Genomic DNA, 284954 nt, shown 5'->3' with positions numbered 1-284954 from the left:
TTCTTGAAAGGCTGTTTTAAGGGTGGACTCTTCTTTTAATGACTTGACTAGCAAGCCAAAAGTCGCCGATTCGAATCTCTGCTGGTATGTTTCCCTGACTATGGGGAACACCTATATCAGGGAGCAGCAATCTAGGAAGATGCTGAAAGGCATAATCTCATACTGCGCGGGAGATGGCAATGGTAAACCCCTCCTGTATTCTACCAAAGACAACCACAGGGCTCTGTGGTCGCCAGGAGTCGATGGCACACTTTACTTAAGTTCTTTTTATAAAACCGTTTCCCTGACTAGTGGTGTTATCATTCATCTTTTGACATGTTCAAAGTGTTCTTCCTATAGAATTCTCATCACCCAGCTCTTGACTCTGCAAAAATTCACTGGCCAGCATCCCACCAATCTCCCCTTTCTGCAGCTGCCCGTGCCACCCAAAAATATGTCCCTGGGGGCTTCGCAGTCTTCAGGGGCATATTTATGGGTGGCACCAGCACCTGGGAAAGGAAGAGGAGATGTCAGAAATCATCCTTTCCCCCACTTACATGGGCTCAGGATTGAAGCACTGGCACTAGTCCGGGTATCATCCACTATTTTGTGACATTGGCCTCTTTGCACCTGCTTGCTTAAGGAGAACCCAGCTGGATCAGGTCCAAGGTCTGTCTAGTCCAGCATCCTGTTTCACATAGTGGCCAACCAGATGCCTTTGGGAAGCCCACAGGCTAGAGATGAAGGCATGGCCTCTCTCCTGCTGTTGCTCCCCTGCAGTTGGTATTTAGAGGCATCTTGCTTCTGAGGCTGGAGGTGGCCTATAGCCCTCTGACTAGTAGCTGTTATGCTTGTTGCAGAAGCAAATAGGAGCTGAGAAGCAGAAGATGGTGGCTGAATTCAGACAGTTACACCAGCTTCTGGAAGAACATGAAAACCATCTGCTGGCTAAGATAGAAGAGGTGGAGGAAGGGATTGCAAGAAAAATGGATGAGAAAATGGCTAAACTGTTGAAGGAGCTCTCCTCTCTTGAAAATGTTATCCAGGAGATGGAGAAAAAATGTCAGCAGTCAACAAGTGAACTTCTGCAGGTAAGACTCTGGCAGAAACAGGGCACAGGGGAGGAGCTTCAATTGGGTGGGTGGGTCCAAAGGTGCCCGCAGCATCCTGCCTCCAAGAGACACCTCTCCCTGATAGGGGCTGCCTTGCTTGCCTCCCCCCACCTCCCCTCCTTTGCTGGTCAGCTTCAGCGCCGCATAGCAGTGGTGCTGCCCATCCCCAGCACAGTGTGACCGCTGCTGCTTCCCAGGTGCAGACTAACGCAGCACGACAAGGAATTGGTGGAACTGACAAGTTCCGTCTGGGATCAACATTGGGGTGTGTGGGGGAGGAATGTGGGGAAGGCAGGGTGGAGATGAGAAAATGTGTTGCTTCCAACTTCCTCTCATCCCAGCCTGGATCATTCTGCCCGGTGACATGAATAACGGTGGCATTGCATGGCATCCCGCCGGTGGGGAGCAGCTCTCAGCGCACCCTTCCTCTTTCATCGAAATCTTGCGGTTCCTGCCTGTGGCTTTTTGTCATGGAGCAGCTGCTAAACAATTTTCAAAGGGGAGGGGAGTCAAAGGTTGCCTTGACTGCTCCCACTCCCTGGGACCCATAAAAAGATGAGAGAGTCAGAGAGAAGCAGCTGAGCTGTTCAGCCTGACTTTCTCTTGCCTTGATCTCAGACAGAGATGGGGGCTATTTCCAGCCAGGGATCGATCTCCAAAGAGGAGCCAGAACGAGGCAGGCAGGGTGCATGGAGTGGGGTCCGGGGAGTGAGGATAGTGTGGTGTGGACGGAGCAGGGCCAGTGGCCACGAAAGGCATCTGACCTGTGATCTTTCAAGTCTGGACAACTTCCTCCTTCCACAACCCAGGACTGGACTTCAGGTACATCCCACTCCACCACTGCCACTTCCAGCCTGTCTCCTGCTCAGGCTGACAGAGAGAAAGAGAGAGGAGAGGCAGGAAAGAAGTAAGCCGTTTACTTGGATCTGGACCTTCCCACCTCTTCCTCAACTCCCCTTTGAGGGTGGGGCCATGAGGGACTCAACCTCTTCCAGAGTGGGGGTGGGGGAATGATGTCCCCCACCCGTCCACTCCACTGTTCACAGCAACTCACCATCTTCTCAAGAGTGCAACAGTGTTCTCCTCTCTGGGGCAACAGTGCAGGCACGCCTCCAGTGCTGTGGGGTAGGGGTAGCAATGGAGCTGCCGCTGCAGCTTTGTCACCCTGTCACGTAGGGGTGATGGTGCTCCGGAGTTTGCACCCAGGCCACCTTCAAGCTCACTACGCCACTGACAGGGCAGCCTCCTCCTCTGTAGGGGAAGGCTGTTGCCAAAAATTTTGGTGTTTCTTCATCACTACAAGAACTGAAGAGGCCTAGTGTTTGTTGCTGATAGTCAGGTGTGTCTTGCACAGGAGCATCCAAGTGAAATAAGAGGATGTTTCACCTTTGTGCGGACTATTCCAGACTATGGAGTTGCTTCCACTCTGGTCTGCAGTTGCCATCCTTCATTCACTTTGCCTTGGAGTCCTTCTCTTCCCATGAAACATATATTTGTTTTTATTGTTCAATGATTCTGACTTGGTGATGCTAATGAAACAACTTGCACAATCAGGAAAGCCGTATATACGAATACGACAAATATTTATATACCACTTTTCAACAAAAAGATTCCCAAAGCGGTTTACAGATAGATAGATAGACTCCCTGTCCCCAAAGGGCCCACAATCTAAAAAAGAAATATGAGATAGACACCAACAACAGCCACTGGAGGGATGCTGTGCTGGGGATGGATAGGGCCAGTTGCTCTCCCTCTGCTCAATAAAGAGAAACACCACTGTTAAAAGGTGCCTCTTTGCTCAGCAGGGGACAATAGATGGACCATAACACAGCTTGTTTTGGTCTGCGGAGGAGTGGCTTTCTGTGTAAGTGGTAATGTCACAGATCAGGGATCTCAGACTGCAGATATTGGCCTACAACTCCCATCATCCTTGGATACTGGCTATTGTGACTGAGGATGCTGGGAGTTGCAGTCCAACATTAGCAGGAAGGCTGTGGTTTGAAATTATTGTATCAGAGGATTTCAGGAGCGCAACCCCCTTCTTCCAGACCTGGACATACCTTCCCCACTTTACTTCCAGTCATTGCCCTTTGCAGTCCGTTCCCCCCCCCCTTGTATTAAACAGACCAGCATAATCACTAATAAGATCTTCCCTTGTGCTCTGTACAACTGAAAAGCAGGATCCAGCGGTCTGCATGAGCCAAAATCCTCCTTAACCCCTGCCTCTCCAGTAACTGGGGCCCTATCAGCATTTTCCCCTTTTTGCCTGTCAGCTACTGATCATAGCTGACATATCAACTTGAACATTCCCATATCATCTGGGAGCAGGGGCGGAGCTACCATTGGTTGAACGGGTTCAAAGAACCCGGGCCGCGCCCAATCAGAGGCCACGCTTCGCAGCCCAGACACGCCCCCCTCGTCTGACGTCAGATGCGGGGGTGGTAGTTTAGCTCCTGAGCAGGGGCCGGGCAAAGGCAGGGAAGAGTTGCTCCTGGCCGCTCTGCCCCTTCAGGAGCTAAAAGACTGGCGCTGCTTTTGCAGCGCCAGCCCAGGAGCAGCTCTTCCCTGCAGGAAAGAGCTGCTCCTGGGGTGTGCTGCGAAAGCCGCGCCAGCCTTAGTTTAACTGCCGAAGGGGCCATGCGGCCCCTTCAGCAGTTAAACTGCAACTCCCAAACGGAGCCTCAAGGCTCCGTTCAGGAGCCAGAACATGCCCACTACGTCTGACGTCAGACGCGAGGGTATGGCTAGCCCCACATCTGACGTCAGATGCTGGGGGAGGGGTTAGTGGAGGCACCTGCCGCGGCCGCACATGGGCCGCCAGCAGTCCCGCTACGCCCCTGTCTGGGAGCCTTACATGAGTGACTCCAGCCGGAGAGGCCAAGTGCCTTATTCCCTCTGTGGCCATGCCAAGTTTGTTTGGATCTCTGAAGTGTTTGTGGGCGGGGGTGGTGGACAGGTATAAAAGGGCGTTTGTTCCGTCAAAGTAAAAGCATGTCAGGACAATAGGAAACTAGGGCTAAATAGTAGAAGTCACACTGCACATTTTAAAGGAAGAGTGTTTTTTTGTTCTGGTCAGTATCTCCACTTACCTGTTTCAGCTGTTAGGATTTTTTAAGTCAACTGCCCTGCACTAAAATGAGATGGTTCCACTTTACCTGCTGATTTTATATCCTTATTGACACCCTGGCAGGCACTGAGTTCCCTCTTCTTTCTCTCCCTCCCTTCTAGGATGTTAGAAGCACCTTGGAGAGGTAAGCAGTTGGATACTACAGAATTTCTGGGGAGAATGTGGTATAATATTTTGGTTCTAGAGTAGGTGTTGACTAATCTTTTGAAGGAAATCATCTCCCCCACCTAAAATTTTTTTTTTTAATTTTTATTTTTACCATGACACAAAACAATCATTTTTGAAAAAACAAGAATCACTCACTAACAATGATATCCCTTTTAACAAACATATAAACTCCATTTTCTACTTAATTACATAACAACTTCGGTCAACAGTCTTTCCAGATATTAATATAGCTGGAAGGTAGAGAGTGAGCAAAATTTTCCTGATTTGTATATAAGATAAAATCAGACCATGTGGTAAGAAAAGTGTTGGAATTAGCTTGACCCAATCGAAGATGAATAATGTGGGTCACTTTTTCTGATATAGCAATATGCCACATTTGCTGATACCAAGTGACGAGTCATGTTTTTGTTTTTCCAGTGCCGTGCAATGGACAGTCTGGCAGCTGTTAACATAAATATTATCATATAAATATTTAATAATATTTTGATAAATATTATCAAATATTATAAATAAAAATATTCCTTAGATGATAGCCCCAAATTGACCCCTGAAAATATATGTAATAATACTAACTGGTCTCAGATCTAACCTCTGCCATATAATTTTGCTCATCTTTAAAATACGTTACCCTAGACTAGGGTTGCCATATTCTGGCTTTCCAAATCTGGATTCCTAATTTGCATATTATGTAAATTGGCTTGAAAATAATTTTTGAGCAGAATAGCGACTGCACATTTTGCTCCATAACTCCGCTTCTATAAGGGTTAGATCTTAGCTCCCCACCACCACTTTTCTTTTTTTAAAAGAAAGCTGAAATCCAGGTGAATCTGGGTGGGATGCTTACAATCCAGGAGAAACCCGGAATTCTGGGGGGCATGGCAACTCTACCCTAGATCCACAACCATTCCAACAGAGAGGGGAAATGCTCTTATTCATATAGGCTAATCTGGAAGGGGTCATATATCACCTATGAAATAGTTTAATAAAATTCTCTTTAACATGGGCTGAGGTTGAAGCCACTGGCTTTCATTTCCATATCTTGTTCCATTCCAGATAGCTAATAGTCTGCTGTAAAGCACTTTCCCAGCTCAACTTAAGGCCAATTAAAGGATTATTTATTTGATTTATTATAATATACAATTTAGAAATTAGGCCTTTAGAGTACTCTGGAGTTTCTAATAATATATCAAACTTAGTTTTCTATTAGTTTGTTTTATTGTATCTAGGTGGGAGAGAAAAGACTTAAACTGAAGGAAATTCAGCCAGGAGTAACGCATACTTATAAACCTCTCCCATATTGGAGCTAAATCAATTGGTTTATCCAAATAGTAGAAGTCTTTTAATTTAGTCACGTGGTGTCAAATAGCATGAAGTACTTGAGAAGGTGTATCAATCAGGAGATTTAGAATGGCTGCAAATCGATATAAAAATCTTATACCATTTCCCCCAGGTCTTAAATGTAACAATTAAAAAAGGGTTGGTTTTCAACAATTTTGGGAAAGTCTGGCGCTTAAAAGTAGATTACTGATGTCACTAAAGAATTGTTCTGCAACCTCCATCTTAGCCCAGAGTTAGCCTCTGGGTCTGCTATTAGCCAAAGAATGTTACAAAGGTGCAAAGCTTCATAATAGGAAACTAAATGTGGAACTCCAATGCCACCTTGTCGTGTTTTTGTATATAACACGTTGGTGCGGAAACTCAATTTCCCCCCAGCGTTAATAAAAACATTTAAAAACATTTTGCTTTTTAATGATAAAAAATGATAAAGTTTGAGCTTGGCCAGTATGGCCAAGTCCCAGGAGCTATTTTGGTCCCATAGAAGAAGAAGCAGTCCGTGGTATGGGCTCAGTGAATGACTTGGTTGCATCTCCTGTAGCCTGGCCATTGCATTGGACTGTGCTGGGCATTATCATGACAGCCCTACACAGTCCCAGGGCCCCCTCTCTGTTCCATGGAGTATCTGTGAAGCTGCTCACAAAAAAGCAGCAGCTGGAGATGTGTAATTTTCTTGACCGTGCTCCAGCTGACTTCCTGCTGGTTTCTTCCTCCCCATCCCTTCCTTTTACTTCACTTCAGAATTATGTCTTGGGTGGTTGATGGGTTATCAGCTGTGATGGTGCAGTGGGGAAGCAGCCTGCCTAGGGAGCAAGAGGCTGTGAGTTTGAATCCCCCCTGGTGTGCTTCCCAGACTGTGCCTAGTAAATATATTTTTGTAGTCACCTATCAGGCAGCAGCGATATAGGAAAGTGCTGGAGGCGGATGCTCACTTCAGTGACAATGGCACAGGCATCATCTCATACTACATGGGAGGAAGGCAATGGTAAACCCTACCTGTATTCTACCAGGAAAGCCGCATGGCTGTGTGGTTGCCAGGAGTCGACACTGACTTGACGGCACAATCTTTCCTTTTCTTTCTTTCCTGGTTGATTGGTTAACATTTTGCTTCTCTACAGGTGTGAGAAGAAAAAGGTGTTTGAAAATCCTGTGACTTTCCCTCCTGCTCTGAAGCAGAGAATCTGGGATGTATATGATAAAAATCTCTTCCTGAATGGTGTCATGAGGCAATTCAGAGGTAAAGAAGAATGGCTGTGAGGATGTTATATTTATTTAATAATTATGTCTTTAATCCCCTTCACCTTAGTCTTCAAACCCCAGGGCAGAAACAATGTTTTTAAAAAATTCAATAAAACCAACCTCAAAATAAAACAAGCACAATTACATCCTGAAAAGAGAGGCATGGGCCACTCATGGCCAAAAGCCTGGATAAAAAGAGCAGACATCAGTTTCCTCTGAATACCTGGGAAAGAGGGAGCCATGTGGATCTCAGCTGCAAGTAAGACAGATAGCCTGGGGGCAGTCAGCACAAGGCCCTGTCCTGCGCTCAGCAGTTAGCACATGGAGCAGAGCCCGCCCAGCTGACCTAGTCAGGTGGGTAGGTTGAGCTGAGAGTCGGCAGTCATTAAGTAACCTGGGGCCCAAGCAGTTTAGCGCTTTAAAGGTAATAACCAGCACCTTGAATCTGGGGCCGATCTGGTATGTATTATGGAGATTTGATTGTGGGAGGATGGTGGCCCAGTCTGGTCCTGGCTTCTCTATCCAGGGTGCTCTATTGAGGAGCAGAGGGGATGTGGGCGTGGAGGTGGAGTGACTATGGTCTATAACAGTGATTCTCAAACTTGGGTCCTCAAGTGTTATTGGACTTCAACTCCCATAATCCCCAACCAAAGGCCACTGAGGCTGGGGATTATGGGAGTTGAAGTCCAATAACACCTGAGGACCCAAGTTTGAGAATCCCTGGTCTATAAGAACAGTATCTCCCTGACCAGGATCCCTGTCGAAGTGTCTGAACTGACTGATTGATTGATTTAATTTGATTTGATTTCTATACTGCCCTTTTCTCAGTGTGGTTTACACAGAGAAATAATGAATAAGATGGATCCCTGTCCCCAAAGGGCCTACAGTCTAAAAGAAACACAAGAAAGACACCAGCAACAGTCACTGGAGGTGACTGAACGTATGTGTATTGAGTGTACAAACATATTTATTTATTTATCACATTTATATACCGCCCAAACTTTCGTCTCTGGGTGGCTAATATTAGGTACACACATATTGAAATTTGAGGACCAGGGATAGATTGGGACTTCTGTTGGGAGTACCGATCAGGGGCGTAACGAGGCTGGAGTGGGCCCAGAGACAAAATTTTAAAATGGGCCCCTCGCTGATACACACACACTCACTTCACATGTGACTTGCCTCGGGGGGGGGGCTTGAGGCGTGGGGGCCCCCAGGCAGCCACCTCCCCTTGCCTAATGGTAGTTATGCCCCTGGTACCGATCGCCCCGCTGCCCGACGGAGTCCCTGACTGAGCTGACGGACTTGGTCTTGGGCTTGGTGTTGTAGTCTCCCAGGCTTGTGGTGCTAGAGGACTTCAATTTCACTTTGGGACCAATTTGTCAGGGGCAGCTCAGGAGTTCATAGTGGCCATGGCAACTATGGGTTTATCCCAGGTGGTCTCGGGACCGACACATATTGCTGGTCACACACTTGATCTGGTCTTTCACTCTGAACAGGGTGATGCTCCGAGTGTGGGGACTCCATTGATTTCCCCATTGTCATGAATGGACCACCATCTGGTTAAGTTTGGACTCATGACCACGTCCCACCTCCACAGGGGTAGAAGGCCCATTAGGATGGTCCACCTGAGAAGGTTACTGGATCCAACAGGATTCCAAGAAGCCTTGGAGGAATTTAGTGTTGGCTCTGCTGGTGACCCTGTTGGCACTCTGGTGGAGAATTGGAATAATCAATTCACCAGGGCAGTGGACATGATTTCTCCTAAGTGTCCTCTCCGACCTGCTTCGAAACTGGCCCCTTGGTATACGGAAGAACTATGAGGGCTGAAGAGGAGAGGTAGATGACTAGAGTGCAAGTCGAGAAAGACTCGACTTTACATAGAGAGCATTTGAAGATCTATGTTCAGGCGATACATATGGCAAAGAAGTGATTCTTTTCCTCCCGTATTGCGTCTGCAAGTTCATATCCGGCAAAGTTGTTCAGGGTCGTGAAGGGGCTAATGTGCGCGCTTTCCCCCATGAATCGGTACTTGGAACCAACAATTACGCGGTGTGGCGTTTTTAATGAGTTTTTTGTGGACAAAATACCTCGTATTCGGGCCGACTTAAATTCAAACTCTACAATTGTTACAGAGTCTGATGCCAAGGTGTCCAGCAGCTCCTCTTATGTGATGATCCTGGATCAGTTTCAGTTCGTGACTCCTGAGGATGTGAAAAGGTTGCTTGGAATGGTGCGGCCTACCACCTGCCCTCTTGATCCTTGCCTGACATGGCTTATACTATCTATCAGGGAGACTGTTGTAGAGGGCCTGGTAGAGATAATAAATGCTTCTCTGAGGGAGGGTAGGATGCCTCCTTGTCTTAAGGAGGCAATCATTAGACTGCTTCTGAAGAAGCCTGCCTTGGATCCCTCAGAGTTAAGCAATTACAGGTCTGTCTCCAACCTTCCATGGCTGGGCAAGGTGATTGAGAAAATGTTGGCCTCCCAGCTCCAGGTGGTGTTGGAGGAAACTGATCATCTAGACCCATTTTAAACCGGCTTTTGGGCAGGCTATGGGGTGGAGACTGTCTTGGTCATCCTGATGGATGATGTCCAATTGGGAATTGACAGAGGGAGTGTTGGTCCTTTTGGATCCTCGGCAGCTTTCGATACTATTGACCATAGTATCCTTCTGGAATGTCTGAAGGGGTTGGGGGTGGAAGGCACTGCTTTGCATTGGTTCCGCTCCTACCTCATGGGTGTCTCTTGGAAACTGTTCTTCTTCAAAATCTAAATTTTCGTATGGTGTCCCTCAGGGCTCCATATTGTCTCTGATTTTGTTTAACATCTACATGAAACTGCTGGGAGAGATCAGGGGATTTGGTGCAGGGTGTTATCAGTATGCTGATGACATCCAAATCTATTTCTCCATGTCAGCATCATTGGAAGAAGGCATAACCTCCATTAATGCCTGCCTGGAGGAGGTAATGTGCTGGATGAGGGATAACAAACTGAGGCTGAATCCAGATAAGATGGAGGTACTTATTGTGCGGGGTCGGAACTCAGGAGATGATTTTGATTGGCCAGTTCTGGATGGGGTCACGCTCCCTCGGAAGGAACAGGTACGCTGTCTGGGGGTGCTTCTGGATCCGAACCTCTCCCTGGTGTCCCAGGTTGAGGCGGTGGCCAGAGGTTCTTTTTATCAGCTTTGCTTGATACACCAGCTGCATCCATTTCTTGAGATGAATGACCTCAAAACAGTGGTACATATGCAGCTAACCTCTAGGCTGGATTACTGCAATGCACTCTATGTGTGGCTGCCTTTGTACGTATTTATTTATTTATTTGATTTCTACACCACCCTTCCAAAAATGGCTCAGGGCGGTTTACACAGAGAAATAATAAATAAATAAGATGGATCCCTGTCCCCAAAGGGCTCACAATCTAAAAAGAAACATCAGATAGACACCAGCAACAGTCACTGGAGATACTGTGCTGGGGTGGATAGGGCCAGTTACTATCCCCCTGCTCAATAAAGAGAATCACCATGTTAAAAGGTGCCTCTTTGCCCAGTTAGCAGGGGTTATGCCAAGTTACGTAGTGTGGAAACTGCAGTTGGTTCAGAATGCGGTGGCCAGGTTGGTCTCTGAGTAATCTAGGAGAGACCATGTCACTCCTGTGTTGAAGGAACTACACTGACTGCCGATACATTTCCAGGCAAAACATAAGATGCTGGTTATTACCTATAAAGCCCTAAACAGCTTAGGCCCTGGGTATTTAAGAGGACGTCTTCTTCGCTATGAGCCCCACCGTCTGTTAAGATCATCTAGAGAGATTTGTTTGCGGTTGCTGCCAACCTGTTTGGCGGCTACTCGGAAACGGACCTTCTCGGTTGCTGCCCCTGGATATTGGAATGCGCTTCCTCTTGAAATAAGAGCCTCCCCATCTCTGGCAACTTTTTAAAAGGCACTGAAGACACATTTATTAACCCAGGCTTTTAATTAGGTTTATAGTGTGATATAATAGATTTATAATATTTTTAATATTGGGCTTTCAATGTTTTTAATGATTTTAATTGTAAACCACCCAGAGACACAAGTTTTGGGTGGTACAGAAATATTTTAAATCATAACAATAATTGTACCCAGAAACAAATTGGCAGCCATTTTAGTGCCTTCAAGTCCGGTGTAATATGAGCACTGCAGGAAATCATTCTGTTAACCACATTCTGCACCATCTGTAGTTTTGGAATACATATGAATAGCATCAATTAATTCTTCCTGATTTAAAGTATTTAGGGGCAAGATTCATGTCAGCTGGATGTTCCATATCTCCCATCCGCTGTTTAATGGCAGCCTTGACACAGTAATATCCTAATGACAATAAAAAGTCCGGGGCAAAAGCATAATGCAAAAGCTTCATTTGTGCCAGGATGATTTATTATCAATTGATGTCAGGTGAGCCAAGTCATTTGGAGAAAAATTTACTTTAAGCCACAGACCAATTATAGCGAGCCAAGTTCTGCGTTCAACCCTCAAGATTGCACTCTTTGTCCTCTGATCACCTCCAATAATGAAAGACTGGAGTATAATCCAAGCTGGGCTCCATACAGAAGTTGGGCTAATATTTTGGCCTCAAAAGAGTCTGATGGCGGCTGAGATATGCTGCCCACCTGTAGTATGGAAGAAATTCAGGATTGCTGCAACAATTCTTTGAGTATCCTTTGAGTATCCTGAGCCACATATTTGGCATGAGCATTCTGCCTTCCAGAAAAATGAAAGTGGATTCCTAGATATTTAAAACACTTAACCTGTTCAATTTCAACCCACTGATGGACCATTTATATATTTTAGGTTGCGTAGCAAAAAACAATACCTTGGTTTCTTGATAGTTTATTTGGAGTTCATTTTCATTGCTCCATCGGGGAAAAGCACATATGCCCCCCCTTAATCCAATATGGGTCCTTGAACAGATTGCCACATCATTTGTGTACAAAAGAGTCTCCATGGTTTTGTTGGCTATTTTGGGCGAGTGAAAATCTGGGTCATCCAACTGAGCTTTTACGGAATTGAAGTAAAAGTTAAACAACTTGGGAGCTAAATAACAATCCTGCTTTTTCCAAAATGATGCCCCTGCACACACAGCTCAGGCAGACACGGGTGGGGTGTGGGGTAACAATACTTAAAAGAACTACAGAAATACGAGAACATTAGTATTCCTGATTATCGCCGAATCCATCTGTGATGGACCGGGGGTTACTCTATGCTTTCCTGGCATCTACTCTTAGTAGAAAGATTGCTCTGATCCCAATTTAGGAGCACACGATTCCTTCCAGGTAGGCTGCTCCCTGTTAAAGACTGATCCAAAGCCACTGACCAGGCTTAGAAATGGCTTTAACAACTAGAACTGTCTGGCTTGGGACTTAAAGGCACTCTACTGCTGGAGTCTACACAACCCAGTCTAGACAAACCGTGTATTAATGTAAAGACAAGTAATCAGTAGCACATAACCTTACGAGGCACATGGGGAAGAGTTTTGCAAGTAACCCTCCAGAACCAGACTGAAGCCACTTCTAATTATATGAAAAGTATTAAGAGTTGCATGTAGAATGAGGGATTGGGGGAAATAGGGAAGATTGGGAGTAAAGAAAGGCACACAGAAATTCAAAAGCAAATACAAAAACATTAACTAACTAGCATAGAGTTTTACCTTAGTAAGTCTAGCAGTAGGCAGGTCCTTGGCTGAGAGAGCATTCCTTTCTACAGCTTCTCCCTTTCTGGACACCAGAAGCAGCTGGTCACTTAGTAACTTGGATTACTCATGATTGGACTGGTGACAAAATAGAGTGGGATTGGGCCCTTCTTTTATAGTGATTAAAGAGGGGAAAGGCTTCCCACTCTTTGAGAGACAGATGTCTGTGGGATCCAGTGAGCCACCTTATCTCTGATGTAACGCTGAAACTAGGCCAATACAGGTTTTCCTGCCAAACTGGAGTTTTCTGCTACAAAATAATAATATTTGTACAAAGTACATTGTGTGATACTTACTCTGTGTTCTCTTTCCTCCCCCAGACACGCTGCTATCTGGATCTCAGCCAAATAAAGGTAAATTGTGAGGCCAGATGATGGACAAAATCCACAGGAGGGATGGAGACTTGTCAGAAAGTTGTCTGCTTTTTTCCCTAGGAGTTCACCAGGTCTGCCTTGAGGGCTCTGGAACATATCGATGTGTGAATTAGGAGAAGAGGGATGAGGGCAGGCCTCCATGCCTATGTATATTTCCTTTCTCTAGTTTTAAATATGTATCTACCTTTAAATTCTATGCCCTTCCATTCTGTTTCTTTACTCCCAGTTCTGCTCACAAACCATAAAAGCAGGGAACTTAAAATCTTGGCATCTGGATCAGATACAAGGTCTGTCTGGTCCAACTGTGGCCAGCCAGATACTTCTGGGAGGCTGAGAAGCAGGGCCTGAAGACAACACAATCCTCATTTGTTTCTTCCCAGGGAATAACCCCTGTTCTCTGTCCTTAACTTGCCTGCTTCCAGCTTTTGCTAAGGTTTTGGCTAGGGCCTCCATTGAAAGGTAGGAAAAGTCTGGAATAAGGAAAAGAACATCCCAGATGTGGATGCCACAGGTTGAGAATTTGAGGGATCTGCATTATTGGGCACCTGTTGAGGCCCACATCCCAGTAGGGGGCCCATTGCCAATCTCTGGAGCCTCTTTGCCCTGCTGCTCTGTTATAATCTATAAAGCCCTAAACAGCTTGGGCCCTGGGTATTTAAGATAATGTCTTCTTGAACCTCACCACCCACTGAGATCATCAGGAGAGGTCCGTCTGCAGTTGCCACTGGCTGGTCTGGTAGCTACTCAGGGACAGGCCTTCTCCATTGCTGCCCCAAGGCTTTGGAACACACTTCCTGATGAAATAAGCGCCTCCACATCTCTTACAGCTTTTTAAAAGGCGGTCAAGAAACATTTCTTCACCCAGGCTTTTAATTAGATGCTGTTTTAATTGTTTGATTTTTAATAGTTTTAACCTTTTAAATTTTAAATTGCTGTAATGTGTTTACCTTTTTATTTGTTGTTTTTATTGTTTTGTTGTAAACCGCCCAGAGACTTGCATTTTGAGCAGTATATAAGTATATGTTAAATAAATAAAAATAATAATAATAAGTAACTCCAGATATGTGGTTAGAGGCTCACAACATATTTATTATGGAGATTTTAAAAATTATTATCCCACTTCATCAAAACACATAAGAGTAGCTAAATATATTTCAGCATGAAGTCAGTCTTCCAGTTGACTCTGTTTCTTTTCTTTTTCCTCCTCTTCACTCAACCCCCAACAGCCAAAGTCACTCTGGATCCATTGACAGCTCATCCCCGACTCATCCTGGCTGAAGATCGTAAAAGTGTGAGATGGGGAGAGAAACAGCAACATCTGCCCTACAATTCTGAGAGATTCAGGAATGATTATATTGTGCTGGGATGTGAGGGATTCACAATAGGGAGACATTGCTGGGAAGTCAGTGTGGGAAGTGAGGGAAACTGGGCAGTGGACGTTTCCAGAAAGTCTGTGAAGGGTAAGAACACATCATGTTGGGGTCCCAAGGAAGGGATCTGGGCTGTGATGAAGTTGTATGAGGCATACTTGGCACTCACTTCCCCTGCTCACATTCTTCTGCAGCTGAGTAGGGAGCCTAAGAGGATCCAAGTGACTCTAAACTGTTCTGGGGGGCAGGTGGCCTTTTTGGATGCTGACTCAGCAGCCCCCATCTACACCTTCTCGGAAGCCTCCTTCTCAGGAGAGACCCTTCTCCCTCTCTTTTATGTGTATGGAAAAGGCTCCCTGATGCTCTCCCCCTGAGGCAGCCGAAGAGTGGGGACAGATATATATTGCGCTATAATTTGCAACACTCCTACAGCTTTTGCCAAAGATATGAGGTGGGGCAACCTTTTTTATCCCATTTGAGGAGAAGCTGGCTTTCGACAGCTTTGATTTATTCATCCCTGCATCAGTCAGGAAACCATTTTATTCTGCATTCCACCCCATCAGAGCTCTTTTCAAAGTGAAGGCTGGGTAAGAATAAAGCTCTGAGCATCCTTTTTATTAGGTAACCGTTCCAGCTGCTTGGAGGTGGGAGAAGCAGATAATCTGCCACCCCTCCCCCTCCATGTTTTATTCAGCTTTCACTGCAGAGCCAGCAGCAGCTATAGAGGTAGAGCTGAAGGGAACAGAGATTGCCCTGCAGGGAAATCCTCCACACCAGCTCCTTTTTCTTTGTATATCTGTTTCCAGTCTTGCCTAAGGCAGCCAGACCCTACAGGTCCTACTGGGGTTACTCTCCAGACCAGGTTGAATAACGAAAAACACACACCAAATAGTTGTTTGTCACATAGCTATTTGTCAAGAACTCCTTTTTCATCTCTGCAGTGACCTCCATACAGACTTCCCATCACAGTCACCAAAATTAACTCAGAGTCTGACTTTTACCTTCCTTTCTCAGAGTACTGTCCTATCTCTTAAAGAGGCAGTATCACAATTACGGTCATAAATACCATCATATCTATTCTTAAATAGCTGTCCTGCTGGCCAACAGGAGCCCAGCCTTGAAGTTTCCCTTTTATCTCCTACCCCCAAGACCTCCACCAGCTGTGGAGATGGAGACATTAAAATTCATTCTTGCTACTCTGGGAAGCTGGTATGACATTTTAGGCACAATCTCTCTGTTCATAAAAGCCAACTTGCTTATTTTTAGAAAAGCCCATCAGCGGTTTAGGTGCCACACAGAAGCACAGTTTACCTGGTTCTGCACAACTTGCTTGAGCCTCAGGAGTGTGTGAGACTCCCCAGAATTCTAGCATCCTAAAATTTTAGAGTTCAAAGGAACCTTGATGAGCTTCTAGTCCAGACAGGGCAGGAAACTCTTACTGTATACCTGTAAGATGCCTGCCCAACCTCTTGTTTGAAAACCTCCAGCAAACTAGAGCCCAACCACTACACAATCAGTAATGGGCTGGATGAGGGATAACAAACTGAGACTGAATCCAAATAAGATGGAGGTACTCATTGTGCGGGGTCAAAACTCGGGAGAAGATTTTGATCCGACTGTTCTGGATGGGGTCACACTTCCCCAGAAGGTACGCAGTCTGGGGGTGTTTTTGGATCCAAGTCTCTCCCTGGTGTCCCAGGTTGAGGCGGTGGCCAGAGGTGCCTTCTATCAGCTTCGGCTGATACGCCAGCTGCGTACGCCAGCTGCGTCCATTTCTTGAGATAGGTGACCTCAAAACAGTGGTACATTTGCTGGTAACCTCCAGACTGTATTACTGTAATGCACTCTATGTGGGGCTGCCCTTGTATGTACTCCGGAAACTACAGTTGGTTCAGAATGCGGCAGCCAGGCTGGTCTCTGGGTCATCTCGGAGAGACCATATTACTCCTGTATTGAAGGAGCTACACTGGTTGCTGATATGTTTCCAAGCAAAATACAAGGTGTTAGTTATAACTATACAGCCCTAAACAGCTTAAGCCCTGGGTATTTAAGAGAACGTCTTCTTCGTTATGAACCCCAGTGCTCATTGAGATCATTGGGAGAGGTCTGTCTGCCACCAGTTCGTCTGGTGGCTACTTAGGGACGGGCCTTCTCCGTTGCTGCCCCGAGGCTTTGGAATGCACTCCCTGGTGAAACAAGAGCCTCCCCATCTCTGACAATTTTTAAAAAGTCTTTAAAGACGCATCTGTTCACCCAGGCTTTTAACTGATACGGTTTTATTGTTTTTAATGTTGTTTTAGAATATTGTTTTAAAATTTTTGTGTTTTAAATTTCTTGTTTTTGTTTTTAACTAATGTTTTAATGTTGTTTTTATCTTGTTGTAAACCGCCCAGAGATGTAAGTTTTGGGCAGTATAAAAATATGTAAAATAAATAAATAAAATATACACAAGGCAGAGTGTTCTGCTGTCGAACAGCTCTTAAAATCAGGAAATTGCTCCAGGCTAAACCTGATTCCTTGTAACTTCAGATCTTTGCTTCTAGCACTGCCCTCAGGAGCAGTCTGCTCCTTCTTCTGTGGGTCTGCCCTTCAGATATCTGAAGATGGCTGTCATATCTCCCTTCATATGGTGTCTTCTCCAGGCACCTCTGATTTCGGTTAGAAATAAACACAGATTGGTCATTAGGGGTGTGCACGGAACCGCGGAGCTGCGGTCCAGCACTGGGGTGGGGGGTTCCACTCAAAACAGGGGGGGCTTTACTCACCCCTTCCATTAAAGTCCCGTATTTTTTGTAGTAATCGGGCGGCAAGGTGCCGCCCGCTTCAATCTCCGCTCGGCGCGGGCTCCTCGTATCCATAATCGGGGTGGCAGGATCGCTCCCAGTCCCTGCCGCCCCCTTCAAGCTAAGTCCCCCTCGGTTGGCGGCCACCCCCTGAAGCTCCCCAGAGGTCCCCCGCCACCCCCTTCTTTCCAGATCTACCCCCATTACAAGAGGACGGCGGGAGAACTCCCTGCCGTCCACTTGCCTTGCCGGCTGGGCTGCAAATGGCTTCTAGGAAGCCTTTCGTGCGCGTGCGTGCGCGAAAGGCTTCCTAGAAGCCATTTGCAGCCCAGCCGGCAAGGCGAGTGGACGGCAGGGAGTTCTCCCGCCACCTGCTCGCTAAAGTAAGGCTTACTAAAGTAAGGCACGCGCGCGAAAGGCTTCCTAGAAGCCATTTGCAGCCCAGCCGGCAAGGCGAGCGGACGGCAGGGAGTTCTCCTGCCGTCCTCTTGTAATGGGGGTAGATTTGGAAAAAAGGGGGCGGCAGGGGACCTCTGGGGAGCTTCAGGGGGCGGCCGCCAGCCGAGGGGGACTTAGCTTGAAGGGGGCGGCAGGGACTGGGAGCGATCCTGCTGCCCCGATTATGGATACGAGGAGCCTGCGCCAAGAGGAGATTGAAGCGGGCAGCACCTTGCTGCCCGATTACTACAAAAAATATGGGACTTTAATGGAAGGGGTGAATAAAGCCCCCCCTGTTTTGAGTGGAACCCCCCACCCGAACCAAAACCACCCCGTGCCCGGACCGGTCTGGAGGCCTTTAGAATGGCCTCCGAACCGGTCCGTGCACATGACTATTGGTCATGATGCCAGACCTGATTGTTGGGTTTATTCTGAGCAGCGTGCTTGAAATAGACAGAAATATGTAACTACAGCCGGTGGAAACTCCATTCAAATGTTTTCCACCTCCGCAACCCGCTCACATTTCAAGTGCCAAAAGCGCCACCTCGGGGCTGTCACCCTGTCTCCAGCAGCCTGTCTGGAGACGGAGACAGCACCGAGGTGGCGCTTTTGGCACTTGAAATGTGAGCGGGTTGCGGAGGTGGAAAACATTTGAATGGAGTTTCCACCTGCTGCAGTGTCAATCATGGAAGCACGTTGCAGCAGCTCCCTCTGTGGACAACTGCTGCTGTAACAAGCCCGCAGGGAACGCGTTGTAGCTGCCTCGGCATTGTTCATCCCCTCTGCGGTGCCTGGAGCGTCTCCCTCCTAGGGATCGGAGCACGCGTTGGGACTCAGAAGAACGCTCCTCCGAATACAGGCCTGGTCGGGACTGGGACCATCGTGAGCCTGTTTATGCAGATCGGTACTGTATACCTGCACGACGCTCTCCCTTTGTTGACGATGAGCCCTCTTATGGTTGGCGCTGAGACTTGGGTGCTTATAGACATTCCCACATGGACTATCGTTTGGACTGTTTGGACTATGGGAAACAATATGGGTCTTGGTACCGAGAGGAAATGGCTTATGGGAGAGCCGGGACTGTTCGTGATTGGTGCGAGCCCCCTTCGCATTCTGAAGGAAGGCCTCTCCTCAAGGGTGCCTTCGAGATTGTCCTGAGTGACACGGTTCACCCTCTGAAGCCTCCATTCGACAACAGGCTTCGAACCCTACCCAGGTACCGTCAACAGAGCCAGACGGCTCGCTACCGGACAATATGGAAAACTAAGCGTTGCAGGCCAGCCGCGTCTCCTGACGTAGAAAGTGGCCTTCTTGGTGGCCATCATCTCCGCCAGGAGGGTGAGTGAATTACAGGCTCTGAGGGTTGATCTGCTGTACCTACAATTTTACAAGTACAAGGTGGTACTCCAACCTAATGTCCAATTCCTTCCGAAGGTGGTTTCCATGTTTTATCGTTCCTTGCCACGCACTTTGCCTGTATTTTTCCAGGACCCTTCTTCTGATGCAGAGTGCAGGTGGCATCGTTTAGACGTCAAGAGAGCATTATCCTTCTATGTCCAGAGGTCCGCAGAATGGAGGAAAACTCCATTCAATGTTTTGGAACATCGCTCAAAAAATTAAAAACAAGATTGAGGAGGCCCCCCTAGTTTCCCATTATATGCAGATAGGACACTCTTTTGATGACATTAAATACTGGATCATCTATAGACACATTCCAAGTAAGTACAATAGAAAAGATGTGCAACAGACCCTTTTGCGACAGGAGGCATTTTTCACGCACAAATTTAGGACTTTGACACCTTCAGGACTTAATGTGATCCATGACTCTTTTTAAAATAGATTTTAGGGTGTTTGCACTTTTTTGCAGTTTTGATGCATATTAAGAGCCTTTGTACTTACTTGTATCAGGAGCGATCTGGAGGTGATTATGGGGTGGTTCTCTATACACACAGATAAATGAGCATTAACAGTAGATAAGGATGAGTTAGCTTTGACAGATAGACAACAGGATCAGCTGTAGGGTATTTATGTTTGATTTGTGGGTTTTTCATTGCATGTAGTAGAACTATATAGCATATGTTGACGTGTTCTACTTCCACATACTTTTGCTCAGTTTGGTTTAGTGGACTGTGGTAACTGACACACCATTAGTCGGTGCATTATGTTTGTGTAACACGATCTCTTTAAGTGGTTCAAAAGACTGGCTATGTCGAGACGCAGCTTTGAGTAATTACATGAGCATGTGATTAGGTAGATTAATGGGACTATGAGTTACACCAGCTACAGCCCATTATAAATCATTGTCCATGGGTGAATATAATAAAATTAAACAGAATTGGGGAGAACTCACAAAGAATTGATGAGCAGGCAGGCATGAGAGAGACAGCGGCCACCTGAATAAGGATTTTTTTCTGTGGAACAGGCATTGTCCTTGATATAAAGAGACATATCCAGTATCTGCATCAATGGGGCAAGTTGTGGCACTTCTCTGGGATTGAGTATCACATATATGTGATTTTTGTAATTTGTGTTTGTAATTTTGTAGTGAATATTTGCCCATGAGGAAGAGGAGTTACCTCGAAACTGGCTCAGAACCTGGGTGCCTGTCGGCACTTCTACAGAATGTTATCAGCTTTACAGAGCGTTATCAGTTATTTCAACTTGACACTTTTATAGAGTGGAATCTGTGATTCTTTGTGAACTTTATTTGAGAATATCCACGTTGTTCCAGTTTGAGTTGAATCTTCAGAGACCCTCAGCAGTGATTTACACCAGACAGATTTCTTGGAGTCTCTTATTAGAGGGACCTTTTGCTTCTTTACGACCCATTTCAATATATTACAACAGGATTTCCACAGGCATTTATTGAGATATATAAGCATGGACAAAGGTGGTCATTATTTAATGTATTTATTTTATTTTACTTGCTATCCCCTGATGCATGCACATATGTGAACATACAGTTGATTTATACTATTTAAACTATGTATATATAATTTATGTTTGTATATTTAGTATCTCGGAACTTTACACATTCAATTGTTTATTTTTAATGTTTGTAGTGTCGTGTATTCACAATGAAGGCCTTGATTTATGTATTATAAGGTTTTCCATATATACAGGTGAAACTTGGAAAATTAGAATATTGTGCAAAAGTCCATCAATTTCAGTAATGCAAATTAAAAGGTGAAACGTATACAGTGAAAAGTATACAGAGTACTGTGCTTGATTGGCCAGCAAACTCGCCTGACCTGACCCCATAGAGAATCTATGGGGCATTGCCAAGAGAAGGATGAGAGACATGAGACCAAACAATGCAGAACTGCTGAAGGCCGCTAATGAAGCATCCTGGTCTTCCATAATACCTCATCAGTGCCACAGGCTGATAGCATCCATGCCACGCCGCATTGAGGCAGTAATTGCTGCAAAAGGGGCCCAAACCAAGTACTGAATACATATGCATGCTTATACTTTTCAGAGGTCCGATATTGTTCTATTCTTCAATCCTTGTCTTCTTGGTTCCATGTAATATTCTAATTTTCTGAGATTGTGGATTTGGGGTTTTCATGAGCTGTACGCCATGATCATCACAATTATAACAAATTTAAGGTTTGACTTATCTCGCTTTGCATGTAATGCGTCTGTCTCATATATCAGTTTCACCTTTTAATTTGCATTACTGAAATTAATGGACTTTTGCACGATGTTCTAATTTTCCAAGTTTCACCTGTATATTAAGTTTTTTGGCATCTTCAATGGAAGCAATTTTCTTTATGATAGTTTAAACATGCATTCTATCTGGAGAGTCCTATAAAAGGTTCAATATGATAAACATGGTTAATTGTGTTCTTCAGACTTTATCATATTAGTCTGACACGGGGGATTTCTTTGGTTTTGGTCTCTTGCCCTGTGTGGTACCTAGTTTTGGCATTGTTTGGACGTCAGGAGGGCATTATCCTTCTATGTCCAGAGGTCCGCAGTATGGAGGAAAACTCCTTCTCTGTTTGTTCTATATGATGGACCGCATAAAGGTCTACAGGTTTCTGCTCAGTTCCTGTCTAGGTGGATAGTTTCAACAATTGAACTTTGCTACAAATTTGCACATAAACCGTTGCCTGCGACTGTTAAGGCACATTCGGTTACGTCCATAGCGGCCTCTGTTACCTTTGATTGTACGGTCCCGTTGGATACTGTCTGTCAGGCAGCTACTTGGGCTTCACCCCAATTCTTTATCCGTCATTACGCTATTGATGCCAGGGCACGGAATGATGCTGTATTTGGCAGGAGTGTCCTGCAGTCCATTTTCAGTTGATGTACTTGTTTCTGAAATAAATACTTCTGGCAGATTACATTTTGTTTCAGTTTATTTCCTCCTCCTTGGGTGCTAGCTTGTTATGTGCCCATTGGTATAAAAGACAGAGAGCACGTTGAAGAACTACAGGTTGCTTACCTGTAACTTTGGTTCTTCTAGTGGTCATCTGTCCTTTTACACGCCCTCCCGTCCTCCCTGCTGGTTCTACTGAATGCGGACCATGACAGAGGGGATGTGGAGTGGCACAGCCATATATAGTGGTTGGGGGTGGGGTTCCCGCCCAAAGCAGGAGAATTGAGCTTTATGGTTCCGACGAGGTCTCTGTGCAGGTGCATAGCCCATTGGTGTAAAAGGACAGATGACCACAAGAAGAACCAAAGTTATAGGTAAGCAACCTGTAGTTATTTATTACATTTATATACTTCCCCATCCAAATGGTTCTGGGCGGTGCACAATATCAAAAGAGAGCCAGCATGGTGTAGTGGTTAGAGTGCTGGACTAGGACCGGGGAGACCCGAGTTCAAATCCCCATTCAGCCATGATATTAGCTGGGTGACTCTGGGCCAGTCACTTCTCTCTCAGCCTAACCTACTTCAAAGGGTTGTTGTGAGGAGAAACTTAAGTATGTAGTACACTGCTCTGGGCTCCTCGGAGGAAGAGCGGGATATAAAATGTGTAAAAACAAACAAACCTGCAAATTGTTTAAAAAACAATCAATACAAACTGATATTAAAAACAGTTTAAAACTATCTATCTATCTATCTATCTATCTATCTATCTATCTATCTATCTATCTATCTATCTAATTGTGCCCATGGCTAATCCCATGTGTGGCAGCTCTGCTTGCCTGCAGAAGGCTCCAAGTTCCCTCCCTGGCATCTCCAGGATAGGGCCAGAAGAGACTCCAGCCTCCAACTTGGAGGAGCCACTGCCAGTCTGGGTAGACAATACTGAGCTGGATGGATCAATGGTCTGACTCAGTATAAGGCAGCTTCCTTTGTTCCTGGTGGTGGGGGCAGTTCAGCATCAGAAATCCCACTTTACTGAAACACACAGCCCTCTTGGATAATAGAGGCCTGTGCCCTGCACCATACATGTTGCAGTTGGAAGAAGATACAAGAGTAAGAGTAGGAGGAAGACAAGAAGCCTACACAAAGAGCTGGGAGTTGACCTGTCATGTCTTTTGAGGTCTCTGCGGAAAGACTTGAAGGCAGCTAAGAAGGAAGAGGTTAGTGCACGGGCTGCTGCTGAGGACTGCCAGAGTCATAAGAACATTATTATTACATTTATATCCTGCTCTTCCTCCAAGGAGCCCAGAGTGGTGTACTACATACTTAAGTTTCTCTTTCACAACAACCCTGTGAAGGCTAGGCTGAGAGAGAAGTGACTGGCCCAGAGTCACCCAGCTAGTATTATGGCTGAATGGGGAGTTGAACTCGGGTCTCCCTGGTCCTAGTCCAGCACTCTAACCACTACACCGAGCTGGCTCTTTAAGATAACATAAGAACAGCCCTGCTGGATCAGGCCCAAGGCCCATCTAGTCCAGCATCTTGTTTCACACACTGGCCCACCAGATGCCGCTGGAAGCCGCAGCCAGGAGTTTAGGGCATGCCCTCCCTCCTGTTTTACTCCCCTGCAACTGGTACTTAGAGGCATCCTGCCTCTGAGGCTGGAGGTGGCCTATAGTCCTCCGACTAGTAGCCGATGATAGACCTCTTCTCCATGAAGTTATCCAAACCCCTCTTAAAGCCATCCAGGTTGTTGGCTGTCACCACATCTTGTGGCAGAGAATGTTACAATTTGATTATGCATTGTGTGTGAAAAAGTACTTCCGTTTGTTGGTCCTAGATTTCCCGGCAATTAATTTCATGGGATGACCCATGGTTCTAGTGTTATGCGAGAGGGAGAAGAATTTCTCTCTATCCATTTTCTCCACACCATGCATGATTTTATAGACCTCTATCATGTCTCCCTGCAGTTGTCTTTTTTCTAAACTAAATAGCTCCAGGTGTTGTAGCCTTGCCTCATAAGAGAACCCATCTCTTTTCATTACTAAGGTAAAGTGTGCCGTCAAGTCGATTTCAACTCCTGGCCCCTGCAGAGCCCCGTGGTTGTCTTTGGTAGAATACAGGAGGGGTTTACCATTACGTCCTTCCATGCAGTATGAGATGATGCCTTTCAGCATCTTCCTATATAACTGCTGCCCGGTATAGTACCAGCGGGAATTCGAACTGGCAACCTTCTGCTTGTTAGTCAAGCATCTCCCCGCTGTGCTACTTAAAGTGACTGCAGGGGTTGGTGATAGGTTGCTAATGAAGCCCTGCTTGCACTAAGCCATTTTGTCTTTGAATAGCGTTTCTTGCTGGCTAGAGCAAGGCAAGGAAAAGGCCCAGGCTGTGTGATATACATATTCTGCTGTCTTATGGCCAGTCAGTTATATGCCTTAAATTTCATTCTTTCCTTAAAAATCCTCTTGATAAAGCAATGGTTGTACTAGTTTGTATCAGAAATGGGGGGGGGGGGGACCATCAATCCAAGATGTACAAAACCAGGCCTTCTGCAATGCTGGATTGTACCTTCCAAGAATGCAGCACCACCTACAGCAGATTTGCCCATATGAACCTGCCAGGGCCCTCTGTCCAGCATCTCAGGCCCTGCTCATGGCTCCAACACCAACGGAGTTCTGGCTGACAGGGACTAGAAACGGCCTTTTTGGTTGTGTCCCCTCAACTTTGGAAAGCACTCCTGGAAGATATTCACCATGCTCCCTCCCTCAGTGTTTTAAGAAACAACTGAAAACTCATCTTTTTAGAGAGGCTTTTCATTATCTTATCTTCTGCTTCTATCTGGTAGGTTTTTTATTGTTTAGCTTTTTACTGATAACTTTTTAAAAAATTTAATAATTTTTTAAAATTTCAATTATGGCTTTAGCCTAGTCTTTTTAACCTTTACAATATCGATAATAATAACAGCAACAACACTGATAATAAAATTCAGCCATCCCAGGTCCTTTGGAAGGACTTGATATCTGGATAAAACAAACCAGTCAATAACACCGGTCTGACTGTGTAAACAAAAATAATAGTCATGTGCACGGACCAGTTCGGAGGCCATTCTAAAGGCCTCCAGACCGGTCCGGGCACGGGGTGGTTTTGGTTCGGGTGGGGGGGTTCCAATAAAAACAGGGGGGGCTCTACTCACCCCTTCCAGTAAAAAAACGTATTTCTTGTACTAATTGGGCGGCAGGGTGCCGCCCGCTTCAATCTCCTGGCGCGGGCTCCTCGTATCCATCGGGGCGGCAGGATCGCTCCCAGTCCCTGCCTCCCCCTTCAAGTTAAGTCCCCCTTGGCTGGCGGCCGCCCCCTGAAGTTCCCCAGAGGTCCCCCGCCACCCCCTTCTTTCCAAAACTACCCCCATTACCAGAGGACGGCAGGAGAACTCCCTGCCGTCCCCTTCCCCCTTGCCGGCTGGGCTGCAAATGGCTTCTAGGAAGCCTTTCGCGCGCGTGCGTGAAAGGCTTCCTAGAAGCCATTTGCAGCCCAGCCGGCAAGGCGAGCGGACGGCAGGGAGTTCTCCCGCCGCCCGCTCGCTAAAGTAAGCGCTTACTTTAGCGAGCGGGCGGCGGGAGAATTCCCTGCCGTCCGCTCGCCCTGCCGGCTGGGCTGCAAATGGCTTCTAGGAAGCCTTTCGCAGCCCAGCCGGCAAGGGGGAAGGGGACGGCAGGGAGTTCTCCTGCCGTCCTCTGGTAATGGGGGTAGTTTTGGAAAGAAGGGGGTGGCGGGGGACCTCTGGTGAACTTCAGGGGGCGGCTGCCAGCCGAGGGGGACTTAACTTGAAGGGGGCGGCAGGGACTGGGAGCGATCCTGCCGCCCCGATGGATACGAGGAGCCCGCGCCAGGAGATTGAAGCGGGCGGCACCCTGCTGCCCAATTAGTACAAGAAATACGTTTTTTTACTGGAAGGGGTGAGTAGAGCCCCCCTGTTTTTATTGGAACCCCCCACCCCAGTGCTGGACCGGTTCCGTGCACACCCCTAAAAAATAATAATAAATAATTATTGCAATAACTTATGCACTACCTACTGACACACCACCCACAACAAAGCTATTTATATATGACATTCAATGAGTTAATAACTGTTTTTGATTAGTTAGGTGTTTGGTAGAGGTGTGCACGGAACCACGGAGCTGCGGTCCAGCACTGGGGTGGGAGGTTCTAAGAAAGTACGGGGGGGGGCTTTACTTACCCCCCAAAGAACGGCACCGTATTCTTTTGAGTAAGCGGGCGGCATACCTCTCCCGCTGCCTGCTCGCTAAAGTTAACTTTAACTTTAAAGTTAAGTTTAACTTTAAAGTTAACTTTAACTTTAGCGAGCGGGCGGTGGGAGAACTCCCTGCCGTCTGCTCGCTTCCCCGGCTGCGCTGCAAATGGCTTCTAGGAAGCCTTTTGCGCAGGCGCACAAAAGGCTTCCTAGAAGCCATTTGCAGCGCAGCCGGGGAAGGGGACAGGGTCGGCAGGGGAGTTCTCCTGCCGACCCCTTGAAATGGGAAGGGAAGGGGCAGCAGGGGTCTTGGGGCTGCACAGGGGGCGGCCGCCAGCTGATCGGGGACATTGAAGAGCTGGGTGGCAGGGACTGGGTGATACCCTGCCGCCCGATTGAGAATTGAAAGGAGACAGACAGAGCCGCGCCAGAGGGGGAATGAAGCTGGCGGCAGGGAGGTATGCCGCCTGCTTACTCAAAAGAATACGGTGCCGTTCTTTGGGGGGTAAGTAAAGACCCCCCCCCGTACTTTCTTAGAACCTCCCACTCGAACCAAAACCACCCGTGTCCGGACCGGTCTGGAGGCCTTTAGAATGGCCTCCGAACCAGTCCGTGCACATGCCTAGTGTTTGGTCCCAATAATATACTACTGGTATAAAGTGATGAAGATGGAAACAATCAACTTAATTTTCTTTTTTTCTCATCTATTTCTACAACTGTTTCTTATAAAAACCCAGTATTACCAAGTGCACAAAAATCTAGTTCCAACTGCACAATTTTTCCCCACTGCACAAAATGTGTCCAGCAGCTGCACATTAGGCATTTTCTCCCCACTTCCTCCACAAATCCAAGTTGAAGTTGTGTGTTGGTGTTTGATGCCAACACAGTTGTGAGGACTGCCTCTCTGTTCCTGAGGAAAGCGACTGTCAGCCTCAATCCCCGCCTTTTCTGTTCGGAATCCAGCAAGGAAGTCCGCCTCCTTTGGGGAAGACGCACGCCCAGCTTTTGGGGCTCCAGCAGCTGGGATGGGAGGGGCGAGAGGAAAACGAGACTCACTCAGCCTGCTGGCCTTGAAGCTGAGCCATGGCGGCTCTCAGCGCCAGGAAGAGGCTCGAGGAGGAGGCGACTTGCTCCGTCTGCCTGGACTTCTTCACCGATCCCGTGACTCTGGACTGTGGGCACAATTTCTGCAAAGCCTGCATCGTCAAGTGCTTTGGGGAGAAGCCTATAAAGACCACCTGCCCTCAGTGCAGAGAGAGAGTTCAGCCGAACTGGAAGATGAACCGGCAGCTGGCCAATTTTGTTGAGATAACCAAAGAGCTGAGTAATCAGGCAAAGCAGGCAGCAAGAGTGGAGAGAGTCTGCGAGAGGCACCAGGAGCCCCTGAAGCTCTTCTGCAAGGACGACGAAGCCCCCCTCTGCGTGGTGTGCCACTTATCCAAGGAGCACCGAGCTCACAACGTGGTTCCTGTGGAGGAGGTTGCCCAGGAGTACAAGGTAAGGACTTCCCATTCAATGGATAATGAATAATGGTCTATTTGGGGCCCTTAAGTGGGAAAATGCTTGACTAACAAGCAGAAGGTTGCTGGCTCGAATCCCCGCTGGTGTGTTTCACAGACTACAGGAAACACCTATATTCCTATAGCACCTATATAGGAAGATGCTGAAAGGCATCATCTCAGACTGCGCAGGAGGAGGCAATGGTAAACTCCTCCTGTATTCTACCAAAGAAAACCACAGGGCTCTGTGGGGGCCAGGAATCAAAGTTGACTTGACGGCACACTTTACTTTTTACTTTTATTTTGGGAAGGGACTGCAGGGGTGGCGGAGAGGAGTGAACTGACCCCAGGCTCAGCTCCATTCCTGAAGAAGCAGGAGGGCAGAGATGGGGGCTGGAAGGAAATTGCTTACTTAAGGCTTCCAACCTTGAACCATTAAGGCAGGAAAATGGTTTGTGTGATCTAATATTATGGCTCTCCAGAACAGTTCACCAGAAGTAACTTTTGGAATCAAAGGTGGTGACCCCCACATCAGTACAACTACAACAGTATTTGTATGTCACTTTTCAACCAAAATGTTCTCTTGGAACTAAAGGCGATGAAAGATAGGTATGGAATTAAGAATAACTTCTAACTTGCCTGTGTTTATCCAAACTATAATTGAGAGTCTGTTTATTTAGCACATTTCTATACTATCGCATATCCAAATCTCTGCATAGTTTGCAATCTAAAACTAAAACAATTAAAACATTATCACAATTAAAACAATTTAAAATATAAAGACTCTAAAACAGAAACATTAAAACCATAAATTTAGTGCTTGAAAGTTTTACACTTTTCAGTTTTTTTGAGGTAAATTTGTACCCCATCTTTCCACTTTAAATAGTCAGCTTACAGGGACCAAGGCAGAGTACAAGAAATATAAAATCAGTACAAATAACGTATAAGTAGAATCATAACACTGTAATAAAAGGTGTCCAAAAGTACAGCACAGCAGGGAAAACCTAGGGGGATTGGTGTGTGGGGCATATCTTTTAAAAGGAACTAAAAAAACTGTAGTTTTCTCTTCAGGATCAGATCTGTACCTGTCTGGAGAGGTTGAGGAAGGAGAGAGAAGACATTCTCACCTATAAAGCAGACACAGAGAAGGAAAGCCAAGGCCTCCTTGTAAGTATCATGAACTAAACAAATCCTTGAATCTAGAAGTGGAAAAACTGAATATAAAATACAGAAAGTGTCAAAAGTTATAAGGCAGCTCTTCAGAATGTGTATTACTGGGGCACCCTGATAAAAAGTTCATGAAAGACTGTTTTAAGGGTGGGCTCTTTTTATAAAACCCTTCCCCTGATTTATGTTTGATATCATTAATACTTTTACATGTCCAAAATGTTCTTCCCATAGAATTCTCATCACCCAGCTCTTGATTTTGCAAACATTCACTGGCCAGCATCCCATCTAAAGAAGTGCCAGTGGTTCAATGCTGTGATGGAGGAAGGAGGGGAGGAGCACGTCAATCTCCCCTTTCAACAGCTGCCTGTGCCGCCAAAAATATGTCCCTGGGGGCTGCACAGTCATCGGGCACATATTTTTTGGGTGGCACTAGCAGCTGGGGAAGTAAGAGGAGATGTCAGAAATCATCCCTCAGGCTCAGGATTGAAGTACTGGCACTAGTCTGGCTATCAGCCACTATTTGTGATATTAGCACCTTTCAACCTGCTTGCTTAAGAACAGTCCTGCTGGATCAGACCCAAGACCTATCTAGTTTATTATCCTGTTTCATACAGTGGCCCACCAGATGCCTTTGGGAAGCCCACAGGCTAGAGATGAAGTCATGCCCTCCCTCTTTCTGTTGCTCTGCTGCAATAGGTATTTATAGGCATCTTGTCTATGAGGCTGGAGGTGGCCTTTAGGCATCAGAATTGTAGCCATTGTGCTTGTTGCAGAAGCAAACAGAAGCTGAGAAGCAGAAGATGGTGGCTGAATTCAGACAGCTACACCAGCTTCTGGAAGAAGAAGAGAAACACCTGCTGGTTAAGATAGAAGAGGTGGAGAAGGAGATTGCAAGTAAAATGGACGAACAGATGGCTGAACTGTCGAAGGAGCTCTCCTCCCTTGAAAATGTTATCCAGGAGATGGAGGAAAAATGTCAGCAGTCAGCGAGTGAACTTCTGCAGGTAAGACTCTGGCAGAAACAGGGCACAGGGGAGGAGCTTCAATTGGACTGATGAGTGAAGGGATGTAGGGCTGAACAGTTGTTATTATTATTTATTTATTTATCGTCGCAGAGTATAGGCTGTTCCCAGTAAAGCTGCTTTTTGTAACTGGCTGATGGTGATTTCTGTGGCCCCTATGGTGTTGAGGTGCTCTTCAAGGTCTTTTGGGACTGCACCCAGGGCGCCAATTACCACTGGAATTATTTTGGTCTTTTTCTGCCACAGCCTTTCAATTTCAATTTGTAGATCTTTGTATTTGGTGATTTTTTTCTATTTCTTTTTCTTCTATTCTGCTATCCCCTGGTATTGCTATGTCAATTATTTTAACTTCTTTTTCTTTCTTCTCGACTACAGTGATATCTGGTGTATTGTGTGGCAGATGTTTGTCTGTTTGTAGTCAGAAGTCCCATAATATTTTTACATCTTCATTTTCTTCAACTTTTCAATTTTATGGTCCCACCAATTTTTGGCTACAGGTAGCTTGTATTTTTTGCAGATGTTCCAGTGTATCATCCCTGCTACCTTGTCATGCCTTTGTTTGTAGTCAGTCTGTGCGATCTTTTTACAACAGCTGATTAGGTGGTCCACTGTTTCATCTGCTTCTTTACAAAGGCGGCACTTGCTGTTTGTTGTGGATTTTTCAACTTTTGCTCTTATTGCATTTGTTCTTAGTGCCTGCTCTTGTGCAGCCAGAGTGGGGGTGTTGCATCGGAAATGAGTCAGATAGAAGTGACAAGAGATGATGTTCTAAACTGTCTGGAAAAACTGAAAGCTAACAAATCGCCAGGGCCAGATGGCATCCATCCAAGAGACCTCAAAAAACTCAAATGTGAAATAGCCTACCTCCTTTCTAAAATATATAACTTATCCCTGAAATCAGGCTCTGTACCAGAGGACTGGAAAGTAGCAAATGTAACACCAATTTTCAAAAAGGGATCCAGGGGCGATCCGGGAAATTACAGGCTGGTTAGCTTAACATCAGTTCAAGACAAATTGATGAAAAGCATCCTCAAGGATAAAATTGTAAAGTGCATAGAAGAACAGGCCATGCTGGGAGAGAACCGGCATGGCTTCTGCAAAGGTAAATCTTGCCTGACCAACCTTTTGGAGTTCTTTGAGAATGTCAGCAAGTGTGTGGATCAAGGTTATCCAGTTGACATAGTCTACCTGGACTTCCAAAAAGCTTTTGACAAAGTTCCTCATCAAAGACTCCTGAGGAAACTTAGCAGTTATGGGATAAGGGGACATGTACATGTGTGGATTGCTAACTGGTTAAAAGACAGGAAACAGAGGGTAGGTAACTGGAGAGTTTTCACAATGGAGGGAAGTAAGAAGTGGGGTCCTCAAGGATCTGTACTGGGACTGGTGCTTTTTAATTTATTCATAAATGATCTAGAAGCAGGGGTAAGCAGCGAGGTGGCCAAATTTGCAGATGATACCAAACTCTTTTGGGTAGTGAAATCCAAAACTGATTGTGAGGAGCTTCAAGAGGATCTCTCCAAACTGGGTGAGTGGGCGACAACATGGCAAATGCAGTTCAATGTTGGCAAGTGTAAGGCGATGCACATTGGGACAAAAAAAAACCAACTTCAAGTATACGCTGATGGGATCTGAGCTGTCAGCTGACCAGGAGAGGGATCTTGGGGTCGTGGTGTACAGTTCGTTGAAAATGTCAACTCAATGTGAAAAAGGCCAATTCCATGCTAGGGATCATTAGGAAAGGGACTGAAAATAAAACTGCCACTATTGTAATGCCCTTATACAAAACGATGGTGCGGCCACACCTGGAGTACTGCGTACAATTCTGGTCACCACATCTCCAAAAGGACATTGTAGAACTGGAAAAGGTGCAGAAGAGGGCAACCAAGATGATCAGGGGCCTAGAGCACCTTTCTTATGAGGCAAGACTACAACATCTTGGGCTTTTTAGTTTAGAAAAAAGACGACGGAGGGGAGACATGATAGAGGTCTATAAAATCCTGCATGGTGTGGAGAAAGTGGAGAGAAATTCTTCTCCCTCTCACATAACACTAGAACCAGGGGTCATCCCATGAAATTGATTGCCAGGAAATCTAGGACCAGCAAACGGAAGTACTTTTTCACACAACGCATAATCAACTTGTGGAATTCTCTGCCACAAGATGTGATGACAGCCAACAACCTGAATGGCTTTAAGAGGGGCTTGGATAACTTCATGGAGAAGAGTTCTATCAACAGCTACTAGCCGGAGGGCTGTGGGCCACCTCCAGCCTCAAGGGCAGGATGCCTCTGAGTAACAGTTGCAGGGGAGTAACAGCAGGAGAGAGGGCATGCCCTCAACTCCTGCCTGTGGCTTCCAGCGGCATCTGGTGGGCCACTGTGTGAAACAGGATGCTGGACTAGATGGGCCTCATCCAGCAGGGCTGTTCTTATCCTGCCGGTGGGGAGCAGCTCTCAGTGCACCCTTCCTCTTTGATCGAATCTTGCAGTTGCTGGGACAGCCTGGGACAGATCTCCAAGGAGGATCCCGAATGAGGCAGGCAGGGCACACAGAGTGGGTGTTGCGGGAATGAGGATAGTATGGTGGGGAGGGAGCAGGGCCAGCAGCCACAAAAGCCATACGACTTGTGATCTTTCAAGAACATAAGAACAGCCTTGCTGGATCAGGCCCAAGACCAGCTGTCATCCTTGGCTACTGGCTATTGTGACTGAGGATGTTGGGGGGTCATCACTAGTTTTGCTTAAAAAAAAAAAAAGGACTGCAAAGGGCGGTTGTCATCACTGAGCCACCTAATGAGGCAGCGGGGAAATGACTTGACTAACAAGCCAGAGGTTGCCGGTTCGAATCCCCACTGGTGTTTCCCAGACTATGGGAAACACCTATATCAGGCTGCAGTGATACAGGAAGGTTCTGAAAGGTATCATCTCATACTGCACAGGAGGAGGCAATGGGAAACCCCTCCTGTATTCTACCAAAGACAACCACAGGGCTCTGTGGGGGCCAGGAGTCAACACCGACTCCACGGCACACTTTACCTTAACTTTAGTGTCGCTGTCATCAATAATAAGATCTTCCTTTTTATTTGTATTTTTTTTAAAAATAAGCCCACTCCCATTCATATTTACTTAGATGTAAGCCAACAGTGGAATTTCCTGACAAAAGTTGAGGAAAACGAGAATCATGAGTTTTGAGGAAGAGCTATCTATCATTTTAGATGCTAATTTTAAGAATGGCAGACATCTTGACTAACGGCACACATGTGAAGCCCAAAAATGCACAGGAGCAGCACTTCTGACCCCATTTATGAAGCACAGATGCCTGTGCAGGAGATGCAGTTTTTGCCAATTCCCCTGAAAGTTCTCTGAGCAACTGAAAAGCAGGATCCTACCTGACCCAAAGTCCTCCTTAACCCCTTCCTCTCCAGTAACAGGGACTCTATCAGCGCTTTCCCCTCTTTGTATGTCCGTTACTGATCATAGCTAACCTATCAGCATGAAGGTTCCCATGTCAGCTGGGAGATTTAAATGTGAGACTCCAGCCAGAGAGGCCAAGTGCCTTATTCCCAGAGAGGCCAGGCCCAGTTTGCTTAAATCTCTGAAGTGTTTGTGGATGGGGGGCAGAAGGAGCCGGCATAAAAGAACATTTATTCCATGGAAGTAAAAACATGTCAGGAAAACATGTTTTCTGTTGTCAACATGTTTTCATAGGGCCAAATAGCAGACATTACTCTGCACATTTTAAAGGGGGAGTGCTTGTTTGTGTTGGTCAATATGTCCACTTACCTGTTTCAGCTGTTGGGATTCTTAAGTCAACTGCTGTGTACGAAAATGAAATAGTTCCACTTTGCCTGCTGATTTTATGTCATTATTGACACCCTGGCAGGCACTGAGTTCCCTCTTCTTTTTCTCTCTCCCTTCTAGGATGTTAGAAGCACCTTGCAGAGGTAAGCAGATGGATATTGTAGAATTTCTGTGGAGAATGTGGTATAATATTAGGCATACAGAACCATAGTTTTAATTAAGGAGATGGAAGATTAATACCTCAAGTGGCTTACTTCTGCCAGATGTGTTTGTTATTTTGTATTTTTAATCATTACATTTTTGTACAGAATATTGGAGATACATTCAGTGTTCTGTATAGGAATCACGTACCAAAAATGCACTTGAGAGTTCAGGCTTAGCACCTGCTTATCTGTATCTGTAGAAGACCTAATTCCAGCTGTGAAGACTCTCGTTCTAGAACAGGTATTGACTCCCTTGTCGAAGGAAACCATCTCCCCCACCTAAAAAATGATAAGGTTTGAGCTTCCTCAGGTGCCACTGTGGTCATGTCAAGTAAGTTCTAGGAGCCATTTTGGTCCCATAGAAAAAGCAGAAGTCAATGTAATTGGCTCAGTTAATGACTTGGTTGTATCTCCTGTAGCCTGGCTATTGCATTGGACTGTGCTGAGCATTATGACTGCCCTACACAGTCCCAGGGGCCCCACGCCATTCCATGGAGTATCTGGGAAACTCCTCACAAAAGAGCAGCCGCTGGAGGTGTGTCATTTTCTTGACCGTGCTCTGACTAACTTGCTGCTGGTTTATTCCTCTCTGTTCCTTCCTTTTATTCCACTTCAGAATTCTGGCTCAGATGGTTGATGGGTTAAAATTTTGTTTCTCTACAGGTGTAAGAAGGAAATGGTGTTTGAGAATCCCGTGACTTTTCCTCCTGCTCTGATGTGGAGAATCTGGGACCTGTGTGATATAAATCCCTTCCTGAGGGATGTCATGAGGCAATTCAGAGGTAAAGAAGAATGGCTGTGAGGATTTTATACTTAAGAATTATATTTTAATTCCATCCTTCATCCCCAGGACAGCTAACAAAGTAAAAATAATAAAAATTCAATTAAAACAATCTCAAAAAACCCCAAACAAAAATAACTATATCCTGAAAAGAGAGACAGAGGCCACTCATTGGCCAAAAGCCTGGATAAAAATGACAGTCTTCTGTTTCTTCTGAATACCAGGGAGGGAAGGAGCAATGCAGATCTCAACTGTGAGTCAGACAGAAAGCCTGGGAGCAGTCACCAAAAATGCCCTGTCCTGTGTGCCTGATGAATGACTCAGCAGTGACAAATGACTCAGCAGTTGTTGGCACATGGAGCAGACAGCCCCATGTAGAATCATCCAAACATGCTATGACTAAGGCATGGGTGACAGAGGCCAAATCGGCTTTCTCAAGGAGATTACATTGGTCATGAGGTGAATATGAAAGGCTCTAGGCCACTTCTAATGGTTTACTGTCAGCTGTTCTGGGTGCACATTTCTTGGGTTCTCACAATACCAACATCTTCTGTCCATCCCAGCCAAACATAGATGATAGCAGTGCTTCCCTTTGTAAATGTGGTAGCATCTCTGGGGTTATTTCTGGCTTGTGTCTCATAATGCCTACACAGGCCAGCCCCTTGCTTAGGAGAGCCTCTGCCAACTATACAATGTGTGTATGTGTGTTGGGGGGGGCAGTTATCTCCTCCCCACAATTCTCTGAGGGCAGGTTCAGATACACACACAATAACATTAGAGCTGCGGCAAGATTACACCTATTCTGATGTCACGTGAGAGGGCTGTTCATCTGTGTCTCTCCTTGGCACATGCTGCAACAGAGTTTTGGAGTGCATGTAGTGAGATATTTCACCCTAAGTGGCCCCAAGGGCTGTTCCATGGCTGTCCACATTGCTGTCCAACTCGCAAGCCTACTTGCCTTTGTTGCAGTCTTCCTCCAGCTTGCTTCCCAAGCTCAACATCTCCTGTCAGTGGGTAGGATGTTCTAGCATCCCAGCCCCACCATATTTTCAGACTGTTCTTCTCTGTCTTGCTTGCCGTGCCTTGCCAGAAGGGATAACAAAACAGCCTTGGAAACCTAACAGCTGCTCATCAATTGCTGGTCAGACCCAGGGATGTAGCAGTGCTGAAACTGCTGCACAGACAAGGTCCAGATACTTCTGATGGCAGCCAGCTTCGCAGTCCCTCTTCTCTCCTGTCATCAAACCTTAAATGACTTATGATGTCTTCCAAGCATCTCAGCTGCATTTTTAAAAACATTTTATATCCCGCTCTTCCTCCAAGGAGCCCAGAGCAGTGTACTACATACTTGAGTTTCTCCTCACAACAACCCTGTGAAGTAGGTTAGGCTGAGAGAGAAGTGACCAGCCCAGAGTCACCCAGCAAGTCTCATGGCTGAATGGGGGTTTGAACTCGGGTCTCCCCAGTCCTAGTCCAGCACTCTAACCACTACACCACGCTGGCTCTCATTGTGGCATAGCAGTAGGAAGGCCCCAAATGCACTGCCCACGGTCCCTGCAGCACTTCCTGATAGGCATCACGTATCACACTAGCCAGGAGCAGCAGGCTAAGAGATATTTTCAATTCTGTTAAGTCATGTAACTTGGGTTGGTCCATCTAGATCAGCACTGACTGGCAATGGCTCTCCAGGACTTCAGACAGCATTTGGATTCCTCCCTCAGGGTTCATGAAGGTCCTCTCCCTCTCTCTCTCTCGGTCTTAGATGGCAGGGGCGGGAGTTACTTCACTCACTGTCTTCTCCTGCTGGATTACTAAACTTCTCTTGGTCTGACCTCTCACCGGAGTGCCCAGACCCCACGTCACCACTGTGCACTGGGCAAGTGATAGACTGGTTGTAGACCATGTCATTTCTGCTTATCATGCCCCTCATTATCCTGATACCTTCACCGGCAGGTGAGTCAGGTTCAGCAGACTGTTCAGTGCCACATCTCCCACCTCTACATCTTCTTGCTCTCTCCACTTGGAACTAAGCTCCAACTGCCTCCGTCAACCTTCTGGGCTGCATCCCACTTGGAGAAATGGGAGAAGACAAGAGATGTATTCACTGTTCCCTCTATTCCCCCCCGCCCCCCATCTGTGTATGGAATAAGCTTTGTTCTGGCCAGCAGTTTCAAAGCAGTATGCGCTCACATGAATTCAGAGTGGAGCCTTCCTGATTCAACCTGAGCATGGGATCTAAAATTAATAGGGAGGACATCAACAAACTTGTGAGTGTGCACATGTGTGCATGCCTTAGAGAGTTGTCTCCTGCCTTCCTCTCCCACACATACACATGGTCATTTTGCCTCTCCTAAAAGCCACCTAATGGCACAGCGAGGAAATGACTTGACTAGCAAGCCAGAGGCTGCCAGTTCGAATCTCTGCTGGTATGTTTCTCAGACTATGGGTATGTTTCTGCTATGTTTCCCAGACTATGGGAAACACCTATATCGGGCAGCAGTGATATAGGAAGATACTGAAAAGCATCCTCTTATACTGCATGGAGATGGCAATGGTGAACCCCTCCTGTATTTTACCAAAGACAACCACAGGGCTCTGGTCACCAGGAGTCGACACCAACTTGACGGCATACTACCTTTAACTCAACAAAAACTCTTATTTTAATCAGTTTTGGGTTTAGGATTTAGCAGATAACCATTTCCTGGTCAACCCCAGGAAATGGTGGGGGAGGGATAAACCACACATAGGAAAAAAATCAGAGAGAAAATCTTAGAGAGAGCAATTCAAGGGGATGAGAGAGAGAGAATCACACACACACACACAAGACTGAAAGATTCTTACTTCTACAGAGCAGCTCAGATTGTTCCCTCCCTCCATTCAATTTGGAGAGATCACATGGTCAGGACTGCAGAAGTGGAGCCAATAGACTCTTAGTTCTGCAGGGACAGGGAGGAGGGACCGCCAGCTCCCTTTCCACAAGGATTGGGGAGGTGAAGCTTGACTTGAGATTTTAAAGTGTATGTATAAGGTCATATGCAGCATTCAATAGAACCGGAATTGTATTCATTACTGTAGCCATGATACTCCTTTAGGTTCCCGCTCGCAACTTCAAAAGTGGTTTGCCATGTAGTATGCAGGGGTACTGCTCTTTGAAAAACAATCCCAAAGCCTGGGCTGGGTGAACATAACAAATAAAAGCAACACTTTGAACACCTTGGAGTATTCAAAGCATTGTTTTGAGGCAGCTGCTTGCGCAGCAGGCTTTGGGGCTGTCCAATAGGAGACAGGCAGGGCTGCTGAGGCTGTGGGTTTCTGCTGTGGTGAAGCTGGCCTTGGCTCTTTGTTGGAGCAGTCTCTGCACTCCCTTGTGTGTGTGCTTGGTGACAATGTCACCGCAGGCCTTTCCAGTACACTTACACCTTTTTTTTAACAACACCCCCCACCCCGGGCAGGCATTCTGTCGCTTACATTAGCTGGATCTTGCCACAGTGCTGAGGTGGCAGCTCTAGGCTACTGGGATCCGCCTCCCCCCCCCACCAAATCCACCAGCTCTCTGCAGATCTTGTTGGAAGTATAGCTAAAGGGAACATTGGACTCTCCCTATATCGCTGCTGCCCGATATAGGTGTTTCCCAAAGTCTGGGAAACATACCAGCAGGGATTCGAACCGGCAACCTCTTGCTCCCTAGGCAAGTTACTCCTTCACTGCACCATTCAGTGGTTAGGCAGAGGGGTACCAGTACTTACAGAAATGGAACTACAGAAATGCTAGAGCATTAGCACTCCTGATTATCATGGAATGATGATCATGGAATCCATCTGTGAGGGACTAGAGGCTACTCTATGCTTTCCTGGGATCTGCTCTCAATAGAAAGATTGCTCTGATCCCAATTTAGGAGCACACCACTCCTTTGAGGTAGGCTGCCACTAGCTGAAGACCGATCTAAAGCCACTGACCAGGCTCAGGCACAGCTTCAACAACCCAGAGCTGTCTGGCTTGGGACTTAAAGGCACTGTACAGCCAGAGTCCACACAACCCAGCTCTAGACAAACAGTATATTAATCTAAGGACAACTCATCAGTAGCGCATGACCTTACAAGGCCCATGGAGAAGAGTTTTGCAAGTAACCCTCCAGAACCTTTTAAACCAGAGCGAAGCCACTTCTAAGTATATGACATTTAGTAAGAAATGTGTGTTGCACATAGAATGAGGGATTGGGGGGAAATAGGCAAGATTGGGAGTAAAGACAGGCACACAGAAATTCAGAAGCAAATGCAAAAACATTAACTAACTAGCATTGACTAGCAGTAGGCAGCTGGGTCCTTCACTGAGAGAGGATTAATCTCAAATTAATCCTTAAAGCTTCTCCCTTTCTAGACACCTGAAGCAGCTGATAACATAGTAACTTGGATTAGTCATGACTGGACTAGTGACAAAATGGTGGGGGATTGGGCCCTTATTTTGGAGTGATTAAAGAGAGGGAAGGCTTTCCCTCTTCCAGAGATAGATATCTATGAGATACAAGAGTCAGCTTATCTCCTATGTAATGCTGGTCCTAGGCCAATCCAGATTTCCCCTCCAAATTGGAGGTTTCTCCTCCTTAAGGGATCTGAACTAACATGTCTAAAGGTAGTTTTGGTGTGAGCTGGACACCTATTGTGAAAAAGGATTAAGATAGCTTGATGGCTCTGTCCCTTCAATGACAAAAAGTGCGGATTATCCTCCTTTGGTAACAAAATGGAGGAATGTCTCCCATTCAGAGCACTCAGGGTAGAGTGGAAGATGTTCTTCAGATAAGGTGGAGATCTGTGTTTCGTCACACCATCTCAAAGATACCTGGGGTGGGAAGGGGGAGACTTAACATGTCACTGCACATGGTATGGCATATAATCAAAAATGATCTTCAGAAAAGACAAAACACCAGAAGGTAAATGTAATAGCTGCATTAGCTCGTAATTAGCGTGGTATAGTGGTTAGAGTGCTGGACTAGGACCGGGGAGACCTGGGTTCAAATCCCCATTCAGCCATGAGACTAACTGGGTGACTCTGGGCCAGTCACTTCTCTCTCAGCCTAACCTACTTCACAGGGTTGTTGTGAGGAGAAACTCAAGTATGTAGTACACCACTCTGGGCTCCTTGGAGGAAGAGCGGGATATAAATGTAAAAATAAATAAATAAATAAAAATAAAATTTTCACTTAAAATAAGGAAAATGTAGATATTATAATATCATCAAATGATTGTTAATGCTGCAATATTTGTTTGGAGTACAATGGTGTGATACTTACTCTGCATTCTCATTCCTTCCGTAGTCACTCTGGGATCTGGATTTCAGCCACAGAAAGGTAAATTGTGGGGTCAGACAAGGTGGGGGGAGGTCACAGGAGGGATGAGGGCTTGTCAGAAAGTTGTATTTATTTTTATTTATTTAATTAATTTATTTATTTATTGGCGTGCATAGGAGTTCACCTTGGGAGCTCTGGAGCCATCAATGTGTAAATTAGGAGTAGAGGGAAAGTAGAATGAGAGAAGCTCTCCATGCCTATGTATATTTCCTTTCTCCAGTTTTAAATATTTATCAATTTGTTTTTTAAATTTTAGGCCCTTCCCTTCTGTATCTTATTATTTATTTATTTAAAATATTTATACTCCGCCCCTCCAGTGCACTACTGCTTGGGGCGGCTCACAACAATAAGATAGACACAGATACAATAAAAGTAGCAAAATTAACTAAAAAAAAAATTAAAAAGTCAGGTTAAACACCACAATTATTAGGTTCAAATTAAAACTGAAAATTATAAAAAGCTAAAGAACCTACTAGATATAACAAAATAATAATGGAGCATTAAAAAGCCTCCTTAAAAAGGTTTGTTTTAAGATGTCATCTTTACTCCCACTTCAGCTCACTAACCATAAAAGCAGGAAACTTAAGATCTTGGTCTTTAGATCAGATACAGTCTGGTCCAAACTGTGGCCAGTCAGATACTTCTGGGAGGCTAAAAAGCAGAGTCTGAAGGCAACACCATCCTCATTTGTTTCTCCCTGGGGAATAACCAGCTCATGTGCCAAGGATTCATCCCACAGCAGTTAAGACAAGGCAGAATGCATTTAAGTTGCACTTAAATGGCCTTACTGCAGGTGCAGAACCTTGTTTGTTATCAGTAGTGGCTGGTGGCTTCTGGGAGGCGGCGGGGTGGGTGGCTCTAGGCAGGGCAGGTGATATGTGGAGCTGGAGGCAGAGCCAAAATACTGGTAGGTGCATTAGCAATAACTGAAAAGCCAGCTGATTCTTTTTCTCCTTCCTGGAAAAAAACCCAAATTCTCCATTTTGAACCACATCAGCTGCTACTATACAGTGCTATACAGTACTATACAGAGAAGTGACATTTAATCCAAGATGGGGCTTCCTTTCAGAACAGGCAGTGGCCTACACAGATATCTGCAATTCTTTGACATGGTCTCTCTGCTCTACATGATTGGGCTTTGTGTCTGCACAGAGACCTTGTTAGAGTTTCTCCAAGCGAATCTTCTCTCTGGACTTTAGGTGGTAGCCCCACCCCCCGCCAGTGGGATGCACACATGTGTAGGCTCCCTCCTTCAGTCTTTCTTCATCTGCTGATAAATCGACATAATCAGTGAGTTGTTCCAAGCTTTAAGAAGAAGAAACTTCTCATTCTCTCTACATTTCTTCTCTTCTTTCTATTATTAGTTTGTGATTTCTACCTTTTTGTTTTGCATTTTCTTTCACACAGTCCCCACCTCCACTTCTGGGGGTTAGCGTTTTTTTCTACCTGGCATCCTGCCTATGGCCAGCAAGGTCACCTTCGAGTTTTGTGTCTGGTGTAGGACTAAACTCCCCTCCACTGACGGACACATCCATTCTGCCTTGGCAAGACCCACAAGATTATGCACACACTGTGCCAGCTTCATTAAACAGGCCAGAAAAAACTAGATCTCCAGTTTGAGATTGTGGCTCTAGGGACGGGCATTGCGATCCTCCCAAGAAGCATCCAGCGCACCGGACATGCAGGCTGCTGTGGACTAGGGATGTGCAAATTGATTCGGGTACAAATCAACTTGTACCCAAATCTAGCTGATTTGGGTGATTTGGAGACAAAACAAATCACCCCTGTGGTCCATTAGCTGGATTCGGGTACAAATCGAATCGCGCCTGATTCGATTCAAATTGATTCGAGATTTGGATCCCTCCTATTAATTCCCCCAGATTCCCAGCTTTCATTAAACAAAAAACAAAAAAACAAAGCTCTAGCCCTTGTAGAAGTGGAGTTATGGAGCAATATGTGTGGTCACTATTTTTCAAGTGTTTGGATTCTTTGGTGTATAATAACTTTCCCTCACTGAATCCCTATGAGGATTCATTACACACCTTCATTTCTTCTATTCATTTGACTGTCTTTTCAACAGTGTCAACTGCCATGTGACAACTATACCCCCCTCCCACCCACAAGGCAGTAGGGTACTACTCAGTTTATGTTCTAGGATTTTTTTCAAGTGTTTAGGCTCTTTGGTGTTTAATAAACTTTCTTCATAATGAATCCCTACAAGGCTTCATTACACACCAAACAGTCTAAACACCTCAAACATTCCTAAAATATAAACTGAGTACCCAGTAGCTTGTGGGTTGCAGGGTAGTTGGAACATGGAATGCCACTAATTCCCCACCCCCACCTGCAAAGCAGTGGGGTCAAACTGAACAGAAGAAATGAAGGTGTATAATGAAGACACCAAAGAGTCTAAACACTTCAAAATACATAAACAATAAACTGAGTACCCCAGTGTGTGTGTGTGTGTGTGTGTGTGTGTGTGTGTGTGTGTAGTGTAGTTGATACATGGCAGTTAACAGTTGGCACTGTCCAATGGTAGTCAAAATGAACAGAAGAAACGAAGGCGTATAATGAATCATCATAGGGATTAATTAAGAGGAAAAGTGATTAGACACCAAAGAATCAAAATATTTCAATTTTCCTAAAAATTAAAATGAGTACCCCACTGCCTTGTCAAAATGAATAGAAGAGATGAAGGTGTCAAAATGAATAGAAGAGATGAAGGTGTCAAAATGAATAGAAGAGATGAAGGTGTGCAATTAATCCTCATAGGGATTCATTATGAGGAAAAGTTATTATATACCAAAGAATCCAAACACTTGAAAAATAATGACTGCAGGGAGGGTAAGTGAAACCTGCTCTCCCCACAGACCTCCATGGAGCCCTTCTCATTGATCATGAGAAGAGCTCCATTGTATGTTAACTTTCAACAAACTTGCACTCTGGAAAATTGCCACATGATATCTAGGTGCAATGTGTTGGATACCCCCCACCCACCCACGCCCATGCCTAATCAATTCCCTCCTCTGCACTGATCCCCACAAAGAGTAACCCCCTCTTGCCCAGTCCTACAAAAGGAACACAGCACTTGGTAGCTGTGCCTGTCAACTCCCCACCACCCCCTGATGTGCCAGGTCGGCCTAAAGCTGGGAAAAAAGGAAGAGGCTACAGTGACAGATCCGGGTGAGTGAGTAAGAGATAGAGGGATGGGAGAGCACAGGATGGTGGAGAGCAACCAAGGGCCACACATGAAAAGCCACTGCCGGGAAGAAGACTCTCACTCACTACCACCTCCTGTTCCTGCTTTGTCCTTTGCTTTAAGCTGCGGACATCTATGTGCTCCATTCTCAGAGTTTTGGAGGAGGCAGTGGGGTTTCTCAGCAGCAGCCTCCACCACTGAAGCAGGCCTCCTGGCTGCAGGCTGTGAGCAGTTGCTACAAGGAGCTATCACTGCTCAACCAAAATGGCGATTTCCTCTTCTCCGTTTGTCACATCTCGGAAAAAGAAAAGAACTTCCCTTTCCGGTCACCCCGATTGGATGCCAGAGCAGTCAATCAACGGGATTCCTTATGATTGGGTTATCAGGGAGTTTCAAGCTCTGCCCACCTTGTGAAAATAAAACCAAGCCTTTCAATTGGCTGCTGCCTCATTAATATTTAAATTAATGGGGGGGGACACTGTTCAGACTTCTAATGGCACCCACTCTATGTAAACATTGCTAGGCAGGCATGCTGCAGGCAGGGAAGGGCAGAGGGCAGTTACAGGGCACGAGAGAGTGATTAAAAATGGCAGCGGCTGATATTTTCAGTGGCCATCATTGAATGGCTAGTTTTCACAGGAAGTAGAAAACCTATCCTCTTGTGCATTGCTCTCTCCCGCTGCTAACTTCATTAAGAATAATAGAATTGTAGACTTGGAAAGAACCCTGGAGGACTTCTATTCCAACCCCCTGGTCAGAGCAGGAAGCTGCCACAGTAAGAAGCCAGACACAATAATACTTGTATGGGCATCTTTGCCTTTTTGAGCTGTCCTGAATGGCAAGTGAAGCAGGATATAAATATTTCCAATACAAAACTGAACCCCTGGTCATGACTCCATGAGGACAGACAGTTCTCTGTCTTTAGCTTGCCTGCTTCCAGCTCTTCCTAGGGTTTCAGCTAAGGTCTGTGTTGAAATATAGGAATAGTCTGGAATAAGGAAAAGAACATCCCAAATGGGGACGCTATAGGGCCAACATCCCTGGGGCTAGCATCAGGTGGCACCCTCTGAGGCCCACGTCCCAGTAGGGGGCCCATTGCCCATCTCTGGAGTCTCCTTGCCCTGCTGCTCTGTTGCAGGATACCAATATTTCCAATAGAAAATTGAACCCTAGGTCATGATTCTGAGGAGGGAATGTTCTCTGTCTTTAACTTGCCTGCTTCCAGCTTTTGCTAAGGTTTCAGCTAAGGTCTCTGTGGAAAGGTAGGGAAAATCTGGAATAAGGAAAAGAACATCCCAAATGTGGATGCTGCAGGTTGAGAATTTATTTGTTTGTTTGTTTGTTTATTTATTAAATTTGTACACCGCCCCAAACTTTTGTCTGTGGGTGGTTAACAATAGCATAAAACAAGTTAAAAACATATACAAAAAACTTAAAACAATTTAACAATTTAAAAATAAACCAGAGATTAAAACCTTAAAAAAAAATTAGGAAGCTGAGAATGCTTGGGCAAGAAGATGGGTTTTCAGGTGTTTTTTGAAAATTGCCAGAGATGGGGAGGATCGTATCTCAGCAGGGAGCGCATTCCACAATCTCGGGGCAGCGACCAAGAAGGCCCGTCTCTGTATAGCCATCAAATGAGTTGGTGGTAACTGGAGATGGACCTCCTCAGATTTGAGGGATGTGCATTATCAGGCACCTGCTGAGGCCCACATCCCAGTAGGGGACCCATTGCCAGTCTCTAGAGCCTCCTTGTCCTGCTGCTCTGTTGCTGCCTCTTCACCTTTCCTCTTCGATTGAGTGAGGAGTGAATGGAGAAGGTGCAGAAAGCTCCACTTGCCTCTTCCATTTCCTCTGAGAGATGATGCAGACGAGGCCCAGAGGAAGAGGCCAGTGAGGGGGCGGCGGCAGCAGCAGCAACAATAGCCAGGAGGAAGAGGTGGAGGAGAGCCACTGAGTGCATCTTGCCCTTGTACCCTTCCCCGCCTGAATCTGGCCCTGGAAATGCAGCACAAGGAAGCTCCATTGATTTTGCTAGGCAGGTAATTCCTGTGATGTGGTTGGAGGCTCACAATATATTTATTATGGGGATTTCAAAATGATGATTATTCTGTTTCATCAAAACATACAAAAGCAGCTCAATGTATTTGAGGGTGAAGTCGGTCTCCCAGCTGACTCTGTTTCTTTTCTCTTTCCTCCTCTGCACTCAACGCCCAACAGCCAACGTCACTCTGGATCCAGACACTGTTCATCCCCGACTCATCCTGACTGAGGATCATAAAAGTGTGAGATGGGAAGAGAAATGGCAAGATCTGCCCAATAATCCTGAGAGATTCAGTGACTCAATTGTGTTGGGACGTGAGGGATTCACAGCAGGGAGACATTGCTGGGAAGTCAGTCTGGGAAGTGAGGGAGAATGGGCTGTAGGCGTTGCCAGAAAGTCTGTGAAGAGAAAGGACACGTTCAAATTGGGTCCTAAGGGGGGGATCTGGGTTGTGTCGAAGTGGTATGGTGGGTATTGGGCACTTGATTACCCTGCTCACGTTCCTCTGCACCTGAGTGGAGAGCCTAAGAGGATCCGAGTGACTCTAAACTTTGCTGAAGGGCAGGTGTCCTTTTTTGATGCCGACTCAGCAGCCCCAATCTACACCTTCTCGAAAGCCTCCTTCTCAGGACAGACCCTTCTCCCTTTCTTTTTTGTGACTGGAAAAGGCTCCCTGACCCTCTCCCCATGAAGCAGCCGAAGAGTGGAGACCGATGTGTTTTAAACTACAACACCTGCAACACTTGTACAGCTTTTGCTGAAGATAAGAGTTGGTTGGGGGGGGTAACCATTTGAGGAGAAGCTGGCTTTAAACATCTGTGATTGGTTCATCCTTGCATCAGTCAAAGCTATTTTCAAAGTGAAGATGTAAAAAAAAGGAGTGGGGGTAAAGCCCTCTTTTATTAGGCAACTGTTCCAGCTGCTGGGAGTTGTAGAAGCAGATAATCTGTCCCCCCTCCATGTTTCATCTTTCACTCCAGAGCCAGGTGCAGGCAGAGAGGTGGAGCTGAAGGGCTCAGAGGTTACCCTGCAGGGAAATCCCCCTACATCCACTCCTGTTTCTGTGTACCTCTTTCTCCAATCTTCCCTAAGGCAGCCAGATCTACGCTACGGGTCCTAGTATTATTCTCCAGAGTGATAGCGGGTGGTGGTTGGACACAAATATTTATTTGTCTAGAACTCTTTTTGCATCTCTGCAGTGACCACCACAGTCACCAAAATTAACTCAGAGACAGTATCACAGTTACAGTCATAAATATCATATCTATTCTCAACAAAGGCAGAAAAAAGGTGTCCTGCTGGTCTCCAGGAGCCCAGCCTCGAAGGCCCTGAACCCTGAACTTAGTTTCCATTTTGTCTCCTACCCCAAGACCTCCACCAGCTGTGGGTATGGAGGCATTAAAATCCATTTTTTCTACTTTGGGAAACTGTTATGACATTCTAGGCACAACCTATCTGTTCATAAAAGCCAATTTACATAGGAACATAGGAAGTTGCCACATAGTCAGACCACTGGTCCATCTAGCTCAGTATTGTCTTCACAGGCTGGCAGCGGCTTCTCCAAGGTTGCAGGCAGGAATCTCTCTCAGCCATATCTTGGAGAAGCCAGGGAAGGAACTTGAAACCTAGATGCTCTTCCCAGAGCGGCTTCATCCCCTAAGGGGAATATCTTACAATGCTCACATTTCTAGTCTCCCTTTCATATGCAACCAGGGCAGACCCTGCTTAGCTAAGGGGACAAGTCATGCTTGCTACCACAAAACCAGCTCTCCTCTCCTTTCCCATGTTCCTATGTTGCTAGGCACAATCTATCTTTTCTTAAAAGCCACTTAAAAGCCCATCAGCAGTTCAGATGCCACACAGAATCACAATTAACCTGCTTCCTTGAGCCTCAAAAGTGTGAGAGACTCCCCAGAATTCCAGCATCATTAAATTTTAAAGGAACTTTGATGATCTTCTAGTGCAGACCCCTGCTCAGTGCAGGAAATTCTTATTGTATCCCTGAAAGACGGCAGTCATAAGAACAGCCCTGCTGGATCAGGCCCAAGGAGGCCCATCTAGTCCAGCATCCGGTTTCATACAGTGGCCCACCAGATGCCGCTGGAAGCCCACAGGCAGGAATTGAAAGGGGCATGCCCTCTCTCCTGCTGTTACTCCCCGTCTGGTATTCAGAGGCATCCTGTCTTTGAGGCTGGAGGTGGCCCACAACCCTCCGACTAGTAGCCATTTATAGACCTCTCCTCCATGAAGTTATTTGCTGCTGAACTACAGCTCCCAGAAACTGCAGCTGAGGATGATGGGAGTTACAGTTCAGCAACATCTGGAGTACCACCAATTGGGCACCCCTGTTTTGGTCCAACCACCTGCTCCGTGCTCCGTACACTGAATGGCCATTTTCAAGACGTTAGAGAGGGGTATAGGTGCATCCATCTCTCCACACACAGACCCCAGCATGTCATCCCAATACTCAGGGATGATGGGAGTTGTAGTCCAACAACAGCTGGGTGGTTTCCAGACTGTGAGCTCTACAGCAGCTGGATGTGGTGTAAAATGTTTCAGCTTGGCAGGATTGTATTCAAAATGTAAATAAAGGGTGGGAGCCATTTGCTGAGAGAACCCACACACAGCTGGACAAAGAGAAACATAATCACAGAAATAAAAAAAGAAATATAATCCCAATGTTAACGGAGGAAATAAAAAGGAAATTGCACTGATGCACAGGAGCACCCCGGGGGGGGGGGGCGGAGAGGATCATTTCAAAAGCTGAGAGGAGATTAAGTTATTGAAATGTCAAATTGCTGAATGAACCTTCCACATTACACCGTGGAAAGAGTGGCACAGCCCTCCTAAAACGGGAAAATACAGCTTATTTTTTGGAACGCACATGCAACGTTGTAGTGCTAAAACATAAAGATAAAACCCTGAAGAATGCTTCCAATGTGCGAATGGCACCTTGCTGTCATTGCACGCATGACGGTGTCAAAACACAGTACGGATGCATAGCGAAACAATTAAAATGTGTAATCTGGAAAGTGCCCTGGAGGGCCAAAGTTGTGCAGTCCTGATCTAATTCCACAGGGGGGCAGTTTGGAGGAACATGTAGTTTAAATACTCCCTCAAAGCAGTGTTGGAAGCAAGTGTTGAGAGGCTCTGTACAAAGCAAAGCGATAGTACGCCAGCTGTGATGATACAATAACGGCTGATCTTCCTATATCGCTGCTGCCCAGTATAGGTGTTTCCCAAAGTCTGGGAAACATTCCAGTGGGGATTCGAACCAGCAACCTCTGGCTTGCTAGTCAAGTCATTTCCCTGATGCACCATTAGATGATACAATAGCATGTCAGATTTAGGGGCAGAGATATGCAGCAAACCAGCCCACAAACAGTCCTCTTCAACTCCTTGCTTAAAGAGCCAGTGATAGGTTAACTTTTATAATATATTTTGGGGTCCCAAGTATAGCCCTATGTGAAGGGCTGACTAATCACATCATGCCCTTATAACCAGAAATTGTGAGGCAGTAAATACTGCCTCTCAATTTAGGTGGGCTTATAGCAGTGGTAGCTGCTGCCTCTTGGGCTGTGGGGGGCAAAGAGGAGTGAAGGGAGCCATTGCAACCATTGATTGATCGATAGATTGATTAAGTGCCGTTGTCAAGTCAGTTTCAGCTCTTAGCGACCACATAGATAGATTTTTTCCAGGATTATCTGTCTTCAACTTGGCCTTTTAGGTCTCTCAGTGGTGCATTCATTGCTGTCGTAATCGAGTCCATCCACCTTGCTGCTGGTCGTCCTCTTCTTCTCTTTCCTCCAACTTTCCCCAGCATTATGGACTTTTCAAGGGAGCTGGGTCTTTGCATAATGTGTCCAAAGTATGATAGTTTGAGCCTGGTCATTTGTGCCTTGAGTGGCAATTCTGGATTGATTTGTTCTATGATCCATTTATTTGTTTTCCTGGCTGTCCATGGTATTCTCAAAAGTCTTCTCCAGCACCAGAATTCAAAAGCGTCAATGCCTTTTCTATCTTGCTTCTTCAAGGTCCAGCTTTCGCATCCATAGAGTTTCAGGGTAAAAACCATTGTCCGAATGATTCTAATCTTTGTAGGGACAGACACGTCATGGCATCTAAATATCCTTTCCAAGGCCTTCATTGCAACCCTACCAAGTGATAGTCTGTGGTGTATTTCTTGACTGCTGGATCCTTTACTGTTGATGGTCGATCCTAAAAGGCAGAAGCTATCCACCACTTCAGTGTCTTCATTATCAATTCTGAGGCTGGTTGCTGTACCCATTGTCGTTAGCCATTGTCATAACCCCTGCTAACTTAGCAAAGAGGCACCTTTTAAGAGTAACTGGCCCTATCCATCCCCAGCACAGTACCTCCAGTGACTGTTGCTGGTGTCTGTCTTATGTTTCTTTTTAGACTGTGAGCCCTTTGGGGACAGGGATCCATCTTATTTATTTGTTAGTTCTCTGTGTAAACTGCCCTGAGCCATTTTTGGAAGGGCGATATAGAAATTGAATAAATAAATAGAATAAATAAATTAGGTTAGCTGTAGTCCCATTTTTTCACTGTGCTTTTTGACTTTCATTACTAGAGCTTGTAACCATAGGTGGAATTAATAGTAGGCAGGTCCAACCCTAAATTAGAAAGAACCAGCCCATGGTTTTCTCCACCTGTACTTTTCTTGTCTCAGCCAAAGTCTCCCTCATTCACATCAGAACTTGGAGGCTGGCTATTTGGGTCTGATTTAGTGCTAAATCATCCCTTGGTTGGCTGTGAGTCAAGGAATCCTGCCCTTAGAGTGGTTCATGGTGGGTGCAGAGGCATATCTAGGGAAAATAGTGCCTAGGGCAAGCACTGAAATTGCGCCCCCTGTCCAAACATCTGACACTTATCTGATTCTCTGTACATAGTGCCAAACTGAATATGTGTACAGTGACTTATATTATATTAATTTAAAAAAAACAACCTGTAGCCCCTTCGGGGGGCTTCCTAAAGGCTGTGGGGGGGGGGTCTGCAAAGGTTTCCCCTCTCCTCTCTGGCCTCTAGGGCCTCGCAGGGAACATTTCAGCATGTGTAGTGGCCATTTTTATTTATTTATATATATATATATATATATATATATATATATATATATATATATATATATATATAATGGCCACTGAAAACAAAATGTCGACTGCGCATGCTCAAATGGCCTCTGCGAGGCCTGGCATGGCCTAGGGCCTCACAGAGGCCATTTGAGCATGCGTGGTGGCCATTTTGTTTTCAGCAGCCATTTTAATTTTTTTTAAATTTTAGAAAAATGGCGCCCCCCTTCAAGTGGCGCCCGGGGCACGTGCCCTGCCTGCCCTACCCCTAGATACGCCCCTGGGTGGGTGTCACTGTGTGGAAAGCAGAAATGCCCCCTGAAGGTGGGCATGAGCCGTAATTGACACCCCACAAAATTCTCCGTGACACGCCAAAACCTCAGCCCTGGCCGATCTATTTTCAGTGCTTCTCCTTGGCTGAAAAGAAATGCCTTCTGGATCATGTTACATGCTTCCAGTCAGTGAGGCAGCAGAATAATGCATTAGAATTTGTATGCTAATTGATCGTTAGTTAGAGACACATAGGGGGCCAGAGTGCTCAGGAATGACTCAATCTTTCAGCAGCTAATTAGCAAGGATGTCTTTTTATGGGAAAATTGCCTGATCCAGTTTCCAGAAATTCCCAGTTCAGACAGCTATGTATGGAAGTACACTACGAGGTATTTACCATTCAGTGGATGCCTGAGAAACCAGCTCATGAATCAGTTCTTGAATCTGATTCAGTCCTGCGTAAGTGCAAACAGTCTTGTGCTGGGCTCACATGTATTTGTCTGAAAAATTGTTTGCACGGCCATATACAATGTGGAGGAATGTGACAACCAAGCTGACAAAGATGAGGATGATTCTGAAATAGGCAGATGATGACAATGACTTTCATGGTTTGCTAAAAGAACTTTACAGTTCGTTATGAATTTCTACAGAAATACTGTGATTTTTGAGAGCTTAATCCTATCCAAATACTAATAAAATAATAAATATTGCCACTGGAAAACCTTTTTTTTTTTTCATTTTCAGTTGCCTGTCTGTTACCACAGATAGAAAATGTGGATTGATAAAAGAGTTTGGCCACCGTATGGTCAATGTTGCTTATGTGTTTTAGATGTCTTTTGGTGGGGGTGGGTGAAAGCTACTCATTATCGAAGGCCATAATGGCTAATAATTCCACTAGAGTAACAAGCAATCCAAAAAACACTGCCTGTTTATTCACTCAAAATGTACCAATCACCCCTTCTGGCCCATAGATTAATTCAGGAGGGTTGGGATGTGGGGAGCACAGGAGGAATTGGTGGTGCAATATTGGGGACGGGTCCCTTCAGCCCTGAAGAGCTTCCCCTCCCTAGTCAGCGGTTCATGGAACCGCTGACTGGAAGCCCCTTTCCCTGCATACTCCAAAAGTTGGGGAAAGGGGCCTTCAGTCAGCAATTCCACAAAGTGCTGACTGGGGCTGTTGCACCCCATCCCTGGTATTGGCCACACCCCCTTCTGACATCAGGCACAGGGGGCATGGCTTGGGTCAGAGGGCTGGTGGGCCTCCCTGCACATGATCTCCTTCCCCGTCCAGGCGCTGCCATTCGCCATGGCACACGGTGATTGGCAGAGCAGGGAACCAGAGGAGGAAGTCCTCCAGCATCCCTCAATGCACTGTGCCAGGAGGGTGGTGCATTGAGAAGATTGTCTCTCAGCCAGGCACTCTTGCCACCTGGCTCTGTGTTTCTGCTGGCTGCCTGTGTCCCACACAGACACACAACCCCATACCTGGGGTTAAGGGCACACTCACATCCTTAAACCCAGGTTAAAGACTAGGGTAAATTCCTGGGCTTGGGGCCGAGGCAGGATTGGGCTTGATCCTGGCAGTGCACACAGGCAGCAAAGCCCAGCCTGGGCTTGGCTGCCTGTGTGAATAGAGTGTGTTTTTTCAGCCACATGTTCTCCCATCACTTTGCCCACTGGGGCAAATTAAGGACCTGATTTTCACACCTCTGACATGGAGTTGTGTGATCATGTGAAGAGGCTCCATCTATATTCCTCAACAAAGGCAGAGAAATGGGGGTCCTGTTTGCCACTGGGGCCCCAGCCTCCAAGACCCTAAACCTTGATTTCAGTTTCCCTTTTGTCTCTCATTGAGACCTCTTACCAGTGGTAGAGATGCAGACACTAAAATCCATTCTTGCTAGTCTGGGAAGTTGGTATGACATTCTAGGCGCAATCTCTGTTCATAAAGGCCAGTTCGTTTGTTCTTCAAAAGTCCATCAGCAGTTCAGAAACCTGGTTCTGGGCAACTTCTTCAAGGCTCGGGAGTTTGTGAGCCTCCCAGGAATCTGAGCATCATAAAATGGTAGAGTTGGAAAGGACCTTGGTGGTTTCCTAGTCCAGCCCCTACTCAGTGCAGGAAACTGCTGCTGCCTCCCTGAAAGATGGCTGTCCCATCTCTATTTGAAAACTTCTAGCAAATGAGAGCTCAACCACTAAACAAGGCAGACTGTTATGATGTTGAACAAGCCCTTAAAATTAGGAAATTCTTCCAGCCTAAATCTGCTTCCTTCTAATTTCATCTCATTGGATCTAGCCCTGCCCTCATGAGCAACAGAGAACAGGTTTCTTCCCCCTTCTGCGTGACTGCCATTCAGATAGTAGAAGATCACTATCATATCTCCTTTCATATCATGTCTTTTTCAGGTACTTCTGGTTTAGGTTAGAAAGAAACTAGGATTGGTCATGACCCCAGACCCAACTGTTTTGGTTTTCTAAGCAACTTGCTTGAAATAGACAGAAACAGGTGGAACACCTGTGGAAGGCAAATGTAATTTTAAAGGGAATTTGAGTCAAATGCTTGAGAGGAACAATGGGTTTGCTTTATTTTCTGAGATTTTGCATTTGCCTATCCCCCCGCCCCCGACTTTCCCCCCACTTTGAAAGCAGCTAGACTACCCACTTTGTCCATCAATCTCCTCTTGAGTGTGCACACACAGAACACGCAGGGACATTTCCTGCAACTGCTAGTCTCTTAATAAACCTGTGTGGCAGACCTCCCACTGCTGCCTGATTCTCACAGCCATTCTGTCCTTCCTTGGGTTGATGGTTTGACCATGGAACAGAAGATCTCCTACTGAGGACCCACTAAGATCCTACCTCCTCACACCTGAAATCACACTTTCCCCACACTTCTCCTCTTCTCTGTCTCCCCCCACCCCTCCAACTTTCTTCAGCTGCCCTCCTGCCAATATTCTATATCCTTTGGTACCCATTGCCTGGACTCTCCCTCTGACATCAGCCACATAGCCCAGTTCAAATCTAGCTTCATATTTACATTTATTTCAAGCAAGTGGGTTAGGATAAACCATGATAACGTAAGAATATAAGAACAGCCCAGCTGGATCAGGCCCAAGGCCCATCTAGTCCAGCATCCTGTTTTGCACAGTGGCCCATCAGATGCCTCCGGGAAGCCGCAGACAGGAGTTGAGGGTGTGCCCTCTCTCCTGCCATTACTCGCCTGCAACTGGTACTCAGAGACATCCTGCCTTTGAGGCTGGAAGTGGCCCACAGCCCTCCGACTAGTAGCCATTGATAGACCTCTCCTCCATGAAGTCATCCAAACCCCTCTTAAAAACATCCAGGTTGTTGGCTGTCACCACATCCTGTGGCAGAGAGTTCCACAAGTGGATCACGCGTTGTGTGAAAAAGTACTTCCGTTTGTTGGTCCTAGACCTCCTGGCAATCAATTTCATGGACTGACCCCTGGTTCTAGTGTTGTGTGAGAGGGAAAAGAATTTCTCTCTCTCCACTTTCTCCACACCATGCATGATTTTATAGACCTCTATCAGGTCTCCCCACAGTCGTCTTTTTTCTAAACTAAGAAGCCCCAGGTGTTGTAGTCTTGCCTCGTAAGAAAGGTGCTCTAGGCCCCTGATCATCTTGGTTGCCCTCTTCTGTACCTTCTCCAGTTCAACAATGTCCTTTTAAAGATGTGGTGACCAGAATTGTACGCAGTACTATGGTCGCACCATAGTTTTGTATAAGGGCATTATAATGTTAGCCGTTTTATTTTTAATCCCCTTCCTAATGATCCCTAGCATGGAATTGGCCTTTTTCACAGCTGCTGCACATTGAGTCAACACTTTCAACGAGCTGTCCACCACAACCCCAAGATCCCTCTCCTGGTCCGTCACCGACAGCTCAGATCTCATCAGCATATACTTGAAGTTGGGGGTTTTCGTCCCAATGTGCATCACTGTACACTTGCTAACATTGAACTACATTTGCCATTTTGTTACCCACTCCCCCAGTTTGGAGAGATCCTTTTGGAGCTGCTCACAATCCGTTTTGGATTTTACTACCCGGAAGAGTTTGGTATCATCTGCAAATTTGTCCAAGTACAGATTGGTCCCAGTACAGATCCCTGGGGGACCCCACTTCTTACTTCCCTCCATTGTGAAAACTCTCCATTTATACCTACCCTCTGTTTCCTGTCTTTTAACCAGTTAGCAATCCACACATGTACCTGTCCCATTATCCCATGACTGCTAAGTTTCCTCAGGAGTCTTTGATGAGGAACTTTGTCAAAAGCTTTTTTGAAGTCCAGGTAGACTATGTCAACTGGATCACCTTGTTCTACACACTCGTTGACACTCTCAAAGAAGTCCAAAAGGTTGGTGAGGCAAGATTTACCTTTGCGGAAGCCATGCTGGCTCACTCCCAGCAAGGCCTGTTTTTCTAGGTGCTTTACAATTTTATCCTTGAGGATGCTTTCCACCAATTTGCCTGGAATGGACATTAGGCTAACCGGCCTGTAATTTCCCGGATCGCCCCTGGATCCCTTTTTGAAAATCGGTGTTACATTTGCTACTCTCCAGTCCTCTGGTACAGAGCCCGATTTCAGGGATAAGTTAAATATTTTAGCAAGGAGGTCGGCCATTTCACATTTGAGTTCTTTGAGGACTCTTGGATGGATGCCATCTGGCCCTGGTGATTTGTTAGCTTTCAGTTTTTCCAGACAGTTTAGAACATCATCCTTGGTCACTTCTATCTGACTCAGCTCTCTAGCCTCCATCCCTAAAAAGCCTGGTTCAGGAACAGGTATATGCTCAGTATCCTCTGCCATGAAGACAGATGCAAAGAACTCATTCAGCTTCTCTGCAACCTCCATAGCCTCCTTAATAATCCCTTTCACTTCCTCATTGTCTAATGGTCCAACTGCCTCCCTGGCAGGTTTCCTGCTTCTGATGTACTTAAAGAAGTTTTTGTTATTCCCCTTGATACTTTTGGCTAAATGTTCCTCATACTCTCTTTTTGCCTCCCTTATTGTCACCTTGCATTTCTTTTCCCAGAGTTTGTGTTCCTTTCTGTTCTCTTCGTTTGGATAGGCCTTCCAATTTCGGAAGGAAGTCTTCTTCACTTTTATGGCTTCCTTGATGGTACCCGTGAGCCATGCTGGCATCCTCCTGGACTTAGTGGTACCTTTCCTCCTTTTGGGTATACAATCTAACTGGGCTTCTAGTATTGTGGTTTTGAGTAAACTCCATGCACTCTGGAGTGAAGTGACTCTCCTGATTTCCCCCCTCAGCTTTCTTTTCACCATACTCCTCATTTTGGAGAAGTTTCCTCTTTTGAAATTCAAAATGTCCGTGTTAGACGTCCTTGGTGATTCTCTCCCCGCATGTATGCTGAATTTGATGGCACTGTGGTCACTGTTCCCTAAAGGGTCGATGACACTGACATCATGCACCAGGTCTTGGGTGTCACTCAGAATTGGATCCAAGGTCGCCTCCAAATCAATAGTAGAGCGAATCATTCAGGCTCACTTTACTACAACTTTAACAATTCAAACTCATCAGATAAAAATTCTGAAAGAGATTCCAGCCAGAATCTTAAGAAAGCGTAAGGATTACAAATTTTTGGTTGATGCATTAAATGCTAAAGAAATACGTTTTAGATGGGAACTACCAGAGGGAATCTCCTTCTTCTACAAGAGCAAGAGGAATAGATTCACTGAGCTTCTTAAAGCACAAGAATTCTGGCGGAAATACAAGAAAGACTTATCTTCTGAACATCCTGCTCCATAAATATATTACTTAAATCACTCTACATGGATTACAAACAATCTTACAGATTTTTATCTTGGAATGTAAATGGCTTGAATTCAAAAGAAGATTGGCTGATAAAGATTTTGGAATATGCAGAAATGGCAAAACTTACAACACTGATTAGAGATTAAAGTTTAGAACGTTTCAAGGAAGATTGGGAACCTTTTTTGGTTTATTTAAAGAATTATTTTCCTACTATGGATCTTACAGCAGGATTTGATATTTGAAATGCAGGTTGGGCAGATTAATGGTGGTGGAAGGTTTAAATTTGTGGGTTTTTTAAAATTAATTTTATAATAAGGGTAAAATTTATAGTTGTTATCACGAAAAGAGGTGCGCGGGAAGTCAATTTTGTAATCGTGTTTATTATGATTGTTATGGTTATTATTATTGTTGTTAAAAGTTAATAAAAATTTGAAATCTAATCCAAGGTCGCCTTCTCTCTGGTTGGTTCCATGACCAACTGTTCTAGGGCACAGTCATTTAGCGTATCTAGAAATTTGACCTCTTTGTCCTGACCTGAATGTGAATTTACCCAGTCTATGTGTGGGTAATTGAAGTCACCCATAATTAAAGCCCTGCCTCTCCTTGACGCCTCCCTGATTTCCTCCTGTAACTCCCAGTCACTGTCGGCATTTTGATCTGGAGGGCGATAGCACGTCCCCAGTAGAACGTTCCCTTTCCGGCCTTGTATAGTCACCCACAGGGTTTCTGTGGAGGACTCCAGTCCACCTAGGTTTTCTAGCTTGTTAGATTCTATCCCTTCTTTAACATACAGTGCTACCTCTCCTCCAAGGCGCCCCTCCCTGTCCTTTCTATAGAGTTTATACCCAGGGATAGCAATAGCAATAGCACTTACATTTATATACTGCTCTATAGCCGGAGCTCTCTAAGCGGTTTACAATGATTTTAGCATATTGCCCCCAACATTCTGGGTACTCATAACAGTGTCCCACTGGTTCTCACTGTTCCACCATGTTTCTTTTATGCCCACTATATCTATTTCTGCGTTAGCAACCAAGCACTCCAGCTCACCCATCTTGGCTCGGAGGCTTCTGGCATTGGCATATAAGCACCTATATGCTGAATCTCTCCCCTGATGTATGCTATTCTTTTGACTCTTTGGCCTGCTGGCACAGGCTCCCGTCTGCTCTTTATGCGGTTCTGCTCTGTCCCCTTCTGTTTTATTTGAATTCTTTGCAGCCTCACACTTTAAAGGATGGCTTTTGCCAAATGGGATACTGCCCAGCTCCCATCGGCTGTTCCCCAGGTGTCATTTTAAAGCTGCTCTGCAACCTTTTTGATTTTAAGCGCCAGCAGTCTGGTTCCATCTTGGTTCAAGTGCAGTCCGTCCCTTTTGTACAGGCCTTGCTTGCCCCAAAATGTGTCCCAGTGCCTAACAAATCTAAACCCCTCCTCCTGGCACCAACGTCTCATCCACGCATTGAAACCCCTCAGCTCTGCCTGTCTCACTGTACTTGCGCGTGGAACAGGTAACATTTCTGAGAATGCTACCTTGGGGGTCCTGGACTTCAAAATGCTACCTATCAGCCTAAATTTGGCTTCCAGGACCTCCCGGCTGCATTTCCCCACATCGTTGGTGCCAACGTGCACCATGACAGCTGTCTCCTCCCCAGCACTGCCTAGGAGCCTGTTTAGACGCTGCGTGATGTCCGCAACCTTCGCACCAGGCAGGCAAGTCACCGTGCGGTCGACACACGGGTCACAAACCCATCTCTCTATCCCTCTAATGATTGAATCACCAACTACAAGGAGACCCCCACCCCCCAGAGGAGTATCCCCTGTGCGAGAGGATATGGGCTCATCATCCACACAAGGGGTCCCTTCCAGAGGCGTAACTAGGGAAAACGGCGCCCGGGACAAGCATTGAAATGGCGCCCCCCCGCGCCCCCAACATACTATATTATACTTAGGTTTTTCCTCACAAGCGCCCGCCGCCGCCGCCAAGCCAGGCCACTGACTGGCCGCCAGGCGCCAGCAAAGCAATGGGGGGGGCGCGGGCAGCGCGGAAGGGACTGCTCGTGGGGGAGGGGGCACCGACGCGCTCCCTTGACTGCTGCAGCGCTGCTGCACTGAGCAGGAAACTTTTGTATTAACAAAAATTTTTTAAAAAAAATTAAAAAAATTTTTTGTCATAGCGGCGCCCCCCATGTGACCAAAAAAGATGGCGCCCGGGGCACGTGCCCCCCCTGCCCCCCTATAGTTACGCCTCTGGTCCCTTCTAAAGGAGCATTTCCCTCTTCCTCAGACCGATGTCCTCCTTGCCCAAGACCTTCATTCTCCCTGACAGCAGAGGAGCTACCAGCCTTGGAGAGGGATGCCTCTTATCACATCCGTGAAGGTCTCGTCCACATTCCTCTCTGTCTCTCTGAGCTTCTCCAGATCCGCCACCTTGGTCTCAAGGGGACGGATTTGTTCCCTGAGAGCCAGGAGCTCCTTGCACCGAGCACACACCCATGACTTCTGCCCATGGGGCAAATAGTCATACATGTGGCACTCTGTGCAATACACTGGGAAGTGCCCCTTCCCCTGCTGACTTTCTATCTTCATACTGTCTTGTTGGCTGTTTACAGTATTTAGAGAGTTTATTGTCCGTTTATTAGATAGTTTATTAGAAGGATAGGTCTCAGCTATTTAACTGTCCAAACAGCCTTTCCCAAGAATATGAGGGATATGAGGGAGGGATATGTCCTTACGTTCTCTTTTCCACCAGGTTCCTTGTGATCCTTGTGATCGCAGGGGCTTGTTCCAGGCTCCCCTGCACACTTTCCGCTAAACTCCTGCAAAACTCCTACGTCCTGTTTGCTATCCCTGTTCACTGGATCCATTTGGATGTCATAACCAATTTTAGTTTCTTTCTAGCCTAAATCAGAAGTAGAATTCATGAGAGTCTTGCATGGACAGGAGAGATGGGGCAGCGTGTGCTCTTGAGGCTCAGAGGACATCATGTGGAACCAGGTATAACACTTTCTTCACACCAAGTATGGGTTATTTTACTATTGGCAGTGTAATCCTGCCTTGTGAGGTTCTTTTAACTTTCCATATAAATGAAACACAACACAAACAATTAAATGATAACTTTGCACTTTAAAGTTCCTTTCGTAACACAAATAACAGAATTTGCAAAATGAAATAAAAAGGTTACAGAGACTTGCTCACACTCATGTGTCCAAATTGATGTTTTCCTTTTTGGTGTTGTTGTTGGCTTGTTTAGAGTTCTTTCTTTGCTGAGGTATTAAGATACAGTCTGTTCCTGTCTCCCCTTCTTGAATGCCTGAAAATAAATATAGGATTAACAAATAATCAGCCCACAGGAGCTCTCTATGCAGGGACCTTCTTCAGCAGACCTCTGGATCCTCTGAGGAGGATTGAGAATTGTACCCTTTTCACCATATATGGTAGTCCCTATTCAACTTGCAGTCCCCTACTGGACAAGCCTATATCATCTGATGTTTTAACCCTTAAAGAGCAAGGGTTACATATGGTCAAACTGGCCTCATTAACAAGGAGTCTCCTATACAGATTCCTATGAAGGAAGCAGATCCTGCTTCCCATGGTGCATTGAGGAATGGACCCAACTAATCTAAGGGAATGTTAACCCACAGGGAAGGGACTCCCATCATGTATACATTGACAGCAGGAGTTCTCCAGATGTTGTTGAACTAGAACTCCATAGACCATTGTGACTGAGGATGACGGGAGTTCTAGTCCCATACCGTCTGGGGGCCCAAGTTTGAGAATCCCTGATTTATACTGTGATTTAATCTGTAGTTAACATTCAGAATAAAAAACAAGAACAACACTGATGATAATAGCTTGACTGAATAGTGCAAATTTAACCTAGTACCTAAATGACAACAATAAAGGCATCAGGAACATTTCCAGACAACAGGTTTTACTGCAAGTTTGAATTTGCCCAGAAAAACCCAACTCCAAAAATGGATTTTTAAAAATCCCAGACATAAATTGGGCTACATGCTAAAGCACAATGAAAAACCTGAATTGTGTCTGGAGTGCTCCCTGATAGCTTGCAGGGATACAGGGTAAATCTGGCCTATGTGTGAATGCACACCCTCCATTCCAGAGAAGAAGTGAGCTAAAAGCTCCATATGGAAATACTCCAGGGGAGCCTCTCAAGAGGACAAATTCCTGAGACGGAGCTCCACAGAAAAGGCCCTTTCTCCAAAGGACACTTGTCTTCCGAAGGTAGAGAGGAAGCTGGAGGTTTGGTTTATTTGTGTGATTCATAGACCGAATTTACCCAAATTGAAAGCTACTCTGAATGTAAGATGATGGCTTAAAAGACAGAAGTTAAATACAGGTGTAACGCATTATAGCCTTTGTCTCAGAGCAACTCACATGAGGGGTACAAATGCTGAATCATCCCTGGTGAGCTGCCTGGCTGGGCTTCTCATAAATCTAATCTATATTTCTGATAGATTTAAAATACTACTGCCGCCACCCCTCTTATCAACAGAGCTGGATTACATTGCAGATAAACAATAATAGAACAAGTATCAAGAATATGCAAAGCACACACAATGGAATATAAGTTTCTAATGCAAAATCTGACTAACAAACTGTTCCTTATGTTGAATTCCCTTTTCCTTGAAAACTCACCCAACACCTGGGCTTCGATCATGAGGGAGCAAATGGAAAAACTGAAGAGCAGGAGGGAAAATATTTAATGTTGGCTGCCTGCATTAACAGCTTTGGGCACCAGCTTTGAAAGGTACAGCAGCAACCTCCCTGCTCTCTCCTTACTAGCAGAAGCCCTACCCACAAGGAAGAACACCTGAGCTACTTGGCTCTTCTTGCCTCAGACTAGCTCAACTGAGCCCTATGCTACTAGACATGCATCTTCTCCCCTGACACCCACCCCGCCCCGCCCCATGCCTTACTCAGCAGTAGTGCTGCTGACAACAGAGATAAACTCATAATGCTCTGTCCATGCACTCTCAATGCTGGGGCCCAGCAGCAGCACAAGAAGCCCAGGACCAGCTTCCTGTTGTGAGAATACAACCCTGGCAGAAAGCAACCACCCCGTTGCCCCAGTTTTCCTATTGGTCTCTAGCACTGCAGCCTGCTCATTTCTGCACTTGGAGGAAGAGCAACGCCCCCTTCTGCCTGCAGTTAGGCCCCGCCTGGGAAGGAGGGAACAAGAAGAAAGCGAAACTCAGCCTGATGTGGAGTTTGAGCTATGGCTGCTCTCAGCATGGGGAAGGAACTTCAGGATGAACCAACCTACCCCATTTGTCTGGACTGTCGGTTTTGTGCACAGCCCTACTAAAGAACCCACATGTTAATAATATTGCATGTGCCACCATGTGTGTGTATATAGGGGGATGATGCTTAACTTGCAGTGGGGGCAGGGTGTGTGTGGGGCCTCCAAAGGCCTTTAGGTCCAAGCTCTAAAATTATTTAGCTGCACCTCTGGGCATAGCAGGATTAATGGGGATGCTGATTGTTGGTATGGAGGACAACTAAACTAGCCTCCAGCCTCAGCCAGAAGACCTGGGAAAAGTCTTCCGGTACCAAATACCATGGTAGGAAAAGGCTCTGCCTGCTCTAATGTAGAACAAGTCCTCAGAAGGAATTCACTTGAGGCAAGGTCTGGACAGATGAAGTGGTGGGGAAATATCTCTTGGGTTTCCCTTCTCAGGGAGTGTTCAACTTACTTTGAATTTAACAGTAAAAACATATTAAAACCAGATCAAAATATCCATTAGAACACCAACTAACTAAAAAGCTTGGCAGGAGAGATGTGTCTTTAGTTGTTTCCTAAAAGCCAACAGGGATGGAGCTGCTCTAATCTCAGCAGAAAGTGCATCCTACAGTCCTGGAGCAACTACAGAGAAGGCATGCCTTTGAGTTGCCACCAAACAAGTTGGCGGCACCCTCAAACGAATCTCACCTGAAGATATGAATAGGTGGCAGGGTTCATAATGAAGAAGGCATTCTCTTAAATACCGTGGGCCCAAGCAGTTAAAGGCTTTATAGGTAATAACCAGCACTTTGTATTTTACTCAGAAACCTATTGGTAGCCAGTGTAGATCTTTTAGAATCGGAGTAATAAGGTCTCTATGGGATGTCCTGGAGACCAAACTGGCAGCAGCATTCTGCACCAATTGCAGCTTCTGGACTATGCACAAAGGCAGCCCCACATAGAGTGCATTGGAGTAGTCAAGTTGGGAGGTTACCAGCATGTGCACCAGTGTCTTAAGGTCACTCACTTCCAGGAAAGGACACCATTGGTGAACCAGCTGAAACTGATAAAAAGCACTCCTGGCCACCCCCTCCACCTGAGGTATCAGAGAGAGGGTTGGGTCCAGAAGTACTCCCAAACTGCAAACCTGTTCCTTCTGGGGGAGTGTAACCCCATCTAAAACAGGCAGATCTATCCCATTTCCTGAACTGTGGCTTCCTACAGTGAACACTTCCATCTTGTTTGGATTCAGTCTCAGTTTGTTATCCCTCAACCATCCCATTACTACCTCAAGTCAGGCATTTAGAGAAGTTATGCCATTGCCTGATGAAGCTGACAGAGAAGTAGATTTGGGTGTTACCAGTGTACTGATAACACCCTGCACCAAATCCCCTGATGATCTCTCCCAGTGGATTCATATAGATGTTAAAAAGCATTGGAAACAAAAGGGAGCCCTGAGGGGCACCTTAGAAAAACTCTTGCTTGAAGAGCAGAAGTCTTCAAGTAACACATTCTGAAATCTACCTGAGAGGTATTGTCATGGGCATTCTGGAAGACCCCAAGGAGGAGTTGGAGGCGGAGATAGAGCTGACAGCAGAGGAGGGTGGGCAAGGACCAGAAATTGCGAAGGAGAGTGGAACCGACACACAGGGAGTCAAAGATGAGTTAGAGCCAGGTGAGGCAGCTCTTGTGGAGGAGGCGCGACCAGTCTCAGCTGTGGAGAGGCGCCAGTCCAAGAGACAGCAAGAGTTAAGGAGCCGGATGCGTAGAACAACAGGCAAAGCTGCTGACTCAGCAACTCTTAATTAACAGCACCAGGGGCCAGCCTTTTAAGATGCCTGTAACATAGCTACCCTGCTGATAGCAACATCAATTTCCTGTGAGCGAATTGACTGTGTTCGTGTATTACCTTGACCCTGTTTGGACCCTGTGTTGACCTTGCCCATGGATTTCGCTTTGGACTCTGTTTGGATTTATTGGATTGATTCGGACTGGACCTGGTTTGGAGAATTTATTCCTGTGAGACCATGCTGTTCTGCTTCTGCCTCTGTTAAGCTTTGTCTGGCTAGCCTGACAGATTTACGACAGGTATGAGTGGAACCACTGCAAAGCAGTGCCCCCTACTTCCAGTCCCTGCAGGCAATCCAGAAGGATACCATGGTTGATGGTGTCGAAAGCTGCTGAGAGATCTAAAAGGACCAACACAGTCACACTGTGTAGCAGGTTAGAATATTTGCTTCAGAGCAAGCTCACGTGAGGGAAAGAAATGCTGAATCATCCCTGTTGAGATGCCTGGCTAGGCTTCTCTTAAAACTATTCTGTATTATTGGTAGGTTCAAAATGCTGCTGACACCACCCCTTTTGTCTACAGAAACTCCTTCGCACACACACACCCCGCTTGTCCTGAGTTTAAAACTGACTCAGAGAGGCTTGTAAAAAGAAAATAACTAAAAAAAAAACCCAAACAGTTTATTCAATTATTACAGATGACTTATGTCTGAGGTTTTCTCAGCTTTTAGATACAGTAAGAATACTTAGCAGGAGTACTAACATAGGTTGCCTTAATGCATGCTTAAATGTTTACAGAGGCTTTTGCAATGCCATAGGTGTACTGAGTGTAGGCTAGTGTTTCTTATTTCAATTACGTTGCAGATAAACTATAATAGAACAGTATCCAGAATATGAAGAGCACACACACACAAAAGCAATATAACTTCCCTAACGCAAAGTCTGACTAAAACTTTTTCCTACATTAATCTTCCCAAAGCCAAAACTTAGGTTTACTTGCCTTGAACTCACCAAGCTTCTGATGAGAATTCAAGCTTCCTGCCCTCCTATCTTTCAAGGATCTGCAGAGTTATTCTCCTGCAGCCAACCTCCATAGCCACATGTCCTCCTTTAAAACTCCAGCCTAGCTTCTTCTCACAAAGAACTCCCTTCTTCCTGGCAACAGCTCTCTAGGTCCCACCTCTCTCGGTGGACTGATTGGGTGATCTCTGTAGGTTACCAGCATGTCAGTCAAGACAATGGTTAACTTCCAGTTAACTCTTTAGAGGGAGGGGAGCCTTGTCACTACACACTCCCTTTGTCAATTCCCCTTTGGAGATCATCTAGGTATCTGTATTGCTTTGCTTATAGCAGGGTGTTGCTGCTGCCATAACTTGTTCCAGATGTTGAGTTTCTGCCAGAAGGGTTGGTTGGCAAAACTCAGCCTGTTGCATTGTGGAGTATGAGCTTATATTATCAAGCAGGGAGATGCTTGGAGAGGGCCTGGTTGAGATAATACATGCTTCTCTGAGGGAAGGTGGGATGCCTCCTTGTTTAAAGGAGGCAATTATTAGACCTCTTTTAAAGAAGCCTACACTGGATCCCTCAGAATTGGGCAATTACAGCCTGTCTCCAATCTCCTGTGGTTGGTCTCTCAACTCCAGGTTGTCCTGGATGAAACAGATTATCTAGATCAATTTCACTGGCTTTTGGACAGGTTATGGGGTGGATACTGTTTTGGTCAGCCTGTCCTGGAACAAGAGAAAAGGAATACCAATAAGTCCTTGCAGGGAGATCACAGCAGCAAGATGGAACACAGCCAACTCAAGAGCCTACCCTCTGCCGCTCACTGCTCCCCTACTGGCAAGCCGTGATCTCTTATTATTCCCTATTGGCAAGTATGGTCTTCCCATTGCTCCCTATGAGCAAGCCTGAGATTTTATTATTAGCCAGCAGTGGCTTCCTTTTGTTCCCTATCGGCAAGCGTTTTAGTATCACTCTTTTCCACATATTGCTCCCCAGCACTGCAGCCTGCTCCTTCCTTTCAAGCACTTGGAGGAAGAGCAACGCCCGCTTCTGCTGGCAGCTAAACCCCGCCTGGGCGGGAGGGGCAGACAGGAAAGTGAAACTCAGCCTGAGTTTGAGCTATGGCTGCTCTTCACCTCGGAAAGAAACTTCAGGAGGAAGCCACTTGCTCCGTCTGCCTGGACTTCTTCACTGATCCCGTGACTCTGGACTGCGGGCACAATTTCTGCCGAGCCTGCATTGCTCAGTGCTGGGGGGAGCCGCCCACAGTCACGGCCTGTCCTCAGTGCCGAGAGAGCTTTCAGCCGAGGGACGTGAAGCCGAACAGGCAGCTGGCCAACATGGTTGCACTACTCAAAGAGTTCAGTGTGCAGGCGAAGCAGGAAGCAGGAGGGGAGAGAGTCTGCGAGAGGCACCAGGAGCCCCTGAAGCTCTTCTGCAAGGACGACGAAGCCCCCATCTGCGTGGTCTGCGACCGATCCAAGGAGCACCGAGCTCACACTGTGGTTCCTGTCCAGGAGGCTGCCCAGGAGTACAAGGTAAATAAAAAGTTGCTGTAAATCTCTGGTTCTTTTATTGCGGCAGGAGGTTTTTTATATGTTTGAAACCGCAGAGCCCAATGACCAGCGGTGGATCCAGCAGGAAATTAGAGGGGGTGCAACAGGAATTTCCCCCCATCAAAGACCACCCCCCACATGAAAATATGTGCTTGGATTGTTTCTTGCAAATGCACTATGCCAGGGGGTGTCAAACTCAAATCTGGTGGTGGGCCAGATTAGATTCTGATGCACCTCTGGGGAGCCACACATAGCGTTGTGCCCGCCTCATACCACGTTCTGTTTTCCTCCTCCTCTCTGCTCTTTCTCTCATTCCTTTTCTTCCACTCCACCTTGCCCTGCCACTAAAATTAGCTGAACTCACTACTTTTTACACTAAAATATCAAATAAACACACACATACACACAGGGGGAAAGACTGCTCTTTTTTAAAAAGGAGAAGAAATAGCAACATAGGAAGCTGCCACAAAGGATCTTTCAATGGCAATATCACACAAGTATTAAAAAGAGAACACCCGGACTACTTGAGAGATTTGTTATTCACACTTAAAAAATGGAAGGTTGAACCAGATCTATTTAAAGGATCCTCCTCAGTTAAGCAGCTAAGGAAAACAATTTATGGAGAGATTCTAGAAGTGGGTTTCTTAAAACCTGATTTAGAACGTAAACGCCACAAACACCGCACTTCACAGTACTTGTTGCAACCCGATCACCCTATCGCTCTCTTTAAGGAGAAAAAAGTCCCTTTCTATTTATGGGAAACAAGGTGGCGCTTATACCATCAAGTACTACCAGTTAATGCGGCTAAGCCATGGCTCCCAGAGGACCAGCAAGAGTGCCCTAAAATCACCTGCAAACAGAAAGCTAGTGAGGAAGGCAAAACATTCAGGGAAACCCACTCACATTTCTTAAAAGAGTGTGTGGTAGCCAAAAGAGTGTGGCAGGGAATAAGCAAGCTGTTAGAGTGGCCTGATTTGGAAAAACAGACTTGGGAAGAACTAACCTCGGTCGGGTTTGAGCGATAGAACCTCCTTTCAAGGTCCCAGAAAGAAACCTTCAAGGAAATGGGACGGAACGGGTGCCCTCATACTAGGGAAATGGAACGTTCCCCTTCTTATAATCCGGTTAGTAAACCTGTATGTCGTTTATGCAATGCTCCTGCATAGGAATAGGGAGGGAAGACGCAACCAAGAGGTTCACGCAGATGAGACAGTAAATCTCTTCTGGAAAAGTTTGTATGGTTTTGTGCAAAAAGACAAAGACTATCTCTTCTAAACAGCAATGGGACAAATTGTGGAAATGGACGTCGGACATAAACACCCCCCCCCCCCGATTACCTGATGTTCCTTGTAATCCCCCACCCCCGAGTTACAGTACTACCTGCATATACTTCATAACCTTGTGGGTTTCCAAATCCTTGTGTGTAAATCTTTGTAGATATATCATGTACAAACAACCACTTTGTATATAATTGTGCTTTGGCAAATGTACTGTATGCTTTGGTAGTTTGTTGGTTCAATAAAAAATCTTGTCCTATCAAAAAAATAAAATAAAAAATCTTGTCCTATCTTGGAAATGCCAGGGAGGGAACTTGGAACCTTCTGCTCTTCCCAGAGCAGCTCCATCCCCTGAGGGGAATATCTTACAGTGCTCAAACATCAAGTCTCCCATTCATATGCAACCAGGGCAGACCCTGCTTAGCTAAGGGGACAAGTCATGCTTGCTACCACAAGAGCAGCTCATCCTCTTCTGAACATACCTGCCGATAGCAGATTTTGTACAGACAATCCTGCCACTCTTCCCTCTCCCTCTTACCCTTGCAGAGGTGTTGCTAGCTGCTTAAACGATCCAGGGCTTGGTCCCACAGCCTCTCCACATTTTGATAATTAAACTCTTTCATGCTATTTTAAAGATATACAGAACTCTCCTGCCTGCTAGTTTGCTTCACCCTAAAAATGCATCTCCTTTTTCTCCTATGTCAGATTTCTCCTGCAGTCAATACGCAACAGTTGAGAACCATTGTGGTGAAGTGATTAAGTATTAAGAGGATTGGGGGACTTGCATCCCCCATTCAGTCATGAAACTCACTGTGGAACTTTAGCTAAGACTCTCTCCTCCAAACCTGCCTCACAGGATTGTTGTGAGGATTAAAGTGGGGAGGAAGATCATGTACACTACCCTGACCTCTTTGAAGGAAGAACAGGATGTGTGTCAATTATATAATATTACTAGTGTTCTGAAGCCCGTTATAATAACGGGCGCTAGCCTTTTCCTCTCCCCTTTACTGTTTGTTTTTTTTTTAAATGCAGCCTCCGCCGCTGCCTCTGAAGTCCCACCCTCCCTCCCTCCCAGCTTCCAAAACCACCTTACCCTGTCCCATTACAGTTGAGCAAAGAAAGTCCAAAATTGAGGAGGGAGAAAGGAGCTCTCAAGCAGTGCTCCTCCCTCTGCAAAGGCTCTGCCCGAACTGGCGCTTGGGACTGAAAGGACGCCTCTTGCGTCCTTTCGGCCCCAAGCGCCAGTTCGGGCAGAGTCTTTGAAGAGGGAGGAGCACTGCTTGAGAGCTCCCCTCTCCCTCCTAAATTTAGGACTTTCTTTGTTCAACTGTAATGGGACAGGGTAAGGTGGTTTTGGAAGCTGGGAGGGAGGGAGGGTGGGATTTCGGAGGCAGCGGCGGAGGCTGTTATTTTTTTGCTTTTCTGTTTACTTCGGCCTTCGCTCGGCCCCCGGTCCCGGCCTCCGTCTCCCTGCGGCGGTCTGGGCCTCCGCCGCCATTCCCCCTCCCGCCACCCACCGCGGCCCGTGTCTCCGGCCGGGGCGGCCACCCAGGGCTCCGGCGGGACCGCCACCCACCGCCGCGGCGGCCCGCGGCTCCAGCGGGCCCGCCACCCGCCGCCGCCCGCAGCTCTGGCCAGGTCCTCCGCTCCCTGGGGCCTCTCCCTTGTCGCCGCGGGTGTCCTCTGGGCAAGGCGGCGGCGGCCAGTGTTCGCCGGCGCCGCTCACCCTGCTTTTTCGGGGCGGCCGCTTCTGGCCGCCCAAGATGGCCACCGGGTGCCGGCCGTCGTGTCTCCCTTGCCCTGTTCTGCGCCTGCGCTTTGCGCAGGCGCAGAACAGGCCAGGGAGGCACGAACACATGCCTTGGTGTCCGTCCACGGACGGACACCAAGGCTTTTATTAGAGAGGATACGTTGATTTTTAGCCATATGTACTCCAATCCTAAGCATGTAAACTCAGAAGCAAATTCAAATACCCTTTTTTACACCTATCACAGCAGCAAGCAATCCAGTTTGATCTCTATTGACTACATTTCATTTTAGCAAAAATCGTATGCATCTATACACTACAGTATATATACACAATGCATAGTGTGTCTATGCACTACAGAAAGAAAAGCCACCAACTTGATTCCAAATAGGACAGCAGGATGTCATATGGAGTTACCCCAATTTTGTAGAATTTAAAGATAGCCAATTGTTTCATGGGCGAGTTTTTAAAATGAGTTTTTTGTGATCTGATTTGCAAAGCCTTATTTTGATGAAAGTGTACAAATTGTTCTAGTAAGAACTAGTCAGCCTATTTTCCTTTCACTGTCTCTACAACTGGACTAAATTTGGTTCAAATTGAGATCCACAAGTTAGATCTCTTGCATCTCAAAGGTTTTTGTGTCCACCATCTTAGATCAGGGTGGATGACATCATCAAACACTATGCTGTTGAGGTGTCCCTATGTGTCAATCACTACAACTGTACCTAATTTGGTTTAAATTAGCTCGCTTGTGCCTCAGAAGTTCACGCAGCCACCATCTTGAATCAGGGTGGATGACATCACACACAATGCCATTTGGGCATCCCTTTGTGTCCCTAGAGCTGTAGCAAATTTGGTTCAAATCGGTTAAGTGGTTCACAAGTTAGCCCACTTGTTCCTCAAAAGTTTATGTGCCATCTTGGATTGGGGTGGGTGACATAATCACAAACTACGCTGTTGAGGTGTCCCTACAACTGTATCCGATTTGGTTCATATTGGTCCAGGTGTCGTGAAGTTGATGCGGGGTGGGGGACACACGGACGGACACACACAGAAAGCCAAGTGATCTCATAAGCCTACTGGAAAGTATGCTAAAAATAGACCTTTTGGGGGGGAGGGGAAATAACATTCACAAATGCTACCTCACAAATTTAGAAGTAGCTTCACAAATGCTACTTTCAAGAAGTTGGGGTATTTTAGTCCATTTATTTATCAGGCAGTATGGAAATATGATTTGTACATCTCTAGGCTGTATACAAAATCTCTATATATAGTTCTCTAAGGCATACCTGTGGCTAATCCTGTGTGTGGCAGCTTTTGCGAGAGTTCGCAAGCAGAAGCACCTGATTGGGCAGTGGGGATTCCATATGCAGAAAGGGAGGAGGAGATGTGAAGGTCAGTTGGAATGCAGCTGTTAGTGGGCAGGGGTCTGTGATGAGAGGAGTAATGAAGGAGGAAAGAGCCCCTTCAGGAGAAGGAGGCTGCCACTGTGTGAATTAGATGAGGAAATAAGATGAACAAGATCTATTAACTCAGGGAGGGAGGGAGATGTGGGGGGAAGAAAGACAGAGGAGAAGAGCGAGTGGAGAAGAGAGGGGGGAAATGGAGAGGAAGAGAGAAAGGAGGAAGGGTGAGGGACAGGGACGGATCTGTCAGCGGCCTGAGGGGAACGAGTGGCCATGGCAGTGGCAGTGAGGAAGGACTCAGTCAGCCAATGCTGCTGCTCCTGCAGGGAGGAGCAGGAGCAGGTTGAGGGTGGGGAGGTCTCTGGTGTTAGGGGCTGCAGCTTGGCCAGTCGGTACTGGCAGCACCGCAGCCACGACCAAGAGGGGTGGGGGGGGGGTGGAGCAATGGGATGGAGGAGAAACCAAGAGGGGTGAGGAAGATGGAAGCAGCAGGCTTGAGGAGGAGGAGCAGGAGCACAGCTCAGGTGAGGGTGGAGAAATCTGTACTGAGGGGGCTGAGGTGGGGAGCAATCAAGTACTAGCACACAGATGTTCTGCACGAGTTAAACTAGTTTAAAATATTTGAGTCAAAACAGATTAAAATACATGAAACAATAAAAATAGCAGAAAACAGTTATTAAAACAAATTGTTAAAATTATTAAAAATTAGAAAGCCATTACAAGGTTATTAAAGACAATATGTAAAATTTATATATGAACTACTGTTACAAGCAGAAAGCAAAATAAGACTAAATAGTAATGATTAAAAAGGGGAAACATGTTGAAAGAAAACCATTTTCTCATATTTTGCTATTTAAGCCATTTTGAGAACTGTTGCTAAAAAAAAGTAGCATATAAATATTTTTAATAAGGGCCCGCGGGAGTGGAATGGGTGGAGAGAAAGAAACCCACACAGAGACCAGATTAGAGCTATAAGCAGTGTATCTTCAGGAAAGAAAACAAAAGCATCCCCATCCCCCAATTATTCTTAAAGCTTTTGCTCTGACTAATTTCCTCACAAGGTGGCTCACTGTTGGGATGGGGAGGGTTTTTCTTACAAGTTTGTACTAGAACAGTTTTAGCATACTTTGAAAATGATTTTTTTTCTAAAAAAAAAGCTTAAAACTCTCTCAAACACACACACACACGAACATAGGAAGCTGCCATATTCTGAGTCAGACCCTTGGTCTATCTAACTCAGTCTTATCTTCACAGACTGGCAGCGGCTTCTCCAAGGTTGCAGGCAGGAGTCTCTCGTAGCCCTATCTTGGAGAAGCCAGGGAGGGACCACAAGACCACCTCTCCTCTCCTGGTTCATGGGGGTTGGGGTGGGGGCGAGAGAAAGAAACATGGTAGCTTGACCAAGAGGAACAAATCACAAACAAAACAACGAACAAGGGTTGGTTTTTAAACAATGCTTTGCTTTCTTTCTTGGAGGGAGACCCCCAGCCCAACAGCCAGCTTCGTCGGCTCTGCAATTAGGGATGTGCACGGACTGGTCCGGAGGTCATTCTAAAGGCCTCCAGACCAGTCCGGACATGGGGCAGGTTTGGCACCGAGTGGGAGGGGGAGGGTGTACTTGCCCCTCCAACCGCTTTTCTCCCGCCTGTGTGCCTGTTTTGAAAGCATTTGGGGCGACAGGGTACCTTCCTGCTGCCCCTTCCCCCAAAAGGCTTCATAAAGCCTGACTGCGCATGCGCACGCAATGTGCGGACGCAATGTGTGCGTGCGACGTGTGCACGGGCAGTCAGGCTTTATGAAGACTTTTGCTGAGGCACGGGCGAAGGGGCGGCAGGGAGGTACTCTGCCCCCCCCCCAATGCTTTAAAAAACAGGCGCGCCAGCGGGGGGAAAGCGGTCGGAGGGGTAAGTACAACCTCCCCCACCCTTAAAGAGCCCCCTACCCAGTGCCGGACCGCGGAGGTGCGGTTCCGTGCACACCTCTATTGGCAATTACATACTGATTCCAAATGGGGGGAGGAACACAAGATTCCAGTAGAACCAATAAGTCTGGGAGAGGGCAGGAGAAGAGTTAACCCTTTTTTGACTCACTGCTACTGCCCATCTCCATGAAACCCAACACAAATACACAGGAGGTACAACTGCACCCTTGTACACACACACCCTGGTTCCGCCCCACCAATGACCACACCTTTTAAAATTTAAAAGTTTTATTCAAAGACTTGAGGCATATAGGATGGTAAAATGTAGCAAAAGACACATGAAATGTAAATACATGATAAAAGATACATCAAAATACAAGCATAGGCCAAATATGCTAGATGTGTGGCATTTAAAGCTAATATCAAGAGTGATGATGTGAGTTAATAATTAAGGTTACCCACTGAATAGATCTAAAACTCTTAACCAATAGCCTTAAGAGCGATCATGTTTACCCTTCTAATTAGCTACTTAGTGGATGGGTGAGTATATCAATATACGTTGTGTAGATGAAGCATATAGACTTAGAAAAGGATAGAATGCTGAACACTTAATAAGAATGATAGTTATGGAAAGTGAGACTTGGAGAGAAAGAAAATAGTTTCTGAGATACGCATCTTGGACAGAGAGGGAGAAACAAAGGAAGAGATGTGTAGAAGGGGAAACTAAAATATAAGTGAACAAAGAGAAAAATCCTCCTGTTTTCAGGCTGACTTTTCATTTTATATTTCAAAAGTCACACTTTTCTTCTTTGTTTGTCTTCTCAGACTCTTGATTGGTTCCCACCTGTTGCTCCTGAAATTCTCATTGGTTCTTTAGGCTCCTCATCTCCATAGTCAATAGAAATCTAGTATTCTGTGTTGATCATGGCAACCTGGAATCCATCAAGATTCCAATTCCCACTTTTTGACAGGTCTTGTCTACTCCCAGTTTACTGCCACCATTAGACCTGATAATTCCTCTTCTTCTCTTGATACCATTTTTGACAAGGAGCCGATGAAAGGGATCTTCCAGTTGCCACATACCCCCAACAATTTATCTGCTACCTTATCTCCACAGACTCTCTTTGGCGATATGGTGCCACAGGCTATGCCTGCCTCTCTTGCTGGAGGCTCCTTTCTTCAAGCAAAGTTAGCCTGAGTTTGGCCTCTCTGCTAGAGTCTTTTCATAGTAAAGGTAAAATGTGCCATCAAGTCGATTCTGACTACTGGCAACCACAGAGCCATGCGTTTTTCTTTTGGTAGAATACAGGATGGGTCTACTATTGCCTCCTCCCACGCAGTATGAGATTATGCCTTTCAGCATCTTCCTATATAGCTGCTGCCCGATATAGGTGTTTCCCATAGTCTGGAAAACACACCAGCAGGGATTTGAACCGGCAATCTTCTGCTTGTTAGTCAAGCATTTCCCCACTGCACCACTTAAGGTGACTATCTTTTCATAGTACACAGCAAAAATGATAGATTTTTTCATTTGATTCAGTCTCCAGTCTATTGTTCCCTTTCCAGTATGATCTTCCATAGTCCACAAATATAGGCCCCGCCAGAGTAACAGTAAGGACTTTTCATTTCATGGACTACAGAATAATAACCAGTGTCTAATTGGGAGGTGGCAGGGCAGGATAAATCTGAAAGCTGACTGCAGGGGCAGACAAGGGGGCTGGGGCAGCTCCAGCCTCCGCCAGGAGACCTGGGAGAAGTCTTCCAGTACAAAATCTCTTGGCAGGAAAAGGCTTTGCCGGCTCTAAAGTAGAACAAGTCCTCAGAAGGAGCTTTCCCAGACAGCAGGCTTTACCACGGAGTATACTGTGAGGCTTTACTGAGAACTCGACTTTTCCCCAAAAACCTGATGCAAAAAGTGGATTGTTTTTTACCCTGGATATAAATCAGGCTACACTCTAAGGCTCAATGAAAAACCTGAATTGTGTATGTGAAGTGCTCCCCAATAGCTGGCAGCGACTTTGGGGTAAGTTTGGCTGATATGTGAATGCACTTCCTCCATTCTGGAAAAGATGCAAACTAAATGTGTGAGAAACTTCAAAGAATTCATTTCAAGCAGTATCTGGACAAATGAGATGGCCGGGGTGTATCTTTTGGGTTTCCCATCTCAGGGAGTGTGCACACACCTATTCAACCAAACTAAAGCCCTGTTCTGATGTTCACAAAAGCCCCTGCTGGACATTCAGGGCGGTTCTAGGAGCCCCAGTACCTCAGTCATCCTCATGTCCATACTCTTCATGCTTAAGATATTCATCCGAAGAGGCAAATGCTGTAAGTATGATTGCACCCATTTCCATGATCAGCAGGCTGGGGTGCCCAGGAACCAGAAATACATTTTAAGTTGCTTGTCTCCATTTCTCAGTTACACCTTTGATGTTTACTTGTTTACTATCTTTCTGTTCTGCTTTTCCACTTTATTTAGTATGGTTAAGGTGGCTTACAATAAATATAAAATCAGTAATAGTTATAGGTCACCACAGGGGCCTGATGTTAAGGGTAAGAAAGACTTACCCTTATTATAAATGAAGAGAAATGAGAAGCACCAAATACATATGCAAATGTCCCACGGAGCTGTAAACTTGTTTATTTAAGCCCAATACGTATCAGTCGAAGCCTTCTTCAGGGGCAAACTAGGACACATAAACAACAACAGAGGGTGTTAAAATATACAATCATTTAACTCTTAAACTATTATTGGAACAAGCTGTTATGAAAACTAATCATTGTGATTGATTGATTAAGTGCCATCAAGTCGGTGTCAACTCTTAGCGACCACAAAGATAGATTCTCTCCAGGATGATCTGTCTTCAACTTGGCCTTTAAGCTCTCTCAGTGGTGCATTCATTCCTGTCGTAATTGAGTACATCCAGCTTGCTGCTGGTTGTCCTCTTCTTCTCTTGCCTTCAACTTAGGTATTATAGACTTCTCAAGGGAGCTCTTAAAGCAGGTCAGAAGGGACGCTTAGGAGCGATCATGTCTACTGCCCTGGTGAGTTCCCTCTTCCAGGTTCCCACCAGGGCATCAACAGAATCACTGGCAGGACCAACATTAAAATCCTTCAAGGCTGTCTTCAACTTGGCCTTTAAGCTCTCTCAGTGGTGCATTCATTGCTGTTGTGATTGAGTCCATCCACCTTGCTGCTGGTCGTCCTCTTCTTCTCTTGCCTTTGACTCTTCCCAACATTATGGACTTCTCAAGAAAGCTGGATCTTCGCATAATGTGTCTGAAGTATGATAGTTTGAGCCTGGTTATTTGTGCCTCGAGTGAAAATTCTGGATTGATTTGTTCTGTGATCCATTTGTTTGTTTCCCTGGCTGTCCATGGTTCTTCAAAAGTCTTCTCCAGCACCAAAGTTCAAAAGCGTCAGTTCTTTTTCTACCTTGCTTCTTCAGAGTCCAGCTTTTGCATCCATAGAGTGTCACGGGAAAATCATTGTCCGAATGAGTCTAATCTTTGTAGGTATAGACACATCACGGCATCTAAATATCCTTTCCAAGGTCTTCATTGCAACCCTACCACGTGCTAGTCTGTGGCGTATTTCTTGACTGCTGGATCCTTTACTGTAGACGGCCGATCCTAAAAGGCAGAAGCTATCCACTACTTCAATGTCTTCATTGTCAATTCTGGTTGCTGTACCCATTGTCATTAGTTAGTCTTCTTTACATTTAGTTGTAGTCCCATTTTTTCACTGTGCTGAGCCTGCAGATCATCCGCATTCTCAGCTATCAGAGTTGTGTCATCAGCATAGTGTAGGTTATTGATGTTTCTTTAAAACCACGCTCATCATCTTCCAATCCAGCTTTTTTCAGTATATGTTCAGCATATAAATTGAAGAAGGAGAAAGTATACAGCCTTGTCTTACTCCTTTGTCGATCTGGAACCAGTCTGTTTCACCATGTTCCGTCTGGACTATGGCTTCCTGTCCTTTGTGTATAGGTTTCTCATGAACAATGAGATGTTCTAGGATGCCCATTTTCCTATGGATATTCCACAACTTGACATGGTAAACACAATTGAAGGCTTTTCTGTTGTCAATAAAGCACATATTGATGACTTTTTGGTATTCTTTGGCTTTCTCAGTTTTCCAGCGTGCATCAGCAATGATGTCTCTTGTTCCTCGGCCTTTTCTGAAACTAGCTTGAACATCCAGCATTTCCCTTTCCACGTAGAGCTCTAATCTGTGTTGGATGATCCTGAGCATTATTTTGCTAGCATGTGAAATTAAAGATATTGTGCGATGGTTTGCATAATCTGTTAAGTCTCCTTTCTTTAGTATGGGTATGTAGACTAACCTCTTCCAATCTGTTGGCCACTGTGTTGTTTGTCTTACAGTATTTGCTGGCATAGTTTGGTTAGAGCCTTGACTGATTCTTCTTCTGTTGCCTGCCATGTTTCTGTAGCTATTCCATCAGTTCCTGTAGCCTTCTGACTTGGTAATGACTGAAGCGCTGATCGAACTTCATCTTCCCGTACTAGAGTTTCTTGCAAGTAGGGAATATCTTCTAGAGTATCTTGGATGTTGATGTCCCAGCTGTACAGATTTTCAATATACTCCTTCCATCCCTGTTTGATCTCTGAATCAGTTACTATCTGTCCTTTGGCATCTCTTAACATACTAATTCGAGGTTGGAACCTCCCTCTGAGTTTGGAGAGTTTTTGGAAAACTTGCCCTCTTTTTCCATGTCTATTTCTATCCTCCAGGTCTTTACAGATGACATTGTAGTACTACTCCTTGTCTCTTCTAACAGCTTTCTGAAATTCCCTATTAAGTTCTTTCGTGAAGTTATTATCTTTCTTGACTTTGGCTTCTCTCCTGTTCCACCGTCTGTACTGACATCCATTTTGCTTTCTTCTGTTTCTTGGTCTTTGGCAGTCTCTTTTCACATTCGTTCTTAACAACTTCTTTGATTTCATTCCACAGTTCATCTGGTTCCCTACCAATGCGGTTCAGAATTTCAAAGTGGTTCCTGATGTTCTCTTTGAAAATGGTGGGTACATTCTCAAGATCATACTTGGAAGCTGGATAGCTTTGTTTTTCCACTTTAGCATCACTTGGAACTTGCACATGAGCAGTTCGTGATCTGTTCCACAATCGGCCCCCAGCCATGTCTTTGCTGTTATAATTGAGCTCTTCCATCTCATTGCACCAATAATATAATCAATTTTATTTCTGTGTACTCTATCTGGTGATGTCCATGTGTATAGGTGTCGCTTTGGTTGTTTGAATCATTGTAATCATTGTACACTTACACATTCTGTAATATGTAATGTAATCCTAGTAATTACTAATAATGTAATCCTAGCAATTAGTTCTAGTAATGAAAGTCAAGGAGCACAGTGAAAAAATGGAAGGCGACTGGAGCACAAGTGGAGGAAAACTCGGCTTGAAATTGACAGGATACAGCATAGAGCCCATTTGAAGATTTATGCGGAAGTGGCATGTGTGGCAAAAAACCAATTCTGGTCTGTGCGCATTGCTTCTGCAGGTTTGCGTCCAGCAGAGCTGTCCCGAGTTGTGAGGAGGTTGGTTCAGGCTCCTTCCATTTCAAATCAGTCCTCGGAGACTGTTCTGCTGTGATGCTTTAATGTGTTCTTTGTGGTCAAAATCTCTTTTATTCGTGCTGACTTGGACTCCACTGTTTCTGCAGAGTCTATTTAGGTGGTGTCCAGCAATCCCTCTTGCAGTATTAGGTTGGTTCAAAATGCGGCAGCCAGACCTTCAGTTAGTTCAAAATGCGGCAGCCAGACTGGTCTCTGGGATAACCCAGAGAGACCATATTATGCCTATTTTAAAACAGTTGCACTGGCTTCCGATATGTTTCCAGGCAAAATACAAAGTGCTGGTTATTACCTTTAAAACCCTGAATGGCTTGGGTCTGGGCTACCTTAGAGAGTGCCTTCTTCTGCATGTTCCTCATCGCATGTTCAAGTCATCTGGAGAGGTCCATCTCCAGTTACCACCTGTACATCTGGTGGCAACTCAGAACCGGGCCTTCTCTGTAGCTGCTCCTGGCCTATGGAATGCACTCCCGGCAGATATCCACAGTTTAAGCTCGCTGTTGGCCTTTAAGAGAGCCCTGAAAACTTACTTGTTTGGCCTGGCCTTCCAAGGTTTTAAAATTGTTTTTTAAAGTGTTTTAAATGGTTTTGAATTATTTTTATATTGTTTTGAGCACTGTGTTTTAAATGGTGTGTGTTTTTGTTCACCACCCAGAGTCTTCGGATAGGGTGGTTCATAAATGAAACACACAGATAATATTTATAGCAGTTCAAAGTGGACCCAAATCCTGGGTTTTTCTGTCCAGTGGGATAAACACGTGGAGTCCATGCAACTGAAGCCAGCATTCTAGCTTACAAGTATTCAACTGGCATCCAATACTATCCACAGAGAATGAAAGAAGTGGAAGGGACTTTAAAGGTCATGTAGTCCAGGGGTTCCCAACCCGTGGTACTCCAGATGTTGATGAACTACAACTCTCATCATCCCCAGCTACAGGCTGGGGGTGATGGGAGTTGTAGTTCAGCAACATCTGGAGTACCGCAGGTTGGGAACCTCTGGACTAGTCCAAGCTTCTGCTAAGTGTAGGATAACTATAGTGAACAGGCACATGTGGGATGTAGGTCAACCACTCTGCCTCTGACAGCCATCCAGCTCCTCGGTAGTGATGAAGCTGGAACAAACCACAGAATAGGATACCAGACTATATCCATATTATATCCATAACATGTCTATTAAGGGAGTGGCTTGTAGACTTCAATTTCTTGGAGCTTGAGTGAATATGGAAAGCCCTTAACACAATGTGTTAAACCAAAAGGTTTTTTGTTAATGGAATTGAATATAAGTAGAATCATCATCTATATATTTAATTCTCCTGGGTGTGCCTTGGAATGTGCGTCCCAGCACCCAACTGATTGTCTGGAGGTGCCTGATTGGCTGAGGCGTACCCAGGAGGATTGGTCACTGTGGCGGTGGGACTGGCTGCAGAGACCAGAGGCGGTGGCGGGCCCAGTCCGGCTTGGCCGCGGAGGCAAGTGGCTGAGGCGTACCCAGGAGGATTGGTCACTGCGGCGGCGGGACTGGCTGCAGAGACCAGAGGCGGTGGCGGGCCCAGCCCGGCTTGGCCGTGGAGGCAAGTGGCAGCGGCAGGCCCAGCCTGGCCACAGAGGCAAGGCCCAGGAGAAAGAAAGAAAGAAAGAAAGTGGGGGCAGAAGTGGCGGTGGGGAGGAGAGTCGGCTGGGCCCAGCATAGGCCAGCCGTGGTCAGGAAGCGGAGACTGGGGCAGAAGGTGGGGGAGAAGAGGTAACTGCCGGCCCCAAAGAGCACACAGATGCTCTGTGCAGGGTCGGCTAGTATCACAATAAAGCAGTCCAAAACTAGAGTGCAGCAGAAACCCACATCAAAAGATTCAGCAGTGGAGGAAATCAAAACCCAAATTTTCACAAAGGAACCAAACTGGACCTTTTATTTTCTCTTCAGGATCAGTTCTGGAGCTTTCTAGTGCACTTGAGGAAGGGGAGAGAGAAAATTCTGGCATGTAAAGCAGATGCAGAAAAGGAAAGCCAAAACTTGCTTGTAAGTATTATCAACTAAAGAAATATTAGTTCTGAAAGAGGTGTCATATTTAAATATTAGTTCTTAAATATTAAAATATTAGTTAAATATTAGTTCTTAGAGGTGTCGTTCTTAAAGAGGTTCAGTACTCAGAAGTATTGAAGAGAAAACAGTGAAAACATAATCAAAAGCCACGAGGCTTTGACCATTATTTCCATAACTGTCTATTATGGGGATCCCCTGTTCTCCTTTTCCTGAAAGATCATTTTAAGGGCAGGCCCTTTGAAGTCTTTTTGAAACTCTTTACTTGTTTCCTGTTTATGTCATTAATATCCTGGACTGTCAAAAGTGCAATGATCATTCTGTAGGAATAGTCATCGCCTACTTCTTGACTCTGCAAACACTCAATATTTCTAACACATTGGTCTGCTTTTCTCTGCTTCTCATCTATAGAATCAAACATTAGCAGAGAGGCAAAAGACAGTGGCTGAATTCAGACAACTCCACCAGTTTCTGGAAGAGCAAGAGACACTCCTGTTGATCCAGATAGGAGAAGTGGAGAAGGAGATTGCAAGAAGAAGGGATGAATATATGGAAAAACTCTCAGAGGAGCTCTCTTCTCTTGATAAAGTTATCCAGGAGATGGAAGAGAAGTGTGAGCAGTCACCAAGTGAGCTTCTGCAGGTAAGACAGTGGCAGAAACAGGCCAGACTCCTGCTAGTCCAGGGGATGGCTGATTCCAAATTCTTGTGTGCCCCCATATACCCACCCACCCATACAAGAAATGTAAGTGCCCTGTTTATGGTGGTGTTACTAACATCGTATTAGCAGACCTCATTATTGCCTTATGTACAGGTGAAACCAAGTGAAATAGGATGGTATGTTAAGCTTTGTGTGAACTGTTCTGAACTAGAGGGTTGCTTGCTCACTAGCTGTTTACATTGGCATTTCCATCCTTCATGCATGCTGTCTTTATGGAGAATCATCTAGGCAATGTCCTTACCAACCTGCTTTCCATCTTATCCTCCTGTCATTTTTAGCCTACTTTCCTTAAGGAAAGTAAGCTTATGAGATCACCTGGCATTGTGTGTGTGTGTGTGTATGGTCCCCTATCAACATCACAATGCCTGGACCAATTGGAACCAAATTGGGTACAGTTGCAGGGACACATAGTGATGCCTCAGTGGTGTTGTTTGAAACTACAGTTTCTTAATTCCTTATCCATAATTCCATAATCTTAATTCCTTATTGACTTTCAAGAGAGCCCTTAAAACCCATCTGTTTGGCCTGGCCTTTCAGGGTTTTTAATTAGTTTTAATTGTTTTAATGTTAACCTGGTTTTCAGGGTTTTAATTGTTTGGATAGTTTAATTGTTTTTAAAGATGTTTTTTAAATTGGTGTTTATGTTTATATTTCTGTTTTAATTGTTATTGGTTTTAATGGTTTCTGTTTTTTAATCGTAACCCGCCCTGAGCCATTTCGGAAGGGCGGTATAAAAATCAAATAAATAAATAAATACAGTTTCCACAATCTCTGATGCCTCTTGGGCAAGGAATGGGAAGCTAAAGAAAAGAACCACATAATGGGAAGGAGGAGAGCACAGTGCAGGGTGGGGTTCAGCAGGCAATTCAGAAGTCCAACAGAGTTCAACACGACCAGGGGCATATCTAGAGAAAATAGCACCTAGGGCAAGCACTGAAATTGCACCTCTTTCCAAACAGGGATAAGGAACTTGTAGTCAACAATATCTGGAAATCCCTGTTAAAAGGAACACTATACCATCTAGACATGGTTGTTGATCAAATATGAGCCATCTCTGTTAAGGACTTAGAACAACAGTCAGGAGTTATGTGAGGATTCCAAGTGTCACTTTCTGTCTCATCTCATGCTTTTTAAAAAACATTACTTTGTCCTAGAGGATCACCTGCCCAAATAGCCACTAGCAAAATAGGGGAAGAAGAAGGTGGTGAGGGGAGCCTATAAACCAGTGAATGATTCCCGCTAGCCTTTTTCTTGTGATGCCTGTTAGCTAGGGGTGTGCATGGAACCGTCTGGCCCGGTTTGGTTTGAGGCCAGATTGGCCTCGAACGGAACCAGGCCAGTTCGGTCCAGCCCCCATTGAACCCCGCCCCCAGCCCCGCCCGGTCTGGTCTGGTCTGGTCCCGGACCAGTCCGCGAACTTCTTTTTTTTTTTTAATTAAACATGAATCAAGTACCTGTAGCCCCTTTGGGGGGCTTGCTGTAGCCGCGCCGGGGTGTGTGTGTGTGTTCCGTTCGGGTTCCCTTTCCCCCGCCGGCCTTCCTCATCACTGCCGCAGCCGGGTAAGTGAAGCCTTTTTGGCCCTTTCGGGCCTCTGTAAGAGCGAGCGCGCATGTGCAAATGCCCTCTGCAAGGCAGGGATGTAAAGCAAACCAAACTAATTTGTGCTCCCAACATATTTTGCTCCCTATAGGAGACCAGTAAGTCCCACTGAAGCAAGGAAGATAGGTGTGGAGAAATAGAGAAAAGAGCAAGAATTAGCACCAGTCCTCAGGAGAAAAAGTGGGGGTGGAGAGAATGAGGAATCTGCCTCTTCTTGGTAAAATTTTAAGATAGATGAGACATGCTTCAGGAGCTCCTGAAGCTATGCCCTAGTCTGTCCTAAAAGTCATTCTCCCTGCTCCCCAATGTGGAAGTAGGGCTGGTTGTGGTCTCTCACTGTACTGAGATACAAAACACTCTCTGCAGGTGCTCAGAAGCAGGGTCATCCCTAGTGGGGTGAGGGGCGGGGTGGCAAATCAGCATGTGCAGGGCCTCCTTAACATTTCATATCATTACAGAATCATACTGACTGATGACATACAGTGTAAATAGTGTGGGTGAGGTTTTTGGACATGTCCAACCAGCTTGGCATTTCTAAAGAAAAATAAAACAAAAGCACAACACATGCTTCACAGTTCTCACTCAGACCTTCTGTGTTGCAAAACAACTTGAACATAAGTGCATTTATGAATGAATGAATGAATGAATGAATAAATAAATAAATAAAATATTGTTTGTTCCGAAAGTTTTTGTAATTTTCTGCCATGAAACAAGCCACTTATAGGGCTTTTTAGACAGTTAAAAAAAACCGCATCAAATTTTCCAATCTGTTTCAAGTTAAATATTCAGACTTCTCAGTATCCCCCACACCCAATCAAAGCCCTATAGCAAGCAGATCCCTATATGGGGCGGGGGGTAACCACAAAAAGGAATTCACATCATACCTCCATTTAGCAGGCAAAGGCTGGTCTGTGCTGAGCAGAGAGAACTGTGGTGGGTAAGAGCAGCCGGTACTCGAGTTCAGGCAGGCCTCTCTGGAAGCCCCGCTGATCAGCTGAGAGGCGGGGAGAGAAGGAGCTGTGTCGCGGTTTGCAGGCTGTTCAGACTGTAGGCCGGAGGGCAAGGCAAGCAGGAGAGAAGGCGAACAGGGAAAGTGGCTGAGGGGCCCTGGGGCTGGGCAGGTGGGCAATGGGGTGGGGGGTGGCAGGCACTGGCATGGTCCCCCCCAGTGGTGCCTAGGGCAGGTGCCCTAGCTGCCCTCCCTGGATACGCCCATGAACATGACAGCAGGGATCTTAGAATGTTGAAACTCCATCCGTTAATGCCCACTACAGGGCATTTCTTTTCCTACATATTCAGGTTCAGGGTTTATGTAAGAACTATTTGCAGTTCCATGTAAGCAGACACATACTCCTGTGCTCTTCAGGACAACAGGGAACTGGGCCTAAATAGACGGGGTTGCCTTGCACATTTTAGAGGAGGAGCCTTTTGTTGGTTTTGGTCAGCATATCCACTTATCGGCTTCAACTGATGAGATTTGTGTAATTGTTCAACTTTGCCTGCTGACCAGTACCATAAAGATTTCTTCCCACACTGGCAGACACTGAGTTTCCTCGTCTTTCTCTTCCTTCCAGGATGTTAGAAGCACCTTGCTGAGGTAAGTAGATCCTGTGCATTTCATCACCTGATTCTTGGAAGGGTCTGTATAATATGTACAGAACTTGAAGAAAGAAAAGCAGGAAAAGGAAAAGACGAGGAGTAATGAGGGGGAATCAATAATGCTATGTCCCCTCTGAACAGAAAGTAATTGCAGGGCAGAAGCCACAAGGGGGAAGTTCCTATTTAAAGGCACAGTAGTCCTGAAAAGCTTCAGTAGCCCTATACCAGTCCTACTGGACAGAGTGGTATTTCAGTTGCACTTTAAGGTAACTTGTGTTTTAAGTTAACTCAAGTCACCGGGCAGGAGGAGTGGTCTGTGGAGCAGATCATGGCACAGCTGTTGATGCCCCCAGTTTTTATGTTTCACTTCAATTTCACATCGAGAGAGAGAGAGAGAGAGAGAGAGTTCTGCCTTTAATATCTTTTTTTAGTAATATCACTTTTTCTTTGCACAAGATGAGCTTTAAAAATAAACACATTTTGTTCCCCCGCCCCCCGAAAAGACATTAGGGATGTGCACAAAACCGGAAAACCTGGTTTGTCTCAAATCAAACCGGACTTAGGTTGAAGCAGGTCCAGTATGGTTTTGTGTACATTTGAGGCGGGCCCGGTTCGGATCGAGTCGGTTCAGGCTCAGCTGGAGGGGGTGTGTGTTTAAAAAATGTTACTCATTGCCACCACTGGGTTCTGCGGCCCCGGGGGGTGCCCTAACCCTAAGTCCTCCCCCTGCTAGCCTCCACCTGGTCTCCTAAGGGCCATTTCTGAACTCGTGGTGGCCATTTTGGAGGCTGCCATGCATGCACCCTGGCCATTTGCATGGCCAGGTTGTAAATGGCCAGGGCGCATGCACCGCAGCCTCCAAAATGGCCTCTGTGAGCTCAGAGAGGGCTGAAAGAGTCCCCAAACGGGCCAAAGCGGCTCTTAGGAGACCAGGTGGGGAGGATGGGGGGGGCTGCTGGAGACATCCCTCCCATGGCCGAAGCAGGATCCCCTGGGGCCGCCAAGGTGGTACGTTTTTTAAAAACCCGAGGTCAAGCCAGTTCACACATCCCTAAAAGACATTATTCTATGAATAAAACAAAATTCTGTTTGGCCTGGCCTTCCAGGGTTTTTAAACTGTTTTAAAAAGTTTTAACTGTTAATGGTTTTAAACTGTGTTTAAATTTTTTTTTGTAATTATTGTTTTTAAATGACTGATTCACAGGTTTTATTTTTGCTGCTGTGTACCACCCAGAGCCGTTTGGATCAGACAGTATATAAACGTAATAAATGAATGAATGAATGAATGAATAAATATAGATGAGTAAATGGTAATATTACTCTTGACAACATAGGTGATTTCGAAAAAACCCAAAATCAATAATTCCAGGTCTGCTTTCTCCTGCTTTAATGCAGGAGATACAAATCAAAAGGCGAATTTTAAAAGCTTTTTTTTTTTTTTGCTGCTTTACAAGCATATAGAGCAAGCATTTCCTGTTCTGAATAAACAGATATATTGTAAGATCTTCCTGTAGAGATGAACAGGGCAGCATTTTTCTGCAGCATATAGCACTATATTTTATTGCTCTATGGAATTATAGCTTTAATTTACAGCTGATTGCTGAAAAGCAGTGCCTTACCTGGTGTCTCTCCTTTGGATGTACCTTCCTCTGTATCTGAAACTTTTCTATTAATTTTACCTTGATTTGGTTTTACACTTCGTTTTTATTATTGAATATTGGAGAGAGACTCAAAAGACACCAAATCTGCATGTAGGAGTTTAGGTTTAGCACCTGCTTATGTATCTGTAGAAGGCCAAACTCCTCCTTTGAAAACTCTGGTTCCAGAGCAGTTGTTGGCTACCTTGTCGAAGGAACCTCCTTCTACCTCGAACCTGATAAGGGTTGAGCATCCTCAAGTGTGCATGTGTCAAAGTGAAGTCCCACTCCCAGCAGCTGTTCTAAACCTACAGAAAAAGCAGCAGTAACTTTTAACAGGTTTAAATAATGGCTTGGTGGCCTCACAACTGGCTGTTGTACTGTGCTGAACACTACGATTACTGCTCTTCATAGTCCCCTACACCCTACCCCCATTCCATGGAATATCCTTGAAGCAACACACAAAAGAGTAGTAGTAGTAGTTAGAGATGTGCTGTTTTCTTCACCATGTTCCTTCCAACTTCCTGATGTTTTTATTTCTCTCCAGGTGTAAGGAGAAAGAGAGATCTGAGAATCCCCTGGCTTTTCCTCCCTCAGTGAAATGGAGGATCTGGGACTTTTGGGATAGGAACACCTTTCTGGAGAATGTCATGAAGGAGTTCAAAGGTAAAGAGGAATGAGTGCAAAGATTTTCAGTGGGTGTTACATTGGTCCAGATGTGACTTAGAACCTTACCCATCCACTTCTAATATTAGAATGGCCAGGAAAATGGGGAACCTCAATGCCAGTGGATAAAACAAATTTGGTTCACTGTGGAAAGTGCCATGGGCTCAGATGTCCATTCTCTGGAATTTTTTGAAGTTATTCTTCATGTTTAATCTCTAATCATGTGTAACTCATTGGTGCTTCAAGGTCTGCATAGCTTATGATGAAGGCATGCATAAAGCAAACTTTCCCCTTGCCCATTAAAAGAAAATGTAGGCGGAAGGAACCTGATTTTTCAGGGCATTCTCATTTGGTGGAAGCCAAATGGAGGAACCATCTTTCCTCTACGGCATCTCTCTTGCCTTTGCTATCTTTTCTATAAGACTGTGACCAAAATAACTAAGTGTCATTGAAATTAAAGGAAGATGGTTGTTGTGACTAACCTAAAGTTAAATTAATGGTTTCCATGGAGCTGTATCCCAATTACCTTTAGATTGATTGGGGCCTTTGGACCCTTTTATGCATCTTATAAAATCAGTCCCACTTGGAAATCACCATGTTTAGATTGAGCTGCAAATTCCTAAGGCAATACATTTAAGTATCAGTTTGCCAGGTTTGATACTTCCCCCCTTAGTTTTATCAGTCCAATAGTAAATCTAATTGGGACTGTTGAAAAAAATTCCATTGGGAGAAAACAAGTTTGAATGTTTGTAAACAAAGTAGACTCCGGAGAAGACCGCTCCCTGCCCCCAGCCTCTCCCAGACTTGTTTCAGCATTTTCTGAGAGCTAGTGAGATTTTACGCATTATGGTTATGAGTACACATGGTAATTGAGGTGGTTTGTTTCCACATTCTTAATTATACGAAGAAGATCTGGTGGAGGAAGAGATTCTAGGTGGATTTACCAACACTCCTTTCCCCTTAAGATATCCCATGATGCATAGCTTGTTCAGGGGGAAGCTTTTTAGCCTCTTATGTAGTCTCTGCCCTTTTCCAAAATGGTTGTCACTGCACACACCACTCAGGCAGACAGAGTGGGTACTAGTATTTAAAAGAACTACAGAAATGAGAGAACATGAGCACCCTGGATCATCGCAGAATCCATCACAAAGATAGCTGAGGTGGGAATCAGGAGACTTAACATGTCACCTTCACATGGTATGGTATATAATTAACCACAAGCTTCAGAAAAGACAAAGTGCCACAAGGTAAATGTAATGTCTGCATTTGCTCTTAATTTTTAACTAAAAATTAGAAGGATGTAGATGCTGCAATATCAACTGATTGTTATTGATGCAATATTTGCTGAATAAAATAATAAATAAATAATAAAGATGTACAATGCTTAATCTCTGTTTCCTTCCCTTCCCCAGACAATCTGCTATCAGGATTTCAGCTGCAGGAAGGTAAATTGTGGGGTGAGATGTTGGGCAGAATTCACAGGAGGGAAGGGGACTTGTCAGAAAGTTGTCTGTATTTCATAGGGATTCACTAGTTCTGCCCTGGGGCTCTGGATCCATCAATGTGAATTAGGAGCAGGAGAAATGAAGAATTAGGGAAGATGTCCATGCCAATGTATATGTTTCAATATGTATTGATTTATTTTAATGCCCTTCCCTTCTTGGCATCTGGATCAGATACAAGGTCTGTCTGGTGCAACTGTGGCCAGCCGGATACTTTTGGGAGACTAAGAAGCAGGACTTGAAGGCGACACCTTCCTCATTTGTTTCCCCTTGGTGAATGATCAGCCTGCACTGCCGGCATAATTGGGCACCCAGTAGGGGACCCATTGCCACTCTGTGGAGCCTGCTTGCCCTGCTGCTCTGTTGCTGCTTGTTCACCTTCGCTTCCCTATCTGAGGGAGCAGTGAGAGGAGAAGGAGCAGAAAGCTCCACTTGCCTTTTCCGTTCCCTCTGAGAGATGATGAAGACGAGGCCCAGAGGAAGAGGTGAGGAGAGGGTGGCAGCAGTTGCCCCTGTACCCTTGCCCACCTGAATCTGGCCCTGGAAATGTAGCATGTGGAAGTCCCACTGATTTTGCTAGACGAGTCATTCCTATGATGTGGTTAGAGGCTCACAATATATTTATTATGGGTATCAAAAAAAATTATTATTCCACTTCATCAAAGCATATAAGAACAGCTAAATATATATGAATGTGAAGTCAGTCTCCCAGCTGACTCTGTTTCTTTTCTCTTTCCTCCTCTGCACTCAATCCCCAACAGCCAATGTCACTCTAGATCTGGACACAGCTCATCCCCGCCTCATCCTGGCCGAGGATCGTAAAAGTGTGAGATGGGAAGAGAAATGGCAAGATCTGCCAGACAATCCTGAGAGATTCAGCTATTTCTGTTGTGTGTTGGGATGTGAGGGATTCACAGCAGGGAGACATTACTGGGAAGTCACTGTGGGAAGTGAGGGATACTGGGCTGTGGGGGTTGCCAGGAAGTCTGTGAAGAGAAAGGGCAAATTCTGTTGGGGTTCCGAGGAAGGGATCTGGGCTGTGAAGAAGTGTTATTTTGAGTACCTGGTACCAAACTCCCCTGCTGACATTCTTCTGCGCCTGAGTGGGGAGTTTAAGAGGATCCGAGTGACTCTAAACTGTGCTGGGGGGCAGGTGGCCCTTTTGGATGCTGACTCGGCAGCCCCCATCTACACCTTCTCAGAAGCCTCCTTCTCAGGAGAGACCCTCCTCCCTTTCTTTTGGGTGGGCCTGAAAGCAGACCTGACGCTCTCCCCTTGAGGCACCTGAAGAGTGGAGACTGATGTATAACAAGCTACAGCAATACAGCAGACGTACAGCTTTTGCAGAAGTGGGGGGCAACCTTATTTCCAGTTTGAGGAGAAGCTGGCTCTGAACAGCTGTGATTAGTTCATTCCTGTGTCATTCAGGAAGCTACTTTATTCTGCATCCCACCCCTCAGACCTATTTTCAAAGTGAAGGGAAAACCTGGAGGGAAACACAAAGCATGGAGGCCCCCTTTTTATTAGATAACTAGCTGACCCCGCACAGTGCATCTGTGGAGTTGTGTACTGAGCCTGTGACATCCCCCGCAGCTTGCTCTCCCCCTGCCGCGCTCTCTCGCCCGTTCTCCCCCGCTGCTCTCTCGCCCGTTCACCCCCGCCGCTCTCTCGCCCGCTCACCCCTGTCGCTCTCTCACCCGCCCGCCCGCTCACCCCCGCCGCTCTCTCGCCCGCCCGCCCGCTCACCCCCGCCGCTCTCTCGCCCGCCTTCCCACTCACCCCCGCCGCTCTCTCGCCCGCCCGCCCGCTCACCCCACCGCTCTCTCGCACGCTCACCCCCGCCGCTCTCGCCTGCCCGCCCGCTCACCCCCGCCGCTCGCCTGCCCGCTCACCCCCGCCGCTCTCTCACCCGCCCGCCCGCTCACCCCTGCCGCTCGCCTGCCCGCTCACCCCCACCGCTCTCTCGCCCGCTCACCCCCACCGCTCGCCCGCCCGCCCGCCTGCTCACCCCCGCCGCTCACCCCCCGCTGCTCTCTCGCCCGCCCGCCCACCTACCCCCGCCGCCCGCCCACCCCCGCCGCTCGCTCGCCCGCCCGCTCACCCCCGCCGCCCGCCCGCCCGCTCACCCCCGCCGCTCGCTTGCCCGCCCGCTCACCCCTGCCGCTCTCTCACCCGCCCGCCTGCTCACCCCCGCCGCAGTTGCATGGACAGGCAAGGAGGGGCAGTGTGTGCTCTTGAGGCTCAGGGGACATCACGTGGAACCAGACATTAACCATGGTTAAACGGGCCTAGTTAATGAGGAGTCTCCTATACAGATACCCATGAAGGACGCAGATCCTGCTTGCCATGGTGGGATGAGGAGTGGATCCAGCCAATCCAAGAGAATGTTACCCACAGGGAGAGGACTCCCATGTATACATTTAAAGTAGGAGTTCTCTAGATGTTCGGCAACAACTCCACTGACCCTTGCAGCTGAAGATGATGGGAATTCTAGTCCAACACCACTTGGCGACCCAAGCTTGAGAATCCTTGATTTAGACTGTCATTTAATCTGCAGTTAACATCAATTTGAATCCAGTTGTTATCTTTTAAGAGAGTTTCTGTTTATTCTTGTATAATGTACATGAACATGGTTTGGGGAATTTTTAAAATGTGTTGAGATCAGCATTCCCTCTAATTTTTTTCATCTGTGTGCAGAATGAGTTTTGTTCGGGGTGGCAGTATCAAGGCAGTGTGTACGCACATGCATTCAGAGTGGGGCCTTTTGGGTTCAACCTGAGAAGGATCTAACATTAACTGAGCAGACATCAAAGAACTTGTGAGCACACGCACATGTGCATGCCTTGCAGGGAACACTGGTTGAGATGTGTCTTTTTAATAAAGATTTCAGACTGAAAAGCAAATCAGACTCATTTATTGAGTGATTGGTTTTATTTAGTTTAAAGAAATTTTTGTCTTCATCCCACTGTAGAAAACCTCAGGGTGGTTCATCAAAGTCAAAAATAAAGTGTCAATAAAGCCAGTCATACAGAACAAAAGCAACAGAAAAACACACACCCCCAAAAAACCACAGGTGTAACTAGCTTGATGGAATAGGGCAAACTTAGCCTGGCACCTAAATAACAGCAATAAGGCACCAGGGGAGCCTCTCAAGAGAGGAGATTCCAAAGAGGAAGCACCACAGAAAAGGCCATTTCTCCAATGGACACCTGTCTTCCTAAGGTAGAGGAGAAGCTAGAGATTTGGTTTGTTTGTGTAATTTATAGACTGTATTTACGCAAATGGAAGGTAACTCTGAATGTAATACGATGGCTTAAAAGATAGATATTAAACACAGCTTATAAATTATACCAAAGAAAACTACAGGGCTCTGTGGGCGCCCGGAGTCAAAATCGACTTGACGGCACAAGGAAGGAAAGCGCCAGCCAGCAGGGAAACCACTGCTGGTGAGCAAGGAGGGAATGAAAAGCAAAGTGCAAAACGGACTGGGGCTGAAGGGAGGGGGAAATGACAGGGAGAACTAGGGGTGCAGATGGTCTGCACCGGATCAGCTAGTTAGTTTTAAATTGTGTACACTGCCTAGGGACACACAGCGGGGTCACTAAACACAGGCTGGCAATACAATTGTGGGGCACATCTGCACAAGTAGATGTATGAAGCCTGCATGTGATTGCTCTGGGATAGCTTCATCATTTGGCTTCAGGAGGAAGTCCACAAGCAAGATGGGATGCTGTTGAAGAGTTAATAGTAATTATCCATACATTAAAAGATCGTATTTCTGAAAAGGAGTATGAAAGTCTAATGTTAGCTGTCCACATTAGAACATGTGGACAGCTTGCTTGAACAGTACATGAAGCATAGGCAGGAAAGCCATAGTAATATTTCTAGATTTTGGGTGTCATACACGGATACCCAAGTCCTACTATGCTGCCTCGCCGTGGCAGGGGTGTTCCTGGGAGGGATGAGCAAAGTATGCCACAAGGTATACTCCCAGTAGGGTCACCCAGTGCGTCAAGGACATCCCAGCTGCTAAAGCAAGCAGCTTTAACATCCCAGCTAAAGCAAGCAGACACCTATATTGGGCAGCAGTGATATAGGAAGGTGCTGGAGGAGGATGGTCACTTGAGTGACAACAACAAAGGCATCATTTTATACTGTGTGAGAGAAGGCAATGGTAAACCATTCCTGTATTTTACCAGGAAAACCACATGGATAGACAAGATAGAATGATAGTCAATATAGTGTTGGATGATGGGCCCCTCAGATCAGATGGTACTCAACATGCTACTGAGGATGAGCTGAGGATTTTTCAGAGTACCGATGGTGTTTATGACGCGATTAGGTTAAAGCCTTTTGGACGTCTAGCTGCTGATGTTGCCATGTGGGAAAAGAAAATCCAAAGCTGCAAAGACAGAATTACAATGGGTACGTGGAATGTAAGAAGAATGAATATGGGAAAGCTCAACACAGTGAAAGATGAAATGAATCGACTACAGATTGACATCTTGGGCATCAGCGAACTAAAATGGACTGGAATGGGACACTTTCAGTCAGAAAATCATACCGTTTACTACTCAGGACACAAAAAACAAAGAAGGAACTGTGTTGCTTTCATAGTCAGGAAGGATATAGCAATGACAGTACTTGGGTACAATGTGGTCAGTGATTGACTAATATCAATTAGATTTCATGGACAACCCTTTAACATGACAATTTTTCAAGTCTATGCCCCAACAACTGATGCAGGAAGCTGATGAGTTTTATGCTCTAAGTTCAGTCTGAAATTGACAGAACATGCAAGCAAGATGTGCTGCTGGTGGTTGGAGACTGGAATGCCAAAGTTCAAAGTGGTAAGGAGGAAAACATGGTTGGACTGTATGCAGTGGTGGATTACCACAAAGGCAATGGAGGCGATTGCCTATGGTGGCAAATCCTGGAGGAGCAGCAGATCTTGGGAAGGGGGAAAAGCTTTTTTTCTTTTGTTTTACACTTTTATTTTATTTTTTACTTTTAAAACCGCTGCTGCTGGCGGTGGCGGGGAGAGATTAAGAATCTTGCCACCACAGCGAGGAGGATAGGGGTGTTGCAGATGAAGCCCCCCCTTTTTACTTCTAAATGCCACTGCCAGTGAAGGCTGCACAGCAGCAACTTCGGGGAGCACCGGGGGATGAGATGCAAGTCCCCCTCCTTCACATTAAAATGCCCCTGTGTGGAATGGGGCAACTGGGAGGGTTGTGCTGGTGGCGGAGGAAGTTCCCCGTTATACCTTAAGGAAGGCAGCTTCCACTGCATGTAGGCATTGGAGTGAGGGAGAGCTCCTTCCAGCTCCCCTCCTCCCTCTCAAATGAGTGGCACACCCCAAAGCAGTCTGTCCAAAAACATGCTCCTCCCAGCTCCCCGCTTCCCTCTCAAATAAGCCCATTTTTGGAAGGGCTGGAACAGTATTTTATGGTGCTTACTACACAGTGGATAGCTGGGAAACCAGCTCCTGATTCAGTTCTTGGACTGCTGTTCTGTGGGTGCAAACAGTCTTGTTCTGGGCTCATGCGTATTTGTAGAAAGAATGGTTTGCAAGGCCATATGCCATGGCCTTTATGGGTGACTCTGCCATGCCATGCTGGGTGACTCTGGGCCAGTCACTTCTCTCTCAGCCTAACCTACTTCACACGGTTGTTGTGAGGAGAAACTTAAGTGTGTAGTACACTGCTCTGGGCTCCTTGGAGGAAGAGTGGGATATAAATGTAAATTTTTTTTTTTTTTTTTAAAGTACAGTAATGGGACAACCAAGCTGACAAAGATGAGGATGGCTTTGAAGCAGGCAGATGATGACAATGACTTTCATGGTTAGCTAAAAGAACTGTACTTGACAACTTTACATATGCTTACGAATTTCTATATTGTGATCTTTGTTTTCTGTAGGTTCATCCTATCAAAATACTAATAAACTAATAAATAGTGCCATGGGAAAACTTTTTTTTATTTTTAGTTGCCAGTCTGTTGCTACAGATATAAAATGTTGGATTGGTAAAGGAGTTTGGCCACTGTATGGACACTGTTGCTTATTATGCATTTTAGCTATTTTTAACACAATAAGCTGGAGGGTTTGTGGGTGTGGTATGTACTCATTATCTAAGGCCATCATGGCTAATAATTCCATTAGGGTCATAAACAACCCAAAAAGCACTATCCCACTTATTCACTCAAAAGTTACTGATCACCCCTTCTGGCCCATAGACTAATTTGGGAGGGTTGGGGATGTGGGGAGTGAGCACAGGAAGGAATTGGTGCATGAAGTTCTTGGCACCCTACAGGGGTGAGGGAGAGGGTGCTGTGGCTTAGCTGCTGAGTGAAGGGGTTGGGGTGGGGAACAGGGACTACGGTCTAAGAGCAGCTTTGAGGGATCACAGAGATTGAGGAAATTGCTGGGCAGAAAAAGGTTAAATACCTGCTCCTTCAGGGCCAGTTCCCCATCCAAATGATAGAAGATCTCCTTACGCATACATGGCTGGCCTTGCATGGAGCAGCTTAGCAATTTCTCTACTAAATAATTGGAAGCAGGGGACAGTACCAACATCCATATTTCATACAGGGTTCAGCCCTGCAAATCAAAATAAAAAGTGCTTCTGGGCAGGTACAGAGGGCATGTTTTTCATTGCCAAAATGCACCCTATTTATACCATTGGAACATGGCAGCGATAAAGAGTACCGATTTGTGCTGGCAGAGGTGCTCTTACCCCTATATTTCTGAGCCAAGGTGGAGGGACTCCACACACCCTGGGGGCCCCCAAATCCTCTTGAGTCTGTCCCGGGTGGTGTGGTCACAGCACCGCCAGCCTGCGTTGCACCAGGCACCCAAGCATGACTTTGACCTCTGCTTTAGAGACAGAGGGAGGAGTGAGGAAAGAAACATGTGGGATGGGAATATGTTAAGATGTGTGTTGAAACTGTAAACAGAGGCGTAACTAGGGAAAACGGCGCCTAGGGCAAGCACTGAAATTGCGCCCCCCCCCCCCCCCGCACTGGGAAAGCAGATGCCAGTCAGAGCAGATAATAGTGGGTTAGACAGAGCAATGGCTTGACTCAGGAGAAGACAGCAGCTTCCAACTTTACAGCCATAGGAATCTGTTCCAACACAGATGGTTCTCCTAGATTTCAGCAGCATCACAGTAGCTGAAGTTTAACGTTGTGTATAGCTTTCATTTAGCGAGAGTAATCGTCTCTGGAGAATAGTCCAGAGACTATAAGCTGTGTCAAGCTTAAAGGCTCCATAGCAATGAGACTATGCAATTCTTGCTAAATGAAAGCTATGCACAACATTAAATCACAGCTACTTGGCTGGGCAAATCACCTAGCAATAGTGTTTTATTTATTTGCATGTTGTGAACAAGGATAAATCTATCTGAAGCTCTTAAAACCAGTAAAGAGCCATCATTCCAAGGCAAATTTAAAATATTTAAGATCTTTTTTTATTGAATCCTTGGAGGGCACAAATTATGATCAAATACAGTTCTCCATAAAGATGTTTAATGTTGCTCATCTAAGCTCCAACAGTGAATCTTTGATTTCTGAACACTTTAGCCCATTCAAATTTGAGATATAGGATTCAGAATTCCCCTCCATAAAATTCAATTTCCCTTTTAAAACGATTGATCAGTCAGAAACTGTTTATTGTCTCACTCACAAAATGCCAAGGAATAAACAGTTAATTAAAAAATATGCCAAGAAAATGTGCCATGGTGAGCATGGGGAGGTCCAATTCTCTTCAAACAGAAAGCAAGATAAAATGTAGGCCACTTTGAAATATGTGACTTCTCAAATAAGTGATATAGGGAAGCCATATCATTTTCAAAACTGAGTAATTTAGCTAATCTTTTATAAATTTAGAAGCACTTGTTCATGTGTTAATGGTGTGTTTTCCTTCAATAATAATAACAAAACTAGATAAGAAGGGGTAGAGTTGATAAAGAAAATGTGCACTTCTTACATTCTGGAGTTTAGGAACTTGTGTGCCAACCTTTGCATGTATTCATTGCACTTAACATTGTACACATTGTCTTGATGGAGCAGACCAAAGAGCCATCCTCAACAACTATTCCCCGAGAGGGAGGGAGGGAGAAGGAAAGTAAGTAAGGAAGGAAGGAAGGGAGAGAGAGAGAGAGAGAGAGAGAGAGAGAAATTGAGAGAGGAAGGAAGAGAGAAAGAAAGCAAGTCAGACAAGAAAAGAGAGAGGGGGCAGAGAGAGAGAGAGAGAGGGAGGGAGGGAGAGATAGAGAAAGAAAAACAGGAAAAAGAGAGAGAAAGGAAGGAATAGAGAGAGAGAGAGAGAAATTGAGAGAGGAAGGAAGAGAGAAAGAAAGAAAAAGGAAGGAAGGAAGGAAGTCAGACAAGAAAAAAGAGAGGGGGCAGAAAGGGAGGGAGGGAGGGAGGAAGAGATAGAGAAAGAAAGAAGGAAAGAAAGAGAGAGGAATGAAGGAAGAGAGAGAGAGAGAAATTGAGAGAGGAAGGAAGAAAGTCAGACAAGAAAAAAGAGGGAGGGAGAAAGAAAGAAAGAAAGAAAGAAAGAAAGAAAGAGGCAGGCAGGAAGTGGGGAGAGAGAGAAAGAAACGGAGAGAGGAAGGAAGAAAGAAAGACAGAAAGTCAGACAAGAGAAAGACGGGCAGGCAGAAAAATAGAGCAGGAAGAAAAAGAAAAAGGACAGACAGACAAGACAGACGGGGAGAAGAAGAAGAAGACGCTTGCTTGGAGAGATGACCCTGCTGGTGGGCATTCCTCCTGCTGCTGCTGCTGCCGCCAGCTGTGTGGCCCCTGCCCTCCTCGTCCTCCTGCTCACCTGGGTCCAGGGCACGTCCGAGGCGCTGTCCAGGAGCACGAGGGGCCCCTCGGAGGAGGCGGCGGCAGGTGTGACGAGGGCCATGCTGGCTGGCTGGCAGGCGGAGCGGGCAGTGCGACCAGGCGCGGGCCAGGGCAAGGCAGCCTGGCTGCTGCTGCTCCGCGCACGCACGCCGCGCTGGTCCCGCCCCTGCTGCCAGCCGTGGATGGCAGGAGGCGCAGCAGACGCTGGCCGTGCCGACTAGCCACCCGCTGGCCTGGGAGGAGGCAGGGGGCAGAGGAGGAAGGTGTGTGGGGCGGGGGGAGCAACAGGCAGGCCGAGGAAGGCAGCAGACGGGGAATCCTGCAGGGAAGAAGGCCCGTGGGAAAGGAGGGAGGGAGCCGTTGCCGGCGGAGATCTCCAGTCCCCGGTCCGCTCCTGTCCAGCCCGACGCACCGCACGGCAAGTGCACGTGCAGGCGGCGAGCTCTTCCAGGCCACACATGCATGCGCAGCGTGTCCTCCCAACAGGCATGCGCGACTGGCATCAGCGGACTCTCGGAGTGTCGAGTGAAGAGAGACAGACGACGAGAGTTGCCTTGCCGATACCGAAGCTGCAATTTGCAAAGCAGGCAATACAAACGGCAAACGCAGCGCCCAGTGCCGGAGCTGGCGCCGGGACCGGGGGTGGGGCAGGGGGAGGGGGAGGAGGGACTGCTGCAGTGCACTAAAAAAAAAATTTTTTTTCTCAAAAAAAATTTTTTCCCCCGAAAAAGGCAGGGGATCTTCGGGGGTACTTTTTGGCGCCCCCTAGCGGGTGGCACCCAGGGCACGTGCCCTGCCTGTCCCCTCATCGTTACGCCTGTGACTGTAAATGCATTTCCTGTTAATGCATAATTGCATAAATATACCTGTTTTATATTCTTACTTTCTTGTGAGTTAAGCGACTATTTGTGCCCTCAAAAATACTGCATGTGTCACAGTGTGTGTGTGTCGCAGGGGCGGAGCCACCACTGGGTCAATGGGTTCAAAAAACCTGGGCCACCGACCAATCAGGGGCCGCGAGAGTGGCCCCAACACACACCCCGCATCTGACGTCAGACGCGGGGAGGCTAGTTTAGCTCCCGAGTGGGGGCCGCGTGGCCCCTTCAGGAGCTAAACAAAGGCTGGTGCTGTGCTTGCAGCGCCAGCCAGGAGCGGCTCTTCCCTGCAAAGGCAGGGAAGAGCTGCTCCTGGTTGCGCAGCCCCTTCAGGAGTTAAAGGACAACTCTCTGGGCCGAACGGAGCCTGAAGGCTCCATTCAGCCAGACCACGCTCCCGCGTCTGACGTCAGATGCGGGGGCATGGCTAGCCCCAGCATCTGAAGTCAGACGCGGGGGCAGGGGCGGGGTCAGCGGGGGTGCAGCGCGGCCGCACACAGGACGCCAGTGGTCCCGCTTCACCACTCTGTGTGTGTGTGTGTGTGCGTAGGGAGATGATGCTTACCTTGAAGTGGGAAGAGGGCTCTTAGATCCAGGCTCCAAAATTGCCAAGGTGCACCTCTGTGTGCTGGCCCAAAGAATCTACAAAAGAGGCTGAGCCTCCAAAGGTCTAGAATGCCATCTTCAGAGTCCAAGTTCCCCAAAGGTCCTTCTCCATGTACAGGTGAAACTCGAAAAATTAGAATATCGTGCAAAAGTTCATTAATTTCAGTAATGCAAATTAAAAGGTGAAACTGATATATGAGACAGACGCATTACATGCAAAGCGAGATAAGTCAAGCCTCAATTTGTTATAATTATGATGATCATGGCGTACAGCTCATGAGAACCCCAAATCCACAATCCCAGAAAATTAGAATATTACATGGAACCAAGAAGACAAGGATTGTAGAATAGAACAATATCGGACCTCTGAAAAGTATAAGCATGCATATGTATTCAGTACTTGGTTTGGGCCCCTTTTGCAGCAATTACTGCCTCAATGCGGCGTGGCATGGATGCTATCAGCCTGTGGCACTGATGAGGTGTTATGGAAGACCAGGATGCTTCAATAGCGGCCTTCAGCTCTTCTGCATTGTTTGGTCTCATGTCTCTCATCCTTCTCTTGGCAATGCCCCATAGATTCTCTATGGGGTTCAGGTCAGGCGAGTTTGCTGGCCAATCAAGCACAGTAATCCCATGGTCATTGAACCAGGTTTTGGTACTTTGGGCAGTGTGGGCAGGTGCCAAGTCCTGCTGGAAAATGAAGTCAGCATCCCCATAAAGCTCGTCTGCAGAAGGAAGCATGAAGTGCTCCAAAATCTCCTGATAGACAGCTGCATTGACCCTGGACTTAATGAAGCACAGTGGACCAACACCAGCAGATGACATGGCTCCCCAAATCAACACAGACTGTGGAAACTTCACACTGGACTTCAAGCATCTTGCATTGTGTGCCTCTCCATTCTTCCTCCAGACTCTGGGTCCTTGGTTTCCAAATGAGATGCAAAAGTTGCTCTCATCAGAAAAGAGGACTTTGGACCACTGAGCAACAGACCAGTTCTTGTTTTCTTGAGCCCAGGTAAGACGCTTCTGACGTTGTTTGTTGTTCAGGAGCGGCTTGACAAGAGGAATACGACATTTGAAGCCCATGTCCAGGATCCGTCTGTGTGTGGTGGCACTTGATGCACTAACTCCAGCCTCAGTCCACTCCTTGTGAAAGTCCCCAACACTTTTGAATGACCTTTTCCTGACAATCCTCTCCAGGCAATCCTCTCCAATCCTCTTATGTGAGCACTGCAAAATATTCCTCTTAAGCCACTCTGAGAAGAGCAGAAGGTTCCAAGTTGCCTCCCTGGTGGCATCTCCAATATAGGGCTGAGAGAGATTCCTGCCTGCAACTTTGGAGAAGCCGCTTCCAGTCTGGGTAGATAATACTGAGCTAGATGGACCAATGGTCTGACTCAGTATATGGCAGCTTCCTATGTCCCTATGTTCCAAATTACCTTCTGATTCTATACTCTGAAGTCCCTGCGAGCTATCAAGGAGCACTTCACACACAATTTGGGGTTTTCACTGCACATTAGAGTGTGGCCCCAGGAGTGTAGCTATAATTGAGCGAAAGGGTTCAAAGAACACGGCCCCCAACTCCTTAGGGCCCTCCAGCTCCACCCCTCCCTATTTTCTTCATTATCTCCCTCACTCTGGGGGGCTGCCAGAGAGACAGATGAACACAGCCCTCTCTCCCCTAGCTACACCCCTGAGCCCAATTTACATCCTGGGTTCAAAAATCCACTTTTTGTGGTGATTTTGGGGGGGTAACTTGGAATTTGCAGTAAAGCCTCTCTGTCAAGCCTGCTGTCTGGGAAAGGCCCTGAAAATAACCAGACTCTGTTAGTTCACCTAGGTGAATGAGCAGCTTCCTTGCCATGGATTAATTCTGCAGCAGGTGAGACTAGGCAGAACGCGGCAGCCAGGGCAGGGAGAGGAGAACAGGAATGAGCTGCCCCTGAGACATGTTGAGCCTGCCCTCCACCTGTGGCTGGTCTGATGCTGCCTCCTGGATCTGTGGTGCACCTCCTGGGACTTTAACACACAGCAGGCTTTACCACGAGTTTGCTGGGAGGCTTTACTGGAAACTCAAAGTTGTCCTAAAAACCTGATGCAAATAGCGGATCACTTCCTGCAAGGCAGTGGGGGAGATAACTAAGCTCTCTGCTCACCAGAACTGAGACACTTGCCTTGAATTCATGAATGGCCAATTTTCACAGGAAGTAGAAAACTTATCCTCTTGGGCATTCCTCTCTCTCTCTCTCTCTCTCTCTCTCTCTACCTACTAACTTCATTAAGAACAATAGAATTGTCTACTTACATGGCCTTGTTGCAGTTGCACAACTTGGTTTGTTGCATAAGCAAAGCATTAGCCTGGGGGTTGGCCAATGAAATCCAGAACAGTAGTTGTATTACAAAGGGTGTTAGCATGGAGACCTTTCTTGTATGAGAGGAAGGAGGAGGGCAGAGCCCTTGCAACGTAAAGGAGACTTCAGTAGGCCTGTAAAGAGCTTGCTTCTGAGGTGCAGCCCCCAGTTGCTTGCAGAACTGGATAATGGGTCTGCCTCAGTGCTATTGCCAGGGCCTTGCAGGAGAGACCTTCCCTCTCCCCTCGAGTGATCAGTGAGTAGAAGGCGCAGAAAGCTCCACTTGTCTTTTCCATTCCCTCTGAGAGATGGTGCTGAGGAGGCCCAGAGGAAGAGGTCAGTGAGGGGGTGGCAGCAGCAGCAGCAGCAGCAATAGTGAGGAGGAAGAAGGGAGCCACTGAGCACATCTTGCCCATGGACCCTTCCCCTGAATCTGGCACTGGAAATGCAGCACATGATAGGCCCCTGATTCTGCTAGGCAAGTAATTCCTGTGATCTAGTTAGGCTCACGATATATTTATTATGGGGATTTAAGAAATGATTATTATCGAAACATACCAAAGCAGTATATTTGGGTGTGAAGTCAGTCTCCCAGCTGACTCTGTTTCTTTTCTCTTTCCTCCTCTGCACTCAGTCTCCGACAGCTAATGTCACTCTGGATCCAGACACAGCTCATCCTGGCTAAGAATCGTAAAAGCATAAGAAGGGGAGAGAAATGGCAAGATCTGCCCAACAATCCTGAGAGATTCAGCAACTGCTGTTTTGTGCTGGAATGTGAGGGATTCACAGCAGGCAGACATTGCTGGGAAGTCAGTGGGGGAAGTGGGGGAAACTGGGCTGTGGGGGTTGCCAGGAAGTCTGTGGATAGAAAGGTCAGACTCAAATGGGGTCCTGAGAAAGGGATCTGGGCTGTGAGGAAGTGGGATGGTCAGTACCAGGCACTCGATTACCCTATTTACATTCCTCTGCACCTGAGTGGGGAGCCTAAGAGGATCTGGGTGACTCTAAGCTGTTATGGGGAAGGCGGCAGGTGTCCTTTTTTAATGCTGACTCAGAAGACCCAATCTGAAGACTCGTTCTCAGGAGAGACCCTTCTCCCTTTCTTTTGGGTGGATGGGAAATCAGTTCTGACACTCTCTCCCTGAGGCAGCTGAAGACTGGAGACAGATGTATATTAAGCTATAGCAATTGCAACACTCTTTTGCAGCTTTTGCCAAAGATGGGGCAGGGGCGGGGGGGGGGGGGAGAGACTTTTCTCCCATTGAGGAAAGGCTGGATTTTAACAAACAGCTCTGATTGGCTCATCCCTGCGCCAGTCAGGAAACCACTTTATTCTGCCGACCACCGCATCAGAGTTATCTTTAAAGGGAAGGGAAAAATGGGGTGAAATAAAGCTCTGAGCATCCTTTTTATTAGGTAACCATTCCAGCTGCTTGGAGGTGGGAGAAGCAGATAATCTGCCACCCCTCCCCCTCCGTGTTTCATTCTGCTTTCACTGCAGAGCCAGGTGCAGGCATAGAGGAGGAGCTGAAAGTTACCGAGGTTGCTTTATATGGAAATGCCCCAACTCCACTCCTGTTTCAACGTGCATCTGTCAGTCTCCAGTCTTGCTTAAGGCAGCCAGATCTATCCTACAGGCCCTCCTGGGGTCACTGTCCTGGCCAGGTTGAATAACGAAAAACACACACCAGTTATTTGTCAAGAACTCCTTTTGCATCTTTGCAGTGACCACCACAGTCACTAATATTAACTCATCCACTCAGTCTGCCTTTTACCTTCCTTTCTCAGAGTTCTGTCCTATCTCTGCTCCTGCTGGCCACTAGGAAGGCATTGCTTTCCAAGGCCAAAGAGCTGGCAGGACAGCCAGAATGGGAAACAGCCATTACGCTTCTGGTTTCCCTTCCCCTGCAGTGGTCTGCTGACCTGTCAACATTACTTCTTCTATAGCATTAAATATTAAATATAGCATTAAATATTTCTTTCTTTGGCTGAAGTTAGACTCCACTCTTGGACTTTTTGTTCTTGTTCCTTTGTGTTTCTAAGTTTTTGGCAATAAGGAAGCATGTTCATTTGATTGCAATAAAAATAGGAAGTAACAACAACAAATTTTTCTCTGGGCAGCTCACAACACAAATAATGATATCTGCGTGCCATGAGTGAGAAAGCATAGGAACATAGGAAGCTGCCATATACCGAGACAGACCATTGGTCTATCTAGCTCAGTATCGTCTTCACAGACTAGCAGCAGCTTCTCCAAAGTTGCAGGCAGGAGTCTCTCTCAGCCCTGTCTTGGCGATAACAAACGCATTGTGTCTGCTGAGAGAACTTTTTTACTCTATACAGAGTGAAAGTTGGAAAGGTCACCTCTTCTTATTAGATCAAGTTAAAGCCTTTAACAAAGTGAACCACAATTACCTGTGGACATTGTTGAAAGCTAAAGGTATACCACCCTTCTTTGTTACCTAGATACCGCTGCTCTATACGAATGCAAAGGTGACACTGCTGATTAATGGATGGCGGGGCGGCCCAATCGCTTTGCATTCGGGTGTCCACCAAGGATGCCCACTGAGCCCATTGCTTTATATTTTTGCCCTGGATCCGATCCTGATCAGGATCAGAGAGAACCCCGTCTGCGAGGACTCTCCGTCTCTATCCCTCAGCCCTGTGAGATCTTCCCGGGAGGGAGGAGGAGGGAGAGTGATGGGATAGCCGAACCACCTGTCCACTCAGAACCACATTCTGAGTGTAGGGTAAAATTTGTAGCTCATGCCAATGATGTTATATTACTGTTATCGGATGAAAATAAAATCTGTTATACTGGACCTCTTCTAGGAATATGGCAAGATCTCGGGCTCAGAATTAAATGCTGACAAAAGTGTATTTGTTAAAATGGGCCACGGACACCAGCAACTCTCGTGCCTACCCATCTCTTAATGTAAAAGCAAAGGGGCCCCAGAGTCCAAATTGAAGTGGGTAGATACAGTAAATATTTTGGGGATTGAATACGGGATTAAGGAAAAAATCGGGGGTGGGGTGGGAATTGGACAGATTGGGAAGAAAAAGTAATGCTTAAAATCACCATGTGGAAAAAATGGAGCCTCGCCATGTACCAGAAAGCGGTTTACATCCGGACTTACCTGATACCCCCGGTGCACAATCTGGCGGTAGTCTACCCTCCTCCACTCGATCTCCTTCGGAGAGTTGAAAGCCAGGTCTTCTGTCTAGTATGGCACACGGCGTCCTTCACGTTGGCCTATGCGGTAGCATTTAAGGAGGTTGAGCGGGGAGGCCTAGCCCTACCTGCCCTGCAAGCCTATTTTGTAACTGAATTCATGTCCTACAGTTTTGGAAACTGGATTTTCGTGAATGTCCATAACATGTCCAACCTCCTGCAAAAAAGCTGGGTTTTGCTTTTCGCTCTACGTTGGCGAAAGTCAGCATGGGGCATAGCGTGGTGGGGGAAAGGTTCTTTCAACAGTAATATCACACAAGTTTTGAAAAGAGAACACCCGGACTACTTGAGAGATTTGTTATTCACACTTTAAAAATGGAAGGTTGAACCAGATCTATTTAAAGGATCCTCCTCAGTTAAGCAGCTAAGGAAAACAATTTATGGAGAGATTCTAGAAGTTAGTTTTTAAAAACCTGATTTAGAACGTAAACGCCACAAACACCGCACTTCACAGTACTTGTTGCAACCCAATCACCCTATCGCTCTCTTTAAGGAGAAAAAGGTCCCTTTTCATTTATGGAAATGAGGTGCCGCTTAATGCGGCTAAGCCATGGCTCCCAGAGGACCAGCAAGAGTGCCCTAAAATCACCTGCAAACAGAAAGCTAGTGAGCTAGGCAAAACATTCAGGGAAACCCACTCACATTTCTTAAAAGAGTGTGTGGCAGCCAAAAGAGTGTGGCAGGGAGTAAGCAAGTTGTTAGAGTGGCCTGATTTGGAAAAACAGACTTGGGAAGAACTAACCTCGGTCGGGTTTGAGCGATAGAACCTCTTTTCGAGGTCCCAGAAAGAAACCTTCAAGGAAACGGGACGGAACGGGTGCCCTTATACTAGGGAATTGGAACGTTCCCCTCCTCGTAATCAGGTTAGTAAACCTGTATGTTATTTATGCAATGCTCCTGCATAGGAATAGGTAGGAAAGACGCGACCAAGAGGTTCATGTAGATGAGACAGTAAATCTCTTCTGGAAAAGTTTGTATGGTTATGTGCAAAAAGACAAGAGTATCTCTTCTAAACAGCAATGGGACAAATTGTGGAAATGGGCATTGGACGTAACCCCCTCAATTACCTGATGTGCCTTGAAATCCCACCCCCTGTGTTACAGTACTGCGTGCATATACTTTATAACCCTGTGGGTTACCAAATCCTTGTTTGTAAATCTTTGTAGATATATGATGTACAAACAACTACTTTGTATATAATTGTGCTTTGGTAACGTACTGTATGCTTGGGTAGTTTTTGTTGGTTCAATAAAAAAAAATCTTGTCCTATAAAAAAAAGAATCTTGTCCTATCTTGGAGAAGCCAGGGAGGGAACTTGAAACCTTCTGCTCTTCCCAGAGTGGCTCCATCCCCTGAGGGGAGTAGCTTGCAGTGCTCACACTTCTAGTCTCCCATTCATATAAAACTAGGGCAGGCCTTGCTTAGCTAAGGGGACAAATCATGCTTGCTACCACAAGACCAGCTCTCCTCTCCAGGAAATGGTGTTATAAACTTGCCTGCTTTCAATGATTCTTCATGATTATTATGATTATTATAATACCATTGCTAACTGAGCAAAGAGACACCTTTTGAAGTGGTGACTCTTATATTAAGCAAGGGGAGAGCAACTGGCCCTATCCAACTCTGCACAGCATCCCTCCAGTGGCTGTTGCTGGTATCTGCCTTATATTTCTTTTTAGATTGTGAACCCCCTTTGGGAACAGGGGACCATCTTATTTATGTATGTATTTCCCTATGTAAACTGCTTTGAGAACTTTGGTTGAAGAGCGGTATTGAAATATTCATAATATTGATTGATTGATTGATTGATTAAGTGCTGTCAAGTTGGGGTCAACTCTTAGCGACCACATAGATAGATTCTTTCCAGGATTATCTGTCTTCAACTTGGCATTTTAGGTCTCTCAGTGGTGCATTCATTGCTGTTGTAATCGAGTCCATCCACCTTGCTGCTGGTCGTCCTCTTCTTCTCTTTCCTTCCACTTTCCCCAGTGTCCGAAGTAGGATAATTTGAGCCTGGTCATTTGTGCCTTGAGTGAAAATTCTGGATTGATTTGTTCTATGACCCATTTGTTTGTTTTCTTGGCTGTCCACGGTATCCTCAAAAGTCTTCTCCAGCACCAAAGTTCAAAAGCGTCAATGCTTTTCATAATATAGCAGTACTTTTGAAAACAAGGGGCAGTTCCCTTCCAGTACTCTCACACAAACCAACCCTGATTTTTGGTGCTACTGGGTTAGAAGGGCTTTGGGGTGGGGCAGGCCCAGAACAAGGGGCAGGCGAGCAAGCAGCTGTCTAGGGTGCCGCATGCATAGGAATGCAATGAGTGACAATTTTAACTCTCATATGTTATGCTTTATAAACATATTTTTAATACTGGAAAATTCCTTCTTCCATGGTGTATACTTTGTCATGGCTGTGTTAAAGTAAAGGCCCTTTCAGTAGGCATTATTGGATGGATGTTTGGTGATTTGTGACGTGCCAGAGGGGGGTTTATTGGGGTTCCAGATAATGTAGAAAGTGAGTAGTATTTGACACCTATTAAGAGTAGATTTGCACAATTACCCCAAAGTAAGGAAGATTGGAACCAGAGGCTCCTGGGGGGCGGGGCGGGTTGCATGATCTCAGTGGTCATGTCCAAACCTACCAGATCTAGTTTCTGAGCCTTCTGCCCATCATTCTCCACCCTCTTGCACTTTCCATTTGAATTTGGGTGGACAATGTCAGGCAAAGCATTACTATATCCTGTAGAATCAGCAACCCCTCTTGTGCTTTGCCAGCTGATACCGGACTATACCCTTTTGGGATATTATCCAAACATAGAAATGATAGTATGCATTTTTCTGACTTTGCCTGTTACAACTGTGCCATGGGAAAGGAGCTTCAGTAAAATGAAAATAATTTGGCTTTCAAATGTAAGCATTCTTTCAACTGAGCATGCTATTGCAAAAAGCATTAATTTTGATGATGTAACTGATGAATATTTTTGCATCTATTAAAGCAAGAAAAGCTACACTTTAATAATTAGATATGCAATTGTACATATACAATTTTAAGTACTTGTGTCTTTTGCCTATATTGGCTGACATAAGGCACAACATGTACATTGCAAAGTAATGTTTGGGCAGCTGCACAAGAGTGTGAAATGCATGCCTTGAACAACTGGCAGCCATTGAAAAGAATGGCTCTCAGTTGAGAAACTGTGTTGCAAAGTAATGTTTGGGCAGTTGTTAAATTCATGCTTGTATTCAGCATGAGTGCTCTCACACAACTGCACAAACGTTACATTGCAATGTGCATGTAATGTAACACAGTATGTCAGCCTTTGTAAGTACCGTTTTGAGAGGTGAAATTGTATACTTCATAGTTCAGTGTGGTGTGGGTGTGATTTTCAAACATTGCCGAAGGCACATCAGTGCCTTCTCCCAGCTCTGGGTGGGGAACAGGGACTACAGTCTAAGAGCAGCTTTGAGGGATCACATCGATGGAGGAAATTGCTGGGCGGGATTGGAAAGGGTTAGCCCCTTCTTCAGAGCCAGTTCCCCAACCAAATGATAGAAGATCTCCTTTGGCATGTGTGGCAGGGCACACATGGAACACAGAAGCTGCGTTCTACCGAGTCAGACCTTTGGTCCATCTAGCTCAGTATTGTCTGCACAGACTGACCACAACACCTGGGACTATTTAGTTTAGAAAAAAGGAGACTGCAGGGAGACATGATAGAGGTCTATAAAATCATGCATGGTGTGGAGAAAGTGGACAGAGAGAAATTCTTCTCCCTCTCACATAACACTAGAACCAGGGGTCATCCCATGAAATTGATTGCCAGGAAATTTAAGACCAGCAAACGGAAGTATTTCTTCACACAACAAAATAACCAACTTGTGGAATTCTCTGCCACAAGATGTGATGACAGCCAACAACCAGGATGGCTTTAAGAGGGGCTTGGATAACTTAATGGAGGAGAGGTCTATCAATGGCTACTAGTTGGAAGGCTATAGGCCACTTCCAGCCTCAAAGGCAGGATGCCTCTGAGTACTGGTTACAGGGGAGTAACAGCAGGAGAGAGCAATAGCAATAGCACTTACATTTATATACCGCTCTATAGCTGGAAGCTCTCTAAGCGGTTTACAATGATTTCGCATATGCCCTCAACTCCTGCCTGTAGGCTTCCAGCGGCATCTGGTGGGTCACTGTGTGAAACAGGATGCTGGACTAGATGGGCCTTGGGCCCAATCCAGCAGGGCTGTTCTTATGTTCTTATGGCAGCGGCTTCTCCAAGGGAGCAGGCAGGAGTCAGCCCTCCCTTGGAGATGCCAGGGAGGGACTTGGAATCTCCTGCCTGCAAGATGCAGATGCTCTTCCTAAAGTGGCCCCATCCCCTGAGGAGAATATCTTACAGTGCTCACTTGTATCTCCCTCTCCCATTCAAAATGCAAACCAGGGACCATCAATTCATACATGCAACCATAAGAGCAGATGGTGCAGCTTAGCAGTTTCTCGTCTGACTAATTTGAAGTAGGGCAGAGTCCCGACATCCATTTTTCATACCAGGGTTCTGCCCTGGAAATACTGTAAAATGAAGAAGTGCTTCTGGGCATGTACAGAGGGCATATTTTTCATTACCAAAATGTGCCCTAAATATAGCAGTTGAACAGGGCAGGCTGACAAAAGCGGCTAAGCCTCCTTTTGGTCTACAAGTTCCCCAGAGAGCTCCTTCTCCATGCATGTAGTTTGAATCCATGGCAGTTCTGAAGGCTGCCTCTTTCTGATCCTGGTGAGAGCAACAGCCCCTCCTTTTCTTTCCCAGCACTGAACCTTTCCTTTCTCCTAGCACGGTCCTAGGTGATGAGGCAGGGGCGTGGCTAGGGGAGAGGGGGCTGTGAACGCCCAATTCTGGGGGCTGCAAATTAGAGAGCTGATGGGGAGGAGTCGGCACTGGGAGCGGGACGGGAGGAAAAGGAAACTCTTCGTTTGCCTCGTGGTCTCGGAGCCATGGCCGCTCTCAATCCCTGCAAGAGGTTTTGGGACGAGAAAGCAACTTGCCCTCTTTGCCAGCGCTTCTTCACAGAGCCTGTAATGCAGGATTGCGGGCACAACTTCTGCTCCTTCTGCATTAACAAATTCTGGCGGGAGTCAAACCGATGCATCTGTCCTCTGTGCGAACAGATCATTCAGCCGTGGACCATGAGGGAGAACACGGAGCTGGTCAGTCTCGTTGTATTAGCCCAAGAGTTGAGTGCTCGGGCGAAGGAGGAAGCAGAAGCACGGGGAGTCTGCGAGATGCACCAGGAGCCCCTGGCGCTCTTCTGCAAGGACCACGAGGCCCTCGTCTGTGTGCTGTGTCACCGATCCATGGAGCACCAACCTCACCGTGTGGTTCCTGTGGAGGAGGCGGCCCCGGGGTACAAGGCAAGGACTCCCGCTTTAATGGGGGTGTTTTTGGGGAAGGGGCTGCTGCGGGTGGGGGGAGAGGACTGAACTGACCCCAGGCTCGGCTCCATTTCTGAAGAGGCAGGAGGGCCGAGAGCAGGGCTGGAAGAAAGTTGCTCTATTAAGGTTTTCCAGCCTTGAGCCACGTGGCCAGAAAAGGGTTTGTGGGATCTAATATGCTAGCTCTCCAGAACAGTACACCGGGCTTTTAGCGTGCATCTCTTCTGGAATGGAGGGTGCGAGTCCATATCAACTGGCTTTACCCCGAAGTTGCAGCAGGATATCAAATAGGGTTGGAGGGGGCGGGGCTTGTCCTTAAAAAAAAAAAAAAAGTTTGCAGGGCGGCCGCGAGAGCTCTCCCGCCAAATTACGGGAAAGGAATGCATGCCCTCGGGCGGGCGGCGCGCTGGCACCACTGCCGGAGCACTCACTGACGGAGGGAGGGAGAGTCCGCGAGAAGGCCGGCGAAAGACTCCCCTCCTCGACCCTGCCGTACTCCAAATTCGGCTTTTCCCCCAAAACGTCTGTGTTCGTTTTCTTTTCTTTTAATCTATGTCTTGGGTAAACTAGCGGAACACGATGTCAGCCAAGGGCGCTGCTTGGCAAGCTGTCTCACTGCTCTTCCACAATGCTAAATGAGTTTGACAGTTGCCTTCTTTATTGTCTGCTCTAGGAGCAGCCGGACGGGCAGAACGAGAGCTCCTCGTGGGGTTTTGGAGTCTGTCCCTGTCCCTCGCATAGAAGGAGTTGCAGCATTCTCTGGGAACCCTGACTGGTCGCTGGATGCAGCCACACAAGATTGCTGCCTTCATTACACCAGTATCATCTACCCCTGCCCCTTGCACCGCCTTCATTCATTCTGCTCCTGTTAACTGTAAAATTGATTTTTCTTGCCACAAGATGCTTCTTTTTCATTGCCGAGTTTAGGCGGAGTGGAACCCAGAACAGATGCGCGGGAGCTAGAGCAATTAGCTGATCTTTAGCTTGGGCCCTTTGACACCGAATTAGCCTCATTTCCGCTGAGGGAGTGGCTGGATCGGGCTGGGAGGGAAGCACCGGTGCAGTGCTGCTGTTCTGGAAATGCAAAGCAGCCCATAGGAAAAACAGGAACTTGCTATCTACTGAGTCAGACCTTTGGTCCACCTAACTCAGCGTTATCTGCTCTGATTGGCAGCGACTCTCCAGAGTTTCAGGAAGGGTTTCAGCTTTTGGCCTCGCCCCCCACTTATGACAGCATAATATAGGCAAAGTACTCTTGGTTTAGCTAAGTGCTACAAAAGTGTTGATGGATTCCTTTCTGGGAGGCATCTCTAGCCTCCTCCTTTGGGATGTGATTGGTTGGTTGGAGAAAATACCTAGAGCATGCTTTGGAAACACACACAGGAAAAAGATCTGCATTCTATCTTAGCCTGATCCAGAGTTAAAAAATCCACACTTTAGCCTCCCAGTAAATTCACTGTAAAGCCTGCTGTGTGTAAAAGTTCCTGAAGCAAGTTCCTGAAGTTTGAAGGGAGCAACCCCCAGACCAGTATTACTGCAACAATATTTGTATATCACTTTTCAACTGAAATGTTCTCTTGGAACTAAAGGCTCTGAAAGATAGGTATGGAATTAAGAATAACTTTTAATTTGCCTGTATTTATCCAAACTTTAAGCGAGAGTTTGTTTATTTAGCACATTTCTATAGTGCCCCATATCCAAGTTTCTGGATGGTTTACAATCTAAGACACCACCACAACCTAAGACACCACCACAATCTAAAACAATTAAAAAATCTAGATAAAAACACTAGAACTAAAGCTTTAAAACTACAAATCAAAAGCCTGAGACTTGTACATTTTTTTCTCTTTCTTTTTTCAATTTTTTGCTCTAAATTTCTACCCCACCTTTATATACTAAATAGTGAACTAACAGGGACTAAGGCAGAAAGAATACAAGTAATATGAAATCAGTACAGATGATTTATTTATTTATTTAACACATTTGTATACCACCCAAAATGCAAGTCTCTAGGCAGTTTACAACAAAACAATAAAAACAGATAAAAAGATTAAAACATTACAACAATTTAAAACATTAAAACTATTAAAAACACAATTAAAACGATTTCTAATTAAAAGTCTGGGTGAACAAATGCATAAGAGCCAGCGTGGTGTAGTGGTTAGAGTGCTGGACTAGGACCGGGGAGTCCCGAGTTCAAATCCCCATTCAGCCACGATACTAGCTGGGTGACTCTGGACCATTCACTTCTCTCTCAGCCTAACCTACTTCACAGGGTTGTTGTGAGGAGAAACTCAAGTATGTAGTACACCACTCTGGGCTCCTTGGAGGAAGAGCGGGATATAAATGTAATAATAATAATAATAAGATGCAAAAATGTGTTTTTATGCTTAAAAGTTGTAAGAGATGGGGAGGCTCTTATTTTGACAGGAAATGTGGAACACAGCCTTGGGGCAGCAATGGAGAAGGCCCGTCCCTGAGTGGCAACTGCAGAGGAACCTCTACAGATGATCTCAATGGGCAGTGTGGTTCATAGCGAAGAAGGCGTTCTCTTAAACGATGTTCTCTTAAAATATAAGAATCATAACAGCATAATAAAGGAGTCCAAAAGCACAACACAGCAGGGAAAACCTAGAGAGATTGGTATTTGAGGGGATTTATTTTAAAGGAACTAAACAAAAACTGTGGTTTTCTCTTCAGGATCAGATCTGCACTTCTCTGGAGAGGATGAGGAAGAGGAGAGAAGAAATTACCACATTTAAAGCAAACACGGAGAAGGAACACAAAGGTCTCCTTGTGAGTATCATGAACTGAAGAAATACTTGAATCTTTGAGTGGAAAAACTGAATATAAAACACAGAAAGTGTCAAAACTGATGAGGTAGCTCTTCTCTTCAGAATGTGTATTATTATGATCACCTGTAAAATGTTCATAAAAGGCTGTTTTAAGGGTGGCTTCTTCTTTTTATAAAACCCTTTCCCTGATTAATGTTTATATCATTAATCTTTTGGGAAGCCCACAGGCAAGAGATGAAGGCATGCCCAATCTCCTGCTGTTGCTCCCCTGCAATTGGTATTTAGAGGCATCTTGCCTCTGAGGCTGGAGGTGTCCTAGAGCCATCAGACTAATAGCCATTCTGCTCTTTACAGAAGCAAACAGCAGCCCAGAAGCAGAAGATGGAGGCTGAATTCCGACAGCTACACCAGCTTCTGGTAGAAGAAGAGAAAAATCAGATGGTTAAGATAGAAGAGGTGGAGAAGGAGATTGCAAGAAAAATGGACGAAGTGATGACTAGCGTGACGAGGATGCTCTCCCTTCTTGAAAAACCCATCCAGGAGATGGAGAAAAAATGTCAGCAGTCAGCAAGTGAACTTATGCAGGTAAGACCATGTCAGAGAGGGGTCAAAGGGTGCTGCTTCAATTGGGTGGATGGGTCCAAAGAACCCAGCTCCATCCTGCCTCCCAGGGCCAACTCACCTTGCTCACCTCCCGCCACCTCTCCGCCCCTGCTGATCATGCCGTAGCTGTGCTGCCCCTCCCCAGCACAGTGTGTGGAGCTCCTGCCACCCACTGCTGCTTCCCAGGACCAGCTGCTGACCCGGCTGGAGCAGGGCTGGACTAATGCAGCACAATTAGGAACTGGTGGAACTGACCAGTTCTGTCTGGGATCACTGTTGGGGCGAGGCGGGGTGGAGATGAGACAGTGTGTTGCTTCCAACTTCCTCCTATTCCAGCCTGAGTCATCCTGCCCTATGATATGAAGAGTGGGGGTGTTGCATGGGGTCCCGCCTGTGGGGAGCAGCCGTCAGTGCTCCTGACATGACTCCCACCAGAGCCAGAGGAGGATGGGGGCGTTCACTGGACTGAATCCTTGACTGCAAGAGATTCACAGTCGGCTGCCACCATCCACTTCATTTTAATGTGGGGCAAACCATTCTTTCCACCTAAGATTCCTGCGAGAGGCCAAAGTGGCCAACCCCTCCCTAGAAGGGCTGAGCAATCCTAGGCCTCCAAAGGCATGTGATTAAGGCAGACCCAGAATGAAGAGTAGCACACTTCAGCAACAAGGATTTATTACTAGATTTAAAAGAAAAAGGTATGCAATAGGAACAATTTGTCTTTTCATAAAATAGATTGTGTGTGTGTGAGAGAGAGAGTTTTCATTAAACCTGGCAACTCTGATTCCAAGCAATACAGCAAAGAGAAATCATAAGTTCCTCCATGTGTCTAACTGAACTGGTTCTAACTTGTTACTCACTGGCTGTGAGCTTTCCATTTGCCCAGCAGCGCTCAGCCTGCTGCTTCCTCGGGACCTTCCTGGGACAGACTTAAGAAAGAGAAGCAAGCTTTCTCTTCTTCAGTGGGTGGCTGTGTGGGTAGTTTACACCCAGCCCTTGTGATTGGTCTGGGTGTGAACTATTTTGAATTTCCCTGGCTTTTTTCCTTATTAGGAAAGGCCTAGCCTGCCAGTAGTTATTGTAAGTGAGGCCTAGTCCTCCCCCGAAGCCCTACAGTCACAACAGCACCCTTCCTCTTTCATGCAAGTTCTGTGGTTGCTGCCAATGGCTTTTCTTGATGGAGCGACTGCTAAACAATTTTCATAGGGGAGGGGAGTCCAAAGCTGCCCCGGCTGCCCCCACTCCCTGGGACCCATAAGAAGATGGGAGAGAAGCTGCTGGCCTGCTCAGCACAGCTTTCTCTCGCCTTGCTCCCTGATGGAGATGGAGGCTATTTCCAGCTAGGGATTCATCTTAGCTGCCCAGAGACGTAAGTTTGGGCAGGGTATACATCTGATAAATAAATAAAAAAACAAATCTCCAAGGAGGAGCCAGACTGAAGCAGGCAGAGCACACGGAGCAGGGTGGGGGCGAGGACAGTGGGGGTGGGGGATTGATGCCCCCACCCCACCCTGTCCACTCCACTGCTCTTCACAGCGTCTCGCCTCCTTCGCAATTGTGCAACCATTTTCTCTTCTCTGGGGCAACAGCGCAGGCATGCCTGCAGCATTGCTAGGGTGGGCAGGCACCGTGGGAGCAAAGAGGGGGCCAAGAGGGGCGCGTAGGGATGACAGGGTGCTCCGGAGTTTGTGCCCAGGCCGACTTCAAACTCGTTACGCCCCTGACAGGGAAGGCTCCTCCTCTGTTGGGGAAGGCTGGGTCCAAACATTTCGGTGTTTCCTCATCACTACAAGAAGTGAAGGGGCCTAGTCTTGGTTGCCAAGAGCCAGGTGTGTCTTGCACAGGAGCATCCAAGTGAAGTGAGAGGATTGATTCACCTTTCTGTGAACTGTTCCAGGCTGGAGTTGCTTCCACTCCTGGTCTCCCGAGGAGGGAGGAGAAGGAGAGTGAGCGAGCCTGGTCCTGCTGCTGCCATCCCCACTTGCTGGGATGGAGCGAGCCTGAGCTGCTGAGGGAGTGAAGATGAAGCGCTCCAGCAGCATTAGCAGTAATTCTGAGGAGTGCGATTGTAGGTGCAGAAGGAACGGTAGCGATTACGACATATTTTTGCTTGCTGCGGAGAGTTGGGGAATGGCTGGGATTGGCTCGGGGCGGCAAATTCCTTGCTTGCCTATGGGAAGCAAAAGGGTTAATCCACCCCTGAGCTGGAGGCTCCCAGTTTGGGAACCTCTGCTTTAGGAGATAGTAGCTGACATAACAGCGTGAAGGTTCCTATGTCAGCTGGGAGCCTTCAATGAAAGACTCCAGCCGGAGAGGCCGAGTGCCTTATTCCCTCTATGGCCATGCCCAGTTTGCTTGAATCTCTGAAGTGTTTGTGGACGGGGGCGGGGCAGCAGGTTTAAGAGCACATTTTTTACGTGGAAGTCAAAACATGTCAGGCAGTTATTTCATTATTTACACTTGGCAAGCACTGAGTTCCCTCTTCTTTCTTTCTCTCCTAGAGTGTTAGCAACACCTTGCAGAGGTAAGCAGATGAATTTTGCAGAATTTCTGTGGCGAACGTGGTATCATATTTCTCACACAGAACCATAGTTCTAACTAAGAAGATTGCAAAGCAATACCTCAAGTGGTGTGCTTCCGCCGGCTGTTTGGTATTTTTAAACATTAGATTTTAAAAATTGGATGTTGGAGATACATTCCATATTCTGGATAGAAAATCGTGCACCAAAAGTGCACTTGCAGGTTCAGGCTTAGCACCTGACCTAAAGTAGATGACTTAATTCCAGCGGTTGATGGATTAACCTTTTGTTTCTTTTCAGGGGTCAGAAGGTCATATCTATTGTTCATAGGTTTTTTTGTGTCACACCTTTTCCTTGTGCTCTGAAGGGGAGAATCCGGGACTTGTGTGATATAAATCCCTTCCTGAAGCAAATCAGAGGTAAAGTAGAATGGCTGTGAGGATTTTTAAAATATTTAATATATATTTAATAATTATATTTTTATTCCACCCTTTGTCATCAAACCCTAGGGCAGCTAACAAAGTAATAAATACTACTAATAATAATTCAATAAAACAGCTTCATTGTAAAACAAACAACTACATCCTGAAAAGAGATTTGGTCCAGGAGCCCAGGGACTATGGAGTGGGGCGGGACCATCCTGGCTACCAGGGTCAGGGGGTGCTGCCAAGGCACCCCCTCAACCTTTGCCCCGGATGCCCCTTTGCCCCCTCCTGCACACAACCGGCAAATTTAGCAAGGCACGAGTTTCTCCTCCCCAGCTAGTGTTTCACTGAAACGATGGCTGTACAGGGAGAAGAAACCCAGTCAGCCAGCATTTCAATGAAATCTTGACTGGGGAGGGAAGACTGAACAGACAATGCTGAGAGTAGGCCCCATCAGCTCTGGCAGAGCTTCCCTTTCCCAGTTAGTGGTTCATTAAACCATTGATTCAGAACTCCTTTCTCTGCCTCCTCAAGAAGGCATGAAGGGCAATTGTAAAGCCTAGGGTGTGGGGGAGCCACTAAACGATTCTGTCCCCATGCTGGGGCCAAGCTCTCTACCCCCTGATAGGGGCCACTCATTGGCCAAAAGCCTGGATGAACATAGGAAACTGCCATCTACTGAGTCAGACCATTGGTCTATCTAGCTCAGTATTGTCTTCACAGACTGGCAGCGGCTTCTCCAAGGTTGCAGGCAGGAATCTCTCTCAGCCCTATCTTGGAGAAGCCAGGGAGGGAACTTGAAACCTTCTGCTCTTCCCAGAGCGGCTTCATCCCCTTAGGGGAATATCTTGCAGTGCTCACACATCAAGTCTCCCATTCAGATGCAACCAGGGCAGACCCTGCTTAGCTATGGGGACAAGTCATGCTTGCTACCACAAGACCAGCTCTCCTCTTCTAAATGATCAAAATGGCAGTCTTCAGTTTCCCCTGAATCCCTGGAAGAGAGGGAGCCATGCAGATCTCAGCTGCGAATAAGACCAACAGCCTGGGGACAGTCACCAAAAGGCCCTGTCCTGCGTGTTGGGTAAATGACTCTCAGCCGTTTTCAGCACATGGAGCAGAACTAGGTCTGCTGACCTAGTCAGGTGGTGAGGTTGAGCTGGGAGCAGGCAGTCCCTGAGTTATCCACAGCCCAAGCTGTTTAGCGCTTTAAAGGTAATCGCCAGCACTTTGAATTGTATTTTTGCCCTTTTGCCTGTTTTTTTCCTTTTGCCCCACTGCTTCAAGATTCTAACCCCCAAATTCCTATTGCCTTAATGCCCTGATATCCAATTTCACTACCACCACCACCCTGAATGGAACCCCAGCGAATAACAGGGTTCTCCTGTAATCAAAGAGAATCTTTAGAAAAGACAAAACAGCACAAGGTAAATGCTCCTAATTTTTCACTATAAGAAAAATATAGATACTCTGATAACAACTGATTGTTGTTGCTGAAATTCTTGATTATAACAACTGTTATTGCTGCAATTTAAGTACAGTGGTGTGATACTCTGTGTTCTCTTTCCTTCCCCAGACAATCTGGTATCTGAATTTCAGCCACAGAAAGGTAAATTGTGGGGCCAGATGACAGGCAAAATATTCAGGAAGGATGGGGAATTGTCAGAATGTTTTCTGCTTTTTCTCATAGGAATTCACCAGGTTTGCCTTGGGGTCCTTGGTGCCATCAATGTGTGAATTAGGAGTAGAGGGAAATAAGAATAAGGGAAGGTCTCCATGCCTATGTATATATATTTTTTCCCCCTTTCATTTTAAATATATATTGATTTATTCTTACATTTTATGCCCTTCCCTTCTGTATCTTTACTCCCAGTTCAGCTCATAAACCATATAAGCAGGGAACTTAAGATCTTGGCCTCTGGATGAGATACAAGGTCTGCCTGGTCCAACTATGGCTAGTCAGAGACTTCTGGGAGGCTAAGAAGCAGAGGCTGAAAGCAACACCATCCTCATTTGTTACTCTCCAGCAAATAGCCAGGCTGCCCTGGTTCGCTCCAGTGAATGCGCAGCCTGCATTCCAGTGAATGCGCAGCCTGGGGTGGGAGAGACTAGGCAGAATGCGGCAGCCAGGGCAGGGAGAGGAGAGTGAGTATGCACTGCCCCTGCCACTTGTTGAGCGTGCCCTCCACCTTTGGCTCATCTGGTGCCACCTCCAGCATCCTTGGTGCACCTCCTGCTGGCCAGGCTCTTCCTGCTTTGGTTTAGGTAACAGGAAAAACTTGGACAAGAGCGCAACTTTGGAATTCCATGCACTAGCCTTATAGCAGGTGCACGACTTGATTTGTTGTATAAGCAAAGTGTTAGTCTGGATGTTGGCCATTGAAATCCAGAACAGTAGTTGTATTACAAAGCGATTAGCAGGGACACGTCTCTTGTATGAAAGGCAGAGTCTTTGCAATGTGAAGGAGACTTCAGTAGGCCTGTAAATACCTTGCTTCCGAGGTGCAGCCTCCAGTTGCTTGCAAAACTTGATAATGGGTCTGCACCAGTGCTATTCCCAGTCCGGACCTTGTGGGGGGATAACTAAGCTCTCTGCTCACCCAAATTGGGGCACCTGGATTCTCCCTTGAATTCAAGAATGGCCAGTTTGCATGGGAAGTATAAAACCTATAATCTTGTGCATTCCTCTCTCCCTCTGCTAAATTCATTAAGAATAATAGAATTGTAGAGTTGGAAGGAACCCTGGAGGTCTTCTCGTCCAACCCCCTGGTCTGAGCAGGAAGGAAGATGGCTCACCAAGAAGCCACACACAAAAATACTTTCATGGGCATCTTTGCCTTCTTGATCTGTCTTGAATGGCAGGAGAAGCAGGATATCATTATTTCCAGTTTAAAAAATGAACCCCTGGGTCATGATTCTACGAGGAGGGAATATTCTGTCTTCTTAACTTGCCTGCTTCCAGCGTTTCCTGGGTTTTAGCTATAGTCTCTGTTGAAATGTAGGAGTAGTCTGGAATAAGGAAAAGAACATTCCACATGTGGATGCCATAGGCCCAACTTCCCTGGGCTCTGCATTGCTGGACACCTGCCGAGCTCATTTCCCAGTAAGGGGCCCATTGCCATTCTCTGGGGACTCCTTGCCCTGCTGCTCTGTTGCTGCATGTTCCTCTTCCCTTCTCTATCCGAATGAGCAGTGCGTGGAGAAGGCGCAGAAAGCTCCACTTGCCTTTTCCATTCCCTCGGAGAGATGATGCAGAAGAGGCCAGTGAGGGGGTGGCAGCAACAGCAGTGGCAAGGAGGGGGACATCTTGCCCCTGACCCTTCCCAAGCTGAATCTGGCCCTGGAAATGCAGCACATGGAAGTCCCACTTGGTTTTGCTAGGCAAGTAATTCCTGTAATGTGGTTAGAGGCTCACTGTATATTGATTATGGGGATTTTGAAAATGATTATTATCCCACTTCATCAAAGCATATAAGAGCAGGTAAATATATGTATGAATGTGAAGTCAGTCTCCCAGCTGACTCTGTTTCTTTTCTCTTTCCTCCTCTGCTCTAAATATCCAACAGCCAATGTCACTCGGGATCCGGATACAGCTCATCCCCGACTCATCCTGGCTGAGGATCGTAAAAGTGTGAGATGGGGAGAGAAATGGCAAGATCTGCCAGACAATCCTGAGAGATTCAGGAACCAACTTTGTGTGTTGGGATGTGAGGGATTCACAACAGGGAGCCATTACTGGGAAGTCAGTGTGGGAAGGAAGGTTCTTTTGGCTGTGGGTGTTGTCAGGAAGTCAGTGGAGAGAGTGAAATGCTTTAATTACGGTCCTGGTGGTGGAATCTGGGGTGTGAAGAAGACGGAGGATGAGTACTGGGCACTAACTGCCCCTTTGGTTCCTCTGCGCCTGAGTTGGGAGCCTAAGAGGATCCGAGTGACACTACACTGTGATGGGAGGAAGGTGGCCTTTTCTGATGCTGACTCAGGAGCCCCAATCTACACCTTCTCAGAAGCCTCGTTCTCAGGAGAGACCCTTTTCCCTTTCTTTTGGGTGGATGGGAAATCAGTCGTGAAACTCTCCCCCTGAGGCAGCTGAAGAGTGGAGACAGATGTATATTAAGCTACAGCAATTGTAACACTCATCCAGCTTTTGCCGAAGATAAGAGTGGTGGGGCAAACCTTTCTCCCATTTGAGGAGAAGTGGGATTTGTACAGCTGTGATTGGTTCATCCCTGTGTCAGTCAAGAAGCCACTATATTCTGCATCCCACCCCTTCAGAGCTATTTTCAAAGTAAAGGGGGGAATGGCGGGGGGAGGGGAATAAAGCACAGAGCAGCCTTCTTATTTGGTAACCGTTTCCAGCTGCTTGGAGGGGGGAAAGCAGATAATCTGCCTCCCCTTCCATGTTTCATTCAGCATTCACTGCAGAGCCAGGTGCAGGTAGCTGAGGTTGCTCTACAGGGAAATCTCGCACACCCATTCCTCCTCTGTGTACATCTGTCTCCAGTCTTGTGTAAGGCAATGAAATCTACTACAGGCCCTACTGGGGTTAAGCTCCAGACCAAGTTGAATGAAAAACACACATGAAGTAGTTATTTTTCAAGAACCCCTTTTGCATCCCTGCAGTGACACCACTGACTTCCAACAACAGTCACCAAAATTAACCCAGAGTCTGCCTTTTACCTTCCTTTCTCATGGCCTATCTCTTAAAGAGCCGGTATCACAATTACAGTCAGAAATACTTTCATATCTGTTCTTAACAAAGAAAATAATTGTGTCCTGGCCACCAGGAGCCCAGCCTTGAAGGCCCTGAAGCCTGACTTCAGTTTTCCTTTTTGTTTCTTACCCCAAGACCTCCACTAGCTGTGGAGTTGGAGACAATAAAATTCATACTTGCTATTCTGGGACGCTGGTATGGCATTCTAGGCGCAATCTCTCTGTACATAAAAGCCAATTTGTTTGTTCTTGAAAACCCCATCAGCATTTCATGTGCCACGCAGAGTTCTGCACAACTTTCTTGAGCCTTGGGAGTGTGTGAGACTCCCCAGAATTCAAGCATCATAAAATTTTAGTGTTCAAAGGAAACTTGATGAACTTCTACTCCAGACTGCTGCTCAGGGCAGGAACGCTTACTGTATCACTGAAAGATGGCTGTCCAACCCCTTGTTTGAAAACCTCCAGCAAATGAGAGCCCAGCCTCTTCACAATGCAGAGTGTTCTGCTGTTGAATATTGTTTTGTCGAGTCGGTATTGACTCCTAGTGACCACAGAGCCATGTGGTTTTCATGGTAGAATACATGAGTGGTTTACCATTGCCTTTCTCCCATGCAGTATGAGATGTTGCCTTTGCTGTTGTCACTGAAGTAAGCATCTGCCTCCAGCACCTTCCTATATCACTAGCGCCCGATATAGGTGATTACATATTTAGGTTTACTAAGCACAGTATAGGAAGCACATCGGCGGAGATTCGAACTAACAGCTTGTGCTCATAAAATCAGGAAATTCTTCCTAATGTCCAGCCTAAACCTGCTTCCTTGTAAGTTCAGATCATTGCTTCTAGCCCTGCCCTCAGGAGCAGCAGAGAACGTCTGCTGCTTCTTCTAAGCATGTGCTCTTCAGATATCTGAAGATGGCTATCATATCTCCCTTTAAATTCACTCTTCTTCAGGCACTTCTGATTTAGGTTAGAAAGAAATTAGGATTGGTCATGATGCCCGACCCAACTGATTTGGGTTTATTCTAAGCAACGTGCTTGAAATTAAACTGAAATACAGTCATGCCTTGCCAAATGCGGGTTTCCCAATCATGGATTTTAGTATCTGCAACTGGGAAATTGTAGCAGGTCTCCCCAACTGCGACCTGAGTATCTATAGTTTGGCAATATTTTTTGGAATTTGGGGAGTCAGGAGGTCATTTCCAGGGGTTGGGCTGATTTCTGGGGGCCAGGGGGTGAATATTTCTGTTTTTTATCTGGTGTTTTGTTTTTGTTTGGTCTTTTTGCAACCACGATTCCCCTAACTCTGTTTCCCAATTGGTTATAATGCCTTGTCAATCACGAATTGGTCAACTGCTAGGTTTTCCAGGAACAGAACCCTCACAGTTGATGAGGGATGACTGTATGTACCTGTGGCAGGTAGAAGCTCCATGCTACTGCCCGCCGCCCCCCTGCAACCCACTCACATTTAAAGCACCAAATGCAGGGAGTCCCACTCTGGCATTCTCACACCCTGTGTCCATCAGCCTGGATCTCCCCAGCCTGCCAATCATGGATACACTTTCCCTCGCGGTTACAGCACCTTCCTCTGCAGATGACTGCTGCTGTAACCAGGAGTGGCTGAAGACAGGGCAAGTGGCAGCACTGAGGCTGCACCTCCTAACCACTTTCAGCACTCATGAGCTTTGGCCAAGGCAAGACCCTGCTGAAAATGACAACAGGTGTACGTATGCCTTGATCATTGTGACAAGTGTGTGTGCCATTTCCAATAGCCTCTTGCTTCAGCCAGAGCGGGAAAATCTATTCTCTCGCCTGCAGGAGAGACACTGTTTTCCCACTCTGGCTTCCCACATGGTTTTCCCAAGGAGCCAATGTGGTGGTGGGGAGGCAGTACTAGGGTGGGAAAGGAAAGGGGAAAGCAAGGCGGGACTGCACAGGCAGCAGGAGAATCTATTGTTTTCTCACTTCTTGCAGTTCTCTTGCTGATTTTTCTCTTGCTTGTGGTGAACAAACTGCCCCCACCCCAGGCAGCAAAAGATAAAGGTGTGACAACAAGTCTTTGTCATCATTCGTTCCACCTGAGAGTTTGCAGGAATATAACTGCCAGGTAACTTCTATGTGTTTTGTGGATGCTGATTTTTATTAGGGTTTTTAAAAGGTATTGATTTGTATGAGTCACTTTAAGATTTGAATCGGCTCCAAAGGATGAAACAAAAATGTACAAGTTAATTAGTCTACAGATAAGGCATGGCCACCTCATGGTGCAGCAGAGAAATGCTTGACTAACAAGTAGAAGGTTGCCGGTTTGAATCCCCACTGCTACTATATCGGGCAGCAGCAATATAGGAAGATGCTGAAAGGCATCATCTCACACTGCGTGGGAGGAGGCAATGGTAAATCCCTCCTGTATTCTACCCAAGAAAACCACAGGATCTGTGGGTGCCCAGAGTCAAAATCAACTTGACAGCACACTTCACCTCACAGATAAGGCCCTTATTTAACACTGACTTTGGCAAGCAGCTAATTTGGTTAATTTAAAGCATGTGTTAGCTTCAGTCTCCAGGATATTTGGAAGGAAATAGGAAGACTACTGTGACTAACTAACTACCCAATTATAGGGGCAACCAACACTTGCAATCAATATTTTACAGGATAAGAGCAAGAAAGCAAGGATGAATTCAAACTTAAATAAATAAACAGAACTTAGACAACAGTTCTTATTCTTATTTTAACTACCAATGGCAAATACAATTGTTATTAAAACAAGACATAAATAGAATTGTAAAATACACTTCTGTGGTGGCTCCCCCTCTCTAGAATTCCCTCTAGGGAGGTTCCCCCCTACACAATAAATTGTGGTTGGGGATGATGGGAGTTGTAGTTCAACAACAGCTGGAGAGACTAACTTGCCTAGCCCTGCCTTAGCATCTTCATGATTGTCATTTAGGCATCAGGCAACCTTTATCCTATTCAGCTGAGGTTTTAATGAGCATCAGTGTGTTTTATTGGTTTCATTCTGGTGCTTTTATCTTGTATGGTTGATTTTATTGGCACTGATGTCTTATTTTAAATATGCTGTGTTTTGGTGATCTTGACTTTGATTTCAACTTCCCTGTGGAATGTCACAATGAAAAGACTTAACAGCCATTTCTTTAAATAAAGTAACTCAATTAGTAAATGAGTCTGGTTTGCTTTTCAGCCTGAAGAGAAAACTTTATTAAAAAGATACCTGTCGACACATTTAGAACATCACCAAATACATTATACAGGAATAAAGAGAAATCCTCTTTTAAAAACTCTATTTAACTGCTTGCTGATTAACTTCCAGTATAAATCAGGGGTTCCCCAGCTGTGTTTTCTCTAATTTTTTTCATCAGTGAGTGGAAGTTTTGTTCTGGGCAGCAGTATCGAGGCAGTGTGTGCACATGTGCATTATTATGTGCCAACACACACACCACAAATATGGAAGGAAAGAAGCACTCTTGCTCCAGTAGGCACCTATGGAGGAATCTGGAGGAAAGCCACAGCAGATTTGTTTGTTATATCTTGCCTTTCTGGGAAGCGACACAAAATGTTTTTAAATATTGAAACACCAGTCATGCTTGAAGGGGGAACTACCATCACGGTGATGGCTGGCGCTTCCATGAGCAGCAATCTGGATCACCCAAGGTTGCTGTTCAAAGAAGCTCCAGCCATCACAGTTACGGCACTTCCCCCTTCACAACAAAAGGAGCCATGATTGGAACCAGGAGTGGCTGGCTTGAGGGGGTGAGTGGCCAGGATTTCCTCGCCATTCTTGCCACCATAAGTGTGAGCACTGCTGCCAGGATAAGGTGTGAATAGCGCTATTGGGTCTGGAAGTCCTGAGTTCTTTGGACAAACCCAGCCTGCAAAGCCTGGCACTCCTAAGCCTTGCCTCAGTCTCGGGCTCCTTAGAAATGTTGCCTCCTGAAAAGCCTGTGATGGACTGAAACTTCTGCAGGCCCAGGGATGTGATACGTGGATTTCAATAATTCTCCATTTCTTAGGGAGGGTGAAGGTGGTGTAAAACTAATGCAGGCCAACAGGGAAAACGGCCCCTGGGAACTGTCCTTTAGCCCAGGGTTTCTCACACTAGGAGTCAGGAGGACCCACCAGGAAGTCCCAAGCAACTCAAGAGGGAGCTGTCAGGAGTGCAGGGGCCTTACCCAATGCTTGGAGATGGATGTAGGGAGGCAGATGGAGACAGAAGCCAGTAACAACTGGGCTCTGTTCACAAAGCCAAAGGCAGGCACAGCCTACTTGTGTGAATCAGTTTTTTTCAGCAATTGTTGCTCTAAAGAGCAATGACTGGTACAGTCATTCTTATTGTCTCATACACACATATCGGGGCTGATGAAATCGACATGCACACACTCAGGAAAGGAGAAATGTCTTGAAAATAAAGGGCAGCCATTAAACTTTGATGGTTTAACTATTGTTTCTCAGATAGATTGGACCTGTTCCCCTATATCGTGCTTCTACCCGACAGTGGTTGTCTCCTTCATTTTATCTCAAACCTGCTAGGCCTCATTGATCTGGTTTGGCTTTTACCATCTTCCAGCCTTGTATGTCATAAAGGGGAGAGGTTGCTGAGTTCCTTGCAAGGACCAGAGGGCCCAGGACTTTTAGCAGCTGTATAACAGGCAGGCATTCAGCAGGTGTAACTTTATAGAAGATATTTGGCTGGAAGCAGCACCTGATGATATTCTGCCTGTATTTCAGCTCCATGACAGCTAGAACTTCAGCTGAGGCAGCTCTAAGCTCCAGCTGCTTAAGAGAAATTCCCCAGCTGAGCTTTGAGGTGGTCTTGCAGTTGGCGTTGGGAGTCACCCAGACTTTTAGTGCTGGGGGACTTCAATATCCACTTTGGGGCTGGTTTGTTTGGTGTGGCTCAGGAGTTCATGGCTTGTCAGGAGTTGCGGCCATGACAACTATGGGCCTATCCCAAATAGTTTCAGGACCAACTCATGTTGCCGGCCACATACTCAATTTGGTCTTTTGTTCAGATCAGAGGGGTGTTCTGTGGGTGGGGGATCCAGTGGTCTCCCCATTGTCATGGAAGGACCACCACCTGGTTAAGGTTGGTTTTTCGGCCATAACCCAGCCCTACAGGGGTGGTAGTCCTACTAAAATGGTCTGCCTGAGAAGGCTGCTGGACCCAGTAGGATTCCAAAAAGCCTTGGAGAATTTCAGTGTTGGTGCTGAGTGCCAGTGTTGCTTTCAGTGCTGGTGGTTCTGTTGATGCCCTGGTGGGAACCTGGAATAGAGAATTCACCAGGGCAGTAGACACGATGGCTCCTAAGCGTCCCTTCCAACCTGCTTTAAAAGTGGCCCCTTGGTATATAGAGGAGTTACAGGGTCTGACGCAGCAAGGTAGGTGACTGGAACACAAGTGGAGGAGAACTCAGCTCAGAATTGACAGGACACAGCATAGAGCCCATTTGAAGGTTTATGTGGAAGTGGTGTGTGCAGCAAAAAAAAACAATTTTGGTCTGCGCACATTGCTTCTGCAGGTTCATGTTCAGCAGAGTTGTCATGGGTTGTGAGGAGTTTGATTCAGGCTCCTTCCATTTCGAACCAGTCCCCTGAGAGAGACTATGTTCTGCTGTAATGCCTTTAATGGGTTATTTGTGGACAAAAGCTCTTGTATTTGGGCCGACTTGGACTCAACTGTTTTTGCAGAGTCTATTAAGGCAGTGTCCAGCAACCCCTCTTGCAGTATTAGATTGGATTAGTTCAATCTGTGATGCCTGAGGATGTGGACAAGCTGTTTGGGGAGGGGTGTCTTACCACTTGCTCTCTGGATCAGGTATTCTCAACCTTGAGTCCCCAGGTGTTATTGGACTTCAACTCCCATAATCCTCAAAAAAAGGCCACTGTGGCTGGGGATTATGGGAATTGAAGTCCAATAACATCTGGGGACCCAACGCTGAGAATCCTTGCTCTAGATCCTTGCCCAACTTGGCTGCTTCTATCTAGCAGGGAAATTGTTGGATTTCCCTGCTAGATAGAAGCAATAACCTTCACAGAAGCCAACCCCAAGCAAAAGCAGCCCACAATCATTGTTCCCTGTAACAGGAAATCCCAAAAGTTGTTGACTACAACTCCCAGCATCCTGAGCTGCAATGGTCTTTGGCTAGGGATGCTGGGAGTTGTAGTCAGCATCATCTGGGATTTCCTGTTACAGGGAACACTGCCTACAATTGACTGTTTCTCCTCCTTGCTCACCTCCTGCCGCACCTTCCTACCCACTGGGGCCAGCCATGGTCAATCAGCAAGGGGGAGCAAAAGGAATACATCATGAAAGAGCCTATGGAGGAGCCAAGGCTTGACTTGAGGGAGGGAATAGATGAAGAGCACAGGCAGGACAGAGCATGGCACGTTGTCACAGGAACTGCTCGCTGGGAGCAGTGCAGAGGCAGTGTTCAGCCTCCAAATTATGCAAGGGCTAGGGGTTGTGTGCAGGCACGTGGTGCAGAAACCCTCTTCTTCCCAGCAGACCCTCCCAGCACTTAATCTGTTCTGCAACAGAGGAGACTGGCACATTCCCTATCCTCTGGGGCTGGGACTCCCCACACTATGCCTGCACTCTCCTCCACGCCTTTGCCAGCCAGCCCTCCACGCCACTCCTCCCCATCAAAAACCAGCAGGAAAGATCTATCTCCCTGATTGGCTGCTGAGCCAATCAGCATGGCAGATTTCTTCCCTTTATTATTATTATTATTATTATTATTATTATTATTATTATTATTATTAATTTATTTAAAAACCAACTGGGGAAGGAGGTGGAGACATAGAGAATTCCGTGGGACTCACAGGCAGCTCAATCTCAGAAGTTCTCAGTAAGACAGTAAGGAGCCAGCGTGGTGTAGTGGTTAGAGTGCTGGACTAGGACCGGGAAGACCCAAGTTCAACTCCCCATTCAGCCATGAGACTTGCTGGGTGACTCTGGGACAGTCACTTCTCTCTCAGCCTAACCTACTTCACAGGGTTGTTGTGAGGAGAAACTTAATTATGTAGTACTCTGGGCTCCTTGGAGAAAGACCGGGATATAAAATTTAAAATATAAATAAACAAACAAACAAACAGGCTGTTGCTGCTTCTTCCTGTGCCCTCCTCCTCTTGCTTCCCCCAACCACCGCAGTAAAGCTCCCTGCTGCTGTCCTTCCCCTGGGAAATCTGCCTCCTGCATTGTCACTGGTCCCACTTGGCTCTCAGCCCCTGCGTGGCAAGAACATACCAGGCGGGTGGGCAGCTAAAGAGAGAAAGGTACCCATAAACCTACTGCCCCCCAGCTGGTGCCATTTTGGCCAATCACTAAAGTCGGCTCTGGATAAAGCGCACCAATTTGTTCAGGCCCAAAAAGCCGACAATGGAGGCTGAGCCTCCAAAAGTCTAGAATGCCACCTTCAGAGTCCAAGTGTTTACTTTAATTGGTTTGGGTGAGTGATCAGCTGGAAAGCTTTTCATTCTGCCCTCCCCCCGCCCCAGCTGTGTGCCCCACCCCCCCATGCTGTGCCAGCCTACCACTGGGCTGGAATCCATTCTTTCTTTTTCTTTTTTCTCCTACCCAGTGTGTGGGGCAGAAGATCTCCAGGACAATGAGGGGGTTAAGTGCCTACTTTTTGTTGCCCCCTTTAGTTTTCCTTTAATAGGGTCTCCTTTCTTGTTTGGGTGTAGGGAGGTATATTTTCTCTGTTTCTTCTTTACAGGTTGTTTCTTGTTTTCACAGGTTCCCCCTACATTGGCTGTTGTGTATTTTCTTGCATTGTTCATTGTATTGTTGTGGGTGGATAGGCTTGTTTTAAATAGGGTATCGTCGTCCCCCCAATAGAGTTTCAAAAACACCCCTCAATTTTTTACTCCCCCCTCCCAAAAATATATATTTTTATAAGCCACCGGGGTCTTTGGGAATGTCTGAGCACCGTGTGATAAGCAAAGCTCGCAGCAAGGTGGCATGCAGAGGTGGGAGGGGTCTGATCTGCTGGTGTGGGAGGCCGGGGGGTGGGGTGGGGGCAGAGAAACACCAGCATGGGGTCCCACAGGTCCCCACTGACGAATTCTTTGGCCTATGTGAGGCGGTGGCACAAAGGCTCTCCTATCTGGAGGAGCCTGCTGCTGCCGAGTCAGGTCCTGGACCACTGGTGGGTCCATCGGGTGGTGCACTGTCAGGGCTTATGGGCTGTGTGGAGCCTGGTGGTGTGTGTGTGTGGGGGGGCTCTCCTGCCAGGGACACTTCTGTAAAGGGCGGGGGCTTAACGTCTGGCAGTGCAGGCAGATTCTCCCTCAGACTAGGATTGTATCCGAGGAACATGGGTTGTCACCACCTACTGCTCCGAGACAGGGCCAATCAGAAAGAACTTGATAGCAGGAGGGAGGAACAACCCCCTCGCCTCTCCAGTCTTAGCCCTGTCTCGCTCCAAGCAGGTGCTCTCCTTTTGCTTCGCTCCAGTTTTCACCTCTTCGTATTTTCTACTGCCTTCTGTTAGCTAGCAGTTTGGGGCATAAAGAGGGGAAAGACCTGTCCTAGCGCTCCGCTCGCGATCTCTCCTGCATTCGCGGCGGTGAGTTTTTAACCATGGAGGTTTCTGGCTCGCGCTGTGAGAGGGAGGCCTCTCCCTCCCTCTCTGAGGACTCCATCGCCCCGGCGGTGTGCCATGCTGAGTGGGCTGCGGCTACCTCACCCGCGCCCGTGACTCAGGCCCCCCAGCCGAAGAAGCCCAAAAAGCTCTCTAAAGAGAAGAAGGCGGCAGCGCGCGCGGCCAAGCGCGTCACACCTCAATCGCCTGCGGGTGTTGGTCGAGGGCATGGGGTGTCTGGCGGGGGGACCCAGTCCCTCCCGCCGCTATTGGAGAGCGGCTCGGGGACTCAGGCGGAGGATCAGCCGGAACAGCAAGGCTCCCAGGTAGGGACTTCACGCTCAGGAGAGCCTGCCGCCAAGCGCGCCTGTCCCTCTCCTCCCTCTCTAGAACGGAGGTCTCCTGGTGTGCCTGAGGAGGAGATTCCTCCAAGTTTCGCTGCCCTCCTCCGGCAGGTAGTCGCGGAGGAGTTTGGCAAACTTGTCCCTGATCTCACCCGGCAAATTCCCGTCTCCGCCACTCCGGCATCCATTTTGAATCCCCAGGCGGCAGGAACAGTCGATTCGGCCGCCATTTCAGGGGAACAGGCGGGAAATTCTCTCGTTTTGCCGCCTCAGCCGTGCGCTCCTGGGTCTTTGCGGGCACCTTTGGGACCGCCTACCCTGTTGCCCTGTGCTCCTTCTCGCCCTTCTGGGCAAGGGGCTACTTCAGCAGCACCCGTCTTATTTCGAGAGGAAGAAGGGGAACAGCCTTCTGAGGACTCTGATTCAGGCAAGGAGGAGGGGGAGCTGTCTGGAGATGAAGGAGAGTTTTTGCCGCCTTCCCAGGCCCCCTATCGTTTGTTTAGTCAAACTGATTTCCCAGTTCTCCTTCATAAGGCCCGGAAGTCCCTCCGCTTGGAGGGGTTTGTTTCTCCACCACAGGAGGTGCCAGAAGGGGATCCGGCTGTGTTACCTTTGCTGAAGGCCCCGGAAGTGGCTGTCCCTTGTCCCCAGATATTTCTAGACATTATTCGAAGTGAATGGGACCGGCCCTTAGAAAGCAAGGGTCCTCCACCCGGGGTTAGGCGACTTTACACTATTCCCAAACCAGTTATGGATATGTTACAGGTCCCTCCGGTGGACAAGGAGGTCGCTGCTCTCGTAACTGGGGCAGTCCTTCCAAAGGACGGGGATGAGGTTCTTCGTAATGTGGAGGACAAGAAGTGTGATACTGCATTACACAGATCACATGAAGCCTCGGCCCTCACTGTCAGGGCTTCGGTGGCCAATTCCATTTTTGCTCGAGCGTCTATTTTATGGGTTAGGGACCTTCTTCCCATGGTTCCGCCAGAGCTCGTGGCCCTTCGCCAGGGTCTCAATAAGTTAGGCAAGGCTTCTGCCTTTATGGCCGACAGCTCCCTGGATGCCGTCCAGCTGTCTGCCCGGGCTATGGCTTCTGACATCACAGTCAGGAGACACTTATGGCTTAAAAACTGGAAAGTTGATCAGAAGTCGAGGAGCAATTTGGCCAATTCTTCCTTTAAAGGGGGTAAGCTTTTGGGGGAAGTATTGGAGCCCGTGCTAGTCGAGACCAAAGACAAGAAAAAGGCTATGCCCTCCTCCGTTCAGCGGCAGGAGCGCAGATCCTTCTCTAATGCTTCTTCTTCCTTTTCCTCCCACTCCTCAAGCAGCTTTGGGCAGAGGGAGTACCGGTCTAATTTTCGTGCCCGACAGAACAAGCAGGACAAGCCTTCTTGGTCCAGACCCCAGGGCTTCTCCAGAGACCGGCCTCAAGGGAAGTTCCAGCATTCAGGCCAGTATGCGAAGTCTGGGTTCAAACGCCCCTCTCCACAATGACTCCGTGCTGGAGCCACAGGTGGGCGACCGGCTGGCATTCTTCGCCCACCAGTGGACCCGGACGTCCACAGATGCCTGGGTTCAGTGCATAGTTTCCCAGGGTTACAGCCTGGAGTTCCTATCCCGGCCCCCGGACCGGTTCCTCTCCTCTCCGCTATCCTGCAACATACGCAAGCAGGCCCTGATGCTCAAGGCAATTCGCCACCTGCTCGACATCAGGGCAATCGAGCTGGTCCCCCCAGAGGAGGCGGGACATGGAGTTTATTCTATACTATTTTTGGTTCCAAAAAAGACCACAGAATGGAGGACCATTTTGGACTTAAAGTTCGTCAATCGCTTCCTCAAGGGGAGGCATTTTCGGATGGAAACCCTGAGGTCCATCCTCATGGCCCTCCAGGAAGGGGACTACTTGGCCTCCATAGACCTCAAGGAGGCCTACCTCCATGTTCCCATTCACCCTCTGGACAGGAGGTTTCTGCGGTTTGCATATGCAGGGGTCCATTACCAGTACTGGGCACTCCCCTTCGGTCTCTTGACTGCGCCGCGAGTGTTCACCAAGATTATGGTGGCACTCGTGGCGCACTTGAGGACCAGGGGGATACATCTTTACCCTTTTCTGGACGACCTTTTAATAAGGTCGCCATCTTGGGACAAAGGGCTTCTGGACATCAGGGAGACCCTAGCGGACTTAGCCAGTCACGGGTTTCTAGTGAACCACAAAAAGAGTTCCCTGGTCCCCAGCAATGTGATTCAACATTTGGGGGCGATAATAGACACGTCTCGGGGGACGGTCCATCTCACCGACGAAAGGAGACAAAAGTTGCTTGCCACTTGCTGCAAGCTGCGGGGTCAAACTCAGGCACAAATTCTGTATCTCTCCCACTTACAGGGCCTGATGGCTTCCACGATCGGGATTGTGCCCTGGGCGCGTTTTCATTCTCGTCCTCTACAGTGGCTCCTTCTACCCCTTCAGGAACTCATCACGAGCAGGTCGAGACTCAAGGTGTCCCTGACTTCTCGCGTTCATCTGTCCCTCAGGTGGTGGATGTCCCAGGCTCTCCACAGGGGGGTGAGTTTCCTGCCGGTCGACCGGGTTGTGGTGACGACCGACGCAAGTCTCTCAGGATGGGGAGGTCACTGTGGCCCTCAGGTGGCTCAGGGTCCGTGGTCAGACGTAGAGCGTCGCCAATCCATCAATTGGTTGGAGCTCCAGGTGGTTCGGCTAGTCCTGGCTCGATTCCTTCCCGAGATTCGAGGTTGGCACGTGCTCGTGCACACCGACAATGCCACCGCCAAGGCACATCTCAATCGTCAGGGGGGAACGAGGTCTTGGCCCTTAATGTGTGAAGCCGAGACTCTGTTGCGCTGGGCAGAAAAGAACCTGGCCTCATTGGAGGCTGATCATATCAGCGGGGTGGACAACAGCGGGGTCTAGACTGGCTAAGCCGTTCTCTGCTGGATCAGGGGGAATGGATCCTGGACGATCGAGCATTCAGGGAGATTGTCCTCCGGTTCGGGCTTCCCCTAGTCGACCTCTTTGCACTTCCAGTCAACTCCAAGGTGCCCAGATTTTTCTCCAGGTTTCCATCTGCGGGGGCAGAGGCGGTGGATGCTCTGATGTCCCCCTGGCCGCAGGGTCTGCTCTATGCTTTCCCACCCTTTGCGGTGTTATCCCGGACGGTGCGGAGGATCAGATACCAGAAAGCAGAGGTCATCCTTGTGGCTCCGCATTGGCCACGGCGGCCGTGGTTTTCGGACCTGGTCGCCCTCTCGATAGAGCCCCCTCTACCTCTGGGAACTCGAGTGCATCTTCTCCACCAGGGTCCCGTCCTTCATCCAGACCCAGCGTGGCTCAATCTTCACGCTTGGAGATTGAGCGGGACTCTCTAGCGCGTTGTGGATACCCCGTTGCGGTCCAGGATACTATCTTGGCCTCGAGGCGGCCGTCCACGGCTCGTATATACCAGTCCACCTGGCAAGCCTATACTCAGTGGTGTCTCGCCTCCGGGGGGTACCCTCTGGCGGCTTCGGCGACGCAGGTCTTAGGCTTCTTGCAGATGGGTCTAGATAAGGGCCTCCGTCCCAACACTCTGCGTCGCCAGGTGTTCGCTATTTCGTCTGTGCTAGGGGTTCCAGGAGTCCCTTCCGTGGCTGCACATCCCCATGTACAGCGTTTCCTGAAGGGAGCAGCTGCCTTAAAGCCCCCTCCCATCCATCGTTTTCCCACGTGGGATCTCAATTTAGTTCTCGGGCCCTCTCAAAGGCACCATTCGAACCTTTGCATGCTGTTCCTCTACGGATTCTAACCTTGAAAGTTTTGTTCTTGATAGCCATCACGTCAGCCTGTCGGGTCTCCGATTTGGGTGCCTTGTCCGTCAGGAAGGAGCTGTGCCTGGTTTTTCCTGACTATGTGATTCTTCGCACTGACCCCACTTACCTTCCCAAGGTGAACTCCATCTTTCACAGGGCGCAGGAGCTGATGCTCCCCTCCTTTTGTCCTAATCCTTCCTCCCCAAAGGAGAGGGAATGGCACAAATTGGACGTCCGTCGTGCAATCTGTATTTACTTGAGGCGGACTAAATCTTTCAGGGTCTCCGAATCCTTTTTTGTGTCCTTTCGTGCCAGTTCTATGGGTAGGAAGGTCTCTGTCTCCTCCCTGGCACGCTGGATCTGCCAAACTATCCAGCTGGCCTACGCCGCGGCAGGAGAGACTGCTCCTGAGGGTATTACCGCTCACTCCACCCGGAGCGCAGCAGCCTCTGCGGCCTTGTCTACCTTGGCCCCCTTAGCTGATATTTGTAGAGCTGCCACTTGGGCGTCCCTTTCTACCTTCGTTAAACACTATAAGATACACGATTGGGCCTCTGCAGATGCATCCTTTGGCCGACGTGTATTGCAGAGGGTGGTCCCTACTTAGGATCAGACCTTCTGGTGTGTGCCCTCCTGATTTGGGTTATAGCTTGGGTATGTCCCATGTTCCTCGGATACAATCCTCGTCTGAGGGAGAATGAATTGTTGGCACTTACCTGAATGGTCATTCTCCTCAGACGTATGGATTGTATCCGACCCACCCAATTGTGTGTCTGATCCTGTTCCTCTCTGATTGTCCTTCTTCTACTGTACCCTATATTACTGTGGGGTGGCGTTTTCCTCCTCTGTTCTGCGGTTTAATTGAGGGGGTGTTTCAGTGTTAGGCTTGGGCCAGGCATCCTTGTCAGTTGCTTCTTTGGGCACCTTGCCTTACTTTAGTTTTCTACAGTGTTTATTCTAGTTTGCCTTTTTTGGAGCTTCGAAGCGCTTTGTTAATGGAGAGGCGAGGGGGTTGTCCCTCTCTCCTGCTATCAAGATCTTTCTGATTGGCCCTGTCTTGGAGCAGTAGGTGGTGACAACCCATGTTCCTCAGATACAATCCATATGTCTGAGGAGAATGACCATTCAGGTAAGTGCCAACAATTCATTTTCTCTCCCTCTTGCAGCCCCTCCAACACTCCTCTTGCCACTCAGTTAGGGCCCTCCTGATGATACCCAGGTCGCAACGGAGTCCAGTTCTGGGTCCTCCTAATCTGGCTCTGAGGGGGAAGGGTCTGCTGCTGAGGTGGAGGGACGGCTCCCTCCTCCAGTGAAGCTGGGCCCTTCTTCCATGCAGGGTGGAAGCGGGGTGGGTGGCGGCAGTGGACAAGCACCAGCAACCTCACTAGGTCTGCTGTGACCCAAAAGGCCCAAGACAGCATCCAGGACGTTGGAGGCCACCCAGATCAGCAATGTTTGGTGGCATTTTGAAAACCCTCAAGATGCCCCAACCACTGCTTGCTGCATCCACTGCAGGGCACAAGTCAGTCGGGGCAAAGATCCTAAGCATCTGAGGATGACCTCCATGTGGCAGCACATGCGACAGCGTCACCCAGATCTCATTGACTCCTCTGACAGTGCTAGTGCGCCTAGTGTGCCTGCGACTAGCACTGACACTGGCTGGGCGAAGGCTTCCATGAAGTCCATGCAGCCAGTCAAGTGGTGGTGGATGCAGTCATCAAGCAAGAAGCACCCCGGTCACGTGGACCCACGTCTCTTCACCCACCTCATAAGGGAGATGATGGCCATTGACAACCAGCCATTTTAAGTAGTCAAGAACACCAGCTTTCTCTGGATACTCCAGGCGCTAGTGCCTGACTACACCACCCCCTCAAGGACAATGTTCAGCTGGAACGTGGTGCCCTCCCTCTATATGAGATACAGGGAGCTCATGTCAACCATACTGCGTGCAGCACCAGCATGCATTTCACCACTGATCTGTGGAACAGAGTGGAATCCACATTGCTTTCCTGGCCCTGACTGCCCACTGGTGGGGGCAGAAAGGGAACCTCTGGTGCTGCCTCTGGCTCCAGCGTGTCCCACACTGCATTTTTCACAGGTGGTCTGTCTTGCACGTAGAGACCTTGGATGTCAAGTACACCAAGGAGGAGGTGGCAGCCATACTTGGCCACCAAACGGAGGAGTGGATAGGCAGGTTGCTACACTTCAGAAGGGGTTTCAGTGTGACAGACAATGACTCCAATGTCATGGCAGCAGTAGAGTCAGTGTTGGAGTGTGTGAACATCTGCTGCATGGCACACACACTCCATCTGGCTGTCAGGTATGCCCTTGGCCTCAAGGAGGCGAAGGTGTTCAGGGAACAGGGCCACCCCATGGTAGGTTCTGTTGCTGCCACAGCTGCACTTGTGGAGAAGTCCTGCAAAATTGTAGCCCACTTCCACTCGAGTGAGAAGTCCAGGCGCCTGTTTCACAAGTGGCAGCGTGTCCATGGGCTTCCACAACATCTCATCCCTATGGATGTAGATACCTGGTGGAACTCCACCTTCCTCTTGTTTCAGCACCTGCTCGAAGATCTGGCGAGGAACGAGTCCTTGGGCGTGTGTGACCTATCCAACACAGAGGGAAAGCTCATGTGCGAGATGGTGTTGGCACTTGAGCCCTTCCTGTTTGCCACAAAGAGCTTATGTGGCGACACCGCTCCGCTGAGCCAGGCCCTGCCCTCGGATCTCCTCCTGGAGAAGCTGATGGGTGAACTGTGGACCTCACTGACCACACCAGAGGGGTGTGCTTTGACTGGAAGGCCAAGGACCAGGGTTGTCGACAGGCTAGTCAATGAGCTGGGTCACAGGGAGGAGTCTCTGTGACACAACCATCAAGGGCAATGTTGTTTGTGCGGATGACTTGGCCAGGTGGAGGGGCCTCCTGATCAACAGTTTTAGGGAAGAGGTCATTAGGACCGGCAGAGACCAAGTGATGGTGTGCCTCCCGAGTGTGCGTGACCCACACCCAGCAGCAGAGCAAGCAGCCCTGCAGAGAAAGAACTACAATTCCCAGACTATCTTAGACTCCCTGGCTGCATGTTTCATTGTTCTCTGCAGAGCAGGGTTGTTTTTTCCCCTTTTAAAACCCCCATTTTTAAAAATGGTATATCCCATTTTTCTTTATCTTGATTTCTTGATTACTTAATCACAACTTAAAATGTTTGGGAAATAACTGCAAGATAGACTGAGATGGGAGAGGTGGAAGATGAGTGATCGGCTACTGCAATTTGGGGGAGTGGAAGCATTTAGACCAGAGCTGCGCAACTTGGTCCTCCCATCAACCCTGACTTTTGGCCACTGTGGCTGGAGACATGGGCATTGTAGTCCAAGAACAGCTAGCTGAAGTTGTGCAGCCCTGATTTAGGCTAAAGACCTGGCTCAGAGATATACAGCAGAAGGACACAGCAGTGAAAATGTAGGAATTTAGTCTCTTGATCCAAGGTGCACCTATTATTATTATTTTATTAAATTTCTATAACACCCTTCCAAAAATGGCTCAGGGCGGTTTACACAGAGGGATAATAAATAAGATGGATTATTTGATTTATTTATTGTTAAATTTATATACCACCTTTAATTAGAACAATCCCAAGGCGGTTTACAGCAAAATTTAAAAACAAAGGTGTAAAAAAAAAAGACACAATTAAAATATTAGCTAAAAATATAAAACAAATCTGATTAAAAAATTTAAACAAAAGCATAATGCAATACAGAGTACAAAGAGCAGCAGCAGAGACAATCAAATAAAAGCCCGTGTAAAAAGCCACGATTTAACATGCTTTCTAAAAGCTGTGATAGAGACTGAGGAGCGAATAGCCACTGGGAGAGCATTCCAGAGTCTGGGGGCAGCAACAGAGAAGGCCCTGTCCTGCGTGCACGACAACCGAGCCTCCCTCATTGTCGGCACCCGGAGCAGAGCCCCCTCAGATGACCTTGTCAAGTAGGCAGCAACCCTTGGGAGCAGGCAGTCCCTCAGGTATCCTGGGCCAAATCCATTAAGAGTTTTAAAGGTCAAAACCAGCACCTTGAATTGGACCCGGAAACAGACTGGTAGCCAGTGCAGCTCTTTCAAAATGGGTATGATGTGCTCCCACTGGGCAGCTCCAGATAAAACCCTAGTTGCCGCATTTTGCACTAGATGCAGTTTCCGGATATACTTCAAGGGCAGCCCCACTTAGAGCACGTTACAGTAATCCAGCCGTGACATGACTAAGGCATGGGTAACTGTGGCCAGATTTGCCTTCTTGAGAAAGGGAAGTTATTAGTGCTGCAACAGCCTGAAATGTTTGAAGGGAAGTTCCTATCAAAGATCTTTGTCATGATGGACTTCTGGTATGTGTCTGTCTCCTACAGGAGAAAAGATGACATAACACTAGTTGCTCCGTGTGATATAGCTTTGGTAACTATAATCTTTAGAGGCCTTTACAGAGCTGGAACAGTGCTCTTGAAACACACACAAAGTCATTTGTTGTCTTTATTTGCAGGGGGAGTTCAAGACGTTTTGTTGCCTGAGGCAAAGGACAGTATGTCATCTGTGGGATACATGTGCCAGTTGCCTCCTCCCTGTTCCATCCGACTCATCCAGATGGCCAGACTTGCCTTCTCCAAAGGCAGACAATGGGCATGTTGGAGCAATTCAAGACACTTCCTGTTTACATGCATCACATTCCTTTTGTGTCCATCAGTCTCCAGTATTTAGCTGCTTCAGGGAGAGAGTGTCAGATGGGCTTTATCATATACCCAGAAGAAAGGGAGAAGGGCCTCTCTGGAGAATGAGAGCCCTGATAATGTGCAGATCAGAGCTGCTGTGTCAGCATCAAATAAGGCCACCCGCCTCCCAGCACAGTCCAAAATCACTCTAACCTTCTTTAGCTCGTCCCCACTCAGGGACGGAGGAAGAAAATTGGGGGAATTGGAGGCCATGTACTCACCTCCCCACTTCTCCAAAGCCCAGATCCCTTCCTCAGGACTAAATTCAATATCTTCATTCTTCACAGATTTTCTGGCCACCCCCACAGCCCATTGGTCCTCACTTCCCACAGTCACATCCCAGCAATGTCTCCCTGCTGTGAACCCCTCACAGCCCAGGACAAAAAAATCATTGCCAAATCTCTCAGGATTGTTGAGCAGATCTTGGTCTTCAACTCCATATCTCACGCTTTTATGATCCTCTGACAGGATGAGGCGAGGATGAGCTGTGTTGGGATCCAGAGTCACATTTGCTGTTTGGGGAGAGGGGAAAAGAGAAACAGGATCAGCTCAGGGAATGATTTGCATCCGGAAGCTGGACACATATCACAAGAACCGCCTCCTACAGTAAATCAGTAAGACTTCCCTGAATGACATCTAGGATTGGTGTCTTCCTGTGACTTTTCCCACATTTGAATAAGAAGATTGCCTGGAGCCTCAGGAGAAGCTGGTGACAAACTCTAACCAAAGTTTCAGATATTTATTTGAAACACTTATTCCCTGCCTCTAATGACATTCAAAGTACTACAAGCAAAAAAGAAAGAAAGAAAAGAACCTCCACCAGGGCAGCCCAAAATATTGAGGCACCTGATAGGAGGTGGCAAATGCTGCCTTGCCTCGTGCCCTTGGTAGGGGGCGGCCCCCTTTCAAAACCAACCTTGGCAAGCTTTGAAAGTGGCATGCGAGGCAGGGAGGATGAAGATTGCCAGCAATCTCCTCTTCTCTCAAGTATGTGTGGAGAGAGGCACTCGCAAAGCTTGTAAGGGTCAGATCAGTCCCATAGATGGCAGCTGTGTTCTCCAGTCAAAGGATTATGTTAAGAAAAAGGAACTACAGATAGACATGGAACTCTTTCCTCATTCTTTCCTACTGTTCGTAGCTAAACCATTTGTCATTCCAGAACTCCCAGGACAGAAATGGAGATCCACAATAAAGGACAAGCAGACCACTTTCTGACAAGTTCCCCTCGCTCCTACGAGTTTAATCCTCCCCCAATTTCCAAAATGTACCTTTGTGTAGCTGAAGTCCAGATACCAGAGTGTCTGGGAAAGGAAAGGGTACAGAGAGCATCACATCATCCTGTTTGTAAGAGAACTTGTCACACACTACCACCAGTTGACATAACTGGACCATCTTTTGTTTCCTTAATTAACAGAAGCAGAATGAAATGCTGAAATGAAGTAAGTTTAGGAGGGGCTTTCTTCAAACTCTAATTTATTTACAGATTTTAGGGCTTGTCTTCATCTCATGGGTACTTTTTCAACACTTCCAGCTAGGTCTGCTACTGGATTTAGAAAACAAAGAGGAAATGCATGAGATGTGACAAACTGCCAACCAAGTGAGTGAAAGAGGAGAGCCAATCTTATTGTGTTTATGTTGGAATAAAGAAAAGGAGGAGGGAACTAGCCATTTCTTTTCATATCATCCATAGGTTTTTTTAACTGCATTTGTCAGATAAATCTGCTAATATTTTTTCAGGCAAGAGGAGTTGTTTGCAATGGCCAGTCTTACCGTCTGTAAGCAGTAATGGGCTGGATGAGGGAGAATAAACTGAGACTGAATCCAGATAAGACAGAGGTACTTATTGTGCAGGGTCAGAACTCCAGAGACAATTTTGATCTACCTGTTCTAGATGAGGTCACACTTCCCCAAAAAGAACAGGTTCACAGTCTGGGAGTACTTCTGGATCCACAACTCTCCCTTGTATCTCAGGTTGAGGCAGTGGCCAGAAGGGCTTATCATCAGCTTCGGTTGATACGCCAGCTGCGTCCGTTTCTTGAGATTGATGACTTCAGAACAGTAGTACATTTGCTGGTAACCTCCAGACTTGACTTCTGCAATGCGCTCTATGTGGGGCTGCCTTTGTACATAGTCCGGGAAATCCATTTGGTACAGAATGCAGTGGCCAGGTTGGTCTCTGGGTCATCTCGGAGAGACCACATCTGCTGATAGATCTATTCTACACTGGCTGCCAATAGGTTTCTGGGCAAATTACAAAGTGCTGGTTATAACCTATAAAGCCCTAAACGGCTTAGGCCCTGGGTATTTAAGAGAACGTCTTCTCCATTATGAGCACCACCACCTATTGAGGTCATCTGGAGAGGTCTGTCTCCAGTTGCCGCCAGCTTGGCTGGTGGCCACACAGGGACCGGCCTTCTTAGTTGCTGCCCTGAGACTGTGGCATGCACTCCCTACTGAAATATGATCCTCCCCATCTCTTATAATTTTGAAAAAGCATTTGAAAACCCACCTCTTCACCCAAGCTTTTTCAGCTTTTTAAATTTTTAGGTTTTAATCTGTGGTTGATTTTTAAATTGGTAAGTTTTTGTATATGTTTTTAACTTGTTTTATGTTGTTAACTGCCCAGAGACTAAAGTTTGGGGCAGTGTACAAATTTGATAAATACATAAGAGTCATAAAGCAAAGATACCAGAGAGAACAGCATTGTGTGAAATTGGCCCTGATGTTGCTTCCCATACAGGGAAGATGCCTTGAAGAATCAGATTTCTCTCTCTCTCTCTCACACACACACACACACACACACACACCCACACACCCCTTTCACTTTGGATATTTGTTCAATTGCGACCTTCCTGTTAATTCATGCAGGCTCTTGAAGTTCCAATCGTTACAAATGAGTGACTGGAGATAAACAATGAATGCAATTCTGAGCTAGGTTTGGAGAAGCAACTTTGAACAGAATTATTTCTATTGAGAACTAAAATGGTCTTCTCAGCTTGCACTCAAATTCTCTTTTTTCCTAGACCAGTTATTACAAATGAGCCTTTCAGAAGCACATCCTCCAGACGAATGCAGGTTTCCATATAAGATCTTTATTACCTTTGAATTGCTCCATGATGCCCTCCAGAAAGGGATTTGTATCAAGGCATTCCCAGATCCTCCACTTCAGCACAGGAGGAAAAGTCACTGGATTCTCAAATGGTTCCTTCTCACAACTGATAGAGAGAAATAACTGATTAACCTACCATCCATCCAATTAAAAATTCTTAAGTGGAGTAAAGGAAACAAATGGGGAGAAAGGAAACAGCAGATAGCCTAGAGACACAAGCAGGTGCAGAAAGGCAACGCTGGATGAAAGAACAGCACAAAATAAATGATTTTTAGATGTTGAAAATATAAACATGCAGCTGATAATGAATAATATGAGTGAATGGATTTTAACTTGTAAAATCATGTACCTATCTGTAGTTCCTTGAAGGAGATCCTTTGTGGGGCTCAAAATGTCAAACAGACATTTACAATCAGCTTTGGGATATTTCATTTTGAGTGTATGTGTGTGTGTGTAACTATTTTGTGATACACCATGTACAGAGAAAGAGGGCACTACCTTCAGCAGTGTTCCACAGAAGGAAACAGAGGCTGACATCCAGACTAAATTATTCCTAAGTAGCACTGTTGAAATTAAGTAGTCCTTTTAGTCCACTGAGTAGTACTATTCAGTAAGTTAGTCTAGCCATCAGCCAGGGATCCTTGGAGTGAGGACTGAGGTGCTACAAGCTCCAAAGAGTTGTTGATATCCAGACTATGTTACTCAATGGTAGTAAGCAAGAGTACCTCTAAAGGACTAATAAATTTCAACAGGACTTCCAATAGTAAATTAAGTCAGGATTTCTGCCAGTGTCCCTACATTTAACGGTGAAACCTGGATGTTTGGATCCATTCCTCCTATTTCCCCCCAAAACTTGAAGGCCACATTCTTCACATTCTGGAGATTAGACTAGATAAAACGAAGCATGGAGAGAAACCACTGGAATCCTCTTACCTCTGAAGGCTGCTTCTAATATCCTAAAGGGGAGAGAGAGAAAGAAGAGGGAATTCACTGCCTGCCACAGTGTGAAGAAGAACTTGATGATATAATTAAATCATCAGGCAAAGTGGAGACATTTTAATGCAGTGCAGAAAGGTCTACTTGAAACAAAAACCTAGCAGTTGAATGTGATAGTTAATATTTATGTATGTATTTAGTTTTACATTTTGATTCTGCCCTTCATCAGATATCCCCAGGGTGCTGTAAAAATATTTAAAACATCACAAATAACTCAATTAAAACATAATGAGAGTTTCCATTATCAATAGCAACAACACCCTTTGGCTTAACATGTGTTAAGGGCATTGACTGATTGATAGTTAAATTTTTAGCCCCTGGTGGTGCAGTGGTAAAACTGCTGCCCTGTAACCAGAAGGTTACAAGTTTGATCCTGACCAGGGGCTCAAGGTTGACTCAGCCTTCCATCCTTCCGAGGTCGGTAAAATGAGTACCCAGAATGTTGGGGGGCAATATGCTAAATCATTGTAAACCGCTTAGAGAGCTTCCAGCTATAGAGCGGTATATAAATGTCTTTCATTAAAATAATCACGAGGCAGTTCACATAAAAAATGTTAAAACAAGACTATAAAATCACACAATTAAAATATGCTAAAATATAAAAACAGATCTAATTACAATTTTTTTTAAAAAAAACATACATAAAAATACCAGGCAATATACAAAGAAGCAGCAATGGAGACAATCACATAAAAGCCTGAGTAAAAAGTGACTGTTGCTGGTTTCTATTTCTTTTAGATTGTGAGCCCTTTGGGGACAGGGATCCATCTTATTTATTTATTATTTCTCTGTGTAAACCACCCTGAGCCATTTTTGGAAGGTCGGTATAGAAATTGAATAAATAAAATAATAAATATAATAAGATGTAAAAATATTATGGGACTTCCGACTACAAACAGACAAACATCTGCCACACAATACACCAGATATAACTGTAGTCAAGAAGAAAGGAAAACAAGTTAAAATAATCGACATAGCAATACCAGGGGATAGCAGAATAGAAGAAAAAGAAATAGAAAAAAAATCACCAAATACAAAGATCTACAAATTGAAATTGAAAGGCTGTGGCAGAAAAAGACCAAAATAATCTCAGTGGTAATTGGCACCCTGGGTGCAGTTCCAAAAGACCTTGAAGAGCACCTCAACACCATAGGGGCCACAGAAATCACCATCAGCCAATTACAAAAAGCAGCTTTACTGGGAACAGCCTATATTCTGCAACGATATCTATAACAGCAACAAAATTGACAATAAAATTCAGCCATCCCAGGTCCTTGGGAAGGACTCGATGTCTGGATAAAACAAACCAGTCAATAACACCTGTCTGACTGTGTAAACAAGAAATAATAATAATTTAAAAAGCCAAGTCTTCAGATTTTTTCTAAAAGCCATGATGGAGACCGAGGAGCGAATAGCCACTGGGAGAGCATTCCAAAGTCTGGGGGCAGCAACAGAGAAGGCCCTGTCAGGTTGTCACGTACGACAACCGAGCTTCCTTCATTGTTGGCACCCGGAGCAGAGCCCCCTCAGATGACCTCATCAAGCGGGCAGCAACCCTTGGGAGCAGGGGATCCCTCAGGTACCCTGGGCCGAAACCGTTTAGGGCTTTAAAGGTCAAAACTAGCACCTTGAATTGGACCCAGAAACAAACTGGTAGCCAGTGCAGCTCTTTCAGAAGCGGGGTGATATGCTCCCAGCAGGCAGCTCCAGACAAAACCCTAGCTGCCGCATTTTGCACTAGCTGCAGTTTCTGAATATTCTTCAAGGGCAGCCCCACGTAGAGCGTGTTACAGTAATCCAGCCGTGACGTGACTAAGGCCTGGGTAACTGTGGCCAGATCTGCCTTCTCGAGAAAGAGACGCAGCTGACGCACCACCCAAAGCCGTGCAATGGCACCCCTAGCCACCGCCTCGACCTGAGCTTCCAAAAGCAGAGCTGGGACCAGTAATACCCCCAAGCTGCATACTTGCTCCTTCAAGGGGAGTGCAACCCCATCCAGAACTGTTAAAATCTCCTCATCCCAATTGGCTCTCCTACTGATCAACATTACCTATGTCTTGTCCGGATTCAATCTCAGCTTTCCATGTTCACTCAAAATGCCAGAAAATGGCAACTGTTAAGGGCCACTCCCTTGACCCATGTGTTATTATTAGACAACATGGATATGAAATAGTGTACTGTGCTGTTACTAGTTCCAGCTTCACTACTACATTGGAGCTGGATGGCTCTCTGTAGCAGAGAGGTAGACCTAATTCTCAGATTGGTCTGTCAGGCTCATCGGCCTATCACTAAGAAAAAAGAAAGGAAAGATTGTGCCATAGAGTCAGTGTCGACTCCTGGCGACCACATGTGGTTTTCATTGGTAGAACCAAGGAGAGGTTTACCATTGCCAGCTCCCACACAGTATGAGATGATGCCTTTCAGCATCTTCCTATATCGCTGCTGCCCGATATAGGTGTTTCCCATAGTCTGGGAAACATACCAGTGGAGATTCAAACTGGCAGCCTCTTGATCCCTAGGCATGTTGCTTCCCCGCTGCACCATTAGGTGGCTTGGCCTATTACCACGAACCAGTGAAATGGAGGAAATGTCCAATCCCTGACCAATCCTTTGAGAACCTTTCTCTCACATTTTTGGCTCTCTATGCCCCACATAAGGGAACTGGTTAAGCCTCAAAGAACTATTATGTAACCCTTGCAGAACTCTAGCCACTTCCTTGACTACTATAACAATAGAGAATTAATGCTGCTTTGCTCTTGTCAGCCTGTCAATAGAGTGCCACAAAACCCCTTTGCTGATGCCCAAATACGAAAACTTTTACTACAGGAATATAACTATTTCTATCCCTTGCCATTATTCCATACACATAGCACATTTGTTTACATATTTACCGCCCCATCCAACGGCTCTGGGTAGTTTACAAAACCAAAATAAAATATAATCATTTTAAAAATCAAACTTCAAACCATGAAAACCAAACAATTCAAATGGTTTTAAAAAACATTTAAAACAATTAAAACAATTTTAAAACCATGGAAGGCCAGACCAAAAAAAAAAAGTTTTAAGGGCTCTCCTGAAGTCCAATAAAGATTCTAAACCACAAATTTATGTGGGGAGTGCATTCTATAACCCAGGAGGAGGAGAACAGCTTTAAAAGGATTTTTTTTTTTTTAAGGAGAGGAACAAACAAGGAGACAACTTGGAAGGAAGAATGGGAGAATTGTAGCAGGGGAAAGCAAAGGAAAGCCAAAAAACGCTAAGGTGCAAGAGAGCTGAGAAAAAACCTGCCTGGAGCTGCCGAGGACAGAAAGAACTGGGGAGGAGTTATCCTCCTCAAGCTCAAGAAGGTGGGACTTGTTTTTTATCCAATCAAATACTGTCCTGCCTTGGAGCTCCTGAGAGGGATAATCCAATGAGATGCCCCTGGCTTCCAGCAACTGAGAAAGTCCGGTTCCGAGTTGCCACCAGACTCACTTGTGGCAGCTGGAGATGGACCTCTCCTCAACATGTGGTGGGGATCATACAGAAGGAGGCATTCTCTAAGGTAACCTAACCATTCAGGGCTTTAAAGGTTATAACCAACACTTTGTATTTTGCCCAGAAACCTATCAGCAGCCAGTGCAACTGTTTGAGAACAGGTATAATATGGTATCTCTGGGTTACCCTGGAGAACAATCTGGCTGCCGCATTTTGAACTAACTGAGGTTTCCAAACCACGTACAAAGGCAGCCCTATGTAGAGCAGATTGCAATAGTCAAGCCTGGAGGTTACCAGCTGACGCACCACTGTTTTGAGATTGTTCTCTTCAAGGAATGGACACAGCTGTCAAATTAGCCGAAGTTGGTGGAAAGCACTCCTGGCCATAGCCTCCACCTGCGATACCAGGATGAGGCCTGGATCCAAAAAGCACTCCCAAGCTGCGTACCTGCTCCTTCTGGGGGAGTGTAACCCCATCCAGCACAGGAAGTTCTAACTCATCCCTCAAATTCCGATCCCCCACAATGAGCACCTCTGACTTGTTTGGATTCAGCTTCAATTTGTTATCCCTCATCCAGTCCATTACTGCCAGTAGGCAGGCATTTAGGGAGTGAATGCCATTTCCTGAAGAGGAGGAGGAGAAAGATTTGGGTGTCATCGGCATACTGGTAACACCCTGCACCAAATCCCCTGATGATTGTTGCTGGCACTGCTCTTCGGCAGGCTGCCAGAAGCCTCTCTGCTTAAGTCTGAGACTGCAGGTGTATGGGTCTCTCTTAACATGCTCAGGAGTCTTATTGGATCATGAGCTTTCCATTTGTTGGCATATTGGGGACCAGTCACTTAGCAGGCAGTGGAACTGTTACCCCCAGATTTAGCCAAACTGAAAGGGAATTAGTCTTGTGCCTTCTTGTGCTAGGATGCCTAAGTAAACTTAAGAGTTAATTAGCAAAGTTAGCTCTCCGTTCAAGGTCTCCCTGCATCCAGAGTCACCCCATCTTGGTCTAACTCCCCTCCACAGATGCCTCAAACCAGCTAAAAACCAATTACCTCAGCAGGGAGTCCAGATAAGGCTCTCCCTCCCTATCAGAAGAAAGCTAAGTGAGCGACAAACTCAGGTGTACCCATTAAAATCCGGATTAGTTTACTAGGCTCTTCTGACCTAGAGATACCATGTTTACGCGTTCATCCACTCCATCTGCATTAAGGGTGCACTTGGCCCATTCAGCTCGTTGTGTTGCAGTGCAGCACAGTAAACAAAGACAATGGAATGTTTTGACATTCCCCGGGACCACTCTATTCAAGAAAGGAGAACAGCAGGAATGTTGCCTTGGGACACAATCTGGACTATAACAGTCCCTGGTTCCTTGAGCCAGGGTGCTCCACTTGGTCTCCAATATCCTGCGTTTTGTTTCCATACCTCGGAGTCACCTGTTACTTGGAGGCTGCAGCTGGCTCCTGTCATCCCACCTGGCCACATTTTACTCTGCAGGTCACCCTTGCTTCCAGTCTTGCCTGACCCAATCTGCACAGCCCTCCTCGCTACTACCTGAAGCTGGCTTCACGAGAGCAGACACCCTTTGGATGCTGCTGTCTAACCCCTCCGGTTTCCCTATGCCTGTCATTGCCAGAGCCATCCCTGGGGAACGAGCCCCCTCAGTCGTGCCAGAGCCACAAGGATCCACCTGCCAATAAGAAACAAGGTTGTATGATAACCGCTGCGCCCCAATCTGGGCTCCCTCTATCCCTGCTTCTTCTCTCTTAAATCCAGAAGAAATTGCTTCTCTAAGCCTCCTTTTTCTAGCTAGCCTGGAGTTCATTCAATTCGGACCCAAGCCAAAACACCTCTTTGCAAGTTGTTCAATAACATTTTTAGTAGTAATATTGCTCTAACCAACCCTCTTATTCCACTGTACCCCTGAACCTCAAATAAAACCTCTCTCTCTCTCTCCCAGTCATTTTCCTATCACTAAACTTTGCACAAAAGTTATTCTGATGTGGAACTGCTCCACTCTCAGCTAATTTCCCTGCACAAAGCCCGAATGCAGTTTTGGGGTGTTTGCCAACCATCGCGGTTTCATGTAGCTCCTGTTTGGAAGAGTAACTGTCACCAAGTGCCACCATCTGGAATCTACCCAAGAGATAGGAGCGGAACCACTGCATAGCAATGCCCCCTATCCCTAACTCCCCCAGGTGATCCAGAAGGATACCATGGTTGATGGTACTGAAAGCTGCCAAGAGATCTAAAAGAATCAGAAGAGTTACATTCCCTCTGTCGATTCCATGGGAGAAGTCATAGGCAGAATAAACTGATGTCTGGTAATGCCCAAAATAGCAACACTGCACATCAACATTAAACAGAAACCTCTACTCTAGGACAATCCACTCCAAAGGTGAAAGTATATGTGCAGTTCGAGATCCATCATCCTATTTTCTTTTCCTAAAACCAATCTCACGGAGGGGACAATTTGCACCAGGGCCATGAGATATGGAAAGGGAGGTTAGCCTATTTCCCCGATGAATGTTCACCTCTCTCGGCTGCTAATTGCTGCGGAAGAAGAAGAATACATATAGGTGCTCATACTGTAGCTGCAGGTTTCCCCCCTATGCAGTTAATAGCAGCTCAAGGAGGGGAAAAGTTAAGTCACCCTCCTCTGTTCAGTCTCTGAGAGATCTAATCACAGATTCTCTTCATCATGGGTGATCTGGCCCTAATGTGGTCCTATTGTTTATGAACCATAAATGGGGCCACTTCATTTCTTAGGCAGACAAAGGTTTGAAGCCAATTTTCCCCTGGAGAGGAGCCTAGTCTGTTTCTACTACAGTCTTACCCACAGCAATTCATCTGCTGGCTGCTGACACTTCTTCTCCACCTCCTGGACAGTATGTTCAAGAGAGGAGAGCTCCTCCGAGAGTCTGGCCATCTGCTCATCCCTTTTCTTCACTATTTCCTTCTCCACCTCTTCCATCCTGGCCAGCAGAAGTTTCTCTTGTTCTTTCAGAAACTGGTGTAGTTGTCTGAACTCAGCCACTGACTTCTCCTTCTCTGCCTTTGTTTGCGCCTGCAACAAGCACAGGGAAAGGGGAGAGCAGCAAGTTACACTTTAAGACCAAGAAGAATCCATGTCCTGCTGATCTTCTAAGAGAAAATGCAGCTCATTGCTAAATAAGCCTGCACACCAGAAAACTGGGAAAGAGGCAACGTGATACTGCTTTTGAAATCAACATTGGACTAATTGGTAAGCCTCCCTGTGATGGAGGCTGGGGAGCAGATGCCAGCCGGGAGAGGATTCCAAAGCCTGGGGGCAATGACTGAGAAGGCCCTGCTGGACAACTGAGCCTCTCTCACCGTTGGCATGCGGAGCAGAGCTCCCTCCAATGATCTTTTCAAGCGGACAGAAACTGTTGGGAGAAGGTGGTCCTTCAGCTATCCAGACCCCAAACTGTTAAGGGCTTTAAAGGTCAAAACCAGCACCTTGAACTGGACCCAGAAACAAACTGGTAGCTAGTGCAGCTCTTTCAAAATGGGTGTAATATGATTCCAGCAGGCAACTCTGGATAAATTCCTAGCTGCCACATTTTGCACGAGCTGCAGTTCCCAAATAGTCTTCAAGCGCAGCCCCATGTCTGCCAGAACTAGGGATGTTCATGGAACTGGTTAGCAAACTGGTTCGATGGTGGTGGTGGTGGGTCCTCTTTATGGATGGGGGGAGGGTGCTCTTACTTCTCCTGCCACATTTCCCCCGCTGGCACTGCCTTTTAAAATGGTCTGGCAGGACAGCAGCGTACCTCCTTGCCGCTCTGGTGCCTCTATGGACCAGAAGTGACTGGAAGTTGCCACTGCGCATGTGCACATCGTGACATGCGCACAAGCGAGCGTGATATGCACTCTCACAGCGGCAACTTCTAGTCACTTCCGGTCCAAAGAGGCACCAGGGTGGCAAGGAGGTATGCTGCCGCCCCGCCAGACCATTTTAAAAGTCAGCAAGGTAAATGAAGTGGGAGGGGTAAGAGCACTCCCCCCCCGGCTTAAAGAGATCCCACACACACACCTTCAAACCGGGAGGCGCCAGTTCTGTGCACACCACTAGCCAGAACTGCCAAAATCCTGGAGTCCAAACTGGCATGGATGTGAGCAAAGTGGTGTGCAAACTGGTCACAGCGGGCTATAGATAGTTCCTCCCTCATTACACAGAGAGATGTGTGAAGCAATAACTTTGCTACATGAAAAAGCTCCACTGGCCTACACTGAGCAGATGCCAGGCAAGCAGACCAAGAACCACCAGCAGCGGCTGTTTTACATGTTTTTTAAAAAAAGAAACAACTTTTCCCCACCCCAAGATCTGCCGCTCCCCCAGAATTTGCCTCTGTAGGCAATTGCCTCTATTGCCTCTGTAGTAATCCACCTATGGGCGTTTGGGAGCAACCATGTCAATAGCCTGGGCTGTCTCCACGTTCCAGAGATTCACCGGGGCCAGCTATGGACACTGGAAACTCCCCTGGGGCTGCCCACCAACCTACCAGGATTTTCCCTGGCACAAGATGGGAGGGGAGATGTTTCGCAACCTCCCCTTCCCTTAGCAGCCAACCTTGCCTTTCTGAGAGTTGGGGAACCCATAGGGACCTAGTGCTGGGAGGTACCAGAGGCTGTAGAAGGGAAATCACCAAAAATTGCTCCGCCACCATCATGCAATGGAAAGCCTTGGATCATTGGCAAAGGTTTAGTCTGGATGTCTTTAGCCTATAGCTGACATCCTGACTAAAGAAGTGCTCGCGTCATGAACAAAATTGTGCTAGCACAAGAAGATCACATCACTGCACTAAAACACTGGGCTTTGTGGAATTGCACTATGTCGCTCCTGTACAAATGTTCCCTTTAATAGAGTTAAGGCAAGCCTGCGCAACATACCGTCTGCAGGCAAGATCCGGCCCGTGGGCATGTTTTTTCCAGGCCCACATGCTTGCAGTAGTGCAACATGCAAGTAACTAGCTAGCACAATAGCTTTGCACTACTGCAGAGCTGCACAACTTTGGCTCTCTGACTGATGTTGGACTACAGTTCCCATCATCCCCAGCTACAGTGACCAATAGTGAGGGATGATGGGAGTTGTGGTCTTAAAATAGCTGGAGGGCTGAAATTGGACAGCGTTGCACTAGTCAACATCCCAAGTGTTTCGTTAGAATGTGAGGCAGTGTGTTTTGCAGACTCAGCCTCTGCGTGCTTAATCAGAAGTAAAACCACTGAGTTCAGTGGAGCTTATAAGAACATAAGACAAGCCCTGCTGGATCAGACCCAAGGCCTATCTAGTCCAGCATCCTGTTTCATAAAGTGGCCCACCAGATGCCCTAGCCATGCCATTTCCATAGATATTTATTCTCATACTTATGTGCTTCCTGGTAATGCTTACAAGCAAGTCTTGGCTTTCCTTTTGTGTTTTTGTTTTATACACCAGAATGTTCTCTTTCTCCTTCAGCAGAATCTTCAGGTCGTTTTTAATCCAATCCTGGGAAGAAAACAGAAGTTCCAGCTCGGTTTCATTTTAAAGGTTTCATATTTACAGATATCGGGACTTCAGTTAAGTACAGTTCATTGGCAAGACAAGCAACAAGAAAATGAAAAATATATTTGTATAGAGATAATCACACTATATCTGTGTAACCTAACAGAATTTATGAATATATGACAAGCCCTAGAGGCCAAAAAACAAAATTTAGCTACTTTATAAGTCACATAAGAATCTTAGTCAGCTAAAAGAAAACTTACATAACATAACTCCATATGACATTCTGCTGTCTTATTTGAAATCAAATTGGTGACTTTTTTTCTGTAATGTATAGACATACACTATACACTGTATATATATACTGTAGTATATAGACGTACACTATAGTTGCATATGATTTTTGCTTAAACGAAATGTAGTGTGTGTGTGTGTGTGTGTATATATATATATGACAGACAGACATATATCCTGTTCTTCCTCCAAAGAGGCCATGGTAGTGTACATGATCTTTCTCCCCACTTTTATCCTCACAACAATCTTGTGAGCAGGTTTCGAGGGGAGAGAGACAGGGTCTCAGCTAAAGTCTCACAGTGAATTTCATGACTGAATGAGGAACATTCACAAGTCCCCCAATCCTAGTCTTAACACTCTAATCACGACACCACACTGGTTCTCAGCAGTGTGCATATTGACTGCAGGAGAAATCTTTGCAGGAGAAAAAGGAGATTCATTTTTAGGATGAAGCAAACTAGTGGGGAGGAGAGCGTTGGATATCTTTAAGAGAGCTTGAAAGGGTTTAATTATCAAAATGTGGGGGTGCTGTGGGCCCAAACCTTGGATCTTTTAAGTACCTAGCAACACCTCCGTAAGAGAGAGAGGAAGAGAGAAAAGTGGCAGGATTGTCCACACAAATCTGGTATCAGCAGGTATGTTCAGAATTTCTTCTCAAAGTACAAAAAAACCCCCAATCTTCCCCTGAGTGTATTGTAGTGTAAAAAGTAGTGAATTCAGCTAATTTATGTGGCAGGGCAAGGGCGGGGTGGTGGAAGAAAAGGGATGAGAAGAGCAGAGAGGAGGAGGAAGACAGAAGGTGGAGTGAGGTGGGCGCAAGGCTATGTGTGGCTCCCCTGGGGTGTATCAGAATCTAATTTTATCTGGTCCACCACGGGATTTGAGTTTGACACCCCCTGGCATAGTGCATTTGCAAGAGAGAGAAAATCCAAGCTCTGAGCCTGCTCTGAGAGGGGAGCTTCTAGGTCAGGCGCCTTCTGTCCCTCCTCCAGCCAAGCAGTCAGCTAGCTTCCCAATTCCAATCAATCCTGCCAGAGGTAGGCAACCTTGGCTCGCCAGCTGGGGCTGAACTACAACTCCCATCATCCCCAGCTACCTATCCTGCCTATTCCTCTGTCTAAATGGTGAGCCCCTACCCTGTACTCCTGGGCAACCTCCTCCACAGGAACCACATCATGGGCTCGGTGCTCCTTGGATCTGTCGCACACCACGCAGATGGTGGCTTCCTCCTCCTTGCAAAAGAGCTTCAGGGGCTCCTGGTGCCTCTCGCAGACTCTCCCCGCTCCGGCTTCCTGCTTCACCTGCACACTCAGCTCTTTGGCTACTTCGATCACACTGGCCAGCTGCCTGTTTGGCTTCAGGTTGTAGGTTGAACTCTCTCTCTGCACTGAGGACAGGCGGCTTTTCTCGGGGACTCCCCCCAGCACTTGAGAATGCAGCCTCGGCAGAAATTGTGCCCACAGTCTAGGATTACTGGATCTTCGAAATAGTCCAGGCAAACGGATCAAGTCGCTTCCTCCTCAAACCTCTTCCTGGCGTTGGGAGCGGCCACAGCTCAGGCAGCAGGAAGGAACAAGGAAGTTAGAAAACTGACTTGAGTTTCGTTTTCTTCTCTGTCCCTCCCACGACGCAATTAGCTCTTGGCTGGCGTCCCTCCCAGCAGCGAGCGCTGCTCTTCTTCTGTGAGGGCTGGGCGGAAAGGGTATTGCTAATGAGAATAAAGAAGGAGGGGGAGTGTGGCCAGCCGGCCTCAACTCATTAACAAAGCTGCCCTTAAAACTATTTTGGGGTCAAAAAATCACATGCACAGAAGAATTTAGATTGGTGGCTGATGTGTACACACGGGAACTTTCTTATCCCTTTTTTTGAAGTACAAGCGTGAATTTTAGGTAACGGTTACTCAAGTGAAAACTATGCACTCTGCACATGGTCAGATGTTCTTTCTATCTTCTATATATTTATTTCTCCTAGGCGGACCCATCGCTAATCCCATGTGTGGCAGCTCTCGCGAGAGTTTGTGAGCAGCTGTTGATTAGCGACCGGGACGGGAGAGAAAATAGGGATGCTGGCCAGCGGTGGGCCAGCCCAGCCAGCGGTGGGCCAGCCCCGGGCCGGCTGGCAGAAGCAGCAGCCCAACCCAGCTGCCGGGAATTGGTGGGCAGGTGGAGGTGGCGGGATGGCTTTCCAGCCCGCCAGCCAGAAAGCACCGGGAGGGTGGTGGGGGCGAGAAGAAGCTGGCCAGCTTTAATCTGTGATTTTGTTGTGTTCTTTTTGTGAATTTGTGCCCCCAGAAAATGCCTTTGTTTGGAGAACTGCAAAACTCTCAAGCCCCTATTAACTGTGTAAAGAGGCACCTTTTTAAGGTGGCTGCTCTGCACTATTTAGGAGGAAGCATTTCCCTTTTGTGTGGTGGGCAAGGGGAACAGCTGGAGGTTTTTCTTTTTAATCAGCTCACTGTATTTTTCTGGAAGATATTTTTTTGCAAACCTTACCAAATAAGAACAGCCCTGCTGGATCAGGCCCAAGGCCCATCTAGTCCAGGATCCTGTTTCGCACAGTGGCCCACCAGATGCCGCTGGAAGCCACAGGCAGCAGTTGAGGGCATGACCTCTCTCCTGCTGTTACTCCCCTGCAACTGGTACTCAGAGGCATCCTGCCTTTGAGGCTGGAGATGGCCTATGGCCCTCCAACTTGTAGCCATTGATAGACCTCCATGAAGTTATCCAAACCCTTCTTAAAGCATTCCAGGTTGTTGGCTGTCACCACATCTTGTGGCAGAGAACTCCACAAGTTGATTATATGTTTTGTGAAAAAGTACCTCCATTTGTTGGTCTGAAATTTCCTGGTCATCAATTTCATGGGATGACCCCCTGGTTCTAGTGTTATGTGAGAGGAAGAAGAATTTCTCTCTATCCACTTCCTCCAAACCATGCATGGTTTTATAGAACTCTAGCATGTCTCCCCACTGTAGTCTTTTTCTTTTTTCTAAACTAAATAGCCCCAGGTGTTGTAGTCTTGCCTCATAAGAAAGGTGCTCTGGGCCCCTGATCATCTTGGTTGCCCTCTTCTGCACCTTTTCCAATTCTACAATGTCCTTTTTTAGATGTGACCAGAATTGTACGCAGTACTCCAGGTGTGGCCGCACCATAGTTTTGTATGACGGCATTATAATATTAGCAGTTTCATTTTCAATCCCCTTCCTAATAATCCCTAGCATGGAACTGGCCTTTTTCACGGCTGCTGCACATTGAGTTAACACTTCCAACGAGCTGTCCACCACGGTGCCAAGATCCCTCTCCTGGTCAGTCACTGACAGCTCAGATCCCATCAGCGTATACTTGAGGTTGCTTGTGCTTTTTTTCCATGGATGAACACAAGTAGGGCATTTCCCTAGCTCAGTACAGATGCTTCAGTATAAAAGACTGCCATTTAAATTCTAAACATGGGGATCCGGTATGGCATTTAGCACATATAGTTTGTTGGGCTTGACTGGTGAGGCCAGAACCTGGTTCTGCCATGATTCCCATTGGACAGTCTTGAGCAAGGCATTGTCTCTTGGTCTACACAGGGTTGTTGTGAGCAGAATAGGAGACAGCACCTCTTTACTTGCCCAAGCAGGCAACGACAGTCCCTTCAGACACTTACTACTACTATTTATAAACCACTTTTCAACAAAGTTTCCAAAGCAGTTTATAAAAAATAATAAATAAATAAGATGGTTCCCTATCCCCAAAGGGCTCACAACCTGTGCATCATGTTAGGTCTCACAGAGCTGCCCTGTTGGGAATTTCACAGACTCAGTTCTGCCATGACAACAGGGTGGGAGCCTGCTCAGAAGACACCTACCACTCCCGGAAGCACCCATGCCACTCTCCTGGGTCCTAGAAAAAGAGTGAAATTAATCCTCCCCCCCAACACACACACACCTTGAGCAAGGTGCAGAAGGCAAGATAGCTGCTTGCATGCCAACACCAGAGTGAAGTTTATGGACTGCTCCCTTTCCCCTGCTTCCACCCAGTGAGAGGCTGCATTCTCCTTCCTGGGATGGAGAGGGGGGTGCTGCAGGGCAAGGCAAGGCAGAAGCTAAGCAGCAGGAAGGAAGAGATGGAGGCACCAGCAAGGGAGGAGGATCTAGCAGGGCTGTCAGCTCGAGCCAGCAGTTGGGAGGATCAGCCATGGCCCCTCCCAACAGTGCCACTGGTGAGTCAGCTCAGAAATTCTAGACTTTTGGGCCATGCACACAGGCTCATATTGAAAACCTTCTCTTTAAAAGAAAACAAAGATTCTCTCTTTTTTAAAAGAACACCACCTGTATCTGCTCAAGATCACCTTATAGGACAACTCTGAGAGGGGCCCCACTTGGAATAACACTCCCTGGATTGGCTGGGTCCAGCCACACCACCACTCCAATCAGGACACACACACCCTTCAGTCATTTGAACCAGCATGAGCAGTATATTATATTATTATTATTATTAGATTTCTATACCACCCTTGCTGTATATGACAAGCAAATCTGCCTCTTTGAACACAGCAATTTCCCCTAGAAAGTCACATCAAGCTCCCTGAATACCAACAATGAAGTTTTGTTTCTATTTTCATAGCTGGTGGCAGTCAGGGTGGAGAAATTGAAATCTGTCTCACAACTCACCTCTGTGCAGGTGGGTCTTTTGTTGTGTGTGAATATGCCTTTTTGTGATTCACTTCTGTAAACATTTTGGCAAAGAACGTGCTCTTCAGCTTGAATGCCACTGTTTACTTTTTTCTAATAGTTTTTTTAATTAAAACAGTATTAACATAAAACAACAAAGAACAGTATCTCATAGTAACACAATACATTTAACAATCATTTTCCATATATCACAAGAAAATCCAGAATCAGATCTAGTACTATAATATGATAAATATAATCTGCCCAAATAAGGTAGAACTGTGAATCTATTCTCTCAGCCTTCATTAATTTAATTTTGTCAATGATCTTTTCTAGTAATGCAATTGACCACACCTTATTATACCACTTCTCAGTTGTTAACTGATCTAGATATTTCCATTGTTGAACATTATTATTTTCACTGCCAAACTAAAGGAAATTATAAGTTCCTTATTTTTTAACTTGGCATTATTTCCTACAAATAGATGTAATAGCCCTAATTCCAGAGAACACTCAATATTTTGTCACATTATAATTCTTATTTCTCCAAATACTTTTTGCCAAAAAAACCCCACCTTATCACAAGGCCACCACCAGGGGTGTAACTACTATTAGGCAAGGGGAGGCAGCTGCCTGGGGGCCCCCACGCCTTGAGGGGCCCCCTAGAGGCAAGTCACATGACTCCCCAAAACCCGCAGAGCTTCCTTCATTATGATCCTTCCGTCGTATTTCTTCCTTCGACCTGGCTAGTATCTCTCTCTGTGTCTCTTGACCCTCCCTCCCTGCCTCCCTCCTTGCCTCCCTTCGTGTGTGTGTGTGTATCAGCGAGGGGCCCATTTTAAAATTTTGTCTCTGGGCCCACTCCAGCCTTGTTACGTCCCTGACCACCACATATGATAAAACGTCCCCTTTTCCTTACAACCCCTCCAACACTGCGTGGAATAATTATGAGAAATATATGCTAATTTTGCAGGAGTTAAGTGCCACCAATGCCTTATACCGAGTCAGACTAACTTAGTATTGTCTACACTGACTGGCAGTAGCTTTCCAAAGTCTCAGGCAGGAGTCACTCCCAGCCCTACCTGGAGATGCCAGGGAATGAACCTGAGCCCTTCTGCATGCAAGTATGCAGGTGCTCTTCCACTGAGCTACAGCATACCCTAAAGGGAATAGCTTGCAGTGATCCCATCCAAATGCAAACCAAGGCAGACCCTGCTTAGGAAAGGGAACAATTCATGCTCATACTCCCACAAGACCCAAAAAGATCCCCCATCAAACTGTCCAATGAGAAAAAGGAATAATCACAATCAGAATTACTATGTAAGAAAGTGTATTCAGTATGGATCAGTTAATGAGTATAGATAGAATGTTAGTATTTATAACAAGAAACAATGGAATCCACAGTGGAAATGAACACATCAACACTAGAGTCTATAAACTATACATCAAAACAGAACAAAGGAGTCCACAAGGTGAAAATATTGGTGAAGTCCACATACACTTTGTCAAAGACTATATTACAACAACCACAAAAAGTCAGCAACTTGTATGGTACTAGTAAGATACCTTTTCTATCCTTCTAGAAAATGCTCTTATAAAAGTCAGTGCAAGGCTTGCTCATACACCAGTCTCTTACTACCTGGCTTATATACAATTTCAATCAATTGTAATTCAAGACTAAAGGTGTGCTGACTGTGGTTGGTACTAATCCCAAAACAACTTACAACAATTGTTGAAAACGATTTGGCATAAAATTTAAGTTCGCAATGCTGGGAGCAACTGGGCTGCCCATAGCCACTACCTGGATTTGTAGATAATATTTGGTTTCAAAACAAAAATAATTTTGTTACAAAAATAATTCTTTAAAATAATATCCAACAAATCCATTAAGAAATATGTATGTTTGTGTGTGGGGTGTGTGTGTGTGTCTAAAGTCAAGTACACATTGCTTTCATACAACATTTAATATTGGGTAATATTTTTCAAGTGTGTCGCCCACAGCCATGTTAGTGTGTTCTAGCTCGCTATTGAGAACATACGTATCATATTCTATATCTTTTAAATTTATACATTTCAGTCCTAAATTGCCCTTTTGCAAAATTGTTCATTCTCTTTATTTAGCAGGGGGAGAGTAACTGGCCCTATCCACCCCCAGCACAGTACCTCCAGTGACTGTTGCTGGTGTCTATCCTATGTTTCTTTTTAGATTGTGAGCCCTTTGGGGACAGGGATCCATCTTATTTATTTATTATTTCTCTGTGTAAACCACCCTGAGCCATTTTTTAGAAGGGTGATATAGAAATCGAATAAATAATAATAAATAATAAATAAATAAATAATATGCTGCTAATTACCTGGGTTCTGGCATATGTCCAGCAAGGCAAAACTAATGTTTTCAACAATTGTTGTAGGTTTTGGGGGAATTAGTACCTACCACAGTCAGCATGTCACAGAATAGCATTTGGTAGGGTTGCAATGAAGGCCTTGGAAAGGATATTTAGATGTCTTGACGTGTCTATACCTACAAAGATTAGAATCGTTCGGACAATGGTTTTTACCCTGAAACTCTATGGATACGAAAGTTGGACTCTGAAGAAGCAAGATAGAAAAGGTATTGACGCTTTTGAACTTGGGTGCTGGAGAAGACTTTTGAAGATACCATGGACAGCCAGGAAAACAAACAAATGGATCATAGAATCAATCAATCCAGAATTTTCATTCAAGACAGGCACAAATGACCAGGCTCGGACTGTCATACTTCGGACATACAGGTGAAACTCGGAAAATTAGAATATCGTGCAAAAGTCCATTAATTTCAGTAATGCAAATTAAAAGGTGAAACTGATATATGAGACAGACGCATTACATGCAAAGCGAGATAAGTCAAGCCTTAATTTGTTATAATTGTGATGATCATGGCATACAGCTCATGAAAACCCCAAATCCACAATCCCAGAAAATTAGAATATTACATGGAACCAAGAAGACAAGGATTGTAGAATAGAACAATATCGGACCTCTGAAAAGTATACAGTGTACTGTGCTTGATTGGCCAGCAAACTCGCCTGACCTGACCCCATAGAGAATCTATGGGGCATTGCCAAGAGAAGGATGAGAGACATGAGACCAAACAATGCAGAAGAGCTGAAGGCTCTTAATGAAGCATCCTGGTCTTCCATAACACCTCATCAGTGCCACAGGCTGATAGCATCCATGCCACGCCGCATTGAGGCAGTAATTGCTGCAAAAGAGGCCCAAACCAAGTACTGAATACGTATGCATGCTTATACTTTTCAGAGGGCCGATATTGCATCATAAAGCTTAGCTTTCTCGTATTCTGTTAACCCCGGTCTTTGAAGAATGCTCATCATCTCGGCATCTAGAGAACTTACAGCAGTTGCTCGTATGTCTGCCTCTTTTGGAGGCGTCCCTTTTAATTGTTCCATCTGATGTTTAGGGATCAAATACATCTTTTCAGTATACTCCATTATCGACTGGTCAGAAGACCCGTTATCAAAGGAATGGCAATGCTTAATAGTGGGGCAAGAAAACCCCTGGATCGTTTCATCAGCATTCTTTTTCTCCCAAGAGAGATGGTCCTACTGCTGAGATTTCTGATTACGTTCCTCCTTTTTCTTAATATGCGTAGTTAAAGTATTGAGGGCAATCTCCGCTATAGCGGCAATCAGATCATTTGATGCTGCACATAGAATAGCCCTCCGCTGGTGCGGCGTTGCCTTAATAAGGAGTTTCAAAAGGGGTAGGTTTCTCCTTACACGTCCAGACATGTTCACCACCACCCCCGAAGTAAATCTTGCCAAAGTTGGTGGAAAATAAAATACAAGCGTGTGGTGCAGTGGTTAAGAGTGTTGGACTAGGATCAGGGAGATCAAATCCCCATTCAGCCATAAAACTCACTAGGTAACTCTGGGCCAGTCACGTATCTCTCAGCCTAATCTACCTCATAGGGTTGTTGTGAGGACAAACATAACCATGTACACTGCTCTGGGCTCCTTGGAGGAAGAGTGATTTGAAAGGAAGGAAGGAAGGAAGGAGGGGAGGGGAGGGGAGGGGGAAAGAAAGAAAGAAAGAAAAAGAAAAAAGAATCTGCCTTGGAATCAGGAAGGAAAAAGTCCCCAAACCCCTAAATCTACATTGAGGATTTCTTTCTCCTCGTCTCCTGGAACCTTACAGCCAGAGACTCAGAGCATACCCCAGACCTGACTTTGCTCTCCCTCCTCCTCTCCATCTGACTAATGGTGCTCCGGCTCAGCCCACCCCTCCCTCCGTCTGACTGACAGGCTCAGCAACAAGAGCAATGCAGACGTCCGCCAACAACATTTTCCTCCCTACCAAGTCAGTCAGGTTCAGGGAGGGGTGGGCTGAACCTAAGCACCAAGCCAGCCAGTGACATGGAGAGGAGGAGGGAGTGATGCTGCCTGACACTTCCCCCTTCCCTTCCTGAAGCCAACAATGTAGCATACAAAGGAGTCAGGAGGATTCTGTGTACCCCATGTACCCACCAAGAGGCTTCAAAGTACTCCTAGGGGTTCAAGTACCATAGTACTGCCATAGACCACAGTATCCTTCCAGGCTTCTTGGAGGATCAATTTTTGGTTCTAGTCTTCCCTCAATGGGAGGGTCCCGAAAATGCCGCTGGAGGACTATTGCTCTGCCCCTTGGCATTTGGGGTCCACAGGGTTTGATCTTGTCCCCCATGATCAAGAAGACAGTACAGCAGAGTACTTCAATATCTTTGCCTCTGTGCTGCCACAGGATTTGTCGGCAAGGGGAAGGGAAGCAGGACATTAGAGGTCAAGGATGTTGTAGAACGCCTGTGGTAGAATGTCATCTGTGCCTCCAGTGTTGTTGACAGATAGAAGCCATGCTATATTCAGCACTTGTACTGTGAGTGTACAGTATACATAGGTGCAGATCTGAACATAGGTAGAGTTATTCACACATTACATTGAACATGGCAGAACACGCCCTGTCTGTATTCTGCATTATGGGGCATCTGTATGCAGATTTTTAAATACCAGCGGGGATTTGGACTGGCAACCTCTGGCTTGGTAGTCAAGCCATTTTCCCGCTGTGCCGTTAGGTGGCTTTTTTAGAGCGACAATACCTTATGCTTTATTTTTGTATGCTTTGTATAGGTTGTATTTCTTTTCATATCAAAATCAGCTGCCTGAGGACTTTAGTAGAAGAAAGGGAGGACCATTTTATTTTGTGCATAAAAAAATTAATTAATATGGAGCCAGTTTGCTTTTGAACCAGAAGAGTGACACAGGAGGAACAAGAAGAGGAGTCTTTAATACAAGTAAACATCTCTATACATTAAAAGTCATACCCAAAACATGTTCAATCATTTAAAAAACAACCAGCAGCTGGATATGCTCAACTGATAACTGGAGAGCAACTTAAAGGTAAAGTGTGCTGTTGAGTCAGTGTTGACTCCTGGCAACCACAGAGCCAGGAGAATTCTTTGGTAGAATAGAGGAGGGGTTTACCATTGCCATCTCCTGCGCAGTATGAGATGATGCCTTTCAGCATCTTCCTACACCGCTGCTGCCCGATATAGGCATTTCCCATAGTCCGGGAAACATACCAGCGGGGATTCAAACTGGCAACCTCTTGCTTGCTAGTCAAGTCATTTCCCCGCTGTGCCATTAGGTGGGTGCTGGAGATCATGTTACAGAAGTATAAATTAAACTGGCCCCACTTGGACTAATATCCCCTTGATTGGCAGTGTCCAGCCACTCCCATCTCCAATAGGATCCCTCCCGTCACTGAACTGGCATAGGAGGCTTTTCATTTGGGAAGGACTGCTGATTAAGAAGGAAGCTGGCCTTGTTGAATGGAGCAATTTTGTCTAGAAAGTCATATCAGCCTCCTTGAGAAACAATAGCAACAGTGAAGGAAAGCTTTAAAATATATATATTTTTTAAAGATGACAGCAATCTGGGTGGGGAGACAATAGGGAAGGAAAACTGGAATCAGGATCATGGAGAATGAGATGTGATGACTATTTAGAGTTGTGAAGGTGAACATAAGAACAGCCCTGCTGGATCAGGCCCAAGACCCATCTAGTCCAGCATACTATTTCACACCGTGGCCCACCAGATGCCGCTGGAAGCCACAGGCAAGAGTTGAGGGCATGCCCTCTCTCCTGCTGTTACTCTCCTGCTTTTGAGTTACTGAGTTTTGGTAACTCTGACTTTTACAGGCCTTTGCAGCACTGTAAAAGATGCTCTTGGCCAACAAATTGCTTTTCTTCATTGATTTTGTTGATCCAGAGAATAAACCAGCAAAGCCTATGGGGAGGATTTGGCTGTGACTAGAGACAGGAAGAAATACAGTAGTGGGTATGCAGGTGTTTGCTGTAAGATGGACTCTGGTTCCCATCTCACTACCTGGCGTGATCATCCGATTAAAAGTTTGTTCTGATCTATATGAATTCTTCAGCCCCACTCCCGCAATAAGGGAGAACCTTATTGACACAAAGGCCGTTCAATCTGCATAGCCCTGCTCTGAGAAGGGTAAGTTTACACAAGGCCAGGCCAATCAGTGTTGTGCACATCCCAGCTTCAAGAAGAAGAGGAAGTTGCTGCATGAATGATTTGCGAGCCTTCTAATCCAGGGATTCTCAACGTTGGGCCCCCAGATGTTATTGGACTTCAATTCCCATAATCCCTAACCAAAGGCCACTGGGGCTGGGGATTATGGGAGCTGAAGTCCAAGAACATCTGGGGGCCCAACGTTGAGAATCCCTTCTCTAATCAATACTGTGTAAATTCAGCTTTTCCAGAACAAAGCATTTCCCCCTAACCCAGCACTTGTACTGTGAGTGTACAGTATACATGGGTGCAGATCTGAACATAGATACAATTATTCACACATTACATTGAACAGAGCAGAACACTTCCTGTCAGTATTTTGCATTTCAGGGCATCTGTACGCAAGTTTTAAAACGAACACAGGTACAATCACATGAGTGTGCAGACATCTGTATGCAGATACAACATGATGCCTGATTAGGGCTATAAAAGAGGAGGAACGTGGACTGAGAGTGTCTCTACTCTTTGGCTGCTTCACAGAGAGAGGGTCAAGGGCCCTTTTTCAGACACCCAAAGGAAAGGGAGAAAAGTCTCTTTGGAGAATGAGTCGCTCAAGATGTCAAAGAGCAGGGTTGCAGAATCAGCATCAAAAAAGGCCACCCGCTCCCCAGCACAGTTCAGAAACACACGGATCCTCTTGAGCTCCCCATTGAGGAGCAGTGGAAAGTAATCAGGGTCGCTAGAGGCCCAGTAACCAGCATCCCACTTCCCCAGAGCCCAGAATCCTTCCTCTGGACTAAAGTCAACATACATATTTCTCTTCACAGACTTTCTGGCAACCCCCACAGCCCAGTTTCTCTCATTTCCCACAGTGACTTCCCAGAAATGTCTGCCTGCTGTGAATCCCTTACATCCCAGCACACAAGACCATGCGCTGAATCTCTTGGGGTTGTTGGGCAGAGCTCGCTCTTTGTCTCCCAGCCTCACACTTTTATGATCCTTAGACAGGATGAGCTTGGGGTGAGCAGTGTCTGGATCCAGAGTGATGCTTGCTATTTGGGGCAAGAGAAGAAGATAAGCAGAATCAGTTGAAGAATCTTGAACCCTGAACTCAGAAGCACATCACAGGAATTATCTCCCTGCTCAAATCAATAAGACTTCCATAAACTGCATTCAGGATTGCTGTTCTCCTCTCCTCCTTCAAGACATCCCCCATATTTGAAGAAGGAGTTTTCCTAAAACCTCAGGAGAAGCTGGTGGCAGGCTAGTTAAGGACAGAAATAATTATCTAGTGTGAAGGATGCATATCCTGCTTCTCCTGCCGCTCAAGGAAGCTTAGAACACAAACAAGAACATCCATCACGCGCCAATGTGGTCTTTGTTTTCTGAAAGTTGGGTGGGAAAGGGGGCAGAAGAAACGAGGATTTTGCTTCCTTGATAGTTTCAGTGCCTGACATCAAGTTACTCATGAGTACTCCTGATGAAATGGGACAAATTAGTCATTACTAACTGGTCACATTAATTCCAATGGGACTGCTCATGAGTAATTTAGTCTGGAGGTTAACCAGCATTATTTAAAAGTGCAGGTATGCAGACATTAGGGGAATGTCGTTTATAATCTGAGACTTTGCTGCCCTCAGGAGAAACACTGACAAGCCAGCTCAGAATAAAAGATTTTGAAATAGACTGGGGCAAAATCAGTTAAAAAAAGGGTTTGTATGGCGGTACCCAACATGTAACATGGCACAATGAGGACATCTGAATCATCTTGTGACTGGAAAAATGCAGAAGTAAGTTTGGGAGCTTTTTAGCTTAGGAAAAGAAGTAACGCATGAACAGAAAGAACAATATTGTTCTAACCCCACCCCCCCGCCACCACCTTATACATTGTATTAATATTCATAGAATTTAAAAATTAGAGGATAACTAGGCCTTTTAGTCCAAACCCCTGCTCTGCACAGAATCCGCTGCAGCATCCTGCATGGGTATAAATAGGGTACAAGTTGTACAAATGGGGTTGGGGATGTTTTAGTGATGAAAAAAGCAACTAGTGGTCAGAAGTATATTTCCCTTCTCTCTCCACCTTACATTAATAAAACCCAGGGCTACTTTGCATAATTGAAGGGCAGTAGGTTTGGGTGGGGGGAAATCGTGCATTTTTCATATACATAATTTATGTATATACTATAAATCCATAATTTATAATCTATGGATTAGTAACACATAATTTATGGATTCACTTCCATAAGACATATTTATGTCCTCAATTTTAGATGGTTTTAAGGATTAGAAAAATGCAGGAGCATAGGACTTTAAAATGCTATTAGCCATACTAACAGCTCTTTTTATACTGCCCAGAGCTTTTGAATGGGCAGTATAAAGATGTAATAAATAAATGAATAAATAAAACCTCCATGTTCAAAGGCAGCATACCTCAAAATTGTCTTAACCACAAAATGTATTACTCCAGAAAAATGTCTTTTTAGTCAACATGCGCCAACAAATTCATATTAATTATTGGTTGAAACAAATACAGGTAGGTAGGGAAATCCTCCACCAGTGTTTGTAGTTAAACCATTTAAGGTTCCAGAACTAGGACAGAAATGTGGAATTCCAATAAAACACAAGCACACAGCTTAGGATAAGCCCCAATTTCTCTTGTGGATTTTGCCCTCCACCAACCCCCCAAATGTACCTTTCTGCAGCTGAAGTCCAGATAACAGAGTGTCTGGGAAAGCAAAGGGAACAGAGATTAAAGCATCACACCATCGAACTTACAAGTACTGTAAGAAAAATAAAAATCATTTTACAGCATTATAGCATCTATTCTTTTTACTGTAACTCAAGCATCAAATAAAAGCAGAAACAAATCTAGGAGAGGCTTCTTGCATTCTCAAATTTGTTTTCAGATATTCATTTTTACCTTCTCCTAATAACTATTTCAACATTTCCAACTAGGTCTGCTATTAGATATAGAAAACAAGGAGGAAATGCATTTGTCAGCTCCATCTGCTAATTAATTCTCTTCTCTCCTTTCTTAAATAAACTAAGAGGCAGGGTATAAACCTAATAGACAAACATCCCTGTCATTTTCACAGGTGTACCAGAGGTAAATTATTGACTATATTTGTCTCCTGTCCTGTCTCCTTAGACGCTAAGGAAAACAAACATGGGGGTCCCAAGTGGCTTCAAATCCCAGATACTGTCCAGGCCTAGACATGTTTCATTTCAGAGACAGAAATGCATCAGTCATCTTCAGATCATTTCCTGGGCCTATCTTAAGCCACTCTGGCCAATACTGGCAGATCCATTTTAGTCAGAGTCACATAGTCAGGACAGCAAAGAGAAGAAGGAACCTTGAAAGGGACCTTTAGGTGCTTTGAGGAAAGGGAGGATGTCTGGAAGAGCAAGGGCAGGGAGAGGGGTAAGTAGTTTGCCCTGGGCCCCTGCCCATTTCAAAAATCTAATATATAGGACACAGCTCGCCCACCCATAAATGCAATTTGTCCCTTAGTGCCACCACTATTGAAGAGTCGGGCTCCTCACACACATGAATGCTTCTGGATGTTTGTTCAGTTAGGAACATTGGAACATAGGAAGCTGCCATATACTGAGTCAGACCACTGATCCGTCTAGCTCAGTACTGTCCACACAGACTGGCAGCGGCTTCTCCAGGGGTGCAGGCAGGAGTCTCTCTCAGCCCTATCTTGGTGACGCCAGGAAGGGAACTTGAAACCTTCTGCATGCAAGCAGGCAGATGCAGCAGCTGCCTGTTAAATAATGCAGGGCACTGAAGTTTCAATGGGTATAAACAAGCAACTAAATACATAAGATAAATAAATGGGATGTGAATGAGAATACAATTCAGAGCTTGGAGGAACAATTTTGGCCAGAACTATATCCACTGAAAATAATCTTCCCAACTAGCACTCAAGTTCCTGGTCTTATTAAGATTTATTTAATTTATTTATTTAATGAATTTGTATACCGCACAAAACATAAGTCTCTGGGCAGTTTACAATACAATAAAAACAACAAATAAAAAGGTTAAAACATTACAACAATTTAAAACAACGTTAAAACTAATAAAAGCCATCAAACTATTAAAACAGTATCTAATTAAAAACTTAGGTGAACAAATGTGTCTTTGCAACTGACCCAGAGTCTTGAACAACTACATGTGGACCAATGTAATTTTCAGTATAAAATGTTTGCAGTCATTCATAGTTACCTTTGAATTGTTTCATGACTCGCTCCAGCAAGGGATTTATATCACTAAATTCCCAGATCCTCCACTTCAGCTCCAGAGGAAAAACTACTGGATTCTCAAATGGCTCCTTCTTAAAACTGGTTGAGAGAAACAATGTCAACCTACTATCCAATCCAGTCCATAAGATCCAGAGTCCTGGTTATTGAGTTCTCTGCCCATAATATGGAATTTACTCAGGACCATCCCTATTAGCTCTTAATTATCTGCGGAAATGTTATTTTTTATTTCAAAGAGCTTATATTTGTTTTTAGCTGGGAGTGCGTTCTTTTTATGCTGTCAATGGCGTCATATTGATTTAATCGCTTATTATTATTATTAATTCAATTTCTATACCGCCCTTCCAAAAATGGCTCAGGGCGGTTTACAAAGAGAGATAACAAACAAATAAGATGGCTCCCTGTCCCCAAAGGGCTCACATTCTAAAAAGAAACATAAGACACACACCAGCAACAGTCACTGGAGGTACTGTGCTGGGGGTGGATAGGACCAGTTACTCTCCCCCTGCTAAATAAAGAGAATCACCACGGTAAAAGGTGCCTCTTTACCCAGTTAGCTTGTGTTGTTTCAGTTTTGTGGTTTTTTTTTTTTTCACTTTAAAAAATAGTGGTGACTACCTGCAGACTGGCAAAGCAAAATTGTGAGGCTTTTCAGGACTACTGTGCTTCCAATTAGAACTTTCTTCCTTGTGGCTTCTGTCCCTGGAATTATTTCCTCCCATTCATTCAGTAGATAGCATTATGGAATCTTTGCAATAACATCCGATGCATGGGCATTGGGGACATTTGGGGTAACAAGCCATTTAACTTTTCAGAGTTAGACAGATATTTAATGAACGGTTAAAGGATAAGAACAGTACAACTATGACAAATGGTTTTGAAAAAATACAAAATGCCACTGATGAAATGTTTCTTTAAAAAAACCATATTTCAATAGGATGATTTAAACAAAGAAGCAACTGTAAGACCTGGGGTTCTATATGACCATTCTTAATAAGTGATATGACTGATGGGACTTTACACAGTTGCAAAGTGGAACATAGGAACATACATAGGAAGCTGCCATATACTGAGTCAGACCATTGGTCCATCTAGCTCAGTATTATCTACCCAGACTGGCAGCAGCTTCTCCAAGGTTACAGGCAGGAGTCTCTCTCAGCCCTATCTTGGAGATGCCAGGGAGCGAACCTGGAACCTCCTGCATGCAAGCATGCAGATGCTCTTCCTAGAGTGTCCCCATCCCTTGAGGGGAATATCTTACAGTTGCTCACACATGGTCTTCCATTCAATTGCAAGCCAGGGTGGATCCTGCTTAAACAAAAGGGGACAATTCATGCTTGCTACCACAAGATCAGCTCTTCTCCCATAAGTGGTGCTGTAGTTCCTTGAAGAAGAGCCTATAAGGGCTCAAAATGCTATGTATTAAAAGTTAAGTTGTATTAAAAATATTTGCAAGCACCTTTGGGACATTCCATTCTGAGTTTCTGTAAGCATTGCAAGAGTTAATGAATACATCAGTGATAGGCAACCTTGGCACTCCAGCTGTTGTTGAACTACAACTCCCATCATCCTCAGCCACAATAAATGGTGAGGATGATGGGAACCATAGCTCAACAGCATCTGGAGTGCCAAGGGGAAAAAACAGTGATCCTTTAGGTGAGAGCAGAGGTGCTATGAGTTCAGAGGAGCTCCCTTATATTTATCTGTGAAACACTGGAGGGTGGAGAGTCTTCAGTCCTCCCCCCAGAAGCCTGGAGAGCTATGTTCTTCACATACTAGACTAGACCCCTCTCAGCATCATGAAGCATGAAGAGAAATGAGTGGGATTCACTTACCTCTGCAAGGTGCTTCTAACATCCTAGAGAGAAAAGAGAGGAGGAGTTCAGTGCCCTGCCACAATGTAGAGAAAAACTAGCTTTGTAATCTAGGAACATAGGAAGCTTGCTTATACCAAATCAAATAATTGGTCCATCTCACTTGGTCTTGTCTACAGATTGGCAGAAGCTTTCCAAGATTTCAGGTAGGGCTCTCCCAGCCCTACCCGAATATGCCAGGGATTGAACCTGGGACCTTCTGCATGAAAAGCAGATCTTCTTCCTCTGAGCTATGGCCCCATCCCCGAAGGGGAATATCTTACAGCACTCACATGTAGTCACTCATCCAAAAGGAAACCACAGCAGACCCTGCTTAGCAAAGGGGACAATTCATGCTCACTACTGCAAGACCAGCTCTCCTCCCCAAGGATGAAGTCATTAGACAAAGTGGAGCCATTTTAGAGCAGTGCAGGGTGGTCTACTTCAAAAGCCCAGCTGGTGAAACAAATAAGTGCGCTTTTTAAAAAAAGTTGGAACCTGCAAAGATGCTACGAGTTCAGAGGAGTTCCCTTATATTTTGGTCTTTAGTTTGGTGTCTGCGAAGATGACTGTTTGTTTGTTTGTTTATCATATTTCTATACTGCCTGACATGTGCATTCCTTGGCAGGGTAATAAAGTTAAAATACAATATAAAAACAGGATGCAATGATTAAAGCAATGATGATATAAAATCAATTAAAATTAATTAAAAGCCTGAGAAAACAAATGCGTCTTAAAGGTTGTTTTAAAAACAGCCTGAGATAGAGGAACACTGGTTTTAACAGGGACTGTATTCCAGAACCGGGCCGGGGCAGCCACAGAGAAGGCCTGGTCCAGAGTAGCCACCAAACGAGCCAGTGGTAGCCATAACCGGACCTCCCCAGATGATCTTAATAGGTGGGAGGGTTCATGACAAACAAGGCACTATTAAATTATGCTGCTTCTACTGCAGTTTACTTATTCTGTTATTTCAGTTGTTCTATTATTAGGTGTGTTTATACATTTGCAAGCCACCTTGACCATGGTTTTATCATAGAAAGGCAGAATATGAATAAATACCTAAAGAAACAGCATTGATTTGCAGAAACAAAACAAGAAAACCAGTTTTCCTTTTCCTTTTGCAGCAGGGATCAGGTGGTCGGTCCCCTTGGCCCACAAGCTCATTCCCAGCAGCATAGGGAATAAGATGCCTGGGCCCTGTTGCCAGCCTCCAGTTCAAGAAGCCCTGCTGCCTTCCAGGGGCATCAGGAGAGAACCCTTCTGGAGCCTCTGTTGTTCTTCACATTGGGGAGGAGGACAGGAAGAGGAGGCTTGGACAGTGCACACTTGTGAGATTGGGGACTGTGCTGGACTCAGATGGGAAGCTCCAGGGCCTCCAGCTCCCTATTTCTACTCTGGACCAAAGGCTTTAGCAGTCTTTTCCCCTCACAATTCTACTCACTTCCTTTTGCACAGACAGTCAATGAGTTAATGGTAGAGAGATATTATCAAGAGGCGGCATAAACCTCTTAAAATCAGCGGGATGCTAACCATTTTTATTTTTATTTATTTGATTTATATACAATGACAAAAAACAGTATATAAGAGTCCTGCTGGATAAGGCCAGGCACCCATCTAGTCTAGCAGTATACGATCAAAACTAGCAGATGCAGAAACCACAAGGGAGAAAAGTTCTCCTTAAAGACACATTAGCCATGAAAAAATTACATACTGGTTTATTTACTATATTTATATCCCGCTCTTCCTCCAAGGAGCACAGAGCAACGTACAAGGTTATGTTTATCCTCACAGCAACCCTGGGAGGTAGGTTAGGTGGAGAACTATGTGACTGGCCCAGAGTTACCCAGTGAGTTTCATGGCTGAACAGGGATTTGAACTTGGGTCTCCCCGGTCCTAGTTTAACATTTTAATCACTACACCACACTCAATAGCATTTTGCAAGGCAAGATGACAAGATGGAACATGATGCTGGAATGCAATGGGTTGGCAACAACATTTTTTGGATTTCCCCACAACAGTGTGACCAAAAGATAGCAATTCCAAGCTAAAATGGAAGCAACTTTCTAGTTCAAAACAGTTCACGCTAAGGTGAATTCTATTTCTCTTGGAATCTCCTGCACCTAACACTCTTACCAACATATATTAGACCCCCCTTATTTATTTTGTCGGTGAAGGAGGCACACAAAAGTTTGGAGCCTGATACCCACTGGAAATACCCACTGGGCTGCCTCTTCCACTGCCTTACCTGCAGGAATTCACCTGCTGGCTGCTGACGCTTCTCCACCATCTCCTGGATGATGCCTTCAAGGGAGAAGAGTTCGGCTGAGAGTTTTGCCAAGTGCTTTTCCGTTTTTGTTTCAATCTCCTGCTCCACCTCCTTCATCTGGGCCAACAAACGTTCCTCTTGTTCCTCCAGAAACTGGTGCAGTTGTCTGAACTCCGCCACGGTCTTCTGCTTCTCTGCTTTTGTTTCATCCTGTAGTAAGCAGGTAGAAAGCGGAGGAAAGTATACCAATGTATATATAAACTGGGCCTTTATATATAAAAGGGGCCTTTTCGGTGGTTGCATCCTGTTTCTGGAATAGCCTCCCCCAGCGAGGTTTGCCTGGCTTCATCACTCTGTTCTTTTAGACGCCAGATAAAGACATTTTTGTTCACACAGGCCTTTTAAATTTGGGTTTTCAGATTTGTTCTAATTTTAACTAATTTTAAAATGAGTTTTAAAGCCATTTTGTATTTTCTTTTAACCTTTTTTTTGGTCTGTTATGATTTAATGTGTTATGTGTTTTTATTGTATGTTTTAATCCTCTGTTGTGAGCCACCCAGAGAACAATTTGTTATGGGGTGGCTAACAAAGTTTATTATTATTATTATCATCTATCTATCTATCTATCTATATACATAATTCTCTAAGGCATACCCGTGGATAATCCCATGTGTGGCAGCTCTCATGAGAGTTTGCGAGCAGAAGCACCATGATGACTGGGCAGTGGAGATTCCATATGCAGATAGGGAGGAAGAGCCTGTAATGGTTAAGGTCAGTTGGAATGCAACTGTTATTGGTCGGAAGATGTTCTTGAGTGTAGAGGAGAGGAAGATAGATAGATAGATAGATAGATAGATAGATAGATAGATAGATAATAGGGGCCTGCGAAGAGAGGGGTCATGAGGGAGGAAAGAGCCCCTTCAGGAGAAGGAGGCTGCTGTTGTGTGAATTAGATGAGGAAACAAGATGAACAAAATTTGTTAACTCAGGAAAAGAGAGAGAGAAAGAAAGGGAGGGGAAGGAAGACAGAGGGGAAGAGTGAGTGGAGGAGAGAGGAAGAGAGAGAAAGAAGGGAGGGGGAAAGAGAGAAAGAAGGAAGGATGGGCCCAAGCCTGTCAGTGGCCTGAGGGGAAAGAGTGGCCATGGCAGTGGTGGCAGCGAGGAAGGGCACAGTCAACCACTGCTGCTGCTCCTGTGGGGAGGAGCAGGAGTGGGGCCTGGGTGAGGGTGGGGAGGTCTCTGGGGATAGGGGGCTGCAGCTTGGCCAATAGGCGCCAGCAACGCTGCAGCTGAGACCAAGAGGGGTGAAGGGGATGAAGTAAAGGGATGGAGGAGTGAACAAGAGGGGTGAGGGGGATGGAAGCAACGAGATGGAAGAGGAGGAGTGTGGCTCAGGTAAGGGTGGAGAGATCTCTGAGGTGGGGGGGGCTGTGTCAGGGTGTGAGAGGAGCAATCAAGTATTAGCACGCAGATGCTCTGCGCGGGTTAAGCTAGTTATTATTATTAAACTGGGAACACATTCAGACACTGCACTGTCAAGGCAGCTTATGAGAATCCCACAGAAAGGGCACTTCTGCATTTCAGATTCTCTCAATATCAGCCTAGGGGGAAAGTTTCACACACACTTTCAAGGGCCCACCTTTGGAACAGCCTTTCATAAACATGATTTTGGGCGTTCAGATCAGGCCACTCCAAGCAACAGAGGTTCTGAGGAGCACAGCTGCCTTGTGCTTCCAATTCTGTGTTGGGTACAGGGGTGGCCCAAAGTACTGCAGTGCCTGAGGCAAGGTGCCAAATGCTGCCTTGCCCCACAATCCTGGTAGGGGCCAGCCCCCTTTCAAAACCTATCCTTGCAAGCTTAAAAAGTGGTGTAGGAGACAGTGAGGAGGGACGACTGCCAGCAGACTCATCTTCTCTCCTTGTGTTTCTTGCAAGCAGTGTGAGGAGAGGGGCTCCTTGCAAAGCTTGCAAAGGGTCAGAACTGCCTTGAGACCTGGTTATAGGTGGCATAAAAATGTGTTTGTGTGTAAAATGTGTAAACAATTATGTGTTGTGTGCAAACAATACATAATTAACCTATGCCATTATTTGCCATAAGATGTAGTGACAGCCAACACCCTGGATGGCTTTAGGAGGGGTTTAGATAAATTCATGGCGGACAGGTCTATCAATGGCTACTAGTCTGCAGTGTTCCCTCTAAGGCATGTACGTGCTCACACATACATGCTTTTGATATCCGCTCGGTTAATTTTGGATCCCGCTCAGCAAAGTCCCAATCTGAATGCACGTGTGCGCACACTGCCTTGATACTGCCTTGAACTCATTCTACACACAGATGAAAAGAATGAGAGAGAACCCTGGCCATCTCCAGTCTCAGAGGCGAGATGCCTCTAAATACCAATTGCAAGGGAGTAAAAGCAGGAGGCAGGGCATGCCCTCAGCTCTTGCCTGTGGGCTTTGCAGAGGCATCTGGTGGGCCACTGTGTGAAACAGGATGCTGGACCAGATAGGCTTCCTTGGGTTCTTATGTTAATTTTTTTGAAAATGTGTTTCAAAGAGTTGCTCTGATGGCAGTGGTGGAGAGCACCTTGCTGCTCTGCTGGGGTCCCAATAATCTGCTGCCTGAGGCGACCACTTCACCAACCCTGGTTCAGTACAACCCTGGTTCAGTACACCCCTGGTTCAGTACTAATTTTTTAGCCACCCCGGTTTGGTATTTATTTTTCCAGGTATTGGCCGACATCCTGACTACCAAAGCATCAGTGCAGCAGCGTTTGACTAGGGACCAAGAGACTAGAAGAATGATCTCACCTTCCTTGCACAGCTTTCTGTGCCACCCAAGAATATATCCCTGAAGCTTAAGGGCATATTTCTGGATGGTGCAGGCAGATGTGGAAGGAAGGGGAGATCATTCTTCCTAGTCTCTGCATTCTTAGTCAAGAACACAGCACTGCTGCACCAGGGCTTTGTTAAGTCAGGATGCCATCCACGGGTTCTTCTCGTGCTGCTGCTCACTTCACAATAACAGAGACACTTACAAGCAGGCCTTGGCTTTTCTTTTCTGTGTCTGCTTTACATGCCAGAATTTTCTCTCTCTCTTTCCTCAGGATTTCCAGGCGGCTACTGATCTGATCCTGAAGAGGGGGGGAAAGTGGTTCCTTTTTGATGTTGGTATTTATACATATCAAACTGCTACTGAAGGAGACAAACAGCTACACATACAAACAGCTACAGCTACAGTGCACATGGAAAGACATGAATGAACTAGTATTTGTAGTACAGGTAGAGGAGTAGTCTGGATGAACATCCCTTCCCAGTTAAAGAAAGGTTACTTGGTCATTGGGGAGGACATGTGTTCTCACTGAATCATCAGCATAGCATAGAGCCAGCATAGTGTAGTGTTTAGAGTGCACAGAACCGCGGCAGTTCCGCTGGTTCGAAGGCGGCGGGAGTCTCCCTTTAAGAGCGGGCAGAGGGTGCACTTACCCTCCCCGCCGCTTTCCCCTCCCCGCCGGCATTGGTTTTTTAAACAGTCCATCGGGGTGGCAGCGTACCTCCCTGCCGCCCCATTGCCCTTGTCTTCCAGATATGACCGGAAGTTGCTGACACGCCTGCATGTTAAATTAAATCTTTTTAAAGACTGAGAAACGTGCATAGAGTTCCTGATAGTCTAGACCAGGGGTCCTCAAATTTTGTTCCCCAGATGTTGTTGGACTACAACTCCCATTATCCCCAGACACAATGGCAAAAGACAGCAGATGATGGGAGTTGTAGTGCAATAGCAAATTCAGGGGTGGGAAACCGCTTCTGCAGAGCTTCAGAAGCAGTGGAAAACTCCCTCCACTCTTTAGTTCATTTGTACTGGCAAGGCTTTCAACTTGATTTTCTCTTGATTTTTCACCTATGCAAGTGTACAGGTGAAACTCGGAAAATTAGAATATCGTGCAAAAGTCCATTAATTTCAGTAATGCAAATTAAAAGGTGAAACTGATATATGAGACAGACGCATTACATGCAAAGCGAGATAAGTCAAGCCTTAATTTGTTATAATTGTGATGATCATGGTGTACAGCTCAAGAAAACCCCAAATCCACAATCTCAGAAAATTAGAATATTACATGGAACCAAGAAGACAAGGATTGAAGAATAGAACAATATCGGACCTCTGAAAAGTATACAGTGTACTGTGCTTGATTGGCCAGCAAACTCGCCTGACCTGACCCCATAGAGAATCTATGGGGCATTGCCAAGAGAAAGATGAGAGACATGAGACCAAACAATGCAGAATTGCTGAAGGCCGCTAATGAAGCATCCTGGTCTTCCATAATACCTCATCAGTGCCACAGGCTGATAGCATCCATGCCACGCCGCATTGAGGCAGTAATTGCTGCAAAAGGGGCCCAAACCAAGTACTAAATACATATGCATGCTTATACTTTTCAGAGGTCCGATATTGTTCTGTTCTACAATCCTTGTCTTCTTGTTTCCATGTAATATTCTAATTTTCTGAGATTGTGGATTTGGGGTTTTCATGAGCTGTACGCCATGATTATCACAATTATAACAAATTAAGGCTTGACTTATCTCGCTTTGCATGTAATGCGTCTGTCTCATATATCAGTTTCACCTTTTAATTTGCATTACTGAAATTAATGGACTTTTGCACGATATTCTAATTTTCCGAGTTTCACCTGTATATTTGAGATTTCTGTGGGGAAATGCATTGTTGTTCAGAAATGAAAGCTAGTTTTAAATGTTTTGGCAATATGAGCTAATATTATGGTAAAAGACAAGTTTTCTGAAAGATCCGTATCAGAAGTTGGGGGTGGTGCAATTTAAGTGCTTGCCCTAGGCACCATTTTCCTAGTTACGCCCCTGCTGATAGTGGAAATTAGAGGGAACACTGGTCCTTACTCCTTACCTGGTACTCCTGGGCAGCCTCATCCAGGGGAACCACAGTGTGAGCTCGGTGGTCCTTGGATCGGTCGCACACCACGCAGATGGGGGCTTCGTCCTCCTGGCAGAAGAGCTTCAGGGGCTCCTGGTGCCTCTCGCAGACTCTCGCCCAGGCGCCTGCTTCTTGCTTCGCGGGCTTTTCAGGCACACTCAACTCTTTGGCGATCCCAACCATATTGGCAAGTTGCCTGTTTGGCCTCAAGTCTTTTGGCTCAGCGCTCTCTCTGCACTGAGGACAGGCAGCGACCGTGGGTGACTCCCTCCAACACTGGACAATGCAGGCTTGGCAGAAATTGTGCCCACAAGCTAGAATGACTGGCTCTGTGAAGAACTCCAGGCAAACGGGGCAAGTCACCTCATCCTGAAGCCTCTTCCGGGGACTGAAAGCAGCCATGGCTGGAACACCACAACGCCTGCTTTGAGTTTCGTTTCCGCCTCTGATGTCTCCCTCCCACAGAGGCAGATTTTAGCTGCAGGCAAAACTTACTGTTGCTGCTTCCACTAAGTGCGGAAAGGAAGGCTCTCAGATTCCAGGGCTGACACAGAACAGAAGGAGGCAGCCTTCTGGACTGTGTTGGGTTCAAAATCGCGGGCATGGAGAGCGAATTGTACTCTGAAGGGGCGGGGGCTAGTTAGGGGGGTTTGGGAGGATCCGCCTCTTTTCAAGGAAGCGTTTAGCACCAATTGACACTTCTTAGCCGGCCTGTTCTACGCGTCACCTGCTTCCAAGCAAAACACTGATCGGCTTCCAGATGACCCCACTTTGGTGTTTACTGAAAAAACTCCCTCACTAAAACAACAAGCCAATGAATAATTAGTCCAATACAATCAGGACCTGGAGAGAAAAATTTAATATTACTCTGGACGTCGTTAAGCAACTCACTCTGGAGATCAGAAAACCTAATCCAAATTGCGAATGTAGTTACCCGCTAACTGCACCAAATAAGACACCGATCGCTGCAAATAGCCTGTGTTACAGGAGAGGATCTCTGTGAGAAAGCTCTGGATTCTTCCCTGGTGACAGCCCCAACATCAGGCCAGCAGGTGTGACATGTGGCCCATAAGGTTAGTGAAACTGGACTCTCTGCACTGATCCCCTGTCTTCCCCCAAGGCTGGAGGAAAAACCGCCTTGAACCATTTTTGGAAGGGCCAAATATAAATAAATAAATAAATAAATAAATAAATAAATAAATAAATAAATAAATAAATAAATAAATAAATAAATAAATAAATAAATAAATAAATAAATAAATAAATAAATAAATAAATGAGGAGCAGAGACATAAATCCGGGAGACAGCTGGAACATACTACTGACTCTGGCCTTTTAACAAAGTCTTTACCTACCTGGCCCCTTAGACAACTCCTATATGCAACTCAACTTAAGGAAAGCCTAAGCCTCAAGAAACAGTTTAGTAGCCCCACTGCTACTGGCCTTGAATAATACCAAATAGGGCAGACTCACATTGCCACGAACAGATCCCAAAGACAGTAATGGGGGGAAGACACACTGGGATCCAGGGGACCAGCCTCAAGTCACTGTAGTGGAATTGACTGCTGGCAGGAGAGAGGGCACGCCCTCAACTGCTGTCTGTGGCTTCCAGCGGCATCTGGTGGGCCACTGTGTGAAACAGGATGCTGGACTAGATGGGCCTTGAGCCTGATCCAGCAGGGCTGTTGTTATGTTCTAGATTCGTTCTCATTAATTCCAGAGCCTTCTTCAGTCTATTAGATCTGGTGGTGCCCAAAGGGGAAGTCTGGAATCATCCCCACTTTTCATTTCAAAGGAAGGAAGGAGTCAATAGCAACTATCCAGTTTAAACGTTTTTGAACTGTCTTTTTGGGGAAGCTCAACAGTCTGTGCTATATCTACCGTAGCCAGAAATGATATCTATGTCCATTCCAGAGCAGGACGAAACTGAGAGTGCAGTCTTACCTGACCTCAGAGGGTAGCCAAATGCCTTCACGGCAAAGTAAAGTGGTAAGCCCCAACAGGGCACAGTGATGAATAATGCTGTGAACTGTCAGAGATTACACCTTTAAATATGAAGAAGAGGCTCTGTTGTTTCTTGAGTGCCTAAGAAAGGGTGGCCCTCTGTTGGTTTTCTTCCACCAGTCAAGCCCAGATGGAATTCAGATTTAAAGAACCTCCAGGAACAAGCAGTGGTTACCTGAAATCAGACTGTATTTTGGAATGTGACATTGTTTTATGCCTGGAACTGCAAATGTAGTTGTTTTAAGCCATAGGGAGGTAGGAGGAGATTTTCCAGCAGAAAACCTTGACCTGAATGGCATAAGAGTTATCTCATTGCCTTGTTTTGTGTGTGAAGATTTATAGCACTAATGCTGAGTTGTCTTTAGTATGTCAGTGGTCCAGCACAATGTTTTGAACCCAACTGCTCTAGTAACCCAGTTGTGCCAGTATTATACACACTGTTTTCACTGTATTTGTTTCAGCTTATAGAACCCAGACACCCAGCTTGCAAATAGAAGATTTATTAATAAATTAAATGTAAACTTTTTTTTTTTAATCCAAGCTTCCATTGCAGTTAGCAAAGGAAGTTAGTGATAGGAGGGAATGTTTTATTTTCTGTAACAGATTTAAGAACATAAGAACAGCAAGTGCACTAACTCCATCCTCTACAGAATGGAAATCAATGATGTTCCTCCAGCAGAAATGCTTAATGGCACTATTGCAGAACCCAGACCAAGTCCAACTAGGACAGATGCCCACTAACTTGCAACAAGAATTTATGCAAAGGCAGTTAGAAATATTTGGTGGGAAAGCTACCATGTACTCAATGTGCTCAATTATGCTTAATGCAGTTTTGATTCCTTTTGCAAGACAAGCTTCAATATTGTGACCAGGAACATTTTCTATGGTGGTCGCTGATCTTGCAGCTTCTCCTGGGGTCCTCACAAAGATGTGACATTATCCACTTTGATAAGTTTTGAGATTACTGAGGAAACCAGTGTAATGGGATGTGCAATCTAGATCAGCAGATCCCAACTTGTGGTCCTCCAAATGTTGATGAACTACAACTCCCATCATCCCCAGCCACAATGAATTGTAGCTGGGGATGATGGCAGTTGTATCTCTGCAGCATCTGAAGAACTACAAGTTGGGAACCCCAGTTCTAGATCACACATCCCACACAGCAGCAACACCCATAATAGGGAGCTTACAATTCCGTGATAATCAAATCTCCAACCCTCAGGGCTGCTGAACCAGGTAACTATCCAGCCTTGGCCATGATATGAATGGTGGTGGGTTCTATGCAAGGACTGCAAGCTCTTGGGAAGGAACTACAAAGGTCAGCTGAAAAACAGAAGATTGTAAATGGAAATTTAATATTTATTTATTTATCATATTCCTAGACCGCCTGATATGTACATCTCTAGGCGGTGTACAAAATTTAAAATATTTAAAAGTTACAGATTGAAATACATAACAATAAGAATGATAGAATAAAATAGAAATTGAAACAAATTTTTACAGTTATTAAAATTAATTCTAATTAAAAGCCTGCAAAAACAGAAGAGTCTTGAGGTTCTTCTGGCGGCGGGGAAAGAGAGAGAGAGAAGGAGATGCTCTTATTTCAGTAGGGAGCATATTCCAAATCCCTGGGGCAGCCACCGAGAAAGACCGGTCATGGGTTGCCACCAAACAAGCCGGTGGCATCTGCAACTGGGCCTCTCCAGAAGCTCATAACAGGCAGCAGGGTTTGTGACAAAGAAGGCACTCTCTTAATAACCCTGGGCCCAAGCTGTTAAAGGCTTTATAGGTAAGAACCAGCACTTTGTATTTCACCTGGAAACATATCAGCAGTCAGTGCAATTCTTTCAAAAACGGTGTTATGTGGTCCCTTCATGCTGACCCGAGACCAATCTGGCTGCCGCATTCTGTACTAATTTTAGATTCCAGACTATGTACAAAAGCAGCCCCACATGGAGCAAATTACAGTAGTCAAGCCTGGAGGGTACCAGCATAACGTACCACTGTTTTAAGGTCATTTGCCTTGAGAAATGGATGTAGCTGATGTATCAGACGAAGCTGATAAAAAGTGCTCCTGGCCACCACCTCACCTTAGAAACCAGGGAGAGCTTGGGGTCCAGGAGCACTCCCAAGCTATGTACCTGATTTTACAGGGGGAGTGTAACCCCATCCAGAACAGGCAGATCTAAACCATCTCTCGGATCCTATCCCCCCACAGTCAGTACCTCTGTCTTATTTGGATTCAACTACAGTTTGTTATCCCTCATCCAGCCCATTACTGCCTCCAGGCAGGCATTTAGGGAAGATATGCCATTTCCTGAGGAGGTCGGCATGAAGAAGTAGATCTGGGTGTCATAAGAACAGCCCTGCTGGATCAGGCCCAAGGCCCATCTAGTCCAACATCCCGTTTCACACGGTGGTCCACCAGATGCTGCTGGAAGCCACAGGCAGGAATTGAGGGCATGCCCTCTCTCCTGCCATTACTACCCTGCAACTGGTACTCAGAGGCATCCTGCCTTTGAGGCTGGAGGTGGCCCACAGCCCTCCTACTAGTAGCCACTGATAGACCTCTCCTCCATGAAGTCATCCAAACCCCTCTTAAAGCCATCCAGGTTGTTGGCTGTCACCACATTTCGTGCCAGAGAATTCCACAAGTTGATTATGCGTTATGTGAAAAAGTACTTCTGTTTGCTGGTCCTAGACTTCCTGGCAATCAATTTCATGGGCTGACCCCTGGTTCTAGAGTTATGGGAGAGGGAGAAGAATTTCTCTCTATCCACTTTCTCCACACCATGCATGATTTTATAGACCTCTATCATGTCTCCTTGCAGTAGGCTTTTTCCTAAACTAAATAGCCCCAGGTGTTGTAGCCTAGCTTCATAAGAAAGATGCTCTAGGCCCTTGATCATCTTGGTTGCCTTCTTCTGCACCTTTTCCAGTTCTACAATGTCCTTTTTTAGATGTGGTGATCAGAATTGTACGCAGTACTCCAGGTGTGGCCACACCACAGTTTTGTACAAGGGCATTATAATATTAGTAGTTTTATTTTCAATCCCCTTCCTAATGATCCCTAGCATGGAATTGGCTTTTACAGCTGCTGCACATTGAGTCAACACTTTCAACGAGCTGTCCACCAGGGTGCCAAGATCCCTCTCCTGGTCAGTCACTGACAGCTCAGATCCCATCAGCATATACTGCTAACCCCTGCTAACTGGGCAAAGAGGCACCTTTTACCGTGGTGATTCTCTTTATTTAGCAGGGGGAGAGTAACTGGCCCTATCCACCCACAGCACAGTACTTCCAGTGACTGTTGTTGGTGTCTGTCTTATGTTTCGTTTTGGAATGTGAGCCCTTTGGGGACAGGGGGCCATCTTATTTATTTGTTGTTTCTCTTTGTAGACCGCCCTGAGGTATTCCTGGAAGGGCGGTGTAGAAATCGAAATAAATAAATAAATAAATAAATAAATAAATAAATAATGATAATAGAAAGAAATAGAAAAAATCACCACATACAAAGATCTGCAAATTGAAATTGAAAGGCTGTGGCAGAAGAAGACCAAAATAATCCCAGTGGTAATTGGCGACCTGGGTGCAATTCCAAAACATCTTGAAGAACATCTCAACACCATAGGGGCCACAGAAATCACCATCAACCAATTACAAAAAGCAGCTTTACTGGGAACAGCCTATATTCTGCGACGATATCTATAACCATTGACAATAAAATTCTGGCATCCCAGGTCCTTGGGAAGGACTCGATGTCTGGATAAAACAAACCAGTCAATAACACCTGTCTGACTGTGTAAACAAGAAATAATAATAATATACTTGAAGTTGGGGGTCTTCGTCCCAATGTGCATTACTTTACACTTGCCAACATTGAACCGCATTTGACATTTTGTCGTGTACTCAACCAGTTTGGAGAGATCCTTTTGGAGCTCTTCACAATCAGTTATGGATTTCACTACCCGAAAGAGTTTGGTATCATCTGCAAATGTGGCCACCTCGCTGCTTACCCCTGCTTCTAGATCATTTATGAATAAATTAAAAAGCACCAGTCCCAGTACAGATCCCTGGGGGACCCCACTTCTTACTTCCCTCCATTGTGAAAACTCTCCATTTATACCTACCCTTTGTTTCCTGTCTTTCAACCAGTTAGCAATCCACACATGTACTCGTCCCCTTATCCTATGACTGCTAAGTTTCCTCAGGAGTTGTTGATGAGGAACTCTGTCAAAAGCTTTTTGGAAGTCCAGGTATACTATGTCAGCTGGATCACCTTGATCCACACACTTGTTGACACTCTCAAAGAACTCCAAAAGGTTGGTCAGGCAAGATTTACCTTTGCAGAAGCCATACTGGCTCACTCCCAGCAGGGCCTGTTCTTCTACGTGCTTTACAATTTTATCCTTGAGGATGCTTTCCATCAATTTGCCTGGAACAGATGTTAAGCTAACTGGCCTGTAATTTCCCGGATCACCCCTGGATCCCTTTTTGAAAATCGTTGTTACATTTGCTACTCTCCAGTCCTCTGGCACAGAACCTGATTGCAGGGATAAGTTATATATTTTAGCAAGGAAGTCGGCAATTTCACATTTGAGTTCTTTGAGGATTCTTGGATGGATGCCATCTGGCCCTGGTGATTTGTGAGTTTTCAGTTTTCAGTCATCAGGTGTCATCAGCATATTTTAAGACCCTACACCAAACCTCCTGATGATCTCTCGCAGCGGTTTCATGTAGATGTTAAAGAGCATTAGAGGCAGTATGGAGCCTTGTGGAACTCCACAAATCAGTTCTCGCTCAGCGAAACGACAGTCTCCAAGCAACACCATCTGGAATCTGCCAGAGAGTTAGGAGCGGATCCACTGTAAAACAGTGCCACCCAATCCCACCCCCTCAGGCGAGATTAGCAATAGCAATAGCACTTACATTTATATACCGCTCTATAGCCAGAGCTCTCTAAGCGGTTTACAATGATTTAGCATATTGCCCCCAACATTCTGGGTACTCATTTTACCGACCTCAGAAGGATGGAAGGCTGAGTCAACCTTGAGCCCCTGGTCAGGATCGAACTTGCAACCTTCTGGTTACAGGGCAGCAGTTTTACCACTGCACCACCAGGGGCTCTTAATGTGATAAAGTATATCCCATGGGGTATACACTGCCACCTCATGTACTACTGGCAATTTGTTCTGTTCGCCAGCTAAGCGACACTGCATGTAGCTAGTGGATTTTATGTATTAGTCTACTCTCATGTTGTTTCTGTTACAGCTGCAACCAAAGAAACACACCAACATCATGTTCTCCCACGAAGTCTATCCTTTAAAGTGACACCTACTGATTTGGGATCAGTGAGGTGTCAAGAGGAATTGATGTGAACTAGCTTGGCTGTAGGGGAAATCCATTGCTGTAATTTGTCTGTTCACTGCTTGAATTGATTTTATATATTATCACTAAAGCAGACTGTACTAACGTCCCCCCTAGAACATGGACCAGTGCTACTCAACTTTGGCCCTCCTGCAAAGCTTGGCCTACAACTCCCATAATCCCTGGCTATTGGCCACTGGCTGGGAATTATGAGAGTTGTAGTCCAAAAACAACTGGGTGGGACAAAGTTGAGCAGGCCTACTGTAGACAACTGGTATATATTCAGTGCTGTTTCAATTCAGTTTCTTTTCAACCATAAGGAAACTTTTCCCCAGCCTAGGTTAAAGAAGCAGGTTGTACACAAGCCTGGAGGCAATATTGCATTTATATGCATCTGTCTCTCCTCTTGGGCTTCTTCACGCAGAGGGTATCAGAGGGCCTGGTTCCTCCATCCAAAAGAAAGGGGAGTCTCTCAAGAAGATAAAGAGCAGGGCTGTGGTGTTAGCATTAAAAAAAAAAAAAAGCTACCATCCATGCCTCCAGCACTGTTCAAAGACACATGGATCCTCTTGTCATAAAATGGCCCAAAAGAATCGCTAACTGAGAACCCGAATGGAAATGGATCGAAATCAGGGTCTCTTTAGGTCACGGACCTACCTGCCTTCTTCCCCAAAGTCCAGTAGCCCCCCCTCAGGATAAAACAAATCTTTGTGCTTTCTCCCCACACACTGAGTGGCAAACCCCACAGCCTGGTCTCGCTCACTTCCCACAGCAGTGTCAGCCACCTGTGAATCCCTCACCTCCCAGCACTACAGGACATTGCTTGCATCCCTCAAGATTCTTTGGCAAATGTTGATCTTCGGCTCCCAGCCTCATGCATCTGTGATTCTCCCAACAAGATGACTTGGGGGTGAGCCGTGTCTGGATCCAGAGTGATGTTTACTATTTGGAGAAAGGGGAGAAGACAAGCAGGATCAGCTGGGGAATGACTTGTATCCTGAGCCTAGAGGCACCTCAGATTTCCTTCCCCCTCAAATCTGTTGGAAATTCTCTGTGGTGAGAGAATCCCCTTCTCATTATAGCAGAGTGCACAGAGGCACAACACAGCGGAAATTTAGTTAGGCATGCGTGTATGCTGAGAGTAAAGTAACTTGGAGCCAATTCATAGTTTCAAATCAATATATAAGGCATTTATTAAGGAACTCCATTCTAGATAGGAAAGTGAGGAGTTAGGATCTCTAATCTATCTATCTAGCTGGATGCAGATGGATTCTGCATCTTCTCTGCACACATGGTGCAGGGAGAGAGGCTTGCCATGTTGCAAGGTAGAAGGACAGGTAGGGAAGAAGAGAGAGGAAGGAAGTTAATCCCTGAGATTAGCAATCTACATATCCAAAGGGATAGTGTCAGAGCAGTGGAGAAGGGGTGACCAATGTCTTGACCCTCTAGCCCTCTGACTCACTAGTCTGTCCTCCACTGTCTGAGACAAGAGACAGCGCAAAGTCCTTTAACTTCCAACAAAATCAATAGGACTTTCCAACCTGCATTCAGAACTGACATCCTCTCCTGCTTCCAGATTTTGCTCAGATTACTTGAAACCTCAGGAGAAGCTGGCTGCAGACTAGTCAAGGATAGAAATAATCCCCTCTTCTGGAGCTGGAAATCAGAAGTTAAAGATCTCCACTACACCAGAAGACAGAAGGGCAGCTCTGCTTCTAACTTTAGCTGTGGAGATTCCCGAGGGTAGCTCCAATAGCCTCCAAAATGGAGGCACTGCTGCCATCTACTGGCCAGGGCCAGGAAGACCTGGAAGTGGTTGTTCTGGACCTAATTTGTCGCACCCGCTCAGCCTTGGGAGCTACCCGCACATGGCTTGTGGGAAAGGAGCCAGTCAAAAAATGGATGTCTGTACACAAGTTTACATGAACAGGATATTTACATCCCTTGGAAGATCATCAGGCCCCTGTATTCCAGGACAGTGTTCGAATGAATCGAATGTTGCTGCAGGACAGGAAAGCAGCAAGAGAGGCTGCTTTATAGGAGAGAAAAAACTGGAGAGGAATTAATGGGGGGGGGGAGTAGAGGCAACCCTGAGGACCCAGAGAGAGAGATTAAAAATGGCCCAGCCAGTTTCCCACTCAGCCAGTCAATTGGATGCACAGTATTGGCTGAAAGGGAAGGGAGGCAGCAGCAGCAGTTTGTCCAAAGCCTTGGAGGGCTACTTCAGATAATGTAGCCTCCGAGTGCCCAAATAACTCTTCTTGAGTCAGTCTTTCTATGCAGAGAGAGCTGGCCTCTCTGAGGCTATGCATCCACTCCTCCCCACATCCATGGTTTCAAAATACACCTTGGACTATCTGAATAAATAACAGTGATTTTAAGCATGTGCAGAGGGCTGTGGAGCTGCATGTGGGGTGGAAGAGCTTTGAGGACTAGGCTGCCTGAGCCAGCAGGCAGCTTTTTAAAGGGTCAATTTTCTCTGGGAGGGTGAGCTCAAAGTGGCACTTCTATGTCTTGCAAAGAAGCACTATTAACATAGTTTTAAAAACACACATTTATTTCACTAAAGGAATACTGTGATGCATGTGTCTTAAAATGAAATTACTATTCGGGAAACTTAGCACTAATCCAGAATGTCTAGAATTTTGATTTTAAAAATGATTACAAAATCTAACTGGTATATATCTCTAACAGGCTTATCATGAAAACTGATAGCTTAATTAGCCATATATCTTCTAGAGACTGTAAATTTAGGAAAATGGGCTTCCCAGAACATCTCATTGTTATTCTCATGAAAAACCTATACACAGGACAGGAAGCCACAGTCCAGACGGAACATGGTGAAACAGACTGGTTCCAAATAGGCAAAGGAGTAAGACAAGGCTGTATACTTTCTCCTTCTTTATTCAATTTATATGCTGAACATATACTGAGAGAAGCTGGATTGGAAGATGATGAGCGTGATTTTAAAGTTGGAGGAAGAAACATCAATAACCTGCGCTATGCTGATGACATCACTCTGATAGCTGAGAATGCGGATGATCTGCAAACTCTAGTAATGAAAGTCAAGGAGCACAGTGAAAAAATGGGACTACGACTAAATGTAAAGAAGACTAACCTAATGACAACGGGCACAGCAACCAGCCTCAGAATTGATCATGAAGATATTGAAGTGGTAGATAGCTTCTGCCTTTTAGCATCAACCATCAACAGTAAAGGATCCAGCAGTCAAGAAATATGCCGCAGACTAGTACTTGGTAGGGTTGCAATCAAGGCCTTGGAAAGTATATTTAGATACAGTGACATGCCTACACCTACAAAGATTAGAATCGTTCAGACCATGGTTTTTCCCGTGATACTCTATGGATACGAAAGCTGGACTTTGAAGAAGCAAGATAGAAAAAGCATTGACGCTTTTGAACTTTGGTGCTGGAGAAGACTTTTGAGGATACCATGGATAGATAAGAAGACAAACAAATGGATCATAGAACCAATCAATCCAGAATTTTCACTCATGGCACAAATGATCAGGCTCAAACTACTATACTTTGGACATATTATGTGAAAACCCAGCTCCCTTGAGAAGTACATAATGCTGGGGAAAGTTGAAGGAAAGAGAAGAACGGCCAGCAGCAAGGTGGATGGACTCGATTACGACAGCAATGAATGCACCACTGAGAGACCTTAAAGGCAAAGTTGAAGACAGATCATCCTGGAGAGAAACCATCTATGTGGCTGCTAAGAGTCAACACCAACTTGACGGCCCTTAATCAATGGCTCACTGGGATCAATCTCTCTGCTACAGCCAGTTGGCTGTTCTGCTGACTGCTGCAAGTATACAAGAAAGGCCAGCATGAACTCTGGGACTTGTAGTTCTTGAAGTGGTTTCTCATAGGGAGGCACACTACTCTCTCTCTCTCTCTCAAACAAGAAGTCCCTGAGTTTCAGCAAAGAAATGTCATTCTGGATAGAGTCCTAGAAAGTGTCTGTGTCATGAGAAACTGGGAGATCTGGATTTCTAAGTTGTTTAACCTTTTAATGTATACTTTTGGGGGGAAATTAAAATTTAAGATTTTCTACTGTTTCTCTTAATTTACTTTTTAGTTTAAACTTATTTAATTTTTAAAGTAGTTCATTAAATAATTCCCACAAGAGGCTAAAATCCATTCCCTAAAATGTAATCCTTTAACTTGATTTAATCAACATAGAGTTGATGGAAGAGAAGCTTTTGTCCTGTAGGGACCTGAGCTCTGATCATCTGCTCTCATGTTGAAAGGAAAGGTCCCTGCCTGCCTGCCCCTTTGCTCTAACAGGATAGGGGTAAAGTAAAGTGTGCCCTCAAGTCCCTGTCAACTCCTGGCGACCACAGAGCCCTGTGGTTGTCTTTGGTAGAATACAGGAGGGGTTACCATTGTCATCTCCCAGGCAGTATGAGATAATGCCTTTCAGCATCTTTCCTATATCACTGTTGCCTGATATAGGTGTCTGGGAAACATACCAGCAGGGATTTGAACTGGCAACCTCTGGCTGCCTAGTCTAGTCATTTACCTGCTGCGCCATTAGGTTAGCCAAATATGCCAATACATGTTAAGAGCCAAAGAGATCTTAAACAGGTACTTTTGGTCTTCACACTCATTTCTCGAAGTTGGTCACTAACCCCAACCCCCACCACCAACTAAGCCCCGCCCCTTCCCACTCCCCCAGCCTTCTCATTCAGACTCTTCTCTTACCAGAGCTCCAGCCAGCCCAATTGAAACAAAGGGCAGCATAAAGTGCAGGAACCGAGCTTGGAGCTGGGGACGAATTTGAAAACCAGAAGAAAATCGGGGAGAGATGTCGCTGCTGCCATTGCAACCCCAAAGCAACAAAAGCCTCTCGTCTAATTAAGCACTGGCTGTTCCGAAGATGTCCCACTCCGCAATAATACTACTAGCATAGTCAGGGGCGTAGCAAGGTTGGAGTGGGCCCAGAGACAAGATTTTAAAATGGGCCCCTCCCCTCACTGAAGCTCAGCTCATGAAGTAAAGAAATCTTAAATGAGGCTGAATAGTGGTAACAAAAAGCAGAGTAAAATTTGATCAGTGTGTGTGTGTGTGTGTGTGTGTGTGCCACAATAGAACATCATCCTAAATTATTATTTTTTTTTTAAAAAAAAATTGTAAATTGTGGATGATGCAAGTCATTTAATGGTACTAGAGAAAGGTAGCTCCAGGTCTTAAAACTCACATCAGTTTCAGATGATAAATACAACTGAAGGAAGCCCGGGCGGGTGTGTGGCTGGGGGAGTCAGTCATGTGACTTGCTTCTGGGGGGCCCCCAAGGCAGTGGGCCCCCAGACAACTGTCTCCCCTTGCCCTATGATAGTTACGCCCCTGAGCATAGTGTGTTATATATGTGCAAACAAACAATATGTCTCACCAGCAGCAGCAAAGATCCACCAGCACGCGGTGAGGATCAAAATGTCGCTTGGTGATTTGGAAGATGATTTTCTTTTCTTTTTTAATTAGATTTTTTTTTATTTTTAGAATAGAAAAATATAAAACATGATTAACAGTTGAATTTCCAAGATACAAGATTTTCGAGGCACTCAGCCTCCCGCCCGGCTTTCAGACTCACACCCTGGCTCGCCTCTCCCTCCCCCTAGCATCTGCCCAGGAGGAAGGCTGTTCTCGATCCCAGGAGAGGCGTGCCTGATTTAAGTTTCGATAAAATGTGTTGAGGTTTCTTGCAGCGGTACCCAGAAGCTGTTAGTGTACGTAACTTTGCTCGCTTACACACGCCGGCTGGTACCCTCAGGGAAAAGCTGCGTGGCTTTAGTCTTAAGAAGCCAGTCACCACTTTCTCCTCCCTCCACACTGATCAGGTCAGAAAAATCATCAGCCCAGAATACCCGCAGGGCTAACCTCCTCCCCTCGGCTAAGATGAGGAGACGCGGGTTGTAGCCTGAAAATGCTTTCCATTGCGAAATCTTCTTTTTGGAGCTACCACTGAGCATGCTCAGGATCATCAAAGGACGCTGCTTCTCTCCGCTCGCCTCCAAACTGCGGGCTGGCTCCGCCCAGCGAACATAGCTTCTTTTTCTCCCCTCTCGCTTCTCTTTGGGGAGAGACACGTCATTCACGGCTGCGGGCTCAGCCAATCCGGACGGCCCTCGCTCCTCCTCTCTCCCAGGCTCCTCTCAGCAGCAAAGCAAAACGAAAGGAAAAGAGAAAAACGAAAAGACAGACAGAGGGGGAAGGGGTTTGCTGGGAGCAGGTGTACTTTCCCCTGCCCCTCAACGAGTCCTGCCCAGTGCATCTGAGCATGCTCAGTATGGTCAAACGAAGCTCAATTTCATTTTCTGCCCAAAACCCCTCTCAGATTTTCAATGCTGCTTAAACTATCAAAGAAAGGCAACCCAGGTTCTGCAGAAAACATCAGATGTGGTTGTATGTGTAATTTTGTAACAAATTATTCTGAAACATTAAAAAAGAATGACTCCAATAGTGCGTCCAAATGACAAATGTGAATTTCTGTGAAATTCCTGGAGAACTGGCAAGAAGAGAGCATGCTCAGTCTCTCCAGTTGAAGCCAGTGCCCTTTCCCTGAAGGTCAATCAAACGGAAACTCTTACATCTTGAGTGCTGGCAAGAATGCTCATTCTCTCTGAAACCTGTCAGAAGCTCTTACCCTTTTCAAAACTTCAGAACTAGTAAAGGGACTTGTGTGCTCCACAGTCTTGCAATTAGTTAACATCAGCATTAGTAAATAGACTTGTGTATTCCACAAGCTTGCAAGTGATTCCCTGTGAACCAAGTAGAACTTATTGGACACATTTTCAGCTATTGGAGGTTTTGTTATTAACACTGGCAACATTTAGTAATCTGGACATGATCGAGAACGTTTCATGCTGCAGGAACATGGGCAAAGTAAAGTTAACCAATTGTGCAGCTCTGCTAATGCCCCAATCAGTTTCCAGGGATCATGCTTCCACTCCTAGGCTGAGACCAGCATCTCCCACTCCCCCCGTCCCTTTACATCTCCAATGGGTGCTATTTTCTGGAGGACTGTGTTCCACCAACCCCACAGATTGCAACAGATTGCACTGCCCCCAACAGATTTTTTGGACACAGGTTCAGCTATTAGAGATGTAGTTTCAACTACCCCACAGATTTCAACCAGGCAGGCTTTTCTGATGGGTCTGCATCTCTGATGCCATAGGCTGTCATTTTCCCTGTCCCTGTCAGATTGCACCAACCAGGCGGGCTTTTCTGATGGGTCCGCATCTCTGGTGCACTAGGCTGTCAGTTTTCCCTTTCCTTGTCAGATTGCACCAACCAGGTGGGCTTTTCTGATGCGTCTGCATCTCTGATGCAGTAGGCTGTCCTGAGTTCCAGTCCTCCACTGGGATCAAGTCAGTTTCCAGGGACCATGCTTCCACTCCTGCGCTGGGACCCAGTAGATCCCACTATCCCTGTCCCTGTCAGATTGTACCACCCAGGCAGGCTTTTTAAAGGGGTCCTCATCTCGGATGCACAAGGCTGTCCTGAGTTCCAGTCCTCCACTAGGCTCCAATCAATTTCCAGGGACCATGCTTCCACTCCTGGGATGGGACCCAACAGATCCCACTACCCCTGTCAGATTGTACCACCCAGGCACACTTTTTGAAGGGGTCCACATCTCTGATGCACACGAGGCTGTCAGTTTTCCCTGTCCCTGTCAGATTGCACTACCCCCAACATACTTCATGGACACAGGTTCAGATATTAGAGGTGTGGTTACGCACAGTACAGGTGTTTATTAACCTGAACAGGGGCAGAAAATCTTTCCTGCTGCGGGAATATGCACAAGCCTAATCAACTGTGCAGCTTTGCTAACTGCATTTGTCATGTCTCCTTCTGAGCATGTGAGGAGCTATCGTTGTGTGCTGTTGTGCAGCAGAGTCACTGCTGTTTGCATGCACAGGTCCTGAGTTTCAGTCCTGGAGGCCAGTCCAGATTGCACTCCTGGGCTGGGACCCAGCAGATCCCACTACTTGCCCCCCGTCCCTGTCAGATTGTGCCACCCAGGCGGCCTTTTCTGATGGGTCCTCATCTCTGATCCACAAGGCTGTCCGTTTTCCCTGCAATCTGACAGGGACAGGGGAAACTGACAACCTACTGCATCAGAGATGAAGACCCATCAGAAAAGCCTGCCTGTTTGAAATCTGTGGGGTAGGTGGAACCACACCTCTAATAGCTGAACCTGTGTCCCCAAAAAATATGTTGGGGGCAGTTCAATCTGTACTGGTGTCCAGGACTGGAACTCAGGACCTGTGCGTTCAAAGAGCAGTGACTCTGCTGCAACCCCACGCAATGAGAGCTTCTCACCTGCTCATAGGGGATGTGACAGATGCAGCTAGCAAAGTTGCACAATTGACAGGCAAGAGGTGAGGGCATGTCCTTTCTCCTGCTGTTGCTTCCCTGCAACCAGTATTTAGAGAGGCATTTTGCCTCCTGAGGCTGGAGGTGGCCTATAGCCACCAGACAAGTAGCCATTGATTCGCTGCTTTGGGAGGGGAAAGAAGATAATCAGAATCAGCTGGAAGACTGAATCTTATCCTCAGCCTAGACACACTCCAGGAATTATCTTTCCCTTCTGAACAATAGGACTTCCCTGAACAGCATTCCGGATTTTCCCAGGCCAGAGGTGCTATTAGGCACTTAAAACATGGGGCAGCTGCTGCTGCCCTTTCTATCACGTCCAGCAGCTGAGTTGCCACTGGGTGCAAGGAACACCCTCTCCCCCACTCCCCCTTCCACTGAACCCAGCACTATCTCTCCATGTGATTAGATAGTGGGATGACATGCCAGGTGGGAGAGGAGAGATGCCAGCCAATGCTCCTCCCTCACACATTTAAGAGAGCAGTTCAGACTAAGTGTCCCAAGTTGAACCATTGTGGTGGTATCAGGAAACAGCCCAGAAAGATTTTGGCATTTAAACATCATCTATGTATTTAAATCTGTCTACCCATATTGGTATTGATGCCTCTGAGTACCAGTTGCAGGGGAGTAACAGCAGGAGGGAAGGCATGCCCTCAACTCGTGCCTGTAGGCTTCCAGTGGCATCTGGTGGGCCACTGTGTCCAGCAGGGCTGTTCTTATGTTATGTTCTTACCCATTTGTGAAAAAGGACACAACTATTCAGCACAATTATTGTAATATTAAAACCACAGAGCTCCTTAAACGCTGTATTCTTCCGTGGGCCAGTTTAGGCGATCACCTGCCAGCACACATGATGAATGGGTGCGTGTGTGTGTGCTGAGAATGTGCCCATCACTGGAAGAAGTTCATCACTGGAACTTCTTCATCACTGGAGGAAGTTCTAAGTCACTCTCACAGTATTCCTTAAACAGGGTTTTGGAGTACACTATTCTGGGCAGTAAAGATAAATGCCTCCCTCAGAGCCAGCGTGGTGTAGTGGTTAGAGTGCTGGACTAGGACCAAGGAGACCCGAGTTCAAATCCCCATTCAGCCATGAGACTAGCTGGGTGACTCTGGGCCAGTCATTTCTCTCTCAGCCTAACCTACTTCACAGGGTTGTTGTGAAAGAGAAACTCAAGTATGTAGTACACCGCTCTGGGCTCCTTGGAGGAAGAGCGGGATATAAATGTATAATAATAATAATAATAATTCTGTGACAATATCTATAACAACTGACAATAAAATTCAGCCATCCCAGGTCCTTGGGAAAGACTCGATGTCTGGATAAAACAAACCAGTCAATAACACCTGTCTGACTGTGTAAACAAGAAATAATAACAACAATAACAATAGCAACAACAACAAAGGGACACCCCAAGAGTGTTTCAGGATGTTCTCCGATGATGTCAAGCAGGTGCATTCTCAGCATGTCCCCAACCTTACTGCATTTGCCAGTGGGCGACTGTTCAAACTGACCCACTGAAACCTGATACAACTCAAGTGCTGTTGAATGGTCTCATATGAAATTTAATCTCTTGATTCACCTACAAGTCCGGTGAAATCCACAAAATAACAGCACATGTTATAAAAAGATTAAACAAAAATTTTATTTATTAACAAACCAACAGCTGGATCTGCTTAATTACAAACTGGAGATTATTTTATAGAACAACTCTATAAATGAGAGTCACACTGCCTGGCATAACATCCCCTGAATTGGCTGGGTCCAGCTCCCCCACCCCACCCCCCCAGAGCAATATTCTCTTTGGTCAGTGAAACTGATGCAGGAGGATCTTCATCTAGAAGGCAGATTGCCAAATGACCAGCAAAGTATCCTCTTTGAATAGCGCAACTTTGCCTAGAATGTCATGTCAGCCTTCCTGAGAAGTAACCATGAAGGAGGGCTTTAGGTATGTGTATGAATGTTCACATCTAGAGGGCGGGGTGGGGTGGGGAGAAGAGGATACAAATTAGAGCCAAGGGTCATGGAGATTCCACGGATGATCAGGGTGAGACTCATGTAGAACTGTGACCTTGCGCAAAATAAATCCAGCATTGTGTCAATGTGTTTCTGCCTCTTAAAAAAAAAAAAAAAAGCCAGAGGGAATGCTGGAAAAGGAAGAGTGGAAGCAGACTCCATTTAAGTGGGTTAATTCTGGTGACTCTGATCTTTAGAGGCCTTTGCAGAGCTGCTCATGAGGAACAAATTGCCGTCTTTAATTTACCCTACTGGAGGTCCAAAGAATTAACCAAGCAAGGCTTGTGGCTATAGTTGGCTAGAGCCAAAGGGAAGGCTGAAGACAGAAAGACAGACACAGCAGTGAATCAAGGCAGGATTGCTGTCTGACCCCCACCCCATCGCCTGTCATGACTACCTGATCACAAGGTTGTCCAGAACTTTATTAAATCATTAATGCACCCTCATTTTTGTATTTTGCAACTGGCTCAGTGGTAGGAGCAGGGAGTGGCTTCCTTACTGACACAAAGGCCAGCCAATCAGGTCTGTGCAAAGCCCTGCAGAAGAAGAGGAGGCTGTTCCTTCATGATTGATTCTGGCTAATTAGTACTGTGCAAATTCAGTCTAACTCCAAGAAGAAATAAGCATCCCCCCCACACACCCAGCCAATTCTTGGGCTGGAAGCTGTGCACGTTTATGTGTGTGTGGAATGTATCTCCATCTCTCTCCACTTTTTTACTGCTTCAGGGATGCAGTGTCAGAGGGGCATTTGCATACACAAAAAAGAAAGGGAGGAGGGTCTCTCCAGAGATCGAGACCCCTGAGAATGTGTGGATCAGAGCTGCTGTGTCAGCATCAAAAAAGGCCACCTGCCCCCCAGCATAGTTCAAAGTCACTCGAACCTTCTTTAGCTGCCCACTTGTCATGGACAGAAGAAGATCATGTAAGGAACTGGAAGCCCAGTACCCACCTTCCCACATCTCCATAGACCAAATGCCTCCCTCTGGACTCCAGTCAATATCACCCTTTCTTTCCACAGATTTTCTAGCAACCCCCACAGCCCACCAACCTTTATTTCCCACAGCAACTTCCCAGCAGTGTCTGCCTGCTGTGAATCCCTCACATCCCAGCACACAACAGTATTTGCTGAATCTCTCAGGATTCTTGGGCAGGTCTTGATCTTCGACTCCCCATCTCACGCTTTTAAGATCCTCAGCCAGGATGAGTTGGGGATGAGCTGTGTCTGGATCCAGAGTGACGTTGGCTGTTTGGGAGAGGGAAGAAAATGATGAGATCAGCTGAGAGAATGATTAGCATCCTGCCCCTAGACACCTATTATTCACTTGTGATTTAACAGAGGGGTTTTCAGCCTTTTTAAACAGGTATGCCCCTTCTGTCTCCTACAGCTCAAGTACCCCATGTAAGCAGCCAAGAACTGTGAACCTCACCCCCCAAATAAATCTTGCCAGAGTTGGTAGGAAATAAAATAGAAGCTAAGTGAATCTGCCCTAGAAAATCCTGTAGCCCTGAGCTCTGGTCCACTAGAGCAAGGATCCTCAATGGTGGGCCCCCAGATGTTCTTGGACTTCAACTCCCATAATCCTCAGCCAAAGCCCACTGGGCCTGGAGATTATGGGAGTTGAAGTCCAATAACATCTGGGGACCCAACGTTGAGAATCCCCACACTAGAGCCTCAAGGCCAGGGCTTCACAGCATTCCCCAGCATACCTTGCTCTCCCTCCTCCTTTCCCCACGTGTAGTTGGCTAGGTGCTTCGGATCAGCCCACCCCTCCCTCAGCCTGACTGACAGGCTTGGCAACAAGCTGAGCATCAGCCAGCATTCCCCTCACTGCTAAGCTTGTCAGTCAGCTCAGCAAGGGGTGGGGTGGGCTGAGCCTGAGCGCTTGGCCAGCCAGTCACAGGGAGGAGGGAGGGAGGGAGGCTGCCTGACATTCTTCCCCCTCCCCTCCTAGAGGAGGAGCCAACAGTGTAGGATGCAAGTGAGTCGGGGAGGTGGGAGGGTCCTGAGTATGGCATGTACTTCCTATGCAAGCTTCCCAGGGTTTCAAATACCCCTGGCTGAAAACGCAATTTAACATATTTATACTCGGAGGTCCATAAAGCACGGGAAGATTAATATCAAAAGGTGTGTGTGGTGGGGAAGGTGCTTTGGGTCCAAACCCTCTGGGGTTGGGAAGGTGTGACGAAACACAGATCCCCATCTTAGCTCAACAGTTTCTCACTTTTGAGAGGACAGGGCCATCAAGCTACAGGCCTAAGCCTTTTTCACAGCAGGTAACTAGTTCAAACTGGATTCAGCTTAGACATGCTAATTCAGCCCAATTAAGGAGGAGGGACCTACCCTGGCCAGCGTTACATCAGAGATACAATGATTCTTTCCCTTGGATCCCAGAGCTGTCTATCTCTGGAAGAGTGGGAAAGCCTTCCGCCTTTTGTATCAATATAAAACAGTGGACAAGAAACCCTCCATTTTGTCCCCAGTACAGTCTTGAGTTGCCAGCAAATAGGCACCTTGCCACTAGCTGCTTGTTGTCTCCAGAAACGGAGGGGCTGTAGGGATTGATGCTCCCTCAGTCAAGGACCAGTTTACTGCTAGTCTAAGGTAAAGCTCAGTGCTAGCTAGTTAGTTAATGCCTTTTGTACTCTATACTTCCAGTTCCCCTATTTTATACCAGTCCCTTATTCTGTGTGCAACCCTTGTTTCTTAATAAAGTGTATATACTTCGAAGTGGCTTCAGGCTGATCGAACAGGGTTCTGGAGGGTTACGTGCAAAAACTCTTCCCTATGTGTCTCATAAGGTCATTTGCTACTTTTGTGCTGTTTCTGAATAATATATTGCTGTCTAGAATTTAGTTGTGTGGACTCTGGCTGTACAGTGCCTGCAAGTCCCAAGCCAGACAGTTCTAGGTTGTTGAAGCCGCGTCTAAGCCTGGTCAGTGGCTTTAGAGCAGTCTTCAACTGGTGGCAGCCTACCTCGAAGGAGCGGCGTTGCTCCTAGATTTGGGATCAGAGCAATCTCTCTACAGAAAACACATCCCTGGAAAGCATAGAGTAACCCCCGTTTCGTCACAATTAATAACCAGACCTTGAATTGAGAGTGGAAATGTGGCTGCAGCCAATGCAGCAGGAGCAACAGAGGTGTTATGTTTTCCTCTGGGCCAGCCCCACTCAGCAGCTTGGCTGTAGCATTAGACGTTCTCCAAAACTCTCGAAGGGCAGCCCAGGCACAGTACAGTAGTCCAGTTTGGAGAAGGATGTGTCACCATGGCCAGGTCTGTCCTTTCAAAGTGCAGCAGGCACCCCAATTAGAAATGGGCAAATGCAACCCTCACCAGGTCTCCCTCCTCAATATCCTCAATATCAAGGATGCCAAGCAGAGTGCCAGATCAAGGAGCAGCCCCAAACTGTCAAGCTGAGTTTCCAGAGGGAGAGCAAACCCACCCAACACAGAGGAAACCCCACCCTCTGCTTAGCATCCTTGATGTCCAGCAGCACCTCTGTCTTGTCACCTCCCCATGGCACACTCATTTCCCGAGGCCATCGCCTCCCCTTGCCTCGGGGAGAACCTGCCCCGTGGAGCTCCGATGGAGCAGAAATAGACAGCATTATAACAAGCCCCCCTCCCTCCCGCGAGTGTTGTCTTCTACCAGTCGCTGGTATGTACCTTTCTGCAGCCGGACTCCAGATAGAAGTGTGCCTGAGAAAGGAAAAGGACCAGACAGTAAGCATCACACCATCCCACTTATAACAAATCAACTGAGCCCTCTCAAGCCTCCGCACCATCTTGGAAGGCATGTGTGCCTCACTTTCCCCATAGAGTTCTATAGAAAGATTGCTGGGAAGGACGACACTTCCCAGCATCCCATGCCCACCTGCCGAGATGGTGCTGGGCCTCAACTAGGCTCTGTTTCTTTTAGAAGCCCTCCTCCGAGAACAGTAGAGCATTGCATGGAGGTCAGTGCAACAGGAAATAGCTCTTGCACTGAACTTTTTTTTTAAAACCAAAGTGCCCCCCCCCATTTAAAAAACAGTGAAGTTCATTGACCCAGAGCCTTCCACAAACATCAGGGCCAATGCATGTTTCAGTATAAAGTCCTTGCAGCCATTCTTCATTACCTTTAAATTCATTCATGATACCCTGCAGAAAGAGATTTATATCGCAAATGTCCACAATCCTCCACTTCAGTTCAAGGGGAAATGCCACTGGGTCCTGAAAGGGCTCCTTCTTACACCTAGTCGAAAGAAACCATGTTAGTCTATAATTCAAGGATTTCAGACATTCTGACTGGAGCAAAAGAAAGGAATGCGGGGAAAGGAAATAGCACGGGATGGAAAGGCTTTATTCTTGCCGAACTAGCAAGGGGAAGCAAAGTGAAATGGGGATTGCTAGTCACCCACACTCCATTGGGAATGACTTTCTAAGCGGTGACTTGGTGGCAGCGTTTTAAACTACCAGGACTTTTGGGTTTACCAGAATCTTTTCTTAACTTTTCTGGGTTTGGAAAGTTAAAGATTTTTAAACCAGCTAGTCTGAGTCTCAGGACTCTCTCAGAACACAGGAAAGGGATGACTCAGCACTAAAGCCTCCCTCGTGCTTCAGAACTAGTTAAATCTGGCCAGTCAGTTAATCATTCACTTGGTTGCTGGCTGAATCTGGGAGAAAAGGAAAATTCTCCACTACCCGCAATTTGTTACAACTGTCAGGTAGAACAAGCATTTTAATTATGCTTTTAATAGACTATGGAAAAACAATCCCACAAAAGCACTGTAGAGACTAGCATGGAAACAGCCATTGTCTGGATTCTTTGTCTTTAAGTGTGGGAACATATTACATCACTCAGGGTGGGAGGTGGAGGTGGGAGTGGGGCACAAGGGGCACCCTAGACCCCCCCACTTCAGCCCAGGAACATTTGTACCCTTCAGTCCAGGCTATGCCATGGTTTGCAAGGGGGCCAAAGTAATGCAGCTCTGATCAAAGTCCTTCTCTGTCTTGTGAAGGATGAAGGGAAATGAGTGGGATCCACTTACCTCTGCAAGGTGCTCCCGATATCCTAGAGGCAAAAGAGAGAAATAAGGAACTCAGTGCCACAGTGTGATGAGCATGTTTAAAAATTAAGCATTTCAACTACTAAATTTATCTGGCTATTTATTCTTATACTGCCTTTCATCAAATGGGTCCAGGCCAGGGCAGTGTACAAAATATTATAAGCATCAAACACAAATGAATTAAAAAATATATATTAAAACAAAACGGACCGCAGCAATCAGAATGGATAGTAACCACTGTAGGTCCTTCAGCTTCCTAATTAAAAGCCTGAACAAAAAAAGAGTGTGTGCATTTTGGACAGACACACACACACAAATTTAAATGTAACATGAGACCAGTGGTCCCTCTAATTTTTTTCATCTCTGTGCAGAATGAGTTTTGTTCTGGGTGGCAGTATCACAGCAGTGTGTAGTGCATGTGCATTCAGAATGGGCCCTCCTGATTCAACCTGAGCAGGACCCAAACTGAACGGAGCAGACATCCAAAAACTTGTGAGCGTGTGCGCGCACCTTAAGAGGGAACAGTGCATGAGACACTCCAGTCACTGGCTTATATCTAGACCAGTGTTCCCTCTAATTTTTATCATGAGTGAGTGGAAAGAGTTTTGTTCTGGGCAGCAGTCTCAAGGCAGTGTGCGCACATCACTCTCTCTTACATACAGAAGGTAAGGTGAAGGTAAAGTGTGCCGTCAAGTCGATTTCAACTCCTGGCACCCACAGAGCCCTGTGGTTTTCTTGGGTAGAATACAGGAAGGGTTTACCATTGCCTCCTCCCATGCAGTATGAGATGATGCCTTTCAGCATCTTCCTATATCGCTGCTGCCCAATATAGTACCAGCAGGGATTCGAACTGGCAACCTTCTGCTTGTTAGTCAGGCAGTTCCCCGCTGCGCCACTTAAGGTAACATATACAGAAGGAAGAATTCATTTTAAAAAAAATTATCTCCCCCACACCTACTATGGCGGCCCTACTATGGAGCAAATGTGAGACATCATCACCATCATTATCACGTTTACATTTATAAAGCACCTCAATTTATTAAGCACTGTACAATAATATATTTTAAAAGACAATCACAAAGTCACAATTTAAAACTCATCAAAACAATAAGAAAAGGGTATAGACAGGGAAGGAGGGATGAAAGCAAGAGGAAGCATAGAAGAATTATTCTGAACTAGAAACTATAAATGCTTAAGAATGTATTCATTGGATCTTTGTCCTGCATTTTTGCCATGCTGGAGTACGTGCATGGGATTCCCAGCTAAAATAGCTCACAAAAGCATGTGTCCCACACTCTAAGGTGTTATTTATTAAATACCTCAAGGAGACATCCAAATAGAAACTAAAAGGACAGCTTTTAGCTGTAGGATCAGCAACCAAGGGCTGATAGCCCGCCCCCATCCGTCTCTGATATAAAAAATAATATGATCTCATCTGAAATGTTTGGGGAGGGTATAATTGTTATTTTTTAAATTGAAAAGATGCTCTATTTTATGATGATGATGATGATGATGATGATGATGATGATGATGATGATGATAACTGCCCAGAGACGCAAGTTTGGGGCAGTATAGAAATGTTTTTGTCTATTAATCATTCTGATTTTTTGTATCCCTTATCTATCTATCTATCTAATTTCTATACCGCCCCAAACTTGTGTCTCTGGGCAGTTTACAAATCATCATACCAAACAACTGACAACAGCCTTTAGTAATGTATTATGCAGACTAAAATATTCTATATTTTGTTACCCTTCCCCCATCGCGTTCAGCTGGCTGGGACAGGCTAAGCCAGATTATGCTGCATGTTTTCCTAACTAACATCCCCTCTCAAAGCAGCATTTGGTTGCCTGCTTAATGCAGCTCTCCTAATGCAGCCTCACATGGACTTTAAAATGACACAACGAGGACTTGGACTTAAAAACGACACAGTATTCCCAGCTTCGGGGCAGGCTATTACGAGAGGGAGAAAGATAAGGGCGAGAGGGGGGAAAGGATGGGGGTAGACTTGGCTTGAGGAGAGGGGTGGGGAAGGATGGTGCAGGCTTTTACGAGGGAGGGGGAAGAAAGGGGGAAGAAAGGGGGAACGGCTAGGGAGCTTCCCCGACCATTCAGGCAGCTATCGGCTGCCCTTGTTGCTTGGCCCTCCACATGGCTCAGGAGCTTCCCCCGCTTTTCCCCCTTAGGAACCTAACCCCCAGATTTACATCGCCCCAATGCCTCGGTATTCGCGGTTTTGGTATCTGCTGAGAACTGAACCCCCACAAAGACCAAGGATTTCCTGTACATACAAACACAAATTTAAGTGTTAGGGAGACAGCCACTACAGACTGGCTGGCTCATAGCCACACTAAGTTACCCATAAGCAGTCTTACTGAAATTCTATTTGAAATTAATTCTATTGATTTCAATGCACTCACGGCACATTTGTGGAAACCTGTCAGTTAAGCTGAAGGAAGGGGTACGCTGCCTTCAGCAAATAGCCAGCCAATCAGGAGCCAAGGAGGAGGATCTTCACCCTCCTCTCGCCCCTTCTGAGCAGACGCATGGCTGAGGACGCATCAGCTTCAAGCCACCAATCCTCAGACAGGGAACAAATAGAACAGCTACAGCATTTGGAGGCAGAAGGGTTCCAAGAGCCCTGTGGGAACCCTTTCAAGTACCTCTAGTGGTACTAGCACCAGCACTAGGAATCCTGGCCTTAGGATATCCAGATTGGAAAGTGAGGCATGGCCTTATTCTAATCAGGTTATGCAACTGCAATAATAGTGGACTTAAACTTATCATAAGACCTTCTCAAAACTCCAGCCACTCTGTTTACTACAACAGTAACACAAGCCTTATTCAGACAGTATGTTGAAAATGTATATGGCTGGCCACTGTGTACGTATGTGTACAGTGTACACAAGGTACAGATCTGTACACAAGTAAAGTTATTCACACCTTATTTTGAACACAGGTTCGGCAGTATACTTCCTATCAGTACCATGCATTTGAGCAGCCTGTACCTAAGTTCACTTTAAAGTGAATGCAAGTAGACACACACAACCCCGTGTAGAAGCGTACAGACATATGTGCAACCAGCCTAATAGCACTAGAGGCTGGCTTATTTTGACGACAGTCTTACCAGCAGCAGCTCATGGGCTGGCTGCTGACACGCCTTCTCTATCTCCTGGATACGACTTTCAAGAGCGGAGTGTTCCTCGGAGAGTTTGGCCATCTGCTCCTCTCTTCTTCTCTCAATCTCCTTCTCCACCTCTTCCATCTGGGCCAGCAAGAGTTTCTCTTGGTCCTCCAGAAACTGTTGCAGTTCTTTGAACTTTGCTACTGTGCTCTCTTTCTCTGCTCTTGTTTTCTCCTGCAACAAGCACATAGAAAGAGCAACAAATCTACATATTTATTTCTCCTAGGTGTACCCGTCGCTAATCCCATGCATGGCAGCTCTCACAAGAGAGCTGTGAATTAGTGACGGGGATGGGAGGAGAAGCAGGCAAAAGTTGCAGCTTATCCTTAAAGTCAAACTATATACACCAGAGGACTGGAAAGAAGTCAACATAATACTGATTATAAATTCATCATTACAGCAGATGGTAATCCGAAGGCCAGAGTATGGAATAGGGAATCTTGTAGGAATACTAATAGCCCGCAGTTTGCAAACGCTAAAGGTGAAGTTTGGGTTGTTTTTGTGTTGCAGACTTGCATCAGACTCTGAAAGGAGTTTGATGGTTTCAACACACACATAGGGCTGCCTGGATAAAAGCAGCGAAATAAACTGTAGACCAGGGCTGCACAAATTCAGCCTTTCAGCTGTTGTTAGACTACAACTCCCATCATTCCCAGCCATTGGCCAACAGTCAGGGATTATGGGAGTTGTGATCCAACATCTGCAGCAGTGCCGAAGTTGTGCGGAGCAGCTGCAAACTGTTGGGGCACTCACCTCCCACATGAACCTTTCTCCTTCCCCTCTTTCGTTTTGCTTAGCATCTGTTGCAGGAGTAGGCAACCAAGGCTGCCTACTCCACCCTAGCTTGATAAAGCATTCTGTGTGACTCAGAAGCTCTCTGTCTAAAACTAACTTCTTAGTTGTTCCTCAGACTTGTTTGAAAATACAGTGTTAAAGAACAGAGTAAGCATTTGAAATTCAGGGTAAAATTAAAAAGGTTGTATTTATGTATTTAATTTCTACTAGCTGACCTGGCGCAGAGCATGTGTGTCCCTAGTTCTCCCTGACTCCCCCACTTCAGCCCTAGTTCGTTCTCCCTTGGCGGCTAGGCTTCTCCTCCCCGCCCACCGCCGCTTCTCCTCCCCACCACTTCCAAAAATCCTCAGTTTTAACTATTAACTATTTGCCGCTGCCACCTTTCTTCCCTGCCTGCCTCCACTGGCGTTTCCCCACCAGGCCAGCCTCCACTGCCCTTCCCCCACTTCTTTGCCCATCCGCCTGCCACCATGGCCACCGTTTTCTTCCCAGCCAGCCGCCCTCGCCTGCCCACCCTCTTCCCCTCACCCACCAGCTGCGCCGCTGCTCGCTGGCATTTTGTTTCCCCACCAGCCAACTGCCTGGCTGCTGCCACCACCACCATTTTTTCCCCTCCAGGCCATCCTGTTGCTATCCCAAACTCTCTGCCACACATGGGATTAGCGACAGGTATGCCTAGGAGAATTAAATATATAGATAGATACTGCCCAACTCCAAAGGCTCTAGGTGATTCACAAAAAACAAAACACAAAATAAGACAAGCTGTTAAAACCATTTAAAACATTCAAAGATTACTAAAAGCCTGGCTAAAAATGTGTCTTAAGGGCTCTTTTAATGGCTGGTAAAGATGTTAAACCACAAACATCTAAAGGGAGTGCATTCCATAGCCCCTGGCTACAGAGAAGGCCTGTTCCAGAGACTGACCTCTTTCGATTACCTTAATGTGTGATGGGGATCATGCAGAAGCATTATAAAGGCAAAGGTTGTCTTACATAAGACATAAGAAAATGCTCAGTGTGTTCTACAGTCTGAGCCTGTAAATGTTTATTTAGAAGTACATTTCATTGGTTTAATAGGACTGCGTGCAGATGATTCTAGTCTTAGAAGGAAAAGATGTTAAGGAATCAAACTTTGTTGCTGAGAACAATTGGAAGCTACAAAATGTTATAATTGGAATAGAGCAGCTTCTCCCCTCTGTAAAACAAAAACCAAACCAAACCCCTTTACTTTCACACACACACACACACACACGGGCTACTGTGAGAGCTCTATTGAACACAATGCTATAGTCTAGTAACAATGTTTGAGACTGAAATTCCATGGTGTTTAATGCAAGTCTGGTTCAATGGAACGTCATAATTTTTGTAACTCACATTAGTAATTACAGGAAAAAGTGGGAGAGAAATACGGAAATAAATGCTATATTCCATTTGTTTCAGGGCAGAATACAAAGTGCTGATGGTTACTTTTAAAGCCCTGAACAGCTTGGGCCCAAGCTACCTTAGAGAGAGCCTTCTTCTGTATGATCCCCATCGCACATTGAGGTGATCTGGAGAGGTCCGTCTCCAGTTACCACCGGTACGTCTGGTGGCAACTCGGAACTGGGCCTTCTCTGTAGCTGCTCCTCGCCTATGGAATGCACTCCTGGCAGATATCTGCAATTTAGGCTCGCTGTTGGCCTTTAAGAGGTCTGTGAAAACTTGTTTGGCCTGGCCTTCCAAGGTTTTTCAATTGTTTTGTGGTATTTTAATTTGTTTTAAATGGTTTTGAATTGGTTTTATATTGTTTTAAGTAGCATGTTTTAGATGGTGTTAGTTTTATGTCTTTTTAAATTTGTTGCGTACCACCCAGAACCTTTGGATGGGTGGTATAAACATGAAACAAATAAATAAAATAAATAAATTATTCCATTTCTGCAGATAATGGTTCTTGTACTTTTCCACTTGCTAGTAATAGTTACACTTACAAGGAGGTCTTCGCTTTCCTTTTTTGTCTTTGCTTTATTTGCCAGAATCTTTAAGCTTTCCAGCCTCAGAATCTTCAGGCTTGTGCTGATCTGAACCTAAAGGGGGAAAAGCAAAAGTTCTAGCTCAGTTTTTTCCCAATAAGACAAAAAAAAAATAACAAACAACAACTTTGTTAGTCGCCCCATAACATTTTTTCCCCTCTGGGTGGCTCACAACACAGGATTAAAACATACAATAAAAACACATCACACATTAAATCATAACAGACAAAAAGGAAGAAATAAAATATTCAGATTTCTTTTAGTTATGTAGTATTTCTACAAATCCAACTTGTCATTAAGAGAGAAATAGATACAGACAAACTGAGTGATGCATTAGCTTCTACTCACATTCCACTAGGAATGTGGAGAATGTTTCGATTCCAAAATGTTTTGACTTGACAGGCTGCTTTGAGTGTTTCAAGCTTGAAACAGAACTCCCTTCAAATAAAGGGCCTGTTTTGAGCTCAGAGCAAAACCACCCAATTTCTAGTCACAGGGTTTTGACGTTTCGAGAGCCATTTTGGAGGCCTCTTTTCCCCTTGCTGATTGTTTTTGTGGCACTGGCTTCCAATTGACTTGCAATCTCCTTGCTTCTTGGCTGGCTTCTTATCATACAAATCAAGTGTTGACATGGGCAACTGGGCCCCCATTAGTCGGCAGAGGAAGGAAGGAGGAGGTAACCCAAAGGTGGGAGATGCATCATTTGAGCTTATGACTATACTTGCTGCTAAGGGTCCTGCAGAGGCAGTTGTTGCCAGAGGTGCACCTAGGTGATTTTGGAGCCTGGACCTAAAGGCCTTTGGAGGTCCCCTCTATAAGTTAAGCATCATCACCTAAAGGTCTCTGGAGCCCCACCTCCACTGCAAGTTAACCATCATCATCCCACACATACACACACAGTGTGACACACGCATTATTTTTAAACACGTGGATCTTTGAGGGCACAAACAGCAACTGAACTCACAAGAATGTAAGAATATAAACAGGTATATTTATGCAAATATGCATTAGCACAAACATTTCAACATGCAACTTAAAATATTCCCATCCCACATGTTTCTTTCCCCACTCCCCACTCTGTCTCCAAGGAGTCCAATTTTTAACTGATCCAAAAAGATTTTGAATGAAGGGGGAAACACTCTCCAACTTGAAACTCATATCTTCTGCATCTGCTGGGTTGATCCACTAGGGTTGATCCAGCTGTTCTGCTCTGTCAGGCACTTGCAGCTTTCCAGTAAGATCGAGAATAGAAAATACAAGTTATTAATTCCCTGTAATTAAAAAAAACTATTTGCACCTTGCCAATGAATTCAAATGCAACATGGCTGGAATCTAACAATAATGTCTAGATAACTGTAGGGGTGTGCATGGAACCGGCTGGCTCAGTTTGCTTCGAGTCTGGACTGGACTCAAACCTGACCGGCCAAGTTCGGTCCAGCCCCCGTCGAACCCCCGCAGTCCGGTCCAGGGGGGTTCGTGAATTATTATTTTTTAATTTAACAATAAAAATACCTCTAGCCCCTTTGGGGGGCTTCCTGTAGACTGTGGAGGGGTCTGCAAAGGTTCCCCCTCCCCCTGCCGGCCTCTTAAATCACTGCCACAGCCCGGGGAAATGCTTCATTTTGGTCCATTCGGGCCTCTGTAAGTGCATACGGCAGCCACCACCATACATGCGCAAATCACCTCTGTAAGGCCCTGGGTCATGCCAGGCCTCACAGAAGCCATTTATGCATGTGCAGTGGTGGCCAAAATGGCCACCACACAGACTTACAGAGGCCCCAAAAGGCCAAAATGAAGCATTTTCCTCGGCCGCGGTGGTGATTTAAGAGACTGGCGGGGGAAGGGGAACCTTTGCAGACCACCTCCCCCCCACAGCTTACAGGAAGCCCCCCAAAGGGGCTAGAGATATTTTTAATTTATTTTTTTTAAAAAAATTTAAAAGTTGAAGAAAATTTGCGGACTTGTCTGGAGGTTCGGTTCCGGTCCAGACGGAACCAGGGTGGGGTTTGGTTCGATCCCGAACCCCCGAACCTCTGGACCGAACTAGTCCACACATCCCTAGATAACTGATAACTGTCACCAACAATTAGATGTGGCCTTGTCAGCTATCTGAAAAGCTGCAACACAGAAAATGAAACACACATTTATTGGTACACTGCAAGAGCTCACATGCACGCAGTATGCTCACCTGCTGATGGTTTCCTTCCATTAGGCCAAATTGCTGCTTGCATCATGCCAATGAATCCAAAAGCAACAGGGAACATTAACAACAATTTCTAGCAACCATTTTGAGAACTGTCAACAATCAACAACAACATGTGGCTCTGTCTGTCACACAGGAAATGGGGAAAACCTGCAACACAGAAAATTAGGGGAAAGGAATTGGTACTCAGCAAGCACTGTGAGGAGAAGTGTGCATTAAACAAGCCAAGCCATAGCTACTTACTTCAAACAGAAACTCTTCTGGCAGCAAATTCTTCAATAACCTCATCAAAATTGATTTTTCTTGCTAGCTTGCTTTCAATTGACAAGATGGCCAGACTGCTTAATCTCTCTTCTGTCATAGTTGATCTTAGATAATTCTTTATTAGCTTCAGTTTACTAAAACTTTGCTCACAGGAAGACAGTGATACATGCAGAGTACTGAAAATGCACAAAGTAGTGTCAATATTATAGTAAGTTGCTTTCAAATTATGTTCGGTAATTATGTTCAGGAGACTCACTGGGTCTGTTGTTGCCTCCAGGTGGATTCGTTTTTATGAAATGCTTGAAGGCAAGAAGCTCATCAGACAGAATGTCTGCAGAGAGGTCTTTTTGGGAAAGTGTTTCACACTTTTTGCCTCACTCATTTTCTCTAAAGTTGCCATTGTTAGCACAGATAATTTCTTCTCAATGTTCTGCCCAGCACTGAAATGACATTCTAGTTCACTGACAATATTATCCAACAGTCTGTAGAAGATGTCAACACAGAACTTATCCTCTTCAGATACACTCTGTGCTTCATCATGTGACCCTTCACCAATAAAACTTTCGTTCCCTTGTTTTTTCAAAGCTTTCAGTTGCACCTTCAACTCTTCTGGCTTTTTCTTTTGCACCTGTCAGTAACTCTTCACATTTTGTTGCACACCTCATTGTTTGCACAGTGTCAATTAACATTTGAATAAGACTACATGCAGTTGTAAAAGTGATTTATTTGGACTGCAGTCTTACATTCACTTTGTCTATTTCTTTCAAAATCTGGCACCACAGAGGAGAGAGAACAATAAATGAGTTTTTTGACATCTGTTTCCTTAGTGATGTTGCCTTGGCCTTTGACTCACCATCAATTCAAGTGTCTTCAATTATTGCAGTCAGTACATTGCATATTTCCGGGAACTGGGTGAAAACAGCTCTGACAGCTACAATTTTTGCTGACCATCTTGAGCTATCTTGCTTCACTGAAAGATGGAGATGCTCTTTCATGATAAGGATATGTTGATCCAGAGAACAATGCCAAAAAATACGATGAACTATGGAATCAGTGATGCTGCATGAACTCCAACCAGGTATAAACTATGTGCAAAGCAAGGTACATAATGTGCTGATTTATACTTGGCCAAAATTCTTGCTTGAACTCCTTTGAATTCCCGCCATGTTTGATCCATTGTCATAGCACTGACCTCAACAGTCTTCCCATATCAGGCCCTCCTGTTCTAGTTCAGCTTCTAAATTCCATGACATGCTTTCTCCTTTTTTGTCCGTGCACTCATAAAAGCCTAAGAATGACTCCTCAATAGTCCAAATTTCATCTATCAGTTTCACATACCTAATTATTTTGCTGGTTTGCTCCATGTGAGAAATATCAGGAGTGTAATCAATCATAAATGAAAAGTATTTACTTTTTTGAAGTATTGTGCTTTTTATTTTCTCTGCTAAAATTGCTATGAATCCATTTTGAATGTTGCTTGAAAAGTACGAGATTGCCCTGGTAGAGGACTCCCTTACAGAAGTAACATGTTGCTGCAGAACAGAACCAAATTCACTTAGAAGCTCCACTAATCCTAAGAAGTTACCATTGTGAAGGTCATCAAATGTGCTCACTTTTCCATGTAGGGGAAGGTTTCTTTCACACAAGTACAGAATAATATGCAGCAATCTTTTCAGCATTGTGCACCATTTATTTATTTCGCTTTTCAGCTAGGCTTGCAGATGATAATCAATTGCATCTTTTTCCAGCCTGTTGGATAACTCTTTTCATTTCCACATGCATGACCTGTGCAAGGAAAAATGTTAATGAAGTGGAACGGCCTCACTCAAATGCTTCCATGAGGTAAAGACTCTTGCTGGGATCCAAGAAAGTAGTTAAGAGTTTTGGATTTGTCCATGAATAAGCTGCAAGCAAAACAAAACAGTGCCCTCTTTATTTCACTGAATATCAACCAGCTTCTGTTTATCTTTTCAACATTCGGAAGGATTTTGTAAAACCAGCTTGCTTTGAATCGTCTACCACGGTCATCTTTGCAAAAAGAATAATCTCTTTCTAAATCCTGATGAGGACCTTTTCCCACCAGAACACACCTAGTCTGTCACTGATTTTAGTAGGCCAAGTGGCAGGAGCATGCGTTAATTTGAAATATGGTCCTGAATCTTTGATCTACAGGCCTACTAGTTGGTCTTAGGCTTCACTGGCTGTCTCAACTCCAGGCATATAAGCAGTATCTTTGAACAGGTCTTCTCCTGCTGCTTCACTGCCTGTCTCATCCACTGGTATGGAGTAGGGATGTGCACGGAATTGGTTCCATGCACTCCTGGGAGGTGGGAGGTGGTTGCTTTAAGGTGCGGGGAGGGTGCCCTTACCTCCCCCACCGCGTTTTTCCCACCTGCGCTGCTGCCAAAACCACTGACATGGAGCAGCCAAGTACCTTCTTGCCACCCTGGTCAACGTAATACCAGAAGTGACTGGTGCGCATGCGCACATCACGCACACCGGCCACTTCCGGTATTACGTGGACCGGCCTGGCAAGAAGTTACTCGGCCGCCCTGCAACATCAATTTTGGCAGCAGCACAGGCGGGGGAAATGCTGTGGGGGGGGGGGGTAAGGGCACCCTCCCCGTGCCTTAAGGCAACCACCCCCCATATCTGAACCAGCTCCAACGCTGGCATTTCAGACTGGTTTGGCGCTCCAGAAAAGGAGTGCCAAACCGGTTCCGTGCACATCTCTAGTTTGGAGGCAGTAGCTTTGCACAGGTCTTCTCCTGATGCTTCTCTGCCACAACTTCCGGTATGGAGGTAGTCGTTTTGAACGGGGCAGTCTTTTCCTTCACTGGCGGTCCTTCACTTCTGCTGATGTAGAAGTAGCTTCTACAGATCTGGCAGGAGCGGACAGCCATTGGCCAAGAGCTTTCTTCTGCTCTTGAACCTCCTTCTTACGAGATCTGGCCAATTTCCCTTTTGAAGCCCCACTTAAGATGAACATGCTTAGACATAATGAAAGCACCTGCAAAATAAACAATACCAAGCAAATTCTCAGAGGAGGAATAGGATTCTCATGCATTTGCAGAAAAGACAGGTATTCACCATTGTTCTAAACAGCAGTGACAAACACAGATTATTATTATTATTATTACATTTATATCCCGCTCTTTCTCCAAGGAGCCCAGAGCGGTGTACTACATACTTAAGTTTCTCTTTCACAACAACCCTGTGAAGTAGGTTAGGATGAGAGAGAAGTGACTGGCCTAGAGTCACTCAGAAAGTATTTGGCTGAATGGGGATTTGAACGCTGGTCTCCCCGGTCCTAGTCCAGCACTCTAACCATTACACGCACTTCGTCCATGATGATAACTAAGCAATTATGGGCACCTTATCCTTGACTAAGCAGAATTAGTTCTAACAGATACAAACTGTCACAAATCATTTTTAGAAACTATTCATCCCAACTAAATGTACATAGAAAATACAGAACTCTAAACTACAGATACCAACTTGTGCATGAACCCTCCTGCCACTAGTCTAGCATCACTGCAGCTTTCACAAAATACATTTCCTTTGCCACAGTAATGGGAAATGGAAGGTGGTGATTGAGAGCATGGGTTTTCAACCTTGGGTCCCCAGATGTTGTCAAATCAAATCTTTATTGTTACGGTCATTCGACCAGCAAAACACAAAGTACAAAAGCTTTACATAAAAGCGAGCTTTACATAAAAACGAACTTGGTCAAATAAATAATAAACTGTTGAAACATAAAACAGAACCATAACACCCAAGTTCATCCATTACACAAAACAGAGGGCTCCATGCATTGTAATAATCTAAAATTTAATTCAATCCAACCCCATATCTTGCTTCTCAACATTTCTTATCCTAGTCGTCTTAGCCAGGAAACAATACTTCGCCACGTTGTAAGATACTACATCCCAACGGTCTGTCAAAAGTAATTCTAGACAGAACTGTTCAGAACAACTGGGTATGCTGTTAAGAAGGACTTCTATATCTCTCCCACAAAGTTTGATAAAACTGACAGTTCAAGATAACATGGGCCGTTGACTCCACTTCCCCAGAATCACAAGGGCAGACACGCTCCATACGGGATCTTGCAGTATCTCCCCTCCCGGACAGCCGTTTCTAAGGCATTACACCGGGCCAGCGTCAGAGCCCTCCGGAAACTAGGTACTAATATTTTATTAAGGTATCTTGCTGGGTCAGACAGTGATGTTTGATTACCTAAATAGGTGTCAGCCCCTATCTGGCTTCTTTCCATCTGTTTCTCGATATCCATAATGCATTGGCACAGACATGCTCTTGCTCTCCCATAGCCCAAGACAACCAAAGCATCGCTGGAGAAGCCATAGTAATTCAACCCCTTCTCCACATAATATCTCCACCTAAACTTATATGTATCACTCAACACTAAGGGTGCTAGTCCTACTGGCTGAAAAATCAGCTTCAGCCAATATTCAAATATTACCAGCCAAACACTTGCCTCCACCCGAATCCAGCCTACTTCCAATCATAGAAATGCACTGGGGACACCCCGGGGTAGTTGGAGCACACTTCTCAAGAACTTTGATTTGATTGCCTCCAGCCTGGCAAGGTTGCCAGATGTTGTTGGATTATGGGAGCTGCTTTCCCCCTGTCAGCGCTCCACTGTAAACCGGTCTGGCAGTGCAGCAGCATACCTCCCTGCCGCCCCGTCCCCTCATTGGACCGGAAGTACCCAGCATGCATGTGCACGTCAGGCATGTGTTCCCACACGTCGCACTCACTTGCGTGCATGTTGGGTACTTGTGGTTGGACGAGTGGATGGGGCGGCAGGGAGGTATGCTGCCACCCTACCAGACCGGTTTATAATGGAGTGTCGGCGTGTGGAAAGCAGCGGGAGGGGAAAGCAGCGGGAGGGGAAAGCGCACCCTCCCGCACCCTTAAAGTCATCCCCCCGCCTTTGAATTTCCCCATGCCAGTTCCGTGCACATCCCAGTTGTCCATTAAATGTTCACTTAGTGAGTGGGGAAAGGGAGAGATGTACCTGAAATCTCTTGCTGCTGCTGCAGCTGACAAGTGAGCCTCGCCTTGCCACCTCGTGCTGTGTTGCTGAGCCACCCAACACAGCTGCTGTGCTGCCTGCAGCAGCCTGCAGGCTCCCTCAGGCTCTCCACATTGCTGGCGTTGCTGCTGCTACTTCCCTCGTGTTAGCGGTGCCAGCACTGCTGCAGATCACGTGATAGCACGCCACGCCATGCGAGGCAGGCAGCTGCTGACTGCTCCCGGAAGAGAAATGGGGGCTGGGGTGTGCCTCGCACACAGCTGGTCTTGCCTTTTGGCCTCCTCTCCACACACTACTAGTGGAAATGAAGTAGTAGTGGAGGATAGTGAATTACTACCCTCCAAGCACTACTGGAGACACACACACACGCCGAGCAGCACACACATTGCTGCCAGGCCAGGCCAACACAGGCACATGGAGGCCGGCCCACCGCCATTTCAGTTGCTGTCATGCAGGGCGGACGGGCATGGAGGACCCTGGGTGGGGGGGGACATTCAGAGGCCACCCGTGGTCGAGGACCGGACCTGAGCCTCAAAGTCCAGACCTAAGAGTGCCCCTGGCTGTTGCAATGGAGTCATAGTTGTGTGTGAGAGAGAACTTGTGTCAATGTTATTGCATTGTGGACACTGTGGCTGGCAGTGGATTCTGGGTCAGTGATTCTTTTTTGGCCATTTTTGGACCGTGCTCGAACTGTGTTGGGAGGGACAGATTCCCATTTCCTGTGTGCTTCTAATCTGCAGTGTTTTGCAAAGCAAGGCTGCAAAATGCATTGCAAATTTAATTTAATTTTTTTATTTGACATTTTTATACCGCCCAAAACTTACATCTCTGGGCGGTTTACAACAAAATAAAAACAGAAAGTAAAACATTAGTTAAAACAAAAACAAAAAGTTTAACACAACAACAATTTAAAATTTTCAAAACAATTTTTTAAAACAGCATCAAAACCATCAAAACAATATTAACGCTTGGGTGAACAGATGCGTCTTCAAAGATTTTTAAAAAGCCGTCAGAGATGGGGAGACTCTTATTTCACTAGGGAGCGCATTCCAAAGCCTTGGGGCAGCAGTGGAGAAGGCCCGTTCCTGAGTAGCCACCAGACGAGCTGGTGGAAAATGCAGGTGGACATCTCCTGATTATTTCAATGGGCGGTGGGGTTCATAATGAAGAAGATGTTCTCTTAAATACCCAGGGCCCAAACTGTTTAGGGCCTTATAGGTTATAACCAACACCTTGTATTTTCCCCAGAAACTTACTGTCAGCCAGTGTAGCTCCTTCAATATGGGAGTAATATGGTCTCTCTGAGATAACCCAGAGACCAACCTGGCTGCCGCATTCTGGACCACCTGTAGAACTGCTTTCAGAGACCTATCAAGCCCTTGACATGGGGTCCGAGGCTACAGCTTTCCCTCACCAACATCCTCAAAAGGACTTTCCTCTTGAGGTCAATTTCCCGATCAAACTGCCCTAGCACCCCTCAACATTCATCCCAATTATTCCTCAGTTCATACATCATCATCAAGTCCCCACCTTGTACTCCAAGGCAGCCTCCTCCACAGGAACCACAGTGTGTGCTCGGTGCTCCTTGGATTCCTTGCACACCACACAGATGGGGGCTTCATCCTCCTTGCAGAAGAGCTTCAGGGGCTCCTGGTGCCTTTCGCAGACTGTCCATCTTGCTACTCTCTGCTTTGCCTCCACCCAGAGCTCTTTGGCTATCTCAGCCACATTGGTCAGTTGCCAGTTTTGCTTCAAGTCCCTCTCCTGAACTCTCGCTCTGCATTCAGGACAGGCACCGTTTCCAGATGATTCCCTCCAGCAGTTGACAAGGCAGGTCTGGCAGAAATTGTGCCCACATATAAGCGTCACTGGATTTGTGAAAAAGTCCAGGCAAATGGGGCAAGTCACTTCAGGCTTAAGCCTCTTCCTGTAGCTTGGATCAGCCATGGTGCAGACACCAGGATGCCAACAGGCCGGGTTTTGCTTTCTTCTCTCTCTCTCCCACCAAAGCAGCTTGTAACTGGAGAATCTGGATTTCCTATAAGGGCTGAAAAAAGCAAGACTGGATTTCAGTGCTGGATACAGAATAAAAGGATGGTGCGTGGAGCTGTTGCCTACCTTAGGAAGAGAGAGGCACCCTAAAAGCTGTTTCAAAAGATCACAGGAGTGGAGAGGGAACTCTGACTCTGAAGCAAATGTTGGAGAATCAGTCCATGTTCTGGGCAGCAAGTCCAGCACAAACTTGTACTCCTGCCTTATGCTAAGATTCATTTGCACCCAAAAGGTTGGTCTGTTTCCCAATGAGATAGCACTGATGCTCACAAATCCTGAAGCAGCCCTGCCTGAAGTGATGGCATTCATTCAGAATATGGTGTGGTAGCAGGATCACAACTCAGTACCACAAGGTCAGAAATTATGTGCCTTACCACATCTATGGAACCCCAGGAATATATTCAGTATCTGCCTGGTTTCTGACTCCATGAAGATTCAAATATTTTGGGGTGCACATCCCAAAGTGTCTGGAGCACCTCAAAACACACAAATATTTAGCCCAACTAATTTATTGCAGGTGAGGCCAACATCTTCATTAAGGCCGTCAGCATTTTTCAAACTTACTTTCTTTTTCCAAACACTGTCCATGTGGGTCCACACTGTTCATTCAGCCATATTCACATACACACGGACAAATGTAATAGAGAAAATGGGTTAGCAAGGAGGTTTCAGGATGTCACAAATGATAGTATATTTTTAAGTCTATCAGTAACAGATAGGAATTCTTGTACACTAGAAACAGGTACCATCTCATGAAACTGAAGGCCAGAAAAATCAGGACTGACAAAAGTAAGTTCTGTTTCACACAACACATAATTCTCTGACACAGGTTGTTGTGGTGGTGGGCCACTAGCTTTGAGGGCTTTAAAGGGGGCTTAGACAAATTCATAGAAGAAAAGTCTATCAATAGCTACTAAGCTGGATGGCTAGATTACCTCCAGGCTCAGAAGCAGAATGCTGGGGAGCAACAACAGGAGAGAAGGCATGCCTTCATCTCTTGCCTGGGGTTTTTCCAGAGGCATCTGGTGGACCACAGTAGGAAACAGGATGCTGGACTAGATGGGCCTTGGGCCTGATCCATCAGGGCTGTTCTTATGACCATGCTTCATCAAGACAAACTCTCTAATCAGTTACAACTAAACACACCTAGCCTGTGGAACCCCCTGCCCCTGAAGGTTCTTACGTCCTCTTCATTAGCAGTTGTTTGCTGTCCAACAAAGTTTACTCTAATGTGCAGCTGAACACTGTTTTGTGTAGTGCAAAACATGGTGAAGTTTTGAGCAGTTGTACCTATGGAGTTTAAGAAGGTGGCAGGCCCATTTCCTTGAAGCATTTATACATAAAAAGAAACAGAGAACATACAAACAGAAAATAAAGATGATTCCTTTTAATCTTCATAACCCTAAACAAAAAGGTTAATTAGAGCCTTCCTTCCTTCCTTCCTTCCTTCCTTCCTTCCTTCCTTCCCCCTCTCTTCCCATCTGCCTTTTCCTATTTATTCTAAATTCCCTTTCCATCTTCCTCCTTTCCTTCCTGTTAGACAATTATGGAGTAAGGGGATGCTCGTGCAGTAAGAAACAAGGCTTAGAATAAAGCTCGCTGTTCACACTCATGCTTCTGGTGATTTACAAGGATAATTGTTATGAATTAGTGATATAATAAGAAAAGCAATCAAGGATTAAGCTCCCTGAGTGAGGCAAAGAATACAAGAATCCCTGTATCTGAAAAGGGATTTTTATATCCACTTTCTAATCCTGTGGTACAGAGCCTGATTGTAGGGACAAGTTACATATTTCACATTTGAGTTCCTTCAGAACTCTTGGGTGGATGCCATCTGACCCTGCCGATTTGTTAATTTTTAGTTTTTCAAGATAATTTAGAGCATCCTCTCTCGTCACACTCAAATCGGTCCAATTCTTCAGCCTCCAAGCCTGAGAAGCTCAGTTCCGGAGCCGGTATATGATCAGTGTCTGCTAAGACAGATGCAAATAACTCATTCAGCTTCTCTGCAATCTTATCCTCCTTCATAATCACTTTCACACCCTCATCATCTAGTGGCCAAAGCCAGTAAGACCTGGAAGTGATTGTTCTAAACCAGGGATGATAAGGGCATCTGCAAGCTCCTTTGTCATAGTAACATAGGAAGCTACCACTTACTGAATCAGACCATTGGTCTATCTAGTTCAGTATTGTCTACACAGACTGGCAGCATCTTCTCCAAGGTTGCAAGCAGGAATCTCTCTCAGCTCTATCTTGGAGAAGCCAGGGAGGGAACTTGAAACCTTCTGCTCTTCCCAGAGCGGCTCCATCCCCTGAAGGAAATATCTTACAGTGCTCACACCTCTAGTCTCCCATTCATATGCAACCAGGGTGGACCTTGCTTAGCTAAGGGGACAGGTCATGCTTGCTATCATAAGACCAGCTCTCCTCTCCTGCTCACACCTGCTCGGTTTTGGGAGCTACCAGCACATGGCTTGTGGAAATTGAGCCAATCACAAATGGTGGCTTGCTGAGGTAGAACCAGTCGCAGAATGGAAGTTTGTATACAGACCTACATCAACAGGATATTTACATCCCTTGTAAGATCATCAAGCCCCTGTAGTCCAGGACAGTGTTGCTGCAGGACAGGAAAGCAGCAAGAGAGGCTGCTTTGTATGAGAAGAAATTGGAGAAGAATTAATGAGAGAGAAAGTAAAAGCAACCCTGAGCACCCAGAAAGAAATTAAACATGGCCCAGCCAGGTTCCCACTCAGCCAGTCAATCAGATGTGCAGTGTTGGCTGAAAGGGAAGGGAGGCAGCAGCAGGTCCAAAAGCCAGATAATGTGGCTCCTGAACAACCTAATGCCTGTTAGGTTGGGAGAAGAGCTGGTCTTGTGGTAGCAAGCATGACCTGTCCCCTTAGCTAAGCAGGGTCTGCCCTGGTTGCATATGAATGGGAGACTACATGTGTGAGCACTGTAAGATATTCCCCTCAGGGGATGGAGCCACTTTGGGAAAAGCATCTAGGTTCCAAGCTCCCTCCCTGGCATCTAAGGCTGAGAGAGATTCCTGCCTGCAACCTTGGAGAAGCCACTGCCAGTCTGTGTAGACAATACTGAGCTAGATGGACCAATGGTCTGACTCAGTATATGGCAGCTTCCTATGTTCCTGCTCTAAAAAAGAAGACACATACATATTCTGTCTTCTCTAGAGTCACATACCAATGATGAAAACTAAAGCTAGCTACTCTTTTTGAGGGGAGAGAGCTGGCATCTCTGAGGCGATGCATCCCTTCCCTCCCCCCAACATCCATTATCTGAAGTAAAAAAGAACAGTTATTCTAAACAGGTGCAGAGGGCTGTGGAGCTGCAGCATGGGGTGGAGGAACTTCGAGGACTAGGCCGCCTAAGCCAGGAGGCAGCACATGGCATTTTTAGTCAGTTTTCTCTGGGCGTATGAGCTCAATGTGGCACTTTTATGTCTTGCGAAGAGGAACTTTTAATATAGTTTTTAAAACACACATTTATTTCACTAAAGGAAAACTGTGGTGCATATGCTTTAAACTGAAGTCACAGTACTATTGTTTAAGGAAACATAGCACTAATCCAAGATGTCCAGAATTTTTATTTTAAAAATTATCATGAAATCTCACTGGCATAAATCTCTGACAGGCTTATCATGTAAAGCAAGGCTAGCTTATTTAACCATATCTGGGGAGGACTGTAAATTTAGCAGCAGCAGCAAGGGCTCACTGGGATCAGTCTTTCTGCTGCAGTCAGTTGGCTGTCCTGCTCACTTCTGCAAGTACACAAGAAAGGCCAGCAAGAACTAAGGAACTCTGGGACTTGTAGTAATGAGGCAGTTTCTCATAGGAAGGCACATTACTCACTCTCTCTCGATCAAGAAGTCCCTGAGTTTCAGCAATTATCAGCAAACAATGTCTCAGCAGCAGCAATGATCCACCAGTACGCTCAATAGTATCACCAAAAGAAGCGGCTTTCTTTTTTGAGGGCTGGCTGGGCGGAGCCAGCCCAGGGATCCTTCTCCTCCCGTTTCACTTCCTCTTGGGAGCGGGAGACGCGCGTCATCACGGCGGCGGCGGGCTCAACCAATCTCCGGACAGCCCTCGCTCCTCCTCCCGCCCTCCCACCCAGGCTCTTCACGGCAGCAAAGCGAAAGGAAACGAGAAAAACGGAAGGCAAACAAAGAGGGGGAAAGGCAGGCTGGCAGCAGGAAAGGGGCACGGAGCTGATGGGCACATTTTTCTCCCCTTTGCAATCAGTTCTTGCAGCTGCTTTGTCGCCGCAGAGAGGAAAGCTGGTCTTGTGGTAGCAAACATGACTTGTCCCCTTAGCTAAGCAGGGCCTGCCCCGGTTGCATAGAAGTGTGAGCACGGTAAGATAAGATATTCCGCTCAGGAGGTGGAGCTCCAAGTTCCCTCCCTGACTTCTCCAAGATAGGGCTGCGAGGTTCCGCCGCCAGTCGGGGTAGACAATACTGAGCTAGATGGTCTGACTCAGTATATGGCAGCTTCCTATGTTCACAGCATGAAATTTGCATGACGAGAGTTTACTGGGCATTAGTATCTTATCCCTCAACAATTCTGTTTGGTTTTTCTGCAGTGGATCTTTTTAAAAACTGGTTTGGTGGTTGTTGTTGTGGGGGGGGGATGTTAACACTAACTAAACATTCTGGTGAGGCTACTCACATCTTGTTCCTGAGGACCATCTCTGCCACCTCCTCCATTGAACCTGGTGGATGGGTTGCTGCTGGGTGGGAGGGTGTCCACCTGCTTCCCCCGGCACCATGCTCAACAGTAGGGTTGCCACTGAGCTTGAGGGCCACCCATTGCCCCCCTCTCCGCCATGCCCAGTAGCTCGGCAGGAGAGCCATCCACTGCACTCTCCATTGTGCCCAGAGACTTGGCTTCTACTGGGCACAAGAGCCGCCTGCTGCCCTGCCTTCTGCCCAGTCCAGCAACTGAGTTGCTGCTGTGCGCAAGGGATACCCACATGGCCTTTTCCACTGAACCCAGCAGCTGCATGTGTGAGGCCCAGTTGCTGACTCCTCCACTAAGCCCAGCCGTGGAGCTGTTGCTTCTGAGTGCGAGGCTCATCCACTGCCCGATCCAGCGTGCCTAACCATTGACTGCCCCTGCCCCATATCTGACAACTGGGTTGCAGCTTGTGCAACCCAGTGCAAGCCATCTAATCCCCCACTGCCTGCACTGTCCCCAAGGGCTGCCCACCACCTTCTCCACTGTGTCCGGCAGGTGGGTGACGGCTAGGTGCAAGGACCAGCCACTGCCCTACCCACTGTCTGCCTGCTAGGCATGAGGGTTGCCCGCTGTCCTCCTCTGCCCACTCCACAAAGCCTGGCAGCTGGCTTGCTATGGAAAGGGAAGGGACCGCAGGCTCGGACTGGTCCACAGGGCAACAGGGCATATTCCTAGTGCGCCCCATTCCCAGTGCGCCCCATCCGCAGGGGCAACCCTGCTCCCTCCCCCCCCCCCGCACTTGGCAGCAGTGAATACTCCCACCCTTAATTACCCATTCTGCTCAAAACCCAGCGCCCTCCCCAAATACATTCCACCGCCCTCTCAGTGCTCCCAGTCCGGCCCTGAGGGACCCTGACAGAGGAAATGCGGAGATAATGCTTGGCTCTGTCCCTCCTCCCCCTTCCCAATGGGGAAAAATGTTTGGCCCTCCTCCTCCCCATTACCATCGCAGGGAGGTTGATGGCTCATTGGCAGATGAGGCCGTGATGAGGAGCAGCTGCTGGGCTGGCATTTTTCAGTTCCAGCCCAGAGCAAGTCTCTCCCCACTCTTTTTTCAAACAAGGTCCTGGTGGGGAGAACAGGCAGGGAGGCCAAGGGCTTGGGGGCACCCAGCCAAACAACAGGGGCATGTGCCGGCTGCACTCGTTCCACATTGGATGCATTTCTGGGATTCCAGTGCCATCTATGTCTGCTTGAAGACCCCTCAGAAGCATCAACTGGTCCTCCAGAATATGGTGGGAACTGCCTTCACTAAGTGCATCTAAGATCCTCAAAGCACAGAACTCCTGTTCTGTTGCAACTGCACTAGCTACCGTTGCATTTCTGGGCATGATTCAAGGTACTGATTTTGAACTTGAAAGCCCTAAGCAGTTTAGGGCCAGGATATCTAGAGGACTGCCCACCCCATGAGAAATCTTAGGGATGCCCTCTAGTGCATCCAGGGGTGTAGCTATAATGGAGTGAATAGGTTCAAAGAACCCGGGCCCCCAGCTCCACCCCTCCCTATTTTCTTCATTATCTTCCTCACTCCAAGGGGTCATTGGAAAGAGGGGTGAACACGGCCCCCTCTCCCCTAGCTACGCCCCTGAGAGTGCATCCCTCCTCCTTCAGAAGCATGGTTGATATCTACTCCAGTGTGTATCTTCCCAGATCTTCCTTGCCCCAGGAGATCTGACTGGCTCCATCCTTGCCAGCATTCCATTGGCTTGTTAAAACTTCTTATTTGGGCCCACTTTCATATTTGCCCTTAGTTTTTGAGCACTAATATTGTTTTTGGTCTTATACATTATGTTGTTTTCTCTCATTTGGTACAGTAATTTCTGTTTATTTATTTATTTTAAGCCGCCTTGAAATTCATACCTGCCAACATGTCCCTATTTTCCCATTCGGGTGAAGCATGGATTTTTGCAAGAAATCTATTAATGTCCTTTTAATTTTCATGTAAAACAGCTGTCTTGAGGACTTTTTAAGGAGCAAATTGAGAGAGAATGTTCTTTAAATAAATTAATAAACTAGGACCAGTTCTCTAATGACCTTCAAGAGAGCCCTTAAAACCCATCTGTTTGGCCTCGCCTTTCAGGGTTTTTAATTAGTTTTTATTGTTTTAATGTTAACCTGGTTTTCAGGGTTTTAATTGTTTTGATAGTTTAATTGTTTTTAAATTGGTGTCTATATTTGTATTTCTGTTTTGTTTTTAATGATTTCTGTTTTTTAATTGTAACCCGCCCTGAGCCAGTTCGGAAGGGCAGTATAAAAATCGAATGAATGAATAAATAAATAATGAGCCAGAAGAGAGACACAAGAGGAGAGATCTTTTAATAGAAGTGCACATCTCCAGATATTCAAAACATGCGAATAACCATTATGCAAAAGAGTCAACAGAGTTTCCTTTAAAAGAAGAATCAGCAGGTGGACCTGCTTATTTGAGAACGGGAATTCATCCAACAGAGGACTGCACAACCTTGGGGCTCCAGCTGCTACTGGACCAGAACTACCAACATCCCTAGCCACATTGGCCAGTCATCAGGAATGATGGGAGTTGTAGTCCCACCACTTCTGGAAGGCTGAAGTTGTGCAGCCCTGATCCACACAGGCTGGCCAATGAGAGTTGTGCACATGCCTCCTTCAAGAAGAAAAAAGAAGGTCTTTCAGGATTGACATGATGGTCCCATGCCTTGAAGCAATGTTGAGTTATCTCCATGACTCCATCTCTCTCCACTCTTTGGCTGCTTCAGGGAGAGATGGTCAGGGAAGCATTTACATCCACCATAAAGAAAGGGAGAAGGGGCTCTCCAAAGAATGAGACTCCCGAGATATCACAGAGAAGAGCTGCAGAGTCAGCATTATAAAAGAATACCTGCCCTCCACCATAGTCCAAAAATACTCGTATCCTCTCTACAGGATTATCTGGGGATAGAGGAAGATGAAGGTAGCTGGGAAAATAACAATTTATATCTCCCTGCCTCCCCGCAGCCCAAACATTCACACCCAAAATTAAGTGATCATGTCCCTTTCCTCTCACTGATTCTCTGGCGACTCCCACAGCCCATCCTTTCTCATCTCCCACACTGACTTCCCACCAATGTCTGCCTGCAGTGAATCCCTCACATCCCAGCACAACATGCTGTAAGCCAAAGATCTCAGAACTGGGTCGATTTTCATCTCGCCATCTCATGCTTTTACAGTCCTCTGACAGGACAAGCCAGTGATGAGCTGTATCTGGATCCAGAGTCACATTTGCTGGTTGGGGAGAAGGAAAAAGAGAAGCAGGATCAGAAAGGAAACAGATTTGCAGTCTAAACCTAGAATCAGAGAAATTACTTTCTCCTTCCAGTCCCCCTGAACTGCATTCATGATTGGTGTTCTGCCCTCCTTCTTAAGAACATAAGGATAGCCCTGCTGGATCAGGCCAAAGGCCTATCTAGTCCAGGATTCTGTTTCACACAGTGGCCCACCAGATGCCTCTGGGGAGCCCACAGGCAAGAGGTATGTGCATGCCCTCTCTCCTGCTGTGGATCCCCTGCAACTGAGAGGCATCGTGCCTCTGAGGCTGGAGACGGCCCACAGCCACCAGTCTAGTAACCATTGATAGACCTGTCCATCAGACATTGTTTATTATTATTATTATTATTATTATTATTTCTTGTTTACACAGTCAGACAGGTGTTATTGACTGGTTTGTTTTATCCAGACATCAAGTCCTTCCCAAGGACCTGGGATGGCTGAATTTTATTGTCAATTGTTATAGATATCGTCGCAGAATATAGGCTGTTCCCAGTAAAGCTGCTTTTTGTAATTGGCTGATGGTGTTGTTGTTGTTATTATTATTAATTTGATTTCTTTAGTGCACTTCCAAAAATGGCTCAGGGCGGTTTACAAAGAGAAATAACAAACAAATAAGATGGATGAACAAGGAGATTGCCTAAAACCTCACGAGCAACTGGTGGCAGGCTAGTCAAGGACAGAAATAATTCCCTTCTTATATCCTTGACCCAGGTTTCCATTTTTCATTTGAAATATTTATGTCCAGCTTCTCCTCTCATTCAAGGCAGCTTGGAACAGTGGTTCCCAACCTGGAGGCCTCCAGATGTTGCTGAACTACAACTCCCATCATCCCCAGCCACAATAAATTGGGATATAAATATAAAAATAAATAAAGCACAATAAATGGAACCTCCATGTTCAGAGGCAACATACCTCACAGCTGTCTTTTAACCAACACACACCACAAAACTTAGTGATATAGAAACATGTCTTATTAGCCAACATACTCCCACATTATTGATTAGTTGACTGAAAGGAAAAAGAACTGAATCTCATAGAGTTCCCCTGCATGGTCAAACAACTCTTACCCATCTCTGGTAAAATGGGAGAGTGGCTATTGCGAAGCCTGCTTTGGCTACCAGATGCTGGAGCTAAGCAACAGGATTGGGCTGCAGCCATCTTGCCCTCCTTGAGAATTCCCTGTAGGCTACAGCTGCCTGGCTGGCTACTGATTGACTAGATCAGGGCTGCACAGCTTCGGCCCTCCAGCTGTTTTTGGACAACAATTCCCATAATTTCCAGGCAGAGTGACCAACAGCCATGGATTGTGGGAGTTGTAGGCCAACATCTGCAGGATGGCCAAAGTTGAGCAGCCCTGGACTAGATGGATACTGGTCTCATCCAGAAGAGCAGTACCATGATCTACCATCAAAGGATTTCTAAAGCAAAAGAAGAAAAATAAAACTTGGAATTTCCTCTTCATTCTTCTTTCTCATTCCACTCGAACCACTTGTGGTTCCAGAGCCGCCAAGACAGATGTGTGGGACTCCAGTAAAATGCAAGGAGACTGCTTTGGGACAAGTCCCCAACCTTTCTATGAGCTTGGCCCTCCACCAGTCCTCAAAATTTACCTTTCTGCGGCTGATGTCCAGATACCAGATTGTCTGAAAAGGGGAAGATAATGGAGAGTAAGCATCCCAATATCTTGTTTCCAAAAAATCTTGAAACAAAAATCAAAACCAGCTGACAACATTTAGAGCATCTATTCTTTCCTTATTTGAACTGAAGCATCACATAAATGCGGAAAGAAATCTGGCTGGAACATGCTGAAAGAGAACCAGCATGGCTTCTGCAAAAGTAAATCTGGCCTCACTAACCTTTTGGAGTTTTTTGAGAGTGTCAACAGGTGTGTGGATTAAGGGGAATGCCTCCAGCACCCCTCTATGTATCATGCCAGGAGCATGGTGCATTGAGCGTCAGCTAGGCAATCTTGCTACCCGGCTCTGGTATGCTCGGGCTGCACACAGCGTGGCCTCCCACCAGTGAGCTTGGTCACATGACCCTGGTGCCAGGGTTAGAAGCTGGGTCGGGCAGGAGGGCAGTGCTGGGATTGGGAGCTGCACACCCAATCCCGGTGCTGCACACAAGCAGCCCAACAGAGGCTAGACTGCCGTAGCCAGTCCAGCATGATGTAGTGGTTAGAGTGCTGGACTAGGACCGTGGAGACCCGAGTTCAAATCCCATTCATCCATGAGACCTGCTGGGTGACTCTGGGCCAGTCACTTCTCTCTCAGCCTAACCTACTTCACAGGGTTGTTGTGAGGAGAAACTTAAGTATGTAGTACACTGCTCTGGGCTCCTTGGAGAAAGACCGGGATATTAAATAAATAAATAATAAATTAATAATATCTGACAGTCACTTAAACAAATTACAATATTTTTAGGGGGGGGGACTACAAATACTATTAAAGCACAAAAACTAGTAGCCAGAAACTGAAAAAACCCACAGGAAGTGCAACATAAAAATATCAAGGTAAAAGTACTTAGTAAACGTTCATTTTCAAAAAGCAAACCTCAGAAAGGGCGAGTCACATGCCCCCAAATATCTTCTCAACTGGCATTCAAACTCTGCCCCCTCTGCCTTTTTCCTACTAACATTACAAACAATCTAGAGCCTTTCACAAACACCCAGGCCAAGGCAAATTTCAGTATAATATCCTTGCAGCCATTCTTCATTACCTTTAAGTTGCTTCATGATGCCATCTAGAAAGGGAGCTATATTAAAGATATCCACAGTCTTCCACTGCAGTGGGAGAGGAAAAGCTACAGGCTCCAAAGAGGGATCCATCTCACACCTAGTTAAGAGAAACAAACAATATTAACCTACTATCCCATTCAGAAGTTTTAAGGGGGGGCGGGGGAAAGTTTTATGGAGGTGAGGAGAAGTAACAGAAAAAGTTGAGACAGAGGCAGAAGGGTAGAGATGGATGGAAATGCTTAGAGGAGGAAACTCTCCCCACCATGGCTTCCAACCTCCCAGCAGCATAGGACCATAGGAAGCTGCCTTATATCAAGTCAGACCATTGGTCCATCTAGCTCAGCATTGTCTACCCAGACTGGCAGAAGCTCTTCCAGGGTTGCAGGCAGTAGGGATGTGCACGAACCGGTTTGGAGGCCCTTTTATGGGTCTACGAACCAGTTTGCATGTCCGGTGATTCGGCCAGTTCGAAGGTGGAGGGGTATCTTTAAGGACCGGGGAGAGTGCCCTCCCCCATCCTTAAAGATATCCCCCCCATCTTCGAACAGGCAGGTGCCAGTTCTGTGCATACCACTAGCAGGCAGGAGTCTCTCTCAGCCCTGTCTTGGACAAACCAGGGAGAGAACTTGGGACCTTCTGCATGCAAGCATACGGGTGCTCTTCCCAAAGCAGCCCCATCCCCTTAACTGGAATATCTAAGAGTGCTCACACATGTAGTCTCCCATTCAAATGGAAACCAGGGTGGACCCTGCTTAGCAAAGGGGACAATGTATGAGTGCTACTACAAGACCAGCATGAAAGAGACAAATGTGGAAGAAGCCCTTGGCTGACATGAGGAGGAAATTTAGTATTCCCACTGGAATTAAAGGAACAATTAGCATTGCCTGACATGTCCCTTTAATGTCAATGGCTGACATGATGTGCAGTCGTATGGAGTTCTAAGACTGCACCGCGGTGCTGCTGCAGACTCGGAACCAAGCCCTGATGTGGTTTAAAAATCAGCAGTTTCACAAACAGCGTTACCTCAGTTTTTTCCATTTGTGACTACTGGAATAAATGCAGTAACACTGCTTGTGAACCTGTTACTTCTGAACAACATTAGGACTTGCCTCCCAAGTCCATAGCAGCCCTTGGGCAGGGCATTATGGCTCTGTAAAACTGTGCATCCTGCAAGACAATGGGGATTATTTTGAGAAATTCTGCATGATCCCCACTGCACGTTAAGGTCATCTGTGGAGGTCCATCTCCAGTTACCACCGGTGTATCTGGTGGCGACTCAGAGGCGGGCCTTCTCTGTTGCTGCTCCTAGGCTGTGGAATGCACCCCTGGAAGAAATCCGTAATTTGAATTAGTTATTGGCTTTCAGGAGAGCCCTCATAACCTATGTGTTTGGCCTGGCCTTCCAGGGTTTTGAAATTGTCGTAAATGGTTTTAACGTTGTAACTTGGTATTTCAGGGTTTTTAAACTGTTCTGATTGTTTAATTGTTGCTCTTTTATGGTATTTTATAATTTCACTTCTAACTGTTAGTTGATTTTAGTTGTTTTGTTTTAACTGTAAATCGCCCTGAGCCATTTTGGAAGGGTGGTATAGAAATTAATTGAATGAATGAATGACTGAATGAAATAATTCTCATGTCAGCCACCATCTGGATTCTTTGGGCTACCTGAGGGAGAATATGATGTCAATTCCAGAGAAAAGGGCTCCGTGTAGAAGCAACCCAGGTGAACTGCACCTCTCTTTATTTCAGCCTCTTGAATGCCCAACATTCTTCTCTCCCAGAATATATATAAGAACTAAGATATGAGTTATGAGATATGATATGCATAAACAAAGAGATATCTGTGCTTTTATCTCTTGAGGATAACTGAAAAAGAGAAGGGCCATTTCCTCACACACCCCGTCCCATCCATTCAACCTCTTTATACTAAAGTATGATATGCAGATACTGAGGGTCATAGACTGGGAATGAATCCTGAGAGATTTTATATGGATTATTGATAGAAAGAAGAACAGTACACACAAGTAACACCTGGATTTTGAAAATATAAATGATCCAGCCAATGAATTGATTCTGTTTATCATATTTAGGGGTGGGGGAAACCCCTGCAATGCTTTACAGTGAAATAGTTGGTCTTGTGGTAGCAAGAACAATGAGCTCGTCTTGTGGTAACAATCATGAATTGTCCCTTTTGCTAAGCAGCATACTCCAAGCCGGGTGGCAAGAGTGCCTAGGTGAGGGAGGATCCCTCAGTGTGGGTTTGTTTTTTGGTAACTATTGCAAAACTCCGTGGATTCTGTGTATAGAAGGGAGAAGGCATTGCCTTCAGCAATATTCAGCACAAGGAAAAGGGACGATGATCCTTGAGGTGAAGGCAGAGGTACTACACGTTCCAAAGTGCCCCTATATTTATCTGTGAAACCAGCAGAGGGTTGAGCCCTCAGTTCTTTCCCTGGAGGGCCACTTTCTTTTCTTCATCCTGTATCTAGACTCTCCTCAGTATACTATGAAGCATGACGGGAAAGAAGTGGGATCCACTTACCTATCCAAGATGCTGCAAATATCCTAGAGGCGAAAGAGAAAAAGAAGAGGGAACTCAGTGCCTGCCACAGTGTAGAGAACTTTTTTTATTGTATAATGAAGCCATCATGCAAAGTAGAGCCATTTTAATGCAGTGATGGGAGTTCTACTTCAACTTAGCAGCTGAAGCAGACAGAGAATATTTGTCTATATGCTTCTGTACTGCCCTTCATCAAATGTCCCCAGGACAGTCTACAAAAGGTGTCACAAATAATTCAATTATATATATACACACACACAAAGCAGACAACAGCATAAAACCCACATGGTGAGTCATCAGACTCCCTAATTAAAGATCTGCACAAAAAAGGGCAATTCTTAGCTGTCTGCAGAAAACCAAGAAAAAAAGAAGCAGAATGGATCCCCTCCAGGAGGGAATTCCAGTCTGGGTGCAATCACAAAAATGACCCTATCTGATGTACATGAAAGATTAATCACTCAAGGTATCAGCATGTGGAGCAGAGCCCTCCTGGCAGATCTTGCCAGGCAGGGATATCTGCTTTGGAGAAGGTGTTTCTTAAGGTATCTGATGCCCAAATAATCGAGAGCTTTGAAAGTCATCTCAGAACCTTGCCCCCAGAAACGGATGGGCAGCTAGTGCAACTCCAAATTGGTGTTGTATTTGCATTGAGTGCTGTTCCAGTTAACACTTTGGCCACTGCTTTCTGCACCATCTAAAGTTTCTAAATGCTTTTCATGGGCAATGCCACATAGAATATAACAAGTATTTATATACTGCTTTTCAGAGAGAGAGAGAGAGAGAGAGAGAGAGAGAGAGAGTGCTCTCTGTCCCCAAAGGGCCCACAATCTAAAAAAGAAACATAAGATAGATACCACCAGCAACAGCCACTGGAGCTGTGCTGGAGATGGATAGGTCCACTTGCTCTCCCCCCGCTCAGTAAAGAGAATCACCACTTTAAAAAGGTGCCTCTCTGCTCAGTTAGCAGGGGATAGAGTGCATTGCAGTACTCCAGTCGAGAGACGACCAAGGCAGCAGTGACTTGCACAGGGGTTTTGCACAGGGTCCAGATGATATGCTCCAAATCCTGTGCCATGAGAAAAACCACGAAATACCCTTTTCTTCTGAGACCACTTCTTCTTTGATGTGAGAGAGGTAAGGCAAAATTTGTGTAATGAGCAAACACATAGACACACTCTAGCACCATTCGGAGGGGAGTGTTTCTACAACAGTCTTACCGGCAGCAGTTCATCTTCTGGCTGCTGAGACTTCTCCTGCAACTCCTGGATGGCCCCTGCAAGAGAGGAGAGTTCCCTGGAGAGTTTGGCTATCTCCTCATCCCCGCTTCTTGCAATCTCCTCCTGTGTCTCTTCTATTTCAGCCAGCAGAAGCTTCTCTTGCTCTTCTAGAAAGCTGTGCAGTTGTCTGAAGACAAACCCTGTCCTCTCCTTCTCTATTTCTGTTTGCACCTGCAAAAAGCACATGGAAAGATGAGTCATGTTTTAAGGACTGTCTATCTATCCATCCATCCATCCTTAGGTCGTATGTGGCAAGCCCCGCCCTCACTATGCTAAACCAATCAGGGCACTGCAGGAGTGTGCACACTCTCGCTTGCCTACATGCTCAGGCAAATTCACTCCTGGCAGCTGCCATATTTCAGTGGCGGTGTGACTCTCCAAGGGGACAGAGGAGGAGGAAGAGGAAGCAGCAATGGCACCTGGCCAGCCCAGTGCCAGCACCCACAGCATGCAAGCCCCTGCAAGGAAATCTTGGGATCACTGAGGGCCGGCCCAGGTGCAAAGGAGCGCAGGTGAACTGCATGCCTCGCAAACCTCTCTCAGCCACCACTTGCCACCATTTGCAAGAGCCCTCTGTCAGCCACTTTTCATCCCAAAGGCCCATAGGGCATGGTAGCAGATAAACTGTGGTGGAAGTGGGGGGAGGCGATGACAAAAATACCAGCACCAGCATGCAGGTGGTCTGCGTGGGTTAAGCTAGTAATTTACATGTTTCTGATCCTCTAGCAAAAAGATGCAGCTTATTCTTAAAAATGAACCTACATGCTGGAGGACTGGAAAATAGCCAATATGATGCTGATTTTAAAATCCTTATCAGAAGAGATGGTAATCGAAAGCCCAGAGCATGAAATAGAGAAGGTTGCTGGAGCCCCAATAGTCTGCAGTTTGTAAAATCCAAAAATGTGAAGTTTGGGGGCGGGGTTGTTTGCTTGTTTTGCAGACTTTGATCAGCCTCAAAAAGGTGTGAGACAGTTTCAACACACACACACACACACACTGCAGCCTGGATAAAAGAAGCAAATTAATAATAATAATATCTGATCCAAAAATACCACCTAGATTCAAGGAAAATTAGAAAAGTCCTGGAAATAATAAAGCAGCAAATAACAGCAGTGTCAAAGAAGATTAGCAGATATGAAGCCAGAACTACACAACACAGGCAGAATCTCCAATTCCAGTCGAATCAGAGACGTTTCTACCAAAGCATAGAAGGAGAAACTGCAAGAAACATAGAAACACCAAATAAAGAAGAAACAGAGCAATTCTGGGGGAAATTATGGGACAATCCAATAGATTATAATAAAAAAGCAGGCTGGATGAAAGAGATCAAAAAATGTAACCAACAAATGCAAGATCTAATAACACCAGAATAAATAAGTGAAAGAGCAAAGAAAATTAAAAATTGGACTGCACCAGGCGACGATGAACTGCATGGCTTTTGGCTTAAATACCTAACAAGCCTTCATAAACAACTATCAAAACAGTTCAACCACATTTTGCAAGGAGGTGATATTGAACAATGGCTAACAACTGGGAAAACTCATCTCATCATGAAAGACCCAGCAAAAGGTGCAGTTCCAAGTAATTATAGACCGATAACTTGTCTGCCAACCATGTTCAAATTATTAACTGGAATAATAGCAGATGAAGTGATGCAACACTTATTAACTAACAAACAGCTTCCAGTTGAACAGAAAGGAAATTGCCCAAACACCAGAGGCACAAAAGACCAGCTGCTGATTGACAAAATGACTTTAGAAAATTGCAAGAGAAGAAAAACCAATCTAAGTGTTGCATGGATGGACTACAAGAAAGCCTTTGATTCATTGCCTCACACATGGATCCTAAAATGTTTAGAAACAACTGGTGTCAGCAAAAACATTCAGATATTTATTTAAAAAGCAATGAGCATGTGGAGTACACAGTTAACAATCAATGGCGAGACACTTGGACAGGTGAACATTAGAAGAGGCATTTTCCAAGGGGACTCACTATCCCCTCTGTTGTTTGTAATCGCCATGACCCCACTTTCACAAATACTAAACAAAACAGGCCTCGGATACCAAACATCTAAAACATCAAGTCAAATCAACCATCTGCTGTACATGGACGATCTGAAGTTGTATGGAAAGTCCCAGTCAGAAATCGAATCACTGCTAAACACTGTCCGTATATTCAGTAACGATATAGCAATGGAGTTTGGACTAGACAAGTGTGCTGCATTAATAATGAACAGAGGGAAAATAAGAAAAACAGAAGGAATAGAACTGCCCAATGGAAGCAAGATCAAGAACCTGGAAGAGAAAGAACATTACAAATACTTGGGCATTCTCCAGGCTGATAACATTGCACACACTGAAGTTAAAAGAAAAATTGGAAGTGAATACGTCAGGAGAGTTAGAAAAATCCTCAAGTCCAAACTCAATGGTGGGAACACCATACAAGCCATAAACACCTGGGCTATACCTGTTATCAGATACACTGCAGGAATAATAGACTGGACCCAGGCAGAGCTAGAGATGCTAGATCGTAAGACCAGGAAAATCATTACCATCAATCATGCTCTACACCCCCACAGTGATGTCGATAGGTTATACCTCCCTCGCAGCTCAGGTGGAAGAGGAATGCTGCAAGTCCATCAAACAATAGAGGAGGAGAAAAGAGGCCTTGAAAAACATATATCAAGGACAGTGAAGAAGATGCACTTAAAATGGTCAATAATGCAAAACTGTTCAACACCAATGAAACAAAGCAGGCCCACAAGAAAGAACAAGTCAAGAACTGAGCAGAAAAATGGAAAAATAAGCCACTGCATGGTCAATATTTGCACAATATAAGTGGAAAATCAGACATCACCAAGACTTGGCAATGGCTTAAGAATGGCAACTTGAAGAAAGAAACAGAGGGTTTAATACTGGCTGCACAAGAACAGGCACTAAGAACAAATGCAATAAGAGCAAAAGTAGAAAAATCAACCACAAACATCAAGTGCCGCCTTTGTAAAGAAGCAGATGAAACAGTGGACCACCTAATCAGCTATTGTAAAAAGATCGCACAGACTGACTACAAACAAAGGCATGACAAGGTAGCAGGGATGATACACTGGAACATCTGCAAAAAATACAAGCTACCTGTAGCCAAAAATTGGTGGGACCATAAAATTGAAAAAGTTGAAGAAAATGATGATGTAAAAATATTATGGGACTTCCGACTACAAACAGGCAAACATCTGCCACACAATACACCAGATATCACTGTAGTCGAGAAGAAAGAAAAACAAGTGAAAATAATCGACATAGCAATACCAGGGGATAGCAGAATAGAAGAAAAAGAAATAGAAAAAATCACCAAATACAAGGATCTACAAATTGAAATTGAAAGGCTGTGGCAGAAAAAGACCCAAATAATCCCAGTGGTAATTGGCACCCTGGGTGCAGTTCCAAAAGACCTTGAAGAGCACCTCAACACCATAGGGGCCACAGAAATCACCACCAGCCAATTACAAAAAGCAGCTTTACTGGGAACAGCCTATAATCTGCGACGATATCTATAACAACAGCAACAATATTGACAATAAAATTCTGGCATCCTAGGTCCTTGGGAAGGATACAATGTCTGGATAAAACAAACCAGTCAATAACACCTGTCTGACTGTGTGAAATAATAATAATAATAATAATAATAATAATAATAATAATAATAATAATAATAATAATTCGATTTCTATACCGCTCTTACAAAAATGGCTCAGGGCAGTTTACAACGAGAAATAACAAACAAATAAAATGGCTCCCTGTCCCCAAAGGGCTCATATTCTAAAAAGAAACTTAAGACACACACCAGCAACAGTCACTGGAGGTACTGTGCTTGGGGTGGAAAGGGCCAGCACCTCTTCCCCTGCTCAAGAAAGAGAATCACCACATTAAAAGGTGCCTCTTTGCCCAGTTAGCAGGGGAGGATAAATAATTAGGATAAATAATCCTAATGTCTTCTGTAATACAGTTTGATGTTTTTTTAAAAAGTGGCCAGGAAGGAAGGGACTGCTATATTCCCTTTTTCAAGAGAGTGGTTCTTGCACTCGTTTACTTGCCAGGAATAGTGACACTTACAAGCACCTCTTTGATTTCTCTTTCTCTTGCTGCTTTATATGTCAGAGTGTTTTCCCTCTCATCCATCAGAGTTTCCAGGCAGGCATTAATCCGATGCTGAAGAAAGACACAAACAAGAAGTTCTGGTTGGAATCCTTTTTAGAGGTTTGCTATTTTACATATCAAAACTGTGATTAAGGGAGACAGGTATCGACTAATTGAATAATTCTATGGCTTGTTACCTCATGATCCACTATATATATAGAAGGGGAATTGTTTTGTAGCCCCTTCTCTCACAACATAAAATAATCTTATTCAGAAACAACTCCATTTTCTCCTTTCCCTCCCTTTTACTTTCTGACACCACCCAACCCCTCTTTACAGGATCCCCACTGGGACAAACTTCTAAAACAACATAAAAGATACTGGACAGAATCCAACAGGAACATCATGTCATATCCCAGAGTAGCCTAGAATTAAATCTCATGATTTGATTTTTGCCACCTCGTTCATTGTTTTAATAATGGAAAGGTGAGGTATAAATCTTTATAATAAATAAAGGGGTTGCTTCTTCCAGCTTGAGTCTGGATTTAACGGTCCTTGAGTTTTGGGAGGGTAGAGGCCTTCCTACTATCTCCATGTCAAAACTCGCTTTTCAAGAATGGCTTTTGCAGGACTCTCAAGGCCTTTTCCTGACCTGGGCCTCTAGGCTGCAGCCTTCCCTCTTTCACTTCCTCTGAGGATTTTTGTTAGGGATGGGCCCGGACCGGTCCAGAGGCCATTGAAAAGGCCTCCGCACCAGTCCGGACCTGGGTGGTCCGGCACTGGGGTGGGGGGTACCTTTAAGAGCAGCGGGAGGGTTTACTTACCCCTCCCGCCGCTTTCCCGCTCTGTCGCCATAAAGATACGAGTAATTGGGGCGGCAGGATACCTCCCTGCCGCCCCTTCCCCGATGTTGCTCTGGAAAAAAAAACTCCCAGTAGTCCTTTGCTTCTCTGACGTGCGCGTCAGTTTTTTCCCCCAGAGCAACATCGGGGAAGGGGCGGCAGGGAGGTATCCTGCCACCCCAATTACTCGTAGCTTTACGGTGACAGAGAGGGAAAGCGGCAGGAGGGGTAAGTAAACCCTCCCACCGCTCTTAAATGTACCCCCCACCCTGGTGCCAGGCCGCAGTGTGGCGGTTCCGTGCACATCCCTAATTTTTGTCAGCTATTCTACTGCCTAGTGGAATCTCAAGGCTGGAGTCCCTTCAGTCCCTCCCCCATGTTAGAAGTCAATTTCCCCATCAGTCCGGCCCTGGCACCCCTCAAAATACACCCCAGTTATTTCTCAGTCCATGAATTGGTGAGTCCCTACCTTGAACACCAGGGCAGCCTCCTCCACAGGAACCACATTGTGACCTTGGTGCTCCTTGGATTCCTTGCACACCACACAAATGCAAACTTCATCCTCCTTGCAGAAGAACCCGAGGCGTTCCTGGTGCCACTCACAGACTCTCTGCCCTCCCGCTTCCTGCTTCATCAACATTTTCAGGATCTTAACCACATTGGCCAGTTTCCAGTTTGGAATCAAGTCCCCCTCCTGAACTCTTGCTCTGCAGTAAGGACAGGTGTTGCTAAGTGACTTGCTCCAGTACTTGACAATGCAGAGTCGACAGAAAGTGTGCGTACAGTCTAGAATGACGGGATCTGTGAAAAGGGTCATGCATATGGGGCAAGTAACTTCAACCTGAAGCCTCATTGTGCCGTTGGAAGCAGCCATGGCTCAGACACCAGGATGCCAATAGGCTGAGTTTCTTCTCTGCCTCTCTGCCGCAATCAGCTCTTCTTAGCTGGAGTCCCAGGACTGGGTGTTCCTCTCCCTGTAAGTGGTGAAGAGAAAGAACAGATTTCATAAGAACATAAGAACAGCCCTGCTGGATCAGGCCCAAGAAGGCCCATCTAGTCCAGCATCCTGTTTCACACAGTGGCCCACCAGATGCCTCTGGAAGCCTACAGGCAGGAATTGAAAGGGGCATGCCCTCTCTCCTGCTGTTACTCCCCTGCAACTGGTACTCAGAGGCATCCTGCCTTTGAGGCTGGAGGTGGCCAATAGCCCTCCAACTAGTAGTCGATGATAGACCTCTCCTCCATGAAGATAAGAACATTTCAGTGCTGGATACAGAATAGAAGGAGGGGGCGTGTGTGTAGCTTCTACAGGAACAGAGAGGCAACCCTTAGAACTGTCTTGGGTTCAAAATCACATGCATGGATGAGGAACTTCGACTCTGAAGGCACAGTTGGGGGGGGGATTTGGGAGGATTTGTGTGAAATCCAAAGCTATTTTCCCACCAGAGATCCAAACTGTATTGAATAAGGGATCTTTATGAAAACCCACTCCTAATTTCCAGCTTTCAAATTTCAGAATCAAGATGCCAGGAAAAGCTGGCCTGAGATTCAAGCAGTTTTGCGCTTTAAATCAGATGGAGCAATTAAACAGCAAGCTACCAGACCTTTTACAAATTAGGAAATGATGGCACTTCTGGTTTCACTACAAACAGGCAAGGATCTGTTGTCAGATTTATATCAATTCTACTTGCAGGAACTAGTGGTTAGTGCTGCAGGGATGGGCAGAGGCACAGTCCTGGTTTGTTGGTTTGATTTTGCTGCAGGGTCTCAGCAGGGACTCGAAGCCCTTTGCTTTCCAAATGGAAATAATATGCTGCTCTGGCTTATTCCAACTGTTTCTTACATCATTAAATATATAACTGAAAATCAGACTATAGCTGATTTTATTACCATTCTTCGTATCTTCTACTACAAGGCGTATCCTCCACCATTTGTGGATGACAATGAAAACTGCTCTCCTAAGCAATTAACAACATGGGGCTCAAGATCTGTAGGATTGAGAAACGATCCTTGACTTCTTTAACAGAACCCGCCTCCCCGCCAGTGGCGTAACTAGGGAAAATGGCGCCCAGGGCAAGCACTGAAATTGCACCCCCCGCCACCCACCCAACATACAACTGACTTACACACATGTTTCAGAAAACTTTTATTTTAAAAATTTGAAAAATTACAAAAATTACCAATATCATACATGTGGTCAAGCTCCTATCTACCACTTCAGATTTATTTTTTAAAACTATCCAAATTGTGGGGCTATCATTAATTTGTTTGGATAGCTCAGGTTAAAATGCTGGAAAATGACAAATTTCAGTATGCTGGGGCTCATGAAATCCCCAAATATTATGTGGAGTTGTACTTGGAAAAACTAAAAGAAGTGCCTGTCTAATTCTCTGCTATGCATTGTAGCATCACAATTACATACGTTTTAAAAATAAATGGAGAATTTGACTTTTCCCAGATACTCTGAAAATAATTAAATGATATGCAGAGTAAACTGTGTCACTGCTTGGAATATATTCTAGTATTTCAGAAAGACAGTAAAAATGAGAGAAAGAGCAAGAAACTCCCAGTGGGCCTTAATACTAAGGATTTCACACTGATTCAGAGACAAACTGACCATTAATAGCCATATTATTAAGACATCACATTTAACTCACTTATCACAAGAAGCAAAGTAAGAGCAAATGGATACAATCTTAGCTCATAAACTTCAGCTCAGTATTCACAAGCCCTTATTCTCTGTACATAGTGCCAATCTGAATATGTGTACAGTGACATATTATATTAATTTTTTTAAAAAAAATTACCTGTAGCCCCTTCGGGGGACATCTTAAAGGCTGTGGGGGGTCTGCAAAGTTTCCCCCTCCTCCCACTGGCCTCTAGGGCCTCACAGGCACCATTTGAGCATGTGCGGTGGTCATTTTTAAAAATATATATTTTTAAAAAATGGCCGCTGAAAACAAAATGGCCACTGTGCATGCTCAAATGGCCTCTGCGAGGCGTGGCATCCATTTTGTTTTTGGTGGCCATTTTTTAAAATTATTTAATTTTAAGAAATTGTGCCCCCCCCTTCAAGTGGCGCCCGGGGCACGTGCCCCCCTGCCCCCCATAGATACGCCCCTGCTCCCCGCCACCCAATTATTGCATCCATCTAAGAGGAAGGAAAGCTCCTCTCGTGGTAGCAAGCAGGGCCCACCCTGGTTCGCATTTGAACGGGGGACTGCACCCTTAGGGGATGGGGCCACTCTGGGAAGAGCATCTGCATGCTGGCCTGTAGAAAGTCCCAGTTCCCCTCCCTGGCATCTCCAAGTTAGGACAAGATTTTTTTTTAGGACAAGATTTTTTTATTGAACCAACAAACTACCAAAGCATACAGTACGTTGCCAAAGCACAATTATATACAAAGTGGTTGTTTGGACATGATATAGCTACAAAGATTTACACACAAGGATTTGGAAACCCACAAGGTTATGAAGTATATGCAGGTAGTACTGTAACTCGGGGGTGTTCAAGTTAGGGCTGAGAGAACCGCCTGCCTGCAAACTTGGAGAAGCTGCTTCCAGTCTGGATAAACATTAGACAATTCTGAGTTAGATGGACCAATGGCCTGACTGGGCTGAGCTGAGGACTGGAGGACCTACGTGCTTAACACGCTAAGGCAACTTTCTATGTTCTATAGATGGCACTAACTGTGGTTCTGACCTCCTACTCTTATTTTGAAAAGAAAACGTTCAAGAAAAGCCACATGATAAAATTCCTTAAGGGGATGAGCAGATTAGCCTTTCAGATGCTCTTTTCATTAGAGGATGAGCTGCTCTTGTGGTAGCAAGCATGACTTGTCCCCTTAGCTAAGCAGGGTCCGCCCAGGTTGCATATGAATGGGAGACTAGAAGTGTGAGCACTGCAAGATATTCCCCTCAGGGGATGGAGCCACTCTGGGAAGAGCAGAAGGTTCCAAGTCCACTCAGGGAAGAACTACTGCATACTAGCATGCAGAAGATTCAAAGTTCCCTCCTGACATCTCCAAGATAAGGCTGAGAGAAACTCCTGCCTGCGACCTTGGAGAAGCTGCTTCCAGTCTATGTAGACAATACCGAGTTAGATGGGCCAATGGCCTGACTGACAAAGAGAGAAATGGACAGGCAGCCCGAACTCGCGCCCCCCCCCCCCCGCAAGAAGCCCCTTCCCTTCCCTAATGTTCTAATTCATCCTTTTACCCTCCTTTCAGCCAGTCTGCTTGAAACAACCTCTACGCGGCAAATGGTGAAGAAACTGAGTTTGGAAAGGAGAGGAACCAAGAAGAGACCGAGTTACAGTTGCCTTCCCAAGTGGCTACTAAGCCACTTAACTAAAAGAGGGTTGGCTGGTCAGAAGACACTAGCAGAGATTTATACTTCGATGCCGTTTGCAAATAGCAGATCTCACTAATAGCTAGTTGCAGCAGCAGCAACGAACGAGTGACCCACCAGCACAGGAGGGTCATGAAAGGCAGGTGTTGCCCGCTACTCCTCCGCGCTTCTTCTCCCGCCGGTTTTCGAAACGATTCCCTGGGGCGACTCTGCTCTCCCCTCAACCCCGCACATAGGCGTGTCATCATCATTATCAGCCCTTATTAAGTTGGTGATCACGTCTAACACGCAGCTAGCTTGCATTGCAGATTAAGCCTTGATAAGACGAGGTGGCGGGGGGGGGGGGGACTAAGCTATTGTTTTGTCTGCTTTCTCGCTTATACCGGCACCAGCAATTCAGGGGATTGCTGCAATTCATGGATGCAATCTGATCAGGGAGTTCGGGGCCAGAGAGGACAAAACCCCCCAATTTTCCTCACTTATTCTTGCCTGAAACTGAACAGGTCTGGAAGATCAGCAGCCAGGAATATCCCGAGGGCAACTGAGCCTCCCCACTCTCCTGGAGCCGGGAGGCGCAATAGCCTTTCGGACCTGCTCCCTGGAAGCGTGTTAAGCACATGGGTCCTCCAGCCCTCAGCCCAGCCAGATGAGCGACCTCTGCACCTCCTGCCCTCGCCCTCCTTCCCCGGAGAAGCCGCGTCACCACGTGGTGATCCTGGCTGGCTCGGATAGTCCGTAGAGCCTTTGATCTCCTCACAGACACGGCAGCCAAATGAAAGGGAAAAGGAAAACCACGCTGCTGCCGCCGCCGCTCTCTGATGGGAGGAGAAAAAGAGCAGCACTGCGGGGGTGATTGGCGGCGGCGGCAGCAGCAGCCTTACGAAAACTCCCTGTCGGCTGCAAGCTGCATCACGGAGTCCCTGCTAATCGCCGGACACTGGGGGGGGGGGGGTTGCTCTCCCCCAGCCCCCCTTTTCAGATGGCTGGTGGGGGGGCAGATGAGGGAGATTAAGGAGATGAGGAAGGTCGAGGGCCCACCATTCCACTTCTCCACTGCCAGCGTGGTGTAGTGGTTAGAGTGCTGAACTAGGACCGGGAGACCCGAGTTCAAATCCCCATTCAGCCATGAGACTTGCGGGGTGACTCTGGGCCAGTCACTTCTCTCTCAGCCTAACCTACTTCACAGGGTAGTTGTGACAATGAGGAGAAACTGAAGTATGGAGTACACCGCTCTGGGCTCCTTCGAGGAAAAGCGGGATATAGAAAAAGGTTGTTTAAAAAACAAAAATCTAAATCCCTTCCTCAGGACAAGCGATGAATTTGCCCTTTCTCCTCACAGACATTTGGGCAATGCCCAAGGGCCGTTCTCCCTCACTTTCCACACTTCTCTGCCCGCATTTTCTTCCTGTAGTTAATCGCCCCCCCGCCCCTATCCCAGCACAAGAAGACCACCAGGGCTGGATCAAGAGGCACCTTTAATTGGTTCGTTGAGTTCTTCACCCATATTGCTTAAAGCGGATGGTCACTAACCCCACAAACCCAAATACTGAAATGGACAGCAGCCAGAACTCAGATATACCCCCTCCTCCGCAACTAAACTCCCCCTCCCGCTCTAATCTGAGCCATTTTGGAAGGGCGGTATATAACTCTAATAAATAAATAAATAAATAATCCCTCCGTTTGTCTAACAATCCCTGTGTGGGACGAAGTGAAGAAACTGAGTTTAGAAAGGGGGAAGAAAAACAGGAGGATCGGGAGATTCAGCTACAGTGCCACTCCAAAGTGACAAAAGTCACTTCTCTAAACGATTATTCACTCATCAGAAGAAACAGAAATACTGCTAGGTCAGATTTATACTTCAATGCCACTTGAAATTAAGAGATCTCACCAGAAGCAGCCGCGATCCTCCACCACAGGACGATGGAAATGGAGCTTTTCGTCTGCTATTCCACGTAACGCTCGATCTCCTACGGTTTTCAAAAGTATAGCCTTGCTGGCAAGGTTCTGAACGCTCCAAATCACCTCTAGCCAGGAACCTAAATAATAGCTACGGCTGTCCCTCCCACATTCCCAGGAGAGGCGTGGTGGCACCCGCCCTTCCTGCTGCTGCCTCGCTAGCATGCCTGATGAAGTTCTGATAACAAGAAATGTGTGTTGAGCAACTATAGTCTTGTCTGTTTCGGATTCTCAAACTTGGGTCACAGGACGCTGCTGGACTGCAACTCCCATCATCCCCAGTCACAATGGCCTTTGGCCATTTGTAGTCCAACAGCATCTGGGGACCTAAGTTTGAGAATCCCTCAGATTTAGGACTGCAGAAGACAAAAGCCATGTTTTTTTCTCAGTTCTGCTGCTTCCAGATTGATCAGACCTAAAACAGCCTCAGCCAGAGAGCTATGGATCCCCCTTCCCAAGACAGGCACATTGTTGTATCAACCCACTTTGCAGCGGATCTGCTTCTACGGTACCTCGTGGGCAGGTTCCAGATGGTGTGCCTTGGAGTCTGTTGTTCTTCAAAATCTGAACTTTTGTGTGGTGTACCTCAAAGCTCCATTTTGTCTCCAGTGTTGTTTAACATCTACACAAAACCACGGGGATAGATCATCAGGAGATTTGGTGCAGGGTGATATCAGCATGCTGATGACACCCACATCTATTTCTCCATGTCAGCATCATCAGGAGAAGGCCTAACCTCCCTAAATGCCTGCCTGGAAGTGGTGATGAGGGATAACAAACAGACTGAATCCAGATAAGATGGAGGAACTTATTGTGCAGGGTCAGAACTCAGGAGACAATTTTTATTTGCCAGTTCTGGATGGGGCCACACTCTCCCAGAAGGAACAGGTACACAGTCTGGGGGCGCTTCTGGAGCCAAGCTTCTCCCTGGTGTCCCAGATTGAGGCAGTGGCCAGAATGCTGCAGCCAGGTTGATCTCTGGGTCATCTTGGGGAGAGACCACATCACTCTTGTCTTGAAAGAGCTACACTGGCTGCTCTATAAAGCTCTAAACAGCGTAGCCCTGGGCGTTGAAGAGAACATCCTCTTCACCATGAACCCCGTCACCCACAGGGATCATTTGGAGAGGTTCATCTGTAGTTGCCACCGGCTTGTCTGGGGGCTACTCAGGGACAGGCCTTCTCCATTGCTGCCCTGAGAGACTTTGGAATGCACTGCCTGCATAAGAGCTTCCCCATCTCTGACAACTTTTAAAAAGGCAGTCAAGACTCATTTGTCCACCCAGGCTTTTAATAATGCTTAACATTGTTTTAAATTTTAAATTATTGTAATGTTTTAACCTTTTTATTTTGCGGTACTTATTATTATTTTATTGTAAAGTGCCCAGAGACTTAAGTTTTGGATGGTACACAAATAAGCCAAATAAATAAATAAATAAATATTGCTGCTGGCTTGGCTCAGCCAGATGAGCAGCCATTGCACTTCTTTCCCACTTCTTCCTTCCTCGGTGCATCCTCACTGCTGCTGCTGAGTTAGCAGAGCAAAAGGAAAACAGAACAAGTTGCTCTGGTAAGAATTAATCTGCCTACTTTCCTTTCACTATAGTCTTATTTTTATTTCATTAGAAACATGTAATATACCGCCCACTCCGAAGACTCTGGGCGGTGCACAAAAACATGCAAACAAGGCAACATTAAAAATTACATTCTAAATTAAAAACTAAAATGACTAACAAAAAACAAATAGGTAAACTACAGGGCAAAAGCCTGGCGAAAAAGAAAAGTCTTCAATAGAGACTTGATGTTAATTGATGTTTACCAGCTTCACAAGTTAGCCCACTTGCACCTCAAACATTCATGTGTCCACCATCTTGAATCAGGGTAGATGACATCATCATGAACTACACCATTGAGGTGTCCCTATACGTCCCTACAGCAGTAGCAAATTTGGTTCAAATCAGATAGGCAGTTCACAAGTTAGCCCCCTTGCACCCAGAGGCGTATCTAGGGAAAATAGCGCCTAGGGCAAGCACTGAAATTGCGCCCCCTGTCCAAGCATCTGATACCCATCTTTCAGATAACTTTACCATAATATCAGCTGAAAAATACAAGTCAGGCTCGTTAATCTTTTAATATTTCAAAAACTATTTAGCAGTGGACGTAGCCAGTTCAAAAAATGCTGGAAAACTACAAATTTCAGTATGCTGGGGCTCATGAAATACACAAATACTATGTGGAGGTGTACTTGGAAAACTAGAAGTGCCTGTCTAATTCTCTACTATGCATTGTAGCATCACTACAGGCGGGGGCCTGACCCAGGACGACGGTGGCGAAGGTGAGCTGGGCCCAACTAGAGGCACAGATGCTCTGTGCCCAGGCCCACTAGTAACAACAAAACCTAAGCTCTGTTCCTTGTAGCAGTGGAGTTACGAAGGAAAATGTAGATCTAAACAGCGTTTTGTTTTGTTTTCTTTTTGTTTTGATTGACTTGACCCACTGCAGCTGGAGGCAGCAGTCAACCCCTTTACTCATGTTCTAAGTATTGCATAAGCCACCTAATTGCGCAGCAGGGAAATGACTTGACTAGCAAGCCAGAGGTTGCTGGTTCGAATCCCCGCTGTTATGTTTCCCAGACTATATCAGGCAGCAGTGATAAAGAGGAGGCGGCAATGGTAAACCCCTCCTTTGTATTCTACCAAAGACAACCATGGCAAGGTGGGGATTTGCCCATGGAGACATGGCTCTGTGGTTGTCAGGAGTCGAAACCAACTCGATGGCACATTTCACCTTTACTTAGTTTTGACCACAAATGTTCAGTGGAAGCAAAGGGATATTTGGCTGTGACAGATATTTTTTATCCCACTGCATAATTGTGTGAAAATGTTGTGGGTTTTGTGGTTTGTATGGCATTCCTGTTGCATTAGAGAAAATGTGCAGCAATTGGAGTGAGTGTGTGTGCGTGCACGCACACCCATGCAACACACACGTTAAAGAGAAACTTATAAAAGCAACAGTGCTTTGCAATTCCTTCCTTTCACATGCCTTACCACAGCAGACTAGTTGCTTGCTACATGACTGAATTATTATTCCTGAAATTGGGATCATCTTGAGAAATGTTGCAGCCAGTAATCTGGAAAAATGCCCATAGCGGGGGTGGGGGCTCCAGCAACAGGGTGTAAAAGAAACAAAGTAAAATATTGTGTAGGGTAATCTTGAGCAGGGTAAGCAAGTTCGGGATGCCATCACTAAGTGGCTGAATACAGAGGCAATGGGCTAGGTGCCAACTTCCGAACTCCTGCCCGATTAACATAGGCCGTTTTTTCTGTCCTTGAACGACTTGCATGCTTGAAAATGTTGTGTGGTACCAGAAGTAAAACCTGACCAAACAGTGCACTGATGGGGGCTTGTCTGCTTTTAAGACCAGATCCACAGATGCCGCCACCCCCACCCCCCATGTTGAGATTTGAAGGTGCATATTTTCCTTGTATTATTTCACAAGGGCGCACTCCCCTCTTGGCTAAATCCACTATTTCATATTTGCAGTTCTAGGTGTTTCTAAAAAGAGATCTACTACTCCCCATTCCCATTTCACTGTTGTCTCAAAAGTGAGACAATTAGTCCCCTTTATCTATGCAAGATCTGTGAGCCCTTAAGGGACAATGGCGGAGAGGGAAGGGAGTTGCCCACTCCTGAAAAGGGGAAGAAAAGAGAAACTGGGGAAGAGTCCACAGAAAGATTTATACAGTATTCCAAAGGAAAGTCAAGGGACGGGGTGGGTGGGGGGAGACTTTGAGATTGAAACATGTAAGATCCTACATGTAATCACGGCAAAGTGGAGATAAGTGCTGTAAGCTTTGCCATCTCAGCATATTCCAAAATTTTTATCAACCAATCTTCTTTTGAGGGCATTTTAGTGTCTTTCCATTTCTAGTTTGGAAATGCTTCTCAAACAGTTTTCAAAGAAGAGCAGAGGAGAAAGAACTTCTGGAATGGGCCACCAATGACTGCTGGCTTGTTTTGAGATTATTTTTGGCAAGTCCATGGAGGATATCACTGCACCCATGGAGTACAGAGTTCTCTGGTTGCATTTTTGTGAGAAAAGACACATGGAGGTCACTGTAGAGTCCAGCCTTGATTGATATATGGGTGAAGCACATTTGAGATGGGAAAGAACGACCCTATCAGCATAAAGAGCCTATTGACTAAATTGCTTCATGTTTTAATTGAGTATCTGTGGAGGAGTTCCTATCTGTACCTTGAAGGAAAATAAGGCCTTCTACACAACCACGTTTTCTTTTAATGATTTATTAAATCTTAAAATACATACATTAAAACGCATTAAAAAGGATGTAGACGCACTCTGTTTGCCTCAATGGCCTGTGACCAATACATTCCATATAACCTAGCAGATGATCATATCTGCACAATAACATGCGGAATACAGTATTTAAGAATCACATCACAGCCTTAAGCTCCTATAAAGTTTTCTGTATTTAAATCAAATGTTAGTCTCTCACGTATTCCTTTTTCTGGCCCAGAATTAAATTCCAGCTCCATAGGAAAACATGTGGCGGTTTTCTTTCAATCCAAATCTGCTGTCAGGCTAATGATGAATAATGACCAGATACAGTTGAGGAAATTTGGAGAGAGGAGAGCTGGTCTTGTGGTAGCAAGCATAACTGGTGCCCTTAGCTAAGCAGAGCAGAACAGAGCAACTGCACACATGCAAGCTTTTCCTTTGGGAGTTCCTCAGATGGAGGCCAGAGAGCCATCTGTCAGCCACCTACCATGTATACATTTTCCTGCACAGCCAAACAAAACAGGGTCGGTGGTGGGGGACAGAAATTAGGTCCCACAGGTGCTTCTGGACTTAAATGGCTATCATTGCCTCACTGAATCCACTGCACCCACCCACACCAAGCACCGCCACTAGCCACCCCCACCTTCTTGACCTGTCATGGCCGCACTGCAGGTGGAATCATTTCTGGAGCACCTCTTTGAGGGGCTTGGACTTGTTGCAAGTATGAATTGTCTCCCTTGCTAAGCATGGGCCTGTTTGCATTTGAATGGGAGGCAACATGCGGAACACTGCTCCAAAACAAAAACCCCTCTGGAATGGCGAAAAGGAAAGAAAACTAATAAACAGGGGGCTTATGGATTGCCCTCTGGTTGAGGGGACAGACACTTATGGACTTTTGTGGGGGGGACACAGCTGAGGCCTGATCACCACCACCCAAAAATTGCTGCCCCAAACAAAACGTAAAATAAAAGCCCTAGTTTTAGGGAACAGGGACTTACAAACTGCCCTTTGTTGGGGGGGGGGGAGAGACAAGGCTGAAGCCTGAGCCTGAAACAAAAAAAAATATTAAAAATCGGGACTTACGGCTGCCCTAAACTACAGTGAAAATAAAGTCCCCCAGGGGTTTGGTGGCTGGTGAACAGTGCACTGCAAGAGACAGAAATAGAGAGATTTTAGAGCAGCTTGTGAGCGACAGACAGAGATGGGATGAAGTTTGGTTGAAATTGAACACTGCTCACCTATCTGTCCAGGACACAGGCCTCATAGAGGTGGTGCACCGTCTCCGAAGGCAGCAATCTCGGCCTGCACCTCTTGGAGGCATGGCTGAATTAGGGCCGTCACTTGCTCTTGAAGGTTGGGCTCCAGAGGCTGGAGCAAAACAAGAGTGAGAAGGCATTATCGGAGGCCACTTTGTGGGAAATGCCCGTATGGTTCAGGCTATGCAAGAGGCTGAGGAGGTTCGCAGCCAGCTGTAATGGGGTGCCCTTGGCAACCTTCCTCTGCAGCCTGGAAGCTCACCTCCATCTCCTCAAAGTATCAGTCCACTGTCTGCTGCACACGTCGGTCCCTCAATATCTGAAAATGAGAAGTAGAGCACAAGTAGTTCTGTCATGGCCCCCACTCCGCACGATCTGAGAGGGAAAGAGCGCAGTTGAGAGTCACATGCAAATGGGGGAGGGGGGCACATGTGGGGCCACACGCGGAAGGAGTGGTTCTCAGCAGCATAAATACCATTCTCCAGGGTGGCCACTCGTGCCTTCAGCTGCTGGATGCAGAGCACGGAGTCCTCATTGGACTCTCCACTGCCAGATGCGCCCACTGTGGCCTGCTACTGCTGCACGCCCGCAGCTGCAAAAAGAAGCGGAACATTAAGACACCTCAGAAATAACAAAGAAGAGCGTAGAGCCACCCCTCCAAGCTACCGTGCGAGGGCACAGCATTCCCCCTCCCCCAAAGCACAAACATTCTGTCCCCCAGACACGTCCTACTTCCCCGGCCATTCCTGAGGGAGAAGCAGGATTTCCAGGGTGGAACCAAAAGTTGCCCCTTGCCACAGACACCATTGCCCCCAGACATGCACACTAGGACACGCAAAGAGGAAACTCACTGGGTTGCTCTGGGCCAGTCACTTCTCTCTCAACATAACCTACCTCACAGCGTTCCTGTGAGGTTAAGAATAGCCATGTACATCGCTTCAGGCTCCTTGGAGGAAGAGCGGGATATAAATTTTAGAATTACTAAAATTAATTAAGAGCACAGCCAGCCTACCAGACTCTGACCCCTCTGAGAGCAGTGATTCCCCCTCCTCCTGCCCCTCATCTGGGTAGGGGGCCGGTCCTGCACCCTCCTCTGCAGCCTCCACTTCCCACCTGCACCGCTGCACATCTGTGGTGGATAAAGACAATGCAGGCAATATTCCCTGCACATCAAGAAGACCCTGGAGGAAAGGACTATGGCGCAGGTGGTGAAGTACTGGTTTAGAATTAGCAGCAAATTGGAGGCACCCGATAGAAAGCAGAAACATTTATATATATTCTATATTAATAGATACAAAATATAATGTCACCATTAGGAAGCTCAACTATTGACTATACGATAATACATAGAAAACACAGAAATGGAAGGGTATGAAATCCACTAAAAAAATTCAACTCTTATTTTCAGTGCTAGACTGAAATCATATTTAGGTATTTTTGGTCTTTTATGCTGTGTTTTTGTGTTCTACTGGGGCACTGGGGTCTTGCAGTGGGGAAGGTTTGGGGGTAGGGAGAGAGAGAGGGCGGGTCAGGGCTGAGGAAGGGGGAAGGCACACGTGTGATGGATGGAACTGAATTCACTTCCAAATTACTTTCAAAATCAGACTTACTTTCAGGGCACCTATACTCCCAGCTAGGCTTCCCGGCCAGCTCCCACAACGGCCTCATGGCAGGACAGTCAGAGGGACAGCAGGCTGCTGCTGGCTTGCCTTGGAAGCCCTGGAGGGCATCATAAAAAGAGGCCTTGAGCCTTTTGACCTGATCAGCGCCAAGGTCCTGTGGGATCCTCAGTGCCCAAGTTCCCGAAGCACCTTCATGAAGATGGAGACAGGAGCTGCCCATGAACTATGGGGCATGTCTTTTCTGCTGGGGCAGGAGAACAAGCATGCTCTCCACCTCCTCCAAGAGCCAATACTGCCCCTTTCTGGCTGCCATTTTTTCGAGTCGTGGTGCAATTGCGCTAAAATGACCTCCAACCCAGAGTATAGCCTAACACAAGGAAAAACTTCCTACACAAAGTGGACTAAAGCCGGAGCTATACCCCACTCACATGAATGCAGAGGCTTAAAACCCATGCAGTGAGCACCCCAGGAAAAGTCCAACACAGCCCACACACAGGGACAAGGCGCCCCTCCAGGGAAGGTTGCTGTCAGTTTGAAATATGGCCCACGAAATCGCTGTGTCTGTCAGTTACGCGGGTGCAAAGTCCCACGTCATATCACGAATGGCCCGATTCACTGACTATCCCCGATTCATTGACTATCTAGTTGGGCTGTTATCCTAACCTGTGCACCAGGGCTCTGCACCTGATGCACAGGGACAGATTGTCTCATTTTGCGCACTGCGGAAGCTTTCAGTTCATGTTTTCCCGCCAGCAGGGTTTGGAGGTATCTTGATTGGCCACCGAAATCTCTCTGTGCTGTTATAACAAATTAAACTTGATCTGTAAAACCAGGCTGATTGAAGATGGGATGCCAACAGGCTGAGTTTCACTTCCTTCTCTGCCTCTCTCCCTCAATCAGCTCTTCTTAGCTGGAGTCCCAGGACTGGGTGTTCCTCTCCCTGTAAGTGCTGAAGAGAAAGAACAGATTTGGGTGCTGGATACAGAATAGAAGGAGGGGGCGTGCATGCAGCTTCTACAGGAACAGAGAGGCAACCCTTAGAACTGTCTTGGGTTCAAAATCACATGCATGGATGAGGAACTTCGACTCTGAAGGCACAGTTGAGGGGGATTTGGGGGGGGATTTGTGTGAAATCCAAAACTATTTTTCCACCAGAGATCCAAACTGTATTGAATAAGGGATCTTTATGAAAACCCACTCCTAATTTCCAGCTTTCAAATTTCAGAATCAAGATACCCGGAAAAGCTGGCTTGAGAGTCAACCAGTTTTGCGCTTTAAATCAAATGGATCAATTAAACAGCAAGCTACCATACCTTGTACAAATTAGGAAATAATGGCACTTCTGGTTAAACTACAAACAGGCAAGGATCTGTTGTCAGATTTATATTAATTCTTCTTGCAGAGACAGTGGTATAGTGCTGCAGGGATGGGCAGGGGCACAGTCCTGGTTTGTTGGTTGGTTTTTGCTGCAGGGTCTCAGAAGCAAGGACTCAAAGCCCTTTGCTTTCCAAATGGAAATAATATGCTGCTCTGGCTTATTCCAACTGTTTCTTAAATCATTAAATATATAACTGAAAATCAGACTACAGCTGATTTTATTTCCATTCTTCCTGTACTCTACTACAAGGAGTATCCTCCAGGAGTATCCTGCACCCTTTGTGGATGACAATCCCAACTGCTCTCCTGAGTGAATAACCACATGAGGCTCAAGCTCTGTAAGATTAAGGAAGGACTTCTTTAACAGAACCCGCCCCACCCTGCCACGCAATTATTGCATCTGAGGAAGGAGAGCTGGTCTTGTGGTAGCAAGCATGAATAGTCCACTTTGCTAAGCAGGGCTCATCCTGGTTTGTATTTGAATGGGAGACTACACGTGAGCACTAAGATATTCCCCTTAGGGGATGGGGCTGCTTTGAGAAGAGTATCTGCATGTTAGTATGCAGAAGGTTCCAAGTTTCCCTCCAGGGAATCTACAAGATAGGGCTGAGAGACTCCTGCCTGCAAGCTTGAAGGAGCCACTGCCAGTCTGGGTAGACAATACTGAGTTAGATGGACCAATGGTCCGACTCAGGAGAAGGCAGCAGCTTCCTATGTTCCTAAGTGCAGAATGTGGCCATTTGATTGGGCATGGCTATGGGGCATGGCCGACAGAGTGGGTGTGGTTACGGGGCTGTCATGGAGCACACCTGCATTTGTAACTACCCCACTGGGGCAGGAAGTGCTCAAAGCATAGAGGTTCTGAGAACAGTGTGGGGAAGAGATCTGGAACAGCAATAGAACATGCCATGTGCAATGGCCTGTGGCTGAAGCAAACTTTCAAAACTTCCTGAGCCCAAACAAGAGATAACTCTAAGAGGTTGGTACATATATGGTACCATGGCATTATATAAAGAGAACATCTGACATGACATGTTGAAATGGGTGACCAGTAAAGGAATCAGACTGACAGGGTGTAGTGCTTGGAGTGTTGGATTAGGACTGGGGAGACCCAAGTTCAAATCCCCATTCAGCCATGAAATTCATTGGGTGACTCTGGGCCAGTCATTGATCTCTCAGCTTGCTGTAACCATGCACACCACTCTGGGCTCCTAGGTGGAAGAGCGGGATATAAATGCAAAATAAATAATAAATAAATATGTGGTTGGAAGGTAGCTGCATTCTGGAAAAATAGTTCCTCTTGAGCCACCCTAAACTGCTTTGCACCTCCAGTTCCTTCCCTGACATTTCTCTAGCTACAGGAAAACTGAGGATGATATTTTTATTTATTCTACTCTTCCTCCCCGCATATGCTCCCACCCCGCACCCCGCGCCCCTCCTTTCCAGGAAGGGGTGTCATCATCAGCCCTTTGGGATCACGTCTAGCCTGCATTGCAGATTAAGCCTTGATAAGAGGAGGTGGCGGGACGAAGCTATGGTTTTGTCTGCTCTCTCGCAGATTCCGGCGCCAGCAGTTCAGGGGATATAAACATGGCTGCAAATAATCTTATCAGGAAGTTCGGGGTGAGAGGGGACAAAACCCCCACTTATCCTTGCCTGAAACTAAACAGGTCTGGTTACAGATCAGCAGCCAGGAATAGCCCGAGGGAAACAGCCTCCTCACTCTCCTGGAGCTGGGAGGCGCAATAGATCTTGATCTGCCGGAGATGCGTCACTCAAGGGTCCGCCAGTCCTCCTCAACCCCCCTGGCTGCTGGCTCAGCCCAGCCAGACGAGCGGCTATTGCTCCTCGCCCACGCCCTCCTTCCCAGGAGAAGCCGCGTGCCTCATCCGGGAGACTGGCTCAACCAGTCCGCCGGAAACCCATTGGTCCTCCTCAGCACAGCAGCAAAACGAAAGCGAAGGCGAAAAGGGAAACCACGCTGCGGCTGCTGCTATCTAGGAAGAGAAAAGGAGCAGCACTGGGCCGACTGGCGGCGGCAGCAGCCGGACACTAGGGGACTGCTCCCCCCCGACCCCTTTTTCAGACGGCCATGCGGCAGATGAGGGAGATGGAGAAGACCGACGACCCACCATTATTCCACTTCCCCACTGCCCCAATCACTTCCCCAGGACAAGCGATGAATTTGCCCTTTCTCCTCACAGATATTTTGGCAATGTCCAGGGGGACATTGCCTCACTTTCCACACTTCTCTGCCCGCATTTTCTGCCTGCAGGGAATCCCACCCCCCACCCCCCATCCCAGCACAGGAAGACCACCAGGGCCGAAATATATAGTACACCGCTCTGGGCTCCTTGGAGGAAAAGCGGGATATAGAAAAAGTTTGTTTTAAAAAAACAAAAATCCAAATTCCACACTTCTCTGCCCGCATTTTCTTCCTGCAGTTAATCGCCCCCTATCCCAGCACAAGAAGACCACCAGGGCTGAATCAAGAGGCACCTTTAATTGGTTCGTTGAGTTCTTCACCCATATTGCTTAAAGCGGATGGTCACTAACCCCACAATCCCCGATACTGAAATGGACAAGCAGCCAGAACTCAGATCAACTAAACTTCCCGTTTCCCTGAACTCACCAAGCTCCTGATGAGAATTCAAGCCTCCTGTCTTCCCAGGTTTACAGTGATCCTGCTGCAGCCAATCTCCATGGCCACATGTCCTCCTGTGCACCTCCAGCCAGGCTTCTTCCAACAAAGAAATCCCTCCTTCCAACCTCCTGGCAACAGCTATCTAGGTCACACACCCCTGTCCCCTGGTGTGCTGATTGGCTGAGCCCTGCAGTTCACCAGCCTCAGTCAAGACAGGCTTCACTTCCTGTTAACTCTTTAGAGGGAGGGAAGCCTAGGCACTACAGAGTCCTTACATCATGGCTCAGGTCTCCCTGGTCCTGGTCCAACACTAACCACTACACCACACTGGCTCTTTCCATCATGTCCATAAAGGTCTTCTGCAACAAAGACAAGTGCAGGAGGGAGGAGGAGAAGACAACTCACCCAGGGGGCCCCACCTTCACCTCTTGTCCCAGGGCCCACCTCCACCTTACTATGCCCCATCTCCTGCCCTGTCCTACTGCTGCTGACTCACACCAGCTGTAAAGCTGCAAAAGTACCTCCTTCATTGTTGCTACTGAGGGAGGCTGATGTAACAGTCTAGGTAAAATTGTTCTCTTCAAAGTGGCCGATTTCTTTGTCATTTTCCAGAGTCTCTTCCAAGTAGGAGTCTCTTATGCAGCTTCCAGTGACAGAAAGGGAGTTCCTGATTGGGGGTGCTGGTGACTAGACCCAGCCAATCCGGGGGGGTTATTCCAAGTGGGGCCCTTCTCACTTAAAGAACTATTCTGCAGGATGATTTTCAGTTACCATGTAAGCAGATCCAACACTGATTTTTTTTAAAGGTCTGTGTATTCCTTTGTATAATTTTTGTGAGCATGTTTTGAATGCATGGAGATGTGTACTTGTATTAAAAGGCTTATGTTCCTGTTGCTCTTGTGTCTCTCTTCTGGCTCATTAGTAAACTGATCCCAGGTTCATTCATTTGTTTCTTTAAAAAAAAAAATCCACAATTTTATCTTATAAGAGTCCTCAGGCAGCTATTTTGCATGAAAATTAAAAGCACGTTAATAGTGTATGTTTATTTTTTGCAAAAAAATTATGCCTCACTTTTTAAACAAAAAAATCAAGGCAGCTTTCCAAGAAACCCCTGATATTACAATATCAAATACGAGTGAAAACAACAGAATATAGTAGCAGTTGTTAGTGGGGAGGGCAGAGCTGCTGGCCCTTTTTAAATGACCATCCAGTGCTGCTCAGTTGTGTGGCAGGGGCTCATGTACTGTAAAGCTGAAAATAGCCCATGTGTGTCCCTCTCATTTGAGTGACATCCTTGCGGGCTATATTTAGCTTTCCATATTGATTTAAATATTTAAATGAAATGCTGATGCTATTTTCAATGGTACTAGGCCTCCAGCAGCTCTGGCCTGCGTAAGAACTTAAGAACAACCCTGCTGAATCCAGTGCAGCACCCTGTTTCCCCAGATGGCCCACCAGATGCCTCCAGGAAGCCCACAGGCAAGAGCGGAGGGCATGTCTTTTCTCTTGCTGATGCTCCCCTGCAACTGGTATTTAGAGGCATCTTACCTCTGAGGCTGGAGGTGGCCTTTAGACTAGGAGCTACTGATAAACTTGTCCTTCATGAATTTATCTAAACCCTTCTTAAAGCCATCCAGGTAGGTGGCTGTCACCACACCCCCTGGCAGAGAATTCCATAGATTAATTAAAGTACTTCTTTCTGTTAGTCCTAAATTTCCTGGCCTTCAGTTTCAGTCTCTCTCTCCCCCCCGCCCCCGCCCCAAGTAAGCCCATAGTAAGTTGCGCAGCGGGGAAATGCTTGACTAACAAGCAGAAGGTTGCCGGTTCGACTCGTGAAAACACCTATATCAGGCAACAGCGATATAGGAAGTTGCTGGAAGGCATCATCTCATACTGCATGGGAAGAGGCAATGGTAAACCCCTCCTGTATTCTACCACAGGGCTCTGTAGGTGCCAGGAGTAAAAATCGACTTGACGGCACACTTTACCTTTACTTTAAGTGGACTAACTTGTGAACCATTTAACCAGTTTGAACCAAATTTGGTACAGCTGTAATGAGTGACACATAGGGGCACCTCAAGGGCATAGTTTGTGATGATGTCATCCACCCCAATTCAAGACGGCAGGAGTGTGAACGTTTGAGGTACAAGGGGGATAACTTGTGAACCGCCTATCCGATTTGAACCAAATTTGCTACTGCTGCAGGGACGTATAGGGACACCTCAATGGTGTAGTTTATGATGATGTTATCTACCCTGATTCAAGATGGCGGATGCATGAATCTTTGAGGTGCAAATGGGCTAACTTGTGAGGATGGTAAACCTCAGTTAAGATTATAGTGAAAGGAAAGTAGGCAGATTAGTTCTTACCAGAACAACTTGTTCTGTTTTCCTTTTCCACCACTGCAGTGAGGTAGGAAGGAGGAGCAAGAGTCACCTAGCTTGGCTAGCAGCAGCAGCGATGATGTAACAAGGAAGTGGGAAAGAAGAGTGATGGCCACTCCTCTTGTTGGGCTGAGCCAGCAGTAAGATTGATTGATTGATTGATTGATTGATTGATTTGATGTATCTGTATACTGTCCAAAACTTAAGTGTCCGGGCAGTCTACAATAAAATAATACAAACTACAACAAAATAAAAAGGTTTAAAAACTACAATAATTTAAAATTTAAAACAATGTTTAAAAAAACAATTAAAACAGTATCTAATTAAAAGCCTGGATGAACAAATGTTCCCTGACTACCTTTTAAAAAGTTGTCAGAGATGGGGAAGCTCTTATTTTAGCAGGAAGTACATTCTAAGCCTCAGGGCAGCAAGGGAGAAGGCCTCTCCAGATGATCTCTATGGGTGGTGGGGCTCATGGCAATGAAGACGTTCTCAAATATCCAGGGCCTAAGCCATTTAGGGCTTTATAGATTATAACCAGCACCTTGTATTTTGCCCGAAAATGTATCGGCAGTCAGTGTCGCTCTTTCAATACTGGAGTAATCTTTCAGAGATGACCCAGAGACCAACCTGGCTGCTGCATTCTGGACCAACTGAAATTTCTGGACTACAAACAAAGGCAGCCCCTCATAGAGCTCATTGCAGTAGTCCAGTCTGGAGGTTACCAGCAGATGTACCAACTTTCTGAGGTTGTTTATCTCAACAAATGATTGCTGCTGGCTTATCAGCCGAAGCTAATAGAAAGCACCTATGGCCACTGCCTAAAGCTGGGACACCAGGGAGAGGCTTGGATCCAGAAGCACCCCCCAGACTGCGTACTTGTTCCTTCTGGGAAAGTGTAGCCCCATTCAGAACTGGCAGATAAAAATTGTCTCCTGAGTTCTGACCCTGCACAATAAGTTCCTCCATCTTATCTGGATTCAGTCTCAGTTTGTTGTCCCTCATCCTCCATCTTAGGGAGGTTAGGCCTTCTCCTGATGATGCTGACATGGAGAAATAGATTTGGGTCATCAGCACACTGATATCACTCTGCACCAGATCTCCTGATGATCTATCCCAGCAGTTTCGTGTAGATGTCAAACAACATTGGAGACAAAATGGAGCTTTGAGGTACACCACACAAAAGTTCAGATTTTGAAGAACAACAGACTCCAAGGCACACCATCTGGAACCTGCCCACGAGGTAGAAGCAGATCCACTGCAAAGTGGGTTGATACAACAATGTGCCTGTCTTGGGAAGGGGGATCCATAGCTCTCTGGCTGAGGCTGTTTTAGGTCTGATCAGTCTGGAAGCAGCAGAACTGAGAAAAAAACATGGCTTTTGCCTTCTGCAGTCCTAAATCTGAGGGATTCTCAAACTTAGGTCCCCAGATGCTGTTGGACGACAAATGGCCAAAGGCCATTGTGACTGGGGATGATGGGAGTTGCAGTCCAACAGCGTCCTGTGGCCCAAGTTTGAGAATCCAAAGGAGACAAGACTATAGTTGCCCCACACACATTTCTTGTTGTCAGAACTTCTTCAGGCATACTAGGCAGGAGCAGGAAGGGCGGGTGCCATCATGCCTCTCCTGGGAATGTGGGAGGAAGGAGGAGGAACAGCTGTAGTAGCTGTCATTTAGGTTCCTGGGTAAAGGTGACTGGTAAAGACCAGAACCGTGCCTGGCTGTACTTTTGAAAGCTGTGGGAGATTGAGTGCCACGTGGAGCAGCAGACAAAACCCTCAGTTTTCATCATCCTGTGGTGGAGGATTGCGGCTGCTTCTGGTGAGATCTTTTAATTCCAAGTGGCATTGAAATATAATTCTGACCTAGCAATATTTCTGTTTCTTCTGATCAGTCAATAATCGTTTAGAGAAGTGACTTTCGTCGCTTTGGAGTGCAACTGTAGCTGTATCTCCTCCTCCTCCTGTTTTTCTTACCTGGAAAAAAAAACCTAACTGGATGACTCTGGGCCAGTTACATATCCCTCAGCCTAACCTACCTCACACAGTTGTTGTGAGGACAAACATAACCATGTGCACTGCTATGGGCTCTATGGAAGAAGAGCGGGATATAAACGTTAAAAAAAACAAACAAATAAACTAAAATGGTTTCAACATGCCCTTTCTTGTGCTCCTGTGCAAATAATACCATACACTGCCCACACTCCAATCAGGAGCCAGCAGCTTGTCACCGAGACCGAAAGGTGGGATGGGAGAGTGAAGAGTGGGGCTGCTTCCCAGCTCTAGGGCCCTCCTTATTCTGGGCCCCAAGGACATTTGTCCTCCATTGTTCAATTATAGCTATGCCCCTGGGCAGGAGGGAAGGGCAGCTGAGAACAGGAAGAAAGGCGATGGAAGCTGTAGCCTTCTTGACCAGTGTGATGCCTCTTTAGAGTTCTGACATGGTTTTAAGCAGATCGGCTATTGCAAGTGTCAATATATTGCTACCTCTTTAAAAACAAAAAACCTGCAGAGGGAAAGGGGAACTCTAGAAAAGAAAGGGAAACAGAGTCCATTATTTATTTATTGCATTTATATACTGCCCCATATAAAATCTCTGGGTGGTTTACAATTAAAACCTAACAACGGTTAACACTTAAAATCATATAAGACAAATTAAAATAGCGATCAATAAAACATTACAAACGAAAAGCTTGGTAACACAGGTGTGTTTTGAAAAGTTGCTTAAAAAGCAGCCAGAGATGGGAAGGAACTGGTTTCATTTGGAAGAGTGTTTCCAGAGCACTATGACATTTGGAGAGAGTGACTGCCTTTAAAGCAGGGCTCTTGGCCAACAATGGTTACTTTTAATGGATCTTGCTGATTCAGAGAATAAAGGGCCTGGGAAGTATTGGAGATCCAGCTCCAGATGGCATCGACCTTCTGCACCAGTAACCCTAATGACCACTAAGGGCATTGGGAGTAGAGATTGTTAGAGATGACTTCTCTTTCCTGTTTATCTCTGCCTCTATGACCCCTGTACTGATAGTTTCCTAAGAATAGTTTTGTTCCCCTCCCTGTAAGCACCTGGTATGATGACCAGCCACTTCATGCACTTTGAAATTGGCTCAGTGGAGGGGCGAGATGTGGCTTCCTTATTAGCACTTAGCAATAGCAATAGCACTTACATTTATATACCGCTCTATAGCCGGAGCTCTCTAAGCGGTTTACAATGATTTAGCATATTGCCCCCCAACATTCTGGGTACTCATTTTACTGACCTCGAAAGGATGGAAGGCTGAGTCAACCTTGAGCCCCTGGTCAGGATCGAACTTGTAACCTTCTGGTTACAGGGCGGCAGTTTTACCACTGCGCCACCAGGGGCTATTGACACCAAGGCCAGCCAAGCAGGGCTGTGTTTAGCCCTGCACTGAGAAGGGCAAGTTAATTCATCATGACCGACACAAGGGCTGGCCAATAAGATCTGTGCATATCCCTCCTTCAGGAAGCAGGAAGTTCTTTAAAGATTGACATAACAACTGTCTAGGCAGTGCTGTTTCAATCCAGCTTCTCTCCAGCCATAAGAAAACCTCTCCCTCACAGGCTTGGGAAAGTGGCTGTGTCTAGTCCAGCATACTGTTTCACAGTAGTGGGCCACTGCGTGAAACAGGATGCTGGACTAGATAGGCCTCCGGCCTGATGCAGCAGGGCTGCTCTGATGTTCTTATATACATGCCTTGAAGCAATGTTGAGTTGATCTCCATCTGTCTCCACTCTTTGGCTGCTTCAGGGAGAGAGAGTCAGGGAAGCACCTACATCCACCATAAATAAAGGGAGAAGGGTCTCTCCACAGAACGAGGCTCCCGAGAAGACAAAGAGCGAGGCTCCAGAGTCAGCATCATAGAAGGCTACCCGCCCTGCATCATAGTTCAAAGACACGTGGATCCTCTTGATCTTTGCACTCAGTAGCGGAGGGGAATCAAAGTCACTGGAAAACCAACCTGCACCTCTCAACTTCCCCACAGCCCAAACCCCTTCATCGGCATGGAAAAACAGACCATTAACCGCCTCTCTACTCACAGACTTCCTGGCAACCCCCACAGCCCATCCTTCCTCACTCCCCACGGTGATTTCCCAGCCATGTCTGCCTGCGGTGAATCCCTCACACCCCAGCACAAGACAATGGTTGGTGAATCTATTCGGATTGTTGGGCAGACTTTGCCATTCGCTTCCCCATCTCATGCTTTTATGATCCTCCGAAAGGATGACTTTCGGGTGAGCTGTGTCTGGGTCCAGAGTAATATTTGCTGTATTGGGAGAGGGGAGGGGGGAAAAAGCAGGTTCAGCTAGGAAAGATACTCGCATCCTGAACCTACAAGCACTTCATACGAGGCAAGGCTACAACACCCAGGGCTTTTTAGCTTAGGAGAAAAGACGACTGAGGGGAGACATGACAGAGGTCTATAAAATCCTGCATGGTATGGAGAAAGTGGATAGAGAGAAATTGCTCTCCCTCTCTCATCACACTAGAACCAGGGGTCATCCCATGAATCTGATTGCCAAGAAATTTAGGACTAACCAAAGGAAGTACTTTTTCACACAAGACAAAATTAACCAATGAAATTCTCTGCCACAAGATGTGGTGACAGCCAACAGCCTGGATGGCTTTAATAAGGGTTTAGAAAAGTTCATGGGGGACAGGTCAATCAAGGGCTATTAATCTGAGGGCTATAGGCCACCTTCAGCCTAAGAGGCAAGATGGCTCTGATATTGGTTGCAAGTTGTAAGGGAGTAACAGCAGGAGAGAGGCTCTGCCCTTAGCTCTTGCCTGTGGGTTTCCCAGAGGCATCTGGTGGGCCACTGTGTGAAACAGGATGCTGGACTAGATAGGTGTTGGGCTTGACCTAGCAGGGCTGTTCTTATATTCACATTTGAACAGGGAGATTGCCTGAAACCTCAGGAAAAGCTGCTGGCAAACTAGTCAAGGGCAGAAATAATTATCCCCTCATAACAATGACCAAGTTTCCATTATTCATCACAATATTACATGCTGTTTCTCTTGCCATTTGAGGCAGCTTAGAACAAGAAAAAAAAACAAGGACCAACATCCTAACTGTTCAAACATGTAGTGAAAATAGCATGCACTCAGTGGCAATGACCCTGCAAAGGCATCGTGTTGCTCATGCACAGGGTGGGCAATTTTTCTTCCTCACCATAAGACATGTTGATATTTCCAACAAGGCAGACAAGAAAAATTCAAGGCTAGGTCTTAAAAGCGCTGTTAGGCACAATAAATTATTATTATTATTTACATTTCACTCTTCCTCTAAGGAGCCCAGAGCGGTGTACTACATACTTAAATTTCTCCTCACAACAACCCTGTGAAGTAGGTTAGGCTGAGAGAGAAGTGACTAGCAGGGGCGTATCTAGGGTGGGGCAGGCAGGGCACGTGCCCCGGGCGCCACTTGAAGGGGGGCGCCATATCTTAATTATTTTTTTTAAAAGGCTGCTGAAAACAAAATGGCCACCATGCATGCTCAAATGGCCTCTGTGAGGCCCTAGGCCATACCAGGCCTCACAGAGGCCATTTGAGCATTTGTGGTGGCCATTTTTTTTAAGCTGCCATTTTTTAAAAAAAATTATTTTAAAAAATGGCCACCGCACATCCTTAAATGGTCCCTGTGAGGCCCTAGAGGCCAGTAGGGGGAAGGGGGAACCTTTGAAGACCACCCCCAGCCTTTAGAAAGCCCCCTGAAGAGGCTACAGGTAAATATATATATATATATATATATATATAGAGAGAGAGAGAGAGAGAGAGAGAGAGAGAGAGAGAGAGAGTGTCACTGTACACATATTCAGATATGTGACTTGTATGTGACCTTCAGACTTGTATTTTCCCGCTGATATTATGGAAAAGTTATCTGAAAGATGGGTTCAGATGTTTGGACAGGGGGTGCAATTTCAATGCTTGCCCTAGGCGCTGTTTTCCCTAGATATGCCTCTGGTGACTAGCCCAGAGTCACCCAGCAAGTCTCATGGCTGAATGGGGATTTGAACACGGGTCTCCAGTCCAGCACTCTAACCACTACACCACACTTTCCTCATTAATAATGGAATCTCCATGTTCAGAGGCAACACACCTTGCAGTCTTCTAAACACCACACACAATATTTACTGTCCCCAGAACATACCTTATTAGCCAACATGCCCCTACATTAGTGACTGGTTGACTAAAAGGAAAATGAACCAATCTGCATAAAACTTTCCAGCCTGCATAAAGCTCCCACCTTGAGTAAAATGGGAGAGTGGCTATTTAACATCCTGCTCTGGCTACCAGATGGTGGAGATAAGCAACAGGAGTTGTGCTGTGGCCTTCTTGCCCTGCTTGAGAACTTCCTACAGGCACCTGGCTAGCTATTATTTGACTGGATGGACATTGGGTTTAGTCCAGGACAACAATTCCTATGGTCAAAAGTCAAAGGATTTTTAAAACAAACCAAAAAAGTATTTGGAATTCCCTCATTCTTCTTCCTCATTATCCATGACTGAATGGAAGGGGGCTGATCTTTCTATATTTATTTTGGAATTGAGAAAAGGAGAAGGGGTGAGAGAGACAAGAGAAGGAAGCCATTTCTGCTCACATCATCCATCCAACTGCATTTGAGTCCCAAGAGACCTCAAGTTCAGGTTCTGCCTAGGCCTGTTTAGCTTCAGAGCTAGAAGTAGGCTGGTCAGCCATCTTAAGACTGTTTCCTGGGCCTAGCTCTGACAGATTCGGGCAAAGCTGGACAATATTGAAAGGCCCATCTTGGAACCAGTTAGCATTTTGGGTTGGCTAGCAGGCAACTGGAGCATCGTTAAGTCCAGGGACTGGGCCCATAGCTCCCTCCTTGATACTTAATCGCAATCACGATCTCACCACAGAATAACCTTTTTCTAAGGCTCTATACAGTGCAATGCTTGCAATGTCTACTTGGAAGTAAGCCCTATTGTACTGAATGGCACTTACTGCAAGGTAACAAAAAAGATGATGAAATCCAACAGAGAGAAACATAAAATCCTGCATGTGAGTAAGAAAAATCAATGTACAAGGAGAAGGATGTGAAAGGCTCTAGGTGTCTTAGTGGACAACAAGTTCGACATGAGCCAGCAGTGTGACACAGCTGTTAAAAGAGCAAATGCAAACTTAGGCTTCGGTAACAGCAGCATAACCTACCTGCCGGGTCGGGGTTTGTTTTTTTTAACCACGTTTCAGCTATGTTGCTCACCACATCCATTTCTGCTTCATTCAGACTTGGCTACAGCCAGAGGCGTAATTAGGGAAAACGGCGCCCGGGGCAAGCACTGAAATTGCACCCACCCCCGCCGCGTCCCCCCGCCGCCCCCCCAACATACATCTGACTGACACACATGTTTCAGAAAACTTTTATTTTAAAAATTACCAAAAATTTCAAAATGCACTACATACTTAGGTTTTTCCTCACAACAACCCTGTGAAGTTGGCTTGTATCTCAAACATCAGAATTATGATGCAATGATGATTATTATGATTATGATGCCCCTCCCTCACGCCCTGGTTCTGTTCCTGACTTTCCCTTGTGAGTGACTGTATTTTAACAAAACGAAAACCAAGGACTCCAAAGTAATTCGAGGGACTAGGGTGATAGTGCTAAAGACTCCTTATTCTCCCGCTGTTAAAGAAAGACTCCCCTTTTCCAAAACCGCGCGCTATTTACACCAGAAAAGGTTTCAAATGGAGGGGGAAGCATTTATGCTTTGTTTTATGTTACCATTTCAAAGTTAGAAAAACTATAAAAGGGCCATTTTAGAGAAGATATGCACTGCCTTAGTTGCAAATCCTGCTTTTTTGAGATTCCCTGCAATTGAATAAAGCGATAATATACACCTTTGCTATTTAAATTGGTTGGAGAGTATTTATGACAATAAAAAATGAAATGGCATTTCAGATGCAACATTGGTTGCCTAAGACCACTCAGATTTAACTAATCTTCATCACATTGACAAAAAGAGCAATTAAAATTAAAATCCATGACTAAAACCAAACCACTTTGGGGTTGTTTTTAATGAAAGGTGGTATATAAATTTAACAATAAATGTTTAGAAGTATATACTTTCACCCCCTGCCCAACCTACAATTAATTCCAGCTTATTTTCAAAGGGCTTCAAGTTTTATTTACAAATTGCTTGGCAGCACCAATGTTTAAGTAATCGCTAATTGCTCCTAATGATAGTTTTACTTATTGTTAAATTTATATACCACCTTTCATTAAAACATTCTCTGTTCATCTGATTTTCAGTCTGGTTAATTAAATCGGTGGAGGTTTAGACTTTCCTGATGGGCTGAAACAGCTAATCCATTTTGATGATGACATATAATTAAATTAGCTTGCATTACATAGTGAAAAAGTCCAGGAAGGGAGAGATGGGGGGATGTGGAACCCAAGGTTCCACATCCCCCCATCTCCCCCTCCCTGAACCTTTTCAGTTAAAACGTGGTTAGATTATAGGGGAGGAAGGACTTGAATGAGCAAAAAGGGGAACTGGTTCGGGCATTCAGGAAGTTGTTCAGAAGAGGGAGTTGTTCAGGAATTTTGCTCTGGTGCGTGTCCTCCTCTCAATGCATGCGCGACTGGTGGCGGGGCGGCGGGGCGCGCCGGGGAGTGAGAGTCAGAGACTTGGACTATGAAGACGCCGCGGCGCCCAGTGCTGGATGAGCAATGCCAATGGGGGGGGGGCGCCGGGACCGGGGGACTGCTCTGCACACACACAAAAAAGCAAAAATAAAAATCAAGAAAATTTTTTTCCCCGGCAAATCGGCGGGGGCACTTTTTGGCGCCCCCTGCCAAGTGGCGCCTGGGGCACTTGCCCCCCCCCCGCCCCCCTATAGTTACGCCTATGGCTACAGCTATCAATGTCTCCATGACATAATCTCAGCTGGATTACTGCAAAGCACTTTATGTGGGGCTGCCCTTAAAGCCTCCTCAGAAGCAACAGTGGGTCTTCAACCTACAACACCTGTCCTGTCCCAACTGCACTGGCTACTACCATTTGTGTTTCCAGGTGCAATTCAAGATTTTGGCTTTGAACTGATAGTCCTAAATTGTTTGGGGCTAGGATATTTGAAGAACTATGTCCTTGCATATAAATCTACCCATTTGATAATAACTTTTAGACAGGCCTCTTTCACATGAAGGGGAGGAGAGCTGGTCTTGTGACAGCAAGCATGAATTGTCCCCTTTGCTAAGCAGGGTCTGCCCTGGCTTGCATTTTAATGGGAGTCTACAAGTGAGCACTGCAAGATACTCCCCTTAGAGGATGGGGCCACTCTGGGAAGAGTAGAAGGTCCCAGATTCCCTCCCTAGCATCTCCAAGATAGGGCTGAGAGAGTCTCCTGCCAGTAACCTTGGAGAAGACACTGCCAGTTCTGTGTAGACAATATTGAACTAGATGGACCAATATGGCAGCTTCCTATGTTCCTCCTCCTTCACAGGTACTCTTGACATGACATCTACTCTTAACAAGAGGGTCTTCTCAGTGCTTGCCGCAGTCCTGAAGAACTTCTTCCTCAAACAAATATGACTGGCTCTGTCTTTGCCAATATTTTACTTTTTTACAGTATGTACAGTATTTTACTTATTAAAACTTTTGTTTTGGCTAGCATTCTCCCTCCCCTCTCAGTTATTGTTTGGGTGCCACTGCTGAGTTTGTTTGTTTTTATTTGATCTCACGTATTCTCTGATTGCGGTTTTCTCTCATTTAGTCAAGTAATCTTAAATTTTTTTGTAAGCTGTTAACGTTAATAAAAATTAATGTTCTTAATGCCGTGATTAGAGTGTTGGACTAGGAGCAGAGAGACCCAAATTCCTGTTCAGCCATGAAACTCACTGGGTGATTCTGGGCCAGTCTCCTCTCTCTCAGCCTAACTGACCTCACAGGATTGTTGTGAGGATAAACATAACCATCTACAACACTCTGGGCTCCTTGGAGGAAGAGTGGGGTAGAAATATAAAAATAAATCTGCATCAACCTGCTTTTTATTTTCATGCAAAATAGCTACCCTGAGGATTTTTTTAACGAGAAAAGTGAGACAGAATGTTCTTTAAATAAACACATGAATAAATCTGGGACCAGTTTACGAGTAGCCAGAAGAGAAACAGCAGAGCAAAGAGAAGAGAAATATTTTAATAGAAGTATACAGCCACAAGCTTGTTTATACACGATATACAAAGGAGTAAACAGAGCTCCGTTTAAAGAAAATCAGCAGCTGGATCCGCTTATTGAGAGGCAGAGCTGTCCTTAGAGAGCCCTGGCAGAGTGCAGGGCCTGAGGTAAATCAGCCACTGTGGGACCCGCTTCCAGTTAATTTTAATAAGGGTTAAAAGAGGCAGTTGCCTGGGGCAGTCAACCTGCTTGTCCTGCTATAAGGACAGCCCGGACTGGAGGTAATCTAACGCAGGGCTGCACAACGTTGGTGCTCTGGCTGCTGTTGACTACAACACCCATCAGCCCTAGCCACAGTGGCCAAAAATCAGAGATTATGTGAGTTGTAGTCCAATAAACACCTGGACCACCAAAGTTGTGCAGACCCAACCCAACCAAATAACCTTGGCCCAACCAACCACCACTCCCACTCAGGATTCCCACCCCCCCAGAGGTACACCTAGATAATTTTGAAGCCTGGACCTAAAGGACTTTGGAAGGCCCCCTCCCCTACAAATTAAGCAACATCATACTCATCCGGGTGAGCACACTACCCGGGACAGACTAGAGTTTGGGGGGCCCCCAGGAGCTGTGGAGGCCCTGGACTTCGGCCCCGAAGTCCAGGGGTTAGAGTACCTCTGCCACCCACCATGCCTTCAGTCACTCAAAGCGGCATAAAAGACTTATAATTTGAGAGAGAGAGAGACTGGTAAATGACAGCCAATTTGGCCTCCAGTTGGAACAATTTTGCCTAGAATGTCTCCTCAGCCTCCCTGAATAGCCACATTATAGTAGGGATGATCTGTTTGTTTGCTCGCTTGCTTACGTCTTAACAGCTGGTGGGAGTTGGGAGGGCAGGGAAGCTGAAATCAGGATTTGGCTTATGGAGGCTGCAGCCCTGTAGGCCAGTGTGATACCTATTTAAAGTTGTGACATTGCTTAAAATATATCTGCTATCATGAGTGTCAATGTAGGATTGCCTCTTTAAAAAAATAAATAAAAAGCCACCTGCAGAAGGGGAACCCTAGAAAAAGGAAGGGGAAAGCAGACTCCATTTGACTGAGTTAGTTTTGAGGATGCTGACCTTTTGTATCAGCTCAACACGATCCAGAACACCCCTAGGATTGAGCCCCCAATTCAATCATGATTGGGATCAGGTCGATCCCAATAATGTCAGTCATGTGCACCGTCCTCCTAGACATGCTTTGCAGTGATGTGGAGTTTCTCTCCTCTCCCTCCACTCTTTGGCTGCTCAGGGAGAGAGTGTCAGCTGGGTATTTTCACCCACCCAAAAGATAGGGAGAAGGGTCTCGCCGGAAAATGAGGCTTTTGAGAAGAAAAAGAGCAGGACTGCCGTGTCCGCATCAAAAAAGGCCAGTCCCCCCCCAGCATAGTTCAAAGACACCCGGATTCTCTTTGGATTCGCATCTGAGGGTATAGGAAGGTAAGGGAAATCGCTGGTCCAGAAACAATGCTCCCTCCTCTCTATGGCCCAGAACCCCAGCTCAGGATAATACGAATTGTCCTTTCTGCTCAAAGTTATCCTAGCAACCCCCAAAGCCCAGGGTTTCTCACTTCCCACAGTGACTTCCCAGCAATGTCTGCCTGCTGTGAATCCCTCACATCCCAAAAGAAAAGGTCTTGAGTGGAATTTCTCAGAATTGTCTAGCAGATTTTGATCTTCCTCTCCCCTCTGCACACTTTTTCGATCCTCAGACACGGCAAGTCCGGGATAAGCGGTGTCTGCATCCAGAGTCACATTGGCTGTTTTCAGAAGGGGAAGAAGATAAGCAGGATCAGGTGGAAGAAGGACCTGTACCTGGAGCTTAGCCCTAGAGACACCTCACAGGAATTCCCCTTCTCATCAATAGGATTTCCCTGAACTCCTTTCAAGATTGGTGCTATTTGTCTTCCAGACCTTCCCCACATTTGGCCAGGGAGATTGCCTGAAGCCTCAGGAGAAGCTGGTCATAGGCTAGACAGAGGCAGAATAGTTCCCTCCTTGTAACTATGACCTGCATTACAAGTATTTGAGAGATCCCTTTCCAGATTTGAGGCAGCTTAAGTAAAAACAGAAGCAAAAAACCCAAGAGCATCCACAATGCACCTAGAGTGTTCTTTGGTTTCTGAAAGCTGGTGGGAGAGAGGCAGCAGAGAAGAAGAATTATGCCGCCTTGACAGTTCCACTGCCATTAAAAAGTGTGAACGGGGTGGCCACAGGGGATGGTTTGTCGTCTCAACGGTCTTCACTGCTATCAGGAGGGACATTCACAGGGCAAGTCAGTCACTGGGGCAAGTCAGTAGATTAAGATATTTATGGCAGCCAGCATGGTGCAGTGGTCAGTGTTAGACTAGGACTTAGGAGACCCGAGTTCATATATCTCAGTGGCTTTGGGCTGGTCACTTCTCTCTCACCCTAACCTACCCCACAGGGTTGTCCTGAGGATCAACAAAACTATGTACACAGCTCTGGGCTTCTTGGAGGAAGAGTGGGATATAAATGTAAAAATAAAGATATTTCCCCAAATTCAAACAGCTTTAAGAAGGACTAGATATCAGGGCTGCTCAACTTTGGCAACTGGCAATAGGTTCAGGAAAGAAAAAAGAATGTGTTTACATTCTATACACAATTTAGGGAAATTGCTGCCATAAGACGTTGATTTTCCCATGTTTAAATAGCTTTAAGAAGGAAATTTGTAATCTGCAGATGTTGGCCTACAACTTCTACCTGCAGATGTTGGCCTCATGCAGTTATTGACCCACAATCCCTGGCTACTGGCTACTCTGGCTAGGGATTATGGTAGTCCAAAAAAAGCTGAGGGGCCAAAGTTGAGCAGGCCTGGTCTATATACAGTCAAAGCATTAACTTCAAATGTCACAAAGAAAAATAGATAGACATGGAATCCCTTCTTCATTCTTCTTTTCCATTCTCTGTACTGAACCCACTTCAAGATCCAGAGATTCCAGGACAGAAATGCAGAACACCAGTCAAATGCAAGCAGATGGCTTTAAGACAAGTCCCATCCCTTCTTTGAATTTACCCCACAACCAGTCACCGGAATTTACCTTTCTGCAGCTGAAGTCCCGATGACAAATTTTCTGAGAAATGAAAGGAAACAGATTAAACATCCAATTATCTTATGTATAACAAAACTCGTAAGAAAAATAATCCATCCGATGACATCGCTATAGTGTCTATTGTTTCCTTATTTTAACTGAAGCACCACATAAATTCTGAACCATCTCTTGCAGAAGCTTCCCATATCTCTGATTTATTTCCTTTTCTTCTTCAAGAAATATGCAGGTTGCATAACTCTTAGGGGCATATTTATTGATTGATTTGATTTGATTTCTATACTGCCCCTCCAAAAATGGCTCAGGGCAGTTAACACAGAGAAATAAAAAATAAATAAGATGGATCCCAGTCCCCAAAGGGCTCACAGTCTAAAAAGACACATAAGACAGACACCAGCAACAGTCACTGGAGGTACTGTGCTGGGGGTGGATAGGGCCAGTTACTCTCCCCCTGCTAAATAAAGAGAATCACCACATTAAAAAGGTGCCTCTTTGCCTAGTTAGCAGGGGTAATTTTCAGAAGGCACAGTCGGCTTCAGAGGGAAGGGGAGTTTTCAAAAAATAGCCCCCCCCCATTTCTTTCTATGGGGCACTCAGCTCTCCGATTGTAATGGCCCTATTAATGCTGCAAAATAAATAACCTGCAGACCTTTATAAACACATCCAGGCCAATGTAAGATTCGGTATAAAATCTTACAGCCATCCCTCATTACCTTTAAATTCCTTCATGATGCCCTCCAGAAAGCTATGTATATCGCAGATGTCCACAATGCTCCACTTGAGTTCAAGGGGGAAAGCCACCGAACTCGTAGGCAACTCCTCCTCACACCTAGTTATGAGAAGCAAGGTTAATGTATCATCCAACCCATTCATACAGAGAGCCAGCCCAGAGATGGAGAGACTGGATGGAGGCCAAGGAGGAAGTATAGTTGGAGGAATCAGAGCCAGCAAAGAGTTGACATGAGGAAGAATGCTAACAGATAGGAATTGTGGAATGGGGTGCAAGAAGCCTCACCCGATCTTCACATCTTCTCCCAGGGCCCACTCCAACTGTATTATGTTCCTGGCCATGACACTGGCCTACCAAGAAGACTCTGGATCTTAAGTTACTGAATTCTCTGCATATCATTTGGAATTCATTTCAGACTATCCCTATTCACTCTTAACTATCTGGCAAAACTCTTTAAATTTCAAAGCATATCTGGGAGGTTCCATTTTGGTTTTATTTGCGTTGGTTTTGTAGCAATAGCAAAAGTATATTAACACTGGGTTCAGGAGGGAGAGACTGTTGCCTTCAGCAAAGTTCCGCAGAAGGAAAGGGGAATGTAATCCTCAGGATGAGAAGAGATGTGGTACAAGTTTAAAAGATCCTATCTAGAGTCTTTTCAGCATTATGAAGCATTAAGAGAAAGGAGTGGGATCAGAGGCAATCTCACCCCTAGACCGGGTATCCCCTGGGGGCCCCCAAATCCCTTTTAGTCTGCCCTGGACGGTGTGGTCGCCATTATGCTGGGCGGCCAAGTGCGACTGTGACTTGTGCCGGGTGCTTTAGAGACAGAATGGGGGGAATATGTGGGATGGGAATATGTTGAATTGCATGTTGAAATGTTTTGACTAATGCATATTTGCATAAATATGCCTGTTCTGTATTATTACATTCTTGTGAGTTCAGTTGCTGTTTATGCCCTCAAGAACCCACATGTTAAAAATACTGTGTGTGTCACGGTTTGTGTGTGTCACAGGGTGTGTGTGTAGGGGGATGATGCTTAACTTAACTTGCAGCAGGGGTGAGGGTAGGGGGGTGGCTCCAAAGGCCTCTAGGTCCAGGCTCCAAAACTACCTAGGTGAACCTCTGAGTCGGATCCACTTACCTCTGCAAAGTGCTTCCGATATTCTAGAGACAAAAGAGAAAGAGAAGAGGGAATTCAGTGCCTGCCAAAGGGTTGAGAAAATCTTTAATATATAATGGAGTCATCCGTTAATGTAGTGAGGGATTTTCTACTTAAATGTAGCAGCTGAGACAGACAGACAGACCAATAGAATCTGTCTGCCTGTATATTTTTATGCTACTCTTCAACAAATGACTCTGAGTGAGGCATAAAAAATTAAAAGCATCACAAATAATTAAAATAGCTACTAAAACAAAGCAAAACAGACAGAAGTACACAATGAATCAAATGGATAGTAACCATTGTCGGTGATTCAGCTTGCTAATTAAAGGCCTGAACAACAACGGGAATTTTTAGTTGTCTGTAATAAAACAGGAGAAAGAGGAAAGATCTCTTCTCGGAGGGTATTCCACAATCTGTGTGCAATCAGTCCCAAAGAAGACCCTGCCCATGTGAAAGAGTCCCCAAAGTCATGAGCATGAGGAGCAGGGCTGGCAGATTTGGTTTGAAGAAGATTCAAGGTATCTTTAAGGTATCTGGAGTCCAAACCAATGTAAATTGTCCTCCTCTGCACTTTGTGCAGTGACATCTTCCATTTGGCGGCGGCCCAGCCATGGAGGCCAGAGGTGGCAAGCCCAGCCCAGCTGCGGAGGCAAGGCCCAGGAGGGAGGAAAGAAAGTGGGGGGGGCACAGAAGTGGCAGTGGGGAGGAGAGGTGGCTGGGCCTGGAAGCAGAGACTGGGGCAGAAGCGGGGGAGAGGTAACCGCTGGACCCAAAGAGCGCACAGATGCTCTGTGCGGGGTCGGCTAGTAATAAATTAAAGGGCAAACGCCTGGCGAAACAGGTAGGCGTTAAGAAGGGCCTTAAAAGCAGCCAGGGAGGGAGCTGAATGAATCGGGGGGGGGGGAGAGTGTTCCAAGGAAGAGGGGCGGCCACATCAGGGAGTAATAGCAGGGAGTATGGGAGTAACAGCAGGAGAGAGGGCATGCCCTCAACTCCTGCCTGTGGCTTCCAGCGGCATCTGGTGGGCCACTGTGTGAAACAGGATGATGGGCTGGATGGGCATCCTTCGGCCTGATCCAGCAGGGCTGTTCTTATGGGCAAAGCACCATGCACTACACCACACATTGCATTCTGCAGGAGAGTGGCGCAGGGAGGATGGCACCTGGGCCCTGATGCTAGAGCCCCCAACTCTGTCATTCTGTGTGGATGGTACTGGTTGCCAGCTGGGTACTTGTAACACAGAATGGGAGCTTCAGTTGTGTAGACTCCATCTCTCTATTCCAGTGAACAGATGATTTGGACCGTACTACTCTGCCGCTGACAGACATATAGCTCCAAGACAGTCATGAAGCTGTAACTAATTATAGCATAACATACCAGATCAAGTCAATATTGCCTAAATAAGGCATCTGTTAAGGGAACGGCCCTAAACCGACACAATTTCCCAGTATTTTGGAACTTGAATTAACATGGGGATGTGCTTAACGCAGCACAGATTTTTTGTTCATGGATAAAGACATTTACTTATTACACAGAAAGAAATGAAAATTGGTTTGGTTCACAGGTACAGTAATCAATATATTATGTTTAATATAGGGACAGGAGTACACCTCCTATCTGTAATAGTACTAGCATTTGAAGGGCCTGTATCCAGGTTTAAAATGAATGCAGGCACAACCATTCACACAGAAACATAAAGTGCACAGACATTCGTACAATAAAATGTTTGAAGAGGGCTACCAGCTGGCCTGCTTCTACAATAGTCTTACCTGCAGCAATTCACCTGGTGACTGCTGAGACATCTTCTCCATCTCCTGAATGCTACTTGTAAGGGAGGAGAGCTCCTCTCTGACTCTGTTAATATGCTCAGCCCTTCTTCTTGCAATCTCCTTCTCCACCTCTTCCATCTTGGCCAGGAAAAGTTGCTCTTGTTCCTCCAGGAATAGGTGTAGTTGCCCAAACTCAGCCACTGTCTTCTCCTTCTCTGCTTTTGTTTGCTTCTGAAACAAACACATGGAAAGATGACAGCGGCAAGTCACATATTCAGAACAAGAATACACCATCATCCAAGACAGGGGAATCTGAAGGCGGGTGCGCGGTGGGTGGGTGGCGTAACTAGTCCCCTGCTTCTCTGGGCTGTAGCCATGCTATTTGTTCTCCATCTGAGGATTGCTGGCTTGCAGCCAACACATCCTCAGCAATGTCCACTACAGAAGCGGAGGGGAGAGTGCAAAGACCCTCCTCCTCTACTCCTGACTGGCTCTGGGCTGAAACTCAGCATGCCCCTCCCCTCAGCCTGACTGACAGGCTTTAGAAAATTAACACTGAGTACTTCCATTGAAATTAATGGGACAAGAAAGCTTGGCCCATTGATTTCAGTAAGGCTGCTTATGAGTGACTTAGTGTGGGTGTAAGTCAGTAATTGATTGATTGATTGATTACAGTGTACAACAGTAACCTGTCTCCCTAGGTTTAACACTTATCTATGTTTTTATGTATACATGTATTTATTTATATCTATGTAAGCCGTTTTGAGAACTTTGGGCACACACACAAATGTATATGTTACTGTTACGAGTTGAGTTCCTCCACTCCAGTCACTGGCCAGCCTACATCCAGATTAAGCTATTCATAAGGAGTCTTATTGAAATTAATAGGACACGTTTACCGTGTGTGTGTGTGTGTGTGTGTGTGTGTGTGTGTGTGTATAATCTCTAAGGAGTATCTGAGCTGAAGGTTTGCAACAGAAAGGGTACATTTGTTTTAAAAGGTTGGGAACCCTTATTCTAAGAGAAAAGTGCAGCTTATTCCTAAAATCAGCCCATATACCAAAGGACTGGAAAGTAGCCAACGTAATACTGACTTTAAAATCATCATCCAAACTGATGGTAATCTAAAGGCCAAGGCATGAAACAGGGAATGTTGTGGCAATTCTAATGGTCTGCACTTTACAAAATCTAAAGATGAAGTTTGGGTAGGGTTATTTTTGTTTTGCAGACTTAGTTCAGCCTCTGACAGGGTTGCCCTGTGACCTTAAATTTATTTATATCTCTATACCACCTGATATAGACATTGCTAGGTGGTGTACAATTTCTTCTGAATGTGTGGTTTTTCTTGAATAATGTGTTATTTATTGCAATTTTTGTAGCCCACTTTGGTGTATATGAAAAATATTTATATACTTCTTTTCAACAAAAGTTCCCAAAGCAGTTTAGATAGATAGATAGATAGATAGATAGATAGATAGATAGATAGATAGCTGTCCCCAAAGGGCTTACAATCTAAATCTTATTTGGGAGAAAGTGGGACAGAAATTTATAAATAAATAAATCTTCCAATTTTGCACTGAGTGGATTGTACTTATTCACTTGACACTAACAGTGACACTTACAAGCAGGTCTTCGTTTTCTCTTTCTCTTTCTGCTTCAGACTCCACCATTTTTAATCTCTCCTTCTTCAGAATATTCAGTCTCCTGTTGATCTGAATCTAAACATAAAATAAAAGTTCCTGCTTGATTCCTTTTTAGAGGTTTAGTGTTTCTACATATCAAAACACTCATTAAGAAAGAAACAGATAGAGACAAACTAAATGATGTGCAAATCTAGCAACCTATATCTTCCCCTACCCCACAAGAGTCTTTCCTCTCCCCCTCCCCAATTTTAAGTGAGGAGTTACTCCTCAAGTTTTCACTTTGCCTGCACCCTTGCTACCTTGTACTCCTGGGCAGCCTCTTCCACAGGAACCACATTGTGAGTTTGGTGCTCCTCGGAGTGTTTGCACACCGCACAGATGGGGGCTCCATCCTCCTTGCAGAAATGCTTCTGAGGCTCCTGATGCCTCTCACAGACTGTCCATTTTACTGCTTCCTGCTTTCCCTCTACCCAGAACTCTTTGACTATCTCAACCACATTGGCCAGTTGCCTGTTTGGCTTCAAGTCCTTCTGCTGAACTCTCTCTGTGCAGTGAGGACAGGTGTTGTTGTTTCCAGGTAAGGCCACCCAGTGGTTGACAAGGCAGGCTCGGCAGAAATTTTGTCCACACTTAAGAATCACCGGTTCTGTGAAAAAGTCCAGGCAAATGGGGCAAGTCATTTCATCCCTAAGCCTCTTCCTGGGGGTGGACGCAGCCATGGCTCAGACACCAGGATACCAACAGGCTGAGTTTTGCTTTCCTCTCTGTCTCTCCCACCCAAACAGCTCTTAGCTGGAGAATCAGGACTTGGCGTTCCTCTCCCTGTAAGTGCTGAAAAGAAAGATCAGATGTCAGTGCTGGACACAGAACAAAAGAAGGGGCAGTGCGACTATTGCCTTGCCCAGGAACAGAGAGGCAGCCCTCAAAACTGTATCCAAAATCACACATGGAGGGAGAACTTGAAGGGTCAATGTGGGAAATTGGGAGAATTAGCTTCTTTTAGGGCAGTGAGTGCAGCACAAACTGGCATGCCTTAGTTCTACTACAACTACGGATATTTATATACCATTCTTCAACCCTACTTCTGCCCTGTTCGAAGCATTATACAAAAGAGCAATCTGTTTGCTGGTGATATAGCACTGATGCTCAGAAATCCTGAAAAAAAAATCCTGTTCAGATGCAATTAGTGAGTTTCTTGTACTCAGAACTCACTGTACCTTCCCTAGAATCAGTGTTATACTTGTCAAACAATTTTCAGAATAAAGAATGTATAAAACCACTTTAGATCTGTATCACCCTCTGCATCTAAAGTATCTTAAGAAAGTCAATGCAATAGATATACCAAATTAACCAAAGAGAAAGGAAGATATTAATAACAAGCTGTTTCCAAAGCAAACATCTGTTGTTCATACTGTAGATACCAAAATGAAAGCTTATGAAATACCTATGAATTAGGAAAAAGAAAAATGTCTAAAAAGAAAAATGTCTAAAAAGAACTGAACTAAAAAAATGAAAACTTCAGCCAAAGTTACCACATTTACCCAAATCTTAAGATGAGCCCCCCTCCCATTTCTTTCCTGATAAATGGTGGGGGGTGGATCTTGGATTCTGAATCCCCTTTCTTTTGGGTAAGTACAGGTATAACTTGTATTTAACCTCTATCTGTTAAAGCATCATCTTACATTCAAAGTCATCTTCTACTTGAATAAATATGGTACATTTCAAAATTTACATCTGAGAATCTGCCAGTGAGAATTTGTCAAGTAGCCACAGCTGCAGAAACCTTAGCCCCTGCACAGGGCCTTTTTCTAGGGGGAGGGGAGGCTGAGCCTGAGCACTAGCTGGATAGGAAGAAGAGGGATGCTGCTTGACACTCCCCCACACTTGAAGCCAATGGTATGCCAGTGAGTTGGGGAAGTGGGAAGAAAGAGTGAGCTGTAGCCCAGTCAGCCCCTCCCCCTTGGGGACCCTGGAACATCTGCGGTGAGCTGCAGGATGGAAGAATATTCAGTCTCTTTTCTGTCTCTCCTTGCACAACCGGTGCCTTGCTGCTTCTGATTCCAGCCAGCCAGCTGGATGGAAACAACCCCTACCTGGGATGAAGTGGAGAAACTGAGTCTGGAAAGGAGAAGAAACACAGACCAAGAAGAGACTGAGTTACAGTTGCCTTCCAAAGTGGCTACGAAGTGACAAAAGCCACTTCACTAAAAGCATATTGGCTGGTCAGAAGACATAGGAACATAGGAAGCTGCCATATACTGAGTCAGACCATTGGTCTATCTTAGCTCAGTATTGTCTGCACAGACTGGCAGCGGCTTCTCCAAGGTTGAAGGCAGGAATCTTTCTCAGCCCTATCTTGGGGAAGCCAGAGAGGGAACTTGGAACCTTCTGCTCTTCCCGGAGCGGCTCCATCCCCTGAGGGGAATATCTTCCAGGGCTCACACTTCTAGTCTCTAGCAGAGATTTATACTTCAATGTCATTTGCAAATAACAGCTCTCACTAATAATAGCTAGTTGCAGCAGCAGTAAACGAGTGACCCACCAGCACAGGAGGATCATGAAAGAAAGGTTTTGCGGGCGACTCTGCTCTCCCCTCCCAGGAAAGGCGTGTCGTCATCAGCCCTTCGTGATCATCATCATGTCTAGCATTACAGATTAAGCCTTGATAAGAGGAGGTGGCGGGAGAGGGAGGCGGGGAGTCGAAGCTATTGTTTTGTCTGCTTTCTCGTACATTCCGGCACCAGCAGTTCAGGGGATATAAACATGGATGCAATCTTATCAGGAAGTTCGGGGCCAGAGGGGACAAAACCTCCAGTTCTCCTCACTTATTCTTGCTCGAAACTGATCAGGTCTGAAAGACCAGGAATCTCCCAAGAGCTACTGAGAGCCTCCCCACTCTTCAGGAGGAGCCGGGAGGCGCAATAGCCCTTCGGATCTGCCTGCCCTAGAAGCGCGTCAGCATGGATTCTCCTCAGCCCCCTTGCTGCTGGCTCAGCCCAGCCAGAAGAGAAGCCATTGGTCCCGCCCTCGCCCTCCTTCCCAGGAGAAGCCGCCTCCTGACCAATCCGGAAAGCCAGGGCTGCTCCTCACAGCAGCAAAACGAAAGGAAAAGAAAACCGCCGCTGCTGCTGCTGCTATAATCTAGCAGGAGGAATGGAACAGCCCTGGGGTAATTGGCGGCGGCGGCGGCAGCAGCAGCAGCCCTACCAGAATTCCACCTCGGCCGCAGCAAGCCCCTACTAATCGCCGGATACTGGAGGGGCCGCTCTCCCAGCCCCTCTTTTCAGACGGCTATGGGGGCAGATGGAGAAGACCGACGACCCACTATTGCACTTTCCCGCAGCTCAGAGCCCTTCCTCAGGACACTTCACTGAGGAAAATTTCACTGATCCCATCCCACCCTGAGGTCTTCTCACAGATTCTCAAAGCTGGCCACTAATCTTATAAACTCGAATACTGAAATAGACACGAAGCCAGAACTCAGATACCCGTCTCAGCTGCCCCCGCCCGCCCCCTCCTTCCCCACTCATTGCACATTTTCTCCAGGTTCCAGCCAGACTGCTTGAAACAGCCCCTGTGTGGGATGGAATGGAGAAACCGAGTTTGGGAAGAGGGAGGGCAGGGAAAGGAGGAGAGATTCCACTCCAGTGAATTATTCCGAAGTGACAAAAGCCACTTATCTAAATGAGCGCTGGCTGGTCAGAAGATGTTCCAGTCAACAGAAACGATGGCATAAATTCAGATTTAGATGTCCATTCGCAAATAATAGCTCTTACCAACAGCAAGTTGCAGCAGTAGCGATCTTCCACCACAGGACGAAGAAAAAAGATTTTGCCTGCTGCTCCACCAGTCAGCCTCCAAAAATTCAGCCAGCCAAGTTGACTCTGCTCTCTTTCTCCTCTCATCATCTACCCCACAGAGAGGGACTTAAGTAACTGCTGCCCCCGTCCGCCCGCCCACCGTCCCCTCCCAGGAGAGGCGGGTCTTCAGCCTTCCTTGTCCTTACAGCCCTCCTGATTAAATTTTGATAACATGGAAACTGGGTGATGAGGTGTGTGTGTGTCAGAAATTAAAATCTTGTCTGCTTGTTTTTACGCACTGGCACAGGATAGCTGTCTTATAAATGGCTTGAATCTTATTAGGAGCTTTAGGGTTGCAGGAGAACAAAAACCCTAGTTCTTATAAGTTCTTTTCAGTCTAAACTGATCATATCTAAAAGATCATCAGCCTGAGGGCTATTGAGCCTTTCCCTCTTCCCTTCCCAGGAGGAGAGGCTTGCTACTGGCTCCGCCCAGCCAGACCAGCGAGTATTGCTCCATCCTCCGCCTTGCTCCACCTTAGGAGAGACAACATCGCCGCTGCTGACTCAGCCAATCCGGGCGACTCTTGCTGTCGTCGTCGTCGTCCTCCTCCTCCCCCCGCCCCCAGGCTCCTCACTGCGTCTGCAGCGAAGCGAAAGGAAAACAGAAGAATTACTGCTACTGCCAGGGAGGAGGAAAAGACCACGGAGCTGATTGGCGGGAGCAGCCCAACCGAGTTCCTTCTCTGCCGTGCTCCCAGTGCGCTTGTGGAGACAGATGGGGGGCGCGGGGTGGGGGTGGGGACCCGTGGGGACCCGCGCCCTTCCGCTTCCCCACCACAACACACAGATCTCTTCCTCAGGCCAAGTGATGAGCTTGCCCTTTTTCTTCAAAGCCGGCTGGTTATTCCTGACATAAAACATATATTTCATGGAATTCACTGATGTCGATATTCATAAGACCTATTGGTGTCCACAAGCTTGGGTGGTTTTAGGAAGAACTAGACAAATTCGGGAGAAGTCTAAAAAGAGTTATATATCATAATCCATGGAACCTCCATGTTCTGAGGCAGTGTACCTCAAAAGACCCTATCAAGCAACCAAGTAAATCTCATCTTTAACCATTCACCAAGTTGCCATTGGCGACCGGGAAAGCATGTTTAGGAAAGTGGTGCTAGAAGAGGTGCTTAATTCTTTTTAAAGCTCCCCCGCCGCCCTGCTTCTGTGGTTAGCAGCAGTTTCAGGAGTGCTTGAAAATCTGATAGGGTTTCCACCAGCCAGCTCCTCTCGGTGGTCTTGGACTGTCCCAGGAATTAACAAAAATATGGCTTGCAGAAGAAATATCAGAGCTTCAAATTCTTCTGAAACTGCTGCTGTGTGCAGCACTGCAGAGGCACGGGGGAATTTTGTTTCTTTAAGTACCACCCCATTCTGCCAGTGTCCCCAAAGCAGCAGTTTTGTGAACAGGCTTATTTACAAGGCAGAACTAACTCCAAACATTGACTAACCTTGAAATATTAACAAACATGCTCTGACATTCTCGTGTATGTTAATAACTGGTTGGCTAAAAGCAAACTGCCTAAAGTTTTTCTGTCTGGTCACCTGGAGGAGATTTTTTATTTATTTAACTTCTTGCAAAAGACTACTAGATGCTGGTGATAAGCAAAAGGAGTGGAGGCTGATAAGGAGAACAAAATCCTCAAATACCCTCCCTCAGAATTTATCAGGTCTGAAAGACCAGACAGGAATATCCTGAGGGCTATGACCCGCCCTCCTCTGCAGGAGTGCGCTGCTGCCGCAGCCCAGGAAGCCCACCCAGGGTGTGGGGGCGGGGTGGGGGGGAGGTGGAAAGGGGCAGCTTGCATTTGTGGGTGAGAGAGCCATTCCCACATAATTGATTTCAGAAACAGAAATAGGGGGCAACCAACTCCTTGTCAGCAATGAATGCACCACTAAAAGACCTTAAAGGCCAAGTTGAAGACAGATAATCCTGGAGATAACCTATCTAAGTGGTGGCTAAGAGTGAGACACCGACTTGATGGCACTTAATCAATCAGCTACTTGTCTGAGCTGCTGGCACTTGCCCCCATCCCCTCCAGGCGCGATCCTGACAGATATTGCTCCATTCTCCTTGCAGAAGAAAAGGAAATGAGGAAAACCATCTATTTTTAGAAGGAGGAATGGAGCAGGAAGGAGACTGGCAGCGGCAGCTCTGCAGAACCCCCACCCTTCTGCCACGGGGCTGTATTATATTTTAATTTATTATTTACTTTTACATTTTATATCTGGCTCTCCCTCCAAAGAGCCCAGAGCAGTGTACTGCATACTTGAGTTTCTCTCTTCACAACAACCCTGTGAAGTAGGCTAGGCTGAGAGAGAAGTGACTGGCCCAGAGTCACCCAGCTAGTTTTATGGCTGAATGGGGATTTGAACTCGGGTCTTCCCGGTCCTAGTCCAGCACTCTAACCACTACACCACACTAGCTCTCCACACCGAGGCCCTATTAAGAGCGCAGCACTTTGTGACCACTCCCCCAGCGCCCCTCTTCAGATGTCCATGGCGACAGGAGAGGGATATGGGTGGGGGGAAACCGAGGACCCACCCAATCCACTTCCCCACAGCCCAAATCCCTTTCTCAGAAGGACAAACAATGAATTTGCCCTTTCTCCTCATCGACTTTTTGGCAATGCCTATTTCCCCACGCCATTCTTGTCCTTCACAAGGACTATCTTCCTCCCTCTTCCCCACCCATCTACAGTAAATTTCCCACATCCCAGCAAAGGAATACCACAATGGCTGGATCTCTCTGGATCGTTGGGCAGATACTACAGTTTGTCTCCCACTGCTGTGCTTTTACAGCCCTCCAACAGGACTGACATCCTAACTGTGCACACATGTAGTGAGAAAAGCACCCACGTTGCTTGTGTGCAGAGTGAGCAATAGGGGTGTTCAGTACTATCAACCATGGCATCCTTCTGGGTCACTGGGGCAGTTGGGGATAGGGGGCACTGCTTTGCAGTGGTTGTGCTTCTATCTCTCAGGCAGATTCCAAATGATGGAGGTTGTTCAGTTGTTCCTCAAAACAGGAGCTGTAATAGAGGGTCCCTCAGGGCTCCATTCTGTCACCAGTGCTTTTTAATATCTACATGAAACCACTGAGTGAAGTCATCAGGAGATTTGGTGCAGGATGTTATTAGTATGCCGATGACACCCACAACTATTTATCCTTATCATCAGGAAATGGCATTCTTTCCCTACATGCCTGCAGGCAGCAGTGGGTTGGATGAGGCATAACAAATTGAGACTGAATCTAAGGCCTTAAAATCCATCTGTTTGGCCTGGCCTTCCGGGGGTTTTTAAACTGTTCTAATGTTTTGTTATTAGTTTTGAACTGTTTTTAAAGATTAATTTGTCTTGATTGTTTTTACAATGACTTTGCAGGCTTTGTTTTTGTTGTTATGCACCACCCAGAGCCATTTGGATGGGGCAGTATACAGATGCAATACAAAATGGCTCCCTGTTATGTTGTAATTAAGGGAAGGAGAGGGAAGGAAGCCATTTCCTCTCATTTAAAATTACATTTATCATCGAAATTTAAGAGAATGCCTTCTTCATGATGAGCCCCACCACCTACTGAGATCTGGAGAGGTCCATCTGAAGTTGCCCCCAGCTCATCTTGTGGGCTACTCAGGGACAGGGCTTCTCCATTGCTGCCCCAATGCTTTGGAATGTGCTCCCTGTTGAAAACAATGAACTTGGGTTCAAAAAATGATCTGCCCTTCTCTGATAGCTTATAAAAAGGCAGTTAAGTCACACTGGTTCACCCAGGCTGTTAATAAGCCCCCGAGATTCTAACATGGTTTTTAATTTTAAGTTGTTTTAATTTGTGCTGTTTTTCTGTAAACCACATGAAGACATGAGGTTTGGGTGGTGTATAAATGTTGGCGTATAAACTGGTGGTGTATAAACCCAGCGTGGTGGGTGTAGTGGTTAGAGTGCTGGACTAGGACCTGGTAGACCCGAGTTCAAATCCCCATTCAGCCATGAAACTAGCTGGGTGACTCTGGGCCAGTCACTTCTCTCTCAGCCTAACCTACTTCACAGGGTTGTTGTGAAAGAGAAACTCAAGTATGTAGTATACCGCTCTGGGCTCCTTGGAGGAAGAGCAGGATATAAATGTAAAAATAATAAATAATAATAATAAATCAATCTCAAGTTACCTCAACTCCAGGTTCTGTCCAGGCCCAGACAAGTGAGAAGAGGGTCTGTCTTCAGACCATTCTCTTGCCCCAACTCTGACAGTCAGGCAAGAGAAGTTATTCATACTGGTGGATACCGATAAACACACTTTGGTTAGATTAGCAACTAACTGGGTTATTGCTAGGTACTTAAAATTTCTGAGGTCTGACCACTCCCCCCACCCCTTGATAATTCAATCTGGTCTTGTGGTAGCATGACTTACCCCTTAGCTAAGCAGGGTCTGCCCAGGTTGCATATGAATGGGAGACTTGGTGTGTGAGCACTGCAAGATATTCCCCTCAGGGGATGGAGACACTCTGGGAAGAGCAGAAAGTTCCAAGTTCCCTCTCTGGCATCTCCAAGATAGGGCTGAGAGAGACTCCTGCCTGCAACCTTGGAGAAGCTGCTGCCAGTCTGTGAAGACAATACTGAGCTAGATAGACCAATGGTCTGACTCAGTATAGGGCAGCTTCCTATGTACCCCTCCCCTCAATGAGGGTTAAGAACATAAGAATAGCCCTGCTGGATCAGGCCCAAAGCCCATCTAGTCCAGCATCCTGTTTCACCCAGTGGCCCACCCGATGCCACTTGGAAGCCTACAGGCAGTTGAGGGCATGCCCTCCCTCCTGCTGTTACTCCCCTGCAACTAGTACTCAGAGGCATCCTGCCTTTGAGGCTGGAGATGGTCTTTAGCCCTCCAACTAGTAGCCGATGATAGATCTTTTAAAAAGATTATTATATTACTGTGCAGTGTTATAGATGTTTTATTTGGAAGTAAGCCCTACTGTGCTGGACGAGACATGCTCAAGGGCAGGTCTGTACTACATGAGGCCTGGGGGCTGCGGGGACTTTTTTACTGGGCCCTAGGCAGAAATATCCTACGGCATCATAGGGGCAGTAAACTGCCTTACAGCAACCACCCTATGCATGTTCACTCAAAAATAAACACAACATAGTGTACTCAGTGAGGCTTACTTCCCAGTAAGCTTGCCTAGGACTGCAGCCTGAAAGTTGACAGTAAACCACAGCCTTCACATACCAAAGTCAAGGGTGGTTCTGACGCACCGGGACATTTGAGTTTGTTCACCCCTGCTCAAGGGTAACAAGAGGATGTTCAGAGAAATGTAAAAATCCTGCACTGGGGAAGAAAAATCAAGTGCACTAGGAGAGGATGGGGGAGAAGTACCTTCAGGGCTTGGTGGCTAAACTGAATATGAGCAAGCAGTATGATGCATCTGCTAGAGAGGCAAATGAAATATGTAGTGTCCTGACCACAAGTCGTGATTGTTCCACTCTATTCTGCACTGATCAGACCTTGCTTGAAATACTGTTTGTAGTTCTGGGCTCTACATTTTAAGAAGGATGCTGACTAATGGGAACAGGTTCAGGAGAAAGCAGCCAAGATGGGGAGGGGTCTGGAAAATAAGTCCTATGAGGAACAGTTGAATGAGTGGGGTTTTGTTGCAAGCAGTCTTGAATTTTTGTAAGAAAAATGGAGCATGACTTTTTTGGAATTAGTACATAGATCTATTAATGTGCTTTTTTCATGTAAGATAAGCTGCCTTTTTTGGGAACACATTGAGATAAAATGTTTTAACACAAATTAATAAACCTGGGACCAATTTACTGTTGAGCCAGAAGACAGACAGGAGCAATAGGAAGAAATTTTAATCAACAGACATTCAAAACACATGCAGACACATGATACAAAAGAGTAAACAGATTAAAAAATAACAATCAGCCACTGGATTAGCTTATTTGGTAACTAGAGATTACAGATTACACTTGCAGAACAAAGTGATAAATGCAAGTAGCCCCACAGAAGAACATTGCCTTTACTGGCTGGATCCCAACAGCAGCCTTGTTGGCCAACGTGATGCCTATTGAAAATGGTGACACTGCTTAGATCTGGTATTATGAGCGTCAGCATATTGTTGCCTCTTTAAAAGATAACCTGCAGAGGGAAAGGGCACTCTAGAAAAGAGAGGGGAAAGCAGCTCATGGAGTTGGGTTTGATAGCTAGGATCTTTGGAGGCCTTTAAATCTGACCAAATTGCTTCTTTTAATTGATCTTGATGATCCAGAGAAAAACACTCAGCTGAACCCAAAAGGTAGCTTTGGCTGCCTTAGGGAAGGCTAGAGACAGAGACAAACTCAACAGTGGGAGAGGGGGAGTTTGCTGTGAGGTAAGCTCTGCTCCCCTCCCCTCCCCTCGAAACCCGGCATGATGATCTGTGTAAACACAGCTTCTTTCCAGCCATTAAAAACCTAGTCCCTAAACCCAGGTAGGGAAGGAGGCTGTACGTGCATTGCAGCTATGTTTTGTATATGCATCTGTCTCCACTCTGACTGCTTCAGGGAGAGAATGTCAAGCGGACTTTTTGACTCCCCAAAAAGAAAGGGAGAAGGGTCTCTGCCAAGGACGAGGCTCCAGAGAAGGCAAAGAGCAGGGCTCCAGTGTCAGCATCAAAAATGGCCACCCACCCCTCAGCACAGCTGAAAGACACGCGGATTCTCTTGACCTTTGCAGTCGGGGAGAGAGAGTCATGAGGGCTGTAGGCCCAGGGCCTATCTCCCCATTTCCCCACAGACCACGTATCTCCCTCAGGACCTTTTCTCTTTACAGACTTCCTGGCAACCTTCATCGCCCATCCTTCCTCACTTTCCATGTTGAATTGCCAGCAATATCTGCTGGTTGTGAATCCCCCATATCCCAGCAGAAGACGTCTTATGTCAAATCTCTCAGGATTGTATGGCAGGCACTGAAGTTTGTCTCCTGGTCTCACGATTTCATGATCCTCAAACAGGATGGGTTGGAGATGAACTGTGTATGAATCCAGAGGAACAACTGCTGTTTTGAGAAAGGGAAGATGATAAGCTGGATCAGTTGGGAAACAGACTTGCATCCTGAACCTAGAAGCACTTCTTCTACCAGACATGTCCTACATTTGAAGAGGGTGATTGCTTGAAACCTGAGGAGGAGAAGCTGGTGGCAGGCTGGACAAGGACAGAAATAATCCCCTCCTCATAAAAGTTCCTATTATTCATGGAAGCACTTATATCCTGCTTCTCCTGCCTTCTGAGGCTGCCCAAGCAAAAGAAAATGCAAGTAGAGAAGCAAAAAAGTGGTGGTTCATCATCTCAGAGGTCTTTGCTGCCATGAGGATAAACACTCACGGGCCACCTCAGAACAAAACAATTCAAAGTTGACCGGGGCAATCCAATAGATCTATTTATGGGAATCCCAAGCATAGCATTGCACAATGAGGACATCCAAATAATTTTACGATTGAAACATCCTTATACAGAACTATAAAAATAGAAGTTGAAACATTTTAGTTTGGTGGTGGGGGGAAACTAGTGAAAATAAGTCTTTTTCTTCATCCCTCAACTCCCACTTCATATTATTTATTTTTATTTAACTTATTTGTATGCCACCCAAAATGCAGTATTAGAACTCAGGTCACCTAATGCAACTAACTGACAGTAATTCTGGAAAGAGAATGTATTTTTTGCACTATACCTAATTTAGAGAAGTCACTGTCATAAGACATGTTGATTTTCTCAACTTCAGATAGTTTGCGATATGCCTTAAAAGATCCATTAGTCACAGTAAATGGAACCTCCATGTTCAGAGGCCCGGGCTGCCCAACACACGTTTATCTGAATGACTGGCAAACTAAAAGGAAAAAGAACCAGCCTGCATAAAGCTTCCCTGTCATGATCACCCATTGCAAAATGGGTGCAGGGACAATGACAAGCCTGCCCTGTCCATGTGCTGGGAATAAGCAACAGGCTTAAGCTGTAGCCTTCTTGCCCTGGTTGAGAATTTGTGACAGGCACCTGTATGGCTGCTATTTGTATGGATGGACGTTATTATTATTTTACATTTTATATCCCGCTCTTCCTCCAAGGAGCCCAGAGCGGTGTACTGCATACTTGAGTTTCTCCTCACAACAACCCTGTGAAGTAGGTTAGGCCGAGAGAGAAGTGATTTCAGAGTCACCCAGCTAGTATCATGGCTGAATGGGGATTTGAAGTCAGGTCTCCCCGATCCTAGTCTGGCACTCTAACCACTACACCACGCTAGCTTGGTTCAATCCAGGCAAGCAGTCTCTATGGTAAACAGCCAAAGGACTGTTCAAAACCACAGAAAGAAAAATAAGACATCATGGAACTCTTCCATTCTCCCTTGTGGTTCCAGAACCCCCAGGACAGAAGAGTGGGACACAAGCACACAGCTTTAAGACAAACCCCATCCCTCCTTTGAATGTGGTTCTGCACCAATCCCCCAAATTTACCTTTCTCCAGCTCAAGTCCAGATACCAGAGTGGCTGAGAAAGGGAAAGAAACAAAGAGGTTAAGCATTGCAATATTATGTTTGTAACAAAAATAGAAGTCAACGTGTATCATTTATTGCATCAGTTTTCTTATTTTAACTGAAGCATCACATAAATGCCAAAAGATACCTTGGAGAGGATTCCCGCAAACTAATACGCTTATGGATATTCAAACTAGCCTTCACCTAATGTGAAGTTTTTCAAACATTCTCAAGATTGCCATCAATTTAAGAAAAAAAGGCAGGGGGCAGGCAGGAATATATCAGATCCGCTACACTGACTGAAGGAAGAAGGCCAAGATCACCATACTTATGCTGGCAATAAGGAAAAGGAAGGAGGGAGAAAATAATGAGATAGAGCTGAGTGGTGTAGGTCGGTGGTTAATGAGTGGGGTGGGTTGGTGGGGGTTTATTTGGGTTTTTTTAAAGGCTCAAAAAGGAAAGGAAAGAAGTGTCATCTTTTCTGACAGGCACTTTGGTTAATGCAATAATTAAAACTGCTCCAAATGATTTGATTTAAGACAGAAAATTAGCAGCAGA

At 46.0% G+C, this 284954-nt stretch overlaps 9 protein-coding genes, 2 long non-coding RNA genes and 1 pseudogene across 27 annotated transcripts in view; 4 read left to right on the top strand and 8 right to left on the bottom strand.

The window, feature by feature from the left end:
- The window catches only part of LOC128343938 (E3 ubiquitin-protein ligase TRIM7-like), an 18318-nt gene extending 1453 nt beyond the window's left edge, over positions 1 to 16865 (top strand). The window contains exons 3-7 of the mRNA XM_053293373.1: positions 840 to 1070; positions 4320 to 4342; positions 6840 to 6958; positions 13014 to 13046; positions 14294 to 16865. Of these exons, the coding sequence (XP_053149348.1) occupies positions 840 to 1070; positions 4320 to 4342; positions 6840 to 6958; positions 13014 to 13046; positions 14294 to 14811 (924 nt within the window). The 3' untranslated portion in view covers positions 14812 to 16865. The remainder of the gene's footprint in view (positions 1 to 839; positions 1071 to 4319; positions 4343 to 6839; positions 6959 to 13013; positions 13047 to 14293) is intronic.
- Positions 16866 to 27270: 10405 nt separating this feature from the next.
- LOC128343097 (zinc finger protein RFP-like) lies at positions 27271 to 50364 on the top strand. Of its 3 annotated transcripts, none has more exons than XM_053291612.1 (7): positions 27271 to 27727; positions 28801 to 28896; positions 29673 to 29903; positions 33843 to 33865; positions 34589 to 34707; positions 40018 to 40050; positions 45470 to 50364. In XM_053291612.1, exons 1-7 carry the CDS (start codon positions 27314 to 27316, stop codon positions 45982 to 45984), a joined length of 1431 nt encoding a protein of 476 aa, XP_053147587.1. In that variant the 5' UTR covers positions 27271 to 27313; the 3' UTR covers positions 45985 to 50364. The 3 variants fall into 3 exon arrangements, with proteins under 3 accessions (XP_053147587.1, XP_053147586.1, XP_053147585.1); XM_053291611.1 differs by having other exon boundaries at positions 28789 to 28896; positions 29676 to 29903; XM_053291610.1 differs by having other exon boundaries at positions 28789 to 28896.
- Positions 50365 to 59551: 9187 nt separating this feature from the next.
- Positions 59552 to 63326, bottom strand: LOC128343147 (uncharacterized). The gene is made up of 2 exons (XR_008315355.1): positions 63215 to 63326; positions 59552 to 59758 (listed from the first exon to the last, which is right to left on the bottom strand). It is a non-coding gene; the product is annotated as an uncharacterized LOC128343147 (long non-coding RNA).
- Positions 63327 to 65580: 2254 nt separating this feature from the next.
- LOC128343099 (zinc finger protein RFP-like) lies at positions 65581 to 89754 on the top strand. The gene is made up of 7 exons (XM_053291615.1): positions 65581 to 66021; positions 79925 to 80020; positions 80453 to 80683; positions 83936 to 83958; positions 86145 to 86263; positions 87676 to 87708; positions 88527 to 89754. The coding sequence occupies exons 1-7, from the start codon at positions 65605 to 65607 to the stop codon at positions 89042 to 89044; spliced, it is 1437 nt and encodes a 478-aa protein (XP_053147590.1). The 5' UTR covers positions 65581 to 65604; the 3' UTR covers positions 89045 to 89754.
- An 18837-nt stretch (positions 89755 to 108591) lies between these two features.
- LOC128343101 (E3 ubiquitin-protein ligase TRIM39-like) lies at positions 108592 to 150817 on the top strand. 9 transcript variants are annotated; one of them, XR_008315333.1, is made up of 9 exons: positions 108592 to 109089; positions 111811 to 111906; positions 112260 to 112490; positions 115010 to 115032; positions 115328 to 115446; positions 117029 to 117061; positions 119019 to 119083; positions 122135 to 122267; positions 150719 to 150817. XR_008315333.1 is itself a non-coding variant. In XM_053291620.1 (8 exons), exons 1-8 carry the CDS (start codon positions 108673 to 108675, stop codon positions 122144 to 122146), a joined length of 996 nt encoding a protein of 331 aa, XP_053147595.1. In that variant the 5' UTR covers positions 108592 to 108672; the 3' UTR covers positions 122147 to 124676. The 9 variants fall into 9 exon arrangements, 4 of the variants coding, with proteins under 4 accessions (XP_053147595.1, XP_053147594.1, XP_053147597.1 ...); XR_008315332.1 differs by having other exon boundaries at positions 150716 to 150813; XR_008315336.1 differs by lacking the exons at positions 119019 to 119083; positions 122135 to 122267 and adding an exon at positions 116820 to 116879 and having other exon boundaries at positions 150719 to 150737.
- LOC128343937 (E3 ubiquitin-protein ligase TRIM7-like) lies at positions 136481 to 154901 on the bottom strand (annotated as a pseudogene).
- Positions 154902 to 162371: 7470 nt separating this feature from the next.
- LOC128343093 (E3 ubiquitin-protein ligase TRIM7-like) lies at positions 162372 to 176204 on the bottom strand. 3 transcript variants are annotated; one of them, XM_053291603.1, is made up of 7 exons: positions 175554 to 176204; positions 173671 to 173790; positions 170612 to 170842; positions 168349 to 168371; positions 166479 to 166594; positions 164943 to 164975; positions 162372 to 163299 (listed from the first exon to the last, which is right to left on the bottom strand). In XM_053291603.1, the coding sequence occupies exons 1-7, from the start codon at positions 175980 to 175982 to the stop codon at positions 162782 to 162784; spliced, it is 1470 nt and encodes a 489-aa protein (XP_053147578.1). In that variant the 5' UTR covers positions 175983 to 176204; the 3' UTR covers positions 162372 to 162781. The 3 variants fall into 3 exon arrangements, with proteins under 3 accessions (XP_053147578.1, XP_053147580.1, XP_053147579.1); XM_053291604.1 differs by having other exon boundaries at positions 162373 to 163299; positions 173671 to 173766; XM_053291605.1 differs by lacking the exon at positions 173671 to 173790.
- Positions 176205 to 193130: 16926 nt separating this feature from the next.
- Positions 193131 to 218004, bottom strand: LOC128343098 (zinc finger protein RFP-like). Of its 2 annotated transcripts, XM_053291614.1 has the most exons (9): positions 217849 to 218004; positions 214544 to 214578; positions 213458 to 213974; positions 204363 to 204458; positions 201545 to 201775; positions 198400 to 198422; positions 197488 to 197603; positions 197036 to 197068; positions 193131 to 194613 (listed from the first exon to the last, which is right to left on the bottom strand). In XM_053291614.1, exons 3-9 carry the CDS (start codon positions 213872 to 213874, stop codon positions 194093 to 194095), a joined length of 1437 nt encoding a protein of 478 aa, XP_053147589.1. In that variant the 5' UTR covers positions 213875 to 213974; positions 214544 to 214578; positions 217849 to 218004; the 3' UTR covers positions 193131 to 194092. The 2 variants fall into 2 exon arrangements, with proteins under 2 accessions (XP_053147589.1, XP_053147588.1); XM_053291613.1 differs by lacking the exon at positions 214544 to 214578.
- A 3109-nt stretch (positions 218005 to 221113) lies between these two features.
- Positions 221114 to 234325, bottom strand: LOC128343113 (zinc finger protein RFP-like). 2 transcript variants are annotated; one of them, XM_053291647.1, is made up of 7 exons: positions 234040 to 234325; positions 232705 to 232800; positions 228536 to 228766; positions 227301 to 227323; positions 224740 to 224855; positions 223632 to 223664; positions 221114 to 221976 (listed from the first exon to the last, which is right to left on the bottom strand). In XM_053291647.1, the coding sequence occupies exons 1-7, from the start codon at positions 234208 to 234210 to the stop codon at positions 221468 to 221470; spliced, it is 1179 nt and encodes a 392-aa protein (XP_053147622.1). In that variant the 5' UTR covers positions 234211 to 234325; the 3' UTR covers positions 221114 to 221467. The 2 variants fall into 2 exon arrangements, with proteins under 2 accessions (XP_053147622.1, XP_053147623.1); XM_053291648.1 differs by lacking the exon at positions 234040 to 234325 and adding an exon at positions 232926 to 233020.
- Positions 234326 to 245434: 11109 nt separating this feature from the next.
- LOC128343936 (E3 ubiquitin-protein ligase TRIM41-like) lies at positions 245435 to 272756 on the bottom strand. The gene is made up of 8 exons (XM_053293372.1): positions 272337 to 272756; positions 272017 to 272112; positions 270395 to 270625; positions 268605 to 268627; positions 267447 to 267562; positions 266725 to 266757; positions 257254 to 257471; positions 245435 to 245542 (listed from the first exon to the last, which is right to left on the bottom strand). The coding sequence occupies exons 1-8, from the start codon at positions 272754 to 272756 to the stop codon at positions 245435 to 245437; spliced, it is 1245 nt and encodes a 414-aa protein (XP_053149347.1).
- Positions 267442 to 270522, bottom strand: LOC128343145 (uncharacterized). The gene is made up of 3 exons (XR_008315353.1): positions 270395 to 270522; positions 268605 to 268627; positions 267442 to 267562 (listed from the first exon to the last, which is right to left on the bottom strand). It is a non-coding gene; the product is annotated as an uncharacterized LOC128343145 (long non-coding RNA).
- An 8971-nt stretch (positions 272757 to 281727) lies between the features above and the next one.
- LOC128343095 (E3 ubiquitin-protein ligase TRIM7-like) overlaps positions 281728 to 284954 on the bottom strand; it is an 18605-nt gene continuing 15378 nt past the window's right edge. For 2 of the 3 annotated variants that reach the window (XM_053291607.1, XM_053291608.1), the window contains 2 exons: positions 284377 to 284409; positions 281728 to 282926 (listed from right to left, as the gene is read on the bottom strand). In XM_053291607.1, the coding sequence (XP_053147582.1) occupies positions 282430 to 282926; positions 284377 to 284409 (530 nt within the window). In that variant the 3' untranslated portion in view covers positions 281728 to 282429. The remainder of the gene's footprint in view (positions 282927 to 284376; positions 284410 to 284954) is intronic. The other variant, XM_053291609.1, reaches the window with a different exon arrangement.

The sequence above is a fragment of the Hemicordylus capensis genome, chromosome 2 (genome assembly GCF_027244095.1).
Source record: "Hemicordylus capensis ecotype Gifberg chromosome 2, rHemCap1.1.pri, whole genome shotgun sequence".
In the NCBI taxonomy this organism is placed as follows: Eukaryota; Metazoa; Chordata; class Lepidosauria; order Squamata; family Cordylidae; genus Hemicordylus; species Hemicordylus capensis.
The sequence above is the reverse complement of the archived record's forward strand: the minus strand, read 5'-3'. Positions and strand labels throughout refer to the sequence as shown.

Excerpts from the sequence above, each read along its gene's own strand:
- LOC128343093 (XM_053291603.1), bottom strand. The coding sequence starts at position 175,982 with ATGGCTGCTTTCAGTCCCCGGAAGAGGCTTCAGGATGAGGTGACTTGC. Across the intron at positions 168,372-170,611 it reads CAGCAGGTGAATTCCTGCAG|GATGTTAGAAGCACCTTGCA; the intron begins GTAAGGCAGTGG and ends TTTTCTCTCTAG. Across the intron at positions 166,595-168,348 it reads GTTAGAAGCACCTTGCAGAG|TTTTAAGAAGGAGCCATTTG; the intron begins GTAAGTGAATCC and ends TCTCTCAACCAG.
- LOC128343101 (XM_053291619.1), top strand. The coding sequence starts at position 108,673 with ATGGCCGCTCTCAATCCCTGCAAGAGGTTTTGGGACGAGAAAGCAACT. Across the intron at positions 112,491-115,009 it reads CAGCAAGTGAACTTATGCAG|AGTGTTAGCAACACCTTGCA; the intron begins GTAAGACCATGT and ends TTTCTCTCCTAG. Across the intron at positions 115,033-115,327 it reads GTTAGCAACACCTTGCAGAG|GGGTCAGAAGGTCATATCTA; the intron begins GTAAGCAGATGA and ends GTTTCTTTTCAG.
- LOC128343936 (XM_053293372.1), bottom strand. The coding sequence starts at position 272,756 with ATGGCTGCGTCCACCCCCAGGAAGAGGCTTAGGGATGAAATGACTTGC. Across the intron at positions 257,472-266,724 it reads GGGACTTCAGCTGCAGAAAG|GGGTTTGGGCTGTGGGGAAG; the intron begins GTAAATTCCGGT and ends ATGCCGATGAAG. Across the intron at positions 245,543-257,253 it reads TCCCTTTATTTATGGTGGAT|CCTCTGGAGCCCAACCTTCA; the intron begins GTAGGTGCTTCC and ends GTTTTGCTCCAG.
- LOC128343113 (XM_053291647.1), bottom strand. The coding sequence starts at position 234,210 with ATGTTGATGAAGCAGGAAGCGGGAGGGCAGAGAGTCTGTGAGTGGCAC. Across the intron at positions 228,767-232,704 it reads GAGAAATCAAAGAGGTGCTT|GTGCAAACAGAAATAGAGAA; the intron begins GTAAGTGTCACT and ends TGCTTTTTGCAG. Across the intron at positions 227,324-228,535 it reads CAGAAGATGAACTGCTGCCG|GATATTTGCAGCATCTTGGA; the intron begins GTAAGACTGTTG and ends TTTCGCCTCTAG.
- LOC128343097 (XM_053291610.1), top strand. The coding sequence starts at position 27,314 with ATGGCGGCTCTCAGCGCCAGGAAGAGGCTCGAGGAGGAGGCGACTTGC. Across the intron at positions 27,728-28,788 it reads AGGTTGCCCAGGAGTACAAG|TTTTCTCTTCAGGATCAGAT; the intron begins GTAAGGACTTCC and ends AAAAAACTGTAG. Across the intron at positions 29,904-33,842 it reads CAGCGAGTGAACTTCTGCAG|GATGTTAGAAGCACCTTGCA; the intron begins GTAAGACTCTGG and ends TCTCCCTTCTAG.
- LOC128343098 (XM_053291614.1), bottom strand. The coding sequence starts at position 213,874 with ATGGCTGATCCAAGCTACAGGAAGAGGCTTAAGCCTGAAGTGACTTGC. Across the intron at positions 201,776-204,362 it reads AGGAAAGCGAAGACCTCCTT|GAGAAAACAAGAGCAGAGAA; the intron begins GTAAGTGTAACT and ends TGCTTGTTGCAG. Across the intron at positions 197,069-197,487 it reads TATCATGAATGAATTTAAAG|GCACACTTCTATCTGGAGTC; the intron begins GTAATGAAGAAT and ends TTCCTTTCTCAG.
- LOC128343099 (XM_053291615.1), top strand. The coding sequence starts at position 65,605 with ATGGCTGCTCTTCACCTCGGAAAGAAACTTCAGGAGGAAGCCACTTGC. Across the intron at positions 66,022-79,924 it reads AGGCTGCCCAGGAGTACAAG|GATCAGTTCTGGAGCTTTCT; the intron begins GTAAATAAAAAG and ends TTTTCTCTTCAG. Across the intron at positions 87,709-88,526 it reads AGGATTTCAGCTGCAGGAAG|CCAATGTCACTCTAGATCTG; the intron begins GTAAATTGTGGG and ends AATCCCCAACAG.